This window comes from Thamnophis elegans, chromosome Z (genome assembly GCF_009769535.1).
Source record: "Thamnophis elegans isolate rThaEle1 chromosome Z, rThaEle1.pri, whole genome shotgun sequence".
Lineage (NCBI taxonomy): Eukaryota > Metazoa > Chordata > Lepidosauria > Squamata > Colubridae > Thamnophis > Thamnophis elegans.
Genome location: NC_045558.1, coordinates 49,287,267 through 49,575,624, shown reverse-complemented (window position 1 = coordinate 49,575,624; position 288,358 = coordinate 49,287,267). Strand labels below are relative to the sequence as shown.

At 39.4% G+C, this 288,358-nt stretch overlaps 2 protein-coding genes across 11 annotated transcripts in view; both read left to right on the top strand.

Moving 5' to 3' along the window:
• Positions 1–60,193: 60,193 nt before the first annotated feature.
• On the top strand, positions 60,194–213,393 carry SLC4A7 (solute carrier family 4 member 7). Of its 2 annotated transcripts, XM_032237216.1 has the most exons (26): positions 60,194–60,393; positions 121,633–121,714; positions 129,185–129,328; positions 140,336–140,474; positions 140,962–141,122; positions 142,042–142,230; positions 143,562–143,900; positions 157,457–157,572; positions 161,259–161,416; positions 167,121–167,208; positions 172,884–173,030; positions 176,667–176,770; positions 177,898–178,072; positions 180,926–181,059; positions 182,272–182,517; positions 182,985–183,090; positions 186,812–186,973; positions 188,145–188,258; positions 194,379–194,540; positions 204,021–204,272; positions 204,774–204,842; positions 205,508–205,681; positions 205,851–205,982; positions 207,163–207,263; positions 209,103–209,210; positions 211,040–213,393. In XM_032237216.1, exons 1-26 carry the CDS (start codon positions 60,346–60,348, stop codon positions 211,119–211,121), a joined length of 3,732 nt encoding a protein of 1,243 aa, XP_032093107.1. In that variant the 5' UTR covers positions 60,194–60,345; the 3' UTR covers positions 211,122–213,393. The 2 variants fall into 2 exon arrangements, with proteins under 2 accessions (XP_032093107.1, XP_032093106.1); XM_032237215.1 differs by lacking the exon at positions 143,562–143,900 and having other exon boundaries at positions 60,196–60,393.
• Positions 213,394–218,548: 5,155 nt separating this feature from the next.
• Positions 218,549–288,358, top strand: part of NEK10 (NIMA related kinase 10) — a 194,449-nt gene continuing 124,639 nt past the window's right edge. For 5 of the 9 annotated variants that reach the window (XR_004256903.1, XM_032235690.1, XM_032235692.1 and 2 more), the window contains exons 1-23: positions 218,549–218,668; positions 219,990–220,126; positions 220,590–220,680; positions 220,965–221,025; positions 222,564–222,697; positions 225,329–225,427; positions 228,604–228,688; positions 232,657–232,698; positions 238,940–239,018; positions 239,667–239,734; positions 244,315–244,394; positions 248,975–249,061; positions 257,236–257,460; positions 258,363–258,502; positions 261,017–261,078; positions 262,702–262,779; positions 263,165–263,229; positions 270,809–270,911; positions 271,283–271,411; positions 271,927–272,064; positions 272,863–272,908; positions 274,317–274,438; positions 275,753–275,855. Coding sequence is in view for 8 of the 9 variants with exons in the window: in XM_032235690.1 (XP_032091581.1) it covers positions 220,619–220,680; positions 220,965–221,025; positions 222,564–222,697; positions 225,329–225,427; positions 228,604–228,688; positions 232,657–232,698; positions 238,940–239,018; positions 239,667–239,734; positions 244,315–244,394; positions 248,975–249,061; positions 257,236–257,460; positions 258,363–258,502; positions 261,017–261,078; positions 262,702–262,779; positions 263,165–263,229; positions 270,809–270,911; positions 271,283–271,411; positions 271,927–272,064; positions 272,863–272,908; positions 274,317–274,438; positions 275,753–275,855 (2,008 nt within the window). In the remaining variant the exon portion in view is untranslated. Of the gene's footprint in view, positions 218,669–218,769; positions 218,895–219,989; positions 220,127–220,589; positions 220,681–220,964; positions 221,026–222,563; positions 222,698–225,328; positions 225,428–228,603; positions 228,689–232,656; positions 232,699–238,939; positions 239,019–239,666; positions 239,735–244,314; positions 244,395–248,974; positions 249,062–257,235; positions 257,461–258,362; positions 258,503–261,016; positions 261,079–262,701; positions 262,780–263,164; positions 263,230–270,808; positions 270,912–271,282; positions 271,412–271,926; positions 272,065–272,862; positions 272,909–274,316; positions 274,439–275,752; positions 275,856–288,358 lie in introns of those variants that run through there. The other 4 variants (XM_032235688.1, XM_032235689.1, XM_032235691.1 and 1 more) reach the window with 4 other exon arrangements.

Below are 288,358 nucleotides of genomic sequence, written 5' to 3'. Positions count from 1 at the left end.
CGGGAGAGACCGGATTGGTGCGGATTATACTAAGAGTGACACCAGATCGCTTGTCCCCGAGGTTTTTCCCCCCAATTTCCTACCACCAGGGAACCAAATCATATGCAGTATATCCCACCGACTGTGCAGATTGTTTCCTGCTTGCAATTTAAACAGCTACACTGTTAGGTTATCTGTCTTCTAAATAACCTTTTTGGAAATAATGTGGAGAAAGTGGGTGTAATTTATCATTTCTATCCTTTATATCTCAAAGTTTCTCCAAAATATTAAAATTATATTATTGGAGTGGATGACCTTTAACCTTCCAAACGTTGATCCTCCCTAGTGGCTTTGCTGATTGGGAGTTATAAATGAGAAGTTAGCAGAGGGCTGCACATTCCCAACAGCTGCCTGTAAGATTGATATTTTAACTATCTATAGGAATGAATCAATATGATTTCATTTCAAAGGAAATTTATAAATAGGTTGAAATCAAATAAGGCTGCAAAAATCCAAAGGACGGTTTTGATTGCAACTAAGAAATACTGCCATCTGGTGACTATCTTGGTTGATACTTTGGTATACTATAGATCAGTGATGACTAACCTTTTTGCCATTGTGTGCTAAAAGCGGGAGGAGCGCGGGGGGGGGGGTTCCTGCACATGCGTCCCCACACCCATAATTCTATGTACCCTCCCTCCATGCATGTGATCCCCCGCTCCCCCCGCTCCCCCCCCCCCGCTTCCCCTGCTTTTGGCACATGATGGCACAGTGGACCCGTTTTTCACCTTCTCCAGACTCCAGATCCTTTCTAGGAGCCTGGGGAGGGCGAAAACGGCTCTTTTTTGGACTTCTAATTTTTGTGTTGGGCTGTTTTTGAATAACAGAGTTGAAAGGGAGCTTGGAGAATTTCTAGTGTAACCCTTTGCCTAGTTTCTTTTTCAGACTAAATACATTCAATTCCTGCTATCATTCTTTGTATGTTTTAGCCTTCATATGTTTTACCCTAATCATTTTTGTTGCTCTTCTCCAGACTCTTTCCAGAGTCTCAACCTTTTTTATATTGTGGTGACCAAAACTGGATGCAATAGTCCAATAGCAGTACTAACATTTGATTTTATCACTCTACTAATGCAACCTAGGATTGCATTGGCTTTTTTGCTGGCTGCAGCACACTGTTGGCTCATATTTAAATAATTGTCTACTACAGGGGTGTCAAACCCACATCATCAGGGTGGGTGTCACATGATGTATTGGGACTTTTTTTCCCTTTGTTAACTGGCATGATGCATCCAGCCCAGGGGCCAAGAGTTTGACAGCCCTGGTCTGTTAGGACTCCAAGATCCCTCATGCAATTACTGTTATTGAGTCAGAATCCACCTATTCTATACCTCTATATTTGGTTTTTCTTGTGTAATTGTTAATCCTACTTTTCTCACCATTGAATTCTCTTTGTTAGATAGGGCCCAGTGTTCAAGTCTGACAAGAAACTTCTGGATCTTTAGCCTATCTTCTGGGGTGTTGGCTATTCCTGCAAGCTTGTTATTGTCTGCAAATTTGATAAGTCATCTAAATAGTTTATGAAAATATTGAAGAGTATTGGGCCTAAGACAGAGCCTTGGGGTACCCCACTGCTCCTTTCTTCCATGTAGATGTAGTTCCATTAAGGACTACACGTTGAGTGCAGTTATGAATTCATCTGATGGTGATGCTGTCTATACCATATTTTTCTAACTTACTACATAGTAGTAAGGTTAGGTCTAATATTCTTGGCTCTTAGATGGATCTGTTCTAAGCATGCTCAGTGACATTACTCATGAGGAAAAGTTTCTATGGATTAAATGGTGTTTTTGTAACATAATCCTACACTTTGTACCATTTTACTCTGAAGTTAACTTGCAATAACTTTTAATACATGATTTGCAGCTGATTTATATTTAGTTGAAAGGCAATCTACTGAATTCAGAGGGTTTTACTTTTAATTGGGTTCCAGATATTCTTAGCAAATAGTAATCTATTTGAATTCAGTAGATTTCATTTCAAATAAATATGCGCAATCAACTGTAAATACTGTATTTAAGATTACTATCTGAAATCTACCAAGTGGAGAAAGCAATTTAAATTAATGAGACTAATTTTTTAATAGATATGCATGCATGCTAAGTTGGAAATGAGCTCAAATGAAACTTCGGGTGATGAGAGAGAAAGGTTTCATGAAAAGTAAATATGAGATGAACTGAGTGAAGTTAATTTTTTGGCAAAGAATTGCTTTTATTTTTCAAAGTGCGCACAATATTCACATATCAAATTATACAGAATCAGTTATTTGATCTTTGATCAATGAAAACACTAGGAGAATTCAAGAAGATAAACACAATTCTTGAATATGACAATCTTAAATTGCACTGGACTATAATTATCAGAATTTTTCCCATTATTCCCAAGCAAGAATGGCAACTCAGAATTTCTAGTTATTATTGTATTACAGGCAGCCCTTGACTCATAACCACAACTGCAACCAGAACGTCTGTCACTAAACAAAGCAGTTAAGTGAGTAACACCCAATTTTCAATCTTATTTTGTTTAGTCAATAAATCACAGTTGTTAAGTGAATCACACAGTTGTTACATGAATCCCCATTGACTTTGCTTGTTGGAAGCCAGATGGAAAAATTGCACATGACTTTACATCTGTGATAAATACATGCTAGTTGCTAAATGCCCAAATTTGATCAGGTGACTATGGGGATGCTGTGGCAGTTGTAATTGCAAGGCCTAGTTGTAAGTCCCTGTACAGGACTACTGTACAACTGCCAGTATTACTTGTTAGCATGGTTAGTGATGAAATGTGTTCTGGCAGTTGTAGTTCAGTAACATCTAAAATGTCATTTATTTCCCAGAAAATGTATTTACTGTATTTATTTATTTATACTGCTTGTCTACTGCAGGATCAATAGGTCTTGGGGTAGTTTTCAGGAACCCAGTAAAACATATTAATTGAAATGCTGACAGCATCATTTAATAACCAAACTTTTCAGAAGATAAAGATGATCCTGCAGGTTCCTGGGCAACAAGCCATACAGGATTTTTAAGATTAATACAAGCATGTTGAATTTACCCTGGAATACTATATATTTATTTCCTATTCTGATCTGGAATAAGATTTATCAGGTAGAACTTGTAAATTCTACCTGATAAATTAATAGTTGATTTGAGAAATAAACGTATGGCCATATCTTGCATATTAACAAATATCATTATGGATATTTTTAAGGTCTCTCTATCTTGAGGAATTACAGGAATTTAATACAAATACATTCAACAGGGTATTTCAAAATCATGGTATAAGTAATCCTCCACTTACAACAGTTCATTTAGTCACTGTTCAAATTACAATGGCACTGAAAAAAGTAATTTGTGACTTTTTCATATTTATGATCATTGTGGTATCCCCGTAGTCACATTATCAAATCCAGATGCTTGGAAACTGACTCATATTTATGATGGTTGCAGTGTCCTAGAGTCATGTGATCACCTTTTGTGACTTTCTGATAGTTGTGTATATTGGTCAAATTCACACATCATTTAAAGATAGCAATAGTAATAGTACTTAAATTTATATACCACCACATATTGTTTTACAGCACTCTCTGAGAGGTTTACTATGTGAGCGTTATTTATATATTGCCTCCAACAATCTGGGTCCTCATTTTACTAACTTGGAAAGGATGGAAGTCTCAGTCAACCTTGAGTCCCATCAGCCACATTTGCCTGCAATATTGCACTTTAAAGGCACATCGTCAGGCCACACTAGGCAGTTTGATTTAACACAGTTTATTAATTAAAACATGGTTGAGTTAACGCAACACAACAAGCTATTATTTGTTTTCAAATCACAGAGGTAGGAATTACAAAGCACATTAAATGAAAACTAAGTAAGCCACAATTTGGTTTAACAAACAAAAAAAACAACCCAAACCCTGGCAAAAGTTTAATAGGTTCTTCTATTACTTGTTAGAACTTTATTTCTTTTCTTAGTTTAATCATTAAAAAAATAGAATTGTTGTACTAAACCCAACAGTCTGTAAATGGTTAACTTCTAACTTGCTTTCTCCATGGATATTTAGGTTTAACTTTGTGATATATGTTACACCAGGGGTCTCCAACCTTTGGGCCATGTAAGCTATTTGCAACTAGCTGTGGAAATGGCAGGCAAAAGTGTGTACACGTGAATCCTCACTTGCGCAAGCAGCATATGAGCGTATGCACACAAGCTCCATTTACGTGAGTGACGGGCATGTGTGCCTGCCACTCGTGCACATGCACATGCTGTTTGCCGACCCCTCATTGCAACTACCCCCTCTGCCCCCCCCCCCCAAGCTGGTCCACAAAGCTTGAAAGGTTGGAGAACTCTGTGTTACACAGTTTAAACATTTATTTTTCAAATAAATGAATAATATATACATAATATATGGCAGGGATGTGCAGTCAGGGGAGGCAGGGCCTCACACTCTCAACAAATTCAAATTCAAATTTAATGAATTTATATGCCACCCAATCCTGAAGGACTCTGGGCGGCTTACAGAAATACATCACTAAAAAGATAAAAATTAAAAAAATAGAGAAGAAAAGCAAATTAAAAAACACTTCATGCACTCAATCTAGGCGGGGCTGGACCTCATTCATGAGGTCAACAGCCCCAGGCCTGCCGGAATAACCAGGTTTTAGTAGCCTTTCGGAAGGCCGAGAGAGTGGGAAGGGTCCACATCTCTGGGGGTAGATCGTTCCATAGGGTCGGAGCAGCTACAGAGAAGGCACTCCCCCGAGGAGTCCCAGATGACATTGTCTGGTCGACGGCACCTGGAGAAGGCCCATCCTGTGTGATCTTATCGGCCATTGGAAGGTATGTGGCAGAACACGGTCTCGCAGATATCCGGGTCCTAGGCCATGTAAAGGCCTCATCATGAAAAGGAAAAAAAATTAAAAGGAAAAAGGCTGAGGTAGTTGCTGCCAGAGTCAGAGTGGATGACTCTGCTTAATGCTTAACTGTTTAAAAAAGCCTATTAAAAAAGTGCCCTCTACAGGAGGAGGTGGGAGAACCACGTGCCTCATTTAGTCTATCTTTATGATCACTCGAGCAGAGTTAAGCAACGGTTAAACGCCGAAAAATTCCTTATGTAGAAAAGGCACATGGTTCTCTCGCTTCCTCCTGTAGAGGGCACTTTTTTAAGAGGCTTTTTTAAACAGTTAAGCAGAGTCATCCATTGGAGACTCTGGCAGCAGCTAGCCCAGCCTGACCTCAGCAGCTCTTGCCTTTTTCCTTTTACATTTTTACATTTTCATCATGGCAGACAAGAGGAGAGTTGAAATCCTCTGTGAAACAGCTGGAAAAGGTATGTGGGTCGGAGGAAGGGGGAGGAATTCAAAATTAATGTAATTTGTAAGTAATTGTATTATTGTAAGTAATTTTTTTTGTGTGTGTGTATGTGTGTGTGTGTATGTGTGTGTATGTGTGTTTTACCCGCCTCTGCTGGCGGGCTGGCACTTTTTTTAATGTTTCGGAACCATTCCCATAAATAAACGCATTTATTGGGCAGTAGAAAATCCCTCAGCTGGGAAGTGTCTGAGTTGAATTTGGCAACCCAAAACTGTTAAAGCGAGGAGGCTGACCATTCAGTAGGCAAGTTTATAATCATTTTCCATTTCCTGTCTAAGGGAAACCACTTTAAGTGTGGGGTGTCTTCATTAATATAATCTGCCCCTTTCTCCTTCTGATGCTGTTTTGTAGGAGAGGGGGAAAAGATGGGTTCTCCCTTGGTGTGGTAGAGCCCTTCCGAAAGCCCCGCCGCTGTGTCTGACATAGAGGCGTCTCGCGGGACACCTCTATGTCAGACACAGGGCCGGGGCTTTTGCGGGGCTTTCGGAAATTTGGGCTTTTGGTGGGGCTTTTGGAAAGCGGGGCTTTTGGAAAGTGGGGCTATTGGAAAGCAGGGCTTTTGAAAAGCGGGGCTTTTGGTGGGGCTTTTGGATGCCCCGCCGCTGTGTCTGCCATAGAGGTGTCCCGCATCTATGTTGGACACAATAGCAGGGCGTCCAAAAGCCCCTGTGCTGTGTCCACCATAGATGCGGGACACCTCTATTTCGGACACAGTGGTGGGGCGTCCGAAAGCCTCAGCGCTGTGTCTGCCATAGATGCGGGACGCCTCTATGTCGGACACAGCAGTGGGGCATCTGAACGCCCTGCCGCTGTGTCCAACATAGGGCGGCTTTTGCCCGCTTGCCTCACCAGCCATAAACTTCACCGCACGTCATTGATATATGGTGATGGTTATAGGGCAATTCTAAGCATGTCTATTAAGAAAAGTATCCACTTTGAGTTTTTTGTACATAAAAATAATTTGGATATGTTTAAAAACATTATTGTTATAATTAACATAATTTTATTCAACTCCCCATTATCCTTTATGCCCATAATGGAAGGAAAAACAACAAATGCTTGCCAATGGTCGAGTATTTGCTCCCTTTTTAGTTGAAGGGGATGGTGACTATTCATGGTGAAAAGTAAATTAACTGCATTATTATTTGCATCAAATGCTAACAGAGCATAATGTTAGATTTAAAGCTAATTGCAAAAAGAGGGTAAAGAAACAAAGGCCACATAACTCAATAGGATTACAGTTCACATCCCCACAGTGAACAGTTGCTTTAATGATTGGAGATTGTGGAGAAGCTAAAGTACTTCATCACTTCATCTTTCTCCTTTACTTTTTCCTTTAAATCATTTTTGTTCTGGAGTTCAGGAAGATAATTGGTGATAAAGGATAAAAGTAGGTTGCAAAAAGTTTAGGATTTTTTTCTTTTAATCTTTCTTCTTTCATTTCTTTTCTTTTTCCACAATATTATGATGAACAATTTTGAATATTATTAGTATAGCAACATTCAAGCCTCATTTTTTACCTTTTCCTGGCAGAATATTCCCATATGCTAATAATACACTGTTGTTGGATATGAATATTTACCTAAACCTTTATGGGAAGGATTTTAGTGCTTGTTGGATTTCATGAAGTATAATTCAAGGGAGGACATTATACTGCCACTGAGGAATGCAAACTATGATTTGAATAACATGATAGGAAAGATATTGAATGGCTCCTTGAGGGAGTATTATGCTCTGAGCTGTCACAACAGATTGTGTGAATAAACTAGATTGGAGATGTGATTCTAATCATATTGATGAAACATTCATCTGAAAGAGTGAGTGCAACCAGAAGGGACTCACTAGGAATACAATTAAATCCTAATCCGGACAAGACAGACCCTGGCAGGAAGACAATGAATATAGGAGAAAACTCTGGGTAGAACAATGTTTCCCTGGAATCAGACCAACATCCTGAATGATTTATCTAAACAAAGATGAATATCAAGACAAATTCAATGTACTTAGATGCTTAGAAATCACTTCAAGTTTCTAAATGTTTTAGAATACGTCAATTCCTCTTCTACAGAAGTTAGAAAGCTATGTTAGCTCTAAGAAAAAAATATTCTGGATGTACTATAGCAAGGTGAACTCAAGGTTAATTTAAAAATCAAGTTGCTAAATGCAGCAGGCACTATTTTATCAGTCAACAACAAAGAAAATTATTCTTCTTGTAAAATAAAAAAGCTTTAATTTTAATTTTAAAATATAATGCTGTTATTTGAAATCCATCTTTAAATAAAATATGCAGGTTCCTCAATAAGTGAAAATTGAACTAGTTAGTTGTTTGTTGTGTGAGGTAAATACTTGCTAAATGGGGAACTTTGATTTTACCATTATTTTCATTTCCAAAATCTTCAGGAGCAATTTAAAAGCCTTTAGTCATTGTTTCTAATTCTGCTGACATGAAATTCAGGTGCTGAGAACCAGGAAGAAAATTTCCTGTCCCGGCCCTGAGATGCTACAGGACTTGTCACAACAAAAATCATTTCACCCCATTTCATGCGAAAGGTAAAGAAAGAGGGGGAGGTGTTTAAAAAAGCAGTAACTTGGTGCCTAAAATAATTAATGCTTATTTATTTTTCTACTGCTGATTTAATCTGAATTACTGTTGCACTAGCCTAGCTATTAATTGGGAAGAAAATAAGAATAAGAATTCTACATTATGAGGAAATGGAATAAAGCATCTAAATAAACAATTATCAAACCTATTATTTATAATTAAGAGCTAAATCATTAAAAGAATGCCTATATTTTTTATAAAAAACTGCATTGTTACAGATTAAAGAACATTTCTCTACCAAAACCAGTGTCATTTTGAGGCTAATCTCAAATTAAAGTAAAATTTTCCAGATTGAATATTAAAATGTACAATCCAGTTATGATTTTTAAAAATCTTAATTATTACATCACTCCAAAAAGTCAGTTATGCTTGGACACTATTTTTTGCAGCATTTTTATAATCAATAAACATGTGTTGTAGAAGTTTATACCATGGACTTCTCTTCAGAAAAACATATTTAGATGTGTAACATGAAATACATAACTTGTATTACAAAGGAAATCCATTATGCTCAAATATAGTTATAAAATAATTTTTTAAATAATTAAAATAATTATAAATAGATTTGTGGAAGTAAACATTGCAGTCCTTTGTTGCCTATATTCATTATTGAATCAATAGCTAAATCCCAGTAAAATAAAGTTGTAATTTTTCTCCTCATCCAAGTTAATGGACCTCTTGGTCCATGGAGTCCAAAGAGGACTCCAAAGTCCATATTAAAGACCTAATCTAATATTTATCAGTGAACTTTCATAATAAAGTCATAGTCTCAAACATCTAATGCTCAACAGTTGAGGAAGATTGATCCAACTATCACAGCACACTTTCATTCTGATATACCAGAACATGGATACCAAGTAAACTGAGATATACAAACCCCCAAATTTCACATATTCTAAACTGAATAAAATATGGGAAATTTGGGAGTGGTTTAAACTGAGGTTTGTATGAATGGGGCTTACTGCCTATGCCTGCTAAAATAAACATCTGAATCTAAGTAAGTCTTTGAATGGGAAGATATGAGACTTGACTTTGTCTTACCATAGCTTCATATATTAATTAGGTTTTTTTAAACTCCAGTCTTTAAACAAACCATTGTTTAGATTCATACAACATTTTACACTCTGAGCCATAATTTATAATTAGGTTGATGTTTCACTATGAACCAATACTAATAAAGTACTTATGCACACTGCATTTTGTAATGATAGTCATGTTGTTGTGTTTTTCGGGGGTGGTGGAGTTTTCAAGGCAGTGTTGACTCCTGGGCAACTGCTTTCTGGATAAGATTACTGAAGTTGTTTGCATTACTTGCTTCCTAAGGTAGAGAATGATTGGCCCAAGATCAGCAAGCTAGCTTTATGTTTCAGACTGGATTAGAATTCACAATCTCCTGGTTTGTAGCCTGACAAATTTTCTCTATATATTGTTTTATACCAAACTGACTCTCCAAATTGTTCTAGTCTGCAATCAATATGATTATTAAACTTTCTTTATAGCTATTATTTCTTAAGAAAATATATGTTCTTTGATTTACATTATATTTGATTTGACACTTATCAGGAGTCATGAATATTAGAGCAATTGAAAGCAGTGGTGAAATTCAATTTTTTTTTACTACCAGTTCTGTGGGCGTGGCTTGGTGGGGGTGGGAAGGGAGGGATACTGCAAAATATCCGTTCCCACCCCACTCTGGGGTCAGCCAGAGGTGGTATTTGCCAGTTCTCTGAACTGCTCAAAATTTCCACTACTGGTTCTCCAGAACCTGTCAGAACCTGCTGAATTTTATTCCTGCTTGAAAGCAATTAGAAGAAGATCTTTGCAAAACAAAGATCTTTATTTGGCACAAATAAAGCAAACTTGTAGACATGTTCAAATAGCCATGATTTCTGGAAGACTAATAAGAATACTTTGAAGACTTTTCTTCCCTCTCCTTCCCCCTCTCCCTCCCCCCCTCTCTCTCGCCCCTCCCCTCCCCTGATGTGTGTGTGAGAGAGAGACAGAGAGACAGACAGAGAAAGTTAGTCTTTCTCCTTTGTTTTGCAAAGTGTCTTTTTAAATGCATTGTAATTTAGAATAGATCATTAGCCACTTCAGTTTAAGGGCTAAGGCATCTCCTTAGAAACCTACTAATCTAGCCTTAAGCATGAAGCCTGCTGGGTAACTTTGGCCACTCACACTCTCTCAGTTTTAGGAAGAAGACAATCACTTCTGAAATCTTCCCATGAAAACTGCAGAGACTTGCCAGGCAGTCACCAAGAGTCAGTCCTGACTCAAGGGCACACATAAAAAATATCATTTATATAGAACACTAGCTGATGACCCCTCATTGCCTGGGTATTTATTTATCCAAATCCTGTATTAGACAGAAAAAGCCATCTCTCATTGTGGTGAGAAGTAGAGACCTAATTCCCTGGCCAATAGCCTGGAAAATTCTATAGGAACAGTCTTTGAGATGCACGGGATAAAATACCATCAATACGCGGACGATACACAGTTGTATCTGTCCGCCCCGTGCCAACTCAATGAAGCGGTGGACGTGATGAACCGGGGTCTGTTAAAGACTGGATGAGAGCTAACAAACTGGTACTCAACCCGGACAAGACCGAGTGGCTGTTGTGTTTTCCTCCCAACAATTTGGCTGACGTTCCATCACTCAGGCTGGGGGGTCAAAATTTATACCCCTCAGACAGGGTCCGCAACTTGGGAGTCCTCCTGGACCCACAGCTGAGTTTCGACCATCATTTATCAGCTGTGACCAGGGGGGCATTTGCCCAGGTTCGCCTGGTGCGCCAGTTGCGGCCCTACCTGAACCGGGAGGCCCTCACAACAGTCACTCGAGCCCTTGTGATCTCTAGGCTGGAATACTGCAATGTGCTCTACATGGGGCTGCCCTTGAAGAGCATCCGGCGACTTCAGCTAGTCCAAAATGCAGCCGCGTGAGTGATTGTGGGCGCACCACGGTTCGCCCACATAACACCGATCCTCTGTGAGCTGCTTTGGCTACCTGTTGGTCTCCGGGTGCACTTCAAGGTCCTACTTACCATTCATAAAGCGCTCCATGGTAGTGGATCTGGCTATTTGAGAGACCGCCTTCTGCCGATTACCTCCCTCCGTCCCATCAGATCGCATAGAGTAGGCCTCCTCCGAATTCCATCCGCCAGTCAGTGCCGACTGGCGACTACGCGGAGGAGAGCCTTCTCAGTTGCAGCTCCGACGCTATGGAACAATCTCCCCATGGAGATCCGCACCCTCACCACCGTCCAGGCCTTCCGCACAGCCCTCAAGATCTGGCTATCCCGTCAGGCCTGGGGATAAGACTTTACTCTCGCCCCTCCCGAATGCTGAATGAATGTTGGGTTTTTACTGCTAATTATTTTTATTCACATTTTCTTTTTGTGTTTTGTCCTGCACTCCCCCCCCTATTATTGTAAGCCGCCCTGAGTCCCCTCAGGGAAAAGGGCGGCCTATAAATGCTTAATAAAATGAAAAATGAAAAAATGAAAAAAATGATTATCTGCATTAACAGGCACCTCCCCCCACAACTTACCCTCTCTGCTTGAAGCTGAGTACCCAGGGTTTTGTTTGTTTGTTTGTTTGTTTTTTTAAGAACCAATCCCCCTTATCAGAGGGAGCCCCCTTGTGGAGTACTGTGAAGCCATTCTCATGGCAACTCCATTGTGTTGTACAGTAGAAGTCATTTTAAGGCACAACAGGCTGTATCTTAACAGAACTTGAATCCAAAATGCACACTATCACTGTGAAAAGTACTGTGATTCAACACTATAGATATAATTCATTCCTTTTCATTTCAGTGGCCCAGGTGTTCCAAAGTTATGATGGAACACACACACACACCAAGGGATGTTAGGGGTGTCTTACCCTCACAGTATCTTTTTACAGATTGTAAGTCATCTGTGTAGCAAGTTTGACTAAAATTGCTCAAGGCATTCCAGAGTTATGCTGGAACACACACACACACACACACACACACACACACACACAAACCAAAGGTGTTTTACTCCTACAGTATTTGTTTCCAGAGGGTGAGTCATCTGTGTACCAAGTTTGGTTGAAATTACGTGAGGGATTCCAGAATTATGCTGGAACACACAGACACAGACACACATACCAGAGTGTCTTAACCCCAGTGTTTGTCTCTGGAGTGTAAGTCATCTGTGTACTAAGTTTGGTCAAAATTTCTCAATGCATTGAACATACATACATACATACATACATACATACATACATACATACATACATCATTTTTATATATGTAGGTAGAAGATAGATAGATTGTATAATAGTAATTATATTTGTGAAGTGCAGTAGCAGATGGATGATATATGTTCTTTGTTTCCAATCAATTTTTTAAATAGTTGCGTTATTTAGTGGGTTACTTGGCATATTAGAGATGTATCTTTGGGAGAAACCAGAAGCATCACGATGAGACTGATTGGAAATTAGCAAACTCCAAGGGGGCATCGCAAAATCCAACCTGACAAACCACTGTCGGGGGATCTGCAGACCGAAACCATCTGTAGGGATGGGGAAGAAGGAGAAGTGCCTCAGATGACCAAGAAGAACTGGCAAGTTCCTCGGTCGGTCAGAGACAAACTCTTTGAATCGATAGCGGGTATGGCAGCAATATCTAATGACTGCTTTCAAGCTGGGGCTACTGGACTAAGATTTTTGAACTGGAGTGGTGTTTGAGCAAAGTATTGGAACTGGGTAAGTGATTGTCTAACTCATAGATAAAATAATTTTTAAATTTGGACCTTAAAAGGATCCTGGTGTGGAATTAGTGGCTATTTAGCACTTGGAAAATTTCATGGAAGACAAAGTTGAAGTGAAGACTAAAATTCTTAAAGCCTGAAATGATCTATTTGGATTGAAAAACACTAAAATTTGACAAAAGGAAAGAATTTGGGGGTAAAGTTTCTTTTTTTTTCCTTTTTTTTCTGGAATAAAAGTGGTTTTGAACAGTTTTGGCAATTAATGGATTGGAGTGCACAGAGGAGTGAAGCCATCTGTTGGTGAAAAGAGATCATTACAATACTTAGAGACTGGTGAGAGAAAGGAGAGCTGGAGAATTTGACCTTGGCTACAGAGAAAGATATGTTATAGCAGTGAGAATTTTTAAGGAATTTTTAAGGTTTTGTCTGCTTGGGGTTGTGGAAGAAAATAAATCCTCAATTCAAACTGGACTGGACTAACATTAAAACTAGATTTTAGAATTTGGGACATTAAAGGGAATAAAAAAAGGGATTGCACGGATTTTAAATTTTAATTGAATATGATACAATTTTTTCAAAAATCAAATTGTTAAATTAGTTAAACTGACTATGGAACTCTTGATGTATGAGGAATTATTTGAGATATTAAAAATGTGAGTGAAACTGTAAACAAATCAGAAATGCAGACAGAGTTCTCAGATCAGGACCCTAGACAGGGGGTAAAAGAGGGTTCAAATGAAGACCAAGAAGATAAGGTGGAAGAAGGGAGTTTAAATGAAGAGAGAGAAGATGACGTTGGAATTGAAAATAAAAAACAGATTTTACTGGGATTTACAGTGATACCAAAAAAATAAACAAAAGGGATGTCCTCCACCCCCAAAGATAAAGTGACCAGATTTTCAGATTAGTAAAGAGGGACACTTTTGACCCGGGGGGGGGGGGGTTGATTAAAAATTTTATATGGAGCAACAAAATTTTTCATACAACGCAAAAATAGTATTGTAATATTTTTTTATTTCAACATAACTACAATTTACAAATATAAATTGTAACTGTTGCCAAACATCAAAATTTTGATCACGTGACCATGAGGATGCTGCAATGGTCGCTAAGTGTGAAAAATGGTCATCAGTCACTTTTTTCAATGCCATTGTAACTTTGGTCACTATGCCAACTTTCTGGCCACAGTTCTTATGTGAATAACTGCAGCTGATAAGTTAGTAACATAAGTGAATCTGGTTTCCCCATTTGACTTTGTCAAAAGGTGATTATATGACCCCAGGACACTGAAACCATCATAAATACGAATCTGTTGCCAAACATCAAAATTTTGATCGCGTGACCATGAAGATGCTGCAATGGTTGTTAAGTGTGAAAATGGTCGCTAAGTGTGAAAAATGGTCATCAGTCACTTTTTTCAATGCCATTGTAACTTTGGTCACTAAGCCCATTATACCACCTTTCTTGCCACAGTTCTTAAGTGAATAAGTGCAGCTGGTATTTTGTATTTTGGATAGAATCTTTTTTTAAATAGCCTAAGACAATTTAAAAAAAGAATCCACACAGAATAAATTGAAGTAAAACATTTCAAACTATTCTTTCTATGCACAATATATTTCAAAGTATTGTGCATAGAATTTTTAAATGTAGTTTCACTTCAATTTATTTTGGATAGAATCTTTTTTTAAATAGTCTAAGACAATTTAAAAAAAGAATCCACACAGAATAAAACTATTTTAAAAAATCCTATGCACAATAAATAAAATATTATTTTAAAATACATTAAAAAAATAAAAGAAAAAAACCCCAGCTCACTTACCAGCAGGCTTGCACTCCAAGTCAACCCAGAATAATGTAGATGTTAATACAAAGAACTGAGCAAATTGAAACGGTGAAATTAGTCAGGGAAATATTTTTCAAAGAAACTTTGCCAACATTTTGGAGCAGACCTCCAACCTCCGTGCCCCTCCCCTCCAGAAAATCCAGGAAGTAACACTCGTGACCTCTCTAGCCACGTGTTTCCTGCAGCTCTATGGTACTTGGTCATTTTTTTCTTCTAAAATGAGGTAAAAGGGGCACGGGAGGTTCTGTTTTGTTGCTTTAACATTTTAATATCTTCAGTGAAAGTACTGAGACAGAGAGAGGGATTAGACAGGGTGTCTTTTGTCTTGCCCTGGTTAGGATTTCTTAAGCAAATCCACTGGGCTTTCAACATGAAGCCAGAAAATCGGGACTTTTTAAAAACGGCCTGGGACATGGGACAAATTGTTACAAAGCGTGATTGTCCTGCTGAAATCGGGACGACTGGTCACCTTACCCAAAGAAGCAATTGACTAGCAAAGAAGAGAAAAGTGGGAATAGACAAGGGGAAACCCTGGGGAAAATTACTTGGAAGAAAAGGAATAAGAATTACAAAATTAAGAAGAAGAAGAAGCTAGGAGAATGGGAGCAAAGAAGAAAATTGGAAAGGAATAGAATCTGTGAGAGATCCAGAGAAAATGGCTAGAAGAGGAGGGGGGAAAGGGATATATTAATAGATTTAAGGGAAATGTATCAATATTGCTAATGATATGTAGGTAACTAAGATAAGAGGGAATTATAATAACATTAGTAATTATTAAGTAAAACGTTCTTTGTGTAAAAATTGAAATTGAGGATGTATGTTGCTTATAAAAATAGACTAACAGATAAAAGAAAAAAGATAATTTGGTTCAATTTTGAAAGGGAAGCTGGGGATATTGTTTAGATTAAGAATAAACTAAGTTTAAGAGGGAAATAAGGGGAAAGAATAATGGAATTGTTAAGATAAATGTTTATATGAAAACTGAAATTGAGAATGTATGTGGTTTATATAGCAAAATAGGTTAACAGATGAAAGAGGAAAGGATAATTTGGTTTAAGCTTAAAGAGAATTTGATGATATTGTTTAGATACTAAGAAAAAAAATAAGTTTAAGATGAAAAAATGGAAAGATAATAAATTGGGTGGGAAATGGAAACAGAATTATGAGGGAAAATGTTAATTTGTCAAATTGGTATTAAGGATATATAATGAACTATTTGAGATGTTTAAAAAATGTGTGTGAAACTTTGGAGGGCAACAATAAGCTAGAAATTTAGATGGAGCACACAGACCAGGAAATAGAAGAGAAGAGAGTAAAGGGCTTAATTGAAGAACAAGAATAGAAGAAAAAGGAACTAAAAATAAAAAATAACTAGATGGTTTCCTTAGGGTAAAATAGATGAAAACAGGAATCATGAAATGATAATTTGGTATAACTTTAAAGGGGCAATTAATGATATTGTTTATATAAAAAGAAGAAAATAAGTTTAAGATGGAAAATATGAGAAGAGAATAATAGAGTTGAAATTGGAAAAAGAATTATGATGTAAAATGGATTATGTACAAAAGAGGATGTAAAAGGGGAAAACCTGGACAACGCTTTGTTCATAAATATGTTATTTGCATTAAAAAAACAATAAAAACGTTATTAAAAAAGATGTATTTTTATTTTTCCTGACAGTTTTCATTTATATATTATACAATGAAAGAATTCCAAAAAATTAGCCATGCATCAGTGGTGGATTATAGACAGTATGCCTGCCTGGAGCACTGGGTACCGTTCCAGTATGGTGCTCTGGAGGGCCCATTCGCCCGCCCTCCTTATCTGTCTTTAAAGTCTTCTGCACTTCTGTGCACATGCACTGCACGTGTGCAATGCTCCGCCAAGCAACTGGAGCGTCACGGAAGCTCGTGGAGGCATCGCTGGATGATAAGACGCATGTGCGCACTGTAACCCACCACTGCCATGCATGTAAGCATATTTTAAACACCGTCACAACCCCCTTTTTTCCTTAGGTAAATATGGAACTATTATAATACAAAGTATTGACCTTCACTTAGTGACTGGAGTTGCCAGTCCCATTTATGGTCACAAAATGAGGGCTACCAATATGTTAACTTAGATCAGTGGTTCCCAAAGTGGGCGGTACCACCCCCTGGGGAACGGTGGGATGACTTAGGAGGGCACTAAGAGGCAAGGGGCGACGGCAGGCAGCAGAGAAGGAGCCGCGCTGAGCCTACAGCTTCAGCTGGCCAGCCTGCCATAAATGCCCCTTCTTCATTGATCTACTCGATACTACCATTTCTGCTTCTCATTGCTGCTGCTGTCTGCCACGGCGACTTAAGCAACAGCAGAATCAATCCTAACTACCAGTGGCCTCAACCACCATCCAGCAAAAGAGAGAGAGAGGAGGGGGAGAGGGAGAGGGAGAGGGAGAGGGAGAGAGAGAGAGAGAGAGAGAGAGAGAGAGAGAGAGAGAGAGAGAGAGCACAAACCAAACAGAGAGGGGGGAGTCGAAACAACTAAATTGGAAGACACTTAGCTGCTCCCACGTGGCAACTAGGCACACACCACTCAGGGCTTTCCCACCCCTCTGGACCGAGCGCCACGGCTCAGAACGCACGTGCTCCCTGAGCCAGCCACAGACATGGGCCACTCCCATCTTCCCCCCTCCCCATCCCGTTGAATGGTTGTTTCTGGCCTCTTGCATACCACACATTCCTCGAGGTAGCCAGTCAGTCGGCGCGCACTCTGTCAATCCGCGCACTGTGCGCCAAGGGCAGCAGTACCGCGTTCCACAGGTAGGGAGCCCTCTTTTCTGCGTGCACGCAAAGGGTGATCATGGGATTTGGGGATCCCCATATGTGTGTGTGGCAACTAAAATCCTCTGGCAACACAAAAAAGGGAGTGGTGGGTGGTGTTCCTTGAGTGGGAAGGGGGCAGCGAGGCAATGGCCAAAGGGAATTTCGACGTGGGCGATGGCGAAACAAGTTTTGCATGAACTCCAGGGGCAAACTGGTAGGAAACAGGCCGTTCTTTTTAAGTTTGTTTTAAGACAAGCCATCATCCAAAACTACTGGAAACTAGAGCCAGGAGTTAATGCCACCAAAAAGGCTCCTCTGATACCATAATAGGAGAGGAGAGGAAAACAGTTCTGATGCTTTTAGAGCAGTGTCTCTCAACCTTGGCAACTTGAAGATGTCTGGACTTCAACTCCCAGATTTCCCCAGCCAGTATCCCCTGGCTGTTGAATTCTGGGAGTTGAAGTCCAGACATCTTCAAGTTGCCAAGGTTGAAAAACATTGCACTCTGTTAAGTGACTTAAAACCAGACATTAGGAAACTGGTATCGCTTTATCAAGCCCATCCATCACATTAAGAATTTACTGAACAGTGAAGTAGTTACTAAATTTTAGTGAGTTTACTAAGTTACTAGTTACTAAGGTTCTTGACAAATGACTATCAGACTTTGAAAACTTGGTATCACTGGATCATGTTCAACAATTTTATTGAATTAACATTAACTAAAAAGGTTTTTAAATTAGATTTTGAATAAATGTGCAATTAATTGTTACAGTTTTGAATTTTACTATCTTCCTTCCATTGTGCAAACCAATCGCCCAGTCACTTGACCCCCCCCAGCCATGCCCACCAAGCCACACCCACAGAACCGGTAGTAAAAAAAATGAATTCCACCACTGAGTGGCGGGCACTGGGGATCAGTTTGTAGCACCAAGGGGATGGTGGACTAAAAATGTTTGGGAACCACTGACTTAGATTATTTTGATTTATATGATTTGATATAAATAAATTAAGAATTCATTTTGCATCCTACCTTTAGTTTTAAGGAAGACAAATGAAGAAGGGGGTGGGGCTGATGTTGCGATTGCCATCAATATCTCCGCCGCTGGATGGTCTTTTTGGATGGTCTTTTTTCCGTAGAGACGGTGACAGTGAAGGGCACATCCTGCTGATCCCAGGGACATCACAAAGTCCCTGGTTGATCCAGGAGGAGCCGTTTCTTGCTGGCAGCAGTGAGGCAGCCATTAAATCTGCTGAAATTGGGACAGCTCCAGAACGGAAGAGAATGCAGGAGAGAAGTGTGTCATTTTGGTGAGAATTTTTTCTGCATTATTATCTGAGAGAACACCCTAAAAGACTAGAAGTAAAGCTAAAATTGAAGATGGAAAATGGATAAGCAGTGAGATTGAGCCAGAGTCAAACAGAGTGCTTTTACTTTTTTAAACTTTTTAATGTGAGAATTTTTGCTGCATTTTTACATGCCAAAAAGATAACGACCGCTGGCTCTTCAATACCAACTTCCTCTTCCGCACCATCTGGAGGCCAAAGTTCAATTCAGACAATGTTGCAGCAGGAAAAAGACAGAGGTGACTTTACAAATTATTTTTCAAGGAATTCAAAACATAGACTTAAGAACTGAAAATATTGAAAAGCGAACAGAAAAAACAGATGAGAAGGTTGAGAACATCCAACAAATGATGATGAAATTTGAAGACACACTCCAAAAAATTGAAGAAAAAATGAACAGAGACAAGAAAATTGAAGATATTGATAATTCACTAAGTGTGGTTGAAAAAGAGAAAAGTGGAATATTAGGATGGGAGATTGACAAATTAGAATTTTACCTTAGTTTTCAAAATATAGAAGAAGAAAAGGAAAAGAACTTGGCAGAGATAATGATAAAAATTCTCGCAGGCACCTTGGAGATAACGAAAGAGAAGATGATGGATGGCATAGACATGGTGTTTCGAGTCTTTACAAGATATGCAATGAAAAACAAGCTCCCAAGAGAAGTCCACATAAGATTTACCAAAAAAAAACCCAATGGGGACACAAATATTACAGATGGCAAGAGATAAAACATTGAAATATAAAGACAAAGCGATTGTGATCCTGAAACAGGTACCAAGAAGACTGAGAGAGATAAGAAGAGAATATCAATTTTTGACTAAAACTTTACAGAAAAAACGAGTCAATTATAGATGGCTGATTCCAGAAGGCCTGATGTTCATATGGCAAGGACAAAGACATAGAATAGATTCAATTGATAAAGCAGAACTATTCTATGCAGGATACCTTACAGGGAAAGAGGGGGAGACAGGAAAAGAAGAGTCATTAATTGAACTACAAGATAATGGTCAGGCTGAGATTGAAAAAGAAGAAGGCGCTGTAGGTGGCACTGTGAATACTAAAGAACTAATCTCAATTCATATAAATGGACTTCTTAGCTACTAAAAGAAGGAAAATGTTTGATAAATTAGAAAAATTAAAAGTGGACATAATCTGCCTACAAGAAGTACACATTAAAAAACAACAGGAACATTTATTGATTCAACCAAAATTAGGGAAAATATTTACTACATTGTCACATTGTAAGAGAAGTGGTTCTGTATATAATTAAGATATAATTTCAGCAGAGCAAATCCACACAGTTGATGATGGAAGAATTTTAATGGTGGAAATTATGGACAATAATAAGAAAATACTTTTAATAGCAATCTATGCTCCTAACGACAGCCAAGATGAATTTTACAAAAAATTACATATGAAAATAATTGAACTGGACTATGCTAATATTTGCATGATGGGAGACTTTAATGGAACAGTAGACTAGAATTTGGACTATAAACCACAAAAGAACAACAAAACAAAATAGAAAGAATCTTTAAAAAATCCTTTTTTAAAATGATAGATGAAATAGACCTAAAAGATGCATGGAGAGAAAGAAATATTAAAAATAGACAATATTTTTATTCAAACAGACACTTATCTTGGTCCAGAATATATATTATGGATTTCAATGGAATTGATTTGTGATATACAGGAAATTGACATTGAAACAAGTACTTGGGCAGAATCCAATGACAATTAAGTAGAAAGGACAAAGGAGAAGATCTAGATGGACTTTAAATAATACTATATTAAAAGAAAAGAACTGGTGTTTTTCTTCAAAGAAAACAAAAAAGAGGACACATCAATGCAGAATTTCTGGGACACAATGAAGGTAATATAATGATGATGGAATTAGTTGAAGTTCTTAAAAAACTAAACTATGGCAAAGCTCCAGGTCCAGATGGACTTCAAGTGGAATTTTATAAGACTTTACAGGAATCGTTGTATTTCCCATTGTTAGAAGTTATGAATGAAGCCATGTCTAAGATGAAGGTACCTAAATCTTTGTCAGAAGTATATATAACACTTGTTCCAAAGGAAGATGCAGACCCACATCAAATTAAGAATTATATACCAATTTCCCTGCTAAATTCAGATTATAAAATATTTGTTTCAATACTGGCAGAAAGACTTAAAAGATATTTAAATAACTTTATTCATCCTTATCAAAATGGCAAATTGAGACAATATGAGAATAATTCTGGACACTTTGGAATATTATGAGACACAGCCTGAAAAACAAATGGCGTTGATATTCTTAGACACACAGAAGGCCTTTGATAATATGAATTGGCGTTTTAAGTTGCTACAGTTGGAACAGATGGGCTTTGGCAAGAAATTTATTCAAACCATACAAACCATATACCACAAACAAACAGCAAAGATTGACAGATCCCATTTATATAGGGAAAGGGACAAGACAAAGTTGTCCACTATCAACCTTGGTGTTTGTGTTAACATTAGAAGTTTTAAATAGAAATATTAGAGAAGATAAAGACATAAAGGGAATAGAAATTAAAAAAGAAGAATATAAACTGCAAGCATTTGCAGTTTACCTAGTCTTCATCTTAGAGGATCCAATGGGAACTGAAACTGAAATATTCAATAACATACAAAAAGGAACAAACAGATATGGTGAAATATTAAATGCTAAGAGTGAACTTAAATCTATGGAAGAATTAGAAGAACAAGTTTTAAGAATGAATTGGTTTTCATACACGCAAATACTTTCTAGATATGATAAAGATCTTAAAATAGAAGATTTTTATGATAAAATGACTTTAAAGTCCTGGCGGCGTCCGCCATAGAGCCGGTCCCGGTCACTGTTCCCTCACGAAAAACAAATTATAATTACTTACATTACAAATAATTTTGAATTCCTCCCCCCGTCCCCTCCCTCTGACCCACATACCTTCCAGCTGTGTCAAAAATGCAAGATTTGGTCTAGCCAGGGCCAGGCAGCCTAGGATAGTTGCTGCTAGAGTCACCACATGGATGACTCTGCTTAAATGTTTTTTAAAAGCCTCTAAACAAAGTGCCCTCTGCAGGAGGAGGCGAGAGAATCACGTGCCTCATTTGCATAAGGAATTTTTCGCTTTTTAACCCTTGCTTAACTCTTAAAAGGCAAAAAATTCCTTATGCAAAGGAGGCCCATAGTTCTCTCACCTCCCCCTACAGTTAGCACTAAGCAGACTCAGAGTCACTGCGACTTGGAGTCTGGCAGCAACTACCTTGGCCTTTTTAATTATTTTAAAAATTCTTTCCTCATGAGACTGGTGAGGCCCCGCCTCCCCTGCCTCCAGTGACTGCACGTTTTATATATATATATATATGTGTGTGTGTGTGTGTGTGTGTGTGTGTGTGTGTGTGTGTGCGCGCGCGCGCGCGCGCGCGCGCACGTGTGTACGTGTGTGTATGTATGTATGTATGTATTTATATGTATATGATGGATAATTTGTGATTTTATATATAATTGAAAGTGGAGATTATGGAAAGGATGCACAAAAGCCCTGTAACCAAACCACATGCTGTATGTAATTTAAGAAGGTTATGTGTTTTATGTTTTGTTTGCTTTTGTCTGTCTAAAGAAATAAAAAAAATTACACAAAAAAAGAAAGACAAATGAAGAAGAAAAATTTTAGCCAAGAGTTCTGGTCAACAGGTAGATGCCTCATCATTTTAGCTTGCCTTCTGTTTTGGTTCCTCTCAGTTGTGCCTGGCTGCATAAACCATCATCCAGCAAAAGACCTGTATCTGATTGCAAAATGCAGAGCTACCCCTGAAGAATTCCATTGGGCACAAAGTACTTTTTAATAATTCTTCTCTTCCTCCATGCTACTTCTTTTTTCTCAAATTTTCTTAGAGTCCTCCAAATTATTTCACTAAAAGTTTATTAAATTGTCAGCATTTTTTAGAAAATGGTGGATTTCTTTATCCATAGAGAGATGTTCTGCATTGTAAAATGTAAGACTGAGAAACTTTGGTCCTGAACAATGTTTATATTTTACCTGGAGATTTATTGTTTTTTTTTAAATATTTATATAGCCAAAACAACTCTGGATGACATAATGAATAAAACAGTATTAAAGTGTAAAAACCAACAATAATAAAAATAAAAACATAAAAAATCTGGTGCTACAGCCAATCCACAAATTTGGGTTAACAAGTCTGCACTTTGCTTAAGCTAGTTTGTGAGTAAACATCTTATATTTAAGTAGGTAACACGTGGCTACAAAAAAAGGCTGTTTTACTTTTATGCCATCTTTATATTTTTATAAATAACTTTAAATAGTGAATATATATAATATTCCTTCTTCCTCCTATTTTGCCTGCAACAACCCTGTAAGGTAAGTTGAGTTGAGAAAGAATCACCCAGCCAGATGTTTTGCCTAAGAGAGAACTAGAACTCACCTACTTGTTTCTGGGCCAGCAAATTAACCACTTGACTGAACTCACTGAATATTGAAATAATTCTAGAAGTTATCTTTTCCTCAAGCATAATGGAAAGATTGTTTCTGTATGTGTAACTTTAAATAGCTTTGGAAGCACATGCTTATATCGGTTTTCTAGTGAACTAAGAGAGAAGAACAGATCTTTTATTTTTTATTTTTTCCCTAGTAACATTTGCTGCCCCAAATCTGGGGAGCTTTTGAACTACAGAACCCTGAATTTATGCCTATCATAACAGCATTACAAGGTACACACCTGGATCATACATTGCAAGCAGTCCATAGGTCTTCAAATGCAATTAAACACTTCTTTTACACAGGCAGAGGGCAATTAGTACCTGCTGCATTAAAACTTTTTGAGGCCAAAACATTGGCACAAATTCTATATGGGGCACAAACAGGAATCCTTGCAAAGAAAGACTTGCTAGCAACCATACAAACCAAATTCCTATGAGCCATCTTAGCTGCACCCAAAGGAACTCCAAATGCCCAGTTAAGAATTGAGACAGGCATGCCTCAAATTCAGGTAAGAGCCTGGAAGATGATGATCATTCATTGGCTTAACATGCATTTCTTTCCAGAGGAACTGTCCCCACTAGTGTTGACTGACAACTTCCCCTCCCCCTTGGAAACAGGCAATTGATTACAAGCTGGGCTCTTATGGGCTCTCACCAGTGTTCTTAATGTCTCTACGCTTTGACCAAGCAAAGCAAGTAGTAATCAATAAAATGAAGGACATGGAGTTCCAAGAAGAACTAAATAAGTTGCCTCTCCACAGCAGGGATAGAATCACAGGGTCTGTGGGAATCCGCAAGATATCTAAATGACCTGATCTTCCCAACCCAAATAATAGCTTTCTTCAGAGCCAGATTTAACATTCTCCCTTCAGCACTCCTCCAGGGCAGGTATACGAAAACTCCAATAGCAGAATGGGTATGTATATGTGGTAAAGGAAAAGTTGAAGATATTTCACACATTTTATTGTACTGTGAGCTATACAGAGTTCATAGGTTTGCATATATTCTCCACTTATTAGAGAGATTGCCAGAGAGGGCAGACAATTTTTATTTAGGCTTTCTCCTCCAGGACTCAAACCCAGCTACCACACATACAGTGGCAAAATTCTGTGTTGCTGCAATGTCCACAAGAAAAAAATTGGTTACAGAAGTATAGTTGTCATCTTGTACCAATTATTTGGACATATCTCTAACCATTTCTGGATCATTATATTTACTCCCATACTTATCGGCTTTTCACCCACATAAAACAGGGAGTGATCTGAACAGTTTGAGAGCATGTATGTTATTATTCACTTTTAATGTCAGTACTTTTTATATTGTAAAAAGTAATGTCTATCGCTGGTCTTTGACCGTAATAAATAAATGTATAAATATCTATATCTATCTATCTATCTATCTATCTATCTATCTATCTATCTATCTATCTATCTATCTATCTATCTATCTATCTATCTATCTGCCTATCCTAACAGCATTACAAGGTACTGTTTTCAATTTCATCAAAAATGGATTTTAGTGTTTATGTCTAACTAAATATAGTATATCACTGGCTCTGTTTATTAAATCTTCCTAATCTGATTTCTTGATTTCACTACTTTTGATTAGATCAATTAAACTCAATGTTTCTAGGCTTTTCCAGAAAGCTCTTTCCTTTGATTCCAGCCCAGTGTGTTAGGCTTGAAGAATTTGGAAATTCAAGTTTGATGAATATTTCCAGAAATCTTTGGAAACAGTTCGTCATTTGCTGAACACTCTAGAAACAGTAGTGCAGAGCTGCCATCTAGCGTACAGCAAAGCTACTTGCCTTTGTGTGGATGTTTCTAACAGCAGAAACATTTCCTCCATAAATGCTCAATTCAACATAAGGTCCTTGAGATGAATGGGATAGAGTTATAAAAATGGTGGCAATTAAAAATTAGAACCAATATATTTTTTGTATATTAGGGCAATTCTTTTTAATTCTTTCTGTTTCCATAAAAGTGGTTGTGTTTCAAAGTTCTTGAGTTGATTTCTTTCTGGCTTATTGATGTTATATTGGGAACCAAGGGAAAATAGTTAGTATTTATATGCTGTATCAAAATGAAATTGTGGTGTTTATTTTTTAATTTAAGGGAAGTCTTTTCTCATCCCAACTGCTGGGTTCCAGGCCTTCAGTCACCTAAGCAGTTACCCTACCTAAAATCAGAAGACAAGTAGCAGCAGATGCCGTGAGAACCAAAGCAAGAGAATGATCCTCAGCATCCTCTAAACAGACATATGCCCCAAGCCCACAGACAGATATAGACACAGCTTTATGGCAAGAACAAACATTCTTGATGGTATACAAAAACAACATTGAATTAAAAGATGGAGGAAGGAGATCATCGAGCAAGGAATAACATTAAAGGAAGGTATAGTTGAAGGATTCTCCTACTTGGAGAATCCTGAATAGGAGTGAGAGTTGGAGTGCCTAAATGTAAAGCCAATATGCTCAAGTGGAGGCTCTTGGCAGATAACAACATGCTATGTGGAGATAGTCTGGTCTATTTGCTGATATGTCAGCTACTTCCAAAAGCATGTACAAATGATGACTTGTTTTAGCCAATGACAAAGCCAAGAAAGTGGCTTCATTATGACAGTTTAAAGTTTGATTTAGACGTGGAAGAAGAACCTAAGCAGGTCTTATAAGGAAAAAAGAAATGCCTCCTAAGAACCATTCAGATTTGGGAGTTTCTTTTCATTGTTGCTTTGGAAATAATTCTAAATAAGGACAGGAGGAGAGGAAGGAATATAAGCAGCCTCCCCACTCCCAATTTCACGACAGTTTTATTACTTTAGGGTTTGCAGAAATTTGGACTGAGGTCAATGATAACCTTTGTCCTCTTCTTTCAACATTTTGAAATCAGCAGAAATGAAGACAGTTGCTAAAATGGTACCCACTAGAATGTATGTCAAAAATTGCTAGATGGTGAGGTCAGTGGTGGGATTCAAATAATTTAACAACTGGTTCTCTGCCTAATGACTGACTAGGTAGGTGTGGCTGAGGGGACATGGCAACTGGATGACACTCACATCGAGGGGTGCTTCACCTCACCAAACCTCTTGAGACAGTGGAGATGCTGCAATGGTTGTAGGTGTGAAAGGTGGTCATAAGTCATTTTTATCAGTGTCAGTGTAACTTTGAATGGTCACTAAATGAACTGTTATAAGTCAAGGATTAACTGTACAAAAATACAAAAAGTTGCTTTGCTTGAAAAAAGCTGCCCTAAATATCTATCAGAAGATTAAAAGAGGAGAATACACACTGAAGGTCAATGACATCATGGAAACCTAAACAATTCTGTCTGAATATCTTCCTTTTCCTCAGCAATACCTGCAACCCAGAGTTACAAATCAGGCAGGTTGCCAGAGCACCTTGAGGAATTAAAATAGTTAAAATGCAATGATAACTATCAGCAGCCAACTCTTGCTCATAAAGTGAAAGCCTTTAGCAGAGAGGTCATTTAAGCTCTCCAGAAAGTGGGTAGGCATACTTGGGCTACAAAATGCCAAGCTAAAGAGACAAATTAATAAATTATATAGGGGACCCAAGTTCAAGTCTCTTCCCTCCCAAGCTTGTCAGGATCACAATTAGTACATGCCACAGATATCTAAATAAACTTCAAGCCTGTGTTGGAAGAAATATCCATTTGGTTCAGTTCAAACTGGGAGAAAGACACTGAAAATATGGAGGCTGATTGGAAAGATAGTTTAATGATGAAGCAGCTAACCACATGGAGTTCAGAGTGAAGGATTTTTATACCTTCTCTTGGGCTTTGAACTTGAGCTTCCTGTTCCTGTGCACTAATATATATTCTATTGATTGTTGTCAGACTCCCATGGAGCCATGGAGCTAGCTCTGTAGGTTGTCTGAAAAGTTTGGTTGAAGTTTGGACTCTCTGAGATAATATAATGAAAAGGCTTGTGTCCTGAAAGGGTGTTGGGCAATTCCTATTGCATCCTAATGTCTTTCCTCCTGTTTCGGATCTTGAGTGGGGGGGCTAATAGCCCATTCTGCCTTTGTCCAGACCTTGCTGCAGAGAATTTTTGCCTATGAATAGACTATCTTTCTCTTTACCTCTTAAGTGGTGACATCTACTGTGGGCTATTAAGGTAGGTGGGGACTGTTTTCTTCCTCTAAGAAAATGTATTTCTCAATTTCTTATCCAGGAAAATATATTCTTCCTTTTTAATATTTCTCAAAATATTTCATTTTTCTAGAAGAATAGGTGGATGCTAACTTTCTACAATTGGTGCCATGTTATTAAACCTTATTATCATGAGAGAAATCTAAAATGAATTGGGAGGAGGATCCACTTATTATCAATGATCAATCATGTGTTTTGTCCACTCCAAAGCAATGCAAGAGACTCCTGTCCAAAGGTGCTTTTTCAAGAGGCAAATGGACTTTCTGGAAACCAAGATAGTCCGGTTGCCTCTTGAAAAAAGCACCTTTGGGACAACCATGACCTGGATGACTGAAGAATCCCCATAGACAAGACACTCCTGTGTTAAGTGAACTGACAAAGCAGTTTCCTACCCAGGAGAAGCAATCCTTAGATCCACTGGTACCACTTAAAGATACCAGCTGGTCTCATTCACTTCACAAGATATCCTAAGGAAATCACTGTCTTGTTCTACAGAGAGAGAAGAAAAAATACCTGATGCATGGAAAAATGTTTTTTTATATATATAATATTTTTTACATAGACAACATATACACACAACAATGGAGAAACAAAAACAAAAGAGAGAGAAAATAACACAAAAAAGAAAAAAAAACCATCATCACATACAGCATGTCGTTTGGTTACAGGTGTTTTAACATTTATCATTCTTATACATTTATTATTTCATTTAATAAGTTATAATTTAGTATCAATTCTTATTCCCCTACCTGTGGCAATCCATCCCAACTACATTTCCCCACACACACACACACCGTATCTCTCTGTTATATATTTAATACATACAACAATAAAAAAGAAAGAAGAAAAAAAAACCACATACAGACACACAAAAAAAGAAAAGAAAAAAAACACAAAAAGGAAAAAAAACCATCATTACATATAGCATGTCGTTTGGTTACAGGTGTTTTAACATCCACATCCTCAAATAATATTTACCATATCAGACTTTTCATCTAGTATAACTGAATACTCACTTTCATTCTACGATATATATTCAGTTACCATTAGTATTATTTTTTCCCAGAAAATATACTTATGTTCATTATTATCCTTGTACTTCATACTTTCAAACAGAGATCTTATTCCTTCATTTTTCAACAAAACGTCACTGCATATATATACCAGTTTTCAATTATTCCCTTATTAAAATTATTTATCAACAGCAGAATATCATTATAATACGTTCTTAACATTATACATTATATCACCAGACCTCTATTGAATATACATAAAATCATTATTATCTTTATCCTTTTTAAAGCAAAAAATTCTAAAATATTCAATTCATTGATATATTAATTTTTCATTGTATCATTATTAGTTTATTTTACAGCATAGTTGTATCATCATTTAACTTCTTCAATTAAAGCATAAGTATATCATTTTTCATTTCCAAGTTTTTTTCCCCCCTAGCCACCGATAAAACAAATCCCATATCTTATAAAATTGCTCTTCCTCTTGTTCTCTAATTTCAAGTGTCAATTTACTCATTTCAGCACAGTCCATTATTTTTCGGATAACTTCTTCCTGTTTTGGTATTGTTTCATTTTTCCAGTTTTTTGCAAATACAATTCTGGCTGCTGTTAACACATTTACAATCAAATATTTTAAGTCTTTGTTGTAGATTTCTGGTATGATCCCCAATAAAAAGACCTCTGGTTTAAAGTCTATTTGTTTGTGTGTCATTTTCTCCAACCACATGTGGATTTTAGTCCAGTATCTTTTAGCTTCAGTGCAAGTCCACCACATGTGGTAGTATGAACCCGGTATCTGGTGACATTTCCAACACTTTTCTGATTTATTCTTGAACATTCTTGCAATTCTAGTTGGGGGTAGATGCCACCTGTAAAACATCTTATACAAGTTTTCTCTATATGCAGTAGACATTGTCATTTTATAATTTTGAGACCATAATTTTTGCCAATTCTCTAAGTCAATCGCATACCTAAATTTTTTTCCCCAAGCTATCATAGTTTCTTTAACTTGTTCTTCTTGCAATTTAACCTCCAATAAATCTCCATATAGTTTTTTAATTACTTTTTCATCAGTACCTGTCATAATTTTGTCTAACTCAGTCATTTTATTGTAGAAACCTTTGGTTTTTCTATCTTCATTATATCTAGATTGTATCTGTACATATGAATACCAGTTCATTTCCATCCCTTCTTGTTTCAGCTCTTGAATAGATTTGAGTTCACCCTCTGCATTCAATAATTCAATATATCTAACTGTTTGTTCCTTTTTATATATTATTGGATATGAAAATGCTTCAATTGTTGATATCCAGACTGGAATTTTTAAGTAGTGTAGTCTTTCTACCTTTTCCCAGTTTAATAGTAACGCCTCCCTTATATAATGTCTTCTAAAATAACCATGTGCTTTAGTTCCCTTATACTATAAGAAAGCATGCCATCCCAACAATAAATCATCACCTTCTACATTCAATAATGTAGCATTTTTTAATGATATCCACTCCTTAATCCACATCAAGTTTGTTGCTTGATAGTATAGCTCCCAATCAGGTAGGCCAAATCCTCCTCTAGATCTAGCATCTTGTAGCAATGTAAGTTTTATTCTAGCTTTTTTCCCTTGCCAAATAAATTTCAGAACTATTTTATTTAAATCTTGAAAAAAATCCTTACCCAATCTGATTGGGATTGCCTGAAACAGGTATAGAATTCTAGATAAAATGTTCATTTTAATTGTAGAAATTGTTCCCATCATTGATAAATGCAGATTTTCCCATTTCTTCAAATCAATCGCTATTTGTTGTTTTAGTCTGGTATAGTTGTCCTCCTTAAGAGTGCTACATCTAGGTGATAAGTATATCCCCAAATATTTAACCTTACTTGTAGTTTGAATCTGCAAAGTTTCTGACAACTCTTCCTTTTGTGTTGCTGGGATATTCTTTGTCATAATCTTTGTTTTATCTTTGTTTATTTTCAAGCCTGCTACTTTTCCATATTCCTCTATTCTTTCTAGCAGTTTGGGTGCTGTTTCTAGTGGATCTTCAAGGATAAAAACTAGGTCATCTGCAAACGCTTGTAGCTTATACCCTTCTCTTTTAATTTTCATTCCTCTTATTTCTTCTTCTGATCTTTCTGTTGAAGTGATTCTCATACACAAGACAGGTAAAAAATAAAAATCAATGAAGCCTATTTAAATCACTTAAGATTTGCAGATGATGTTGTTCTCTTCTCACAAGACCCAAAAGAGCTACATACAAGAGATGCATGAAGCGGGAGAACCATTTGACTTAAAAATAAATGTGAAAAAGAGCCAAATTATGTTTAATAAATTCATCAAAGAAAGAATTTCTTTTATATCTAGAGAAGAACTAGACATGGTAGACTACTACATATACCTTGGTTAATGGATCTCAATGGAAGTAGTTGCAATAAAGGAAATGGAATAATGTGTTAAACATGGTTGACAGGCATTTGACAAAGTGGCATAATTTTCAAGACCAACCTCCCAAAAACTTTTGATCAATGTGTGCTACCTACTGTAAGATGCCAGTGAAATATGGACACTGACCATACAATTGATACAAAAACAATGAGTGGTGCATTGAATCCCACTTGAATCCACAAAAGAGACCTAAAACAAGATAGATCAATGACATCAACAAGTATTGTGGTCCCAATTGGCAAAAGTTGCAAATATGTGGAAGTGGTCTTCTTCCTGCAGTGGAAAGGCAGTAACTAAAATTATACATATACATATACATGCTTACAAGCATGTACAAAGACAAAAACATGTTTTGACCATTCTTTATGTAAATATACTCCTTATCAAAGTCACAATGTATTCCTTGTGTTGCTTTGGTATCAATGTAAGACAGTAAACAAACATGCATATATGGGCTGCATAGTTTATATTTTGCTAGTTTATAGTTTTGCATAGTTTACAGTTTTGATATAGCTTTCTTGGTTGTTTTCTCTAGCACTAGTATATTGTGGAAATCCAGGCACTGTGATTTATAAAATGTTGTTGATAGTTTATTGTAGTGTGCAAATATGTATAATTAGATATATTTAATAAACCATGATAAAAAAAACAATTCCCATAATGTACATGCAGGTCATTGAATCACACCACTCTTTTAATTACGACCAAATGTTTGGATAGGATTTTATTTTATTATTATTTAAGCTGTACATCAAATTTGTGATTTTAAAAAACCCATTTACACTATCTTCTGATTGTTAATTTCCATGATATCTCCAGTAGGGGGCAGGTTGGCTTCATTTGCATTTTGAACATTTAGTTAAAGCTGAAACTTGGTAGAAATGTTACTGTGTATATAATATCAGATTGCTGGAGAGTAACTACTTTAGAAAAAGTTTTAGATTGTCTCTGATGGAAAGGAACATCCATTCAACATATAATGAAGGTATTTTAATAGAATCTAAGAGTGTATTACTGTGAATCTTAAAGCCCAAGGAACTGCTTGGAATATTTTTTCCCTTCCGTTCTAATAAATACCAACATTTGTGATTTAATCTATAATAAATGAGGCTATGGCCTAGTTAATTTGTTCCATTTTTTAATGGAACCTGATTACAGTGAATATAGATTTCAAGTCAACTGAGGACCTCCAAAATTTGTAAAAGGCAAGTCCTGTGGGCAGTGAAAAATATATTTTGGCAGTACAAAATATGTTTGGAAGAACATTCCAAACATACAAATGCTGCAGTTGCTTGTTGTAGCTCTTCTGATAAACCTATATCAGTAGAACAGGTAATATGGATTTGCAGAAGTTGTAAACTAGATAGGAGAAGGATATTTATTATATCATCATGTATCATCATGTACTGTTTTAGATTTTGATAGCAAAAAGTAAAGTTAAGATCAATTCTGAAGAAGCTTCTTGGATTAGTAGTGAAATATTTTCAAGAAAGTTCAGTTTCCTTTTGGAAAAGCACCTTTGGGAATTACAATTAATTAATTAATTAATATTCAGTCTTTATTATTTTTACAAATAACTCAAAGTGGCAAACATATCCAGCACACCTTCTTCCTCCTATTGATCCTACAACTACCCTGCATTGGGTTGAGAGAGTGTGACCAAATTCACCTATCTGGCTTTCATGGCTAATTAGAACTAGAACTCATGATCTGCTAGTTTCTAGCCTGATGCCTTAACCTTAGACCAAACTGGCTCTCAATATATGAAACATATATAATAATATATGAAAAATGTATATGTTGATAGTACTAAATGAATTAATATCTACCCGTATATACTCGAGTATAGGCCGACCCGAATATAAGCCGAGGCACCTAATTTTACCACAAAAAACTGGAAAAGTTATTGACTCGAGTATAAGCCTAGGGTGGGAAATGCAGCAGCTACCAGTAAATTTCAAAAATAAAAATAGATACCAATAATGTTTTTGAATATTTATTTCAAAGAAAAACAGTAAACTAGCGGTGTATTCAATGAAATACTTCACTCACCTCATGATGCTGATGTCCCGCTGTGATGATGATGTCCCGTGCAGCCGCGGGGAGCGATGTCCCGCCTCCTATGACACACGGCACAGTGATTCCTATCATTGGATCACTGTACCAGAGGAGGTGGGACATCGCTATGTGGCTGCTTGCCATAACAAGGAGGAGGTGGGACATCGTTGCAGAGCGGCAGGAGGGGGAGGAAGGGGAATCGTAAGACAGCCCTGCATTACATTAGAACGTGAGGAGGGGGGATGGTGCGGTGCGCGCTGCGCGGCAAACTGACACAGAGGGAGGGGAAACTCACAGGGGCACTGGGCCATTCACGAGTGTCACCCAGCGGCATGGCCCCGCCCCTTTTTCTCCTCCATTTCGGGCAAATTTTTCACTGACTCGAGTATAAGCCGAGGCGGCTTTTTTCAGCCCAAAAAGTGGGCTGAAAAACTAGGCTTATACTCGAGTATATACAGTATATTTTTGAAGGTAATACAAAGGGTTTATTTTTTTATTCATTCAGATGGTTTTCAATTTATATGACTGCCCATTTCAATAAAGGGACTCTGCCTGCCAAAGAAATTACATAACTGGCGCCTGAAATAAAACAATAATCAGTTATACAACCACTTCATGGTTGACACTTTGACCTCCATGCCTGGGAGTTGACAAGTATTTGACAAGATATAATCAATGATTTATAGGCAATGAGTGTGTTAGTGGGCAATCCAGCATGCTTGTCAGACATACACAGTAGCTCAGCAAAGAAAGCATTCTCTTTTCTGCAGGTAACAAAGGATGAATAGGGATATAGACAAATCTTCAATTATTTATACATTCAGTGTTTTGTCTCTGAGAATAATGGAAACTTTAAGCCTTTTGCCCCAGTTTATTAATTTGGGGCCATAAAACTAGGTTGAGTAGAGTTGTAGCCCATGTTGACTGATATCTATCATCCTGTCTACAGATAAATTAGACAAAGAGACGATTATTTAAAAGTAAATATTTACAAACACTTAAAAAACCTCCATAAGAAGCAATAGAAAAAAAATTGCCATACAATTTTTGCACAAAAAGCTATATAACTGTGCTCAAGGGGCAGGAAAATAAGCTATATAACTGTGTTTCGGGGGCAGAAAAATAAGCTATCCATTTATTTCAGAAACAGATTGTTCAGTTGAAATGTTTTTCCATTCTTGATAAGGAATTAAGAAGATACTGGCATAGCCATTCGTGTTGTTGTTTCAGATAACCATATGGACACATCTATGAAGTTTCCAGAGAGCTAATGCCTGGAAATTTTTAAGCTGTGATTTCTATAAAATGGGAAAGGTTAGAGCTGATTATTTCTATAAAACAGGAAATGTTAGAGCTGATTATTTTTATTATATTTAGGCTGGTGTTACCTAAACTTTCTCAAAAACAAGAAATTACTCACACAGTTTTGACTCTTTTACTCCAAAACTAGTTACATTAAAAAAAAAAAAACCTTGCATGTTTATATTGCAGACTCTCAATTGCTTGTTTGTATCCATCATTTTGGATATTCTACTCCTTAGGAAATAGTTGCTTTCATGGGTGCCCATAACGTCATAGCATTAGCAGCAGTTTGGAAAGCTCAACATTAATTAGTTGTGTTCTACTTCAGAGAATGTGCTTTAATTACTATTTAAAATTGAGAATAAGGCTTACATATTCCAAACAAATAATACATGGAAAAAGATCAAACAATACAATTGTTGGAAGCCATATGAAAGTATAACACAGAAACCCCTCAAATAAAACACTATCACTATATTTATTTACTAGAGCAGAGTAATGACCTTTTCTGACCTTTACTATATTCCTTATTTCAGTATGACCTTGTTTCACAAATACTGCCAAAATTTAAAATATTCCATGCTGTGGCTGAATCTTTAAACAGAGTGAAACATAAATATTCCATTAAGTGTGTTGATATTTGCACTACAAGAAACAGTTCAAAAAACACTACATTTTACACTGTATTGGTTACAGTGTCATTATTGGTTTCTTGCCTGATAATTACTGAGTGACATTTGTGACTGTGAAGGGAGTCCATCTGGCCAACCAGAGCTTATAAAATCACCCCCTTACCCAGGCCTTGTTGGTATTCTATCGGTGGGTCAATTTCGTGATAACTTGCTTTAATAGTATTCTGAAATACTGTTTAGGAAAATACATTGATCAACTGGAGAGCAAGTTGTAAAAAGCCTGGGAGGGGAAAAAATCTTACGAGGAATTGTTGGGTTTATTTAGCCTTGAGTAATGAGAGACACATCAGCAGTCTAGAAGTAGCTAAGGATTATTGTGTAAAACAATCAGATTGCTCAGAGTTGTTCCATATGGTAAGAGATAATGAATCCAATTATAGGAAAGAAAACATTGGACATCAGGAAACATGTTGCATTGACTCTTGCAATGATTCTTCAACAACAGAAATAGACTGCTAGAAAGAAAGGAGTTGCTGCAAGTGTTTAACCATTATATTCTCTGATTTTCTGCAATGTACCTTTATTCCAAATTTCAGCAGCCCTATTTTTAAACATAGCAGTGTCCAGAATATAATGAATAATGTTGAATAGGCTTTTATTTCTTACTACTTACTCTGAACATGTTAGTTTCAATCACTCCCTTTACCTTAAGTAATAAAGAAGGTTACCCAATAGATAGTCAGTTTCATTTATCAAATTATTGCTAATTGCAAAATGTTGGCCTAGCTCTGTCTACTTTGGGCCTAGTTCTGCTCTAGTCTCTTCTCAATATGTTCTGTATTTTAGATGACTTTTGAGAAATATCCAAATAAAGCACGAGAGGAAGATGGAAGAAGATAGACTAGACTAGAGAAAATGCACAGAATCTTGACGTGGCGCCCATCCAATTCTTGCAGCATCTTTATACATGATTTTTTTTTTGGCTAATGTGTTGCAAATCTAAAGGATAAAACCAATAACCTTGTGTACAATTACTAACATGCTCATAAATTTAATATTACCATTTGACAATGACTCAAATCTGTACAAGATAGTGGCAACCTGTTTCATGATGTTTTTTGAATCAAGGATAGATGGGTAGAAACTTGTCACAACACTGAGTCCATGTTAATATTGCAGAATTTCCCAACTTCTAGGGTGCAGTGGGAAAATGATATTTTGTGAGATGTGTCCCATGAAAGAAAATGGCTTATTCTTACATGAAATGGTTTCCACAGTGGGTGTGGCTAATTACATTAATCACTAATATACCAGTACACAGGACCCATAATGAGGCCAAAGTATGTACACACTGCTTTCACAAATGCAACTTCTACAGCCAGGTTCTGAATGGGCTGCAACCCAGGGGTTGGGGAGCCCTGATCTAGTGGAACAGAGATAGCATGTCGGGGTGTGTGTGTGTGTGTTTGTGTGTGTGTGTGTGTGTGTGTGTAAGTCTTAATGCAATTTATGAACCAGGAAACTTACTTTCATTCAATAAGCATTAAGTCAATACAGAAAGAAATAAAGAAAAAAGAAAAGAAAGTGGGAGAGAGAGATGAAAAAAAGAAAGAAAGAGAAAGAAAGAGAACTTATGACCACAATTGAGCCCAAAATTTTGGTTGCTAAGCAAGAGCGTTGTTAAGTGAGTTTCACCACATTTTCCAAGTTGGCCATGTCCACCTCATCACATGACCGCTGAGCCACTCCCACAAAACAGGCCACACCTACAGAACAGATTCTAAAAAAATTTGAAACCCACCACTGCCAGGATGTGAGGTGACTGTAAATTATTTTCTCAGCTCTTTTTCTGGTTTGTGCAGTATATAGATCCTCAATGAAAGGAAGGCTGGTTGCAATTATTTTTTAAACAGTCCTAACTATCTGTTGAAGTTCGTATCCCTCCCGTTTGGTTGCTGTGCCAAATCAGTCAGTTATTAAGGTATGTATAGCAGACTCAGTAATTTCTTTGTAAAAGTATATGAGCAGTTCCTTGGGCAATCTTAGCTTTCTGACTTGATGCAAGAAGAACATTGTGGTTGTGGCTTTTTAATGATGATTCTAATATTAGGTGTAGCCATTTCAAGCCCTGGGAGATAATAGAACACAGAAGCTTGAAGATCTTTGCTATTGATACTATGTTGTCTAATACTGTAAGATGTGGTAGAATAGTAGTAGTTCTTCTAAAATCTACTATAATCGCTAAAGTTTTAAGAGTGTTCAGTTCCAGATTGTTCTGGCTGCACTACAGGGACAGTCAATCTACCTCTTGTCTATTTGCAGATTCATCATTGTCACAAATATTGTCATCTGCAAATTTCAGTATTTTAACAGAGGAATCCTTCAAGAGGCAGTAATTAAGAGAGCACACAGCCCTAGGGGGCTCCTGTGCTAATTGAACAGGTATTCAATGTGATTTTTTCCTAGCTTTATCTGCTTCCTACTCATTAGAAAGCTTATAATCCATCTACAAGTGTGATCAGGCTATCTGAGTCAGTTTAGAGAGAAGGAATTCTGGAATGATGGTATTGAACGCAGAAGTGAAGTTTTCAAAAATCCTTACTTTGGGGGTTCTAGATGTTATAGGATGTAGGGCATTGCCATAGTGACAGCATCATCTGCCTATACATTTGCATGGTTTGAAAATTGCAAGGGATCTAGATGCAGATGGCTTTCAGGTGAGCCAACACCAGAGGTGGGTTGCTCCCAGTTTGGCCCAGATCGGCCAAACCAGTAGTAGCCGGAGCGGGAGGCTCCACCCACCCACCTGGATGCTTCTGCGCATATGCAGAAATGTCATGTGCAAGTGCGCACAGGAGCACACCCGAACCGGTAGTAAAAAAATTGGCAACTCACCACTGGCCAGCACTAACCTTTTCACTTTTCATAACTTCGGATGTCAAAGCAACTGGTGTGTAGTCATCCATCTCCTTGATGGAGTGTTTCTTGAGCACAAGGATGATAATAGAGCATTTGAAGCAAGAAGGGACATAACACATATCCAGTGATTTATTAAAAATGTGAATGAAGATAGAGGCCAATTGATCAACACACACTTTCAAGCAAGCAGGGGTTGCTCTGTCTGTGCCTGGTGCTTTCCCTGCCTTTTGTCTATGAAGTAGATCTCACACATTTTTTCTGTGATCAATAGAGGTGGGGGACCCAGAGGGATGGAATCGTATGTAGGAGACTTAGCTGTTGTTTGTGTATCTAAAATGCAGAGGGTAATGATAGTCAACAGTGGACTCCTTTCAAACCTACAGTAGAACAAATTCAGGTCATCTTCCAGTTGCTGATTCTCTTTAGTAGAGGAGGAGGTCTAGTTTAACCATTGATATTTTTCAGGCTTTTCCATACATTTGCTGGTTCATTTGTGGAGAGCTGATTCCACAGCTTTTTAGAGTAACTTCTCTTTGCTGCCCTGATCTCCCTTGTTAATACATTCCTGGCTTGATTGTACAGCATTCTATCTCCTTTCCTGTAGACTTCCTCTTTGGCACGGTGTAGATAGTTGAGCTTAGCTGTGACCAAGATTTATTATTATCATAGATGTGAAGCGTTTTGGTTGGCACACATAACTCCTCACAAAAACTAATGTATGACATCACAGTGTCAGTGAGACATCCAGGTCTGCTGAGGCAGCTTCAAAAACATTCCAGCCTGTGCAGTTGAGACGAGCCTGCAGCTTTAACTTTGTCTTCTTAGTCCAATTTTGGGGTGGTTTATATATTTGAAAATGAATAGGCAAAGAATGCAAGTGGTATGTCACATTGAGCAGAATCTAAATTGCACGTCTCTCTGAGGCATCTGTCTGTAGTATTTTTTTTCATATGCACTTCCTACTCTTTTATTCTACAAAGAATACTACAGTGCAATATTCTTTGTTAGCATTGCCAAGAGCAAGAGAAGACAACCTGGCAATCTCCTAGAAATTTTGAGCTTCAAATATGTTGCCTTTGGCTCCAGCTAACAGGAACTATCAGTGTGAAACATTTGACTGCTTTTTATTTGTCTAATCCTGGACTAACTGTGCCTTTTATTTATTTATATTTATTTCTATAACTTCAGTGCTGCCACTCTTGCCAAGCCAATTCTAGGCAACTTACAGTCATTGAACAAAATACCACATAAAACATTAAAACAATAAATAAAGACCATACAGTTATAATTCGATTAACCAAGATGGAAAGGAAGGAAGTGAAGTGTGCATGTGGAGGAGGAGGGGTCTTTCTAATCTATTAAAAGTAAAGGTAAAGGTTCCCCTCGCACATATGTGCTAGTTGTTCCAACTCACCCCTAACATGCTTCCCCACATCGGGACTCCCCATCACCTGGGAGAGCAGGTCTTCAAGTCCTTTCAGAATGCCATAAGGGTGGGTGTGGATCTCACCTCAGGGAAGCTGTTGGGGGGGGGGCATAGGAAAAAGGACTTTCTCTGCAGTTCAATTTCTTCCTGGACCCCCCCCCCCCGCCAAAATTCCTTGATCAAAGGGTTATGTCAGTGGTCTGCAATTTTTGCAGTTTGGTGGCCTGGCTAGTGGGGGGAAGAGGGGGGAAATGGGTCACATAAACAGTTCTGAACAAGCCACAATGCGATCTGTGACACAAGCCATGTCCCTTTCCTTTGCATGTTGCAACCTTCTAATACATTGTTTCTCACCTTCCACCATTTTACCTTCCACCATTTTAAGATTTGTGGGCTTCAACTTTCAGAATTCTGGGAGTTTAAATCCACACATCTTAAATAGTTGATGTCAAGAAATACTGATATAATGGTCTAATACTCCATTAGGTTTCTGAGTTGGTTCTAAAATGCTGACCCAGTCATGTTTGGAAATGTCAATATAGATAAGCCAATAAATGTCAGTGGACAAATGAAAATCAAAGATAATTGCACATAAAAACATAATATTCATTCTGTGACACTTCTCTGCATCCTATATTGGATTTCAACATGAAGAGAAATGTTCTGGAGACAGCCTATGTGTAATCTAGAATACTGCTACTAATAAATGGTATAAGTAAATTATTACATTGATTTAAATGCATATGAGACAGTTCAGATGTTATTTTTTAAATGTAAATTGCTTTCTCAATTTTTATATTAGAACAATTATTCAGTATATAGCAGGATATCACAGAGATTAAAACATTTGATCTTATTAAAACTACTTCTAAAGAAAATACAGAAAGATTAATATCTCATTAAAAACAAGAATTCTAGAACACTTTGAGTAATGCTTCTGTTTTAAGTGCAATAATTTAGCAAAAAGTAAATAACATTAAGCCTATTGGTTATCCTATGTATTAATACATTGCCTTTGTCTCCAACAGCTAAACCTGCATGGGCTAAACTAGTCTTTGGTTGCACTTATGGCATACTGTCCAAAATATGACAATATTGTAACAATTAGCAGGGAATGCTGGTTTAGGTGGCATGGGAATAACAAATGTGGACTAAATGCAAACATGTGTGATTGGTATGAAAGATACATATTAAAGTGGTTTGGTCATATGATCACTGTAAAATCAAAGGGTGAACAAATGGGTCAAAAGAAAAGTGACCATCATGATTGAATGGAGTTCATAATATTGTCAAAAAGAGAGAGGTGAAAAGCAATAAGATACTATATGAATAGAAGAAAATATTATCTGCAAAGGCAGAAAGTATGGAAAAGTCTAGCCAGCAGTGTGGTTGTAAAATAGATTTAGCTATATTACATTTTCTCTTACCTGATGGCTTTAATTTACTTTGTTTACTAATTTTTCCTCTTTTGCTGCACTTTGCATACATTTGTTTACTCCAAAGGGTGATAACATGATAGGCATGAATGTATCAAATTACAGGATATACTTATGGGTAAAGATGGCAACACCGTATTCCTTTTTTTCTTATTTTCTTTCCCTCTGAAATCAATCTTCAGCAATCATTTCTGCTGACTCCCAATTGTAGAAAATGCCGTGAACCAATCCATATCCTATGCCCAAATGACCGAGAGGCAAATGGAAAAATAAAAAGAAAAAAATGTTCAAGTTGTGCCTAGCTCTTTTACTACTATAGTCCTGGAATAATAGAAATCCTGCAGATCAACATAATATGGAAAGAAATTAACGTGTTACCATGTTTCTCATTTTCTCTTGGTATGTTTAAGAGTCCATTTAAACTCACAGTGAAATAAATACTTTTATTACTTTTGGAGTCTTTGAATCAGTTTTTGACTCCTGGTGACTTCTTGGAGTAATCCCTGCAGTTTTCTTGGTAAGATTTTCACAAGTGGTTTGCCACTATCTCCCTCCTAGGGTTGAGAGAGACCCCAGTTGGCTAAGTTTGTGGCTAAGGCAGAACTAGAGCTCACAATCACTGTTTCTAGACTGTGCTTACACTAAACTTGTTCTTTTTATCATATGAAAAGATAAGTTAAAAATATACAAGCAAAAATATTCCGTACATAGTAAAAGGTAATATGATACAGATAACTGGCAGAAAATAGTGTTATGGTGGTTGATAAGGTTCTATGCATAGCTTTGTGGAATCCTCCATCCATTATTTTCACATTCTATCACTTTAAAAAAAATACCTTTGTGGGTCTGAGACACATTAACCCCGCTAGGTAAGCCAGACCAGGAAATAAACTCCATAGAAAGGCAAAAGCCACTTTTAGAGCTATAATAGAATAGCAGTAGCAATATAGCATTTAGACTTATATACCACTTCACAGTGCTTTACAGCCCTCTCTAGACAGTTTACAGAGTCAGCATATTGCTCCCAACAATGTGGGTCCTCATTTTAACAATCTCAGAAAGATGGAAGGCTGAGTCAACCTTGAGCCTGGTGAGATTCAAACTGCCAAATTGCAGGCAGATGATACTCGCAGAAGTAGTTTGCAGTACTGCATTCTAATCACTGCTCCAGGATTGCCTGTAATTTCCTTTCTTTCCATGTTACATTTCGGAGAGTTGTGGGGCAGGGGGAATGAGGGCTAGTCTGAATCTTTTCATAACACACTTCTGCTTTTCTGAATTTACACATGCTTTTTCTGTACCTGGTGCTTCCCTAATGATCTCTGAATTCCTTCTTCAGGTCATCTCTCTGGCTGTCTACAAGTATGAAGGTTTTGATATTTAGATATGAAAAAACAAATATCTGAAAACTCACAAAAGTGAAAATGTTATTTTTTTCCTTTGTTGTTTGGACATCCAGGTTCAAAGCACTCTTCTTGCCAAAGTTTATCTGGATCTATAAAGCATATTGCTGGAGGGGATACTAAGACAAATTATAGTCCATTTGCTTTGTCAGAGGAGACACAATTATCCCAAGATTTAAGCTAGATGAAGGATTCATCCAAGAAGTTTTTGTTAGTCAGAATTTGTATCAGGTGAGTCTCAGGAAAGACGCAAGTATGTTCATGGTTGATTGAAAGACATAGTTTATGGCTTTTAGAAAGATGGACTGAATGGCTTCCAAGATAGAAGAATCCTTGTGTATACACAATTGTGCGCCACTGAGCAGCTAACATAAGGAGAAGGTTATTAAAAGTTCTGTATAATTTGATTGCTTCAAGCACACAGTTATTGCATTTGTGGCGTGTAAATCTGATAATCTTGTTGGAGGCTTTTGTGCTCTTAACAAGAGTTCACTTATTTGGTAACTGCAGGAGGTACATGGTTGGAAACGAAATCCTAAATATTTAAAGTTCTTGACTTGCTGAATTTATTTTCCAATTATAATAAGTTGTTTATAAGAAGTTCCCCAATCTCTAGGAATAGCAATATCCCACAAATCCACAGCCACATTCCACCAGGAATTATCCAAATCCAAAGACAAGACACAGAAGGATGAAAGAAACATTTTAATCTACAAAAGAACTATAATAATTACAATCAATTCTACATGGAACATCATGTCAATTAAAAACCAGAATCCACGGACATCGGCTGGCAGTCAAATGCCACAATTCCAAACCTAAATCTTGACCATATTGACACCAAACAGTACCAGTTCAATTGGAACAACACAAAAATAATCAGCCATGCTACCACCTGCCACACTTTTGAGTTCACTAAAGCCTGCACTCCACAAGCAATTTCATCAAAAGACATATTGACCTACAACCAGCCTATGAACCCTTCAGAATTCACCCACAAGCTCTGAAAATGAAACTTCACCCTCAAAGGTATAAATGCTTGCATATTCTAAAGATTAGAAGTATGATGGAATAACTTCATTAGAGAGCAATAAGATATTGTTGGTAGTAAAAATAGGATAACAGATACAGAAGCCTACCAATTTGGATTTATTTTCAACAACTCCTGGGGAAATCAATTTAAGGATTTCTGAATTTGAAATGGGACTATTCGGATAAGAAGTGAAACACTGTGAAGTTTAAGATTTCCTTCCTGACTGATGTGCAAAGTGGCTTGTGGTAATAGATGATGGTCTCAGGTGGGTTTGAATTGTTAGAGTTTGAACTTCATCTACCGTCTGCATAGGATACAAGATGTCAAAACATGCTGTGATTTTTGTTGGGGAGTGCTGGTTGGAGCTTTTCCCAGTTCATAAACAAGTACACAACTCCTTCCTTCTTGAGAGAACTTACATTTATTTAACAATTAATATATTTCTTGGGAATGTCATAGTGTTTCACAGTTCTGCATGTGGAAACAACTCCAGCCCTTCATGAGATTCACTCTTTGTCAAACCAAGGTTTGGAGGTTTTGATTATTCTACATATGATTAGAAATGGACTTTAAACATGCCTGTGAAAAGATGATAGTTTATTGGAAAATACAGACAGCTCGACTTATGTTTGTTTAACAATTGTTCAAATTACAACTGTGCTGGAAAAAGTAACTTATAACCAGTCTTTGCAATTACTATTCTTGTAGTATTCCTGCAGTCATATAATCAGCATTTGGTACTTTGCAACCAGCATGTATTTACAATACTTGGGGTTTCCCGAGGGTCACATAATCACGATCTGAAATCTTCCCAGGAGATTTCTGACAAGTAAGGGGAAAGCCAGGTTTGCTTAACAACCACATGAAAAAGGTCATACAATCGGGCACAATTCATTTAATGACTGCATTGCTTAGCAACAGATGTTCCAGACCCAATTGTAGTCATAAGTCAAGAACTACCTGTAGTTAGGATTTCCTACGTATCTTTTATTGACTGTTTTAAGTGAGAGCTCCAAAAGCTACCACCAATTTGCAATGTATTCAGCTAGATACTGTATCTACTTCAAGTTTCTCTTTTTCCAAGTCTTGCTTCTAATTCATTATAAACACTCTTCCAACAACAAAACAGAAGTTGCTAGTAAAACCTCAAGCTTCCAATACTGAAAGAATGTTATCAGGTTTATGGTACTTTGAGTTGTCCTTCCAATTAAAAGTCCTTTAAATCATTTAATCAGTTTCATGGGGCCCCCTTTCCACTCTATCAGCAGAGAACTATGCTTGAAAGACACAGTGAATTTCTGAGCTTTTGGCCTCTATTTGTTTTATACGTGAAACTGTACCTTGGCTATTTGTGGCTTGTTAACATCAAAGGGATTCTTGGCTGCCTGTGCTAATTGTTTCCTTGACAACATTTTCTATAGTAATTTCTCTCACTTTCTGTAGGACTGATCATTTCAATTCTTCTTGTCTTGTGAATTCAGAGGTGCAGAACCTGTCTGAAACATTTTGCTACCAAAAGCAGATGACAAGATAGTGTTCCCAGTCACATTTCATTTTCAAAAACTGACCAGATCATTCTGCCTAAAAGCAGGGAAGGAAAAGTATGGTTCTTCAAGATGTGATTAAACAATAGCTCCAGGGGTGGGTTTCAGCCAGTAAGGACCAGTACAGGCATACCGTTTGGTGAAATTTAGCGTGCCTTCCCGTACCTGTTCTTCCGGAGGCCCGGTACTGGAATCCTTGCCTCCTGTTCCTTCTTCATCTGTTGGACAAGCCCACGTGGTGTGTGCTTCCCTCTTCTCTTTGATAGCCACCTTGTTTCCAATGAAGTTGGTGGGGAATCCATGCAGAGGGAGGAAATCGCATGGATTCCCTACCAACTTCATTGGAAATGAGGCAGCTGTCAGAGAAGAGAGCAGCGCATGCCCGTGGGCTTGTCCAATGAATCCTCACCTCCTGTACCTTCTTCAGATATTGGACAAGCCCACGTGGCGTGCGCTGCCCTCTTCTCTTTGATAGCCACCTCTTTCTCTCTCTCTGTCACACACACACACACACACACACACACACACACGTGTAATAGGGACTGGATCAGCTGGGAGGCTGGCAACAAAGAAGCCTCTCTTTCTGCCGGCCAGCCACCATGAGCCAGCAGGCCTCAGGGGCAAGTAGTAAATGAAGAGAGCGCCAGCCATCATTCTTGCCTCCTTTTTTTGCGAGTCGCGGCAGCAGAGAAACAGAGGCTCCTTTTTTGCCAATCCAGTCCTCCTTACACATGCACCTTGCATTGCGGCAAGCACGGTGTGTGTGTGTGCGTGATATGCATGCCTTACATAGTCTGCTCAACACCTTTGGACACCCACCAGTCACCTGCTGAGTGGCAGAGAAATCGGGCTTCAGCAAAAGGAAAAAAAGTCCTTTGAAATTAGCCCACTCTGCCCCTCTGCTAAAATGGCAGGAACTAAGGCCAAGATATAACAGGATGACTAACCATATTCTGTTAACCCTCAGAGTGGTAAGAGGCTGAATTGGGAGCTCTGTGAATTGACTTATAGGACACAGAGTAGGATTTATTGGGCAACTCCTTTAGTTCATTATATCTATGAATATAATTGGAAGGGATGTGTGTGTGTGAGAGAGGGGGAAAGAGAGAGAGAGAAAGAGTGGAAGAAAGAAAGGATGGAAGGAATGGAGGGAGGGAGAGGGAGAGAAAAAAAGAGAGACAAAGATAGAAAGAGAAAGAGAGAGAAATAAAGAGAAAGAAGAAAAGAGAAAGAAAAAAGAAAGAAAGAAAAAAGAAAGAAAAAAGAAAGAAAAAAGAAAGAAAAAAAGGAAAAGAAAGTGGGAGAGAGAGATTAGGGAAAGGAAGAAAGAAAGAAAGAGGACAGAGAGACAAAAGGAAGGAAAGAAAGAAAGAAAGAAAGAAAGAAAGAAAGAAAGAAAGAAAGAAAGAAAGAAAGAAAAGAAAAGAAAAGAAAAGAAAGAGAACTTATGACCACAATTGAGCCCAAAATTTTGGTTTGGCTAAGCAAGAGGGTTGTTAAGTGAGTTTCACCACATTTTCCAAGTTGGCCATGCCCACCCGGTCACATGACCGCTGAGCCACTCCCACAAAAGAGGCCACACCTACAGAATAGGTTCTAAAAAATTTAGAAACCCACCAATGAATAGCTCCCATACTTTTTCATTGCTATGGAAGTTGTATGGTGCTTCTCCGAGGTGGAAGTCAACTTCAAAATAAAAGGCCATAGCTCTAGAGGTAGCATATTTGTAACAACAACATTTATATCTATTCTTGTCTCTGAGAAAGCAAAGAAACTTGTATGATGATCACCACCATTTTATTCCTACAATTATGTGACAGATAGGACTGAGAAACAGTGACTGACTTAAAGTCACCTAGGGAGTTCCATAATCAACTATTGCTTGAAAATGGGTCTCCTGAATCTTAGATTGTTACCTCATATATTCTGCTCCATTAAAATAGTTTCTCTGAAACTGTGATATACATGTAAAACATCCCTTGAAAGACATAAATGGTTTTAACAATTTCAGGTTCCAACAAGAAAAGTACATAAATAAGTAGTCATATTTATGGTAGAAATGGTAGTCTGTCCCTATTATACATTCAGTTGGACAATGTGCATTAAAATGTGCATTTAGTTAAGCTGCCATCTAGCCCTTAAAATTAATGTATTATTTTCCCCCATGAGTCATGTAAACTTTACAATTACCACACCTTTCCACTTTTACAAATACAATTACTTTTTCGTATGTGATTAAAACTCATACGGCTATTCATTCAATATCTTTCTGTTTTCTATTTCCTTCCAGAAGTATTATTTCCTGCCTTTCCGCTTTCTTTTCTACTGTACATAAAACTGGGATTTGAAACAATTTCCTCCAATTCAAGAGAAATATTTTCAGATGATTTCATAAAATTAAGCATGGTGTATAAGTTGCTAGAGAGTGTGGGTGAAAGCTGCAAAAACACTCAATCTTAAACAATATATACATACATACTACACACACACATAAACACACTCAAATATTAATGCCTACATTGACTGAGATGACAGAAAATATGATATGAAGTAGGGCATACTTGGCAGTACTAACTAGAACTCTACAAATACAGTAATTTCCCTTGAAAAAGTTCTTGATGCTTTTTTGGATAGCTTAAAGTTGAGTAATGTCTTGAGTCACTGATGCTTATTTGAGTATACTGCATTTGTTGTTTTTGCACTATTAAGATAATTATAATACTCAGTTATTTGCTAGAATTAGTGATAATTGACATGGACTAACTATAATTCTCCATTTAATAACAATGTTTAAACCAGTTGTCACACTAGAATGATCTATTTTATTTCTTGTTCAGACAATAGAAATTTTGCTTCTGATTCTTTTTTCCCATATGCTCTTCATTACATGGGATTGCAACTCTCAGAGTTCTGGATGATTTGCTATTTTTTCTGGTAACAAAAAGAAATGGGTGTAGTTGACCATGCTAATGTTTTATATCCCAGGTTGCTGAGAGTTTGAATGCAGCAGCTGCCAGGGAAGTTATGGTGGTTATGAAGGTGACTCGTAAAACTTTGTCTTTGAAACATGAAAAGTATAGTCTTATTTTTACCCCCTTGAAAGATTCACTAAATATACTCATACTTTATTTTAGATACATATGCACAAGACCAAGTAATGCTCTAATTGGCTTGGGCATGGACTCAGAGATTCTATCCTTTATCTAAGGTGGATCCTGAATTCAAACCTTGAATTTCCTGATTTGTTCTACTAAAACCTGAGATGCTCTACCAAAGTATGGTTTCTAATTCTATTTCTGACTACCTTATTCTATATTAATTAAGGAAGATATCTGGGTTTAGGTTTGGGGCTTATTATTTACTTTATTTGCATATTTTATCATCCAATGATATTATGAAGCTTTCACTTCATAAAATATACACTAAAACCATAAAATAGAAAAATGATCAATACACAAAGCAACTTACATAAATTAATACGCATCTAATGATTATCTCCACTCATCTTGCATTTCTCTTTCAAAAGCTGTGTAGAATAGCAATGTCTTAATGGATTTCCTGAATGATAATATATTAAACATATAATTATATAATAATCTAGTCCATTCTCTGTGATTCTAATTTGATATATTGATATATTTGTGCTGAATTCAAAACATATATTGATAAAGTTCCAAGAATTCAAATTCACAGAAAGTAAAAATGTACTACAGTATTGTATTGTTAATATTGATGTATATTATTAAAATATGCTATGAAAAATATATGAATAAAATCCATAGGTTTTTTTGCTTAGCCATAATTGGCTGACTTCAAATGTAATATTAAACCAAACATGCTATATAAATCACAACAAATTAATTCTCACAACAGATTAATCAAAACCATTAGAGTAGTAAGCGAATTTGGGTTTAAGAGTATGGATAGGATCCAGTTAACTGTACTTGATTGTCTTTGAAATTACTAAATGACTTTGAAATTAGAAAATTTTTCAGACTAGCTTAAGCTAACTCAATTTCCTTCTTCATCTTTACCTTTAGTGAGACACTGACATTTCCATTGTAACTGGAAGTTAAGCAACCATTACTTCTTTTCTCTTGTCTGAAATATTTTGTTGAGCAATACTGAAATATTTGTAACTATTACCAAGAGGGGTATTTTTTGCACTCTGACAAAAACAGTGTTGCCGTTGCAACATGTAAAGACTTGTGATGTATCATCTTGGCTGCACTCCAAATAAAAATTTCATGCTACATGTTTCTATGAAGTGTGGTTCAATGATACACTATGGGTGTGCTAGATTTGTATCAGAGAAGTTTTGCATGAAGATCCCTTTCAAGCTGCTTTATAAATGATTGCTGATGGGAAGGTGTTTTGGTGCCAGACTTCTTGGTCTAAAAGTCCAAAAATACCAGGGAATTTTAGAAGCCTGGCATTCTGACAAATTAGCCATAGACAGACATATAGACATAAACAATATCTATATACTAAGCAAAAGAGACAACCAACAAACCAAAAAATAACAAAAGGGCCACAATACCTCCCCAACAGCAATTAGCATCCAGATGAGAATAGATTAACTCCAAGATTAACATCAGACCAACAATCAAGTAAACAATACTCCAATCAGGGAATTATCAAACAAGCCAACAGTAAGCATCCCAACCAAAGAATCCTTAAGAGCACCCACAGGACAAGCCACTAGAATAGAAATTGAGAACAAACCCCACTCTTTACTATCATTGATGATATTAGTTTGGTAATGAAACATCTGCAAGAAAACAACCAAACACGGAGAGCACCAAGGACCCCCTCACTTCAATCCTTAGCTACAAATATTATTCTTTATTGAAACAACTTAAAAATCAATTAGGGTAGACCTCCCCTTATTCTGTCTTCAGTTAGAATGTTGAAAGATCTTGAAGAAAAAAAGAGACAACAATAATCAGTATAGAGCTAGATGAAGCAGAATTTCACACTCAGACTACAGCAGATTTTTAAATAGCAATAGCAGTAGACTTATATACCGCTTCATAGGGCTTTCAGCCCTCTCTAAGCGGTTTACAGAGAGTCAGCATATTGCCCCCAACAATCTGGGTCCTCATTTTACCCACCTCGGAAGGATGGAAGGCTGAGTCAACCCTGAGCCGGTGAGATTTGAACCGCTGAACTGCTGATCTAGCAGTAGCCTGCAGTGCTGCATTTAACCACTGCGCCACCTTGGCGCAGTGGTTAAATTTTTAATTTACTTTAATTTTAATTTAATTTAATTTTGCTCAATGAACTCAGATTTGATTAACATTCTTATTTTGGGGAGTTTCAAATAAATAATGAAGCAAATTTTAAAACTGAATACTTTTTTTCAGAGTAAATCTTTCCTGAATATTACTGCACTGTAGTGTGCTATGATCAATTTTGAGCCAGCGAAATAAAAGCATTGTAAAGAAATTAACAAACCTAGGTTTACCATTTCTGATACTGTCGATATTTATATATATATTAATTCAGGAAACACACGAAAACATCCATATTTGGCATCCTAAGACTCTTGGACCTATCAGTACCTGATCACTTTTTGCTTTGTCTACATTCCTTTTCTTTTTATTTGTAAACCACTGAAAGCTACACTTTTTAAAATTTGTGTATAATGTTTCTAAATAATGTTGTAACAGGACTGTGGGAAATTAAAAATGGAGGGAGGCTAAACCACTGCGCATTAGCTCCTGCTATTACCCATCCCTGCTTGTAAGTTCATAATCAGAACATCTTGTTAGTCACTCCCATTTTAAATCTAAAGAGATCCATATAATAAAATAGCATTCCATGTCATATAGGTTATGATTTTTAATGTTAGCTGGACAAAAATAAATCTAGTTAATTTTGTGCCCTAAACAAGCATTTTTGACCTATCAACCCTTCTAGATTTTTCATCAACCAGCTCTTCTAATTCCAGTATAAAATACACCCAGGTTTAAACCCATGCTACATTGGCTGTGGATTTATTGCTTATTTTTCCTTCCTTGCAACACTTCCATGTTTTATTGTAACTCATGAAACAGACCCAGAGTGAAATTGCCATGAGCTAATCAGAGACCTCCTTCTACAAGTGTGTTTTAACCTGGATTTTTTTTTGGGGGGGGATGGGGTGTGGAGTAGTCTTGTGAGTTATAATTAAATTGTTGGAAGAAAAATCAAGTCCAGTTCCAAGCCAGGAGAAAAACACTGGAAATAAAATGGAGACTGACTACAAGGAAAAATGGTCTCTGTTCATTTGGTTTCCAGAAATTTCAGTGATAGCAGCATGTTTCCTAATTTGGCATTTTGCTCTTCAGCCCCTGGGGAATTTGTCAGCACTTTGTAGTACAGGGTAGGTTGCTGGACTGCTTTGCTTGTTATCAGTAGACTGATATTTATATTAGAGACTTGTTTCATACAAATTTAGTGAAATTTCCTCTGGGATGTTACTTATCATTTATAAAGGGGTTAAATATACACACATACATACATACATACATACATACATACACACACACACAGACACACACAGACACACAAACACAGACACAGACACACACATATATATATAAAAGCCCAATCTCAAATGTTTACAATCTATAAATGATTTTTTTAAAAGGAACATGAAGACAAAAAGCAAACTGATATACCAACTTTTGGTCATTGTATCTGAGTATAAAGGGCAAGTATGCCTATTATAAATTAAATGCATGTGTATATCATCCACAGGTTTTCCGTCTGAATGACTGTGGCAGATATACTTCCTGTTCTGCAGCCTCAAGGCTATTAGGGTTTTTGGAATGATTTAGATTTATATTGATAAAGATATCTTCCATCCTCCTCCTTGCACTCTAGTCCCGGAGATCATTTCAGACTTCCTCTGAGAACACAGAACTATGTTTTAAAACTAGAAGGCATAATATGTTACAAGAATGGCAGGAAAAAGAGATGTTACGTTGGACATACAAGGAAACTGACTCATCTTGATATTAAAAAGTTTCAGATAAACTAAGAGAGTGAATTGGATAATTTTCCAATATTGGCTTTACAAAAAAAGTTTGTTAAAGCTTGAAGAATTTTGTGAGAAGGGAAAAAAATCAAGTTCTAGGACATTACTTGAAGTGACTAAAGATCAAGATTGTTAGAAGAAAGAAATTTTGTCTATAAGATACAGATTAAAATAGATATTTCATTATTTCTAAGAACTTAAAATGGACTTTTACTAACACCAGAACTGAAATGATAAGGTTTTATGAATTTCTTTATAGATAAGAGATGGGATATGGGATGATGAGATCATTTATTGTATTTAAGAGAAGATAATAAGTACCAATGTTTATACATATTTGTGATGCAGGGGGAAATCATTTCTTTTCTTTTATTTTTCTTTATTTTATTCTTATTTTACTTTTTGGCACATTCTATTTTTAAATTTTAAGCTTGCATTATTTATTGTTGCAATTGTTATTTTTTAAATAAAAAGTTACTATAAAAATTAGAAATGCACACTGTTGGTTTAATATAAATTTAGAATATCATGAAATAAAATTTGAGAGAAAAGGGATATAGCATGAGGCCTCATCTGTTATGTTAGTTTACAAACAGGTTTTTCATTCTGCTTTGTTTTGTTATTACGAGTATTTTAAATCTCCTCCTTAGCAACTGGCCTCAAGCTAAGGAGTAGTCTTCTTAATTTACCAGCATACTTTTGGACAACTTTTCTTATGAGTTTCTAGACCAGGTTTCTCTTGGCAGATTTATCCATAAATGGAATATTGAAATTATGCAGTTGTATATTGTATAGTAAATTAAAAAGACCTGGTTTATAATTTAAATATGATTTTAATTAACATTTTATTTAACTCAATTACATGATATTGACCTCTATGGAACTTACATATGCAGATCCTTTATTTAGGAGAGAATTTAGAAGCAATTACGCTTCACTAAGCAAATAAATACACTACCATAAGGATAATGTTTCATGATCCAGAAGTTGGAGGTTTTTTTTTTTAAAGAAACACTTGGAATACTTATTTAGGAAATATCTAAAGTACAGTTTTATAATAGCTGAATACACACCATGCCTAGAGAAGGGATTAAGTAATCATTTTAAGATTTTGCCTTAATATGTTTTCTTTATCCAGCCATTATTTTTATTATTAGATTTTAATTCCCACCCTCTTTATATTTGATAAATTCAAGGCAGCAAACATATTGGAAGACAAGGGAGTGCAACCCGCACTGCATGTACAGACAGCAAAAGAAGGAACAGGAGAGGAGTTCCAAGCGGGGCTTTTCAAACAGCCGAACTCCTCTCCTGTCCCTTTCTTTAGCTCTTTGAACAAGCCCTGCAGGTTGCGCTCCCTTGTCTTTCATAGCCAGCTTGTTTCCAATTGGGGTGGGGGATCCATGGAGAGGGACAGAAAAAATCAATTTCTCCCCCCTCCCGCAATTGGAAAGAAATCAATTTTTTCCATCCCTCTCCATGGATCCCCCACCCCAATTGGAAACAAGGTGGCTATGAAAGACAAGGGAGTGCGACCCACACTGCATGTACAGACAGCAAAAGAAGGAAAAGGAGAGGAGTTCCAAGCAGGGCTTTTCAAACAGCCTCCTCTCCTGTCCCTTCTTTTGCTATTTGAACAAGCCGTGCGGATTGCACTCCCTTGTCCCAACTGCCCCGCTGCCCGCACGCGCCTATGTTTTCCAGGCATGGAGCGATTCCGGAGCCCATTCATCGCCCCCATGGAAAACATAAGCACGCATGCACAGCCTGCACAATTACAGCCTGGAGAGAGGAGACTCTTGGAAGGAAGCCAGAGGCAGCGGGGCAGCTGGGTCCCTCGCCCTTAAAGAGAGGAAGGGCCAGTTGGGAGAGGGGCTTTGGTCCTGCTGGATGGACAAAGCTTTACTGGCCCACAGACAAAGCTTTACTGGCCCACGGCGAAGATTCCACCCCTCATCCCGGAGCCATTGGTCTTGGGATGTTCTGCGGAGCTCCCCAGGGAAGAACACCACCGCCAGGTACTTTTAACTATATATTTTGGTCCTATGACTGCAGAATGCTGCAAAAAACCATGAATACAGGCCAGTTGTTGAGTGTTTCAAATGTGATTGGAACACTCAACAAGGTGACCACAGTATGTGTGTGTGTGTCTGTTTCTGTGTGTGTGTGTGTGTGGGTGTGTGATAGAGACAGACAGACAGACAGACAGAGGCACAGAGAGATAGAGGGAATGAGAAAGACACAGACACAGAGGGAGGGAGAAGAGAGATACACAAACACACACACACACACACACAGATAGACAGACACAGAGAGAGAATCCATAGAGCGACACAGAGGGAGGGAGGGAGAGAAAGAGAGAGAGACAAAGACACACACACACACACACACACACACAGACTCACAGAGAGAGAAAAAGAAAGAGAAAGTAAGGAAGGAAGGAAGGAAGGAATAAAAAAGAAAGAAAAAGTGAGAGAGAGATGAAAGAAAAAAGAAAAAAGGAACAGAGAGACAAAAGAATGGAGAGAGAGAGAGAGAGAGAGAGAGAGAGAGAGAGAGAGAGAGAGAGAGAGAACACATTGCCAGCAAGCCACTCCCACCAGGTCACATGGCTGGCAAGCCACTCCCACAAGGGAGGCCACACCCACAGAGTAGGTTCGAAAAAAATTTGAAACCCACCACTGAGCCCAAGATATTGCAGCCATCATAAATATAATTTTTCAAGAGTCTGAATTTGGTCATGTGACTATGAGGATGATGCAATGGTTGTGTAAAAAACAGACATGTCACTTTTTTTTAGTGCTGTCATAATTTTGAATGATCATTAAATGAATGGTTATAAGTTGAAGATTTATGTGCAAGATGGAAGATGGCTGCCCGAGCCGAACGTTCGGGCTGGTGAGGAGCGGAAAACTTCCAGATTCTCAGGATTGAACCTCCGGTTCTCGAAAAGGAGGAGCCCTTACGAAAGACCAGCCACCAGGCAAGCCAGGCATACAATTATCGAGAGGGGGCCGCTCTCGGGCAGCCCCTGGACAGTGTCTCCATATCTCTACGGACTGATGGTGGCAGCGGTGACGCCATTTTACACACGGTGGCAGCGTTTGGGCGGCGAATGCCAGGGAGGGTCGCGTTCAGGCGGCCCCTGGACGGCATTCTCGTTTATTTTACACCCCCTTGCTGGCGGTGGCAACGGCGTTCCATAGGCGACGGCGGCAGCGCTGCTTAGACGGAGGGCACCCTTTAGCTGTGCTGCTGGAGAGAGGTCTTCCTTTTGACTTATACTGGGACTGCTGGACTTGTTGGATTTGTTGGACCTGGGCTGGACATTGTGGAGTGGTAGTCTGCGCCCTGCCCCGCCCCGAGGAAGGGGTGGTGAGACACTGTAGCTATGTGGGCCGGGATTGGAAGGCTGGGCCTTGCTATCGCCACAGTTCTTCCAGGCCTCCCCCCCTTTTTTTCTCTCTTGCTGTGGCCTCCTTTTCTGGGTTATTACCGCTGCGGGGTTTATACGCAGCTCTGTTTCGACTACGCCCTCTCCGGACTGCACCCCTTCTGGACTAACAACGAGAAGCGGGGGGGACGAGGCTACGAACTTGCCTCCTGTCTTCAACTGGCGGCTATGCCCCCCCCATCCATCTGCAGCTATTCCAGCCATTATCGACTCTGGACCCTTGGCCCTCTTTGGCTTTTTTCTGGACTTATAGGAAGGGAGAGGAGCGGAGGAGCTCTCCCTCCTTCACTATCATTGATCCTCACCTCCATATGTACACAAATCCACTTGACTGGACTTTAAGACCTGCACAATTTTATGGATGGAGTGTGTATGGTATGGCTGTTGACGCATGAACCCACTTAATTTTTAACTAATTTATATTACTTATTGTATCTTTGTACTCTTTTTAAACTGACTATAGTGGGGATTGCATGAGAGAGTGACTGTGTGTGATTGAGAGGACTGAGAGTGCAGCCTGGTGCCTCCTCCACTGAGTGCATAAGCAGAAGTGGTAGGGGGCCCAGGCCTACCTCTCGTCCCAGAATGAATGATATAAATGGCCTGCCGGGGAGAACGGAGGCTACGGGAGGGGAAGTGGGGTCTACAGGTGTGGGGATGGGCCGGTGCATCCCGGTCATAGCTGGGAGAGGCAGGTTTGATGGGAGTTATAGGACTAGCCATTACCGGGGAAGGAGGGTTCGCTACGTCACAGCGATCCCTCCTTCCGGCCCTGTTAGCTCCACTCCAGGACCAGATGGCAAGAGTTGTCAGGGCCCTGGTCTCAGGCTGCTGTTGCTAAATGCCAGGTCTGTGGTTCACAAAGCTCCCCTTGTCCGGGACCTAATATTAGATGAGGGGGCAGACCTGGCATGTATTACTGAGACCTGGCTGGGCCAAGAGGAAGGAGTCTCCCTCACTGAAATGTGCCCAGAAGGGTTTCAGGTGCTGCATCAGCTGCGACATCAGAGAAGGGGTGGGGGAATGGCAGTCATCATCCGAGAGTCCCTAGCTCCTCGTAGGATCCCTGCTCCGGAGATTGTCGGGTGTGAGTCCCTTCTGGTGAAGTTGGACCTTGGGGGTCAAATGGGTTTGTTTCTAACATACCTATCTCCCAACAGCGTTACAACAGCCCTGCCTGTGCTCCTCGAGTCAGTAGCCGAGCTGGCGGTTGAGTTCCCCAGGCTTATAGTGCTGGGGGATTTCAACCTGCCGTTGCTCGGTGAACGCTCTGATGGAGCACAGGAGTTCATGGCTTCCATGACAGCCATGGACTTGACCCAGGTAATTCAGGGTCCAACTCATACAGCGGGGCACATGCTCGACCTCGTGTTTCTCTCGGAACAGTGGAGATGTGATCTAGATTTGAAGGGCATTAAGATCTTGCCTTGTCATGGTCAGATCATTTCCTACTGAGGCTCGACTTTCGGAAACCAATCCCCCACTGTAGGGAGGGGGAACCGATTAGGTGGTTCCGCCCCAGGCGCCTGATGGGCCCTATGGGATTTCAGACGGCATTTGGTGAGATACCTGACTCTCTGACCCACAGTCCAGCAGAGTCCTTGGTCGCTGCTTGGAATATAGCAATGGCCGAGGCTCTAAACCAGATTGCGCCTTTGCAGCCTCTCCGCGGCACTGGGGTCAGGAGGGCTCCTTGGTTCACCGAGGAACTCCGGGAGATGAAGCGCCAAAAGAGAAGCCTAGAGTGATGCTGGAGGGCTAGTAACTCCGAATCCGACCGAACACAATTAAGAGCCTTTATTAGGACTTATCTAGTGGCGATACGGGCGGCAAAAGGTGCACATTTTTCTGCTCTTATTGCATCCGCAGAATCTCGCCCAGCCGCCCTGTTTAGGATAGCCCGCTCCCTCTTGAAAGGGAGGGATGAGGACGAACCCTTACAGGGTAGAGCTGAGGAATTTGTTCAGTTTCTGTCGGATAAAATCGCTCGGATCCGGACGGACCTGGACTCCACTTGGACGGTACCAGCCGAGGCGCCGGGGGAAGGTCCTGATCAAATTTTATGGAGTGAGTTTCAACTTGTCGCTCCTGAGGAAGTGGACAAGGCCATGGGTGCGGTGAGTGCCTCCACCTGTTTACTGAACCCGTGACCCTCCTGGCTGGTCTCGACCAACAGGGAGGTGACACGTGGCTGGCTCCAGAGGATTGTTAACACCTCTCTTCTGGAGGGATCCTTCCCGCACCCTCTAAAGGATGCGGTGGTGAGACCCCTCCTTAAGAAACCATCCCTGGATCCATCCATTTTAAACAACTATTGCCCAGTCTCCAACTCCCGTTCGTAGGTTGAGAAGGTGGTGGCCTTTCAACTCTGGTGGACCTTGGATGAAGCAGATTATCTGGATCCCTTTCAGTCGGGTTTCAGGCCTGGTTATGGCACAGAAACTGCTTTGGTCGCGCTGATCAATGATCTCTGGCGGGCCAGGGATAGAGGACATTCCTCTATCCTAGTGCTCCTTGACCTCTCAGCAGCCTTCGATACCATCGACCATGGTATCCTTCTGTGATGGTTACGGGAGGTGGGAGTGGGAGGCACCATCTTAAGGTGGTTCTCCTCCTACCTCTCGGACAGGTCGCAGTCAGTGTTGGTTGGAGGACAGAGGTCGACCCCTAGGCCCCTCAAATTGGGGTGCCACAGGGTTCGGTCCTGTCCCCCCTCCTATTTAATATCTACATGAAGCCGCTGGGTGAGATCATATGCCGGCACGGGATCAAATATCATCAATATGCGGACGATACTCAATTGTATCTGTCCGCCCTGTGCCAACTCAGCGAAGCAGTGGAAGTGATGTGCCAGTGCCTGGAGGCTGTCAGGGTCTGGATGGGAGCGAACAAGCTTGCACTCAATCCAGACAAGACCGAGTGGCTATTGATGTGGCCTCCCAAGGATAGTCCAGACATTCCATCTCTTAACCTAGGGGTGAAATTATACACCCCTCAGAGAGGGCCCACAATTTGGGTGTCCTCCTGGACCCACAGCTGACGTTAGAATACCATCTGTCATCTGTGACCAGGGGGGCTTTTGCCCAGGTTCGCCTGATGCACCAGTTGCGGCCCTACCTGGACCGGGAGGCACTTCGAATGGTCACTCATGCCCTCGTCACCTCAAGACTTGACTACTGTAACGCGCTCTACATGGGGCTGCCCCTGAAAAGTGTTCGGAGACTACAACTGGTCCAGAATGCGGTGAGTGCCTCCACCTGTTTACTGGTTGCATTTTGCAACCACATTTTTTCACAATATTTATGAAATAACACAATGTTGTATAATTTATTTCCTATGTAGAAAATAATACATACATGATACATATTTCCTATATATTGTGTACCACATCTAAAAAAAGCATTTTGGGCAGTTACACTTTAATTTCTGTCCCCAGAAGAAAGGCTGAAATTGATACAAATTAATACTTGAAAAAGGAAAAGAATGAATATGGGATAGAGTATATCTTATTGAAGAATATGTATTGTATACAGGGTCATATTTTTATTTTTATTTGTAAGATGCAATAAAAAGGTCTGAAGAAGATTCTGGTCATATCTGAAGTGATATTTTTAGACAGAGTAATTGCTCTTATGAATTTGGTTCATTATAAAGGAACAGACTTTAAATTGCTTACTGAAATATTGTTTACTTTTTTTCTTTTGTTCAAAGGTGTTCAAGGGGTTTCTAGTCTGATGCCTTAATCACTACAGCAAATTGGCTCGTATTGTTTACTTAAAAGTATCCAAATATGTCTCACTAAACCATAAAGTTGCATGCTCCCATTGAGTGTGTCTATGAGGAGATACAGCTAATGAAACAAAGGTAAGGTTTTATTTGCAAGGGAAGAAACCATGTTAAACTAGTTTACATCTTATTTGTTAACCAAACTAATTTATGAGTGGAACTAATAGATATTCAAAGATATATTTGCTCCTGGCTATATTATGTTCACCGAAGGCTTCATTTTAATGGAAAGCTACAAATTCTTTGCATGTTTCTTTGGATATAAATGTCAACCAGCAGTGGAATATACTAAATATCTTGCTAAATATCAGTGTAGTGACTAAAGTGTCATACATCTGCTGATTCCTCCAGTTCAAAGTTAGCATATTACATAATGTTCAATTTTATAAGAGCTCTGTTTTAAGAGAACAGTCAGAGACACCTTATCTACAATTATATTCAGCAAACAATTTTTATAGCCCAAAAGTATTATCAGTGAATCCGATTAAGCCCAACATTTACTATCGTCCCCCCCCCAAAAAGCTGAGAATCTCAAAATACCTTTTTGTAACCGTTTCCATCATTTTCCAACCACAGTTGATAGGGGAAAAAGTTTCCCTCTGTTTTGATCCAGGAAGTGAAATCTGTAGCATCTCTCTTTCCACCCCAACCCTCCCCAAACGACCTCACTTGGTGACTTTGGAGCAGTCTCTCTGGCTCCACATTCTGTGCCGGATTCCACACTAAAACTAAGAGATCCTATCATTACTAATCTGAACTGGACCGAAAATGCATCCAGATTGCAATGATCTCAGCTAACGATGCAAAAGTTTTTGTTATTTTCAATGAGTAAATTATGGTCAGTTTAGTCATGTTTTATTCAATGGTCTGGCTCTCTTGGAAACTTGGAGGGACCAACCTACCCCATAGTTAGTGCAAAATGGGGGTCCGAGAACTTTTAGGGCAGAATGTCATGGAAGCAGCAGTCCCACAAATAGGGACCTATCTCCAAAAGAAAGCGACTGCACCCTGAAAGCTCTCTTTTAGTTTAACTCCGAGACAAAAAAAAAAATCCCTGTCAGTGGAGCTTCTATTTCTAAGCAGGAGAGAAAGCCCGGTCACCTGAAGCAGCTCCCCTTGAGCGCGGAGAAAGGTCGCGTTTTAATCCCCTTTACCCTCCGAAAGTCCCTTCTTTACCCTCCCGCCTCTTCTCTCAGCGCCTCTTCTCCGCGTAGAGGAGGAGCCGCATTCTCGCGGCGATTGGTTGGGCCTGCTGCCAATCGGGCGGCTGAGGGGCGTGGCTAGGCGCGAGCCGGCTAGGCTGTAGTAAGAGCAGAAGTAGCCGTCCAAGTCAAAGCCTCGCTGTTGCCGGAGCCGCGACGTTTCCTTTTTTTACCCCCCTCTCTCTCGCCCTACGCAGTCAGGCAGCGAGCGCAGACCTCGACTCCCTGCGCTGTCCGTCTAGGGCACGCCATGGAGGAGGAGCGGGCCGGGGAGCAGATGAGGCCACTACTCACAACGGTAACAGAGCGAGGAGGCAGAGGCTGGGGGGGGGGGGGAGTGTGGGAGACAGGAGATGAGTCCCCCTTCCCAGTCAGCCGGGGGTTCCCTGCGGTTGCTGCTGTTCCCCTTTGTGGGGGCGGAGCCCGGCAGCCCGGTGGCTAAGGAAGCGCCGCCGCCGCCGCCGGGCACTTTAATCCACAGCTCGGTTTCTTGCTGTCGGCTTCTCCCTCTGTCACAGGTGTCAGTGCAGGAGCCGCGTGGGGAGGGCTACGGAAGACTTCTCCCTCCTCCTTCCTCTGCTCTCTTTTCCTCGGTTGATCTCCAGGCAACAGTGCGTGCAACCAGCCAGAGCCCCAAATAACAGTACTGCTGTCGCCTCGTGAATTCAGGGGATGGTTAGGATAATCTGGACAGCCATCCGTTTAATTCTGGTGTTAATTCTTCCCTTTCCTCTAGGCGAAATGTTTCTCGTCAGCATCTTCTCATGCCTCAGTTGCTCGTTTCCTGTTTCTGTGTATGCGTGACACAAACAGAGAGAGACTTTTCTTTTTACAGCCTCCTGTTCGTTGCTTTCGTTGCTTTTGTTTAGGCCGATCTCTAGATATGGTAAGGGCAGGCCAGAGAGAGAGAGAGCTTGGTCTCTTTGTTCCCCACCCAGCACTCTCTGTCTCTCTCTGTCTGTTCCATCCACACACTCATTTCAGAATTTCTGACCACAGTACACATAGAAGAGTGTCAAGTAAGGTAAAAGAGGACAAGGAAAAGACTGTAAAATCAAACCTGGTGTATGTTCTGGGCTGGAGTAAAAACTGTGTAGATGAATCTCTGGGGCAGTTGTAATGACTCCTTGTGAAGCTCTGCTAACCCTGTTCTTTACCATTTCACTCTCTCTGGGAGTGCAGACACATGGCTTGCCAGGACCACTTCTTTTGTCCTCAGAGCTTGCTGTCATATGGAGCTCAAGGAAATGATGTGCTGTTTCTAGGGCCTTTTCATTGCCAGTGTTTATGGAGGTGGTCATCAAGGGATAATATAACAGCTATATAAATTCACTTTACTTCCGTTTGAGACTGGAGTTGAAATGAAGCAGTCACATGCCTGTTCAGTAAAACTATTGGGTTTTTTCTCACTTTGATTTTGGGGAAGTGTGATTTTTGTTTGGTGATGGGAAGCTCAGTTTACATGAAAGTTTTACTTTTGTTTTGAGTTTCTGCCATTTATCTTGATGCTAACCATGAGTTCATTGCCAAGGTTTCTTGAGGCTATGGTTTGGCAATTAATCTAATTTAATTGGGTAGTAAAAATGGGCACTAGGTAATGGAAAGCTTTCCTGACAAGCAAATGATAAGCAAACAAATACTCTGCTGTAGAAGCTTTTTTTTTTAACTGTTACTTTTCCTGCTCTGTAACTCTATTAATAAAGAAGCTAAACAGTAGCTTTGACCAAAATACACATTATTCATAATGTAAGATAGTGGGTAAACATTTTGAATAACATCTCTCTGTCCCAGAAAAGCAGTTTAAATAATATCCAGTCAGATCTTTCAGATCTCTCTGATATTTGCTTTGATGCTTTTGCATAGAATTCCTATATAAATGTATGAAATGTTTATAATTCAGATTGTTTTGAACTTACAGCATATTATTTTGAGTGGGAAACTATTGTTTCAGGTATAAAATTTAAAACAGGGTATTTTAATTTGAACATATTTTGAATTTGCTTTGAATTCAAAATACACATTTTGAATTCAAAACAAATGACATTTAAAATGTATATCCTGGTTTATTAATTGTTCCCAGGCAGGGCTCATTTAAACCCCTCATTATAGCTATAAAGAGGTCTTCAAAGGTAGAGATGGCTTCTAAAGTCCATATATGGCTGAAAGTTTTAAACGTACAACTTCAAAGTTGATTGAAATGCCTATTAGCAAGACTTTATTGTGGAACAAGCCTCATATTCTTGTGATACCGGCCATAGTAAAACAGGGAAGGGACTTTTGGTCTGCCTTTGAGCTAGCTTCTCTCTCATTTCCCTCCTTAAAATGGTATAATGTGTGAAGAGAAGGATTTAACAAAGTTTTGAGAAAATTATGTGTGATTTTTCTGGTACTTAACCATAGTTGTGGAAGAAATCCATTAGTACTCACTTTGTAGAGTTTAAGTATTATGTCTTTGGATTGCTTTTATGTATATCTAATACTTAAAGGGCCTCTTTGACTCTTCTAAATATTACAAGGCTAAGTGTCTCAGGAGATTGATTGTTTCTGAGGTTGTATATTGAGAAAAGGGGAATAGAAGTTTCATCATATTATTTGTTTTCTTATGATTTGGGCTATATGGAATTGGTTTATCCTTTTCCCACTATTTCAGCTATTGTCTCATTGGGCTAAATACAATTTTTCATTGACACAATGTATATGATTTTTAAAATTAAAAGATAGTTGAAGTATAATAGTGCAGCTTTTGAATTCTTAAAGATCTATGAGGTTGATAGATCTCAAATGGACTCCGGCCATTTTCTTGTCTATAGCAAAGAGAGCACTAATTTATGCAAATTAAAATGCATACATAATGAAATAGAAATATGTTTCTGACTTGTGCAGAATTTGTTTATTTATTCAATTATATAACTGCTGACAGCTATTTAACTGTCCAGTTATCTGTAGTTTATTTAAAAGCAGAGTATTCATTTATTCTTTTCTGGTTCCTAATCAGTTCTTTCTGGTCATTCAGATACAATCATACTTATCTTAGTTCTCTCCCTCCCCCATATACACATCTGCCCTTTTGTGGAACCTGAATGTACAATTGATTCTTACCTCCCTCTCATTCAAGAAGGCACTTAAAATCAAGTTGTTTTAATAGATCTTTAGATTTTATGTTTTTCTATATCTGTTTTCAATATTATGTAATTACTGATTAGTGTGGTTTTTAATTGCTTTGTAATATTTTGTTTGTTGGTTTTCTTGTATATCTCCAAGAATCAATCTGATTGGGGTATTATATAATTGTTGTAAATAAATACCATGGTGTTTTCCTCCTAGCCTACAAATACATTTGAAAGTTTGTAGATAATTGATAGTATTCTTTTTAAAGGTTTTCACATTAAATAAGCAAACCAACTGTTACTTGTTTTCTTACTATCCCAATGTATTTTTAGTTTCATGTTTTTATTAAATTTTTATCTTTAATAATTCCTACTTGGAAGACAATTTAAATATAACTATAAGCTAAACCCTATAGATATCTCTCTTGTAATATATCTTGTCCAATGAATGTATATGCAAACATTAGTTCTGTCTTGTTAATTATCCCAACAGCAAGGTGAGCATTTCAAAGATGGAGAGTGGGTGGAAGTCAAACAGAAGCTGAAGGTGTGAAATTGATTGTTTTCGTCAGTTTTCAGCCAGATATCCCAGTACCACTGGGGCAAACATTCTAAAGAGTGGGTGAATGGGAAAATTATGGTCATTTATGGTCATGTGATCTTCCTCTTAGCAACAGTCTCACTTAGCAACTGAGTTGCCAATCCCAATTGTGATTGCAAAACAAGGACTACCTGTATTATGTTTCTAAATAGTGAAAATAAATGTTTCTAGTTGATTGCTCTTGCAAGGCATGCTTGCAAGAAGGCTTGCCATTGGTGTTGACCACAATTAAATTATGCTGTTCCTTAATTGTGTTTTATGCAGTCTTACTGATTATTTATATACAATTACCCATAAATAGATATTACAACACTATGAAAACAGTTTGAAGTTGTAATGTGGGATTCATAAGGAGATAAATAATATTGTATGCAATAATTGTTCCTTAAAATTTGTGACCGAGTCTAGATCTGATGATTTCAAGGAGTCCACCCTAAAAATAAATAGGGGAAGTTTTATGTGGCTAGTGTATTCTTTAATTGTTTCTACTGCCTAACTTATATTGCAGCCTATAATTACTCTAGCCTACTCCCTTAGTATTACCAGTATTTTTTTTTCAAAATCCATCTTTCAAGACTGCATAACTGGAACACAAAAGCAAGAGCAAATTAAAATCAACCTTTTCTAGTAACCAATGTTAAGAGATGTCTTGGAAATATTTTTGGAGATCTTACCTGCCTATAAGTTATAAAGTATTCTTTATATAAATAATAGTGCATTACCATTCACCATTAATTTCAAATAATTTGTGAATTAATTAGAATTTAGAATTAGAATTATTAATTAGAATCTATTTCCTCATTTGGGAAAGCCATACTTTTCATCTTTTTACTGTGAGAAATTGATTTGCCGTATCTTTCTACATGTGCTACGTTCCACCAATATATTATCTATCTATGTTTTGAAATTCACAATGCATACTCCTATTCATTTTCTTAATTAATTTTTCTCTAAAACTAGCTTTTCACAAGCTGTTTTTAAGACAGATACATATAGCAAGTAATTTTTTGCCATCTGGTAAATACAATATATGTCAAAGTTGGAACAGTAATCTTACTTTTAAGATTTTGCTGTATGATATTTGCTACTTACATAAAATGAAAATCAAATGCAGGCATTGTGAAATTGATTAGAAAGAATTCAGCTTTGATTTGCTGATTAAATTTATTTATGAAATCCTTTAGATAATAGATATGGTATGGAAAAAAATAAAAACCAAGTTGTTGCCAGCAAGAAATTGATAGCTAGGAAAAATTTACAGAAACAGTGAAGAGTGTCTTGTGGAGTCCCTGGTGCTGTCTAAGTTTGGCTGTTTGCAGGCATTTAAGTATTGGACTAGGTAACATCATCAATTCACGCCCCACCAAAACTGGAATGGCAAGCTAACAGGGAGACAAACCGATAGTTATTGGCACTGATGATGTTACCTACTTGTCTATATGAAACATCTGCAAACAACCAGCCAAACTCATGAACGACTCTCCATCTAACCTTGAGCTACATATATTCTCTTTTCCTGAAACTGTGTCTTAAGTGTAAACATTATTTGGAACTATTTATGTTTCCTGGTATACGCAACTGTGTTACCTTTAACTAGGACTTCCTTAAAGGAGTATATCTTTTTTGAGACTACAGTAGTAGCCATACAGATTTTTGGAAAATACATATCTGTGATTAAAGAAGTAGTCACATATCAGTGATATATGGCTGCAACCTGTTGTTACCTTTATACTATGTCAAATATGTATTTTCCTGGGGTAGAGATAATCAGGTAATCCTCGACTTATGACAGTTGAGCCCAATTTTACCACTTTTGTTGCCACAATTGTTTAAATGAATCACTGCAATTAGTGACATGGTTGTTAAGCGAATCTGGCTTCGCCATTGGCTTTGCTTGTCAGAAGATTGCAGAAGGTGATCACATGATCCCATGACACTGCAACTGCCATAAATATGAATCAGTGGCCAAGCATCTGAATTTTGATCACCTGACCATGGAGATGCAGCAATGGTCATAAGTATGAAAAATGGTCAAAAGTCATTTTTTTCACTGCATTGTAATTTCAAATAGTCATTAAATGAATCATTGTAGGCTGAGGACTACCAATAGCTGTGTGGTGTCAGCCTTTTGAGGCAGTCCAGATAAGAAGTACATGAGTAGTAACTGTATCTTTATTATAAGTGAAAACCATGAGTAGTAACTGTATCTTTATTGTAACATAGCTTTGCAACTCTGAAAACACTTCGCCCTTCCTTTAATTTTGCTTTTCAGAAAACTAGGACAGATCCTTTCTGAAATGCTTTCCAAACCTTTTTCTTTTTCTTTTCTGGACTGACAGTACCTTTTGTATCATGATTGTCTAGGCTGCAACTCTTCCTCCTATCTCCCAAGATCATTCCTACATATCATTACTTATGATAATCATTGGATAATTGCTGCTTTTTGATCTGAGATCTTAATTAGATTTTATTGGGGACAACACTCTGATGCCACATAAAGCAGGCAAAAAATTGCTGCCATTACTTGATAGTTCAAACATTTATTCTATCTCCTTTTTTAAAATGCAAAAGCCAATCAGTTAAGATGTTTCAATTTACTATGCCTGAATATAAACTTCATAGTTATTTTTTCTATCAGACATCATCAATGTGAATTTGTGTTTAATGTATTAAAAAATCATTGATGTATTTTTTGCAGTGTCACTAGAGGGCACTGTCCCCATGTTTGATTAGAATGTAGAATAATATAGTAGAAGACAAATAGCAAATTGACTGATACTACAATTATAACATACTCTTAGGTTTATAGACTACTATCTAGAAATTCCTATTAGGTTTGAAAACTATTTTATTTCATTTTCATTTTCCTTTTTATACAATCACTTATATACTGTGCAATTAAAAAAGCAATAAACACAACTCATCTTCTATTCCACCATGGAAACCAAACATAACACTTCAATCCTCCATACACCCTTTCTTCTCCCCCTCACACTTTCATTTTCCCCTCCAGCATTCCCCTCTTCCTACTTCCCATCCCCCTCAACATTCCTTTCTCTCCCCTTCCCTCCATCTCACCTCCTTACAATTCCCCTCTCACTCCCGCTCTACTCCTCCCTCTTCTTTCCCTCTGCTCCTCACTTCCGGTGTATTTCTACTATTCAGTTAATCTATTCAATTTGTATTTTACACTAAAATTATAAGAAAAGAGAAAAAAAAGGGAAAAGAAAGGAAAAGAAAAAAAAGAAAACGAGCAACAGTAGTACAAGTGCATTCTTATTGTTTGAAAATTGAAACTATATCTCCCACCCTCCCCCCCCCTCCCCCCCCGTGAACCCCCCTCCTAGCCCCCTTCCGACTTCCCAGATCCCATTCCCGGCATAAACTCTTTATCAAGCACAGTCTGGAAGTATATTAAAACCAAATAGATTAAGAATTAAAAAATAAAAAAGGAAGGAAAAAAGAAAGGAATAATAAAAAAAGGAAAAAAAGAAAAAAAGGGAAAAATCAATAAACTCTCTACATTAAGCTCAGCTTCCCATCATTAGTAAAACTTAAGCAATGTGCATCATTCCTAATCTCAGTTAATTTATTACTGGCAGGATTCCAAACTATGTGAAACAAGTGAGTTAATCAAATAAAATTCTACTGTAGCTAGGGGCCTTATCTCTTTATCTAAATATGTGTCCATTTCCAAACCTTTAATTTGTCCCTTTTACCTCCTTCTCTATAAAGCAATTTAAACACCTCAAATATTTCTCACGGTTTCCATTCCACCTCCTCTCATCCTGCCTCTACCGTGTCCATATATATATATTATTATCATCCGTACTCCTCTCATATTTGCTCCGCCTTCCTTCGAACTCTCTGAATATATCCTTCCAAACATTATATTCAAATAACAATGACAATTTCTATAAAAATCAACTTACTTTCTGGCTCAAAATAAGCTCTAATTGAACCTTCACTACCCTCCCGTCTGCACCACACTTCCCAACTCCATTCAACCTAAGCCACAATCCAGAAACATCACAATCTCCCGCCCCTCACCCTAGGGAATAAATCATAAAGAATTTATATAAAAGTTCAAAGTTATCCATCAAGTCTTTTTTAAGTCCCATACAGTATATTTTCCGAGAAAATCAGCATCATTTCTTTCAGCCTTAATGTCTCTTCATCGGTATACCACTATACCATTTTATATAAGACAGAAGTCACAAAATATTATTCAACTTAAAATTAAGCAAATGTTTTGGAAGCATAACTAAATCCTTGTTCTCTGCTCTTCTGCCCTTCCGGAGGGGAAAAACGATACCTCCCGCCTTGTAGTTGTGTGTTTGGTTGTTTCTCTTCTACTTCTCCTTGTCTTTCTCTGAGTCCGGGTGATTCAGGAAGTCCCGCCTTCAGGATCTTGTAGTAAAGATCTCGGGCTTCCCAAACAGAGTTGAGGTGATGTTTCTGGTCATCAAATGTAACTGTAATACCAAATGGCACCTCCCATCTGTACTGTATTTGATTATTTCTAAGTTCTTTAGTTAGAAAAGCATAGTCTCTCCTGGATCTTAACATTTGGGGTGGTATTTCTTTGAAGACGATCAAGTCCTGTCCATCAATTCGCAGCCTGTTATTGTAAAACTCTTGTAGTATCACGTTTCTGGATTCTTTTGTAGCAGAATATATAATTATATATCTCGGAAGCTGTCTCTGTTTTGCTGTCCACGAATTATGGCGGTAAATTTTTTGAATCTGCCAATCAAAGTTGAGTCCCGGACTTCCCACCAAACGACTGAAAGCCTCAAAAAAGGTCTGTTTCAAATTCTCCTGTTCATTTTCACGCAATCCCCTAACTCTTATTGCAAACGCAGTCTTTTTATAATTTGTCATACAAGTTGTCTTTCTGCATTTTCAACTTTCAACTGTTGCAACATTTCAATTTTAGATGTCAGATTAGAATTAGCTTCTTCCAAAGTTCCAGTTTATCTTCCATTCCTGCAATTAATCTGTCATTACAGTTATAACCTCGATCATATTCTCCTTTGTTTGAGCAATCTTGGCATCAAGCTTATCACATAATTCCGAAACAGTTGCTTCATTTCCTCTCTAAATTCTTTAAGAGTTTCAAAAAGAAATTCTTTCGTTAACAAATCTCCAGTAGAGGGCGTAGAAGGCAAAAGCTGCGGCTTTATAGCAATTGCTTGGGATGTATTGTTGAAAAGACGTTTAGATTGCTTTGACTTGGGAGGCCATTATAAAAGAAAAAAAGAAAACAAACAAAGTCTCTGCTCACCTTGATTTAAGATAAAATACTTTCAATAAACTTTGGCAATTAGTAAAGAGAAGTCTTCAGGAAAACGGGGCTAGTTAAATATATCATATATCAAATGTGGAAGCTATAAAATCGCCATTTTGAAAAGCAGTTAGACAAAAGGAGTTTTTTATAAAATTGAAACTGGTATTTTGAATAATAATTAAAAAAAAGGTTCTCAGGAATGGTCGCTGCTCGGATTGATTTTAAATAGCTTAGATTTGTCCTGAGGGGGGGGGACAACCTGCCTTGAGCTGAAAAAAAAAACAGCTGAGAAGATCTGGCTGGAGTAAAAAAAAAACTCAGCTTTTGTTGAACCTCTTCTCCATTCACAGCGAAAAACAAAAGTCTGTGAACTACAAAGAGATTCTAACGACTGAGTTCGTCCCTGCCCCTTTCTTGCCTGAAAGGAGAGATATCTATAGATCTTTTAGATATACAGACCAGAACTCTGAGGGCAGCTCTTTGAGCCACCGGAGATGGCAGACTCCTCCCCCGGAAGTCTAGAAATTCTATTGAATGCAGTGGGACTGGCTTCTGAGTAGTCAACAACAATTTAATATTACAGTCTTAGGCTAGCGACCAGAACAAATAAAAGCACTCAGTAGATATACACTTAAAGCTTCTTGTATAAAATAATAAATAACAAGTTTGCAAGTTTAATAACATTTATATGCTGCCCAATCCCGTAGGACTCCGGGCGGCTTACAGTACAGAAATAAATCAAAAAAATAAAATATAGAGGAAAAAAAATAGATTTAAAAACAGCACACCATGCACTCCGTTCTAAATGGGGCTGGACCGTATTTTGGAGTCAACAGCCCCAGGCCTGCCGGAACAGCCAGGTTTTAATGGCTTTCCGGAACGCCGAGAGAGTGGGAAGTTCCGATCTCTGCGGGTAGATCATTCAAACAAATCTATAATAAAATCCAGTGTCAATTTTACATGGTCTGACTATAAGATAGTTGCAATCCCTAAACTGTGTAGCCCATTGTAGGTTCAATGCTAAAGAGAAGTGGACTAAGCAGTACGTAGGCTTATAGACTACTATCTAGAAATTCTATTGAATTCAGTGGGGACTGGCTTCTGAATAGTCACATATTGACAATTTATTGTAATATGTGGCAAATAATTGTAAAAGGATTAATTTTCTTTTTTACATCACACAAAGAATATTGAGTATATTTTCTTGAAGTGATTGTAGAAAGTGATGAATATGAATCACTTTTAAATGTAAAAAATTAAGTTTTTTCATTGTACTTGTCTAATAAGTCAGAGCAGCATTGCCTAATTATGACTTTAATTATTTGTAACTAATTTATGTGATCGGTAATATATCATGGCATATCAATCTACTTTTAGATAAGGATTCCCAATTGATTGATTGTATAATTGGATAGAGGATTGCTTTTAAGTTTTAAAACTAGGCCTTCTGAATGATATTCTAGATTCTCTGATAATTTTGCTGTAGTACTTTTACTGATTTACATGATTAAAATTATCTATTTGCTATCTGAGGATAGCTACTTGCCTCACTAGGTTGATAGAAAAAGCACATTCCGATCCTTTCCCTGAAATGTTTCCATCCAATAAGAGCCAAAAAGCATGTCTGTTCCATGGTGGCCTTAACGTTTGGAATATTCTCTCACAGCAATCCAGCAGGCCCTTATTTTTTTAGACTTCTAGGTTTCAGATGTTTGATGTTATGGTTTTTATGCTTTTGTGATTATATTGTTTTAAGTTAGCCAGATTGTGCTTCAAGTTACATGGTACTTGTTACATACTGACAAGCCAGTATGGTGGTTTCCACCAAGGTCCTCTGATCCGGCGGGAACAATACTCAGATGTGATTGGTTGAGAGGTCTGACAGTTCCCGATAAAAGGGCTGCTGCCAGACAGAGTCTTTGCTGGATTATACATAGTTGTCTCTTAATAAAGAATTGGTGTCGCTGAAGCCTGAGTCATGCCTCTCCATTCACCTGATCTAACAATAGTGATGAAGTGGATTGGAAGGCAACTAGGCACCAAAAAAGAGAAAACACAATCCAGAAAGTCAATCCAGCCCAGAGCTAAGTGCGGCATCGAGCAGCCATCTTTAAGCGGCAAATTCAAATCTGCCTTGATGAACAAGATGACTACACACGCCCCACCAGCTCCATATGACCTAGCACTGGGACTCGTATATGAATGAGGTCGAATACTTCCTCAAGGCCAATGACCTCCTTGCCTGTCCGAAGGCTGAAAGAAAGCCATATCCCTGAGCTACTGTAGGCCAGAGGTATTGACACCACCAAGGACCTATCTGAGCCAACGCTGGTCCAGTCAGTCGCTTGGTTGGTGCTACAACAGACGTTAAGGACACACTACATCCCAACTCTCTAAATATGTGCGAAGGCACGAATTCAGGCCTCTGTAACCAGGGTGAAACAATCAACCAGTATGTGCTGAACTGTGAAAGGCTGCGGCCTACTGTGAATTTAGGGACTTAGATGAACTGTTGCTGGACAGAATCATTTGTGGTGTCTGGGACATTACTTTACAGAGGAGGTTGCTTCCCAAGACAAACCTCACTCTACAAATGCACGGACAAAGTCAGGGCTACTGAGTCTTTCGACCAAGTCGATAGAGATGCTGCAGAGGCAGAATAGCCCAAAAGTGTGTGCAAGACCGCTGAAGTCCATCACTAGACTGCCGAGCAAAAACTCTCTGACAATGAGGATGAGGTCTACCGTATGTGCACAGAGAAGAGAATCAGTGCGGAAATTCGAAACCCGTTTCCTGCCTTGCAATCTGCCTGCCATTTCCGAGATGCCATTTGCCAGTGCTGCGACTGAAAGGCACATCGCAAGAGTCTGCAAAGTGAATTCCCTGCAGCACCAAAGCAGCTTGGCCACACAGGCTGCATGCCCAAGACGCCAAGGCAAGAGTCACGGAAGCCATGCCAGAAGTAAACATGGCCGGACAACAACACTATGTTCCAGACAACCATTGCAGCAAGCACACCGCGGAACAAGAAGCTGAGGATATCCATCCTCCTTGATCTCCCTTCTCTATGGAGATCGACACTGGCTCATCACTGACCATCATTTCCCAGGCCTGAAGAAGGCTGTCTCCAACTTGAGGAGGCAAAGCTAAGGGTTCCAGACCAGCACCTGAGCGACTACCAGGAGAACCAAATCCCAGTTCTGGGCCAAGGCACTTTCTGAGTGCAATTCAAGTCTTTCAATGGGCTGCTTCCTGTGACTGTGGTTGGCGGAGCCCTGCAGAGCCTCCTAGGCTTAGACTGTGCGAGAGTGAGCTTGCATTGAGGATACAAGCATTCTCACATCCGATGGACCACTTCACGAATCTCTAATTCCTAGGCTGCTTTGGCAATGAGACACGCACACACTGCAGGACTGGGTGAAAATGGTGATTTCTGGCTAAACCAGAACACTTTTTATTAGGAAGTTTAAAGAAAGCTAGTCAGCAGTTTAATACAAACAAAGGATCTCACAGTATGTTACAATCACTTCTTGATTACACATTCTGGCAGAAAGGGCAGGGAGGAGGGACAAAAGGTACTCTTTGATAAGGGAGGTAGGAATTGTAAATCATACAGAGAGCTACATTAGGCATATGGAATGACTGATTTGTTACACGAGGCGGCAAAAGGATGCAAGGCTAATTCTGTGTGTTTATATCTCAGATAATAGAGGCCTCTCATCTCTGTGTGTATCTGTGTATTGCTATTCACATAGACACTCGAAATGAATTCGGCTTCCTTATCTAAAGCTTTCCCAGGACTGTTTTCTCCATATGGCTTTTGGCAAATGTTCACTGGGATCAATTGATCCAGATAGAATTGATCCAGATAGATATTCTATCCTATCCTATTGATCCAGCCTAATTTCACCCAGCCAATTATGGGGTAGTTTCCCACATCTCCTCCTTTTTTATTTTTAAATGGAAGCAATTGCCATGGGTTGTTTCTTTCTCACAAATCCCCCTTCATTGGATATCCAGGGATTATTAATTCTGATGTATTGACACTTATTATAATGCGTGATGCTTCTGGATAGCAGCGTCCGCAATACTTTGCATAGTGGATCTCAATAATGGTATTATGCATGGCAACATAGTTAATCCCAAGAATATCATCCCAATAAAAAATAAACCTTGCTTCCAATTGTTTAAAAATACCTCCAAGCAACCATCAGTGTCCAATATGCCTTTCCAAGTTTGTACAGGAACATGTGCAGTTTGTATCATAGTTCGAGTTATTTTTCTATCACAATTCCAGAATCATCAAGTTGTATACAACAATTACTAAGATTAAATTTACCACACACTCCGCCTTCGGCAGCGAGCAATAGTCTAAGGCTAAACGATTTTGCATAATATAAGTTCTTGACATACACTTTCTTTTGCAAGCTTAGTTAATGCCAATGCAGTTTCATTTGTAATTATTTCTAATACAGCTTGTAATCTAATAATGCGATTTATCATATATATCGGCGTTCTATATCCCACGAACCGTCTTGTGCCCACGTCGCAGGATCATAGTATGCAATAATTCTCTCAGGGGGCCACTCATCAGTCCTTCCAGTTACCTATTTTTATCCCTTTAGCAAGATCTATTGTACGTTTACGTCTTTCAAGAGTATCATATACAGGACTCCCAATTTTTGTTTTTTCTCTATAGGCATTAGGAAGAATGAAGGTTGAATCGCCCCCAAGATGCATGACCCATACACCCCGCGGGTAACATATATAGGCAAAATTACCACATATCCAATATAACCCATCAGGTGAATTCCACACAATAGTATCATTTTCAGGGTCTGAAAGTCTCGTAACTTAGTTTACTTCCAGCACTGAGTTTTCAGGTTTGGTCATATTAGTTTGTGAAACCCAAGTGTTTATTTTCCCACTCATTAGAACATTTTAAAAATCCCATAGGTTTATTTCTTTTAGTCTGATTATTTTTTATTTCTGGTATAACATATGTGACCTATTATATGAGAGGTAACTTGCCAGGTTTCATTGAAGTTGTTATTAAAGGTGAAATTCCCTTTCCATTGAGCTATTTCAGTATAGTTTGCTCTTTGTACATGCCATGGCCAGCGATCTCCCATAGTGGTTCCTCCACATACAAAACAATTTTTTAACATAAGTTCTGTAGCAACTTCTTGAGCCAAATTAATAACATATTTTTTGCTTTTGGAGGTGTAGGTAGATCGTTAAGTTTAGCAATCTCCTGCTCATAACTCCAAAAAAACTTACAGGTTGATTTGTCAATTTTGTTGCTTCCAGTCTTTACAATAATGTATCCATAAGGATCCTTTCCTGCTTTATCTATACCAATACCATAATGATAGTATCGGGTGCCTAAAGTACCTGCTACCTGTGCAGAAGGCAGAGTGGTGTGCAGTGATGGGATTGACAATCAGTAGTGACTGGAGTAATAGAAAGATCGAAATTGTTAGGTCATAGCCACTTGTATACCATATACACTCGGTTTGGGTATAGCCTCCATGTGCTGAAAGTGTTGAGCGATGAATAAATATCTATGGTTTTGGATGTATGATGTTCCACACGACTGTCCTCCACAGGTTACCCCGCGGATCCTGTTCCTTGCCCTATAGCAATTGCTAAACATGTATCAAAACAAACAGTAATGGGTGCCATTCCCTTTGAAACATTATGGGCTATGTACCCTGATAATCTTTGTGCTGTAAGAAATTGATGTTTTAAACTAGATCCTCCTTATAGCCATAAACATAGATGCTACTTGTTATAGGTCCTACCGCTTTTGGTTCATAACATTGTATCCCATGTGGTGTATAGCACTGATTGTATTGTGTATTGTTATGTGTGCATGGTGGTATTAAAGTTCCATTGCATTCAGGTTTCATAGTATAATATATTAAGGTCATGGAAATTGTTTTGCCTTGTTTGGTTTTTGTAAACAGGCTGTGCAAATGTCCTCTTTTATCTCTCTTTTTGTTAGGTGGCGAAAGCTGTCTCCCTCCTATCTCTTGTTGATAACTCAATAGTGTTAAGAACCACTCACTAACTGGGGAAATTTTATACTTGCTCTTGAGGTTACTTCTGTTTTTATTATTTTATTAGGGTAACCCTTTTTGGTATTGTGTGCATTGATACCAACCTATAGAATTTTCTGTGATTCTTATTCTAATATGTGAAGAGCAGCCATTCTCTTTCGGGTGTGAAATACCTCTCACATTTTGGAATGCCTTTTTGAATTTTGCAGGCAAAAATTGCCATGTAATTAAACACGCTGCTTCCGGATCTTTCAAATAACAAGTTAAGGTAACTTGTGTATTGGCTTCTCCGTATGTATTGTGAGGGTAGATGCATATCCCTTGAGAATTGCAGTTTTCCCATTGGAGTATGGAATGATCGCTCTTTTTGAGTGGTTGTGTGTGAAAGGAATTTCTTGAATATCCTCCACTATTCCCTTCTTATTTTTTTGCGTTCATATTCACATGCCCCCCATACAATTAAAAGCATAATTCCCATCCCCACATCATCAGCAAAAGGTGCAACAGAAAATGCTTACAAGACATCGGAGGAGCCCAAAAATCCCAAAATCCCATTTCCTGTCCAGGCGAAGGTCCTCTGAAAAATGGGCATCGGGGCTGACGTACTCTGGGAACATATGACCGGCCAACGACCTGTTCCGGACGGATTTTCATCTTGAATACTAGATATCAAAAGAGGGGTCAAGAGATCTTTGGTGATAATGGTTATAAAACGGATTGTCAATAGTTTGTTGTACTGTTGTGTGATACGAAGTTCAGTGGTGAGAAGGATGGTATAGGAAAAATATTCCTCAAGATACTGTTCAATTATCACAATGTCACACGGGATCCTGCAGTCACGCACAGCTCACAGGAATAACAGTGGGAGCAGCAGCAATTCTAGTCGTCTGTTGTTTGAAACAAAAGGGATAGGCTTGCTTCGGGATCCTTTTATCATCTGTCTTCACTGGTCTCTCTATGAAACGGTCGTATGCATCTTCCAGGAACCCACAACACTCTGTCCGGGAGTTGCACAGCAGCGTATCCACGTCCCCCAAGTAACGAGCTCCACTGGCCCTTCCACTGAGGGTCTGGTAATTGTCTGTAATAAACAAGAGGGCGGGGAGAAACTACGCTATGCTGAAAATGTCTTTCCCCAGCTGTGGAAGCTATGGGTGAGCCTGTAAGATTCAAAAAATTCTGTGTGTATAAGGCTTTACTTAAACGGTTTTGATTTCAGGCAGCCCTATCTTAAAGGGGCCTTGCTGCTTATCAAGCATCATTTTTAGTGTTAAATTTGCTCTTTCTACATTCCTTGTCCTTGGGAATTGTATGGGATTCCAAATTTATTGACAATTTTCCATTGATCACAAAAGGTAGCGATGCAGCGCTACTGTATGCGGGTCCATTATCTGTTTTAATCTCCAGGGGGCTTCCTAAAACTGAAAAAGAGCGCATACATGGTTGATCACTTGTTTGGTTGTCTCCCCCCGCTGTGGGCTTGCAAAAATAAAACCTGAAAAGGTATCCACTGTGACATGAATATATTCCAGGGTGCGAAAGAAGGGTATTGTGTGATATCCATTTGCCATATCTCACAACGCTTAATTCCTCGGGGGTTACTCCCATAGGAATTGCGTTACCTTGCCTGCTACAGGTTGAGCACTGCTGATGATCGCTACAGCCTCAGTTTTGAAATTCCAAACATCTTCACTAAGGCTTTTGCATTTTGATGAAAATACTCATGGCTTTCCCATGGAGTTGCAAATCCATAAAAACTTTCCCTAGCGGCTTTGTCTGCATAATCATTTCCCTCTGTTAGCATTCCAGGAAGTGACTGGTGACTCCTAATATGAGCCACAAAATATTGACATTTTCTATCCATAATTAATTGCTGTACTGTAAAAACATATCTAACAATTGCTTATCTAGGGTTGGTGAAAGATAGGCATCAAACAAGTTATTAATCACTTGGTAAACATACAATGATCCACAATTAAATTAAATGTTTGGTCTTTAATTTCTCAAATGCTAATATGGAGGCAGCCAACTCAGAACGCTGTGCTGAACTCTGAGGGTGCGTGTGGTAAGTTATCCCTGTCCTGAGATTTGATACACACCATGCACCCCTGTTCTTAGTTCCGTCAGCGAAAACTGTGACTGCATTTTTAATTGGCAGTTTACTTTGTAAGGAAGTCAGTTGTAAATGTTGTAGATTCAGTAACAAAAACCTATAATCTGTGGGATAGTGGTATTTAATTGTCCCTAAATAGTCACTTAAGGCCAATTGAAGTGCGTCTGATATTTGAAATATTTTCCCACCAAGGTAGTGGATATGGAACGTAAATAGTTTCTGGATCCGTTCCCAGTACAGCTCGAGCTCTCTCTCGTAACTTTATAATTATCTGGGATAACAATAGAGGTTTTGTTGAAAACTGTTCTCCCCGGGCTGTTGCTAAGTGTATCCATTCAATCACTAACACTTTGTTCTGTTGTGTTTGCAGCAAACACCCTGTGGGCAAGTTTTTGGTATTGAAAATAGCAGCTGAGATAGGAACGTGTGAAACCATCTCCTTGTCACCCAAGTCTTGTTAGGGCTGCCTCAATCACTCCGAATACACCTCTTTTTCTTTGTCCCCTATGGTTTAGTTTAGCAGCAGGCTCCTTTCCTCCTGCCAGCCAATGCAAATAAGGGTTGTAATTGACTCGTAGTTAATCCCATGTAGGGACGTGCCCAGTTAATTGCAACCCAAATATTGTTGTAACTGCACCAAACTACATTTATCCATTTCAGGTAGTTTTGGAATTACTGGTGAGGCATGAGATGTCATGATTCTATGTCCCAAATATAAATATGGTGGCATAGTTTGAATTTTTTCTGAAGCAATTTAAATCCTTTATCATTAAATCTTGTATGATCTCCTTTAAAACCTGTGAATGTGCACTCTGTGCATTCTTTTCTATTGCTAGCAAGATATCATCCATGTAGAGTGGTAGAATAGGATACCTTTATACTTGGCTCTAAAATGTTTTAAAATATTATTAATGTAATATTGACAAAGGCTTGGGCGATTTAGCATTCCCTGGGGTAAAACTTTCCAGCTGATACCTTACTGTTGGCTCAGCTATAATTTAGTACAGGAATTGTAAATGCAAATAATACTCTGTCCTTTTATGTAAAGGTATTGAGAAGAAGGCATCTTTTAAATCATAACTGTTAAAGCATAATTTTGAGGAATGATATTAGGATTTGGTAAACCGCATTGCAGGGGCCCCATGGGACAAATCACTTCATTATCTTTCTTAAATCTTGAAGCATTCTCCACTTCCCTGGATTTTTTCTTAATTAAAAATAACAGGAGTATTATAAGGGCTATTTGACAATTCTATTTTTTTATCTAATAACAACTGTTGCACAATTTCTTTTAAGGCTTCTAATTTAACAATAGGGAGGGGCCACTTTTCAATCCAAATTGGGTCATTGTTTTTTAATGTAAGCTTCATTAAAGGGTCCATTTCATTTATTCTTAATACAAAACATTCATTACCATCATTCAAAAAGCTATACGTAAGCCAATGAGCTCTATTTTCTTACTGTCTCTCTCCCTCTAGGTCTGAAAGCAGTTACACACACACTTCTTTCTCTCCCCCCTTCTCCTGTTTCCTTCCAAGGAAAGGCTCAGGGGGAAAAGGGGGGGTGGAACTCACGCACGCAATCACTTTAAGTTAGCTCAAGGCTGAACAATTCTACAAACGGCTATCCTGCTCTTTAAAACATGCTTTCTCTCAACAAATTTGGAAATGATAACACAAAGCATACACACATACCATTAAACAACTTTGCAACTTACTGTTTCTTTATATGAAAGAAATCAAAGTACGTGCATACCAACTTTTACCATTTAATATATATTAACACTGCAATCAAACTGCTTGTGTAAATTAACTTCACATGCAAAATCCTTTGTCATGCATTCTTCAAACAGCGAGGAATTTCAGAGAGCAGTTTAAATCCTAACTACTCTTCTCACCCTCACAGCTTCAAGCCAAAGCCTATTTACAAACTTCAAAACATCAATTTAATTCAATTCTCCTCTTTCTCTTTACCTCTATTCACTTTCTTTTCTTTCTCTCTACCTCTCACTCTTTTTTCACTCTTTCTCTACCTTACTCCAAAGTTAGGGTTGCCCCAAACTGAGACAACAAATCTCTCCCCCACAAATTAACATGCAATTTTAAAACACCGGTCGGATACGTGCCTTAATCAGAACCTGGGATGGACACCTAAGATTTTTTTAACAGACATTACATCAAAGTAATCAAGTCCAATTACCTAGGTCTTCCCATTCAGTCAGGCTTTACCTCATTACTTACTAAATTTCTTACTTTTCTTTTAAAAGACAACTATTACAGCTGCAACAATTTTCATCTGATGGTGGCCAGAAAGTCAGCAAATTTGTTATAAAATGAACACTTTAAAATCCCTGTCTTTTGGATTGAAAACATCTTATCTACAATTACCTTGAGGGTGCACAAAAACTTAGGCACACATTCATGCACTCACAAAAACATTTTTTTCCATTCCAATTCAGATCTGACACGGGCTTTTGTAATTAGAGCTGCAAAAGTACAGGTTTCTGAGAAATGAAACATCTGTGAAAAAGTTTCAGGTGCTCAGGCAGAAAAATGTGCTTAAAGCAACAAAGAAAATTAGATGAGTCAGTAAGCAAGAACTCCTTGAGACATGAAATCGATGAGGAAAGACTAGGAGAGACATCGTAAGAGGGACATCGTGGGGGGTAATGGAAGAAAGGTAGCCGGGATCACCGGAAGAAAAGGAAAAGCCTGGCAGATTCACTTGCCAAAGATTGAAATGAGAAGGAAAATAAAAGGCAGCCTTTTGTGTCGGGCTAGCCGAATGCCCCAAAATTAATCTCCCGACTGTGAAACAGACAGAAGCGTAACGTTGAGAAGCTTCAAAGGCATACATACAAGGGAAAAGAAAGCCTTGGATTCAGAGTGAGAGTGTGAATTTAGCAAAAGGTTTCAATATAGCAGGGGGGTGTCTGGTCCCCCCATCACGGCTTGTTCATGAGTTTTTAAACATTCCGTGACGATCTGCCAAGTGGAAAGTATTTTAGCTGCTGAATACCATTCATTTGGCAATAAAACATAATTTTCAGACAAACTCTGCAATAAACCTTGCACATATGGAGACAATAATCCAAGTTGTTATGGCTGATTTTAAATCTTTTAAACATTATGTGACAAGGGGGTGAACACAGGATTTTGTCCTGCAAAATCAACAGGAAAGGTGGCTAACATTTTCAAGTCGTCCAACTTCACATCGTCCCCACTTCTCTTTTTTTGCATTCCTGCAGTGAGGGGACCGAGTGAGCACTCAGTACTTTTCAAAACTGGATAAATATTAGATTTTTCTTCCTGAGGAGCCTGTTGTTTGATCTCTTCTTTTATCTTTTCTACAATCTCTGTTGTTACTTCTTCATATTTAGGAGGGATATCAGATTTTTCTGGGGTGTTGGATTTTCTTCTTGAGGAGTTTGCTTTAAAATCTCCTCTTTGCTTTCCCTTTTCTCTCCCCCTATAGCCTTTGTTGTTATTTCCTCATACTTGGGAGGGGCAGTGGGTTTTAGAGATGTTAATTCATCTGCCTGCTTTTTGGAAAGCGTGAATGTGTCTCCGTTATCCTTTAATATAATTTTATGAGCTCCAATTATCTGTCCAATTTCCTTAAGGTGAGCTTCTGCTCTCTGGACAGGGGTCCTGTTTCCTTAAGGTGGGCCTCCCGCCCCTTAGACAAATCTGTTCCCATACTTACGAAAAGTGCGCTGGGTAAGAGATGGGAATATTGGGCACGCTGAAAGTCCGTTCGACCTGTCCGGGCCTCCCTGCGTCGCACCTCGACTGACTCCTGGCGTTGTAAGATGGATCACGTCGGAGGTCACCACTTGCGAGAGTGAGCTTGCATTGAGGATACAAGCATTCTCACAATCCGATGGACCACTTCACGAATCTCTAATTCCTAGGCTGCTTTGGCAATGAGACACACACACTGCAGACTGGGTGAAAATGGTGGTTTCTGGCTAAACCAGAACACTTTTTATTAGGAAAGTTTAAAGAAAGCTAGTCAGCAGTTTAATACAAACAAAGGATCTCACAGTATGTTACAAATCACTTCTTGATTACACATTCTGGCAGAAAGGGCAGGGAGGAGGGACAAAAGGTACTCTTTGATAAGGGAGGTAGGAATTGTAAATCATACAGAGAGCTACATTAGGCATATGGGAATGACTGATTTGTTACACGAGGCGGCAAAAGGATGCAAGGCTAATTCTGTGTGTTTATATCTCAGATAATAGAGGCCTCTCATCTCTGTGTGTATCTGTGTATTGCTATTCACATAGACACTCGAAATGAATTCGGCTTCCTTATCTAAAAGCTTTCCCAGGACTGTTTTCTCCATATGGCTTTTGGCAAATGTTCACTGGGATCAATTGATCCAGATAGAATTGATCCAGATAGATATTCTATCCTATCCTATTGATCCCAGCTAATTTCACCCAGCCAATTATGGGGTAGTTTCCCACAAGACTGGTTTGAATTCCTGGGCCTGGGGGTGACCGGTATCAATGCCATTCATGATGACAGCAGCGAAGAACTACTTAAGGACTTCGAGGACATCTTTGGCACTGGTCTAGGCACGTATGTGGGGACCCCAATCTCTTTTAATTTGGACCCCAACGTAGCCCCATTAGGCTTAATCCCGGCTAGTCCCCTTCACTCTCCGACCCAAATTGACCTTGAATTGACAAACTAATTGGCCAGGGGGATTCTGGAGCCGGTCAATCATGCACACCTGGGAGACCCCTATAGTGACCCGGATCAAGCCTGATGGTCTGTCCGCATCTGCGCGGACAATAAGTGCACAATAAATAAAGCCCTACAACAGAGCACTTATTCTGCTGCCCATTGGCAGCATTTACTCCATTTCCTTGGCCTGGGAAAAGTATTTGGTTAAATTAGATATGGTACAGGCATTCCAACAGTTGTCTGTAGATGGCATCACGGTGGAGCTTAAACCATCGTGACACATAGAGGTGCATTTAAATGCACCTGGCTACAATTGAGCGTTAGTATTGCCCCTAGACTGTTCCAAAGCATCATGGAACAGCTTTTGTAGGGATACCAAGAGTTGCCCCCTATTTGATGACATCTTGGTATTGGTTGCAAATGAGCAATTTTTCAAAAGCCTAAGAACTGTTTTGACCAGAGTTAGTGAAAAAGGCCTCTGTCTTAAAAAAGAAAAATGCCAAATTAATATACCAAGGGTTGAATTTCTGGAGTACCTGATTGAAGGCTCTGGAATTCACACAACAAATAAAAAAATCAAAGCAATACAGGACACCCCCACACCTAGCAATCAGACTGAGCTGCAGGGGTTCCTCAGACTTCTTAACTTCTACAGCGTCTTTCTTAAACAGAAAGCTACTGTCACTGAGCCATTGCATTGGCTCCAGCAAGAAGATGAAGTGTACCTGGGGCAGAGCTGAAGCTGCCGCATTTGCCACGGTAAAACGACTGCTGTCAGCGGACATGTTCCTGGTCTAATACAACCGGACTCTGAACTTGTGCTGACTTATGACGCCTCTCCTTTTGGCATCGGGGTGTTCCTCAGCCACTGCATGCCCATTTGAGGGAGGCCTACTATTTGAGGACCCTGTCAGCTGCTGAGCAGAATTACAGCCAACTGGACCGTGAGGACTCTGGCTGCAGTAGCTGGCATGAAGAGTTTCCATGAGTACTTGTATGACTGTGACTTTGAAATCATCATGGACCATAAACCGCTTTTGGGGCTCTTGGCTCAGGACTGGCCTACTCCGGCATTGCTGTCAACCGTGAATGACTTGTTGGACTATTTTCCTTGCAGCCTACAGCTACTGCCTTGTTCATTGGCCGGGCACCACTTTGGGGCATGCTGAAGCTGTCAGCCAGTGCCCTCTACCTGAAATGCTTGACGTTCAACTCCTGAGACTCTGGTCCTGCTTATTGACTGTCTTGAGGCTGGCCTGGTTTCTTCCAGCGAGGTCACCCACCACTCAGCGAAAGACCGAACTCTTGTACAGGTTTTGAACTAAGTGTGGAGGAGGTGGCCCAAGTGGCTGGTTGGGCCTGAATTTAAAATGTTTGTAACCAAAAGGGAAGAACTGTCTGTTGTAAATGATTGTTTACTGTGGTGGGACCGGGGTCTTTGTTCCAACCAAATTCCGAGTTGCAGTATTAGAGGCCTTGCACATAGGGCATCCAGGAATTGTCTGGGTGAAATCTTTAGCAAGGAGTTATGTGTGGTGGCCTAACATGGATAGGGAGATTGAAGAATGTGTGGCTAACCTGCACACCATGCAGGAGTCCAGACCAGCTTCCCAGAGGTGCCCACTAAGAAATGGGAACAGCCGCAGTCACCTGGTTGAGGGTGCACATTGACTTTGCTGGCCCTGTTCACAGCCAAGTCTTCATGGTAGTTGTGGACATCTACTCAAAATGGTTAGAGGTAATCCTCATGTCCGCTACCACAGCACAAGCGGTCATCAGGGCACTACGGAGACTTTTCTCCTCATGGCCTGCCCAATGTCCTAGTCTCTGACAACGGGCCCCAATTTAGAGCCATGGAATTCGAGATTTACTTAACTTCTCAGGGAAGTTGCTCCATTCTATCTGGCCAGTAATGGACAGGGCAGGGAGAATGGTGCGATCCGCAAAAGAAACCTTATCTAGGATGGAACCGGGAGATGTAGCAAACATGGTAGACCAATACCTCCTTTACCAACACATCACACCAAGTACAACCATTGGCAGAAGCTCTGCTGAGCTCCTGATAGGTCGCAGGCTAAGATAACCCTTAGACCACCTACATCCAAACTACTCTGCCGCGACAGCCCCTGATTTGATCACTGGACCTTGCTCTTACTAGTTAGGTAAGAGGACGGTAGGATTTGGAGGCAGCACATTGACCAACTCCAAGGCCGTCTCTCCCAATCCAACCTTAGGCAACCAGAGGTAATTCCTGCATGAATTAGCCCTACCCAAAGGAGCATGAATTCACTCCTTCCACAGACCACTCAAGCCCAAAAGTACCAGGGTACTTATCTGCTGAAGTTGCAGGGCCTGCAGCAAGTTCTGAGTGAACCAGCTCCAGAAACTCCAGCCGCGCCCTGTGAAAAAGTTCCAGGAGCTTCCACCAGGTGAAGCCAGAGAGACAACAAGTCCATCCGACCTGACCAAAGTTTCAGCGCTGACTAAACTGCACAGGTCAGGGAAAGTCACTAGAAAACCCACCTACCTGCATGAGTACATTACAAGCCGGATCAGGCCACTAAGAGGAGAGGGGTGTTACATACTGGCAGCCAGTATGGTAAGTTTCCACCAAGGTCCTCTGATCCAGTGGAAACCATACTCAAATGTGATTGGTCGAGAGGTCTGACAGCTCCCTATAAAAGGGCTGCTGCCAGACAGTCTTTGTGGATTGTACATAGTTGTCACTTAATAAGAACTGTTGTTGCTGAAGCCCGAGTCTGTCTCACCCATTCACCCAATCTAACACTACTACTACTATTACTACTACTACCACCACCACCACCATCCAGTGGTGGGATTCAGTCAGATCGCACCAGTTCAAGAGAACTGAACTGTTCAGGTTAACTCTTTGTGGAGTTCTGTGAACTGGCTGAATAATAATCAAGGTTGCCTGCCTGCCTGCCTAATGTTTCCAGTAGCTCACACATACTTCAGACATTCCTGCTCATTTGTAATTAACCAAGGAAGGGAAAGAAAAAGAAATAACCACATAGCCATTTCAGGCAGAAAAATTCTAGCCCCCTTTAAAACTGGAGGGTGAGGAAATAAAGTGAAAGAGAGGTGTTTTTTCTTCTCTCTTCAATGAATAGCTCTGGGCAGACAGCCATTTAACAGGCAAATACTTAGTTGCGATAACAAAACCTTAGGAATGCAGTCAGCACAAAACAATAGAAATTTACATTCCTACAGATTAACAGAATTGGAATGGTCATCCAACTTACGGTCATCTAGGCCAACCCATCCACCACCACCCAAGCAGGAGATCCTACATCATTTGTGACAAATGGGCAGTCCAATCTCTTCCTGAAAGCCTCCAGTGACAAAGCTTCCACAACTTCCAAGGACAAGCTGTTCCATTGGTTTATTGTTCTTACTGTCAAAAAATTTCTTCTTATTTGCAGGCTGAATCTCTCCTTGTTCTTGACAGGATTAGGCCAGGGAAGAAGACTTTAAAATATGAATACTTATTGAATAAGTATGATTCACTAAATTATCTGGCCTTTATGGGAATTTATATATTATCTGAAAAAATATAAGTAGACCTAATGTCAATGGTGAAATTCAAAAATTTTCCCAACTGGTTCTGGTCATGGCTGGTGGTCATATGACTGGATGGGCATGGCTTGGTAGTCATGTGACCAGGTGGGTATGGCTGCCACAGCTGACTCACAACACAATGTAAAAGCATCTGGTCTTCACACAAAATGTCCCTTGCAGCAATCAGGAACCTCATAGAGTCACAGAGAGTTAAAAAACCAACTATCACACTTTACACAAAAATAACACAAAAGCTGCACAACTGACTCACAACACAATGTAAAAGCATCTGGACTTCACACAAAATGTCCCTTGCAGCAATCAGGAACCTCATAGAGTCACAGAGAGTTTAAAAAACCAACTCACACTTTACACAAAATAACACAAAAGCTGCACAACTGACTCACACACAATGTAAAAGCAGCTGGACTTAACACAAAATGGCCCCTGAACAAGCAGGAACCTCACAGACAATCAGGCACAATGATTGTCACACAGCTGATCAATAGTCAAAGAAATACTACAAAATTCCTACCATTGCATGGCGCAACTGATTGTCACACAGCTGATCGTCGGGACTTTTTAAAACTTTTTAAAGGATTTTTACTACCGGTTGGGCAAACGGTAGCATTTTTTTACTACGGTTTGGGCGAACTGGCCCGAACTGGTAGCATTTCACTCCTGCCCAATATCCTATAGAATATACAGTGTAATAATATGTGAGAATGATTTGATTCTTTGTTAATGCATGATGGAATTTTGGAAATCTTTGCTTTGCAGCATTGTGTGAATGGTACATACTATCCCTGGGTTTGAAAAATGCTATTGTCAGTCTTGGGAAAGTTACATTATGTATTTTATTAATTCCCAAATGCCCTTATTTAAACCATTTTCTACAAGTTCGGGCACCTATTAATATCTTGAACTCCATATCCTTTATTGTTTGTTTCCTAAAGAAATTAGGAATGGTCTGAAAAACTGTCAATGCCAACTCCATGCCATGTTCCAGGGAGAAAGAAAATTGCCCTTTAAAATTAATGGATTAAGATGGCTGGAAAGAATTGGATTTTCAGCTAGTAATTTATCCTCCTCTTCTAGACTGTTACTGGGATTATGGGTATTCCTGACCAATCTTAATGAGATGTTTTCTGTTCCATTGGATGCATTAAAGATTGGTCATAATAATTTTGTTTACACTGATGCTATTGCATTCTTCTTTGCATAATTCTCACTTGAGCATTGTAATGGATTTAGGACATGATTTGACCTGAAAAAGTTTAATGGAGTAGGAATCCATGGCCTCCACTTGTCCAAAAGAAGAGCTTTATAAAACTTGGAAGATCTAATCACTCTATATGATTCTGGGCATTTAGATGCCTTTAAAGTAAAAAATCCCATTGTATTTAAATGGTCTATTTTCTACTATTTTTACTGTGCAGGATTATTGAATAGCAATTTTAGCAAAATGAAAATTTTAGATTTTTCAAAATTAAAAACCAGTTGATTTTGTCTTCAGTACCAAAATATTATTGACATTGCCCCTTTTCAACCCTATTGGGTTTTGTGAAAATTATGGTGATGTCATCAGCATAGAGGAGTATAGGGATGTTTCATTCTGCTAGTCTAGGACACAAATGTTCCAGTTATAAAGAAAGGTGCATCCTTGAATAGACATATAAGTAAAAAAGAAAGGGGCAAGAATACACCCTTGTTGCACTCTTTTTTGAATGCTTCCTGTGCCAGAAGGTCCCTTGTGAAATATACACCTCCAACAGTCTTGCTTTTTTTGTGGTGGAAGAAAGAGGTTTTCTTCCTGACTTTGTTTAAAAATATCCATTTATGATTGGCTCCGACTTCAGGTTAAGTTAGAAGAGATCAAAAATAATTGTGTGTTATCAAATATGGTATTAGTTTCATGCATAGATTTTATTCATGAAAAAACCATAACGTGTATTCAAATTTATTCATAAATTTCTGTGTACATACTTTGTGTCCTAGAGTTGGAATGTAATTTCAGGGAGAGTTCAAAATATATTATCAGTAGTGCTTTAGAAGAGCTTGACCTAATTTCTGTTCATTAGTACATATTATGCTGAACGGATTATGTACCTAATTTCAGAGGTAATAGTTTGGTGCACTGATGAAAGGAAAGCCATACTTAAAATTTTGGTGACCTAGATTTATAAAAAAATTTAAATATATTGTTTCACTTTCTAACAGATTTCATATATTCACTGATTCTGTATTATCTCTTTATTATTCATTTAAATTAACCATCTGTAATAGAAGCTTCTTAAGCTGTATTTGAAAACATAGTGCTTAGTGAAAAATAAACAATCAGATTAAAAGATATACCTTGTTATTAACTAATATGTAAATGACATAGCTAAGACAAAGGCATAATAGTTTTAAAGGATAATGATCATGTTTTTGGAGTATAAGACCCCCCCAAATGTGGGTGGAATGTCTGTGCACCTTATACAGTGAATATTATGGCAGGGAGGGAGGGGTCGTGGTACGGTGCTGATCAGCTGTTCTAGAATTGGCTGAAGTGGTGGTGAATGGGCAGAGGTGGCAGGGGAATGGGCCACCATGGCAGGAAATGGGCTGCAGCAGCCACAAACAGGCTGCCACAAATGGATGGCAGGGAATGGGCCACAGCGAATGGGCCACGGTGGCAGCAAACAAACTGTAGCAAATGGGCCACAGCAAATGGGCCAGATAAATACTGGATGGATGCTGGGAGGCAGAGGCAGTTTCACCTCCCTTGTTTTCCTCTCCAAAAGGTAGGTGCATCTTATAGTCTGGATCATCTTATAGTCCAAAAAATATGGTATGTTCCCTTCCCAATTCTCTGTAATAGATATTAAACTATTGCAACTTATATAAGCTTTGTCCCCAGAAGAAGATAAAATTGCACCTATTTTTACGATGGGTCTAGGAAGCAAACTTATATATATTTTAGGTGATTGTCAGTCAATAATCAGTTCAGATCTCATTATCATAGTTACATTAATTGGATCACATCCAATTTGGAGTTACTTGGTCACACCACATTTTTTCCAGGGAGTGTTTTTTTACCTGGTAGTTATTTGGAAAGCTTTATTATGTCACTAGCTGCTTTCCCATTAAAAGGCAGCAAATCTTTGGTTTGACTCATCTACTTAGTCTGTGTTTTAATAGAATAATAGAAAAGTAGAATTATAGGATTGGAAGGGACCTTGGAGGTCTTTGGATAGAATATTTTGTGCTATCTTAAGTTGGCAGGGAATTCTGCAATGAAATGGCTTGCTTTTTCAGTCATTCTTCTGATGCAAGACTGGTGTCTCTCTGAAAAGAAATACAATGGCACTGGAAAAAGTGATTATGATCATTTTTCACAACTTATGACTGTTGCATGCATCCCCACACACATGTGATCAAAATTCAGACACCTGGCAACTTATTTATGACAGTTGCAGTGTCCCGAGATCAAGTGATCCCTTTTGTTACCTTCTGACTAGAAAATCAATGGGGAAGTCAGATTCTCTTAACAACCATGTTACCAACTTAACAGCTGCACTGATTCACTTAATAACTGGCAAAAAAAGATCATAGAATGTGGCATGTCATTTAACAAGTGTCTCACTTAGCAACATAACTTTTGGGCTCAGTTGTAGTAGTAAGTTGAGGACTACCTATAACTCTGAAGCCAGAACTGCAATTAGTTGTTTCATCTAAGCTTCTCTGGACAAAGAGAACCAAAGAAATTGTCCACATCTGCTCCAGAATTCAGCTCCTCTTGTGGAAGTCTGCAGAATCCAGAAAGACTGTGTATGCATTTTGTGAGTAGGAGCACTGGAAGTGAAAGAAGATCAAGCTTTAATATTGTGAGTCACCTAGAGTTGCTTAAGATGGGCAACCATATTAACCTTTTAAATAAACAAACAAGGAATTTTGACCCCTCAAAGTTAATTAAATAGAACAATTGATCCAGGGGTGGGTTCCTGCCAGTTCTAACCTCTTCTATTGAAGAGGTCCCACAAATCTACAGTGCCGTTTAGAACTGGTTCCAGCTCCCTCTCCCCGCCCGTCCGCACATCATCAAGATGAAGAGCGAGAGGAGGAATTCTAGGAGTTGAAGTCCACAAGTCTTAAAGCTATCAAATTTGAACACCCCTCGGGTTTTTTTCTAAAGGGTATGGGGTGCAAGGGTCTTGTAACTTGACAGCTTTAAGACTTGCACACTTTAATGCCAGAGTTCCTGAGCCAATATGACTAGGGGAGGAATTCTGGGAGTTGAAGTCCACAAGTCTTAAAGCTGTCAAGTTTGAACACCCCTGGGTTTTTTTTCTAATGGGTTAGGGGTGCAAAGGTCTTGTAACTTGACAGCTTTAAGACCTGCGTGCTTCAAAATGCCAGAGTTTCTGAGCCAACATTTTGGTTGCTAAGCAAGAGCATTGTTAAGTGAGTTCACCACCACATTTTACAAATTGACCACGCCCACCCAGTCACATGCCCGCAAGCCACTCCCACCTGGTCACATGCCCGGCAAGCCACTCCACAAAGCAGGCCACACCTACAGAAGAGGTTCTAAAAATTTTTGAAACCCACCACTGAATTGATCCGTTTTTGATGTTCCCCCAACACAGTACTAAAGTCCTCCCACTGTCTCAGTTAAGCAAATTACATGAAGAAGGCACACATATGACAAACATTATAGAACTGTGTGTCAAACTCAAGGCCTGTGGCCTAAATCCTGCCCGCAAGGTGGCTAGATCTGGCACTTGGGGCTGCCTTGAGACAGTGAAGGACTAGCCTGTGGCACCTCATCCCGGGTCCAGGATGGCCAGGCACTAATTATAACTTGATGGCTATCATCTGGGCTGGAACATGATCAATCTTTGACCTACAGGGTCACCTAGGAACTGGCGAGGAATTGCCTTGCTCCACCCTGCTCTCTGGGTGCTTGCTGCCAGTTTCTGCACAGGCCCAGGTAGTGGGGCTGAGTTGGTTCCAGGGCTGCCCCAAAGATTTAAGGCTTACCATGTTCCAGACTGGATAGTTGTCATCCAGTTATAGATCAGTGCTGCACTCACCATTGGCATCTCCATGGCCTGCTTGCTGCATGCAGCTTCCCTTTCATTAGGACCGCCCCTGTCCTGCCTCAGGTGGGAAAGCCATAGATGCAATAAGCACGACCATTGGCAGCACTGCCAATCTCCATTCATCTCTTCCTCAATACGGAGGAAGGAACGAGATGGGAATGGGAAGGAGCAGAGAAGGAAGGAGGGATGGAGGGATGGAGTGAGGGAGGAAGGAAGCAAGGAAGCAAGAAAGCAAGGAGTGGAGGAAGCAGTGTTTCAGGCTAGTCAGGGCCCCTTGTCTGATTTTGGATTGTCTCTTTCTCTCTCCTCCCTCCCTCTCCCTCCCTCTCTGTGAGTGTGTGTGTGTAGCTTTATTTCTCCCTCTTCTCCCTTCCTCTGCTTTCTTTTGTTCTTGGAAAAAAGGAGCTGCAGGAAGGAGAGATGGGGTTGTCTCAAGAAGTGAGACCCTAAAATAAAAAGAACTTTTCAAATTTTTGAAAAGTTATGAATGCCAACTCTGGGCCAATGATTTCTCTTTTTATTTTGGGAAGTTAAGAAATTATTATTATTATTAATTATAAGCTGTTAAAAGTATGGCTCTCAAAAGCAAAAATAGAAAATAAATAAATTTTTATTTGGAGCTTTTAACAGCTTATACTGGTAGTTTAAATGGGGCATACCATGTTTCCCTGAAAATAAAACAGGGTCTTATTTTCTTTTGATCTTAAAATAAGCACTTGGCCTTATTTTCGGGGAGGTCTTATTATTTTTGAGGTGCAGGAGGCAGCAAGCATGGTCACCTCATGGCCCCTGCTGTGTTGCAATATTTTTGAGGAGGGCTTATTTTAGAGCATGCACTGAAAAGCCCGATTGGGCTTATTATTCGAGGAGGTCTTATTTTCCGAGAAACAGGGTAGATAAAATCAAGAAATTAATTATGTTAATAAATATCTGAATTAATTCTCTATTCAGCATGATAAAAAATTTTCCTGACTCAGTGGAGACAGCATCCTTGTGTGGGTTATTCTTGTATCATCCAATAGAACTTTACCTTGAGGTCCCTAAGCTTCCCCTCTGTTGATTCGGATTCGAGGTCTCACCAGGACTTTAATGTTGAAAACGGCCCTTCAATTCTCAGTGTATGCCTCCATTAATGCGGCCAGGTTTTCATCTAAATCAGTTAGGTCCACTATAGCAGCCAGGCACCTTTTGTGGCTGCGGCCTTGGCAGGCCAAAGTCAAGAATAAGTGGTGCCTCACCTCCGGACCTTTTGCAAGGAACAAACGGGGGTTCCCCTTGAACCCAGACTTATCGAGTCTAAGGATAAGAGGAAAATTGTCCCCTCTGTTTTCCGCAGGAACAAGAACTGGACCTTATTGTCGCAGGTTGTCCTTTCAGAACCCGGCTGGGGGATACGGGTTCTCCTGTCCGGCCAGACACTACTCAGGACGTCAGGGTCCCCAAAGGTAGCAGGACAGGATGGGTAGAGGTTACCAACGATTCCCCCCTTCTAGGAAATCTTATTGAAGTACAGGAAATTCCTGTCCCTTCTGCAGACAAAAGTGACTGTGGCTGGAACCTTCCCATCAGTAGTTGATTGGCCTTCTTTGCCGATCAATGGGAGGAGATAACGACGGACACCTGGTCAGGAGGATGGTAAAAACAGGTCTCTCCCTAGAATTTCTCTCTTACCCCCCGAAGCATTTCCTCCTCTGTCCCATATCCCAGGACCGAGAAAAAAAATGCCTGGTAGACCAAGCAATTCAGCATCTCTTGGACATCTAGGCCATTCGGCCGGTGCCAGAGGAACAGCAAGGGTTTTACAGCCTTCTGTTCATCATCCCAAAAGCTTCAGGGGGATGGAGGGCAATCCTCGACCTCAGGCCTTGAACCATCATATTGTCTATCAGTGGTTCAAGATGCACTCATTAATGGCCATCTTGGAAGGCATCCCCAGACTTCCTGACCTCGATAGATCTGACGGAGGCCTATCTCCACGTCCTGATCTGTCTAGAGCAATGGTTCTCAACCTATGGGTTGGGACCCCTTTGGGGGTCGAACGACCCTTCACAGGGATCGTCTAAGACCATCGGAAAACACATATTTTTTAAAAAATAAAGAAAACATAAAATAATTTTATGGTTGGGGGTCACCGCAACATGAGGAACTGTATTAAAGGGTCGTGGCATTAGGAAGGTTGAGACCCACTGGTCTAGAGCACCAGTGGTTTCTCCACTTCTGCTACCGGGGGCGCAACTACCAATATCAGGCTCTCCCATTCGGGCTCTCGTCCGTGCCCAGGATATTCACCAAGCTACTAGCAGCCTTGATGGCCAACCTACAGGGCCGTCCCATACAGATAATGTGCTACCTGGACAACATTCTCTTGTTGTCCAGGTCCCCAGACCAGCCCCACAGGGATCTGTGGGAGGTCGTAGAGCTTCTGGAAACCCACGGCTTTTCAATCAACCACTCCAAGAGTCACCTAGTTCCAACCAAGTGCATAATTCACCTAGGCGCTCTCATAGACACATGTCTAGGTCAGGTATTCCTGTCAGAGGAATGGCAGCGAAGTTTCTGGGAGTTAGCTTTGGCAGTTCGTTCCACTTCTCTAACTGTCCCAACTGCTAGGCAAGATGGTCTTGTGCTATGCAATAGTGCCCTGGTCCAGACTTCACAGCAGCCCCCTCCAATGGCTGCTTCTCACGTTCCAGAAGTACAACAGCAGCTGCTCATCAGTTTGGATCACCTTGCCCCCAAGGTCCACAATTCCCTGGCCTGGTGATCATCTCAGGCCATAACAAAGGGCTGCTTGATCCGAGAATCATGTCAGATGACCATCACAACTGATGCCAGCCTACTGGGTCATTCTGACATGGAGGTAGCACAGGTCAGTGGACCCACTCGGAAAAGTAACAGATGATCAATTTCCTGGAACTGGGAGCAATTCACCTGGGGCTTCTGCGCTTCCAGCTGTCAGTGGAGGGGCAGCACATGTTGATCCTGATGGATAACATAATGGCGGAAGCCCACATCAACCGGCAGGGTGGAACACGATCCAAGCAGCTGATGAAGGACGCCCAACAACTGCTGTCTTGGGCAGAGACACATCTCTTCTCCATTTGGGCCGAGCACATCACGGGTCCCGACAACATCATGGCGGATTGGCTGAGCCGATCACAGATAGATCACACCAAGTGGGAACTCCATGCAACCCACTTCAGAGAACTGACCAGAAGGTTCAGGATCCCCACCATAACAAGAAGGACCCTCAGTTTTTCATGAGGTATGCAACTCCAGGTATGCTCTGCGATGTCACTGGCCGCAGGGCCTTCTTTATGCCTTCCCTCAGTTTCCCCTGATCCAGCGGGTCATCAGGAAGCTGTTGGAGGAGAGGGCAGAGTTAATCCTCCTAGCGCCACACTGGCCGCGTCACCCATGGTTCTTGGATCTTCTGTCTCTGTCGGTTGCTCCTCCATGGAGGATTCCCCTCTCCAACATGTCTCTCTTCCAGGAGGCCATGTCACATCCCTTGACAGGGGGTCAAGTTGACCGCATGGAGATTGAGCGGCGCTTAACGACTGCTGAGGGCTTGTCACCAGATGTCATTCAGATGATCCAGGCAGCCAGGAGACCGACCACCCTTCATATCTATGACTCCACTTGGAAGACCTTCTGTTCTTGGTGCTGACCCAAGATGGTGGCTCCCCTCCGGGCTAGGATGTACCACATTCTCCAATTTTTGCAGGATGAGTTGGCTGCCAGGTTGGCACCCCAAACTCTCCATAGCCAGGTCCTCCGTCCTATGTTCTGGCCTTGACAGATAACTGACCTCAGAACTGCTCATTCATCAGTTCCTGAAAGGCGCTGCTAACTTGCTTTCATCACCGTGCATCTCTATCCTTCTTAGGACCTGCCTCTCATCCTTCAGGCCCCGTTTGAGCCCCTGCGAGACACTTCCTTACTCTTCATGTCACAGAAGGTCTTGTTCCTGGTGGCAATCACTTCTCGCTAGATCTCGGAGCTGGCGGCTCTTTCCATGCAACAGGATCTGTGTACCTTCCATATGGACATAGTGGTTCGCAGGGTGGACCCAGCATTCATCCCTAAGGTGAATCCCATCTTTCATCGCACTCAGGCATTGGTGCTTCCCAACTTCTGTCCTGAGCCGGTCCATCGCCTAGAACACAACTGGCATACCCTGGACGTTTGTAGAGCTCTGAAGATCTATTTACGCATGACCTTACGTATTTATGTTGACCTTCCGTCGCACTGAAGCATTGTTCATATATTTTCAGCCAGACTCTATGGGCCTTAAGCTTTCCTCTTCTTCATTAGGAAGGTGGATCAGGGCATGCATTGCAAAGGCATATTCCTCTCAGGATCAGCCAATTCCAGATCACATTACTTCCAGATCACATTACTTCCAGATCACATTACTCAACTGCGCTACATCAACATGTAGCGCAGTTGCCACAGCCGCCTGGGGCATACGGTCACCTTTGCATGAGGTGTGCAAGGCGGCCATGTGCGCACCTCCGTCCATCTTTATTAGACACTACAGAATTGACAGGTACGCATCAGCTGATGCGGCATTTGGGAGGCGAGTTTTTCATCAGGTGAGGGTTAATCAGAGGGATTTGTTTTGGATGGTTTCCCACAAGCTTTGGTATGTCCCACACAAGGATGCTGTCTCCACTGAGTCAGGAAAATGTAGCATTGTCTTACCTGATATGCTCATTTTCTGAAGAAGTGGAGACAGCATCCTGCCCCACCCTTAGGGTCTGGGCCACTATTTAGGGAGATATCATTTCTTTTATGCAAGTCTGTCTGCATATTAGTTTTGTCATAAAAGCTGGGGATCTCAGCAGGAAGAGGCGGGACTTAAACTTTGCAGACTCAGTTCTATTGGATGGTACAAAAATAACTCACTGCTGTCTCTACTTCTTCAGAAAATGAGCATATCAGGTAAGCCAATGCTACATTCCAATTTTAAAATTTCCAATTTTCAGAAATAGGTCTGATTAGAGTGCATTAGAATCATCTGGACAGAATAATGGTACATTATTAAAATGTTGGATAGTTTTTACTACTTAAATAAAAAGAATAGGAAATTTACCTAAAAGAGATTTTGAAACATGGATTTATTTGAACTAACAGTTATTTAAAATTATATATACAACATTATTGAGAAAAAGTGGGTTTATTTAATAAAGTGCTATGAAAATTCTGAATATTTTAAGTGTATGATTTATTATTATTATTATAAAGTTGATATGGTAATTCAGTTGAGATTTTTTAAAGCAAAATTGTCCTGATAGCTAGTTTTAAACAAAGAGGGACACAAATGGCTAATATATGGAAGTATGTTTGGGTGTGAAAAGCTAAAGATTAAAAAGAAAAACATGCAGAGATTATATTTCAAATAAATAGCTTTTAAGAACTATAAAAATAAGTGTTGAGTTGTGCTTTTTCAATGGGGACAATCTCAATCTCTTAAGTTTTCTGAAACCCCTAAGATGATTTTTTTTTAAAATGATGGTACATTAGGAAATGTTTTTCAGATATAAACATACTGTCTTAAGTATTTGTAATGCTTAAACTTTTATTTTTACATTTTGGAATTTGAATCAAATATCTGTAGTTAGTAATAATGAAATTTTAGCCTTCAAAGAATAATATTTCAGTTGGGATGCTGTTTTAGTTACTGCTGTAGCTAAATGCTAAGTCACAAACCACATAGTTTCAGCTCCTTTTTTGGTGTTCCCTCTGTGGGAATTGAAGCCATGCCATGTTCCTCAATTCTGTTATTCTGTGACCCTGTGCTGGTTGTAGTTACTGGCTTGAAAGATTAAGTATTTCTGGGAGATAATTGGCTGCAGCAGGGAGTTTTGTAGCAGTATACATCTATGTTGGATATAATGTTATAAAAAGGTTATGTTTATGTACAGTCTGAAATCTTGGAGCACATTACACTGCAGTCTTTTACAAGGACGTTTTCTTTTTCTGCATCAGCATGGAAGCAATGCATCTAGACAGAGAGCTGCTACCTGTATGTAAATATCTTTTTTCCTTTTTATCTTTTCACATTACTAGCATAGAGGTTATTCTTCTAAGGTTACCGTCCCAATGTGCATAATTATTTATCAACTGAAAAATGGTGCAAAATGTTAATAGTAAATTTCAAACTGATGAAATTAACAAATACAAATTCATCATCATAACCTTAATGACTTATTGCAAGTTGTTTTTAGATGTAGAAAGTTAAGTGCATTAAAAAATCTTTGAATGAAATGCTTTTTGTACTGCATATTAGCTAACATCTTTTCAGTGAAGGATGGGGGAGGGATATCTATTATAGTGGCTTTTTGAATAGCAATTAATAGAGGAATATTTATCTAAAATATGTTTCTATTAAGATTTCTTTATTATCCTTCCTTTGCATTGCTTTCTTAAAAATTGGCACATCTCATTTTTATATGTTTCAAAAACATTATTGATTTTGTGTGTTTTGCTGTAAATGATTTTAGTACGATAACACTCTAGCTTGAATTCTTATTGAAAATGCTATATGAGCATTTATAAGAAATTGATTCAGATGTCATAAAGGAATAGTCACCATTATCTCAATAGGTAGTAAAGAGGGACATGTTTAATCAGAATGAATGTATTGCAGCAGTTGTTTATAAATATGTAATTTAACAGGATTATGCCACATATGAAGGCTTTTTAAAATTTACTTCCCTGCTATTTTCTTGTGAAAAGCTTGAGCTGTATTCTGGTCAAGCAGCAATGCTTGCTACCATTATTTTTTCTGTAACATAAATAAAAATAAGGTACTTCAAGGTGCTCTATGTAGTCAGGAAGGAACAGAAGGTTCAATGACAAACACTGTAAACAAAACCGAAAGCTTCTTCTCTTTAGTGTCAGAGTGTAAGTTAATATATCCAAGGTACTATTGGAAAAAAATAATTTATCAAATTTTGCCCTTAGGATAGATTCTGATCCATTTTGAATATGGGTTATGTTATACTTGCTTATAGTCTGTGATACTCATTTTGGAGGGTAGGATACAAAAACAATATTTAACAACTGCTCAGATAAATGCCATCAATCAATCAAACAGTACTTAAAACCTAATGAAATAACAAGGTTTACATGGGTTTCTGGCATGTAAGCAAAGACACTAATTGAGCCTTTGGGGAAGTATGTTTCATAATGAAGGAGACACCACAATTAAGACATGGAATTTCATCCAGGTTCTATGAATTTCCCAGGGAGGAGGGGCTTTCATTAGATGATTGGATGAGCAGAGTCAACTATAGCAATATAGTATCTTGACACAATGCAATCAATAGAATAGAATAACAGAGTTGGAAGGGACCTTGGTGGTCTTCTAGTCCAACCCCCTGCTTAGGCAGGAAACCATACACCACTTCAGACAAATGTTTATCCAATCTCTTTTTAAAACTTCCAGTGTTGGAGAATTCACAACTTCTGGAGGCAAATTGTTCCACTGATTAACTGTTCTAACTGTCAGGAAATTTCTCCTTAGTTCTAGGTTGCTTCTCCTTGATGCTGTAATGACCTATTATTAGAGATAGTTATCACTCTAATGTTGATTAGAAGCTAATGCAAAGTGAGTGCAGCCAATTCAAAATTAGTGTTATTGCAGTGGTGGGATTGTTCCAGCAGCAGTCTGCCTGCTATCTTCTGCACTAATTGGAACTTCTATGACATCTCCAAAGAATAAGGTGCCTGAGCCTTCACAAAATGTTGATTTTTTTGTGTAGGCATATACATAGTTTTGTATATCATATACACTATTGTACATATAGTTGTTCAGCCCAGAAGAACGTGATGCATAAACCTAAAAACTATTTCATATTTTGCACACAAATAGAAGGATAGGGCTCCTATCTTTTCACCTCAATTTTTCTCTCACTACAGAAATGGTAACTTAACTTGGAGATTATTCTCTAGAAATGTGATTGCCTGAATAGCTGATTATACCATTTTATTTTGTTTGAATTACTTCTTAATTACTTATTTTGACTTGTGGATATCCATAAGTAATAGTAGATCCTTAAACATAGGAAGGATTAAAGAGAGCACTCCTAAGTTAACAGAGGCCCAGTTATGTTGAAAAATTTTCTCCATCCTATTATTGGTTGCAATATTCTGTAAGGGAGATTTCTGAGTTTGTTTGAACTGTTGTTTTAATTTTGTGACTTCTGATTCTCCCAGATCTTTACCTTGCTAAATGAGCCAAGATGTTTTAAAATATCTATGGCTTTAAATCTTGGAAAAGCAGGTTTCTAACATGTGTATGAACCTTTAGAAAAACATTGGAAAGAACACTTGACAAGAAAGAAGAAAACTTCTCTTCCTAGCTTTAAGAAAAATAATAGAAATGATAGTACTTTTGACAGTTTAAAACTGCACAAAGTATTTAAAAGCAGATTTAGATATAGCCTTGATTATTATTATTCCCTTATGTTCTGTATAACTTTTGCAAATCAATGAAAATGCAAGGGAAAAGAAAAAGTAACTGGTATAAAATTCAATTAAAAAGCTCTGTAATCTGTAGGAAATTTCAAAAATGGAGAAGTTAGTCCACAAATCAGCTTTATTCATTTTATGAATGATGAAATTGGTTAGAAATTGGTTATTTCATGGATTGTTATTTCTATAAAGTACATGTTATATATTTTACATCTGCAAATTCTGAAGTGACTTAACAGATCTAATGCAGCTGAACACTGAAAATATGTAAGACATAGTATATTTAGTTCAATTATTTTTTATATGTGAAAAAATTCAACATGTGTTAACTTTGTTTCTAGCTTGTTAGACGAGATGTTTACAGCAAACTATTATAAAATCCTAGAAATGCTTTATAAGTGTTAAGCAATAAATAACAAATCTGTTTTTGTTAAATACATGTTTTATAAAACATCAATAGTGCAGAAATAGATGGAAATTATTATCAGACAGTTAAGTGTTGCAACTAAGTACAGCAGATGCATCATTCTTATAATTACCTATTTCAAACATTACATCTGTTGGGTAGATAGATGATTTGACAATGTTCTATAATTCTGGATTTGCAAAGATGATAAAGTCAAGGCCTCCAGTTTAGAAAAAACTAATTAAAAATATGCTATTGGCTTATGTTACATTCAAATGAAAACCTACGTTCTACCACTGTTTCAAATTTTCTGTTGTTGGTGAGATTGGAAACTCTCAGTTGTGTTGTATTATTTCAGATATTTATATTAAAAAGTAATATGGGGGAATTACGTGTCTGCTGTTAGTTAAGTGTCTTATAGCACATATTTATGCTAAGATGTTGAAAAAACGTAGTTGTAAATAATATGCATATTTGGGGGAAATTGATTAATCCCTTTTGCTAGTTAACTTTTCTCACTATTACTTTTTAAAGTATTTGAATAGTGCAGTAGTTTCCCTAATTCTCAAAATTAAAAGTACCTTATGATAATTATCCTTCATGAGACTGGAAACTGGTGTATAATGTTGGCTAATATATATTCAATGTGAACTTCCAACAATAAAAAAATTACAGAAATAGTTCATTGAAGTACGAAGCGTCTAATATACAGTTTTAAGACTATACAGATGTTCTTTTTAATTCATATTTTCTTTTTTAATCCAGCTCTTAAGTAATATATAATTGTCGTTTGTAATTAAAAATATATTTACAGACACTCAAAAAGCTTAGATTGGACAATTACCTTTAAAGCAACTGCATAAAATTAAGCTAAGCAGTCATGATTGGCTATGACTAAGATGATGTTGTGAATTTCAAGGCTGAATACTGATCTGAACAGAATCACCATAATCTAGTCTGAAACTTCTGTCATTATGCCGCAATGTTTTTATTTATTTATCTGCTATCAAATTGTTGTCAGCTCTTAGCAACTATATAGATAGCTTTTCTCTATAACATCTGTCCTTACATGGTCTTTACTGGATTAGAAACACTGAGGTTTTTTCCTTATGATGCATAATAATGGAATTTACTTCTACAGGGTAGACATATGACCAATAATTTGAATGGCTTTAAAATATAATATATAAATTCATAAGAGATGATATGTATCAGTGATTATTAGTCACATTTGATAAAATGGATCTCCTAAGAAGCAATATATTTTGGAATGTTGTTAATAAAAAATTGAGTAAATGCTTACTTAATTACTGTTTTTATATAACTATTGAATTTAAAAAATCAATAAAATAGTAGATAATAGAAAAGCAAGCAAACAAGAATTATATCACTAATATAGAACTAGAATGGTTTTGAAAAACGTCACATTATAAGCCAGATTATTGGAGTTACATATTCTTTTTAGTTATCTTTTTGCCATAGAGTGATGGTTATATCCATTAATGTCATTGTATTTACAGTTTAATATTTTGCATGCCTTTTTAAATCTGATTAAAAATTGGAACAACTTCCCTATGATACAAAACTCAAATTCCCAGGATGAGGTGATGACAAATCTCAGTAAGCTAAGGCTCACATTGATAATGTTGGATGTGGTTTGCTATTACAGTAATAACATAAAAAACAGGGGAGGATGCTATGAATGCTTCCCAAGTTTAAGGATAAGAAATAAGATGTAATCTAGCTAATAATGATACTATATATGTTTAGGTACCTGATATCAGGAATAAAATCAAATTATATATATATTATATTATATTATATATATATATATATATATATATATATATATATATATATATATATATATATATATATATATATATATATATATATATATATATAAAATTATATATTCCCAGTAAGGGTATGGCTAGCTGATGAGAGCTAAATAGCTTGAAATAGATCTATACTAGTCTCCCTTTATTTATTTATCAGCACAAATATAACAAATGTAACAAAAAGGCAACAGTAAAAAATATTGGGTTTCTGTCTGGATGGTCTCTTGTGACGAGCCGAAGGACAGAGAATGGAAGTAGTGATCTTCCTCCCATATTTGGGCATACCAGGGGTTGTGACTATCTATCTATCTATCTATCTATCTATCTATCTATCTATCTATCTATCTATCTATCTATCTATCTATCTATCTAAAACACGTATAAACACTTGCATAGGAATTTTTGAAGTAGATTAAAAAAAAAGCAATATAGAAGATTCATCTAACTTCCAACATTTTATTAGAAAAGATTCATAAATTCATATAATTTAGACAGCTTTGTTCCATAGTTTTAGGCTGTCATAATGAAATAAAGCATTGGTTCTGATAGTTTTAATAGACCACTAGGAGTTGGTTTGTGTCTTGTGGTTTATCCTAGACTACTTCTTAAACAATAGATAGAAACGGTAGCCAGGAAAGTCTTTACTCAGTTGTGACAAATTTATAGTGCATTGATTGTATCTCTGCTTAGACCCAGATATCCTATATGGTAATCTATGCCCTGATCATGGTAATCTATGCCCTGGTCACTTGATTGGATTACTGTCACATGCTCTATACATGAGTTGCTGTTCAAAATTATCTGTAAACTATAGCTGGTACAAAATGTAGTAGTTAGAATTATGATGGAACAGACTAACCAGCTAAAATAATACCTATTTTGAAATCACATTGGTTGCCAGTTAACTTCTAAACTCAAATCTAGAGTGCTATCATTACCTTTAAAACATTGAGATATATTAAGCACTGTTTCATCACCATCGTATTGGCCTATGTTCTAGTTGTCAAGTGAAGGTCTATTGTAACTCCCCCTTTTTTGCAATATGGCACACCCACTTTATGAAATTCCCTCCCCTTAAAGGTACAGATGCCCCTCCCCAGCTTTGCTGGCCTTTTATTAAAAAACAAAATCAGTCTTATTCTAGTTCTTAATCTAGTTTAAATTTTATGGTGCTCATGCTATACAAAGCTAACTATATTAATAACATTTTGAATTACTGTAGTTCCCCTAAATAGGTTAAATCACTCAATCAATCAGAACAGAGCTGGAAGGGACCTTGGAGCTCTTCTGTTCAACCCCCTGTTCAAGCAGAAGATCCTATGCCTTTTCAGACAAGTGACTGTGCAGGCTCTTAAAAATCTCCAGTGGTGAAGCACCAACAACTTCTGAAGGAAAGCTTTTCCACTGGTTAATTAGAACAGAACAGAACAAAACAAAACAGAATAGAATAGTATAGAATTCTTTATTGGCCAAGTGTGATTGGACACACATTTTTGGTGCATATGCTGTCAGTGTACATAAAGAAAAATAAAATACATTCATCAAGAATCATAAGATACAACATTTAGTGATAGTAATAGATTACTAATAATCAAATCATATTAGGAAACAAAACAATATAAATTGTAAAGATACAAGCAACATGGATGTTTTTGATGTTAAGTCTTCATTTTAAGTCTTGAGATATAATAGAACCTAAAAACTTAAATCTAAAACTTAAATCTGTCTACTGTTGATATTGTGTTGTCTAGTATTGTATGAGGTTGTAGTTCAGGAGGGTTTGTCCTAAAATCTACCACAAATTCTACTGTTTGGCTGATGTTGCTGTGTCCGAGATAGAGATTGTGGAGATAGGTGGCAGTAATTTTCTCTCAAACCTACAGAAAAACACATTCAGGTCATCTGCCAGTTGTTGATTTCCTTCAGCATGGGGAGGAGGTTTGCTATAACCAGTGATATTTTTAAGGGTTTTCCACATGTTTGCTGATTCATTTGTTGAGAACTGATTCCTTAGCTTTTCATAGTAGCTTCTTTTTGCTGCTCTGATCACTCTTGTTACTACATTTCTGGCCTGATACAGCATTCTATCACCTTTTCTGTAAGCTTCCTCTTTGATATGACGTAGCTGCTTAAGTTTAACTGTGAACCAAGGTTTATTGTTACTGTATATTTGCAGGTTTCTGATCAGCACACAGTGGACAGTGGATTACCCCCACCATCTCAGCACATCACCTGGGCATGCGCACTGGGGGCAGCAAGCACCCAGAGGGCAGGGTTGAGATGGGTAAAATCCAGCAGGCTCTGACAGATTTTGGAGAACTGGTAGTGGACATTCTGAGTAGTTCGGAGAACCAGTAGCAGAAATTTTGAGTAGTTTGGACAACCGGCAAATGCCACCCTTGGCTGGCCCCAGAATGGAGAGGGAATGGAGATTTTGCAGTGTGCTTCCTGTGGAATGGAGATTTTGCAGTATCTTTCCCCTGCCATACCCACAAAGCCACAGCCACAGAACTGGTAGTAAAAAAAAATGAATTTCACCACTGGGTTGAGGTGATGGGGCAGTTTCTCACTGGCTTCTCGGTGGCCCTGTGGATGAAGACTGTGTTCCAGCCAGATGGCAGTCATCAAGTTATAGATTAGCGCCTAGCTGCCCTGGACCAAGATAAGGCATCACGGGTCAGGCCTTCACTGTATCAGGGCAGTCCTGTGGGCTAGATCTAGCCACATCACAGTTTGAATTTGGCCCACAAGCCTTGAGTTTGACAGCCCTGCCCTTTAGCTATTAATGCAATATTAACTTTCTTCAAGGTCCCTGGTAATCCTCATACCTGTAAGACAGAATTCATTTTATTTTGTAGAGGTTGTAAAAGTTCATTTTCAAAACATCATTACAAACTCAATAATTCACCTACTCCAGACACCTTTCTTCTTTAATCTTTTTATAGCTTTAGAAACTTTCCTTATTGTTATAAGTTTATTCATAATTTGACTTTGCTCTTTTCCAGGGCGCTGCTCAGGAGAATCCAAGCTAGGGTTAAATATAGCCAAACTGCCCAGAACTGAATTGAAACTTTAAGCCATGCCTCAGGTGCTGATTAGCTTCAGTTTTTTTCAATTTCTCTTCAATTCTATCTCTTGCTTGGACTCTCTTTGTCTGTAAGTAGTTTATATTTGATTATATTGGAGCAGGCTTGGAGAGCAAAAGAAAAAAGGTTTTCCTTAGTTGTTTGAATTTGGCCATTCTCTCCCTTTCGGTCCTCCCAGTGTCCTGGATACCTTAGGCACTGCGGGGGACACAGGCAGTTGTTGGGGGGGCGTGGGTCGGAGTGCTGACGCCAGCGCTGCTGCAGCAACCCTGCTGCAGCCGGATCCCCTGTGGAGAGCCCTGTGGGCCGCTGTCCATGCTTGCTGAAGCAGCCATTCGGTGCTGTTTTTCTCCGAGCGTTATTATGATTCTGCCGGCTTGTTAATGTGCAGGCATGGCACGCATAGAGCCGCCCGCCATTTTCCCCCTGTTCTGCCGGTTTCGCTTTCGACTCTTAGCACATGCTGCAGCTGCCTGAAGCCTGACTCATAGCAGGAGTTGCTTGGAGCTATTGTTGTCCGGCCTGGCTGGCAATTTATCTCCAAAGCATCTCATTAGCAGCGGCTGAGCTTTGAGGCCCCCTGGGTTACAATTGTTATTCCTGCGGGCGTTTGGAGCTGTGATTGCTCATGATTAACTCTCAAATTGCCTTTGATCCTTCGCCTTTCTGTGTCTCTCCAGTGAGCACTCTGGTCGACAGTGGGCTGTTGTGAGGTGGTGAGTGGGGGTGCCCCTTATCTATTGGATTGAATCCAGGGTCATGGCAGATCAGGTTCCAGAGGAACCTGGCCAGTCAGGGGTCTCCTCCAAGGCGTTTTCTAGCCAGGCAGGCATGGCTGCCAGGAAGGGGCTCCAAGCCCTATTCCAGGCCTGGCCCTAAGCAGGGTTCAGGGCCTGATAAGGATGCCTTGCGCCACCCGAAGGCCCTTGAAAAACACTTTTCCAAGGCCCAACAGCAGTTCCAAGCCTCTCAAACTGATGTCTCCTGAGGAGCCCTCTTTGGGAGTTCCCCCTGCTCAATCCCATCCTATTTCCGACAGTGATGAGGAAAGCCAGGAATTTTCCCCCACGGCTTTCTTGGCCATGGGAGTTTCCCTGGGTGTGTCCTTGGTGGACCAGGCCAACCTGTTTGCATGTCCTTCGGACCTGGAGGAGGGGTAAGTTTTGGGGCCCCTGGCTCTGCAGGATCCACCCTCCAGACCCAATCTCTCAGTGGAAATGCAGGATGTCATTAACAGGGCCATTTCTCAAAGTATTGAGGCAGGCATGCAGCAGAGGGGTAAACGCTCTTGTAAGACCCAACACTTACAGCCACGGAGTATACTGCCGATGCCAGCCTGAGCGCAGCCAAGTTCGCTTCGTGAGCTCTGGCATCCAATGTTGTTACCAGGCGACTCTTGTGGCTTTGGCACTGGAACGTGGACATGCGCTCCAAATGGAAGCTGCTCGCTGCTGCTTTTAAAAGGGATAAGCTCTTCGGGGAGGTCCTTGATCCGGTCCTAGTAGGGAACAAGGACAAGAAAAAGGTGATGCCATCTGTCTGACAGGAAGGGCTCATATTCCTACAGGAGGCAGCCTTTTCAGAACGCAGAGCCGTCTAATAGCTCCGCTTTGATCCATCATACGTACTCCCAGCAGGTGGACTGGTCCCAGGACTGCCAGTCCTTTCATGACAGGGGCCACCAGCAGTACTACTCCAAATGTTCCTTTCAGGGGGGGTCTGGTTCCTGCCCTTCAGGAGATACAAATGACTATCTCAGCTCAGCTCCCATAGGGAGTGCCTCTAGTTGTACAGCGCCCAGTGGGAGCAGACCACGTCAGATCAGTGGGTCCTGCAAACAATCAGACTAGGACTCACCCTGGAATTTCTCTCCCTTCTCCCCACTCCACTTCATCAGGTGCCCGGTTCTGCCATGCCCAGTAAAAAGGCCTCTTATGGAACAGGAGATCAGGCATCTCGGGGCCTGATCAGGGCCATAGAACCAGTTCCATCAGCCAGGAAGGGACAGGGTTTTACTCAATCCTGTTCCTGGTTTTCAAGAGTTCAGGGGGGTGGAGGGGACTCTTGGATCTAAAAAGGCTAAATTATCACATCACTTACCGTAGGTTCAAGATACAGTCCCTGCAGTCCATTCTGGGAGGCATCAGGCCGGGAGACATCTTGACCTCCATAGATCTCAAAGAGGCCTACCTCCATGTTCCTATTCGCAAAGCCCACCATCATTACTTCAGGTTTGCTTATGCCGGCCGCCATTACCAGTATCGGGCCCTGCCGTTCAGCCTCTCCTGGGCGCCAAGGACATTTACAAAGATACTCATGGCTGTGGCGGCCTTTTTCAGATCCCGTCCAGTTCGACTGCACTGCTACCTAGACGATGTCGTCATTGAATCATCATCGGCCCAACAGGTGCTTCTGGACCTGGAACACACCATCCAGGTGCTTCAAGCTTACGGCTTCTCCATAAACATGGAGAAGAGTCATCTGCAGCCAACAACCAGGCTACAACATCTGGGTGCAGTCATCGACACCGCCGCTTGTCAGGTCTTCCTGTTGCCGGAGCATATGGCGAGCCTCAGAGAGAAGGTCACACAGATGCAGAAGCTTCCGCAGGCCAAGGTCATACAGCTTTCACAGCTCCCTCAGCAAGATGATTTCGTGCCTGTCCATCGTCCCTTGGGCCAGGCTCCATTCCCGATTGCTTCAATGGCTCCTGCTCCCTTACCAGAGGGCCAACAGGAGCAGCTCGATGAGGCTTGTCCCAGTCTCTGCAGAGGTACGTCAGTCGCTCAAGTGGTGGATGTTTCTGGCTCTGTCAAAGGGCTCCCCATTCAAGGAGGCGACACGTCTCTCCATCATGACAGATGCCAGCCTGTTCGGTTGGGGGGCCCATTTCCAGAACCAGCTGGCTCAGGGCAGGTGGCCCTCAACAGAGGCTGCTCACAGCATCAATTGGCTGGAGCTGATGGCGGTCAGACTGGCCCTGCTTCACTTCCAGATCAACATCCGGGGTCATCACTAAGAGTATTGATGGAAATGTTGCGATGAAGGCGCATATCAACCACCAGGGAGGCATGCGCTCCAGATCGTTGATGTTGGAGGCCGACTTACTGGGTTGGTGGGTGTAGAGGCACCTCCTCTCCATCCAAGCAGAGCACATTTCCGGTACGACCAACACCCAGGCGGACTGTTTATAATCACATGGATATTTATATTCTGGGATATAAAAAAGGCAGTTTTAAAGCAGTTGCATATATATTAAATAGTAAGATAATTCACAAGATTTTGCAAACTGCCATTCAACAGTATAGGGAACAAGAATTATAGAGAGAGTGTTGAATTTTAATCCTTTAAAATTTTTATATATACTGTTTTTAATGCTTTAATATTTTATTTGTACACCTCCCTCTGTGGGAGTAGTGGGCAGTTTCAAAATTGGATAGATGGACGGACAGGACAGTGTCTTATTCAAGAAAAAATTAGACTCAAAATAATCAAGTCTGTTAAAAAGTAGCAGAATCAAGTAATCTAGTCATCACTTACATAATGGCAGTCGAACGTTGGTAGTTAACTGAATGTCGATCCTGATGATGGGGATGGGAGGTGCTACCTGATTGGTCCATAGACTGAGAGAAAAGTATTGCAGCCACACCTCTACTCTTCTTGCCCAGTTTTCTCGAAGTCGCATGGAGTACAATGATGATCTGTAATAGAGTTCACAACAAGGTACCCCCTCCCAGGACATGCCGCTACTACTAACTAGGGTGGGAGGTAGCACCTCCCATCCCCATCATCAGAATCAACGTTCAGGTAAGTACCAACATTTGTTTTCTATGATGGGAAGCGGGAGGTGCTACCATTGGGATGTACCCAAACTACCGTCCATAGGGTGGGGAAGAAATTATGAACCCGTAGCGGCTGTGGGAGCCATTACCTGCTGTAACATTCTATGTTCAAAGGATGCTGTCAGCATTCCAAATATCATCCAAAATTAAATCAGAGTTCAAGTCAGAGCTTTCCTCAAAGTTCCAATTTATTAAGAGAGACATGTTGGTACATCTGTGGAAACCTGAATCTGACAGCTTCCAGGGTTTCCCACCCAGTTGAAAGTTCATGATCTTTCCCCCCACACCCCCAAGTCCAACACATGGTCCAATCTTCCACTGCCACTGCTATTCCACCCATCCACTTCTGGTCAGGTGCAGAGGTGCAGAGACACAGAATGACCTTGGGCTTCTAGAAAGTAATGTTTTATTTTGACAACAACATTCTACTCCTTCCTATTCCCCCTCCAAATTCCCCACTAATGAAACAGCATAGTAAAATAAGAGAGAGTGTGGCAGGCCAAAGATCTTAAAAGCAATATGACTGCAGGCCTGACAGGCAGCCTCTCCTCAGAAGAAAAACGTTTCCTGAAAAGAGAATAACATAAAAGTTAACATAACTCTCTCCCCCAACCAGGAGGACCCTTGGGCTTATCAGGAAACTTCTCATGGAATTGTTTTACTAATTTATCAGTTTTTAGGTCCCGGTTTTTCACCCAGGGTGAAAAGGCTTTGGACAAAGGGTAGTCCCTCCAATGCACTAAATACTGTAAGTGACCCCTATACAGCCTGATTTTTTTCACTTCATAATGTGGTTCCCTTTCTACCACTACAGGAAGAGGGGCATCTTGGGTAGAGGGTCTTATGCTGGACCCAATTACCGGTTTCAACAAGCTACAATGAAATACTGGGTAAATTTTCCCTAGAATTCTGGGTAGACTGAGTTGAACTGTAACTGGGTTAATTATTTTCACTATTGGGAATGGACCTAGAAATTTTGGGCCCAATTTCTTGCTAGACATTCTTAATTTTATGTATTTGGTAGATACAAAAACTTTGTTCCCCACATGAAAGGGGGGTGGAGCAAGCGGTTTATCAGCTTGCTTCTTATAGGCTTCTGCTAGAGCTTTCTTCATATTTTCCCATCCTTTCTTTAGTGTGTCCATCCATTCATTCAGAGACTTGGAGGAGGGAGGTTCTCTAGGCAGTTCAGGCATGGGAACAAATTCCATGCCACTGGTAACCTGGAAAAAAGTTAATCCAGTGTTGTTGTGGACCGCATTGTTGTACACCACATTGGCGAAGGGTAGCAAGTCCGACCAGTTGTCTTGCTGATAGTCCACATAACACCAGATGTATTGTCCCACCATCATATTGGGCCTCTCCGCTGCATCATTCATGCTGGGATAAAACGCTGATCTGAGTCCTGTGTAGACCCAATGGGTCTCAGGAACTCTCTCCCAAACTTGGTGGTGAATTGAACTCCTCAGTCTGAAATGATCCTTTTGGGCACCCAGTGCAGGGGATAAATGTGTTTCACAAACATTTTTGCTAATATCTTTGTGGACGGCAACCCTGAACAAGTGATGAAATGCACCTGCTTGGAAAACAAATTAATAATTGTCCAGATTACTCCATTCCTGCTGCTGTCTGAGAGCTTGATAATGAAGTCCATTGCGATTTCTTCCCATGGTTGGCTAGGGCTGGCCACTCGTTGTAGTAGTCCAGGGGGATTCCCCGGCCATATTTTCATCATTGCGCAAGTAGCACAGCTTTTTACATAATCTTCCACCTCCAATTTCATCTTTGGCCACCAAAATTGATGCCTGGTGAGGTGGAGCATTTTTAGGAATTCAAAGTGGCCTCCTAGTTTCGCATGTAGGACTTCCAGCCTCAACCCTGCAGGGACATACAGTTTGGACTCCTTTCAGGCTAATCGTTAGGATGTCCTTGTTTTTGTTGAACCACGGGTCCACCAGGAGTGCTGCTTTGAGCTCTGTCATCAGTTTATCCTGGCTTTGGGTAGTGACCTAGGCAGTGGTGGGTTTCAATTTTTTTTAGAACCTCTTCCGTAGGTGTGGCCTGTTTTGTGGGAGTGGCTTGCCAGCCATGTGACTGGGTGGGAGTGGCTTGCCAGCCATGTGACCAAGTGGGAGTGGCTTGGCAATCATATGACTGGCGTGGCCAACTTGTAAAATGTGCTGAAACTCACTTAACAATGCTCTTGCTTAGCAACCAAAATGTTGGCTCAGAAACTCTGGCATTTGAAGCACACAGTTTTTAAAGCTGTCAAGTTACAAGATCCTTGCACCCCTAACCCTTTAAGAAAAAAACCCCAGAGGTGTTCAAACTTGACAGCTTTAAGATTTGTGGACTTCAACTCCCAGAATTCCTCCTCCAGTCATGTTGACTCAGGAGCTCTGGCATTTGAAGCATGCAAGTCTTAAAGCTGTCAAGTTACAAGACCCTTGCACCCCTAAACCTTTAGATAAAACCCCCAGGGATTTACAAACTTGACAGCTTTAAGACTTTAAGGTTTAGATAGGACTCTTAGAGGTGGGCGGGCCGATTGGTGAGCCAGCCAATAAGTGAGCAGCAGGCAAGGCAAGCGTGGTGCGGATGGGTGGGGGGCGGGAGCTGGAACTGGTTCTAAACAGCACAGTAGATTTGTGGAACCTCTTCTATAGAAGAGGTTAGAACTGGCAGGAACCCACTCCTGGACCTGAGCCATCTTTTGGTGAGAGGAAGAAATGATGAGGTGAATAATGTCTTCCTTCTTACTGTTGTACTGCGGTTTTCTCAATAAAGCATCCACCAACAAGTTATTCCCTGCAGGGATGTGTTTAGTTTTGAATTTGAACCTTTGGAAGTATTGTGCCCAGTGAACTTGTTTGGAGGATAACTTTCGATGGGTTTGGAGAGGTTTGAGGTTTTTATGATTAGTCCAGATCTCGAATGGCATATCCCCCCCTTCCAGGAGATGTCTCCACATGAGCATGCTCCATCTGATTGCAAACACTTCTTTCTCTCAAATTGCCCATTTCCTTTCAATTGTGGTGAGTTTCTTGGAGATGTAAGTGCACGGCAAGAGGTGGCCCTCTTTATTATTTTGCAGTAGCACTGCAGCTATTGCTACATCACTGGCATCCATCTGGATTATGAATGGTCCTGCTTGGTCGGCGTTTTGCAGTTTGGGCTCTTGGGCAAAGAGCCTTTTTAATTTCCCAAAGGCTTTTTGACAGTCCATTGTCCACTTCAGGGATTGGTTTGCTTTTGACTTCATTGGGGAAGGCCCCATTTTTAATAGCTCAGTCAATGGGAGGGCAATTTCCACAAAAGTTGGAATGAATTGCCTTTAGAAATTTGCAAATCCAAGGAAGCTTTGTAGTTGTCTGTGAGTGCTTGGAGGTTTCCAGTCTAACACAACTTTCACTTTTTCTGGATCAATTTCTATCCCCTTGTTGGAAATGCGACAATCCAAGTAATCTAATGAGGTCTTGTAGAATTCACACTTCAAGAACTTTGCGTATAGCAAAGTGGTGGCCAGAAGTTTTTTCAGGATTTGCTGTACCAGCTTTACGTGTTCTTCTAGAGTTTCAGAGAAGATCAAGATGTCATCTAGATAAACGAGCACTCCATAGTACAGGTGCTGATGTAGCACCTTATTTATGTACTGCATGAAGACTGTGGGTCCTCCTTGTAGCCCAAATGGCATCACTTTGTATTGAAAACTGCCAAGGGGGGTGTTAAAAGCAGTCTTCCACTCATCTCCCTCTCCATATGTGGTACCCCTCTCTCAAGTCCAGCTTGATGAAGATTTTTCCTTTAGCCAAGTGGTTCAACATATCTTTCATGAGGGGAAGAGGATAGATGTTCTTTTCACATACCGCATTCAAGGCTCGCAGATCAACATAGAGATGAACCCCGCCATCTTTCTTTTATCTGAAGAGTACTGGGGCCACTACTTTTGACTTCGCTGGTTTAATAAAGCCCCGTTTCAAATTGATGTTGATGTAGTTCCTCAATTCAATCATCTCTTTTGGAGTCATGGAATTACATTTTTGGCTTTGGTAATGTAGCCCCAGGTTTGAAGCTTATTGCACAATTTGTGGGGCGATTAGGGGGAAGATAGTAACAATCTTCCTCACTGAATACCTCCGCCGAGTCCCAGTAGTCTTTTGGTACTTGTTGGATCCCTGGGGGTTTGATGTCTGCTGCAGGTACTGCAGGTTCCGGACAGTCTGGGCTGTTGAGGTCAATTGTTCCTGGGTGGCCTTTTGGCTCCACCGGTAGTAACAGCCCAAAACTGATAATCAATTTCCTAACGCTGTCATCCCACTTTATTGTAGGCACCCACTTGTCCAGCCATACAAGCCCCAAGATAATTGATTCCTGCATTCTTGGAGCTACAATGAATCTGAGGAATTCATGGTGGCGGCCTATCATCAACTTTACCAACTCGGTAATTTTCGTGGCTGGGGCCCCTTCAATTAGTGTTCCATCCACTTGCTCAAACCAAATGGGATGCCTTAGAGGTCTTACACATATGCCTAGCTGCTCCACAGTCAACATGCTGATTAAGCATCGGATGCAGCCAGTGTCCACAATTGCCCCAACTTCCCCCTCCATTCCTGTTTCTGACACTTGGAGGTTGCATTTTATAGTAAAGGGGCAGATAGGTGCACTCACCATTGGGTTGTCTTCAGCATTACTCTCCTCCGATGTCTCCCCAATGGTTGGACTTTTCATCACCTTAGGTTGGGGAGCCACCTCCTGAGATTGTTGGCCCAGATGACTCTTTTGTGGTGGCTTCTGGGGCCTTCTCTTTACTGTGCTGGCAATTGGTGTGCACGTTTGTGATATTGAGGATGGAGCCAAGCACTCTGATGCTGTGTGGCCGAATTGACATCAATGGCAACATTTTATTGCCCCCCCCAAGGGATGGGGGTGGGGTGGAAGCTTCTCTGCATCTGTGTTCAGCAGGCCAAAGGTTTCCTAGCAGGGATTCTGGCAGCAGGCTTCCGATGAGGGTTAATCTCGTGGTCAAGTATGATTGCAGTGATATACCAATCTTGGATATGTTCTGGGACCCACCTTATTCCGCAAGCTTCCCTCAGTTTGGGATCTAAGGCATTTTTGAATATGTAGACCAAGAGCCTTTCTGACCAGTATCGTAGTCTTCCAGCTATTCTCTGGAACTCCCAAACTAACCCCTTCACAGGATGACCAGACTGTTGCAATTCTTCTGCGTCCACGTGTTGGGCCACATTGCTAAATCGGGCACACATTAGTTGGATGGACCTAGTTGCATCATCTAGCTCAGGAGCTGCTTCCTCTTGGAGCTCCACTATCCAATGCGCAACCTCCCCTTCGTTCATCCCTTCGGCTATTTCTTGAATCAACACTCTATCAGAAGGGTATTGTGCCCCAACTTGATCAATGTATGCCCAGACTCAATTCAGGAAGTAAGCCAGCTTCTCTGGGGTCACATCAAATGTTGCCTAGAACCGTGGGGGCATGGGAGCCAGTGGACATTGGACAAAAGCCTGTTGAGGCATGGCTGGGGGGAGCTGGACCTGGTGGCATCCCCAGTCCCTGGCTCTGGCCAGGGACAGTTATCTGAAATAGCATCATTTGCTGAGGTGGGGCTGGAGTCCACTGACATCTCTCCCATCCATAACTTGGGAAGAAAGCCCAATTTGGTGGTGCTTGATTCACAGGCTGCAACCCAAATATTGGTGGCTGACTAGTGAGAGATGCTGGCCAAATCCCTTTCTGTTATCTCAGCTCATTTATCACTGTATGGAAGGAGCAATTATCTCCACTCAAGTATATTGCTGTGATTTTGTTGGGGAAGGAGGGGGAACTTTAACTCATGTTTGGCTGCACAAGTTGGTCTGGGAGGCTCCAATCATCTTTTCTTCTCCAGCCGTGTGTAGAATTAGCCTTTCCAGCCCGCTCCGTTCCATTCCCCTCCGGCTGTGACTGCATCTTCCCAGATGCTATAAATCTTGAAAATTCCTCCTCCACAAATTCCTTTGCACTTCGGAAGAATTTCAGAGAAGCAATTCTTGATTCTTAATTCTTCACTGATATTTTATGCTGACTGGGTCAGGTCAGAGGTGCAGATACAAAGAATGATCTTGGGCTTCTAGAAAGGAATGTTTTATTTTGGCAACATTCTACTCCTTCCTATTCCCCCTTCCAATTCCCCACTAATGAAACAGCATAGTAAAATAAGAGAGAGTGTGGCAGGCCAAAGATCCTAAAAAGAATATGACTGCAGGCCTGACAGATGCTTCAGCTGATTTATAAGCGTCTAGTCTGTAGTGTCAAATAAAAGAAGTAGGGGATGCCCAAGATGCTGCCATACAGATATCTTCAAATGGCGTTGTAGTCGCCCATGCCACTGTAGTGGCTGCACAGTGGGTAGAATGCACAGTAATACCCTGAGGTTGAACCCTGTCATTGGCTTCATAGGCTTTCCTCAACCATCTACCTATTGTGTTCGGGGTTACCCTAGCCACTTGCATGGCCGGTTGGCAAGACACCAGCAATGCCTCTGACCTGCAAAAGGAGGCCATTCATCTGAGATAAATCCGCAGAGCCCTGCAGACATCCAGCCTATGCTAGAGACGCTCCCTTGTGTGGGAAGGAGCCGGACAGAAATTGGGTAATACTACCTCCTGCGCTCTATGAAAGGGAGTATTAATTTTAGGAAGGTCGTGCCTAGTCTTAATGTTACCCTGTCCTGATGGGAAATGCACAAGTTTTCTCAAAATGAAAGAGCTCTGAAATACGTTTCACCGATGTAATAACTATTAAGAATGTGGCTTTCAGAGTCAATAGTTCAAGAGAGACTGCGTGAATGGGTTCAAATGATAGTCCTGTCAGTGCCTGAAGGACCAGCAGTAGATCCCACATAGGGAATCGGTGTATGACTGGAGGAGCAGATTTGTTGCATACTTTAAAAACTGCTTGATGAGGGGCAAGTGAGATAAGGGAACCTGATCCTCCCTGGGAAGTACAGTAGAGAGCGCTGCTATCTGGCAGTGCAAGGTATTGTGGGCAAGATTCTTGTCTAATCCATCCTGCAAAAATTCCAGTGGTATCGAGGCTTCAGATGGAGAAATGGACCTTGACTCGCACCATCTTATGAACGCCGACCACTTGACATTGTATATCCTTGTGGTCAATGGTCACCTGGATGCCTCCAATGTGGAGATGACCCTGGCAGAAATGTTTGCTCTGTTTAGAATGTCCCATTCAAGTGCCAGGCAGTTAGTTTGAGCCACTGGGGCTCCAGGTGTATCAAGAACCCCTGGCACAGACAAATATCCTCCCTGGGGATTCTCCAAGGTGGGGATGTAGATAGTTGTATCAAATCCACATACCACAGTCTCCTGGGCCAGTCTGGCGCTAGTAGAATTATCTCTGCCCCCTCTAACACTATCTTCCTGATGGTCCCTGGAAGAAGGGGAGCTGGGGGGAAAGTGTATAGGAGACCTTATGGCCACCTGCATCTCAGACCATCCTTGTCCTCAGCTCCTTGCATCTGGCATCTGCTCACAAAGCTTGGAAATTGTGCATTCTCCGGGATTGCAAAAAGGTCTATCACCGGCATCCCGAATCGGCAGCAGATGCTGTGAAAAAGATCCGGATGGAGTTGCCATTCCCTGTGGTCCACTGTGGCCAGACTGTGCCAATCTGCCTGATGATTGGCAGTCCTGGAGATGTGGTCCACTATGATCGAAGCCACATGTGTCTCTGCCCACAAAATGAGTCTGTGTGTCTCTGTCCACAGAGCTTTGGAGTGAGTCCCACCTTGCCTGTTCACATGTGCTTTTGTGGCGATGTTGTCAGTGAGAAGTAACACGTGCTTGTGTTGCAAGTCCAGCTGGAAGTGATGTAAGGCTAGACGGGCCACCTTGAGCTCTAGGTAGTTTATGTTGTGACATAGATCTGTGGCAGACCAGCATCCCTGTGCCATCTTCAAGCCCATTAGCACACCCCAGCTGTAAAGACTTGCATCTGTAGTCACGGTTACTCTAGTCAGTTCTCTGAATTGTGATCCTAGGTTGAGTGGTTCAGAGAGCGACAGGTGGACCTGCGGAGACACTGGAATGGCCAAAAGTGAATTGCTCACCATTGCCCTCTGATATGGGATTAGGGCTCACTGTAATATTCTGGCATGAAAACACGCCCAGGGAACAATCCCTATTGGTGATATTGTACCTAAGAGACTAGAAAGGTCTACTATTGAGACCGCCCGCCTGGAACATATTTTACATACTAACTTTTGGAGATTGGACCGATGGTCCTGTAACAGAAAAACCAACCCTGCCCCAGAGTCTATCATTGCTCCTAGATGCAGTATTCTCATGGTGGGAGTGAGGTGACTCTTGGCAAAATTGACAGAGAACCCCACCTGCTGAAGGGTGTTAATGGTGAGGTGGAGATCCTCCACTGCTTGATCAAAGGAACAGGCCTCTACTAGGACATCATCAAGGTAGCATTGGAGTCTCACTGGGATGGAATGAAGGTAAGCTGCCAATGCTGCCAGGACCTTGGTGAATGACCTTGGAGCTGAGGCCAGCCCAAATGGCAAGGCTTGGTACTGATAATGAGACCCATCCTGAGCGAACCTGAAGTACCTACAGTGAGAAGGCAATATCAGAATATGTAGATATGCTTCAGTGAGGTCTATAGAGGCCATGAAATCACCTTGCCTTATTCCTTGTAAAATTGACCTCAATGAGGCCATTTTAAAGCATCTGTACACAATATATCTGTTCAGATGTTTCAGATCTAGGATCGCTCTCCACCCCCTCGAACTCTTAGGGACTATAAAAAGGTTGGAATAAAAAACCCCTCCTTCCAATGGAACTGGTTCTATTGCTCGAATTTCTAGTAAGTGTTGGATTGCGAGTCTTATAAGATTACGTTTTACAGGGTTCTGAGAAGAGGGGAAGGACCAAAAGAGGTTCGGAGAGAAAGAGAGGAACTCCAGTCTGAGCCCTTGTTGTACAATTGCGAGGACCCAAGCATCCATCGTTATGTGTTACTATTGTGACACAAAGTGAAACAGGTGGCCGCATATGGGAAGAGTGGGATTAGACTCACTTCCGTCAGTGGAAGGGGTGACTGCCTTCCCCCAAAAGAGCTGTCTAGACTGCCCCTGGTTCCTATTCCTCTCAGGGAAATAATTCCAGTTCTGGAATCTATCCCCTCATGAACCATAGTACCTGTTCTGCTGGAATTCAGGTTCATTGTGACAGAAGAAGGGTCGTCTGCAGTAAGGAACAGGACGGTTCTCCTGGTGTTTGGTAGTAGATGGAAACACCTTCTTTTTCTCCTTGTTCTGCATTAAAATGGGATCCAAAAACTCACCAAAAAGGGACCCGCCTGCATATGGTGCAGATGCTAGATGGAATTTAGATTTATTATCTACCTGCCAGTTCTTAAGCCAGAGAAGATGTCTGGATGCTACAGGGGCAGACCAGGCTCGGAAGGCAAACTTTACGGAGTCAAGGGTGGCATCCACTGAATATTGTGTTGCTGCAATGATTTTGCTGATGTCTTTTATCATGCGACATCCTCTGGGGAAGTGCGCTCTTGCAATTGTTGTAACCACAATAATGTTGTTCTATTAAAGAAGGAGGCAGCGGCTGCTGATTTTATGGTCCAAGCTGAAGCCTGGAACCCCTTAATGTAAGATGAGTCCCACCTTTTTGTCTTCAGGCTTCAGCTTGTCCACTACATCTCCTGACACTACTGTGGCCAAAGATGATAGGGCCGTGATTGGCATGTCAACAGAAGGCACCTGGAGGGCCTGGGAGAAAATCTGGTCAACATTGTAAAGACGTCTATGAGTTGCCCCTGGATGTGGAAATGACCCTGGTGTGCCCACTGATTTTTAACCACCTCTAAAAAGAGTGGTGGGGCTGGAACCTCCTCCTTGTCTATGGCAGTTTTAGCAAGCATTGTTTGCTTCAAATCCTTGTGAGGGTCTGTGTCAGGAACAGAAGAACTGCCGCCATGTTTAGTTGTAGATTTGGCCTTGCCTAAGAGCTGCTTAAAAAGAGAAGGTTGAAAGAGACCAGCAAAAGCCAGAGTATCCGGCTTCCCTGAATCCTTATCATTGGACAACACCAACCCACAGAGAGGTTCTTCACCTGTCACTGAGCCCTCGCTGGCTAAGGAAGGAGAACCAGGCCTATCATCACCCTCAGTACAACTGTCTACATTCGGAAGTAAGACTGGTTGACTTTGGGATTTTTTAGGGGCCTGGCCCTGCTTTTCTTGTTGCTTCAAGCCTGAAGCTATACCATATGAGATAGCAGAGGAAATCAACGTTTGTATATTGGGAGGAAGACGTTGCAGGGCCTCGTAATCCTAATCTGGTTCCTCGACTACAGGGAGATCCAATTGTGATGCTAAGGTAGGGTGAGAAATCAGGAAATCCTGTGTGGAGCCCTCAATAACACCCCTTATAGCCCTGAGTGAGACAAAGGGGGAAGGGGAAATGTCCATTCTGAATCCCCTACCCATAACTGGAGATGGGATGAGGGAAGAACCAGGACTGGAGGCCCTGGAGGGGGACCAGAGTCATGTTGTTGTTGCTCCCGTAGCAGGCGCTCAGCCCAGGCCACACGCTTCTCCAGGGCATGCTGTCTGCACTGCTCATTGCGGTTGATGGCTGAGGCATTTGTGGCCTTGGCCCTGGTGTTAGGTCTGGCATTGTCATCTGGGCCCTGTGCTGAAGAGGGAACTTCAGGCCTGGGCGTCATTTTGTACTCTGTTCTTGTCAATCACACTCCACTATTCACTCCTGTGGAGCTAAGCCACTCAATAGGAGCTCTCCTTCCCACCTAGTTGAGCCCCTATAGTCAGCTACAAATTTTGTCTCCTAATTGTCCCTTCAGGTGACAAGGAGCAAGCCTCAAATGTCAAATGCTTCGTGGCTTACTCAAAATGGCCACCGCTCTTTATAGTAACCAAAATGACCACCTAGTTCAATTAATAGCCGCCCGCTTCATTCAAAATGGCGGGAGACCGTGCGTTCATGGGGCTAAGGCGGTTCCTGGGGCTAATCTTGCAGGAAGCCCCCAAACTAACCAGGCCAAGGCAATACAAGCACCAGCAACTAGGTAGTTGCAATGAGGTGGTGTGGTGATCTGCCGGCTCACTGCAAGGGAAGGAGAAAGCTCATCAGAAAAAGGCTTCAGTTTAAACTGCGGCTTTTCCCGATATTTGGGGCTACAGCCATACAAGCCATCTCAACTTACTAAAATAACAACCCAGCAGCTCTCTTACCTCAATAATTTCCATGTGGAGCTTCTGGCTGCCAGATTAAACCAAACATGATCCGGCGCCTCTGCAAAGCGGCAGTGTTGCCCGATACCCGCTCTGTCGCAGCAACAATCAATTTGTGATTTTTAAAGTAAATTGGGAAAAATCAACCAAATTGATTGAATTTATTTTGTCAATTAATTGAATATTTGCATTGCTACCCAACTAAGAATCTGTCAGACCGTAGACTGAGAGGAAACTGGGCAAGAGGAGTAGAGGCATTGCTGCAACACTTTTCTCTCAGTCTATGGACCAATCAGGATTGATAACAGTCCAATGGTAGCATCTCTCGCTCCCCATCATAGAGAACATATGAGTTTAAGGGAGCTCCTATATAAAAAGAATGTATTTGCTATTATATCAAATTCTGATATTCATGACACAAATGTACAGAAGTCAATTATATGTGGAACAAAGGAATGTATGCAAATCTCTGAAAACTTGCCTTAATCAATCTATAAACAGACAGATAATGTGCAAATTGAGAAAATGCAATTGAGTTCAGTTGCTGAGTTCCTAGGATAAGCTATTCTTCCTCCCTCATTAATCACCACAAAAGCAAGGTTTATGTTACCCGGGACATTACAAAGAACCCTTCAGCAGAGTAGGGTTGGCAAAGAATCTGCATTCTTGCATTATCTGTTGTTCATCAGACCGCTAAAAGGAAAACACAGTACAAGAATGATGTGTATGAGAAGATAACAAGAGGGAAACCATATTGCCACTTATCTCAAGTTTGCTAAGTATTACCTGAGTGATTTAATTGCTTTCAGATAATGCACTATGGACAGATGTGATGGAAATGGAACTTTGGGGCACGTATGAAAAATGTTATGCTTGGAGAAAGCAAACCACAGCATTTCAATAGAAGTTCATCCCAACTGTGAAAGATGGTAGAGGTTTTATGGTTTGGAGAGAGGTATCGTAATGATTGAAAAAAATGTACCCTGGATTGTAACAAAAATTCTAGGGACAGTGTCAGGTAATCGCTTTATGAACTAAAGATTAACTAAACATGAATCATGCAGCACAATTATCTTTAACATAAAACCACAATAGTGCGTCTATATCAAGATTTTATGCTTTGGTATATCTGAATGGGATCTTAATTTTATTGAAGTATTGTGGCCTGATATAAAGTGATTAAGTTATGCAAATTGTTCTATAATATCAGTGAATTGAAACAATTTTGCAAAACCAGCTTAAATATCTTTTTCCATGTAGGACTCCAATCTGCTTACCTTGCAGAAGTAAGCCTAAATTTACTAATCTATGAAATTAAGAGTACTGTATGATAGTTTGCACCCACTATTAAGTCTCATTTTTGGTATTGGACTGTACACTGACCTCTTCTAATCTGTTAGCCAGTGTTTTGCATATTTGCTGCTGCAGCTTAGTTAGGACCTTTATTGATACTTCTGTTGCTTGCCATACTTCTGTGGGCATTCTATCAATCCTTCCAGCCCTCTAACTTGCTAATGACCAGAATGGTGATTTAACACCATCTTCTAATAGTAGAGGTTCTTATAACTAGGGAATACATGAAATGTTAAAGTCAGTTTTGTAGAAATCTATATTTTATATATTATGAATGATCAGCACATTTTTTTGTGTGAGGCTGTTAGTGTGAGAGAAAAGAAATGGATGTAGAGTCCTGACATTAAAAATCTTTAGCTTTGATAAAGTATGAGTATTTAAGAATTGTAAACATAAATTATCAAACATTTGATATGTAACATTTCAAGAATCCATAGTACTGTAGATATAATTATTTGCTACTTTTTAACATTACCTTGATATAAACCATGAAATACTATGTTTGCCTAGGTTTAGGAGGAAAAATACCTAATTAACTGTTTTATTAAAAATATGTGTACTATCGTAGTAGCTTAGTGTTTATCTGAGAAATGCATCAGAAATAAAAATGGCATCAAGGATGCCAAATGGTTTATATAGAATGAAAAGAAAGAAAAATAAAATGAAAAAAATATTTTTTTTTATTTTGTCCTAGGGTCATGATGAGGAAGCTGTTGTGGATACAGGCAAAATCAGTTCTACTATCAACACAAACTTTGAGAAAGAAGAATTAGAAAGTAAATATTAAATTACTTTTTCAAACCTAAATACAAATAAATGAGGAATCCCAGTACCTTATTTGTAAAAAAAAATGTATTTTATAATTTATAGTACTATTTGGAATTTCTGGCTGTGTAGTGATCTTATTACATAATATTAATAAGATATTTATATTTAAACCAAAATTTTGGTTTTGTCATACCCTCCTAATAATATATAATTACTTGAGAAAGTAGGAGTGAACTTTTATGTAGCTGGCAGCAACAGTAACATCACAGCTGAAGAGTTCTCTTAAGTAGTTCTCCATTTCAGAGTGATATGTCTGGAAATGAAGGACAGAGTTGAAAGTTCTTGGCTGGTAATCAGTTTCCAAATGAGAATGTTACACAGAGGGCAAACACACTTGAACAAGAAACCTGAGTGAGCTTTTCAACTTTCTTATCCAGAGGAATTAAAAGGATTATGAAAAATTGCTTGTCTGTTTCTTCTCTCCCATTGGTAGGCTATTTCAGTTTACACAAAAATACTGGTGCTCCCAGTGGCCATTGCTATATTACATAGTATGTTTCAGTGCAATGCAATACTGACACTATTGAGCTCCACACAATAAGCCTAGATTTCAATATATTTTATTAATGGAGTTGTAGTAAAATGTTTAAGGAAGATACCCCAAAGAGCCATATGAATGCTCTGCACTTTCTTCATACAACCAATTAAAATTAAAGTACTAATTTATAGACATACTATCTCCATGCTTTTCACTGTCTTTTTCACCTTTCTTTTTTTAGCTTGTTGTCTGTGGAGAAAATGAAGCAACTTGATTAGATAACTATTTAGAAAAGATTATATCATAGTTGAATGAGTCAGTGTAATTGAAATCTTTTATTGTGTAAAATGTGATAGAAGGAAGCTCACTACAAATTTTAGTCAAACATTTAAAACTAGGATTGTGGTATTTAAAATAATTTGCACTAAGGATTCAAGGCTTCAGCTGAAATTTTTTGAAGTGAATGAGCATTTACTTATATTAAAATGGGGCTCCTGGAAGAACCTTGATAAAATGACTTGTGCCAGCATATAGAGTACAATTTCAGAGCACATATAATGAGAAAGAGGCAGTTAGCTTACATTTTACTTCATTTTTTTTATTCAAATATAATTGTTTGGATTTAATAGTACTGATAATTTAAAACAATTATTTTGAAGTAACTCTTGTACCTTTTCACATACTTTTGTCAAAAAATATACATAAACTCAAATACATATAGCAACAATAAAACTGAAACAAAAATCATTTGCATGAGAGAATTCATTGTTAGCATAAGAATGTCTTTTAAAAATATCAATTTTATACATTTGCATTTGTTGTATTGGAAATTAGCAACTATGCTATTTTAGGTTCTATAAGTATTTATAAAATACTTATAGTTGACTTGAAATGGTCTTGTGTGTATAATGTGCAATTTATATAAGTGTGGTTAATATTAATTTTTTTCAAAAAAATCTCAGTGTTTATGACCTTAGTAACCAAATACACTTTATACATTTTCTCAAATGACCTTGGATAAAGACATATCTGATCAAGCCAAACTACCTCTGGAGCTATCTGTTCTATATTTAGTATCTTACATTATGTTAAAGCTGTTATAAATAGTGATTTAAGCTAATACTGTAACAGGCTTTGTATGGGATCTGTATGTTACAGCTGTTGTGCAGGTGAGCTTTCTGAAATTTAGGTAATAATTAACTTATATGCTTTATACTAGGGATAGTTACCTTGCTATCTTCCAGATGGTTTGGATGATAGTTTTCTAAAGCCCAGACAGCATGGCTAATTGGTAAAGTGTTCTGAGAATTTTAGTGTGTATTAGGCTGACTAATGAAAAGGAAAGAATTCCAGCTCCCTTCTTGAGATAATGATTGATTCATCAACAGAAAGAGTGATTCTAGAACCCAAACAATCAGGAAGAAGCCACAGGACAGCTGGATACATTTGTAATCAAATTGGAATGCATTCAGATTTTAATGTTCCTGCTAAAATAAGCTATATGATTCATTGTGCTAGAAAAGAATATTAGACATTGTTCAAACTAGATTTAGCAGTATAACAGTGGTAATAATGAATTTCTTACCAAAGAAATTCCTATCCATTTCTACTCCTTTAATAGTTTCTTTTTAGTATCAAATCAATTGATAAGAAACTTAATTATAAGACGTATTTGGCAAAACAACTTGTACAATAGTGCAATTTGTAAAACCAAACAAAGAGTTGATGTCCTTAATACATTAAAACATGGCTGTTTAGCTTTTCATCACAAATAAGCTACATTCCACAAAGAAACTTAGTTTTTTTATAATATATTTTTAATTAATTTATAATATGACATACAAAGAGAATAAAAAAGTAAATATTAGAGAAATTAGGGAAGACAAAGGAAAAAGGGAAGTAGGGGAATGTAAGGAGAAAAAGAAAAAAAGGCATTGACTTCTGACTCTTTTGGTGCAGTAAAATAAGGCATTAACATCTACCCTCAACCTTTTACTTTTTCATAATAATATAAACTAGCCATTTCTATAACAACAAATCAATATAATCAGTAAAATCCAAAATCAAAGTTTCATTTTTTTCCACCTCAAGCATAAAGTTCAGAAGTAGTTTCAAAGTAGAAATAAAGGGGTTTTTTCCTTTAATCAAAACAGTCAATTTAGCCATCTTTGCGAACTCCATTGTTTTTGGCAGCCATTCATCCGTTGTGGGGAAAAGAAACTTAGTTTTGAAGAAACAGTTTTATTCTGATTGTACTGAAAACATCTTTCTCTGAAGGCTTTTAAAATTTAGTACAGCTTTCAAAACAATGTCAGTTCTTGTTTCTTCCCAGCAACATTAGTTTAATTAAGTTATCGGAAATTTAACTTGACACTAGGTTGTTTCTTAAGCTAATATAAAAATAAGCTGTCAGTTAGTGTAGTGTTAGATGATAGGAAGAGGATAAATGCCCTTACCTTGATAAAGGAGAAAACGAATAATGTATCTGGAAAAAGTCTAAATAAATAAAGAAATCTTCAAAAACATTGTGGCAGTTACTGCGGTAGATAGAAACTTGACTTTGTCACTAATAAGTTAAATTTTACCTTCCTTTTTTGTTTATTTATTTACTTTATTAATTTCCTTAATTAGGTTCAGTGATGGCTTCCTACTGGTTCAGACCAGTTTGGCCAAACCAGTAATGGTTTGGCGGCCTGGGTTGCTGGAACCATCAGTGACCCAGGCCTGCCATGCCACTGAATGGTTCCCTGGGTGGCACCATTGGTGCTACCATCTCGTTTTTCAGTTCTGCTCATGCTCAGAACAATTTTAATTGCACTATGTATGCGCATGAAGTACACGCATCAGCGAACCGGCAGTAGTGTCTGCCAGAACCCACCCCTGATTAGATTGTAGTAATAGTACAGTGACATTTCTTCATAGATATCTGAATGGCTTTTGTACTTTTGAAAACTTTGCTTCTCACCCATAATAGGCATGGTTCTACCACAAAACCGCGGACGACAAAATCGCGGTCGACGAAAGCGCGTATGTGACGTCATCACAGCGCGACAAAAAAGATCGAAAAATGTAAAAATAAAGCTAAAACCTTCCCCTAACCCCCCCAAACCTAACCCTAACCCTAACCCTAAACCTAACCCTTAACCTAACCCTAAACCTAACCCTAAACCTAACCCTTAACGTAACGAAAAACCTAACGCTAACCCTTAACCTAACGCTAAACGTAACGCTAACGCTCTAACCCTAACCCTAACCCTAACCCTTAACCTAACCCTAACCCTAACCCTAACCCTTAACCTAACCCTTACTTTTATGTGAATCGGCTTGCTGTAATTTAATTTTTATTTCAATTTTTCGATCTTTTTCGTCGCGTTGTGATGATGTCACATACGCGATTTCGTCGACCGCGCTTTTGTGGAACGCGCTTTTGACGGGTCACGAATAGGCATTCCCTGTGTCTCTGACATTAGAATGATAAGAGTATCATCATGGCACCTCAAACCTTTTTCTGGAAGTGATCTCTTAAGGTTGTGACCCAATTAATTCATATCCTTTTAACTTTAGATCCTTGTTTACTTGTTATAGGAACCTCAGAGTTTACTTTCTGGTATGCCATATAACAGTATGCCATTTGTGCAATTGCCAAAATTCGCACTACTGTAAACCAAAAAGAGATTAACCACTTTGTATTGCCTTATAATATTTGTATAACCATACATTTTATTGAGGAGCCCTGGTGGCTCAGTGGTTAGAATACAATTTTGCAGGCTAATTTTGCCCATAGTCTGAATTTGATCCTGATGAGGTTTGAGGTTGATTCATCCTTATGAAGTTGGTAAATGGTAAAATGAGGACCCAGATTATTGGGAGCAATATGCTGACATTATAAACTGTTGACAGAGTCCTGTAAAGCACTATGGAGTGGTATATAAGTATAAGTGCTATTCCTGTTGCTGTTCTAATCATATAAATTTGGTCAGAGGAGGGAAGTCATCAGATCTCAGGGAAATAGCATCATTCATTCATTCATTCATTCATCCATTCATCATTAATTAATTAATTAATTAATTCATTCATTCATTCGACATGGCCACCCATCTCAAATGTATACATGATTCTGAGTGGCCAACAATGATTTAAAAAGGTGAAATTTATTATAAAACCGATCATGGGGTTATAACAGTAACTAGAACGACTATTTTTGGTGTCACTAGGTGATACAATCATGTGACTTTAAGCTTTATGACTGAATCACCTTAGTGATGACAATTTCAGTCGCTTTTGCCATTGAAACCCAAAGATTACTTGTAACAGGACAAGTAGATACAACTGAGGTGAGATGGCCTGCAAGCAATCTGACCCTATGAAGAGGTTTATAAATAATTACAAGATCTTGAATTGAATCTGGAAGCATGATAGCAACCAATGCAGCTGAAAAGTGCCCATAGTTCTCTCTATATATGGAGATAGAGAAGTTTCATAATGAATGTTGAAGACAATAAATTTACTTGGATTCCCATTATATTTATCAAGAGATAGATATGTGCTTTTAGTGGCCTATGTCTGTTGCAGTTTCTTTAGGATTTGGGTCTGGGAATGAATGCTGTATCTGTGGTCTATCTGGCTTTTACTAGTTGGTACTAATGTTAGAGGAAGACATTGGTAACTTGATTAATATGGGAACTGTCAGAACCAGTGTGTTGTTGATCCCTTTGGTGGTGACAGTATGCTTAGGCAGTCAAGCTTCCCACTTAGGCTCATCAATAAATCATAGTCCCCAGGCTCTTAATCCAGTTGTCAATTAAATTTGACAAAAGATTCCTAAATATTAGTTGACTAGTTTAGAATCTTCATTGGAGAAAAGTAAAATCTGAAACAAAACAAATGATAAAGTACCAGAGACTTACATTTCTATGTCCAATGGTTAAATTTTAAATTCAAAGGATATTCATCATGCCTTTTTAAATTAACAAATACATGATGGATCACATGGAAGGTGGTATATGAGTGGGTCCAAGTGATGATGAATTCATCCTAGTTGGAGGGGTATGCCCCCTACTTAAGAAGCCATTTCTGGACTCTAACATTCTGGAGAATTTTTGTCCTATCTCTCATCTTTCTTTTTTGGGAAAGATGATTGAGAAGGTAGTGGCATTGCAATTCTAGAGGACTCTGAAGGAAATGGATTATTTGGACACTTTCCAGTCAGGGTTTAGGCCTGGACATGGAACCAAAACTGCATTGATTTATTCCTGGATGATCTCTGGCAGGGGTGAGATGGAAGTGGTTCATCTCTCCTTGCCCTCCTTGATTTCTTGGCTTTGGTGGTTTTTTGGGCTAATTTAGAGAATTAGAGTAGTTGGCATAGTTTTGTGCTAGTTCATCACTTTTCTCTGAGCTTGGTTCCAATAGAAGTTAATAGTAAGCAAGAGGTCCAGTTCATAGCTCCTACTTTGGAGAGTGCCACAGATCTCGATGCTTTCTCTACTCCTACATCTACATGAAACAATTAGAAAAGATACCCAATCACTACAGGATAAAGGTATCACCACTATGCTAATGATATCCAATTATATATCTTCCTCCTGGGTGAAGTGAGTGATGCAGTGGATGTTCTTTCGTAGTGTCTGGAGATTTTAGGGGGCTAAAGTGGGAACAACAGACTTCATCTGAACCCTGATAAGATGGAGTGACTATGAATGAGCCTCTCCGTATCCAGGAGTTTATCATCTTGTTTTGAATTGATTTACACTACCCCAGACACATCTGATGCATAACTTAGTGGTCCTCTTGGAGTCACAGCTCCTGCTCGAAGAGCAAGTGTAATTGTGGTTAGGAGGGCGTAACTTCATGCTGTGTGCCAGTTATACCCTTTCCTGGAGAGGGAAGCTTTCCACTTACTCACTCGTGCCTTAGCCATCTCCCTTTTGAGACTACTACAATGCACTCTACATGGAACTACTCTTGGAAAGCATCTGAAAACTTCCTAGCTGCTGCAAAGTGCCATTGCATGAGCTATATTGGGTATCCAAAGAAAGGCACATATAATACCTTTGCTCCACAAATTACATTGGGTGCCAGTTTGCTTCTGGGTCCAATTCAAGGTGTTGGTTATGACCTATAAAGCCCTACATGGCATGGGGCCAGGCTACCTATAGAACCTGCTTCATCCCATAACATTAACCCATCCCAACCTGTCAAGCAGGCAGATATGTTGCAGACTTAGTTAAAGAATTATGGGGGGTCTAAGGAGAGAGCCTTCTCTGCCATTGCTCTTGCCCAATGGAATACTCTTCACCCAAATGTGAGACAGGCCCCACATTCCTGGCCTTCTGAAAAGGGTGTTAAAACATGGCCCTGCAGTTCTGAATGGGGAATCCAAAAGAGCATGCAGTGGGGTTGGCTGGTGCCTTGAGAATCCATCCTTTGTCTTTGTCAACTAATTTTTAACAGGTTCTTACCTCCTTAATATTTTTAAATAATTTTTAAATTTAAATTTTTTACATCTTAATTTTTACATTCTGTTTCACATTTTGATGCTTTATTATATACCTCCAAGAGTCCCTTTTTGAGGGACATGGACAATTCAGAAATATTATATATAAAAATAAACTTTGAAGGGGAAGAGACACTGGATTTTCATTAAAAAATAAACCATGTTTTATTTCTAATAATACGAACAATGAATTACAATATGACACTTTTGGGTAACATTTTCATTTCTGCCTTAAAAACCTTAAGGTAAAAAAGTTAAATAATCATAAACTAGCAGATCTGGTAAATCATTTTTGTTGCTGTTGTTTGATCTCCTTTACAACAGTGGATATCCTGCAAATCAAATTTGTTTTATAAGCCTGTAGTATGCTCTGTGTTTTTCTCTTTTTTGGGACAATTTAATTATTTTTACATTTCTAATATATTGAATAATGTTTTGGTTAAGGTCATAGAGCTGTATATATTGGTGTTCATGTGCCCTTTGGAAAACAAGGTCGACGCCGTCATAGACATCATGGTCATAAACGTCATAGACGAAGAAAAGAAAAGGAGACTGATAGAGAAGATGGGCGGGAATCTCCTTCTTATGGTAAGAACTTCGTTAACACTTTACATTTATAATCAATCTAGAGTTCATGTTTGTCTGTTGTGACAGGATGGGCAGCAAAATTTAATAAATAAAAGTAAAAAATGTAATTCAGTTAAAGAACAGCTTTTCCAGTTTCCTAAATGTATGATGTACAACATGATATGACTTCCTGGAACAGATTGTTAGAGTCTTCATCTCATTATTGCTTTTTCAGGGAAAAAGCCGCTCTGCTCTTGGGACTAGCTCTATCTCAAAAAAAGTCTAATCAGGAAAAGTTGGTCCTCTTTACAAGACAGGCTTTTGATTTCTATTTCTTGGGGTTCCCCCATTTTTCTTTCTACCTTTTTCCCATCCAAAGTTTTCTTGACTTCACTTCATTGTGCTCTCCAGACAGTGGTTTCCAGAAAGTTAGGCATTGATAAGAGCAGACTGTTTCCCTACCATATGTTTATACGGGTAAAGATTGTACTCCTAAATCAGTACTCACTTCCATAGAGAGGTGATGATTGTGATTTTTAAGGGTGACTTGTTAATGAAGCTTCCTCTCATGCTTCTACAAAACACTACATGTTTAACACATTTTCTTCAGCAACTTCAGCCTTTGAAAAATACAGCAAAAATTAGTAGTATGTCTGGAAATCACTAATGTGATTCATAATCTTAAGATTTCTGACATCATCATACTGGTCATGGGTGGTGGAACAAAACTTCCAGAGTATTTACTTCCCTTATGTGCCACTAATAAATTGTTCCATTGCCATCATTTACTCATAATATCTTTCATTTTGTTCAGCAAATGTACTTGCAATTATAACTTACCTGTTTGTTATGTTATGAATAAGGTGACCAGATTTTCAGATTGATAAAGAGGGACACCATTGACCGGGGGGAGGGAAGGGAGCTAGGCCACGGCGGTTACTGCCAGCCCGCGGCCTCGCTAGGGACGTCTGGTCACCTTTATACATATCCTCTCTCTCTCTATCCATCCATCCGTCTGTCTGTCTATCTGCCTAGAGCCAAGGTGGCGCAGTGGTTAAATGCAGCACTGCAGGCTACTGCTAGATCAGCAGGTCAGCGGTTCAAATCTCACCGGCTCAGGGTTGACTCAGCCTTCCATCCTTCCGAGGTGGGTAAAATGAGGACCCAGATTGTTGGGGGCAATATGCTGACTCTCTGTAAACCGCTTAGAGAGGCCTGAAAGGCCTATGAAGCGGTATATAAGTCTACTGCTATTGCTATTGCCTGCCTATTTGTCTACCTAGTTATGGTATCCCTCTCCCTCTTTCCCCCTCCCTCTCTCCATCTGTCTATCTGCCTGCCTACCTATCTCTCTCTCTTTCTCTCTATCCATCCGTCTATCTGCCTGCCTATCTGTCTATCTATCTGGTAACGTGACTACTGGTAACGTAGTCATGCAGGTAGATGGGCTTTTTGGTAGCTCTGCCAGAACTGCACAGTTCAGTTGGAGGATGTTCTTCGGACAGATCGGACGGACATTTTTGCTTCGCAGTTTCGCTTGGTGGAAGCTCCTGGAACCTTTCACAGGACGCAGCTGGAGCTTCTAGAGCCGGTTCCTTCGAACTCGCTGCGGGCCTGCAATACAAGAAACTAAGAATCCCAGTGACTTTGGGTTTGAGTTGGCTGTGGAAGGAGTGACTCCATGCTCCTTTTGAGTAGGGCTTTGGCTAACTCCTGCAGGAGTTACTTCTGGTTGCCTAAGAGTGGAATTGGAGAGGCGGCCACAGAGTTGGTCAACATGCCTTCTCCAATTCCAACCGTCCTCGATCTCTATGAGATAAGAGAGAGGCCCGGTGATGCCTATCACTGTGACAGGAATCCACAGAGTTCCCCTGGCGTAGTTGTGGGCGTAAACTGAATCCCCTATGCTAAAATTCCAAAATTTGCTTGTGGAGTCAGGGGTCGATGGGGCAGAATAGTTTGGGTGTAGCCGATCTAAGTGGGACCTTAGCCAGTGACCCATGAGAAGCTCTGAGGGGCTTCTCCCTATAGTGGCACTTGGCGTGATGTGTTGAATTAGCAGATAATGGTCAATCTCCTGGGCCTATCCTAGATAGGGCCTCTTTTGCAGATCTCATCATTCTCTCCGCCTAACCATTGGAGGCCAGATGGAATGGCGCGACCAGGGCATGTCTTATTCCCTGTGCTGCTAAGAAGGTCTCAAATTGCATGGACATGAATTGGGGCCCATTGTCAGAGACCAGGACATTGGGCAATCTGTGTGTGGGGAAAAGTCTCTGTAGTATCTTGATGACCACTTCTGTCATAGTGGAGGTCATCAGGACTACCTCTAGCCATTTTGAGTAGGCATCCACAACTACAAGGAACTGGGTCAGGAAAATCAATGTGCACCTTAGACCACGGTGCTTGAGGTCGCTCCCACTCCTTAGCTGGCGCCTCTGGGGGAGCTGGTCTGGACTCCTGGCACGGTGTGCAGGTAGCTATCCATTCTTGGATCTCCCTGTCCATGTTAGGCCACCACATGTAACTCCTGGCCAAAGACTTCATCCTGACAATTCCAGGATGCCCTACGTGTAAAGCCTCTAATACTGCAATGCACAGTTTGATTTGATTTTGATTTGATTTTATTAATATTTGTAGGCCGCCCTTTTCCCTGAGGGGACTCAGGGCGGCTCACATAAAATCAGGGAGGGGGAATAACAAAACAATGACAAAGACACATATAATAAAAGTAATAAGCAACATACATTCATCATTCGGGAGGGGCGGCTATCCTTGTCCCCAGGCCTGACGGGCTAGCCAGTTCTTAAGGGCTGTGCGGAAGGCCTGGACGGTGGCGAGGGTACGAATCTCCACGGGGAGCTCGTTCCAAAGGGTCGGGGCAACTACTGAGAAGGCCCTCCTCCTTGTGGTTGCCAGCCGGCACTGGCTGGCCGATGGAATACGGAGGAGGCCCAACCTGTGAGATCTAATTGGTCGCAGGGAGGTAATTGGCAGAAGGCGGTCTCTCAAGTATCCGGATCCACTACCATGTAGGGCTTTATGGGTGACTAATAGCACCTTGAAGCGCATCCGGAGATCCACAGGTAGCCAACGCAGCTCGCGGAGGATAGGTGTTATGTGGGTGAACCGAGGTGCACCCACAATCACTCGCGCGGCCGCGTTCTGTACTAGCTGAAGTCGCCGGATGCTCCTCAAGGGCAGCCCCATGTAGAGCACATTGCAGTATTCCAGCCTAGAGGTCACAAGGGCCCGAGTGACTGTTGTGAGTGCCTCCCGATTCAGGTAGGGTCGCAACTGGCGCACCAGGCGAACCTGGGCGAATGCCCCCCTGGTCACAGCCGTCAGGTGGTGGTCAAACGATAGCTGTGGATCCAGGAGGACACCCAAGTTGCGAACCCTCTCTGAGGGGTGTAAAATTTGACCCCCCAGCCTGAGTGATGGAATGTTTGTCGAATCTTTGGGAGGAAAACACAACAGCCACTCGGTCTTTTCTGGGTTGAGCACAAGCTTGTTAACCCTCATCCAGTCCATAACGGCTTCAAGGCCTCGGTTCATCACGTCTGCCGCTTCATTGAGTTGGCACGGGGCGGACAGATACAACTGGGTATCGTCCGCATATTGATGGTATCTGATCCCGTGCCTACGGATGATCTCTCCCAGCGGTTTCATGTAGATGTTGAATAGTAGGGGGGATAAGACCGAGCCCTGAGGCACCCCATATGTTAGGGGCCTAGGGGATGATCTCTGCCCCCCCACCAACACCGACTGCGACCTGTCCGAGAGGTAGGAGGAGAACCACCGCAACACGGTGCCTCCCACTCCCACCTCCCGCAGTCGTCGCAGAAGGATACCATGGTCGATGGTATCGAAAGCCGCTGAGAGGTCAAGGAGGACCAGGATGGAGGAATGTCCTCCATCTCTGGCTCTCCAGAGATCATCGGTCAATGCGACCAAAGCGGTTTCTGTGCTGTAACCGGGTCTGAAGCCTGACTGGAAGGGGTCGAGATAGTTTGCTTCCTCCAAGGACCGTTGGAGCTGGAAGGCCACCACCTTCTCAACAACCTTCCCAAGGAAGGGAAGGTTGGAGACTGGGCGATAGTTATTAAGAACAGCTGGATCCAGAGATGGCTTCTTTAGGAGGGGTCTCACCACCGCCGCTTTCAGTGCGGCGGGGAAGTTCCCCTCCCGAAGAGAGGCGGTAACAACCGCCTGGATCCAGCCTCGTGTCACCTCACTGCTGTTAGCAACCAGCCATGAGGGACACGGGTCCAGTACGCAGGTGGAGGCACTTACAGCCCTCATGGCCTTGTCCACATCCCCGGGGGTAACATCCTGAAACTCAACCCAGAGATGTTCTACTTGATCCTCTTGTGCCTCGGCTGGAACTGCGGGGGTGGAGTCCAAGTCCGACCGAAACCGAGCAATTTTGTCCGCTAGGAATTGGGCATAATCCTCAGCTCTGCCCTGCAAGGGTTCCCCCGCTTCCCTTTTATTTAATAGGGAGCGGGTTATCCTAAACAGGGCGGCTGGGCGGGACTCAGCGGACGCAACCAAGGTGGCTATGTGAGATCTTTTCGCTGCCCTAAGAGCCCTGGTGTATTCCTTGGTGCAGGTGGTTACCATTGCTCGGTTCGATTCGGACTTATCGGACCTCCATCGGTGCTCTAGGCATCTCCTCCGGCGCTTCATCTCCCGGAGTTCCTCGGTGAACCAAGGAGGTCTCCGGGATCCGCCGCCTCGGAGGGGCCGTAGTGGCGCAATCCGGTCGAGGGCCTCCGATGCTGCCGAGTGCCAAGCAGCAACCAGAGTCTCTACCGGACTGTGGGCGAAAGTATCAGGAATAACCCCAAGCTCCGTCTGGAACCTTGATGGTTCCATAAGTCGCCTGGGGCGGAACCACCTGGTCGGTTCCTCCTCCCTACAGTGGGGGTTTGGCCTCCGGAAGTCGAGCCTCAGTAGGCAGTGGTCTGACCACGACAGGGGTATGATATCGTTACCCCTCAGACCAAGGTCACAGATCCACTGCTCCGAGAGGAATACGAGGTCGAGCATGTGACCCGCCGAATGGGTTGGGCCCCGAATTACTTGGGTCAAGCCCATGGCTGTCATGGAAGCCATGAACTCCTGCGCCCCATCAGAGTTTTCACCGAGCGACGGCAAATTAAAGTCCCCCAGGATCATCAACCTAGGGAACTCAATTGCCAGCTCGGCTACCGACTCGAGGAGCGAGGGGAGGGCTGCTGCAACGCTGTTGGGAGGCAGGTACGTTAACAGCAAACCCACTTGACCCTTGAGGTCCAACTTTATCAGCAGAGACTCACACCCGACAAGCTCCGGAGCAGGGACCCTACGAGGAACTAACGACTCCCGGATAACGACGGCCACACCCCCACCCCTTCCCTGGGCTCTCGGCTGGTGCAGCACCTGAAATCCTTCTGGGCACAGCTCTACAAGGGGGACTCCTCCCTCTGGGCCCAGCCAGGTTTCAGTAATACATGCCAGGTCTGCCCTCTCGTCTAAAATTAAGTCCCGGACGAGAGGAGCTTTATGTACCACAGACCTGGCATTTAGCGACAACAGCCTGAGTCCAGGGTCCTGATCACTTGCGCCATCTGGTCTCGGAGTGGGACTCATAGGGCCGGAAGGAGGGATCTCTGTAATGTAGCGAACCCTCCTTCCCCGATAATGGCCTGCCCTAAAGTCCCCGCCGTATCTGCCCCTCCCTGTTACGACCGTAATACCCCGACCCTCTCCCGTGTCTCTAGTCCCCTCAACCACCCCCATGGCCCCCGCATCTCCCGGCAGGTCCTCCGAATCACACATACTCATACACTCCCCCAAACAGTCCCCACGTAAGAGTTAAAAAACACAAAAATTTACAACAATATAATAATAAAAAGTGGGACATTCATTCATTCATCTCATACGTATCTCATACATATCCCATACAAAGAGAGAAGAGAAAGGTGAAAGAAAAGAAAGAAAGTAAAATAGTTGCGTTTGGGTGGAACAATGACCCGATCCCCCCCCCCCCCAGCAAACAGCCATTGACAACAAACAATTCATCTCTCTTACAATAGTACATTTTGAAATCAGGCCCAACAGGCCCCTTGGACAACTCCCTCCACACCCAGTTCAAAATTTGTTTGATGGTGGAGTCCTTTGCAGAGTGGCGAGCAACGTCATTAGAAGAGACAGGACCAGTCTCTAAGCAGTCAATCAGGATAACTGGTGTCTCAGGGGTAGGGTCTGTAAGAAGTTCTGGCAGCGGGCAGCAACTCAAGGCGTCAGCATGCCCCAAAGTGGAGGCAGGTCGGTGGATGAGACGATAGGCATGGGCTGCTAGGAAAATGATCCATCTGATCATCTGTGGCGATAATGACACAGGGGTAGGTCGGTCCCCAGCCAGCAAGCCCAAAAGCGGTTTGTGGTCCGTAATTAGTTCAAAATTATGGCCGTAGAGGTACTCATGGAACCTTTTTACACCGGGCACTGCAGCCAAAGCCTCACAGTCCAGCTGGCTGTAGTTCTGCTCAGCAGTGGACAAGGTCCTTGAGTAATAGGCTATGGGAGCTATTGGGCATGTGGTGGCTGAGGACGGCTCTGATGTCAAACTGTGAAGTGTTACAAGTCAAGACCAGTGGCAGGATCTGCCTGTACTGCACCAGGAACGTGTCTGCTGACAGAAGTCTTTTTATCACGACAAATGCGGCTGCCTTGACTCTGCCGCAGGACCATTTTGCATTCTTTGCCAGGAGATGATGTAAGGTCTCAGCAACAGTGGCTTTCTGTTTAAGAAAGAGATTGTAGAATATAAGGAGCCCGAGAAACCCCTGCAGCTTGGTTTGATTGAGATGGAGGCCTTTGTCTCAAATTCTGGTCAAAACAGTTCACAAATGTTTGAAAAGTTGCGTCTCATTTGCAGCCAATACCAAGATGTCGTCAAAATAGGGGATGACTCCTGGAATCCCCTGCAAAAGCCGTTCCATGATGTTTTGGAACAGTCCAGGGGCGATACTAACTCCAAATTGCAGGCGGTGACATTTGAATGTACCCCTGTGCATGGCAATGGTTTGGGCCTCCTCCATAGCGTCATCAACAGGCAATTGTTGATATGCCTACACCATGTTCAATTTAGTGAATACTTTGCCGGGGCCTAAAGAATGTAATCAATGCTGTACAATGGGTACAGGGTAAGCGCTTTGTTGTAACGCTCTATTGATTGTGCATTTGTAGTCCTCGCAGATGTGGACAGACCCATCAGATTTGACAAGTGTCACTATAGGGGTCTCCCAGCGTGCATGATCAACCAGCTCCAGGATTCCCTAGCCTACGAACTTGTCAATTTCCAGATCGATTTTAGGCGGAGAACGAAAAGTACTCTCCTGGGTTTTAGCCTTATGGGGACTATGTTGGGGTCCAAATTAAAATAAATTGGGAGTCCCCACATACTTACCCAGACCGGTGCCAAAGACATCCCAGAACTCCTTAAAAATTGCTTTGGCATTTTCGTCTTTCAAGGCGTTGATACCGGTCACTTCTAGGCCCAGGGCTTCTAACCAATCAAGCCCCAGGAGGCTCTGCAGGTTGCCACTGACCATTGTCAATGGCAGCTGTAGCTCTTGAATTGCACCCGGAAGGTGCAACCCTGCACCCTGACCCACAATGGAGACTTGGTTCCCCTGGTAATCGTAAAAGTGGATGGCAGGGATGTGTAGGTGCTGCTTCTTCAGGCTAGGGAGAGCCCGCTTGAGTGTAGACGATGGCATGATGGTCAGTGATGAACCCGTGTCTATCTCCATCTCGCGTGGAGAGGCCTCAATGAGGACTGTGACCTTCAGCTTTTTTGGCCGCCTAGTGTGGACTTGGCCAATTGAAGTGTGGTAGGTGACTCTGGTGTCACCCACTGAGCGCTGTGGTGGCTTCTGCCGTGCCCCTTGGTTGGGCCTCTGCTGGCAGTTGGGTCAGCTTCTTGGCTGCCAGGTCATCGTGGGGTGCTTGCTTCTGCAAACCTTGGCGATGTGCCCCTTCTGCTTGCAGCATTGGCAGATAGCGTCACAGAAATGGCAAGATGATCTGGCATGGTCTCCTCCGCAGCTTGCGCAAGGCGGGAAACGCTGTTCGAATTTGCCCGCTGGCTTGGTGCGACTACTGTGCATGCGACAGCTGTCATCTTCTTCATCTACTGAGCTCTCGGCTTCTGCAGCCTCGCGATGTACATGTGTGTTCTTTCGCGTGGAGTGCTCCACTCTTGTGGAGTGTTTTGGTGCTGCAGGGTTTCTGTTGACGTGACGGCTGATTTTGATGCCCTGGCTTCGTCCAAGGCAATTTGTAGACTGAGGTTAGATTCGGCAAGTAACCTCCTCTGTAAATTAATGTCCTGCACACCACATATGATGCGGTGAAGAATAAGTTAGTCTAGGTCTCAGAACTCGCAGTACATTGTGGCCTTTCGTAGCGCCACAACATATTCGATCGATTCTCCTTCCTTCTGGTTGAGAATATTCTCCCAATATATTTGTATTATTTTTACATTAAAAACAATGCAGTACTGCGACATTGAAGTGACCATACATTCACATTATATACAGCTAGTCTCAACTATTAACAATTAGCCTACTTAATACATTGTCTATCCTTCTGTCCAATCACAATATATACAGTTTGTTCTAGTCTTGTCACCTTGTCTTATACCAGTCATAAAATTTGTTCCAGACTTCAAAATATTCTGATTCCCCTTTATTTTTAAGTTCAAGAGTGAGCCTATTTGCTTCCGCACAGGCCAACACTTTTCTGATTATATCTAGCTCTGATGGTGTATTTTCTTTTTTCCAATATTGTGCATAACTTATGCATGCCACAATTAGTACATGTATAATTAAATAAAGTGTATCTTTCTTAAACCCCTCTGGTATTATACCTAGGAGAAAAAATTCTGGTTTAAACAAGATTTGGTCTCCCATCATTTGTTCTAACCATGTTTGAATCATTTTCCAATATTTTTTTGCCACATTGCACGTCCACCACATATGATCAAAAGTGCCTGGTGTTTTTTTACACTTCCAAGAATTTGGGGCCAGATTTTTAAACATTTTGGAGAGCTGTGCTGGGGGGAGGTGCCATCTGTAGAAAATCTTATAAATATTTTCTTTATACACCATAGCCATTATTAGTTTCTGATTAAGTATCCAAAGTTTTTCCCACTTAGCCAATTCCACATTGTACTGGTTGCGAATATTAAATTCGTGCTGACGGACGTGCTTAGACGGCTTGGGAGCATAGTGAGTCCTCAGTGTCTGTTGGAGCACAGACCAAGCGACCGATTGTAGCGGTATTGGCTCTGATAGGTCTTTGGCAGTTTCGAACACTTCCTGTCCACAGGAACATGTTCTTCTTGCGGCCTTCAGAAAGGTCCATGAGATCATTGGCTTTGAGGAAGCAGTCGAACCTCAGCATATACGAGTCTCAGTGCTTGGTGACTGGGTCATATGGAGTCGGTGTGGCATCCATGGCCATTTTGTGTTCTGAGGCGTTTTGAGTTTGCTGCTGAAAAATGGCTGCTCGAAGCCATGCTGAGCTCCGGGGTGGATTTTCTTGCTGGATTGCTACACTCTTTTTGGTTCACCTACTTGCCTTCCAATCCCACCTTCGTCGCCAGTGTTAGATCAGGTAATGGAAAGGCAAACTCAGGCTAAAGGCAACAACAGCTCTTTATTGTAACAGAACAAGTATGTACAATCCAGTGAAAGTTGAGTCTGACAGCAGCCCTTTTAGAGGGAGCTGTCAGACCCTTCGACCAATGAGATTAAACCTCTGTTCCCGCTGAAACAGAGGACCTTAGTGGAAACCATTATAACTGTAGCTAGTATCTAACACTTTATTTTCATGCTATTGATTTATTAATATATTAAAATACCAGTGCTTTTAGCTACAATTCAGTACTTTGAAATCCTTTTCCTTATGTATAAAAACACGGGAAATGATTATCATTTACAAATGTTCATTCTATTTTTAAATGATTTAAATATAGTTTCTTAAATATGATTCTTATTCATTTTTTAAACATAATAATACGTTTTAATTTTTATCCTTGTACTGTTAGTAGTGGTTTATGTCTAGTTCACACAGTACTAGTTAAGACTAGTAGACTTTACTGTTATTTTGTACTTTGTCAAACTTTTAATGTTGGATGAATATAACATTGCAGTGTTGTCTATTTTTGCCTTTAACATTTGCAAATAAACTTGTAAAATGTACTGATTCAATTCATTCTTTTAGCTATGCCAACCAAGTGTGGTTTATGATAAAAGAAAGTAATAACAGTATAGACGAAAAAGGAAATTTTACAGTCATATGTCTCATTTGCCATCAAATTATTATTTGGTTTAGTGTGATAAAATCTGGGAAGTGTTTGTGCCTAAAACATAATTTCCACACAGTTCATAAATATGAAGTTTTTAATAGCAGTAGCAATAGCAGTAGACTTATATACCGCTTCATAGGGCTTTCAGCCCTCTCTAAGCGGTTTACAGAGAGTCAGCATATTGCCCCGAACAATCTGGGTCCTCATTTTACCCACCTCGGAAGGATGGAAGGCTGAGTCAACCCTGAGCCGGTGAGATTTGAACCGCTGAACTGCTGATCTAGCAGTAGCCTGCAGTGCTGCATTTAACCACTGCACCACCTCAGCTCTTTAAGTATAAGTATGTCTATTTGCATTAGCAATTTCTATTCTTAAGGTCACCTAATTGGGGAAACAAATCCATGAACTGAACCTGTCTTGAATTTAATTTTTAATTAGTTTTTTATAATATATAGTCATTATTACTTACAATTATATTGAGATTTGAGGAGTTAAACATCTAATAATACTATTAATGATAGTTTTATAGGGACAATATAGTTTTTTATTTGCTTTTTTCTATCCTGTTCTTTCACAAATACATTTATGATTGGTAATGTGTTGATATGGATAAGAATGTAGATATTTACTGAATAAGTGTCTCAAATTCAATTTTCATCAAGACACACCATCCCAGAGAGTGCAATTTATCCTTGGTACAGAGGATGATGATGAAGAACACATTCCACATGATCTTTTTACTGAAATGGATGAACTTTATTTTAAAGAAGGGGAAGAATATGAATGGAAAGAAACTGCCAGGTAACTTGGAAGATAATTCCTTTTGCTTCATAATAATAAATTAAGAGAAATGGCATACTTTGAATATTTGAAGGCCATTAAGTAACTGAAGTTTCAAAACCCTTAAGTATATTTCTTCTAGCCGTTGATATTACTGCTTTGTCTGTTGAATTTTTTTCTCATTTTTGTAAAAATCATTGTCTTTTTGCAACATTGAAAAAGTAAGCTAAAATAAAAGTAGAATCCTACACATGGTCCCATTGAAGTCTAGACTTTCATTTTGCATAGACAGATACTAATCTCCAAGTCTCTTTAAAAACAAGTTACTAAATTGTATAGGATATCTGGGAAAGTAAGGATCAAATAGAGATTTAAGAAACAGAGACAATTGAAAGAACTTTAATTTAAGATAAACTGAACACAATGTTTGTATTTAAAAAACTAAGACTTTTTTTACTATACATGTTCGTTATACATATATATATATATACACACATATATATTGCAGATGGCTAAAATTTGAAGAAGATGTTGAAGATGGTGGTGAGCGGTGGAGCAAACCTTATGTGGCTACTCTGTCTCTTCATAGTCTGTTTGAATTGAGAAGTTGCATTTTAAATGGAACGGTCATGTTAGATATGAGAGCCAATTCACTGGATGAAATAGCAGGTCACATAAATTTTGCTTAAGATTTTATTTTAATGTGTTTTATATGTTTTGTAAAGTAATTAAAATACATTTGTGTCTTATGTTTGCAAAAAAAATTACAGGGATTTTATGCTCTAATTTTTATTGACAATATTGCAATCATATTTCAAAATCCTGTTGATGCAGCCCAACAAGGTATAAATTAAGTGAGCTTTTTGTATTTTACCACCTTTTTCATGGCTTTAGAGATAGCTTTTTTCATTGGAAGCAGTGACAAGGATATTATTTAATTCTGCTTGATTTAGAATAGAAACTTTTGTTTTTTCAAATCATAATTTTTTAGCCTAGCACTCTCATTCCTTTAGTGATGTTCAAGCTCCATTATAATTGCAACAGACCATCAGCAAACTAATATTTTTAGGTTTACACCAAATATTATGGTCCAAAGTAGCTGGTTTTGGAAATGTTCCAGATGGGTGGATTAAATCTTGAAGTGGTTTAACTGTTGCTGAAAATTCTGGGAATTAAATGCTAAACATCTAGAGGGTACTGAGGCTAGAAAAAGCTTTTCTAGAATAGGAATGGAGTTGATTATTATTATTTTTTTGTGAATAGCTGCTAAATGAGGAAAATAACTTTTGGCAAGCAGCCACCAGTGGTAGTTGTTGCATTGTTGAATTATGTAGGATTTTTTTCCTTTATTCTTTCCCCCCATGAAAATACCAAAACACAACAAATATCCTAAATAAAATCAGTGTCTACTAAAATCTCAGTTGGATAATACAGAGAATCATAAGCATACTCCATTTTTGGTATGATTTAGTCCCAAACATTTTAACACTATTCTTTTAAACATTTCCTACATATCCAAGGCTTGAAGATGTTTCTCGGATATATCAATCTTTCATATTTATTTTAAATTTCATTTTTTCCTTTGTAGATATGGTATTGGATAACATGATAGCTTCTGGCCACCTTGATGAATCAATGAGAGAAAATGTCAGAGAAGCCCTTCTGAAAAGACATCATCATCAGAATGAAAAAAAGTTTAGTAATCGGATTCCCCTCGTCCGATCCTTTGCAGATATAGGCAAGAAACATTCTGACCCTCTCTTGCTTGAAAAAAATGGTGAGATAAGTTGTGGCATCCAGTTGTTTTATGGTTTAATAATATAATGCAGAGATGTGAGAAAAGTCAGCACATGCAAAAATAAGATTAGAATTCATTCCCAGCAAAAAATAATTGTAAGAACAATTGTGCAGAAAATAAAATTATATTTATATCTTTTGAACTTGGAACATTTAGGGCAATTATTGCATCATTGAACTCATAATTTTGTCTTTCTAGTACCCTAAAGCATGATATATGTAAAAGAAAAGTGGTGGATATTTTGTTACATATGTGTTGTCTATCTTTCCTTAGTTTCTGCATCTTCCTGTCATCATTTTCAGTAAAATCATGTTTTTTTTGTTAATGACAGATGTTAGCTTTCCTTTAGTAATAATTAAAGAGTTTTTTTTTTGTGGGGGGGGGGTGTTTTTTGCCTTAAAAGATATCCTGATTTTGCAATTGTGAATATTATATATCTCAGATATATGATTTATTATAGAAATATAATATTATAAGATACACAGGTTTTGTGCTCTTTATTCCCTGATTGCTCCTTCCTGTCACAATTGGACTAATTTTTTATATTCTGGAAGTCTGACATCTTTTCAGGTAATTTTCATTTTAATCGTGTTATCTGAATTTTTTATTCTGATTGCTGCAACTTAGTTGGCTTTTGAACAATTTAATTTTTTTAGATTACTTAATTTGGTGTGAGCTGTCTAAAGATCTAAATTGCTAACCAGAAATTGAACAGCTTTCCAGTGAATGTTTCATTATAGTTAGAAACTAATAATAAATGCAGGTTTTTAAAAGATGCTCATTTAAGTATTTATCCTTGATTCTATTGTGAGGTTACATCTATCTGGAACTGTCAAATGTATTTTTATAGTTGTGGTAAAGATTCATATAGACATGCATGTTTTTGTTCACTGTATATTTTCTGAAACTTGCATTAAGAAAGAATCTTAATATTTTATTGCATATTCAAAATATTTCTATTATAAGCATAGCATTCTGTTTAGGGCTGTAAAAACTATTAATATTCAGTGATTTGGGGGACAATTAATATCATTCATAAATCTATCAACCCTGTGAATGGTTTATAGTGTTGATATTTTCTTCAAAGCTGTGAACTGAATTAATCACAATTTACATACATATCTATATATGACTTTTAAATGTTCATTGTGCTGTATGCTGACTTTTTTAACATCTAAAATTCTGCTTAGCACTCAATATTTTGCTTATCTCACCTATGAAATTATGCCTTTAAAATCTTTTATAGTATCAGATGATATGATGTTATGTTTCTGCTGAATGTTTTCCTCACTTTATTTGTTTTATCTCAGGGGAAGGCCTTTCAGCCTCCCGCCATTCTTTACGAGCAGGTCTCTCTGCCTCAAATATTTCCCTGAGAGGAGAGAATCGTTTGTCCCTTCTTCTCAATTACCTACTTCCTGGATCTCCAACAACCTCAAGGAGTACAACCCCTTTGCCTACCCCACAAAGCACTCCACCTTCCACTCCTAGGTGTGATTCTAAGAGAGCCACAAATTTCCAGCCAACCGAGCATCAGGTGTCTCCTTCTAATGATGATATTCCTAAAGTAGTAATTCATCCACCCGAGGAAGATTTAGAAGCTCAGGAAGGCAAGAAGAGGACAGAGGAAAATAGTGACATAACACCAGGCAACTATTTGAACTCAAATTATCCATGTGTGGTGCTTTCTGCAGCTGAATCACTCCCACTGCGAAAATTTTAATCACACAGCTTTAGCACCCATAAATTGTACATCAGTCTGCTATTTGTTTGCATGCCTTATTATTTTTGTGTGATACTTTCTTGGAGAACTTTATTTGGTATTTTGAAATAGATAAAATATGTTATCCTTAATATTAACATAAATATTAATACATTGAAAGCAATTACATGTGTGAACATTTCTCCATACTTTTTTGTTTCTTAACAAAATGAATTCATTCAGCAAGTGCTTCTGCTTTAAAAGATAAAAAAGGTGTTTGAGTGTGTATGTAGGGGGGATAAGTTATATATTTGTAAACTAAAAATGGTGGCCTTTTCCTCATTTTCAAAACTCCTAATTCCCATAGGGAAGGTACACTAAGAATCCAAATATCATGATCTCTGTTGTGAAATTTCTACCTAATTTCAAGATTACAGTAGAACACTAGTAATTATTAATGCTACTTTGCCCATTACATGAGACTGAATGGGAATACAGAATATTTTATACTATGTGATACAACAATTAAAGAGATATTTAAATAGAAAGAGAATCCAGCAAGTCTACTTAGGCTCTAAAAATAAATTGTATTATGAGACAACTCTTGTAGTATGAATATGGTATGGACAATTCTTGCATGATACTTCTTTCTTGGATATCCTGTTCTTTTCATACATAGATATTTGTTAGTCCCAGAGAATAATACTCTGGCTAAAATGTGACTATCTAACCATAATCATTGATTCAGTTTCAAGTTACCCTTTTCTTCATTTGCTTAGTTATATAAAACATTTTATTCTTTAGCTAAAGAAGCCTTCAGAGTAGCTTTGAAAGATGAACACTGTCCTTGTTATCATGATTATAATTAGACTATAAAAATCATGTAGGAATAATGAAGTATTATAAGTTGCTTAAAATTGCTAAAAACAGGAAACAGTTTGTATATTTTTTGAGCAGAAGCTTTTTAGGATATGCGCTTTCATAATAATTATATTGCAATTATATTTCAACCAAAAATAGATTTTTACATATCTACAATCAGTGTTGTCTTTAATTGATACTGAATTATTTTTCCAGTCTTTAACATACTTATACATGCATGCATACATATTGACCTATGACCAGTTGCTTGGCAGCTGCTTGAAATTATAATGAACCTTCCTAGGGTTATTAGAAAAGATAATCTGGAAACGATTAAAAAAAAGCAGATCTGTGAACATCTAGAAATGAGTAAAGTAATAACTAGAAGTCAGCACAGGTTTGTTAAAAATAGATCATGCCAAGCTAATCTTACTTCATTCTTTGACATAATGACTAAATTAGTAGACCAGTGAAATACTATGAACATAGTATACTTAGACTTCAGCAGGGCGTTCAACAAGGTAGACCAGAGCCTACTTCTTTGTAAGCTAGAAAAAATTGGATAGCATCAGCATCAGATGGATTTGTAACTGGCTGACAAACCGTACTCAATGAGTAGTCCTTAACGATACTATGTCTGCATGGAGGGAGGTAAGCCGTGGGGTATCACAAGGTTCTGTCTTAGTTCCAGTACTCTTCAATATCTTCCTAAATTACTGAAATGAGGAAATAGAAGGGGAACTTATCAACTTTGAAGATGATAGTAAGCTGGCAGGAATAGCCGGCATCCTAGATGATAGACCCAAGAGCCAGATGGATCTTGACAGACTTAAACACTGGGCCCTAACTAATAAAATGAAATTCAGTGTTGAGAAAAGTAAAGAATTAGGAAAGAAAAACCAAAAGTACGCATATAGATTGGGAGAAATTAGCCTTAATAGCAGTAACTATGAGAGGGAAGTTGGAGTCTTAGTGGACAACCAATTAAATATGAGCTAACAGTGTGTAGTGGCAGCCAAAAAAGCCAATGCAATCCTAAATTGCATTAAGAGAGATTCAATCATGGTAAGAAAGAGTGCACAGAAGAGCAACAAATATGATTGGGGACTGGAGGCTAAAACATGAAAAATGGTTACATGAACTGGGCATAGCTAGTGTAGTGAATACAAATATCAGAAGAGACATGATAGAAGCGTTCCAATATTTGAGAGGCTGTCGCAGAATGGAAGGGGTCAACCTATTTTCCAAAGTACCTGAAGGTCAGACAAGGAATAATAGATGAAAACTGATCATATTTCTACTGAATATTTTCCTCACTTTATTTAAAATTCTGTAGAGATTCTCACTCATCCAGGTCATGGTTATCCCAAAAGTGCTTTTTCAGGAGGCAACTGAACTTTCCTTTTTTTTTTCTTTTGAAGAAAAGAAAAGCAAAACATCTTCAAAAGAAAAAAAACAGGAAAGTTCAGTTGTCTCCTGAAAAAGCACCTTTGGGGCCTTACTTTATTTGTTTTATCTCAGTGAAAGATCTTTAAGCCTCCAACCATTCTTTATAAGCAGGTCTCTCTGCTCCTGCCAACTTAGCAGTTTAAAAGCATGCAGATCGGGTAGCTAAATAGGTATAATTTTGGTGGGAAGGTAACAGTATTGTATGCACCTTGGCATATAGTCATGATGGTCACATGAGCATAGAAGTGTCTTTGAACAGTGCTGGCTTCCTCATATGAAATGGAAATGAGTACCAGCCCCTAAAGTCAGATACAACTGGACAGAGGAAACTTTTACCTTTATGATGATGTTTACAGAGACACTTTAGCATTTGTGTATGTTTGCACTAGGATACTTGGTTGCTGCATGACAAGTACTAATTACATCATGGTTAAAACCTGCCAATCCCATGCATCAGGAATTTGATAGGGAGACTTGATTACAAATTGTATGGCTTTAAGTGCATCTCTCTCACATTTCCTATATGCTTTATACAGTGTGATTTAAGGTTTGTATATGTACTTGAAGTTTGATTTTGGACTTGCTATTTATTTGTTAATAGACTTTCAAGCATATTAAGATGACAAGGGAACAATTTATTTTCTTTTTTTCTTTTTCGTTTTTATCTTGAATGAGTTCTATAATTTGAGATATTTAATGTTTCACATTCATTTGGGCTTAGAGGTTTCTATTAATGTATGGAAAAGTATGTCCCTTACAGATTTATTAATTATTATTAATTTATTATTATATACTTTATTCATTAAACATGAAACTCAGCCATTAAACATGAAACTCAGTCAACTGAACGCTTTAAATTGAATCACAAATATCATTGACTGGGTCTAATGGTTGATACCAGCATCCTAGGTATCCACCAAGTGTTGTGGCCCAGCAGGATCCGGTTGAGCTGCTGATGGACTCAGATAGCGAGGAACCATATGAGTCTGTCAGGGAAGATGTGGAGGACCCTGGGCAGGGTTCAGATTCAGCGCAGGGACCAGAGAGGCTGGTTGGCCACCAGGAGGCGCCTGAGGCATGGAGCAGTGGAGAGGATTCTAGGCAGTTTGTTCCTGATGCAAGACAAAGAAGTGCGGAGAAACAGAAGCAGCAGCTGCAGAGGCAGACTCAGAGATGATAATTAAGCCCAGGTGGTTGTGGCTTGGCCCCTCCCAAGAGAGTATATAAGTGAAGAAGTTGGGAGGGATCATTTGCAGGACACAACCATTTGAAATAGTATTGGAATACTCTGTCTGTCTTGTAACTGTGCCTATTGGATTTTGGATTGCTGCCAACAAATTTTTGCATGTGAGTCTTGTCTGGGCCTTCAGCCAAAGAAGTTGATAAATCCGTGATTAAAGAGTGGCTAACAGCCAAGCCTGTGTTTGGGTGATTTGCAGGTCGGAGGGGGGGGTGTCAGAACAGTTTGCGTCCTGCCCCATACCAAACGAAAGTTACATTGAGCCATCATGGATCAGCTCCGTGCTGAAAACGCTCAATTAGCACAGCAGCTGGCTTTGCTGGCTGGCCAGATAGCTCAACTTCAAAGGCCTGTTATTCTCCCCCCCCCCCCAGCCTCAGAGGAAATGTCCGGTTGCCATGCCTGACAAGTTTGATGGCACCCAAGCCATGTTTCCAGCTTTCTTGGGACAATGCGAGCTTTTTATCAGTCTGAGAGTGGAGGACTTTCCCACTGACTGGGCTAAGGTAGGATTCATTATCAGCTTGCTCTCAGACTCTGCAGCTTGTTGGGCTACTCCTTTGTTGTCCCAGGCTAGCCCTTTGCTGGACAATTTCAGAGGGTTTTGTGAGTACCTCAGACTCATGTATGAGGACCCCATTAAGGAGGAAACAGCCACCAGACTGCTCAAGACACAGCAGCAGGCCTGGGGCTCCTTGCAGGATTATGTCAGCGAATTTTGGCTCCTTAGCCAAGATTTGGCCTGGAATGAGGCAGCCCTCATGGACACTTTTCAAGATGGGCTGTCGGACGACCTGCAGGATGAGCTGGTGCGGGTGGACAGGCCACCGATGTTCAATGTGCTGATCCTGTGCCTCTGGATAGATGCCCGGTTGCAGAGATGGGGGCCTTGCCGTGCATCCCAGGAGACCAGGGGAGTGCCAATCCTGCAGGAGACCCTAGCTCCATGGGAGGAGCCCATGAATTTGGGTGCCACCAAACCCTGCTTGTCATGCTCTGAGGTGGACAGACGGCATGCAGGGGGGTTGTGCTTCTATTGCAGGGATCCTGGACACATGGCCATGGTTTGCCCCAAGAAGAGTAGGGGGGCTGCGAGGTCTGGGACCTCCCCTCAGCTACAGAACAACTTGTCAGGAAACAGGAGGAGCCCGATCTGAGGGAGACCTTAGGTCGGGCGCACACAGAGACAGAGATCGGCGGCCTCCCCAACACTTGATCTTGGCAGCACGCATTCTCTTGTCTGATAGTCTGCTGGGGATTCCGGCCTATGCCCTGGTCAATTCCAGGGCTACCACAAATTTTATGGACATGGCATTTGTGACCAAGTATGCTGTCCCTCTGTGTCCAGTGGATCCACCGATGCTGGTTGAGACCATTGACGGCCAGGTGCTTCTGTCTGGGCCTATGAAGGCCACCACACAGCCCTTGTGCCTGGTCCTCGGGGAACACGAGGAGGCCATCCAGTTTTACATTGCTTCGGGCCTGCATTTCCCCATGGTCCTGGGCTTGGCTTGGCTGTGGGTGCATGACCCTCAGATTATTGGGCCCAGAACCTGGTGATGTTCCCGTCCCTAAAATGTGTCGACCACACCCATCACGTCTATGCAACGACTCCAGGAGCATTGTTTGTTCGCAAAGCAGAAGAAGTGTCAGTTCTGGCAGGCTACCATCGAGTTCCTGGGGCACCGTATCTCCCCTGAAGGAATTGCGATGGAGCCGGGCAAGGTAGAGACATTGCGCAGTTGGAAACTTCCTCGATGAGTGAAGGATGTCCAGCGACTCCTCAGATTGGGCGCGGTGTTACTGCAGACTCACGCCCCTGGTGGTACCTGTTTCCCTTGCGCTTTCTTCTCATGGAAACGCAATCCTTCCAAGCGCAATTACACCATCTGGGAGAAGGAGTTACTGGCCATTAAGGTGGCATTTGAGGCCTGGAGGCATCACCTGGAGGGGGCCAGCCATCAAGTCGAGGACCGGATGGACCACAGGAATCTAGAGTTCCTGACAATGGCGTGCAAGTTGAACCAGCGCCAGATCTGGTGGTCTCTGTTCTTTGCCTGGTTCAACTTCAGAGTGACCTACATCCCGAGTGCACAAAACCAAAGGGTGGATGCCCTGTCCCTGAAACTGGAGTACTCTGACACTGCAGATTCGCTTCCACCCCGGACAGTTTTGCCTGTCAAATCCTTCACTGCAGTTCATGAGCCCATGGACTTATGGTCTCGGATATGGGATGTGCAGTGGTGCAATTAATGGGTGGAGCAATGGAGAGCAGAGGTAGGGCTGGCCTCCCCATGGACCTTCAACAATGAACTCTTGAGATACTGGAACTGGCTCTATGTGCCCACGGCGCCCCTCTGGTGACTTATTCTCTCCCAGTGTCATGACAATCTGGTGGCGGGACATTTTGGCCTTTTCAAGACTTTGAACCTGGTCTCCCGTACTTTCTGGTGGCCCCGCTTGCGACACAATATACAGATGTACGTCACCTCTTGTGTACAGTGTCGGCAGGCCAAGTCAGTGACAGGAGGTCCTCCAGGCCTGCTTCAGCCATTGCTGATCCCGGACAGACCCTGGGGAGCCATGTCCATGGACTTTCTGACAGAACTGCCTCCGTTTTCGGGGTTTACCACGGTCCTTGTGGTGGTGGACATACTCACAAAGATGGTACATTTCATCCCATGTCAGAGATTGCCGATAGCCCGTGCCAGCATCCGCATAGTCATCCAGCACGTTTTCTGGCTACACGGCCTACCCAATCGGGTCGTGTTGGACTGTGGGATGCAATTCATGGCCCAATTCTGGAAAGGGCTGATGGAGGCTCTGGACATCCAGGTTTGTTTGTCCTTGGTGCACCATCCTGAAACCGATGGGGGGATGGAGAAGGTTATTGGGATCTTGGCACAGTACCTGTGCTGTTTCGTGAATCAGCAGCAGAACAACTGGGCGGAGTACCTGGCTGTGGTGGAGTTTGCGTTTAAGAACATGTAGCATACCTCCACTCGGACGACGCCCTTCATGGCTAACATTGGGTATCACCCTTGCTTTTTCCCTCTTACCCCAGTCGAGTCCCTGGTCCCTGCAACACATGACTTCCTCTCAGAGCTCCAGGCAGTACACCAAGTGGTGCGCCACTATCTGAAGCGAGCTAAGGAAGACTACAAGAGGGTGGCAGATAAGTCTCAGCATGAGGTGCTGGAGTTGGCTGTGGGGGATCACGTGTGGCTGTCCATGTGGCATCTTCCATCCTATCAGCCAGCTAATAAGTTGGACTACCGGTATCTTGAGCTGTTCCTGGTGAAGACCGTCATCAACCCGGTGGCCTATCGCCTGACCCTGCCATGCTTGAAGCAAGTGCACCCGGTGTTCCATCATTTGCTCCTGATACCTGAGTGGTCGGCTTATCCTCTCCTCCAACCGTCTCCACCCCAGCCATCAGTGCATGAGGTGGAGAAGCAGCTAACACCCAAAGTGGCCTGGATTCGGGACTCGGGTTGGCTAAAGGGACGATTCCAGTACTTAGTGGAATGGAAGGACGATGGGTCGGACGGGGGGACTTGGGCCGATGCAATGGACATGCATACCCCTGCTTTCTTGCAGGCCTACCAGGCCCGTTATACCTCGAGGCTGCACCCTGAGCGTCAGACCCAGGGGAAGAGCCTTGCAGTGAGCGATATTGTTGTAGCCCAGCAGGACGGTTGAGCTGCTGATGGATTCAGATAGCGAGAAACCATATGAGTCTGCTGGGAAAGATGTGGAGGAGCATGGGCAGGGTTCAGACTCAGAGCAGGGACCAGAGAGGTTGGTTGGCCACCAAGAGGCACCTGAGGCATGGAGCAGTGGGGGGGATTCAAGGCAGTTTGTTCCTAACACAAGACAAAGAAGGGCGGAGAAACGGAAGCAGCAGTTGCGGAGGCAGACTCAAAGTCGATAATTAAGCCCAGGTGGTTGTGGCTTGGCCCCTCCCAAGAGAGTATTTAAGTGAAGAAGTTGGGAGGGGTCATTTGCAGGACACAACCATTTGAAACAGTATTGGAATACTCTGTCTTGTATCTGTGCCTGTTGGATTTTGGGTTGCTGCCAACTAATTTTTGCATGTGAGTCTTGTCTCGGCCTTCAGCCAAAGGAGTTGATAAATCCGTGATTAAAGAGTGGCAAGCAGCCAAGCCTGTGTCTGGGTGATTTGCAGGTCGGAGGGGGGTCAGAACTACCAAGTATCTTCTTAAAATGTATGTTGTTCCAAGTAGCGCAGTTTTTTTGCAGTTCTGCTGGTATTATTGCAGGAAGCTGCAATTTCTTGATGTACTTCGTAAAATTCTTGGACATGGTACCAAGTGCTCCAATGACAATGGGTATCACTGTTATATGTTTCATCCATAGCCATGTAGTTTCGATGGCCAGGTTGCGATATTCCATGATTTTTTTCCAGTTCTTTTTCTTTGACTCTGGCATCTCCTGGTACAGCGATATCAATAAACTACACGCTTTGGCCCTTAACAGCCATGATATCTGGCATGTTGTGTTCCAAATGACAATCCGTCTGTATTCGAAAGTCCCACAAGATCTTCACTGTCTCATTTTCAGTAACTTTTTCCACTTTATGATCCCATGGTTTTTTGGATACAGGTAGGATTTTTTTTCCATAGTGACCAGTGGATTAATTTAGCAACTCGATCATTGTAATCCGTTTGCGCAATTTTGCTGCACTCACATATTAAATGTGAAACAGTTTCAACTTCATCATTGAAAAGTCAGCAGTTTAGATTGTCAGTGGATTTTTATTTCTTTGCTTTCATGGCATTAATTTGTAAAGCTTGTTCTTGAGCAGCAAGTATTAAACCTTCTGTTTCTTTCTTGATGGTTCCTCTCTTAAGCCATTCCCATGTCAAGTTGTTATCACATTTCTCTTCAATGTTTTTCAAGTGCTGTCCATGCAAAGCTTTGGTTTTCCGTCAATTTAATCTGTCATCTAGCTATTTTTCCTTATATTCTCCCTTTGTTTCTGTTGTTTTTATAATGTTCTCCGTTTTCACAGCATGCAGCAATCTTTCTGTACTTTGGTTCACATAATCATTCAAACTTCATTTATCTTCTTCAACAATTTGATAGATTTGCAATAGCCCTCTGTCCCCTATTCTTCTTGGCAGGTACAAGGTGTTGGTGTCACTTCATAGATGTTATTATAGGATTATTATCATTTAGTATTGTTTTTTGACCTTTTAGCATGTATTTCCCCTGAATTGCTTTTTATTTTTATTTTTCCCTCTTCTTGTTTTGTTTGTTTATTTAGTTCTATCTTTTCCTTTGGTCTCTCAATTTTCTCCTCTATTTCCTGGGCTTTTTAAATCATTATTCATTATCCCCTGTGGAGCACTTTCTAACTTCCCATTTATGTTATTAAGTGCATTATCTCCCTGTGATTCCTTGTCATAATATCATAAATGCTTTGAAACATTGCTATTAATTCTTTTTGCAACCCTCTTATTTTCCTCTACTGAAACATCTTTTTTTTTTAATAAGTTAAAATATCAGTCAGTAGTTTGTCAATGTTTTATCACTTCCCCAGGATCTCAATTATTTTTTTCCCTCAGAAAGTTGAACTGGAAACCATTTACTCAATCCTGATGTTGCTCCTCTGGAAATAGAGTAATATGGTTATTTATATCCCACAGTTAGCCAATTTCGCTCTTTTTAGGTAATCCAGGAAAATTTCCAAACGTCTCCTTAAGTCCCTGCTATAAGTTAAATCATAGCTCCAGATATTTAAAAGTCACTTTACTTAGTTTTATTTTCAATATTAGAGCTACAGTAGTCATGGAATAGATAAGTATAAAACAATAGATAGCATAGCAGTCCTCCAGGTGTTATTTCCTCTTTCTCCTCTGTGTTGTTAGTACTTTTCTCAGGTTTGTACAAATATAATGTATTCCATTCACCAGTATATGACGCCTTCTGTTTAATTTCAATGTTGCATAGATTGTAACAAGTTCTGTTGTATTTATTCAAACAAATAATCAAAATTCTGACAAACCATTCCAGCATTTTAAAATGCCTTATTGCCAATAAAAATTAGAGATCCAATCTTTCTGTGTTTTTAAAGGTTTCGTGCTCTCTTCTTAATATTCTTTTGTTTTCTTTTGGGTCTATGATTTTTCTCTCTGTAATTGCCCCTTAAATAAACTCTCAAAGAGTCCCTTTTCCAGAATTTATTTTCTTTAGGATAGGTTTCAGGTAAAAAAAGTCACCTCATCAAGTTCCAATTAATCCACACCACTTCAGCACCGTTTGTTTCTTTGGCTGCTCCAGCTTCACGACAGCCATAATGGCTGCCTCTCCTCTTCATCGTCGGCTGAGAGGGAATTAGCCCTCCCTCTGAAACCTGTAGGGCACCCCTCCACTCTTTATCACCCCTACAGGGTGACTTTAGTCCCTTATGGGGCCCTCCAATGAAGGGAGTTCACAGAGCCCCGCTTTTCTTGTCCGATAGTGCCATGACATCAACCGGAAGTCAAAAGCATCCTTTATTTATGAGGCTGTCATTCTGCTTCTGGAATTTACAATTTGCATTTTTTTTAAAAAATTACCTGTATTTATTTTGTAATTTAAAATTATGACTTTGATTCTCCTGAGCAGATTTTGCTCAAAATATTCTATAAATCTTTGGCTATTTCTTTCTTTCTTTCTTTTTCTCCCCTCTCTCTTTCCTCATTTCCTTTTCTCTCTACCTCTCTTTCTGTCTCTGATGTGGCTCTTGTATTGGTTGAGAACTCTAATAAACACCTGCATCAATGCTTGGCTGATCTTACTAACCTTAGAGTTGCTTTCTTTGTCTAAAGATTCATCAGTCAAGATGATGTTTCCTAAGTATTTGAAGTATTCGCATTTGTTAGCTGGGTGTCATTAACAGTGATTTTTGGTTCTATTGGTTTGGTTTGGTATTAGGCATGGGCTGGTGAAGTATTTTAATATTTCTGTTCAGGCTTATAGTCAGACCAAAGAGCAACTTCAGAGAATTTGTTCGTCATCAACTGTGGATTGTGGTCTCTGTGTGCCAAATATCAAAATAATAATTTCAGTGTATTCTTTTTAAGTGATTTGAAATGACCAATTAAAACCAGTATGAAAAATAAGAAAACTAAAAATTGTAACTATCTATTAGAAATTGAACTACAAAGGAAAATTTACATGTGTCTAGGAAGAATCTATTACAGGTAGTTCTCGATTACAACAGTCATTTAGTGACTGTTCGAAGTAACAGCAGTGACTTATGACCACTACAATTTTATCACAGTTACAACCTTTGCAGCATTCCCATGATCATGTGATCAAAATTCAGATGCTTGGAAACTGGTTCCTATTTATGACTGTTGCTGTGTCTCAAGGTCATGTGACACTATTTTGTGACCTGACAAGCAAAATCAATGGGAAAGACAGATTCACTTTAATAACTGATACACTAACTAACTGCAGTGATTCACTTAACAACTGAAGCAAAAAAGGTCTAAAATGGGACAGATACACTTTAATAACTGATACACTAACTAACTGCAGTGATTCACTTAACAACTGAAGCAAAAAAGGTCTAAAATGGGACAAAACTCACTTAACAAATGTGTCACCTAACAACATAAATTTTGGGCTCAATTGTGGTTGTAAGTCGAGGACTACCTGTACTGAAAAACTACTCTCTTGCTTTTCTTAAGAGCATTAATTGTAGTAGCAAGAAATATATCTTTTAATATCCTACCTTTGATAGATATACATATTTGTTGTGTTAACAAACAGCTATTATCTAGAAATGGGTTTGAAAATAGGACAGAAAGTAGTGTCATTCATAAAGTAATAATGTACCAACTATTAAATTATTGGTCTTAGTCAAACTTCTAGTACTGAACAAGGTGAAGTTTATTTTAGTAATCAGAGTGTGATGGAATTAAAATGTTTATGAGCCTTGATAAATTCTTTTCCACATCAGTTGCTATTTATTTACTTGTTAGTTAATATCTCATATTTCCTTTAAAGAGGTCAAAGCAGCATTACAAAGGTATTACAGAATTTCAGAAGATTCTGTTCTATCTGTGCTGTAATTCATTTATCAAGAATGGCCAAGTTTATTAGCTCTAAAATCAAGACACTGAAGTAGATAGCTGAGAATGTTTATATTTATTTAATACTTTTAAGAGGTTATATACTATAGTGGTACTTGCTCTTTCTCTGTCTGGATACGTGCACATTCTCTGAGCTATTGACACTGTCCAGGCATCCAACATTGGAGGTCTCCTGAATCTATTCAGGCAGAACAAATACACTTGACAATAGGAGCTAGACTAAAGTGCAGTCTAACAGCTTAATTCATGGGGGTGGGGGGATCACATACATTCATTTACTTTTTTAGGAGATCATCATATCACAAAGTTTTAGAATCCCTAATATGTACAGTTCATCCCCTCAAAATTACATATGTTCATATTACATATTAGCTTCTGCTAGGTTTGAGTCTCCTTGGCATGCTTTGTTTTTTATCATGAGCCTTTAGATATTGAACTATATTTCTTATATCTACCATTGGCCACGCTGCCCACAGCTGTTGGGCACCGTAGCTGAGTAATATATGGAAAACTACAGGTTTCCTACTCCTATTTTAAATGATAAAAAGTTTGTCATGTTTCTCATTCTGATGTGTAAAACAATTACATCATGGATCTGTTACACAAAATTGATATATTGAATATAAGGAATAATTTTCCTCTTGAAGATTAACCTACAGTTTCCATTCATGTTGAAAAACTAATATTTGGCTAGAATGGTACAGTCCAGTGGAGAAACAGAACATTTTGTGGTCCTCTACAACATTCTGCTTCCAGAATAATGTACATATCGATTATTTTCCTATTTTGCCCATGAAGGCCAGCTGGATGACCTTGTGCAGTCACTCTCTCTAGGCCCAACTCACCTTACAAAGTTGCTGTTGTGGGAAATAGGAGGAAGATGTCTTGGATACATTGAATTATTTATAAAAATAATAAAGGCAGGATGCAAATAAGTAAAATTAAAGTAAAAAGTAAGCAAACATTTAAAATGGAATTTTATGTATTACTTATCTTCATAAGAATACATATATAGCAATAGCAATAGCAGTAGACTTATATACCGCTTCATAGGCCTTTCAGGCCTCTCTAAGCGGTTTACAGAGAGTCAGCATATTGCCCCCAACAATCTGGGTCCTCATTTTACCCACCTCGGAAGGATGGAAGGCTGAGTCAACCCTGAGCCGGTGAGATTTGAACCGCTGACCTGCTGATCTAGCAGTAGCCTGCAGTGCTGCATTTAACCACTGCGCCACCTTGGCTCATATATGAAATATACATGGCCATCCACTCACTTTCCATGACTCTAGGTGGCTTACAAAATATAAAACTCTTAATATACAGAGTAAAATAATAACCCCTACCCCTAATTCAAACTTTACTTAGAAATAAATACATTATTTGGATCATGGCTCAGAACCTACTTTTAAAAGTTTTCTTGCTATAGGGCAGCAGTAATGGATGATTGCTAATTTTCTAATGGTTCACTGTGATATAGGATTTATTTAAGTATTCTAAAGTACATTTTGCTTTATTTCATGATTGTTCCAGGGAATTCCAGTAAAATTACAAAATTCTTGTAATTGCATGGTCCACATTGGTGGTTAGATGCACATTTTAAAGTTTAAAAATAATACCTTTTTGGTGAATTTTGCAAAAGGCCATCATTTAGGTAATAGCTAATTTTAACACTTAATAAGCTTTCATTGTTTTCCAGAAAAATAACTTGTTTGGCAATTTTGGTACTAATGCACTTTTTATTTATTAACTTTCACATTTGCTTTTAGAAAGCTGTCACAATTGTTATGTAATCATGCCTATTTCTAGGTAAAGTATTTTAAATATGCTTTTTTATTCTAATTTTAGGGCTCTTAGCATCACCACAATCTGCACCTGGTAATTTGGATATTGGAAAAAATGGAGAATTTAAAATTAGTGGAACAGGAGGGAGTAGAGAAAACAGTACGGTTGACTTCAGCAAGGTAAAGTTTTAAGTTTTTAGAGAACACATAGTTTTGTGCATTTCTCTTCAAAATATACTTGTTTGCACTTGTATAATCTAAACTCTAAAATAAAGTTCTAGAATAAATTAGTAGAAACTATAGGTATATTTTAGTAATTACCTAAAAATAGAGTATCAGTTATAGACACTTTGGTATAATGCTTAAAAACAAAAGACATCAGGGGATTAAGTTCTAGTTTCACTTGAAGAATGAAGCCAACTGGGTGACTTTGGGATAATCACTTCAAAACATTTCTGAAAATATTGCTAAGAAAACTTCAAGAGTTCAAGAAAATCACCAATGTTCAAGGTTGACATTTATTTCTACATACATACATACATACATACATACATACATACATATATACATACATAGGCTGTGCCACTTTTGTTGTTATGTTATGTTATGTTGTTATGTTGTTATGTTGTTATGTTGTTATGTTGTTATGTTGTTATGTTGTTATGTTGTTATGTTATGTTGCTATTTATCACTTATTTTATAAATTCTACATTATTGCTTAAACATGTTATTTTATTTTACACATTGTAAGCTGAGAGTCTACTGGGTATAGTAGGATATGTGAAAGAGGAAAGCGGATGGAGAGGAAGGTGGAGTCAGGGTTAAGTTGGTGAGTGGAAGATTCCAGACTGATGTGGTTACTTACTAAAATGGGACAGTAGCAATATAGATAAGAATTTAACTCTATAATAATTAGATATGAGGCAGTCTCTAGCGCTCCTCTTCAAAGAGAATAATGGTGTGAAAAAATTGTTAAAGATCTGAAATCTGACTAGGTTAGAAATTCTGAATTAGCAGTCAGTGTACCCTAAGCAGTCTACCATCAACCATGGAAGCTCAGTGGTTGATTTTTGATCAGTTATATTATTTCAACCCAACCTCTCTCTCAAAGTTGTTTGCGAGAAAATAATGGAAGGAGTGCTTGTATATTGTCTTGAGGTCTTAAACCAGAGCCTGGATATATCACAAATAAATTGATAAAATGTGGAACTTCATAAAAGCTCTAGTACAAAATTGTAGAAGGTTGTAAATGTCTTTCAAGCTAATTTGCTATTTTAATAGTATTTCATTTATTGTTGTTGTTATTTTTCAGTAGCCATAATAGTTAAAGGCAACAGCAAAAGCACAACCCACCTTGCAGAATTAAGGTTCACTATCTTTTCTTTTATGTTGCAGCTTACTTTTATTCTTGATTATCATGTGAGGGCCATAATTAGGGTGGCAACAAAGGCAAATTGAAATATATTGTAGAAATATATGCATGTGCTATTGTTGTTTTTATTGATTAAATATGTATGCCACCAAATCATCCAAATTCTTGGGGAGTTACCACAACATTAAATATAATAACATATTTATGATAACAATCCCACCTAATTTTTAACAATTAACATTATTAATTGAAACTATTCCTATCAGATTTCTTAAGATTTCCTGGTTAAAACACTTTTCAAATGCTTTTTTCAAATATTAGGTACTGCTGTTAATTATTAGTCTTAGTAATGTTATTTTCTATTTTAAAGATTCACTATATATGTATTTTAGTTACTAGAGCAGGGCTGTCAAACTCACAGCCTGTAGGCCAGATATCTCATGCGCTGACTATACCCATACCCGATTTAGTAAAGGGGAAAAAAGTCACAATACATCATGTGATGATGCAAATTTGACACTCCTGTACTAGAACAATACATTTATGACTTGTCCAGTCATATTCTGATGCATAATAAAATTGTTATTTTATAGATAATCCTCAAATTATGATGATAATAGAATCTGCCTATTACAGTTATAAAATGTTGCAGTCATTAAGCAAGGCACCAATGTGATCGCCTTCCTCAATAGTCACTGTCCTGACCATCTCAAATGTGGCTCCTAAGCAATTGCATAGGTAGGTTGAGCAGAGTGAGAGAGCTGCTTGTGGAAAAAGGGTAGGCAGCTGCTCTACTCAGTAGCATGAGCTACAGAATTAGGTCTTTTTCTCCTGCCTGGAACAGGACAGTGCATTGTGCAAAGCAAAGCTGTCCCAGCTTCACTTCTCCCAGCAGTCTGTTGTCTCTGGGCTAGAGAAAAAGAGAGAGAGAGCAGCTTGTGACCTAACCCTGTCAGCTTCTCTGTTGACCTGTAAATGGTGATCACATGATTGTGGAGGGCTTGGTAACCCTTTGTAAGTATGAATGGGTTGCCAAGGGCCCAGATCACAATTACATGGCCCATAACTTAGCACTGGTTGAATGTCCATTCAGTGCCATTGTTATGTCAAACAGTTGCTGGATCTATATTTGTAAGTCATGGACTATCTGCATAAGCTTTTTATTACTAGGCTTAGTAATACTAAGATCATTGACTTTTCCTTCTGTGTAGTGGGCTATAAGATTTATAGAAGTGTCCGTATCATGTCATTGAAACTTTGCTGTAGCATAGACATAGCCCATTTTAGATGTATATACAGAATCCTGACGAGTACCTCAGCTAACATTGTCACTTCCAGGTATAATATGAATAGAGTGCATTTAGAACTATAAGTGGGGTAGAACCTTTGTTTAAATGGATAGACTATTGTAGGTTGAAGGACCAAGTACAGAGTTAAAACCTGTATGTTTCCCTTTTTATTGAATAATCTACACAGAATTGCTTCCTTTAGTACAGGGGTCACTAACCCCTGGGCCACAGTCCAGTACTGGTCTGTGGCATGTTAGGAACTGGCCTGCACAGCTGGAGGTGAGTAGCAGGCAAGTAAGCAAAACTGAAAACATCTCACCTTGTCCATGAAAAAATTGTCTTCAAGAAACTAGTCCCTGGTACAAAAAAAGTCGGGGACTGCTGCTTTAGTGTAAATAATGTTAACTTGTAATGAAGTTATTATTTGTATAATATAGTATTTCTCCTTTCAATATTTTGGTTCCAATATATAATTCAGGAAACTGATGTAATTTTGCTTAAAAGTTCTCTTAACAAAACAAATTTATATGATAGTTTAACCATGGCAAATGCCACTATTCTAGCTCCTCTGTCACAGCTTTTATATTTTTACTTGGCCTGTTCTTCTCTGCACCTGCCTTGTCTGCTGTTGGGCAGGATTCTGCCTCCTGGCACTGTAGTTGTGGCACACTTGGTGTGGGACTCAAGAGGCCAGCTGTAAGTGTTTATTTTCTAGATAGCTGTGTAACTTGTGTGTTAGTTTCAGTGATTTTTGTGTTTCTGTCTTTATGTGAACCAATAGTTTGTATAATGCTATATATTATGTTGGTGAATTTTTATAATTATATACACAGTTCCCATGGGTAATTTGAAGAACACTACTGTATAAAGAATGAATTCTCCATAAATATTCTTTTTTAAATTGAATTTAAAAAATGAAGCAATTGTGTATATAATTACATTGATTTAGTGAAATTTGTAGCTATTTAATATAAAATCATGTTATTCCCAAGATATAATTTTAGTAAGTTTTTGTGATTGTATATTTTAACATAGTTATGAAACACAGTATTTGTACATATGGTTATATTAAAATGTTATTAAGCTTCATAACATACATGACACCTCAATAATACAGTATATTTTGCTTGTCACTTATTTATAAATGTCAGTTTAAAAATGCTTTAGAATATTTTAATATACTATTAATCATTCTTTGAAAATAGGTGGATATGAACTTTATGAGGAAGATTCCAATAGGTGCAGAGGCATCAAATGTGCTTGTGGGAGAAGTGCATTTTTTGGAGAGACCAATTATTGCTTTTGTGAGGCTGTCTCCAGCTGTTCTTCTCACTGGTCTCACAGAGGTTCCTGTTCCCACACGGTAAAATAAAAATATAATGTAGTAAAACTTTAATTCTCTGTATTATTTTTAATCTATATTATTTAATTTAACATTTTTTTTCTTAGAAAGAAAAAGAGACTGCTGTCTCTGTTGTGAGTTTATCATGCTGGTTTAAAAGCTTGTATGCAGATTCTATCTTATGTTGATTTAAAACCTCTTTAATTTCATAGTTCATACTTATTTTTATTATTTTTTATTTTTAAACATAAAAGACAACAGATAAAACTCTCATCCATTACATACAGCATGTCATTTGGTTACAAGCGTTTGTGCATCCATATTTTCAATTATATATACAATCACAAAATTTCCAATATAACTAAGTACCTCACTGTCATTGTACATCATATATTCAATTACGGTTAATATTTCTTTCTTTTCAGCAAACCTATTTATCAACAAAATATTTTTATAATATACATCACTACTAAGAGTTATGCATAATATCACCAATCATCTATCAAATGTACATAGATTCATTATTATCCTTATCCTTCAATTTAAAACAAAATATTCTAAATTGTTCAATTCATATATATGTCAGTCTTTCATTGTATCGTTATTAATCTATTTAACAACATGATTGTATTATCACTTATCTCCTTCAATTGAAACATAAAACATTTTTCATTTCCAGGTTTTTTTTAATCAAGCCACTGATAAAACAAATCCCATATATTATACAATTACTCATCTTCTTGTTCTCTAATTTCAAATGTCAATTTACTCATTTCAGCACACTTCATTATCTTTCGAATAACTTCCTCTTGTTTTGGTATTGTTTCATTTTTCCAATTTTTTGCAAATACGATTCTAGCTGCTGTAAACGTTTTGTTTACAATCAGATATTTCAAGTCTTTATTGTAAGTTTCTGGTATGATTCCCAATAAAAAAAATCTCTGGTTTAAGGTCTATGTGTTTGTGTATCATTTTCTCCAACCATATGTGAATTTTAGTCCAGTATCTTTTGGCTTCAGTGCAAGTCCACCACATGTGGTAATATGAGCCCGGTGTCTGATGACATTTCTAACGCTTTTCCGATTTATTCTTGGACATTCTTGCAATTCTTGTTGGGGGTAGATGCCACCTGTAAAACATCTTATAGAAATTTTCTTTATATGCAGTTGACATTGTCATTTTATAATTTTGAGTCCACAATTTCTGCCATTTCTCTAACTCAATCCCATGTCCAAAATTTCCCCCCAAGCTTTCATAGTTTTGTTAACTTGTTCCTCTTGTAGTTTAACCTCTAATAAATATCCATATAGTTTTTTAATTACTTTTTCAGCAGTACCTGTTAAAATTTTGTCTAGCTCAGTCATTTTGTTGTAAAGACCTTTTGATTTTCTATCTTCATTATATCAAGAGTGTATCTGCACATATGAATACCAATTCATTTCTATTCCTTCTTGTTTCAACTCTTGCATAGATTTCAGTTCACCCTCTGCGTTCAACATTTCAACATATTTAACTGTTTGTTCCTTTTTATATGTTATTGGATATGAAAATGCTTCAATGGTTGATATCCAGACTGGAGTTTTTAAGTAATGTAATTTTTTAACTTTTCCCAATTTAATAGCAAAGCTTCCCTTATATAATATCTTCTAAAATAACCATGTGCTTTAGTTCCCTTATACCATAAAAAAGCATGCCATCCCAACAGTAAATCATGATCCTCTACATTCAATAAGCTAGAGGTTTTTTTTTAGTGTTAGCCACTCCTTAATCCACATTAGATTTGTTGCTTGATATTTTAACTCCCAGTCAGGTAAGGCCAATCCTCCTCTTGTTCTAGCATCTTGTAGCAATTTGAGTTTTATTCTTGCTTTTTCCCCTTGCCAGATAAATTTCAAAACTATTTTGATTAGATCTTCAAAAAAGTTCTTGCTTAATCTGATTGGGATTGTCTGGAACAGGTATAAGATTCTGGATAAAATGTTCATTTTAATTGTAGAGATTCTTCCTATCATTGATAGTTGTAGGTTTTCCCATTTCATCAAATTAGTCGCAATTTGCTGCTTCAGTCTAATATAATTGTCCTCCTTAAGAGTGCTGCATCTAGCTGATAGGTATTTCCCCAAGTATTTAACCTTGTTTGTGACTTGAATCTGCAAAACTTCTGCCAACTCTTCCTTTTGCCTTAATGGTATGTTCTTTGTCAAAATCTTTGTTTCATCTTTGTTTATTTTCAAGCCTGCTACTTTTCCGTATTCCTCTATTCTTTCTAACAATTTGAATGCTGTCTCTAATGGGTCTTCAAGAATAAAAATGAAATCATTTGCAAATGCTTGTAGCTTGTATTCTTTTTTAATTTTCATTCCCTTTATTTCTTCTTCTTCTCTGATCTTTCTTTTTAAAACTTCTAATGTTAAGATAAAAAGTAACGGTGATAGTGAGCAGCCTTGTCCTGTACCTCTCTTTATTTCAATGGAGTCTGTCAGTTCTCCATTTACCATTATCTTTGCTGTTTATGATATACCATTTGTATGGTTTGAATAAATTTCTTATCAAAATTCATCTGTTCCAATTGTAAGAACATAAATTGCCAATTCATGTTATCGAAAGCCTTCTGTGCATTAAGAAACATCAAAGCCATTTGTTTTTTGGGATGGGCCTCATAATACTCCAAAGTATTCAAAATCATTCTCATATTGTCTTTAATTTGTCTCTTTGGTAAAAACCATTTTGATCAGAGTGGATAAAACTATTTAGGTATTTTTTAAGTCTCTCTGCCAATATAGATGCAAACAACTTATAATCTGAATTTAATAAAGAAATTGAGCTATAGTTCTTGGTTTGTGTTAAATCAGTCTCCTCTTTGGGTAGCAATGCAATGTGTGCTTCTGACCATGATTTAGGTATTCTACTATCAGACATCACTTCATTCATAACTTCTAAGAGTGGGAGACACAAGGATTCTCCAAATGTTTCGTAGAATTCCACTGGCAATCCATCCAGTCCCGAGGCCTTTCCATTATTTTGTTTTGTGCTTCCGTTAGCTTAAGGTGACCAGACGTCCCGCTTTTGGTGGGACAGTCCCGCTTTTGAACAATTTGTCGCACGCCTGCAGTGTTTTTAAAACATCCCGATTTTTCAGTCGGCCGCGCACGTGGCAAGAAAACACTGCGACACAGTGATTTCTACTGTCACAGGCTCTGGAAGCTGGGGAGGTCCTTTGCAGGTGGCTAGAACTGGGAATTAGTGGTGTGGGGTCAGGTCTGTGGAGCGGAGGGCTGATCTGGGCGAAGCGAGGTTTATTTTTTGAGGGGGGAAGTCCTGGCTCAGCTGCGGCTCCCGAGCGCCTTTGGCTGCGGCTCCGTTCCCCGAAGTCCGAAGGGATTCCCCAAAGCCCCCAATGCTCAGTCCCGGGCCAAGCAGCTCAGCTGTCGGAAGTTTTTTTTTGCCCACTTCTCTTGGGCGCCGCTCTCCTTGCAGCCATGCCGGTCTTCTACACCCGCACCATTGAGAGCACCCTGGAGCCGGTGGCCCAGCAGATCTCCCACCTGGTCATCATGCACGAGGAGGGCGAGATAGACGGCAAGGCCATTCTGGACCTCACCACCCTGGTGGCCGCCGTGCAAGCCGCCGTCAGCAACCTGGTCCGGGTGAGCCGAGGGGAGACAGGCGGGGATCCGGTTGGGAGAGGCCGGTGATGGGGGTGGCTTTTGAAAGGGTTGGGGGGCATTGGGGGAAGGCAATTGGGGGAAGGCTGCTTTGCAACCGCCAGCGAAGTGCCATCTAAACTTCTTGGTTCGCCCTCCCCGGCCCGGAGCAGACCATTCTCGGGAAAGCCGGGTTCTTCCTCCCTCCCTCCCTTCTCTTCCCTTCCTCCCTTTTCCCTTTCTCCCTTTCGCCTCCCTCCCCTCTTTCCTTCCTTCCCTTCCTTCTTTCCTTCCTTCCTTCCTTCTTCTCCCTCCTCCCCTTCCTGCTTCCATCCTTCTTTCCTTTCCTATCTACCTTCGCATCCTTCCTTTCTTTCTTCTCCCTTCCTTCATCCTTCCCTCCTTTCCTTCCCTATCTACCTTTCGTTCCTTCTTTCCTTCCTTTCTTCCTTCTTTCTTCTCCCTTTCTCCTCCCTCCCTCCTTCTCTCCTTTTTTCCTTCCCTACCTTATCTTCCTTCTTTCTTTCCTTCCTTCCTTCCTTCTCCTGCTTCCCCTTTCCCTCCCTTCCTTCTTTCCTGCTTTCTTTCCTTCTCTACCTTACTTTCTTTTCCATTCCTTTCCTTGCCCTCCCTCCCTTCTTTCCTTCTTTCTTTTCTTCACTACCTCCCTACCCTTCCTTCCTTCTCCTCCCCTCCCTCCAGCCCAGAGGAGAAGCAGCTGCTTCTGGAACTTCCTGAGAAGTTTCCTTGCCTGCTTTTCTCCTTCTCAAATGCCTTCCAATGACTGGCCAAGCTCTGCTCCCCAGAGTCTCTTTTTTCTGCCTGGGAATGGAACGGGGGGGGGCGTCAGCGGGAGCTTTGGCGGCTTCACCTCAGCCGCAGCGCCGGGCTGTAAAAGTTTTAATCAAGAACTCCCTCCCGTCAATGGTGTCCCGCTTTACCAATTTTAAAATCTGGTCACTTTACGTTAGCTCCATCCTCGTTATTTTATCTTCCAACATTGTTCTAGTTTCGTTGGTATCTGGGGAAGATTAGCATCCTGTAAATATTTTTAACTCCTCCCTCTTCTATTTTCTCTTGTTCATACAGCTTAGCATAATAGTCTTGTATAATTTTCTTCTTCTCCTCAGCATTTTCATACTGAATTTGTCCTTGCTCATCTCTTAGCTGCAATATTTTCTTTGCTTCTCTCTCTTTTTTCAGTTTGAATACCAAACATCTGCCTGGTTTATTTTCCTTTTCAAAGTAGTTTAATGCCTCTATTTTTTGTGCCACTTCTTCCTTTTCCAGTAGATCCATTTTGTGTTTAATTGTATCCATTTTTTATTTTAACATCATTTTTTGTGGAGATCTCTGTAACTCTTTTTCAAGTATTTTATAGTCGTTCTCTAAAGCTTTATGTGTTTGTCTTCTCTTTAAATTTCTCTTCCTTGTATAGTTTATTATCATTCTAGTAACAGCCTTCATTGTATCCCAAAGATTCTGCATTGATGTATCTTCTTTTCTATTTTCTTTAAAGAAAAAGGCCAGTTCTTTTTCCATTTTCTGTACAAAGTCTTTTTCTTTGAATATATTATTATTTAGTGTCCATCTAGATCTTGTCCTTTGGCCTTTCCATTTGATTGTGATTGCTTGTATGCAGATTCTATCATGTTGGTTTAAAACCTCTTTAACTTCATAGTTCATACTTAGAATACTTGAGTTCTCTTTAGTGGCAAGTATGGTAATAGTGGTAGTTGTATTTTGTATAGCATATATGAACAGCATAATGCGTATAGCATATACGTACAGTATAATGCGTAAACATTTACCAATACGACATATAAAAAGTGTATCAAAATATAAAACTTTAGAGGAGTGAACTATTTAAAAAGACAAGTGATGACTAAATTATGAATAAAATTAAATTATATATGAGCAATTACTGGGGTGGCTAATCCTATGGCTGGAATGCAACTCAGAGAATTTCTAGTTGTTGTTGTTATATGTGCTATATTCAATAGTAAAATTTCTATTTGTCATTGACAGATATTACTGAATACTAATATTTGACTTTGCAACTCTTTTTCATAATTCCACAGTTTCCTTTTTCTGTTGTTGGGACCAGAAGGTAAAGCACCTCAGTATCATGAAATTGGTCGATCAATAGCAACACTCATGACTGATGATGTGAGTACTGCCGTTTATTACATATCCCCCAAATTATTTAAAATAGTCGAGTCAATATGCATTTTTACAATCGACTTAAATTTATAATGGTAAAGTACAATATATCTCCTTATGCACAAATATTTATAGTACATACTCATAAGTGCATATTATTATCCTTTTTCTAGCAAGTGAAGAGATGAGGTGCTATCTTCAGGACTGTGTTTCTCCATTTCAGTTAGCTCAACGTCTTTGTTGGTATTGGGAGAAGCAGCTGGATATTTCTCATTTTTGGGATGTTAGACAAGTCAAAGTCTAGAAGGGAACAATCCTCTGGGATGGCTTCCTGCATGAAGTTGGATTACCTCTGATGTTATTCATCCCCTAGAAACAACTGAAGATGAACTTGTTTCAAATGGCATTTGGATGTTGATATTTGGTTTTGTGTTGGATTGTATGTGTCTTATGGTGATGTTATTTTCTTTTCATTAGCTAGACAGAATCCATGAAATTGCAGTGGGATATGAATTTGATTAAAAAAAATTCCTTTGAATGAAACTATGTTTCATTCCTAAAGTGCAGTAGGAAGTAATAATTAATAAGTCAAATTAATTAAAAGAATATAATAAGAAAAGAAATTGAATTATACAGATTGTCCTCAACTTACAATAATTGAGCCCAAAATTTCTGTTGCTAAGTAAGACAGTTGTTGAATGAACTTTGCCCCATTTTATGACCTTTCTTGTCACATTTGTTAGTGAATCAATGCAGTTGTTAAGTTAGTAACACAGTTGTTAAGTGAATCTGGCTTCCCCATTGACTTTGCTTGTTTGAAGGTGATAGAAGCTTATCATATTATCCTTGTACACTGCAAACATTATAAATATGAGTTTATTACTGAGGATCATAAGTGTGATAAATGGTCATAAGTCACTTTTTTCAGTGCCATTATAACTTCAAACAGTCACTAAATGGACTGTTGTAAGTTGAGGACTACCTGTATGTATTTTATACCAATGCTGTTCTTCATATCTCTCCACATCTTTGTTCTTATTAACTAACCTTATTTCTATAATATCTGTGAACTTCTCTGTACATTGTCTTTCTTTTTAGTCTTCCCATTTATTTAACCAATTCATTTTAATTTTTTTGCTTTGCAGTGTATATAATTTGACTATATGCCCAAATCACTGTGAAGTATTTACTTCTAGTAATTTTCATTTCATATTCAGTGCATTGTTCAATATTCATTAATTCTTACCTTATCCCGCTTTGTTCATCACACATAGGTTTTAAATGCCTTGTATATTAATGAGCAGAAGAATGCTACAATAAAGAGTTATTTTCCATTTTTTGACAAGTATTTATTCTTGCAAGATAACAAATTACTATCCATTACTTTTCTACTAGCTGATCTGAACAATTTTCCATCAGTTATCCCATTTTTAGTGAACTTTCTGCTAAGGTACCCAAATCTATCTACTTACTCCAGTTTTACCTTTATAACTTGCATTTGTTTCTCCATTTTCCCAGTAAAACACAATTACTTTGGTCTTTGGATTTGGAAATTAATCTATCATACTCCTCATTGTATCATTATTATTTATTATTTATTAAAATTCACTTATTAAAAAAATTCCCAATACCTGAAGGTCTCTGGGTAATATAAAGTAAAACACACATACACAAAATAAGCTGAATGTATATATTATTAAAAATCTTGTTCCTGTAATCTTTAATTTGGTGAAACAGTTCATCACAGGATAACAATTTTTGAGCCAAGGTACCTCAACTAGGCTAACTTACTTAATGTATCCAAAATCTATCAGACCTATTAAAATTGAAATTCGGCTAATTTTCTAAAACATTTTATGAAGTAAATGTTATTATAAACAGTTTATGAAATAATACAAAATGTCATAAAATATTTCCTGTGCTTACATTTGACTGCACTATATAGTTCAACATGGATGATTTTTAAGGCAGATACATCTCTGAATGTATTCCATCATTTACAGTGAAGGCAATACACTAGAGGTTGTCATTGTTGAAGACATTGAACTATGGTATGGTAAGGAAATATCTCTAAAAGTAGAGGTCTAACAGTCACAGGTTATCTTCAAACGAAGTATAAAAATAAAAATATTATATAAACCAGGAATAGCACTAGTCTAATGAAACTAATGAAAAGTTACAATTATGTTAATTTTAAAGTTAACTATAATGTGTTTTTATTTGTATCTAACCATTTTTCTATTAAGTTTACATGAATTTTTTAAAATTATTTTTATGTGAGGTTAACCATTAAATACTATTTATACAATATTTAAATAGTCACCTCTTTCATGGAATGAGATGAGTGTATCAGGAACTATAATCTGGCAGCAACAACATTTTTTATTATTTAGCATTTAATCCAGTTTTGAGGCCTATTCCTTGATAGATTTGGGTAGTTTCCAAACAAATTAACATGTAATTGTGATCTCTCATTTGGATTACTAAATGTCTCTACAGGGTGCTGCCGGTGAAGAAAGATTCATCTGGTTCAAAATGTGGCAGTCTTGATAGTTAATGGTGCCAGTTATTCAGCATGTGTGACACTACTGCTGTATTGACTGCCAGTTTGTTTCTAGTGTAATTCAAGATGATAGTAGTTTTATGTTCAGGGTTTGGGGCCAGTTCACCTATGGGATCATCTCTTTCCAGTTGTTTCTGTCTTTTTTAACCAATCAGAAGAAAGGTACATTGTTCCTCCCTCACTTCCTTGTACACCCTCTCCAAACCTTCCTGCACTTACTGGTATCTCACACATCCCTTTCATCTTCTCCCACCTGTCAGCATCTACTTACTGTGCTGCCCCACTCTTCCACATGTCAGTGTTGGTTTAGAGAGAGTTTTATTTTCCCCAGCAGTTATGTTTCCAGTTTCAGCTCATTCACAGTTGCTAGATTAGAACAGCAATTTGACTCCAGACCAAGTAGATAACAAAGAAATGAACATATGTCAAACTCAAAACAGTCTCGGAAATATAGGTTTTGCCTTGGTAGTTTCAAAAGAGAAACCAAAATTCAGTCTGAGATTTGGAGCTTCCCATTGGGTTTGTAAGCTACTCCAGTGGTCAGAGTTTCAGGGTTTACAAGTAGAAGTCACAGGAACAGGACAGGAATTCAGAGGATTGTTTCCAAAGGAAGTCAGCCATGAACAAGCCCCAGACTAAACTTTTAGGCAATGGCCAATTAGTCCATCAAATAGATAAGCAGCTGTTCAAACAGGGTCCAAAAAACGAACACAGATTCTCCCGGCAACTAAAACTAAATCCACTGCAGTGTCTCACAAACAAACATCTGGCCACGACCCACACCTGTTGCTTCTAGCAATGCCTCGCTCTGCCTGCCATGCTAAATAACTCCCAGTGCAGCCCATGAAGAGGGATGGGGCCTTTTCCCTAGCAATCTGGTAAACCTTCCTCCCTGCCAGTAGTGGGTTCGTACCAGTTTGGACCGGTTCGGCCAAACCAGTAATAACTTGATGGCCTGGGTCACTGGAACCAGCAGCGACCCAGGCCTGCCATGCCCCTGAATCGGTTGTCCTGGTGGCATCATAGCAACCCTCTTGCTTTTGCTTCTGCGCATGCACAGAGCAATTTTAGTTGTACTGAGCATGCACGCACAGCACACATCAAGCAAACAGGCAGTAGAATCTGCCAGAACCCATCGCTGCTCCCTAACCTGGTATTCTGGCATTCAGTGTTGTAGGAAGCTCCTCATCCTCTTTCTCACTGGTCTGCAAGTTCTCCCCAGCCAACTGTTCAGCTGGCAGTTCAGGCTCAATAATTTCTGACATGCCAAGAACAATCTCATTTTCTCTCAGGGCTTCTGGGAAAGAGGTAAAGGAGGCGTCATCTACAGGAGATATCACACACCTGCCTGCCAGCCTGCTTACAAGCTTTCTGGAATTTGCAAGTGAGATTGCTGTCACTAAATGATTGGTTGTCCTTTATGACCATATCATTGGTGGGTTTCAATTTTTTTTAGAACCTCTTCTGTAGGTGTGGCTTGCTTTGTGGGAGTGGCTTGCCATCCATGTGACCTAATGGGAGTGGCTTGCCAGCCATGTGACTGGGTGGGCATGGCCAACTTGTAAACTGTGGTGAAACTCACTTAACAATGCTCTTGCTTAGCCACCAAAATATTGGCTCAGAAACTCTGGCATTTGAAGCATGCAAGTCTTAAAGCTGTCAAGTTACAAGACCCTTGCACCCCATACCCTTTAGAAAAAAAAAACACCAGGGGTGTTCAAACCTGGCAGCTTTAAGACTTTTGGAGTTCAACTCCCAGAATTCCTCCTCTCGCTCTTCATCTTGATGATGTGCGGATGGGCGGGGGGAGGGAGCTGGAACCGGTTCTAAACGGCACTGTAGATTTGTGGGACCTCTTCTATAAAAGAGGTTAGAACCGGCAGGAACCCATCCTTGGACCATATTACCCAGCAGTGGAAATTCTCATCTCAATTGCTATGAAATCAAGGACTACTTGTATACCTTTGGAGCTAGTGTGTAATGAAACCTGTGAAGATGTTGATTGCAAACATAAATGTTTAAGTTACAAAATAGTACAAGCAATTTAGCAAAATGTTTACACACACATAGTCACAGTTGTTCACAAATACAAATTAATTAGTTTAGAAAGGGATATTCAAATTTTGCTTTCAATTTTATAGTAAGGCAGATTTTGGAAATAAAATAATAACAAGTAGTATGTTGTAAGTTGAAGTAGCTCTTATCATCATTTGATTACTAATAATACAATAAAAGTAATACTAAGTATATACAATTTGATTGCCCATTTCTTTATAATTTGGCTATATACCTTTTTGTGTTCAGTCATCTTATTTAAGATGATTAAAGCTTCTAAATAGTAACAATGCCCAGCAAAGTTCATTCTTTTTCTAAAAAAAGATTCTCCATTATGCTAATTCTCCATTATACCTTTATAGTGCTATAGCAAACTGTTCATGGAGTTTATACTATTACTGACAATTATAAGAGATTATGAAAGTTGTTCAGAATCTGTGGAATATGCCAATAAATTGTCACAGTGTTAGATTATTTATTGCCTGTATATTTTATATTATTTGCAAGTATGCACTACCTGCAATATTTAAACTGTGTTTTAGAAACAATATTAACAAAATTTTGTTTTAAAAATTAATTCCAGGTTGCTTTCTCTTTGAGATCTGCATAGACTATAGATTCTTCCTTTAGGCTTTTAAATCTATAGCAGTTGATCAATTGTTGAAGACAATATGAAACTCATTTCATATAATCTAGTTTCTGAAAATAGCTATTACTCAATAATAACTATTGTTATAACTACATTATCAAATTGGTATCTAGTTGGCCATTTAAACCCTGTTTGGTCCATCTAGTTGCCCTCCAGAAAAGTAGATTTCACTTACCAAAATCTCCTTAATAACATGTCTCTTGCTGATAATTCTGCAAGTTGATATCCACATTTCTGGTGGGTATTCATTCAGAAAACCTAATGTATGCATAACTTAATATTTAAATGGAGATGTCTTAAACTAATTCTTTATTTTGGTCTTTCAACTATATTAGCCATGTTTTGTACTTCTTAGTAAAAAGTTATGTTATGTCAAGAAATCAATTACATACTTCTATGCCTTTTTTTGTAAAGGTTTTCCATGATGTTGCTTATAAAGCCAAAGACAGAAATGATCTATTATCTGGAATTGATGAATTTTTAGATCAAGTGACTGTTCTTCCTCCAGGCGAATGGGATCCTTCAATAAGAATTGAACCACCCAAGAATGTTCCTTCTCAGGTAGGTTCCTCTGCAAATGTAGAGTCTTTTAAAATGCATTATGGTGTGATAAGTGTGATCAAGATTGCATCACAAATGGCTTCGGGGGGAGGAGCCTGCCGCCGTCGGGAGCTCAATGAAGCTCCTGTCAGGATTCTGGTTCGTATATCTTATAAGATCTATAGATATCTCCCCTTTCTGGCAGAAAGGGGCAGGGAGAAGGTCAGTCGTTAGGATCTCTTTGTAATTCATAGCCTTTTTTTGCTGTGAATGGAGAAGAGGTTCAACATTAGCTGAGCCTTTACTCCGGCCAGTTTTCCGCGCTGCCTTTTTTTGCAGCCCTAGGCAGATTGCCCCCCCCCCCAGGACAAAGCTAAGCTATTTAAAAGTCAATCCGGGCGGGGACCATTCCTGAGGAATTTCTTCTATTACTATCTAAAATACCAGCTTCAATTTCGCAAAAGGCTCCCTTTCTTTTTTAGCTGCGTCACAAGATGGCGATCTCGTAGCTTTTGTGTTTGATGTGACGTACTTAGTCAGCCCTACCCTCCTGAAGGCTTCTCCGTACTAATTGCTAAAAGATTAACTGAGGGGAGCAGAGACTTTGATTTTTGGCTCGCTTGATTGCTTGTCTTTTATTTTTACTCTGGAATGGCTCCCAAATCTAAACAGAAGCGCTTCCTTAATAACATATCTCCAAAAACTGCTATGAAGCCGCTACCCTTGCCTCCTACACCCTCCACGGGAGATTTGTTAACACAAGAATTTCTTCTCAAAACGCTTAATGATTTCAGACAGGAAATTAATCAACTGATATCGGATTTATATGATCAATTTGATGCTAAAATTGCTCAGGCAAAGAAGGATATGATCGGAGTAATGACAGTCATGACAGATTATATTGCTGAAACGGAGGACAAATTGGAACTTTTGGAAGAAACTAATCTTAATTTGATATCCAAAATTCAAACGTTACAACAGGAAATTGAAAATGCTCAAAAACAACTTGTCATGATAAATTATAATAAGACTGCCTTTGCCATAAGAGTTAGAGGATTGCGTGAAAACCAACAGGAGAATTTGAAACAGATCTTCTTTGAGGCTTTCAGCCGCTTGGTGGGAAGTCCGGGATTTAACTTTGATTGGCAGATTCAAAGAATTTACCGCCAGAATTCGTGGGTAGCAAAACAGCGACAGCTTCCGAGGGACATAATTATATACTTTACCACAAGGGAATCCAGAAATGAGATAATACAGAGGCTTTACAGCAAGAGGTTGAGAATTGATGGACAGGACTTGATTGTTTTTAAAGAGTTACCATCTCAAATATTAAGATCAAGGAGAGAGTACGCTTTCTTAACCGAAGAACTCAGAAATTCTCAGATTCCATACAAATGGGAAGTCCCAGCTGGTATTACAGTTACATTTGGCAACCAAAAACACCGCATTAATTCTCTCTGTGAAGCCCGAGAATTTTACTACGAGACCCTGAAGGCGGGACTTCCTGATTCATCCGGACCTGGGGAGAGACAAGGAGAAGGAGAAGACAAACAGCGAGACACGTGGCTACAAGGCGGAGGGTGTTGCTTTCCTCTTCCGGAAGGGCAGAAGACTAAAGAATAAAGACTTAGCGATGTTCTTAAAGCTTTATGATTTCCGTCTGGGATAAAATGGAAAAGTTGTATATCGATGATGAGACATGGAGACTGAAAGAAGCGTTGCTGATTGTGGACACATATTGTATATAAGATTTGTCTGAACTCTAACTCAAATTGCGCATGAATTATTTTCCTAGGCGAGGAGAGCGGAGATTGCGATCTTTTTGAGTTGTGGTCTGGGACGAACGGAGTTGGGAGGCGCGTGGGAGAGGGAAGGGTAGCGAAAGCTTAATTAGACTACCTGGGGCTAGAATGCAAGCTGATGTTTGTTTGAGTTGCTATTTCAATATAAGGTCAAGAAAGATTGGTCGGAGAGTCTTCAGGAAAGTGGAGTAAATATGGGAGGAGCAATGGATGCGGATAAAATATATATGTGGATATGGATAAAGGCAGGGTGGAAGGTAAAAAAATTTACATGTGGAGGTGGGTAAGGATAGAAAGGGAGGTGTTGGAAATGAAAAATGAAAGAAGTACTTGAGTTAATGGTTTTATAGAAAGGTTTGGATATTCGGATAAAAAAGAGATAAATTAAAGGTCTGAATAGATAGACAAAGCAATGAGACTTTTAGTTGGGGAATCCTAATTGATCAACTTACCTGGCTCTAATACAGTTTGAAACCCTGCAAGTAGTAAAATAACCGAAATTTGGAATGAGCTACATTGTTTAAGATTTACAGATAATGGGAAGCTGTGTTAACGTAGTGGGTTTATTGACCCTTCTTGTTTCTCCTTTCTTTTTGTGTGTGTGTGTGTGTGTTTTTTATTTTGTATTTTTTACTATTCTCTTTTTTTTTCCTTTGGCTTTACTTTTATTTTATTTTTTTAATTTTAAAGTTAGCTGGCCTTATTATACTCAAATGCTTGTTAAAGAATTATGCCGGGTATGGGACCTGCGAAGCCGTAAGGGGGTTAGGGAGGGGGGATTATAGGGGGGAGAGGGGAGGGTGGAATTACAGTTTCAATTCTTAGAACAATAAGAATTCACTTGTATACTGCGGCTTTTTTCTTTTTTTCTTTTTCTCTTTTAAAACAAACTGAAATGTATGGATACACCAAAGCGAGGAGAAGAGGGAAAGAGGAGGGAGAAGTAAAGAGGGAGTGAGAGGGAATGTAAGGAGGGTGAGATGGAGGGAGGGGGAGATGTCTGAGGGGGAAGGGAAGTAGAAGAGGGGAATGCTGGAGGGGTGAAATGAAAGTTGGAGGGGGAGAAGAGAGGGTGTATGGGGAAATGAAGTGTCATGTTGGGTTTTTTTTTTCTCTTTTTTTTTTTACGCACAGTATATAAGTGATTGTATAAAATGAAAATGAAAATGAAATAAATAAAATGTATTCAAAAAAAAAAAAAAGATTGCATCACAAACCTGAAAAATAAATTTGCAATGAATTGTTTTATTTTATAAAATGATTCAAAAGCAAAAAAAGGAAAAGGAAATAAATTATTTTACAGCTTTTAGATAATTTATTGAACAGGAATGGCTATCATATACAATATGTGACATATCTACCGTATGATATAAACTTCACTGTACCTAACATAGATAAATAGTTTACTTACAATTGATTTAAACAAGTTATTATTAATACAGTATTGTGTTAATTATTGGAAATTATTTCCGAGTTGATTAGCTTTTATATAGTTAGCCTGGAATATTAATGTAGATGTGAAGAAGTTGGCTTGAAATTATGCTTGTTATTGAAGTATGACTTTATGAGTTGAGTATAGTGCAGTAGCTAAAATGTTAGACTAGAAATGGAGATACCCAGGTTCTAGTTTTTCTTGGGTCATTCACTGTGGGCTAGTTATTTCTTCTGATCATTAATTATTGTTAGATGCTGGACAAAACCTCTCTTCATAGCACACATTGATAGCTTTGCTATATGAACGAGGTAAAAAATAATGTAAAACAAGCAGACCATGCTACAAGGGACAAATACTAAGAATAATAACTTTATCATGACGTAAAGGCAAAAATCATTTAACAGATTAATATTAATATAGGAGAAGAGGAAGATTCCTAAATTTCCAAATGGAGCTGCTTCTCCTGGAGAACCCCTTAAGGAAGAAGCTCATCATGCTGGACCTGAACTACAAAGAACTGGAAGGTGTGTACAATTTACTTCTGTTATAATAACATCAGTGTGAAAATCTAAATTATTGCTGCTTTAAAAATTTATAAAATGTCATGGATTAAAATTTCTACATAAATATGTTTGATTCATGGCTAATGGTCTATTTTAGTCTCTTAATATGGTAGAAATATTCTTTAGCAGATTCTAGGGACTATATAAAGTTTTAATACAACATCTAAAACTACATTATGAAGATAAAAATAGTTTGAAGACAAAAATTGCCTGTGTGAAACTAGATATTCAGATTATAGAGATTTCTCACATGTGAAAATTATACAGATATTCTATATGTCCCAATCTTAGCAATTACAACAGAAAAAATTGTTTAAGAAGGATAATATCTTTGTTAAGTTGAATTCTGCAGAAATGTCTTCATATGGAAAATCCTTGTGAAGATATGGTTGCCTAAAATTTAAAGATGAGCTACATTTTATTTAAATAATATTATTAAAGGAAAAATAACCCTGACAAATGGAAGATTTTAAATTTCAATTTCTTTCAAATGTTGTTCATCTCCCTTAGTATGAATACCTGTTTTGCTTTGTTTTCCTCCTCAATTGTAAGCAAAAAATAATCAGCATTGTAACTCAGCTATTTTTAAAAATATTTCTTTCAAAATAATACTTTTTAATCACATTATTTTTCCAATATCTTATAAACAATGAAATAATGCTTTCAAAGACTTGCAGCTAGCTTCCTATTTCTTTAAAATATGTAGATAATATTAAATATTACAATTGTATGTAAGTCTATTTTAAAATTACTCAAGGCATATATTACTATTCACCACAACAACGTACATGCACAAAACTTGATACTGAATGCAGAAGCTCATGCCCTGAAAATGTTTTCATTTAAGAAAACCCCAGAGACTAACAATGGATACTTTACCATTAAAATGAGTAAATCAGAAGATCAGTTCACTCAGCTGAAAATGTATAGATGAAATTGGAATGTTTGCAACTGTATTGTCAATAAGTTTGGAAAATAAGGCTAATTTATGCTAAAAATCTGCACTGTCAGTCTTGTGTGTCCCATAGTTTTAAACATTCTGGAGTCCTATAGAGTACAGTTTGATGAGTTTCATCTCACCTATTTAGGCTTTTTGGTGGTTTGATACTTGACATCAAAAGGAAAACATCTTTTTTCTTGAGTGACTTCAAGGATGCATTAAGTCTGCAGTGTCTGGCCTCGATTCTTTTCCTATACTGTGCCTGTATGTCTCCTGTAATCACTTTTGGAGGGCTCCTTGGAGAAGCTACAGAAGGCAGAATAGTGAGTACAAAGAATGGTAGTAGCCAGGATTTTAGCTTTTCAGAGGCAAGTGACTGTGTTCATTTGTCTCCTTTATTTCTACTTTTATTTGAAGACCTTTATCAACCTCCTTTTGACTAGCCCTGCCCAATAATACATGTTTCTCAAATATGTGGAAAAAATGGAGAACAGGAGGAGATGTACAGTTAAGGTAAAAATTATCCTGCCTTGATGAATCTGTTTCATGGTCCGAGAAACAACTTCCATTGTGTTTTTAAAAGGCCTTAACCTAGTAATGGAAAAATATTTGTTACATCTTCATAATATATTCAAGATTGCTAATTCAGAGATCTTGTTTGTTTTGAAAAAATATGTTTTTAAAATGTTTTGTAAATAAAATTCAGCATTCTGCACTAAACTAAATGTCATGCACACATGCATGTAACAAAATTCAAAGTAATTTTTTTGTTAGAGAAAAGCTGTTTCAAAAAGTGATATGCCAACAAAATAATTTTTTATCTTTATATTAATTTCTCTATCATATTTCATTTGGTGTGAAAACCATTTATTACTACCTTTCCTTCCCCATCTACCCAAGTCCAGGCTTGAATGTTCCTGGGGATATAGCAGTAGAGAAAGGAAGGCAGAAAAATGGTAAAATGTATTTTCTTACTGGTCCTCCAAACAGAAAAATTCTCTTAAATCTGCTTTTCTCTACAACAATATTTGGATTTGAATGCATGTTATGCAACACCTAGTTTGGTTTTAAAATATTTGTTTTCTATTGCCAGAGGAAAAATATATTTCTAAGGATAACTTGAATGTGAACTCTTAAGAAGTTTGGTCAACTATATTTTCATGATAAGATTAAGTGCATCAGCCATAACAACAGTTGGTTTATCCTACCTTTCAAATTCATGACTTACTTAATTAATCAAATATATACATTAATAGAATTACTGAATATAAGTTACTTGTGCTCATCATTTTAGTTTGTAACTGGCACTTATAAAACTACTTTTTGAAGGTGTTATGGCATATAATATCCTAGTGCAAATGTATTCTTCCATGCACAGGGTGGAAAACCTATGACTTGTGAATCATATACTCTCCTGAATCAAATTTTTGTCATCTCTAGAACATTCTCACTTTGTTTGATGAAATTTGGCAGCCATACAACGCAGTTTTTGCCTATAGAACTTTTCACATTTGGAGACCAAAATTAATTACCTTCCATATCAACCTCCATATGGTTCAATCAACACATTTGCTTAATGGATACACCCCAAATTAGCAAAGAGGGTATAACATTTGTCTCACTTCATTACATTATTTCCACCACCATCCCAGTTTTTGAAATGGATAACTTTTATAAATAAAAAGCATACTCCCCTTCTACAAAATGGATACCTGTCCCATTTTGGACTACGTGCTTGTAGTCCTTAAACCTATTTACATATATATTGAAAAGTTAACTTTACTGACTAGGACAATATCAGTACTTTGAATTTTACTAAATTTGTTCTCTATCTGGACATCTTGAAAAACACACACACACACACACAAAAAAAATCTTTCCTTAGAGCTAGTTTTCTATACTACAATATGACTTGATAATATGATGTCCAATGTCTATGATGACCATACAGCTTACTACCCATAGCTAAAAAGATGCTATTTAGCACTATTTTTGTGCTAAAATAGTAGTTTTAACTGTATGTCATGAAACTGCTGATTTTTAAAATGTCCATTTTTAATGTCCATTGAAAAATACCTGATAATTTATTTTCTAGTTGTCTGGAGTTGTTTGCTACCTTCACGGGCTTGATGTGCATGAGTACATTAGTTCTTACATGTTTGTGTTTAAACAAATAACTTAATCTTAATAATAACCATAATAACCTAAGATTAATAATAATCTTAATAACCTAGGACACAGGTTTTGAGTACTGGTACATGTGATTTTTTTTCATACCTCCAGAATTGTCATTTCCACAGTATATTTGCTGTGAATAGCTTAGGTTAATGCATTGATCAGCTCAGACTTAATTGTGTGTATCTTTGAAGTATGATTGTATATGCTAAGGGCTGGTTGTGCCCCAGTTTAACTCTAAACCCACTGACCTTTATGTTTCTGTGATGATTGATTATTTTAGTGTACACAGTATCAACTTATATTTGCCCAGAAAATGTTTTTTGTTGATCTTAAATACTATGCAGTGAATTCAAAGTAATTAAATTTGAGGTTGTTTGGATATTTTAAATTTACTTTTGGTATTTTAAAGTACATAAAATATAATTTTAAGTACTCCCATTCCCTTTTATAGAAAATAAAAGGGGACATAGTTGCTGGGCATTTATGGACACTGTAACTGAGCAAATGCATTACTGAACAGGATGATAACTACTTGATCTATTTATAATTTCTATTGTCTGTTTATTTCTTTTCAATAATAGTATCCTCATTGCTCCGTTGCATTCAGTAAATTTTTGAGTTCTATGAATTGTTTGCTTTAATACAAGCTTCATGCACAGCTTGGCTAAAGGTTTGTTTCAAACATGCTTTCTTTATACAGGAAAAGTTATCCTTGTTTTCCTACTTTAATTAGATTTGGTATGTTACAAGTATTCTTGTGATTAATATGCCAAAACAATTAATCTTTCTTTAGGTTTTTGTATAAATTTATACTTTAATTGGACTATTTCATACTGAATACTTAATTACTTATCTACAATGTAAAATAAAATGTATTAGCTAATAATATTTGTAACATTCTAACAGTTGATGCTGTTAACTAATATATGAAAATACACATTATTAAATGCTTAGTTTTATCTTCAGTGAATCACAGGATTCTTTTTCCCTCCCTCCAGAGTGCAATAGAGTCTTTATTTGGAGCATCATTAACTGGAGTTGCCTATTCACTTTTTTCTGGGCAACCTTTGACAATATTGGGCAGCACTGGACCAGTACTAATATTTGAAAAAATATTGTTTAAATTTTGCAAGTAAGTACATTTTTCATTCTCAAAAATTCAATGTTCTATTAGCTATTAGTTTTTTTGAGGCACACTGACGTATAGTAGTTTCAAACAGATCTAATATATTTGCATGATTTAATTTAGCAAGAAATAAAAAAATCAGGATTGCATTTAGAGTTCTCACAAAGGTCAAATAAGACTTAATTCTAGAACAAAGCTAGTTCATCATTTCAAATATTAATTTTTGATTCACCAGGAATTAAGTTACAAATTGTCTTCTTCATTTCAACTTATTAGCAAATTTTCAAGGTATTTATCCTGACACAATTTAAATAAATAAATAAATATGAAAAACAAATTACACAAAAGATCAATATTAAAAAAGTGCATCAAACGGCAAATGGAATATTGTTTTAAGACCAGGGACATATGTGGTAGGAGGAAATGCATCAGAAAAATTAGCATGGTATCCAAGACTGAAAAAAAAACACCTAAATTTTTATATATAATATGCAATACATGTTAAAAAGGAAATGATTTTTACCACACAGTTGCAGGGTTTTTGTTTGTTTGTTTTGCTTTCCCTATGTTTGCACTTAGAATCATAGAATCATAGCACCATAGGGCTGGAAGGAACCTTGGAGATTTTCTAGTCCAACCCTGTGCTCAAGGCAGGAGACCTTGCTATCCATGGTCAGGAAGGAGAGAAGGAAAAACATGAAACTGACATGCCAGACTGTCTCAGGACCCAGTTGATACCAAAGAATTTATAAAGAAGCTCTTAAAAGATGCCAGAAATTAAAGATGATATGCATTGAAAAAGTTCTAATTGCCATGCATCTTCAGAAGGCAATAATGCCTCAGACTAACTTCTGCAACAGATATGCTATTCCTGATTTTAAAGCTTTACAATTTAAAATTTTCAATCATTTTTTTTTCAGTTGTCGAAATGTCATTCAAAATTAAAAGATTAAAAACAAACAAACAAAATCAAAACAACTAGTTGGCCACTTTATTGAAACAAAATAAAAAACTGTATTTTGAAGTTTATTATTGATCTATAGCTGTATTTATTTGCTTGGGACGATTCAGTTCTCCTCAAAATCTGTTATATAGTATTGTGTGCATATATATATATCTTTATCACCTTAAGGGTTTAACAGAATGCATTGCAATAGTGAAAATCATTCTTATAAATCATATTCCTAATATATGATTCTATGTTGCCTTTTTCAACAGAGATTATGGACTTTCTTATCTTTCTTTACGAACCAGTATTGGTCTGTGGACATCATTTTTATGCATCCTGTTAGTAGCAACTGATGCAAGCAGCCTTGTGTGTTACATTACTCGATTTACTGAAGAGGCTTTTGCTGCTCTGATTTGCATAATATTTATATACGAAGCACTGGAAAAGCTCTTTCATTTGGGAGAAGTATATCCTTTCAATATGCACAATGACCTTGATAAGCTGACATTGTATTCGTACGTGTGATTTTTAAATAAAATTATGTTCTTTTACTGTTTTATTTGAACTTACCTAGAAATTTTGAGAACCAGATTAAGCCAATAGTTCATCTAAGAAAGTAATCAAATAGTTTAGATGCAGCAGAATTATTCTCTTGTTATATGATTTCTTTGATTACTTAATGTATCTCTTAATGTATGTTCTAATTGTTTGGATATTTCTCATTCCACTCCTTTTCTTTGCTTTTTGTCTTTACCTCTAATATTGAAAGAAGGACCATGAGTGTTTATTTTTAGAGTGAGTCATCAACTCTTTATTAAACCAATTTGTTTTGAAAATGCATTGCATTTTCTGTTTTAGGTTATTTCATTATTTCATAGCAAATGTTCTTCATTTCCATTATTCTATTTTCAAAATATGAGTTTAATATTAAAATATATAAATACAAAACACTGATTCAAATGATGAATTTTAAATTTGCTAGATGTGTATGTGCTGAACCTCCAAATCCCAGTAATGAAACTTTAGAGCTATGGATGAAAGCCAATACATCTCTGGATACCATACCATGGACCAACCTCACAGTTAAGGTGAATGGCTTGAAAAGTGATGTAAAATTTCATATTACAGTGCTAATCAAAAAGAAAATAACAAATTGCATTTGATATATGGCTTGGGGAACGTGTGCTACATGCAGCCTGTGCTAGACCTCCCAAGGCTTCCCCCCACCCACCATCAGCACTTACCTGGATTCCCTCTGCTAATCCATGATCAGAGAATGGATAGCAATGAGGGGACTGCAATCATAAAGTGATGAAGCCACATGACATCTTACAATTGCATCAGATATGACCAAAATTCCAGTCGCAATTGTGATGGTAAGGTGAGAGCCAACTGTATGAGCTATCAAGACAATGTCCACTGTTAAAAATCACATAGTCCCCCCCCCCCCATGACAATCTGTCTCCTTAGATCTTGATATTTATATGATTCCTACATGTGAATTCATGTACCTTGCTGTTGGTTGTCTTCTTCTCTTCTATGTTTCCCAGTTTTACAGCATTCTCTACAGAACCAGAACTTTGTATAATGTGTTTGAAGTAGGATAAGTTGAACTTATTTGTTCCTTGAGTGAAAATTCTGGGTTGATTTATTCAATAATAAATTGTTTTTGTTGCTGTCACAATATTTCCAAGATATTTTTCAACACCAATTTTTTTTTTAAAGTATTCTTTCTGTCCTACTTCATCAAAGTGCATCTTTTGCTTCCATAGACTGCCGTAGGGAATGCCACTGCTTGGACTGTTTTAGTCTTTGTAGGTACAGATATGTCACAACATTTAGTTATTCCTTCCAAGCCTTCATAGCTACTTTGCCAATTGCTAATCTATGATATATTTCTCAGCTGCTTCTTTCCTTATTGTCAGTTGTTGATCCTAAAAGACAGAAACTGTCTAACTCTTTGAAAATCATCAGTTCTAAGATTGGTTGTTTTACTTGTTGTTTACTTTAGTTTCTTGTTGTTTACTTTAATTTCTTTTTTCATATTTCATTTTAGCTTCATTTTTTTCAATTTGTCCCTTGACTATTATTACTAGAGTTTGCATATCTTTGTAAGTACGCTCCATGCAAAGATGGCAGCTTCAGAATAAATTTCCCAAAATCTTTCCTTGCTTTACCCCTTCCCTCCCCACAAACGTGCAAACAGATAAAAAAGTGGTAGTCTTCTTGATCTATCTATTCTCCCCATCCCATTTGGGTAGTGAAACTAAACTCTGCACGTCTATCCTTCTATCTTGATCACCTTTAACTATTTAATTTACTAAGTGTATTACATTAGGTGCTTCTGGAAATAGAGGTGACAACGTATGTAAGTTACTTACCTTGATAAGTGACTGGAAGCTGAAGACTAGAGGAAAAGAGCTTAAATAAGTGAGGAGGGAGTAAAGCAAGGGAAATATTTTAGGAAACTCGTCCAGAAGTTGCTGCCTTTCCATGCATGACACTGACTTCCTCAAAGCTAGTAAGAGCTAGGAGAGCTGTCTGTCTCCCGACTGCTAGCTGATCGGGATCAAAGCCTAGTCCACAAGCATGGTGTCCTTTGTAAAATGCCACTGGCATTTAAGTCTTCTCACTTAAGGACACTTATTACTTCTGGCCATAATGGGAGGTTCATTATAATCATAAATTGAGGGTTATCTGTATATGGTAGTTTTTTCATAGGGTGTTGAGATGTTTTGGAATTCCCATTATTCTAAACACAATTTGATATGATTAACACGGTGAAAGGTCTTTTTATGATCAATGTAGCAAATGACTACTTTTGGTATTGATTAACTTAGTTATCTGGTATGCATCAGCAATACTGTCTCATGTTCTTTGCCCTTTTTAAAACTCAGTGTGAACATCTGGCATCTCCCTTTTCATGTAGGCATCTAATCTGTCTTGAAACATCCTAAGCATTATTTTGCTAACATGGGAAATTAAGATGATTATATAATTTACAAACTTCATGTAAATTCTTCAATAAGCGTTCTCCAGATTTGTTGGTATAAGTTGGTTAAAATCTTTATTTATTCTTTATCAATTTCTGTAGTTTTTCCATCAGTTCCTATAGCTTTGCAACTTGTAATAACCAAAGTGCTGATCTAATTTAATCTTCTAGTACTAAAGGTAAGTAGGGAATATCTTATAAGTAAGGAATATTTTATAAGCTATCTTGAATGTTGATATTTGTAACAGAATTACAGTTAAGATAATTGGCTATTAACTATTGTTTAGAACGTCAATTCAATGTTGGAATTTCCACCTGAGCTAAGAAATATTTCCTACTATGTTTCCAATTTCAGTACCTTTGCAGATGTTGATTCTTGTTTCTTTCAACAGCTCTTTGTAACAATTTTTCAGGTTTTTACCTGAAAGTTTTGTCTTTCTTGGCTTTGGCTTCTTTTATCTTTTTAGTAGTTTTCATTGTTTGTTCTCACATCCAGTTTCTTCTTTTTCTTAATCTTTGGCAATCTCTTTTCACATTCAAAACTTCTTTAAGTTCATTTCAAATTTCTCTGGTGTTCCATCAATGAGGGTTAGGACTTCAAAGTGATCCCTGATGCTCTCCTTGAAATGGTGGGTATATGTTTAATATTATATCATGAAAACTGGTTGGTTTCTTCTTTAGGCTTACCTTGAAGTTTGCTCATGAACAGTTTATGATCTCTTCCACAGTCTGCATTGCCATATCTTTGATGCCATAATAGAGCTTTGTATAGGAGAAATATATCTCATCAAATTTCAGTGGTCTTCATATGGTGCTGGTCCATGTATAAAGGCAGCATTTTGGTTGTTGAAGTCCTGTTACCTATGAAGAAATTATTGGTGTGACAGAAATTGAAAAGTCAGTCTTTCACTTCATTTCAATTCCCTAAACTATACAACTCTTTAATATTTCTAACTTCTAGCCTTCAGTCTTGCTTGGTATATTTTGACATATTTATTAACTTGATCATGAAATCTCCTCTTCAGCATCAGTTTTTGGAACATAAAGTAGTATAGCTATCATTTAAGTGGTTGTCCACAAAGTCTAATTAATAATATTTGGTCACTGATTGCGTTGTAACCAAGTACTGTTCTTATTAAACCCTTCTTAGTATAGAAGAAATAGTATAATTTCTTCTTTGTTTTTAATATTCTGAGCAATAAACAATATGATTTCCTAACCGAAAGTGTCCAATCCCAGTTCATTTCATTTTGTTAATCCATAAAATGTCTATTTTCATACAAAGGGCAAATTATGCTAAACATGGGAAGAAATTTGTTTATTTATGGAGCTTTTAGGCTTTTCTAGTTAGAACTATAGTTCCCCCCCCCCCTAAATAAGACAGGATCTTATATTAATTTTTGCTCCAAAAGATGCATTAGGCTTATTTTCTGGCTAGGGTTTATTTTTGGGAAATATGCTCTTAAAATGTGTCTATCTGGCTGACATTATTAACTGGGGATTATTTTTGGAATAGGGCTTAAATTATGAACATCTGGAAAAATTATGCCAGAGCTTATTTTCTGGTTGGGTCTTATTTTCAGGGAAACACGGTAATTCTGAGTAGTTGGAGCTAATTATTAAATTTATTTGTATTTTTGCATATTAAAACATTAAACTGTTTTTTTAATTAACAAGTGAATGTTGGTTGGTCTATATTTAAGCAACTGTAAGATTTTTATTTCATGGGTGATGAAATTATAATACACACAAATTTAATTTCAGATGTGAATATTCTTAATGCAGCATTTGATTTATGTTTGTGTTTGTATTTACAGGAATGCAATAATCTTCATGGCATATTTGTTGGATCAGCTTGTGAACATCATGGTCCATATTTCCCAGATGTTCTTTTTTGGTCTGTTATATTATTCTTTACAACATTTTTCCTCTCCTCCTTTCTCAAGCAGTTTAAGACCAAACGTTATTTTCCCACTAAGGTAATTGTGATAGCTTTTATATCTTTACATACTTTTTACAGCAAGTATTTTGCCGAAGATAATTTGACTTGTAATGTTAAAGGCAAAGAATATATTATTTTAATATTTTCCAATATTCCTCCTGCATCCTTAGTCTTATTGATACACAAAGGATCTTGAAGCTGATTTGCATATCCAGACTATTGCAGCATGGCTACAGAACAAGTAGACATTTCTTTGCTGCTCTTTCATTCTTATTCCTGTGGCCACAGTATTCTACATTAAAGTTGTAATACAAGTGTTAATGAATATAACTAATAAAATATCAATAATATAATATTAATGATTAATATAATATGAATTATTACTATGTAATACAATACAAAAATTAACAAAATTTCCTAAGCACTATAGAAAAAATTGAATTCTGCTTTCGAAAGTCAGAGTTGGGAAAACAAGCTTTAGCATTGAATATCTCTCCTAATATCCCTCCAAACAGTTTAAAATGTATGTTTTAGACTGCTACCTGATTCAGTATCATTTTCTGCAATATTTATTGTGATATGAATGATATGGTACGATACATACAATTTGAAATAGCACAGCTTTTAGCTTAAACAAGTGCACAGTTAGCAACTCATGTTATATTATGAGATGATAAATTATTAGAGCTGAACTTGAACAATTGTAACAAAAGTTTTTTAAAGGCTAATACATATGAAATACATTGCTAGTATTTTTTAATTAACATTAAAGTGAAGCATTAAATTGATCATTGTTAACCTAATTAAAGTTTGAGAAATGATGAATTGGAACAATGCTAAATTACATTTAATTAGGCAGAAAAATTGCTGATGACAATGAGCATAGCTTGCTATCTAGTTTTTAAATTCTGTGTATTGAGTATTTTCATTATGCATTGTAAAATAAGGAGAAATACTTTAATTGTTGACATAGGTTTTTAAATTGTTAAATAAATTATTTTACAAGATTTTGCTTTAACTTTTAGATTTATTCATGAAGATTTTTTTTCATTAGCAGGTGACTCCTATTTTAAAATATTCTAAAATTAAGATGTTAGAGCATATTACAGAGTCTGAATAATTATAAATGTTATTGTACTTCAGAACTATTTCATTGCACATAAGTATTTGAAATGTCAAAGTGCTTTTATGCTTCTTTCTTTTTTTAGGTACGATCTACAATAAGTGATTTTGCTATATTTTTGACAATAGTGATTATGGTTTGCATCGATTATCTTGTTGGAGTTCCTTCTCCTAAACTAAATGTGCCTGAAAAATTTGAAGTAAGCAAATGCTTTTTAATTTTCACTTAATAAACTCTAAAATACTATCCATTAAATCCTCAGGAAAAATTATTTAATAAAAAAAGTAGCTGTTGATGTGATAGACTGCAGCAGCTGGATTATTCATTAGCTTTGTAGATGCTTGATAGAATAACATCCAATGACATATTATACCAGTGGAATTCATATATTTGATTGCATATTTCATGGTTTTAACTCAAGCAGCTTTCTGCAGCTCTATGAAAATCACATTATGGCAATAAAATGGAGCAGTTTGTTCCTGGGCTGGATGGTGGCCTAGCAGAAGCATCTGTCAGTTTGGCATGCTCATGTGGAGATTGTACTAAGCAAAATGGGACAACATGTCTCTATGCCACATGCTGGTTTCCTGGAAGTGGTCACTATTTTGCTCTATGCACATGGGCATGTAAAAATAGCAACCATTTCCATGAGGCTGCCATATAATTCAGGGACACGTGGCCTGTCCTTTTTTCCAACATGCAGTCTAGAAATCTTTTAAAAATAAATGACGAAGAACGTATGGGACATAGTGGGGTGGGAATCAGGCCTTCGGGACTCAGTACAAGGGTAGGGTGACGAGACGTCCCGCATCTGGCGGGACAGGCACGATTTTTCATCATTTTTCCCGCATCCCGCCTGCTTCTCAAAAACTCTGGCTTTATTTTGGCGCTCGCTGGCTCCCCCGCCCATCATCAGCTTCTGCTAGCTCGCTCGTTCCGTTCCCCCATCTATTCTATCTACACTAAAAATCTAAGCCAGCCCAGCCTGCCGCTCACTGATTGGCCTGGACTCCAGCCAATCAGTGAACTGGCTGGGATGGAAAACGCGGCGTGCTTAAAGTTTTCCATCCCAGCCAGCTCACTGATTGGCTGGAGTCCGCTTAGCACGCCACATGAGTCCCCCGCCCATCCGTTGCCGCTCGCATGGGTGGGGTAGCGTAGCGAGTGAGCGGGGAGCGAGCTCGCCTTTCCAGCTCCACTTTCGGACAAGCCGTGGGAAAGCCTCTGCGAAAAGTGCCACCTGGGGCTGCCGCTTCTTCTCCGAACTCAGAGTAAGTGACGGGCGGGGCGAGTGAGTGGGGGGATGGTGGTGGGATCGCTGCCCGCTGCACTGCAGCTGACTCACCCCGGGCCGGGCGGGCTGGGAGGCTCTGGGCGTCCGGGTGGGAAGAGCACAGAGGAAGGCAGAGTGGCGCTCGATGCGACTCTGCTATTTCTGCTGGAGGAGCCCCTAGATAGGGAAGGCGGGTGGCGAGGCAGAGCAAGGGAGCGCAAACGGCGGATCCCGGGCTCATATGCAGAGGGAGCTCTCCAGGCACAGGAGTGCTGGAAAAGTGCTCTCCTCATGCACCCACCAAGACGGAGCACGCTCGCTCGCTCGCTCCAGCCCTGCCTGCCAGCATGACTTTGAAGTGTTGGCTTGCCACTTGCCTTCCACGTCGGCCCGCACGGAAGGCAATCCAGCCCTTTAAAAGTCATGCCGGCAGTTTAGAACTCGCCCGCCATTCAGCGAAACATCTATCGCTGAATGGCGGCCGAGGGGCACGCTAAAGTGCCGGCATGAGTTTGAAGGGCTGGCTTGCCGCTTGCCTTCCACGTCGGCCCGATGAGCCATGTAGATCCCTTCTTCTTTTCCTTCCCCCCTCCCTCCTTCCTTCTTCTCCTTCCCATTCCTTGCAACTGGCGGTGGCGAAATCGTAGTGATCCGAAGGGTTTGATGGCTGGCACAATGAAGGTCTTCTTCATCTCCTTTACCTCCGCAGCATCCCCCATTTTCCTCCCCTCCCCCACTCGCGGAGCCTCTTCCCCTCCCCTCCCCCTACAAGGGATCTACAACCCATGCGGGAAGTTTGGGGGCGGGGGGTTGCATCTTTTCCCTGGCTTCTCCAAGCTTCGTTCCTCCCGCTTCCGCTCCTTCAGCTGGAGACAATTACACCCCCCCCCCAAAGAATCCTAGGCACACAAACAAGCAGCTTCCCCACCGTGGGCTTTGTTCTTAACCGACAAAGGGAATAGAGAGAGGCAGCGGTGAGGCTACCTTTTGCGGGGAGAGCAGGAGTTTGGCTAACCGTGGAAAGGTGCCCTGGGGCTGGGATCCAAGGCGCGCTTAACTAGGCAAGGAACTTGTGCGGATCCGCCGGGGCGTGGGAACTGAGGAAAAGAATAGACAGGGGACATGTGTGGAGAAGGAGAAGTGTGCCGAGTCCTAAGACACTGGCGATCTGGGGCTGCTGTAAGCAGGCGCTGGGCTTCGGGGGAGGGGGGATGTGCAACCCCCCCCTCCTGTAATGCTTCTGGCTCTTCTAAAGGAGGGGGTCGGCGGGGGGCTTGTTCAGACCCTCCCCCCTATTGCCGCATCTCCTTGCAGGAACCCCCAATCGCCAGGGGCATTGGACTCCAAATCCCATCGCAGCAGCCCCCAATGGCCAGTGTCTTAGGACTCCAAATCCCATCGCAGGAATCCCCACTCGCCAAGATCGTAGGACTCCAAGTCCCATCCCATCTGCTTCTAGATCTCCCTCGCAAGCTTCAGCAGCCCTGATGACAGCTCGGCACGCTGCTTGTTTGTGTGCCTGGGATTCTTTGGAGTGTGTGTGTGTAATTGTCTCCAGCTGAAGGAGTGGAAGCGGGAGGAACAAAACTCAGAGAAGCCAGGGAAAAGATGCAACCCCCCCCCAAACTTCCCGCATGGGTTAAAGTAGAGCCTCGGGATGCCTTCATATGGAATCTCCCCCCTTCCTCTCAGGTTTGACCTAGGGAGATCCCAGGCGCTCCCGCCACCCAGCTGGAAAGGAGGAAAAAGGTGTGGTTGGGGAGAATCAGTGAGCCGGAGAAGGCTGTGGGTGTCTCTGCCATACACTCAGGCGCCAGCCCTGCTGCTGCTGCTACTGGGCAGAAGCCTGGCAACTGACAATGGCAATCCGTCTTGCTTTCTCACTCCGCTCCTCTTTCCCAATGCAAAGAGAGATAAGGCAGAAGAAGGGAGGGTAGCCGATGCCAACTGACAAGAGGCACGTCCTCTGCACCCTTAAAATCCCCATTTCCTCCCCACTCCAGGGGTAGGATACTGCAAAATCCCCATTCCCTCCCCGCCACCAGGGGAAGGATACTATAAAATCCCCATTCCCTCCCCACTCCAGGGGTAGGATACTGCAAAATCCCAATTCCTCCCCACTCCAGGGGAAGGATACTATGAAATCCCCAATTCCTCCCCACTCCAGGGGAAGGATACTATGAAATCCACATTTCCTCCCCACTCCAGGGGTAGGATACTGCAAAATCCCCAATTCCTCCCCCCTTCCAGGGGAAGGATACTATGAAATCCCCAATTCCTCCCCACTCCAGGGGAAGGATACTATGAAATCCACATTTCCTCCCCACTCCAAGGGTAGGATACTATGAAATCCCCAATTCCTCCCCACTCCAGGGAAAGGATATTATGAAATCCCCATTTCCTCCCCACTCCAGGGGTAGGATACTGCAAAATCCCCAATTCCTCCCCCCCCAGGGAAGGATACTATAAAATCCCCATTCCCTCCCCACTCCAGGGGAAGGATACTATAAAATCCCCATTTCCTCAATGTGACCACTGTCTGTGATCCGGTTCGTGATGGAAGGAGGCAGGAAAGCGCGGGGCACCGGAGAGATCACCCAGCTGTATTTCTTTCATTAATTTATCCATTTCAGCACAGTCCATAATTTTTCCGTATAAAATTTTTAATCAAGCCTCCCCCCCCCCCCCCGGTCAAAGGTGTCCCTCTTTACCAATCTGAAAATCTGGTCACCTTATACAAGGGTGAAAAGTTCTGTGGGGATCCAAGGAGCAGGAAGCAGAGCACAGGATATATTGGGTATTGGAGGCTTTTGGAGGCTTGGGATAGATGGGCCTTAGCCTGTGCTAGGCCTTTAATGGCCTTATCCACCCCTGAAGCATCCCATGCTCTGCTTAACAACTGCATGTTTATTTAACAATCACATAAAGGAAAATAGGATGTGTGCAGGTTGCTAAGTGAGGCCAATTTGCTTAACAACTGTCACCACCAACTCTATTACTCTCATGTCTCAAAGGTTACCTGTACATTTATATAACTATATTTTTATTTATTTAAAAGTATCTGTTTTTAATTGCTTCTTGGTATATATCAGTTGTGGTGAACCTATGGCACACATGCCATAGGTGGCACTCAGAGCCCTCTCTGCCATGCCAGCCCAGCTTCATAATGTTTCTCCATCACGTTTCTCGCCATTGTTTGCAGGAAAACAGAAGTTCATGGAATTAAAAAAAACTATGATGGCGAGAAATGTGACAGAGAAATATGAAGAAGCTGGAAATCAGATAGGCAAAAAAGTGATTGGGGGAAGTGAGGGCATCTGGGCAGTGGTGGTGGGTGGGGCAAGCTCTATGGAGCAGTGCTGCAATGGCAAAGTGGGCAACAGAGCACCCGGTACAAGGTAAGAAGGAGGCCACTTTCCGTCTCTTCTCCCTGCTCCCCCTCCTTCCCTCATGCTGGCCATTTCATTTCCTGTTTCTACATTGCAGCACAGTGCCCAGAATCCACTTTGATAGTGGGGGAGGGAGATAATTTGCTTGGCCAACTCTGCAGTCTCCCCTACATTGGGATCAGCTTTGATTGGGTTGGTCAGTCAATGGCTCCGTCGGTGGTGAACAAAAGAGCCCTGTTGTGCCATCTTTCTTTCTCTCCCGGATTGCAGTGGACAAAAAACCAACAAAGCTGCACACTATAGCCAAGGCCATCCCCGCTAAACAAGCCACAGTGGTGGTGGCGACAGAGCATAGGTGGAGAAGCGAAGAGTATAAATCAGTAACTACTCATGTTGTATTTTTCAGCCCTGGACAATCATAGTATTTGCAGATTCCTTGGGACAAAGATTTGGGGGGAGGACATATTTCTTTATTGGAACCACTCATCAGACAAAGAAGCAGAAGAAAAAAAGCTATTTGATCTCCATACCGTGGATTCAAAGCATCCCTAACTTTGTCTTTTTCTGCAAGATACAGGCCATGTACCCATAGCTTTGCCCTTTTTGGCTTATAACCAAAAGTATCTAGGCTAAGACTATCCCCTCTTCTGTCCTGGACAGGACATTTTATGGTGATGTAGTTTTCTTCCAGATAAATAATTGATGGGTATTTAGTTATGAGGAAGGCAATGTCTCTTTCAATAATAGAAATTAAAACTATTTTATTTTAACAAGAAAAGAAATAAAAATATACAGAGAAAGTTGGGATAAGAAAATGAAGAGAAAAATCAAGAAATTATATTACAAAAGTATTCTTTCTTTTTTATTGTTGCTGAATGTAATATTTCAAAAACAGGAAAAAATGAAGAGGCATGAAAGTGCATTTATTACATTTTTCTTAGAACAATTAGCTGCCCTCTGCCTTATTATTTTAGGTAGTAAAACCTCAGTATTCAGTTTAAATTGCAATGTTGGCACTTTGTGATAAATAAGTGGGTTTTGGGTTGCAGTTCGGGCAATTGGTCTCTAAAAGGTTCATCATCACTGGTACATATGTTTGATTCCTGACAGCCATAGGCTATAATTAAAATTTGTTAAATAGCTTGCTTATTTGGTGGTTCAGCAAAGCTTTAATAGTGGTATAACACAGTGTTTTTCAACCTTTTTTGTGCAAAGGCACACTTTTTTTCATGAAAAAAATCACGAGGCACACCACCATTAGAAAATGTTAAAAAAATTTAACTCTGTGCCTATATTGACTATATATAAAGTGTTTTTCCCACGGCACACCTTACACTATGTCACGGCACACTAGTGTGCCGCGGCACAGTGGTTGAAAAACACTGGTATAACAGATGCTAAAAAAGTAAAGTTTGGGAACCACTTAAGTATGATAATGCTTTGTGATCACGCCAAATTAAGCAATTTTGTTTAAACTAATGTTGTATTTTTGTATTAATTGGATTTTATATGAAAAGCATATTTTTTCAAAATTTAATCTTTTAAATTTAAAATTGCTTTTATTATAATCTGTACCCAGGTATTTATAGTGTTTCTCTTATAAATAATGAAAAATATCTGTTCCTTTGGGTAGCTGTATGTTTATGTTTTATTTTAGCCTACACGGAGTGATCGTGGATGGCTTATCAATCCTCTAGGGAGTAATCCTTGGTGGACCCTAGTAGTTGCTTCAGTTCCTGCTTTGCTTTGTACCATCCTTATTTTTATGGATCAACAAATTACAGCAGTTATCATAAACAGAAAAGAGCATAAACTCAAGGTGAATATTTGTTTTGTTTATTCATTTACCAATGAAACAGTTAACTTACTTTAGAAATAATTACAGTATTGCAGTGATTTTCTATATAAAGGAAACATACAAGTCAAAATTTTGTAGTCAGCTAAATACTTTGTAATAGACAGATTATTTATAATATAATTTATTTATAATATAGATCATTTATTCTTGGAAAGTTTCATGAGAAAAAGATTTGACTCTGGTGATTGCATGGGCATGTATCTTTTCTTGGTATCTGTTTGTTATTGCTTTTTTCCAATATTGTCTTTTTTTCTATTGCCTTTTTTTAACTTCCCAAGCTAGTACTGTATACAGCTAAGTAATTTTCTCTTGGCCTCACACTGATAACGACATCCAACCCTTCTTAGCTTGTTGAGATCAACCAAAGAGTGCTAAGGCTACCATTCAAAAGGACTATTTTTTGTAAAAACTGTTTAAAAACTGGTAAAGGAATTTAGCTGGAAAGTATTGTAAATGAAATATTGATGTTGTAGGGAGGGGCAACAGAATTATATTTTAGGCAGAAACTTGGAAATGACCAGTCCCAGCATAAATATTGTCTATGCATATACGCATGCGTGTATTGTTGTGTACCTCCTTCATTATAGCTGCAAAAGTCTTTCAAAGAAGTGTTATTTTAACATTTTGAGGAACAAAGTGATAAATGTTTTATTTATGCTCACATGTTTTGCTTATGCTTCTTACAAATCATTTGCACAGCCTCGTGTTGAGCTGAATTGTGATGTAAATGTAAAATTGTTGGCTGATTCAGCAAGCTGTGCCTGTCCATATTTATAGGTGGATTTCTGCTTTTTTTCCCAATTTTATTTTATTTTTTATTACATAGACAACATAATCACATAATAGAAAAAGAAAGGCAAAGGGAAAAGAAAAAAAACCCACACACACAAAAAAAAGGAAAAAAACCCCATCATCCCATACAATATGTCATTTGATTACAGGTGCATCCCTACTACGTTTCCCCCCATAGACACACCCCGTATCTCTCTGTTGTATATTTAATGGACACCACAATAACCTAGGGTTTAAAAAAACAAGGGAAAAAAGAAAAAAAAGAAAAAAAAATCATCACATGGAGCATGTTGTTTGGTTACAAGTGTTTTAACATCTGCATCTTCAAATAATATTTACCATCTCAAATATTTCATCTAATATAACTAAAGGCCTCATTTTCATTCTACAATATATATTCAGTTAACATTAGCATTATTTTTCCCCAGAAAGTATACTTATATTTATTGTTGACCTTGCATTTCATACCTTCAAACAGAGATCTTATTCCTTCATTTTTCAACAAAGCATCGCTGCCTATATATACCAGTTTTCATTTGTTCCCCTATTAGAATTGCTTATCAGCAGCGAAATATCATTATAATAAGTTCTTAACCTTATACATTATATCACCAGACCTTATATTAATTCTTCATTGTGTCATTGTTAGATTATTTCACAGCATAATTATATCATCATTTACTTTCTTCAATTAAGGCATAAGTATATCATTTTTCATTTCCAAAGTTTTTTTCCCCCTAGCCACCGATAAAACAAATCCCATATCTTATAAAATTGTTCATCCTCTTGCTCTCTAATTTCAAATGTCAATTTACTCATTTCAGCACAGTCCATTATTTTTTGGATAACTTCTTCCTGTTTTGGTATTGTTTCGTTTTTCAAGTTTTTTGCAAATACAATTCTGGCTGCAGTTAACACATTTACAATCAGATATTTTAAGTCTTTGTTGTAGGTTTCTGGTATGATCCCCAATAAAAAGATCTCTGGTTTAAAGTCTATTTGTTTGTGTGTCATTTTCTCCAACCACATGTGGATTTTAGTCCAGTATCTTTTAGCTTCAGTGCAAGTCCACCACATGTGGTAGTATGAGCCAGGTATCTGGTGACATTTCCAACACTTTTCTGATTTATTCTTGTACATTCTTGCGATTCTGGTCGGGGGTAGATGCCACCTGTAAAACATCTTATACAAGTTTTCTCTATATGCAGTAGACATTGTCATTTTGTAATTTTGAGACCACAATTTCTGCCAATTCTCTAAGTCAATCCCATACCTAAAGTTTTTTCCCCAGGCTATCATAGTTTCTTTAACTTGTTCTTCATGCAATTTAAACTCCAATAAATATCCATGTAGTTTTTAAATTACTTTTTCATCAGTGCCTGTTAAAATTTTGTCTAAATCAGTCATTTTATTATAAAGACCTTTAGTTTTTCTATCTTCATTATATCTAGATTGTATCTGTACATATGAATACCAGTTCATTTCCATCCCTTCTTGTTTCAACTCTTGAATAGATTTGAGCTCACCCTCTGTATTCAATTTCTATATATCTAACTGTTTGTTCCTTTTTATATATTATTGGATATGAAAATGCTTCAATTGTTGACATCCAGACTGGAATTTTCAAATAGTGTAGTCTTTTAACCTTTTCCCAGTTTAACAACAACGCCTCCCTTATATAATGTCTTCTAAAGTAACCATGTGATTTAGTACCCTTATACCATAAGAAAGCATGCCATCCCAACAGTAAGTCGTGACCTTCTACATTCAATAATCTAGAGTTTTTTAATAATATCCATTCCTTAATTCACATCAAGTTTGTTGCCTGATAGTATAGCTCCCAATCAGGTAGCCCAAATCCTCCTCTAGATCTAGCATCTTGTAGTAATTTAAGTTTTATTCTAGCTTTTTTCCCTTGCCAAATAAATTTCAAAACTATTTTATTTAGATCTTGAAAAAAGTCCTTACCCAATCTGATTGGGATTGTCTGAAACAGGTATAGAATTCTAGGTAGAATGTTCATTTTGATTGTAGAGATTCTTCCTATCATTGATAAGTGCAAATTTTCCCATTTCTCCAAGTAAATTGCTATTTGTCATTTTAGTCTGGTATAGTTATTCTCTTTAAGAGTGCTACATCTAGGTGATAAGTATATCCCCAAATATTTAACCTTACTTATATTTTGAATCTGCAACATTTCTGACAACTCTTTCTTTTGTGTTGCTGGGATATTCTTCGTCATGATCTTTGTTTTATCTTTGTTTATTTTCAAGCCTGCTACTTCTCCATATTCCTCTATTCTTTCTAGCAATTTGGGTGCTGTTTCTAATGGATCTTCAAGAATAAAAACTAAGTCGTCTGCAAACGCTTGTAATTTATACTCTTCTCTCTTAATTTTCATTCCTCTTATTTCTTCTTCTTCTCTGATCTTTCTGTTTAAGACCTCTAGTGTTAGGACAAAGAGTAGTGGTGATAGTGGGCAGCCTTGTCTCGTACCTCTCTTTATTTCAATCTGATCTGTTAGTTCTCCATTTACCATTATCTTTGCTGCTTGTTTCTGGTATATCATTCGTATAGTTTGAGTGAATTTCTTGTCAAAATTCATCTGCTCCAGTTGCAAAAACATAAATTGCCAATTCACATTGTCAAAGGCCTTCTGCGCATCGAGGAACATCAGTGCCATTTGCTTTTCAGGATGGGCCTCATAGTATTCCAAGGTATTCAAAATCATTCTCATATTGTCTTTAATTTGTCTTTTAGGTAAAAAGCATAAAAAGAGTCATTGGTTCCATTCAAAATGATATTGAATCTGTATATAGACGGGGGTTGAACACATGGCACTGAGGTGCAGTTAGAACAATCTGGAGCTGAACATGCTTAAAACTATAGAGATAAGAGTGGATTTTAGAAGGAATTCTCCTGTTCTGCCATTTATTACTATTTTCAACAGCATGGTATCAGCAGTAGAATCCTTCAAATTTTGGGGTTCTATAATCTCCTAGGATTTGAAATGGACACTTAACCATCGTTAAAAAGGCACAAAATGTTCTTCCTGCATCAGCTCCGGAAGTTCGGTTACCCCCAGGAACTACTGATAATTCCTTCTACAGAGGAATTATTTGAGTCTGTCATTCATATTTCTGTTACTGTCTGATTTGATACAGCAACTAAACAAAAAGGTATATATTAGCTACAGTTATAATGGTTTCCAACAAGGTCCTCTGTTCCAGTGGGAACAGAGGTTTAATCTCATTGGTCGAAGGGTCTGACAGCTCCCTATAAAAGGGCTGCTGTCAGACTCAACCTTCGCTGGATTGTACATACTTCTTTGTTACAATAAACAGCTGTTGTTGTCTTTAGCCTGAGTGTGCTTTTCCATTACCCGATCTAACAGTGGCGACGAAGGTGGGATTGGAAGGCAACTAGGCAAACCAAAAAGAGTGTAGCAATCCAGCAAGTAAATCCAGCCCGGAGCTCAGCACGGCTTTGAGCAGCCATTTTTGAGCGGCAAATTCAAAATGCCCTCAGAACACAAAATGGCCATGTATGCCCCACCGACTCCTTATAACCCAGTCACTGAACACTGGTATATGCTGAGGTTTGATTGCTTCCTTGAAGCCAATGACCTCATGGACCTTTCTGAAGGCTGAAAGAAGAACATGTTCCTCGATTACTGTGGATGGGAAGTGTTCGAAACAGCCCAAGACCTATCTGAGCCAACACTGCTACAATCGGTCGCTTGGTTAGTGCTCCAACAGACACTGAGGACACACTATGCTCCCAAGCCATCTAAGCACATCCGCCAGCACAAATTTAATATTCGTAATCAGAAAGAAGGCAAATCGATCAATGAGTATGTTGCAGCGCTACGGAAGGCCACAGCATATTGCGAGTTCTGAGACCTAGACGAACGTATACTAGACCGCATCATATGCAGTGTGCGGGACATTAATTTACAGAGGAGGTTACTTGCAAAATCTAACCTCACTCTACAAATTGCTTTGGATGAAGCCAGGGCATCCTAATCGGCCGTTAAGTCTACAGAAACTCTGCAGCGCCAAAGCACTCTACAAGGCACGCACACATACATCATGAGGCTGCAGAGGCCAAGAGCTCAAGAGCTCAGAAGACAAAGATGACAGCTGCCGCATGCGCAGTAGCCATGCCAAGCCGGTGCACAAATTTGAACCGCATTTTCTGCCTTGCGCAAGCTGCAGAGGAGACCGTGCCAGATCATCTTGCTGTTTCTTCGATGCTATCTGCCAGCGCTGCGAGCAGAAGGGGCACATCGCCAAGATTTGCAGAAGTGAGCACCCCACGATGACCTGGCAGCCCAAAAGTTGATATAACCGCCAGCAGAGGCCCAACCAAGGGGCATGGCAGCAGCCACCATGGCGCTCAGAGGGTGACACCAGAGTCACCTACCACATCTCAATCGGCCAAGTCCACACTAGGCGGCCATAAAAGCTGAAGGTCACAGTCCTCATCAAGGGCTCTCCATGCGAAATTGAGATCAACATGGGGTCATCATACCATAGTCTACACTCAAGCGGGCTATCCCTAGCCTGAAGAAGCAGCATCTACGCATCCCTGCCATCCGCCTTCACAATTACCAGGGGAACCGAGTCCCCATCGTGGGCCAAGGTACCTTCTTGGTGCAATTCAAGAACTACAGCAGCCAGCTCCCAGTGACGGTGGTCACCAGCGACCTGCAGAGCCTTCTGGGGCTTGACTGGTTCGAAGTCCTGGGCCTAGAAGTGACCGGTATCAATGCCTTGAAAGACGAGAGTGCTGAAGCAATTTTTAGGGAGTTCGAGGATGTCTTTGGCACCGGTCTGGGTAAGTATGTGGGGACTCCAATCTCTTTTAATCTGGACCCCAACATAGCCCCTATAGGGCTAAAACCCAGGAGAGTATCTTTCGCTCTCCGCTCCAAAATCGATCTGAAAATTGACAAGTTTGTAAGCTACGGAATCCTAGAGCTGGTTGATCACGCACGCTGGGAGACCCCTATAGTGACACCTGTCAAATCTAATGGGTCTGTCCGCATCTGCGTGGACTACAAATGCACAATCAATAAAGCGTTACAACAAAGTGCTTACCCTGTACCCATTGTACAACATTTATTACATTCTTTAGGCCCTGGCAAAGTATTCACTGAATTGGACATGGCGGAGACATACCAACAATTGCCTGTAGATGGCACTATGGCAGAGGCCCAAACCATTGTGACGCACAGGAGTGCATTCAAATGTAACTGCTTGCAATTTGAAGTTAGTATTGCCCCTGGACTGTTCCAAAGCATCATGGAACAGCTTTTGCAGGGGATTCCAGGAGTCTTGGTATTGGCTGCAAATGAGGCGCAAATTTTCAAATGCTTGTGAACTGTTTTGACCAGAATTCGAGACAAAGGCCTCCGTCTCAAAAAAGAAAAATGCCAAATTAACGTGCCAAGGGTTGAATTATTTGGGTACCTAATCGACGGCTTGGGGATTCGCCCAACCACTAAAAAAATTAAAGCAATCCACGACGCCCCTACACCTCACAATCAAACCAAGCTGCAGGGATTCCTCAGGCTCCTTAATTTCTACAGCGTGTTTCTTAAACAGAAAGCCACTGTTGCTGAGCCCTTACATAGTCTCCAGGCAAAGAACGCAAAGTGGTCCTGGGGCAGAGCCAAGGCAGCCGCATTTTCCGTGGTAAAAAGACTTCTGTCAGCAGACACATTCCTGGTGCAGTACAGCCAGACCCTGCCACTGGTGTTGACTTGTGACGCTTCCCCGTTTGGCATTGGAGCCGTCCTCAGCCACTGCATGCCCAATGGAACCAAGGCTTCCATACCCTATTACTCAAGGATCTTATCCACTGCCGAGTGGAACTACAACCAGCTGGACCATGAGGCTTTGGCTGCTGTGCCCGGTGTAAAAAGGTTCCATGAATACCTCTACGGCCATGATTTTGAACTAATTACAGACTAGGAATCCCTGCTGGGCTTGCTGGCTGGGGGACCGACCTACTCCTGTGTCATTATCGCCATGGATGACCAGATGGACTATTTTCCTATTGCCTACACCTATCTACCAACCTGGCTCCACTTTGGGGCATGCCGATGCTTTGAGTCATTGCCTGCTGCTAGAACTTCTTGCCCAAGATGCTAGTTCTTCTTATTGACTGCTTAGAGACTGGTCCTGTCTCGTCTAGTGATGTTACCCGCCACTCTGCAAAAGACTCCACCATCAAACAAATTTTGAACTGGGTGTGGAGGGTGTGGCCCAAGGGGCCTGTTGGGTCTGATTTCAAAATGTATTGTAAGAGAGATGAATTGTCTGTTATTAATGGCTGTTTGCTGTGGGGGGACCGGGTCGTTGTTCCACCCAAACTGTGCATTGCAGTATTAGAGGCTTTACACATACGGCATCCTGGAATTGTCAGGATGAAGTCTTTGGCCAGGAGTTACATGTGGTGGCCTAACATGGACAGGGAGATCGAAGAATGGGTGGCTACCTGCATACCATGCCAGGAGTCCAGACCAGCTCCCCCAGAGGCGCCCCGCTAAGGAGTGTGGGCTACCTCAAGCACCGTGGTCTAGGGTGCACATTGATTTTGCTGGCTCAGTTCATGGCCAGACATTCCTTGTAGTTGTGGATGCTTACTCGAAATGGCTAGAGGTAGTCCAGATGACTTCCACTACAGAAGCGGTCATCAAGGTACTATGGAGACTATTCCCCACACACAGCCTGCCTGACGTCCCGGTCTCTGACAACGGGCCCCAATTCACGGCCCTGCAATTTGAGACCTTCTTAGCAGCACAAGGAATAAGACATGCCCTGGTCATGCCATTCCATCCGGCCTCCAATGGTCAGGCGGAGAGAATGGTGAGATCTGCAAAAGAGGCCCTAGGGAGATTGGCAAACACGGGCTGACCATTATCTGCTAATTCAACACATCATGCCAAGTGCCACTACAGGGAGAAGCCCCTCTGAGCTTCTCATGGGTCGCCGGCTAAGGTCCCACTTAGACTGGCTACACCCAAACTATTCTGCTGCATCGCCCCCTGACTCCACAAGGAAAATTTGGAATTTTAGTGTAGTGGATTCAGTTTACGCCCACAACTACACCAGAGGAACTCTGTGGATTCCTGCCACAGTGATAGGCATCACCGGGCCTCGCTCTTATCTCGTAGAGCTCGAGGATGGTTGGAATTGGAGAAGGCACATTGACCAACTCCATGGCGCCTCTGCAACTCCACTCTTAGACAGCCAGAGGTAACTCCTGCACAAGTTAGCCAAAGCCCTACCAAAAGGAGCATGAAGTCACTCCTTCCACAGCCAACTCAAACCCAATGTCACTGGGATACTTAGCTTCTTGTGTTGCAGGCCCGCAGCAAGCTCCGAGCGAACTGGCTCTAGAAGCTCCAGCCATGGCCTATGAAAGGTTCCAGGAGCTTCCACCAAGCGGAGCTGTGGAGCAAACAGGTCCATCTGACCTGTCCGAAGAACACCCTCCGACTGAACTGTGCAGGTCTGGCAGAGCTACCAAAAAACCCGCCTACCTGCATGACTGTGTTACCAGTAGGATGATTCCATCTAAGAAGGGAGGGGTGTTAGATACTAGCTACAGTTATAATGGTTTCCATCAAGGTCCTCTGTTGCGGCGGGAACAGAGGTTTAATCTCATTGGTCGAAGGGTCTGACAGCTCCCTATAAAAGGGCTGCTGTCAGACTCAACCTTCACTGGATTGTACATACTTGTTTTTTACAATAAAGAGCTGTTGTTGCCTTTAGCCTGAGTGTGCCTTTCCATTACCCAATGTAACAGTGTTATAGTTAAAACTATCCATTGGAGATAGAAAAAACAACAGCCTGCCTTTCATTAAAAAATCTGTATATTGTATGAGTCAGAAGGAAGATTGAGAAATTATGTACAGGTCCCTCACATATTGAATTAAACTGTTTCAACCCTTCAGAACATCGCTATAGTGCATTACATGTCAAACAACTAGACACAGTTTTTCTCTCATGTCATCACTCTGCTAAACACCTAATCTTCCCAATACTGTCTTATGACTAGGTATATTTACCTATGTTGTATGGCTGTAATATTATTATCCTTCTCATTTTCTCTACTATGCCCTTATTGATATCATTATTATGATTATTATTACTCTGTTGGTTTACATGTACACTTCTGCACCTGAGACAAATTTCTTCTGTGCCCAATCACACTACTTTTTTTTAAAGTGCTGTGCTGTGCTGTGCTCTATTCTATTCTATTCTATTCTATTTTCATTCCATTTTTTGTGCCAATTCAATGAATAATTTAATTTTTCCCAAATACTGAAGCTTTAAAATCTTATTTTTATCCTAAAAATTCTTATCCACTACAATGTGTTCTAGAAATCCCAACCTTGTAATTTTGTAGAGTAGTATTTATTGTATCTCTCAAATGTAATTTAAAACCTTGCACTTCTTTTTCATTTTAGTGCATTGTATTCTATTGGGTATATTCAATGACTCATGAAGTGTGAAACAATTTTAAATTTGGTCCATTTTTATAATAAACCTTTATATAAACATTCTAAATATTGTGAACATAATCTGTTTACTATGATACCATTTTAGCACGAAGCATTTTTGTTTGATTCCACAGAAAGGTTGTGGTTATCATCTTGATCTGCTCATGGTTGGCATTATGTTAGGTATATGCTCTATCATGGGCTTGCCTTGGTTTGTGGCTGCAACTGTCCTTTCAATAAGTCATGTGAACAGTTTAAAAGTGGAATCTGAGTGCTCAGCTCCAGGAGAACAACCAAAGTTCCTTGGAATCCGTGAACAAAGAGTGACGGGATTAATGATTTTTGTTCTGATGGGGCTATCAGTGTTTATGACCTCTGTTTTAAAGGTAAGAAGCAGATTTTTTAAAAATTCTATTGCAAGTTTAGTATATTAAAACAGTTTTTCCCCTTTCCCTTCCTTTCCCTTCTCTCCCTTCCCTTCCCCTCCCCTTTCCCTTATATTTATTTTCCCAAGATCCATTAATACTACTAAAAATGGTAGTCCCATATCCATATTATTAATCTCTCATTACTATCAAGTCCTTCACTATATTTTTCATTTTCATAATCTACAGTCAAATTAGACATTATTATATATCATCTCTGCCTAGATGAATAGTAATGTCCTATATCTGAACCATTTCCCCTAACCATATACTTACCAATCACTTATGTTCTATTGGGCTCTTTTTTCAAAAATACACTGAAATATTTATTTTGTTAAATCTGTACATTTTTTTGATGAAATAGTCAAATCTTTGCAAAAAGTACTTAATGTTTTTATATTCATTGATCTGTTAATTTTCAAAGTTTGACTTGCTGGAGTTTTTGTTGTTCTTTTTTTACAGTTTATTCCAATGCCAGTTTTATATGGTGTTTTTCTTTATATGGGAGCATCCTCTCTAAAAGGCATTCAGGCAAGTTTTCATTTTACTCATCTTGCATCGGTAGAAAAAAGTAACATAGATGCTCATAGATGCAGTATTTGGTTTTCCTGTCTCACTCTGCTCCCATACATGATGACTTTTGAGTGCCTTTGGCACTTTCTTGAAAGTATAAAGGACAGGAGGTCACATACTGAGCTCTAAAGAACATAAGATGGGCTTATACAAGATAGGTTTCTGAATTTATCATTGCTGTAATAGCTCGTTTGAGGTATTGATGAAGGTACTGGCCTAAAACCAGAAAATTAAGTTGTAAGCCTCACTTAGGCACAAAAGCCAGTTGAGACATAGTCTCTTAGTCCAATCCAAGTCACAGGGTTGCTATTTTGAGGAAAATAGAAAACAGGAGTATGGGGTATCTTCGCCACTTTAAGAGAGGGAGGGAGGGAGAGGGACAAGGCGAAGACAAAAGGCAGGAAAAATGTAATAATAGCTATATAGTCAGAGTGCGTACATACAAGTACAGGTTGCATATGTGCATACACATACTTATTTCTAAAAGTTTTTAGTAGCTAGTGTACAATTATTATTTTCACTAAAGAAGTGTCATGCCTAATTTGTAATCCACTTATTTTTATAATTTTGTTTTCTAAAATTGTTTTTAGACATATGTTTAATAATTTTTCTTTCCATTACAGTTTTTTGATCGTATTAAACTGTTTGGTATGCCTGCCAAACATCAACCTGATTTGATTTATCTCCGTTACGTGCCATTATGGAAAGTACATGTATTTACAGTGGTTCAGCTTACATGTCTTATTCTTTTGTGGGCAATTAAAGCATCAGCTGCTGCTGTTGTTTTTCCTATGATGGTAAGCTAATGTTTCACTACAACGTTATTCACAATTTATAAATATCTAAATATGAAATTCAATGATAATATTAAATCTATGCAATTAATGCTGTGTACTGTAATTTATATTAATTCTATATATTAGTATTTTGATTTGCTAGTAATTTATATTTAAAACTGTTTTAAAGGTTTTAGCTTTAGTTTTTATTCGCAAACTTATGGATTTGTGTTTCACCAAACGGGAGCTCAGTTGGCTTGATGACCTTATGCCAGAAAGTAAGAAGAAAAAGGAAGATGACAAAAAGAAAAAAGCAAAGGAAGTAAGTGAAATAGTGTTCATATCGAAGCAGTGTTTGGTGGGGAAATGGAAAACATTTCCGATATTTGATTCAAGTTCCTCTAAATATAGTGGCTCATTAAAGCTCTATAAAAAGATGCAAAATGAGATGTGATTAATAGGAATATGACAGCACAAACATAAACAGAATATACACTAAACATAGATATTGTATAAGTGTCACATGTAAATGATCTTTTTCAAATATTAAGAAGTCTTTTCAAAGATTTTAAAAAAGTATTTGTAGATGGTTAATTGTTTTCAGGATAATCTTACAATAAACAAGCCATAGTAAATTATTTCAGAAAATATATGTTGTAGTCAGGATATAAACAAATGTGAACTAATAGCTAATATAAGTATATTTGGAATGAAATGTACTAAAATTTCTCTATGACTAATATTGTAAATTAGAAATTTTTAAATGATACATAGTACAACTTTTTGTCGGTAAAGTCACTGTTAGGCTGGCATAAATTTTAATGTGTTTGTATAAATAACACAAGGGTCAAAGAAAAGTTCAATAGATTTGAAATGATGTACATAGACAATGTGTACTATATTATCTTCCATTACAAGGGGTTTACAGTTAGAAATACCTCATCATATAACACAGTAATCTAGCAATAGACTATTTTGTTGTGAAGTAATTGTATTAGAACTGTTTTTAAATGGCCTGACCTCAAAATGGGCCAATTCCGTGTGACTAGGACATTTTAGAATAGGGCCATTTCAAGGTTAGACCTTTTCCTAATTAGTTAAGTAATTTAATCTGTACTCAGAATGACCCATTTCTGAGTTAAAATGGTCCATAATGAAAAATTCTTCACATCTTTGGTTGTTGGCAAAAATTCAAATGGTAAAAAAATATATTCTTTTTTTGGTGGCTATTGTAGACCTGAATTTGAGTGCCATAATTCAAATTCTTGTTAGTTTGCACAGGAAGGAGTTTTCATAAGAGGAGACTAGAGTATAATTTTCTGGCCTGAATTCTTCACAACCCTTTATTCTTTATTCCCCAAATGTTGGGTGAAATCTGTTACTATGCAGTTTCCAAAATGCCTGCTTTTAGGTCAATGTTGACAAAATACAAAATTCATTTTTCCATTTCTCTTATTATTCAAAATTTGTTAAACCTGTATTGGATTATATATAACTTTCAGGAAGCGGAACGAATGTTTCAGGCAGTGGACAGTGAAACTGTACACCTTCCATATGAAAGAAGTGAAGTATTACAAATTCCTGTGAAAGCTCTAAAATACAGGTGTTGTATTTACCTATTATTTTAAATTTTATTTTATATAATAGCTTATTCAATTTAATTCTGAAGGATTTTTGTATAATCTAGAATTAATTATGGTGTGAAAGAGGACCAAAGACTATAAAGTAGCTGCATGTATCATCATATTGCACTACATGGTATTTATTTAATGAATATTTTGAACAGATCAGATGACTCCATACCAGTCAATTGTATCTATATGAAGAACTTTCTTTAGTTCTGTCTTATCTGTTATTGTGCATAGTTAATGTGGAAGACACTGAAGATATTAAACTGAGACTTTTATCATTTAGAGAAAGCCTGGACATTATTTTTACATGTGTAAATAACATTGGTTGTGTGCTATAACAGGGGTCCCCAAACCCCAGACCATGGCCCACTACCTGAACTTGAATTGTTTGGAACTGGGCCTCAGAAGTGATGGGTGAGCGTGCACTTGCATCCCCATTTGCATAAGCAGTGAGCAAATGTGTGTTGCACTCCATTTGCATGAGCAGTGGGCGAGTGCATGCGCCTACACTCTATTTGCATGAGAGCGGGCAGTTGTTTCCGCCACTTGTGGTAATGGAGCTGTACATGTACTCTTGCCCACCACTCACACAGAACCATCCCTTCCCACATTTGCTGGTCTGTACAGACGAAATGGTTGGAGAATGCTGTACTATCAAATTAGAAATGTTATTATTCCCCAAATAAATATCTGTTTACCATTTTTTAAATTACTATTCCTTATATGATCTGCTACCACTTGGATTCAATATTGTTTTAGCATTTTTAGACTGAAATTTTTTTTTTTAAGTATGACTATTTCTTCATGAAAAATTAATACCAAGTGAGTAGTCTGGAAGCTATAATGCTTATTCTTGCTTTGACTTTCTGCTGAAAACAGTTATAACTATGGATATTTTCCTTCAAGTTAATAAAAATATGTATTGTGAACTGCTTATTGCCAGTTTTCTATCCTTTCTTAACAGAAGCTGTTAAAATGGTATTGTGCATTAACTGCACATGATTTCACTTGATTTTTTCTGGAATACTAAAGCTCATAAAGTTCCTTAATCAATTCAGGAACAACATCTGTCCAGTTATACTATCAGTTGAAAATAAGATGGGATGAAATAACACACTTAAGAAACTTACTTTATGAAGTATCTCTGCTAATATCATTAATCATATAGTTAAGTTAGTTTTATAACAATGTTTTTCTTAATTTTCCTAAAGCAATAACACCAATTCCATTCGATGAAGTATTATATTGTGAATATATCTACAAAATGGATACCTTGGAGTTGTGCCTATTCTCTGAAAGGCTGCCATCATTAGCATGGCAGGTTACAAAATACTGATTTATCAGAGGGCAGAGTAGTAAAAATACTTCCCTTTCTTAATGTCCAGTTTACCTTTCTATTCTTTGCTTTGAAGCAGAGTAAAAATATACTCATTTAATTTATTATTACATGGAGCCTGATGCCCACAGAGGAAAATGATTGCTGGTATATAGTCTATGATAATTCCAGGAAAAGATACATGGTAGAGAAAATAGGTAAAAGTGATTCTTTCAAAAAACTTTTCCTATCTTCTATTATAATGTGGTTCAGACCATTAGAAATTACCTATTTTCATAGACTAATTTAGAACTAATATTGAACTGGGATGTGAATTATTTTTAGCATTGAGATTCTTAGTGTTAAAATGAAATATTGCAATATTTTCTAGTACCCATGCAAAAAACATAATCAAGGCTTAAAATGGTAGAGTATGACACCTCATTAATGGTTTAGCAAGGCATGTAGAACTAATCAGTGTGTGTTTATTACCCAGCATTGACCCCTCTGTGGTAAACATATCAGATGAAATGGCCAAAACTGCACAGTGGAAGGCTCTTTCCATGAACACAGAGAATGCCAAAGTAACAAGATCTAACTTGAGGTAGATTAATCATGCTTTATGATTTTGTTTTTGCTTTACATGTTTAGAATGGAAACGGAGCTGGTTGTTAATTTATATACCAAACTAATGTTGGTGAACCTTTTGGGCTTGGTGTGTCAAATATTCAGAAAATGCTTAACTTGACTTTTCTGGCATGTCACACACATCTCCACCCCAAAAGAGAAACAATTACGTATCTTCCCTCCTCCATATAGGCCAACCTAAGCAGTGGTGCCAAGGATGGGCCTGAAGTAGAGTCCCAAATCTCAATTTCAGCCCTAATGCCCTGCTGCCACTTAAAAAAGCATCCTGTTCCCCAAGCACACCTCATTCTTGCTCACCCACCCTAGTGTAAGAATGAGGCATGCTTTTAAGAATAGTTGTTGTCAGGTGAATGCTGGTATGTCATCCAAAACATTGTAGTGTTTCACCTTTCACATGCATGACATGACTTTGCAATCACTGCCCTAAACATATACCAAACAACTTATGTTAAGCAGCTGTTTAGAATGATGGTTATAACAAAAAGAGGATACATTTTACCACAAATAAGCAAAACTGAAAATCAAATATCCTTATTAACAAAATGGATACATTTTTACTATAGTGCTTTGAATGGGACAGGTAATGTGCTCTAGAATATTCTCAAATGATAACACATTATGTTGCATGATAAATATATTGGAAAATGAATAATATATTGCTGAAAGAAAATAACCATTTGGACTAATATAAACTCTTTGCTTGAGAATAACATAGTTGCTTTGACTATACATTAAGAACTCTGCTCCAAATTACATAAAATAATGGTGGACAATGCTGTTTGTGCGCAGTGACAATTTTTTTTTAGCCTTAAAAAAATAGAGCTTGAGAGATTGATGTGGCAATGTCACTGACTGAAGAATGCCCTGCCTTAAAGCACATGTTTTGCAAATTGTGCTGCCATATTTCTGGGGTAGGCTGGCAAATTTTGGTTATATTATTTGTAGCCATTGTTTGAGTTGCAAAAAAGATTCTAGTATATTGCTTTTTCTTGATACAAAATATTTCAGTTTTCTTTCATAGAATTTAAATTTGTTTCATTATTCTAATTTTAGTATTGCACATTTGAGTGGGTGAATTTGAGACTCACTGTAAATATATAGTATTTCTGGGTTGACATATTACATGAACACTTCCTTTATCTTAACAATTGTTTGATTCACTCATTATTCAACTTCATCATTTCATTTCCCCTCTGTAATACAGTATATAGTGACTTTAGCTGATTTTTTCAAATGACCTGCAAATTTGGCTATAATAGCCAACACAATTACAAAGTCTTGAGTTCAGACATTACAACAATCCATGCTTCTGAATTACTCATAAATTTATCACTTGCTACTGGGTATTTGCAGTGCAGCCCTATATATCTGTCTGTCTGTCTTATCTGTCTGTTATCTACAATCTGTCCATCCATCCATTCAAATTTCACTGAATTCTGATAATTCAAAGAGCTTTATATTCTAATGGTTATACTGGATTATAACACAAAAATAATTTATTTTACATTTCTAAATATGTATCTGATACACAAAGTAGGAATCATTGTGATTTCTTAATTATTAAACCATATTCATTTATCTAAAAGAATGTTCTACTGAACTTGCTAACCTTTAAAGAAGATACTTATAAGGTTGTATTATTAGAATGTATAACTTTTTTTAATTAAAAAGGTTTTCATAGGTTAAATCTTGCTTTATGCTCCTAGCAATATGCTAATTTATATCAATATGTATTATTAATACCCTTGTCTTGGTGTTTTTAACTATGTGAATTTTTCTTAACAGCCCTGAAAATGAGTCATGTGTGAAAATAGACATTGAAAAAACATCTGAACTAAAGTATGTAGATGCTGAAACCTCATTATAGAGGTAAAACACTGATATTATTTTATAGGATATATTGAAAGAGGGTGACTTTACAGCTTCTTTTAAGTACTAGGTACTTCTGTGAACAACAGTGAGATTTTCCAGCAAGAAATGTCTATCACTGTGGAAATATTTATTTTAATGGAATGTTTGTTTCAATTTTTAAATAGGAAAAGTAATTTCTTTTTTAGTTATCAGTAAGTCAAAGATCATTTTTAACTATAAATTATTGGTTTGCATTGTATGTGATATTTTTATATAATTTTAAATACAAATGTCCTGTTATCAGGCATTTACTAGTTGGGTTTTTGCAAATATTATGCCAGTTTATAAGAACAAATCATACATATGCAATTTAGTGAATTGCAGTATTTCAGCCTTTATTTCATATTATTTTATGGATTGCATTTGTATATGAATTATTTTCTGTTGTACTGTTAAACACCATTGTATTGCATTTTTTTAAAAAAATAAGTCTTATATGTCAACTTGTCAGATTTATTTTTTAATTCACAAACCACAAGAGCAGATTATATTGAAAGAATAAAGCAGTTTTTTTAAATATAGAAGTCTAGATTGGCATTTATTTAGACTGCCTTTCAAAAACATGATTATGGTTTTCTTTTTGTAAATTAAGTTTTAATTTTCTCTAGGGCATCCTAGAAATATATTCCAGAGAGCTGGGAGAGTTTGATGATTGGTAACTGTAGGAGAGGGAAGAAATTTATATCAAATAAATGTAAATTTTCTAGTAGTAATGTATCAGAACATCTGGATTTACATTAAGAATTGATTTCTTTTACATAAACTTTATTGCTACTTGACATTGAAAATAAATTTATGTAAGTTCTTGAATCCATCATTTTAACATTCAGTTCAAGGAAATAAAACCAGAATTGCTTTAAAATTATGGTAAATTTTAAAAAATGTTTTCCAAAGCATATTTGTCTTAGATCAATAAAACCATTTATATAAAATGCTGGGTGCAGCTGAGTTTTATCTGTTTAATGTTTAAGCCCTGTGTTTTTGTTCTCTCATTATAGATTTCAGCACACCATATATGAAATGTGTAAGGTTTGATTGTGCTTAAATAGTTTACCAATTTTATAATAAGACATATAATAAGATTCTCTAAAATGTTAAGTTTTTTAGATCAGTACTGAAGAGAAACATTTTAATGTAAACATCTATTTTAATATGGCTATGTGAAAACTGTAACAGAAAATACACATAACTTAATTTCAAACTCAAAAGATTCTCTGGTTTACAGTGCACCAAATATTTTTTAAAAAAAATCTTACAATGTAGAAAAGGCATTGCAATGTGTAAGCATCCCAATATTGTTGAACTTAAATTTTTTGGAAGCAAGTAAAGGATGCAAGATTTGTAGTTTCATTTGGCAATGTCTAGAATTCTGGTAAAAGCAAATTCTTGAATATAGTTAAATCAATTTGTGGATTTTATTAAATTTCAAATAAAATTAATAGTTGTCAAAAATGGCCCAATCATTCTCGAAAATGCTCAAATGTAAAGTGGAGCAAAGAAAGAAAAAAATGAAATTTGTACCCAAGTATGTTAAAATGAAAATCTGATGCCTAAAAATGATCAAATTAATATTAATATATTTGGTTTTGATATGACATATTGGAAACAGGATAATATTTTCATTCCTGAGTGCTTGCACAATTTGTGCCTTAGGTTTTTTAAAAAATACGCACTTTTCTTTATTTAAAAATCATATTTGTTTGTATCTCATAAATATTTCTGTATCTTTGAAATTACATTTCAAATTTGTTATTTAGTGTAGGCAAGTGAATCATGTTCATTAGAATTGACAGCTTCCAAATTAATTATGCTTGTCTTTTGTTATTATAAATATTTGTGTTCAGAGCCATGTGTAGAAATTTACAAAGACTTAACTAGATTGTTTGACTTTTAACCCTTTATTTTCAAATGCCTGACATTCAATAATGCTGTTCAATGCCAAAGGGTTAATAAGTTAATTTACATAAATATCTGAAAATTATTGAAACTCATTATTTATTTGCTAATTATGTAAAATAATTTCTAATGACAGAGATAACATGACTTGCAGTGTAGTTTACATTATTTGCTTAAATACTGCTTATTAATTCATTATTACACATTTTATTTTTTTATAGCAGATGTCTAAATATGATGTTTAAAACTCCAGGGCTAATTTATAATGTTCTGTTTATTGTATGTTGTAAAAATACTATTTCTTTTTCCATAAATAAAATTATAGTAGTAAAGCCAAACCATAAAAGACATACCTTATTGTATGTAGATATAAATATTGCCCTAAAAGCTATAAATGAGTAACATTACAGATTAATAATTCACCCGAGAGTGAAATCTAATTATAGCCAGTATATTCCCACTATGAGAATACTAGTTCCATTAAGTGACTGTTTTCTAGATACAGATTTAGTGGCAATAACTGCAAAGCAATTTGAGAAAATGTACTTTTTCTGTTCTTTAAAGCAACACATTTTCAGTCCAGAATATCTGAATTTTAATTAATTAAAACATTTTGTTTAAAGTTGTTTAATGTCATAAACAGAACACAGATACTTTTTTCATGAGTCTGTGGGAACTCATGAACCCATATACACTTATATACATATATACATGCATAATTTCCATATTTCACATTAACTATACTAAAAACAAATTATTCAGTTTTTCAAGGCAATCAATAAACTATGTAAGATGGTGTTCAAAGCATGTACATTACTTAGCATTCAATATGATATTTTTCCTCTTTTACTTTAATTAAATTTATTTCTGTGTATGGTAGTCTTATAAACAATGTTGTTTGGTAAAAATTCCAACTATAATTGTAATGTTAAATAACTGTGGTGCATCACAAATATTCATGGGTCTTCATTGCTTAAAAGAGTTTGTTAATGAATTGTGTTATGTCCCCAACATAGTGCATGTTGGCTATTAGTAAAATGTATTGAATGTTATTTTCTTTTGATATATTTTTGTGAGTAATGTAATGGTTGTTAGAATGATTAATATAGATCCCATGTATTACTTAGCACAATTATTATGAAGAACCATTTAATTTCATGAATGAATAGGTGTGTAATATCCATAGATACTTGTATTAATACAAAATGTTGTCCTGTGATTTTACTATTTTGAATTTTTAAATTACTTTTTAGAAAATTTATCAAGAACAGGAAAATGGTTATCATTGGTGTGAATTTTTTAAAAAAAATCATATTTAGCATATATTGTCACTGTTTTGCAATCTTAGAATAACTTATTTAAAGGATAGGTTTTTATAAATGCAGTTTATTGGCTAGCAGATGCATCCTTTCAAAACTTCCCTTTTGTCACTGATACTTTGTTTTGCAAGTGTCTTCCAAATGTTCAGAGTTGCTTCCTGAACAAAACCATCTACTTTGATTTGAGGTGTAATTCCACAGTATATTCCAATTTATATAATGGTTTTCTAATCATACATCATTTTCTTACAGAATTATATCCAAAGTTACACTGTGTGAATTTAGAGATAATATTTTATTCTTTTATATAATGCCAACAAAATTCTACAGTATATGTAATGGGAAAAAAATCCAATGTTTTATCATTTGTTTAATGACTATTTTTTGTAATATTTGAAAAGGTTGAAAAAAAGCAATAAAATGTCATGCTTTTAAAGACTCGAGTTACTTTTTTAATATACACTTTACCTATACCAAAGATTCTTTTTAAAGAGGCATCTGGACTTTCTGGTTTTTCTATGAAGATGTTTCACCTTTCATCCAAGAAGCTTCTTCAGCTCTGACTGAGAATCTCCATAGACATTGTACATGTAGGATTAATATTTCTAATGAGGGGAGGACCCTTCAATATTACACCTTTTCTCTCCGGGCCTATTATTCTGAGAGTGAACAACAACTAGCAATTGGGTTTCCTTGCCACTCATCACTATAAACTAGTTTCTTCTTTCCACACCAGCCCTCTGGGAAACCAGAAAAGAATTGAAAAAGAATTCTCTTATTCTAGGCTTGACCAAGCACTGAAGAGAAACAAATGTTTAGGAATCAGTAGCTAGGTCAATATTTTAGCCAACCTGAGGAGGAAGCCGACCAGCCAGGACTGAAACAAATAAAAAACCTTATCAATAGAAAATAAGTTTCTGAGGAAAGATCTGACCATTAATATGAGTTTGCTAATGTAATGATCTCCCAAAGCAAGCTCAGAAATAGCAGGTCTTGTTTCACAACTTAAGTTGTTGTTATTCAGTTGTTGGACCCTATCTTGACTTTAGTTTTATTTATAGATCGTAAAGTATTAATCACAAAGGACTAGGTTTAGTTTTGATAGTTCAAATCAATAAAGAAGATATCTGGGTTCTGCTTGCTAATTTTTGGCCCATGGTCAAACATATATTCCTGCTACAAGAATTTTGGATTACATCTGGGATATTAATTTTTGCTTGGAGTCATATAGCCATTTATCTTTTTATGGAGAATACAATCTAAATACTTAAGGGGTTTATTTCAAATCCCACAATGTGTTCCCAACATTGTCTTACACCATAAGGCTGGCAAGACAAACACTGAAATTCATATCCCTCTTCAATTGGCTAAAGTTATTTTTTTCAGCTACAATGTTGCTGAATAAATGATTATCGTCAGTCTTTGGAATTCTGGCCACCACAGCATCCCGTATTCATATGATGATGATCTTGTTACTTGGCAACTGTCTTGTACTTACAAAGTTGCAGTATCCCACAGTCATGTAATTGCAATTTGCTACCTTCCCTGCCAGCTTCCCAAAAGCAAAGTCATTTGGCAGAATGGCAGACCAGAAGATGGATGGTGCAACAGGACAAGACTGGGAGATGGGCAATGTGTGGCATAAGTGAAAGAAAGTCAGGAAAACTTACCAGATTGACTTGCAATGTTCCCTGCTGGCTTCCTTATTGACTTTGCTTATGGGAAGCTGGCAGGGAAGGTTGCAAATGGCAATTGTGTGACCATTGAAGTAACCTTCATAAATGTGAGCCAGCTGTCAAGCTTCCAAAATGCAATCATATGCCATGTCAGTGCTAGAATGGTTGGAACTTCAAGGACTGGTTATAATTACCATTTGTTCAGTGCCATCACAACTTTGAACAGTTGCTGAACAAGTGGTTGACAAATACAGACTACATTTAAAGTGCCTAATTGCAATTAAAAATTGATAAGCAAAGTGAAATTATATAGGCTATTGTTCCTAGTAATGTTTCATTAGTAACACTAATCTGGAATGAATGTGTTCCATTACATTAACAGAGTCACAAAAATAATAAGTGGGACTGGTAGTAGAAAAAACGATTTGAATGATTGGCAGCTATTAGCTTGCAAATGCATACTATACAGAAAGTGTGAATTATCTTGTGCTTTGTTGAGAAGTTTGCCCAGTCCTCTAGCTTGAAGGGAGAAACTTAATTTCTGAAAACCCTGGTAAATGAGATTGATGGATATTTTTTTGTGGAAAAAAAATAGCAAAAGACCATCATTTCTACAATCATATTCCTGGAATAGAGACTCATCCTACAAAGGAATAGATTCCTAGAAAGAACTAATGCTCTCCTTCAAATATGTTGATAGGGATTCCTAGAGGTGAAGTTTATGTTTACTTGTACTGGTAATAGAAAAAAGAACATGACACCTATAAAACATATGGTGATTTACTTGTGTAATATAATAAATGTTCACACATGCATTACCTGCTATTTAGTACTGAAGAGAAATAAATGATGGTACTTCTCAGCATAAATAACAGGAAGAAATGAACTGTTTGACAAGAGATTAACAATTCTATCTAAAATGCTATTTGATTAAAGAGCTGGTCTGGCGATACATAAACAAAACTCAAAATTGTCAATATGTGGATGAGAGAGTGGAATACCGATAAAGACTTCATATTTTTAGGCATTTAGGAAAAATTTATGATAAGCTCTAAGCCTATAGTCTGTCCAATTTTAATTTAAAAAACTCCATATGGTGCCTTTCAAAGCAAAAGTTTTCAGAGTAGCTTTTTGTGTGTATGCCTTCAAGTCAGTTTTGATTCCTAGTAACTGCTTGAAGGACCACCTATAGTTTTCTTGGCAGGATTTTTGAAGCCGTTTATCATTGCTTATTTCCTGAGGCTGAAGAGAGTGACTGGCCCAAGTTCATCCAGCTTGCTTAATTCCTAAGGCGGAACTAGAACTCAAGGTCTCCATGAATAATTTTAATTACTTCATGTTATTTAATTTTAATTATTTGACCTCCACTAGGGGGTAAATTAAAAAACCAGTAATTAAAAATCTCCACTTTGGGAGTGCATGTGTGTTCTTCCTCAGAGCAACAGTGACAATATCATTGAGATTGTAAAAACCTTCCATCATACAAGACTATGGGAGCAAACAGAGAAGGATTTCAAATATCATCTAAAGGTTCAAAAAGAAACATACTAGAAGTCCCCTATAATGTTATGGCATTAAATTTAACATTAGAAGAGTCTAATAGTTTTTACACTGAATCTTCAGCGAAGGCAACAGTGCTTGGGAAATAATTCAGCAGAAACATTCTTAGCAGATGTGGATTTTTTTTTAACCAAACAGGAACTGAGTACTGTAGATAAGCCAGAAATATGTCCTAAAACAGGATATGCAGACAAAGTCAAAGAAACATTGCAAATATATGCCAGGAACAGTGGAAAAGGAGAATTCTCAGAGAAGCATCCATGACTGGAAAATATTGTTTAAGTTTGTAAAGGAATATACTTATGATCAAACAAACAAAAATTATGGTAATTATGTAGTTACCTACCAAGTACATCTACATTATATTAAAGTAACTAAAGTATCTTTATAATCCGTAAGGCATGACACAGATTTTGAGCACCCCTAATATTTGGAAATAGAAATTGTAAAATTTGACACACCATACGTTTATAAAGTAGGTGCTGGAGAGTGTACCTACTTCCTGGGCTTGCCCAATTACACGAAATATATAGACTAGTGTTTTTCAACCTTGGCAATCTTAAGATGTGTGGAGTGGACTTAACTCTCAGAATTCTCTAGCTTAAAGTTGCCAAGGTTGAAAACACTGATATAGATTTATTACCCAATTTTACTGCTTAGGAAGAGTATGATCACCTTCCCTTTCACAGTTTCCCTTCACTCGCGGTTTGTTTGACGTCACCGTTCTTACGCACACCAAAGGGCCGCTGTGCTAAAATCGTTCTTTTGGATTCTAACCGCGCGGCTTCTCTGTTGCTATGACAACAACGGTAGTGTTAGTCGTTGTCCCGGAACCTTCTCGGCTCTTTTATACGGAGCTTAATCATTGGTTCTAAAAAGCGACCTTTAAGGAAAAGGCGTATTTTCATTGGTTCCTGAGTTTGCGGATTTGATCGCTCGTCGGACTGGACCATTTTACTGTGTTTAAAATCAAACATTAGTCTAATTATTACTACAAAAATAAATAGTAAACAAGAGGTCTGCCACGGTGTGAGCATTGACACTCCAAGCAGGTGAGTGATAGAATGGCGGCCCCAAAATTGGGAGGAGAGACGTGAGGAGATATCGTGCTCGATCTCTCTGCCCCCCCCCCCCCCTTGAGATCAGCCTCTTATTTTGCGATTAGAAGGAAAGGCACGGAGATTGTGGAAAGCAACGCTGGCCGTTCTTCAAAATCCTTTTACGGCCTGAGGTTTAGCATCGGCGCGTGTGAGACCAATGTGGATATGCATGGACAGAGTATGTGGCTTTTCTTTTACTGAAAACCAGGAAAGCGTTGAGGCATCTTTAAAGAAGAGCTGACTTAACTGAGCTATAATAAAGTTCCGTGGAACCCATTCGGCCAAGTAAACAAGGCACATTGCCTCCTCCGTGGTTATAATGCAGATGGGCTCAGGTTAAGAAAGATAAACTTATACTGTGTATATAAATGAGGGCTTCAATTTAATACGTAAGAAGTACAATCTACATTTCTTCTTATCAAGATTTGTATTAAAAAATGGGGGGGGGGCGAGCTCCATTCTTTAAAGATTTCTCACCTATTTCTTTATAGGATACCTATAGTGTAGATTTGAGAAAACTCAAGATAACCAGTTAACCATATGTAGTATACATACATTTATAGTACTTTTATAAGTACTATAAAATAAATTTATTTGTGTTCTGCCTGTATTGTTTTTACAAATAAGATGGGGATGCAATGTGTTGCTAGAAAGCTGGATCTAGTTATTTCAGAAGTCAGCAAGGCAAAGGCAATTCAGTATTTGTTCGTTTGCTGGATGTCACCTACCTTACAGTGCAGTCTACAATACCTCATCTATTTCTATAAGTATATACACCATATCAGTAATCGACTTGGACTAATTTTAGGAGCTAAACAGGATCAACTAAACAAATGCCAAACAGGTGGTGAATGCCTTGAGAAAACCAAGACTGTTATAAAGGAAGTCAAATATAATGGAAGACAATAATATTTCTCTTCCATAACACTGCTAAGAAAACTAGATGGATACAACCATCAGAAGTCAAGCTTGACATTGAGAGTTCTCTGTCCCTGGGGAATGTCTGATTTAAATGCATGAATGGTTATGGATGAAAAAATGCAATTAGAGTAATAAAGTATTACTTTAGAACTCTATATGTGTGAATATATACTATCATTTTTCTGTTTATCATTCAAAAATACATTTTTATATTAAGGTGTATAAACGTTTTGGGACTTGCACATTTAAATTATCACTTCCTTATTTACAGAGTGAGGGGGAACTTTGTAGAATGTTGCCTACGGCCAATAGTTATGTATATCTCCTGCAGACTGTTGACTTTTTTCTGCAGAAATCAATAAAAGAAGATTTAACATTCAAACTACAAGATCTGCTCAACTAATTCTGTGCTCTCCACATCTGAATTCCTTGTGGGCTTGTTGCAACCCCTGCCATTCTACATTAGAAACCACTGCTCAAAATGGAGAGGTATCTTAAAATGAACTCGTAAAATGAAAGCATATACTGTATGTTGTAATATGTTGTAACTGTTGGATTGGGATCAAACAAACACAGGTTTTAGTCTGTATTTATATAGGGAAATATGCTCGGAGCATTTTAGCAGATGTTTTTCAACCCAGCATATCTCACAGAATTTCTGTTAATGGCAATTAATTTTAAAAAGTCTCCATGTGTGTTTTTTTCTACCTTTAAAGGAAAAGTATAATCTAAATCTTACAATAAATAAACAACCTGATGTACTACTTAAAATCCAAAGGTAAAATAAATTCCACTTAGATATGATTTCATGAGCTGATATTTTAGCATAGGTTTTATTATATATTACTTTTTCAACCAGCTGTTTCTTTTCCTCCAGTTGCTGAAATTATATTCCCATTGTTCTTCAAATGTCCACGAACCAATATTATTTTTTACATTTGTTTCCTCTAAGAATTAATTCTGATGCCTTGAGGGTATAAAATGCCTGATCAACTCAAGAAGGTGAAGACCAGAGAAAAGGCAGCAGATACTAAATCTCAAAGGTATAGTACTTTTCACTAAATGTCAGCAATATTTCCTGCATTTGTACCAGTAGTTAAATAAAGTAGTCTGAACATTGTGTTACATGGTTACTGTTTCTCTGGTCACCAAGTTTGACAGAAATAGCTGTGGTTGACAAGCCTATATAAATGTGGACAGAGATAGGAGATTATAGAAAGATGCATTAGAAAGTTCTTTTTCTACAGAACAGCATGGATAAAATTACATTTCATAATGATATGGTAATTATATATTGTTAACAAGTATATAATTTATTTCCTCCTAGGGATTATTCTGATCTTAAAAGGCTTCTGGCCTTTCTAAATGTCCAGTCTAGCAAGCAAAAGGTACTTCTCCAAATTGCTATAATTTGAATCAATGTTTTTAAAAAAGAAAATCTTGTACAGTGAGTTCCATGGTTTCAATATGCTTGTAAGTTCCTCTAATAAATGGAATGAATTGCATAGAATGAAGTCAGTGAGGTTTTCTAAATGCTTATGTTTTATAATGAATTATTTTGTGTTTTTTTGTGTTCTGTTTGCTTTTGTGCTGCTTTAGTATTTTGTTTGATCATAAGTAAAAGATTTTGAGAGTTTTAGATAATATCATTTCATGTCTGTCTTGGGTTTCAATGCTTCATATTTCTAGCCAGAGCAGTTTTCATTAAGAGTTTTGAAAATATGAGGTAGTATAAATTCCAAAAACACTGATTGAACTAGAATCGAATCCTAAGAGACAGTATTGCTTAGATTAGATTTAAATGGATTTGTGAAATAGATCCATTAGTGAAACAGAACCCTGTTGTAGATATTTGACATACCCACAAGGGATTACATAAAAGTACTGTCCTCAGTATTTCTACATATTTTCAGCTTTCTGTTCAGGAAGATCAACATGGGAAGCTCCGTCTCTTCTGTTTTATCACACTAAGGCTGGACTGATTGATAGGTAGATTGCTTTTTGGTTCAGTTCAAGGTGCTGGTAATGATCTATGGATTTCAACCCTATAGCGTAAGATTAAGTTATTTGAGGGAACACTTTTCTCGACTTACATCTATTCCATCCCATGAAATCTGACAGGAAGAGCAAGTTGTGGAATCTGATCACAAAGGATACTATTTGATGGGACCCAGGAGAAGAGCCTTTTCTGCCATACCATCTGCCTTTTAAAACATCATTTCCCCTGCGGTCAGATTGGCCCTGATCTTTGTAATCCTCTGGAAGGTCCTGAAAACATGGCTTTGCCATCTGGCCTAAGGTGGTCATGGAGCCTGCACAGTGGCTGTATTCCTGGTGAAATTGGATGCATGTCCCACAATTACATTTTTATTTTTTTTAATGGTTTTTGTTATGCTTTTGATTATTTTGTTGTGCGAGATGCACATAAATGTATGCTACATAAATGTATGAAATACTATACATAGATAAAGTCTAAAGGAAAGGCTGCAGCTTAGCTTCCACATTTTCAGGCTATTAGGCTCAGACTACCTAGCAAGAATTATCTAGAGTTCTACAGTGAGCAGGTTGTATGTTACTGTATAGTCTTTTGTCCTCCAGAGCTAATTGGCAGACTTCAAAGTAAAATTCTACATTGAAGTTTATTGAAGCTGCTCTCTTTGATCTTTGCTAAATGCTCTTAATTTATTGGCATTTTCCTCCAACAATCCAAATTGTGTGTTGTGTATTTCTGGTGTCTGTGTATAAAAATAATCTAAACAAATATCAGTGACTTAAATACAGGGGAATGATAATAATTGTATCAGTTATATATATTTAAGATATCATTATTACCATAATTGTTATGGAATTCCAGTGACAATCATTGATATTATTTTGGTTGTATTAAGTAATTTACTTAACAGTCAACCCTGTTTTGCATTTGCAGTTGCCAGCCCTTAACTTTGAAAATATTAATAATAATATGACCAAGTCTGAACAATATTCTAGCAACTCTTGCAAAGAGAAATATAGAGGTCAATGGGAAGAATCTGCTGAAGCTGTTGAACTGGAAAACTTCAGGTATAATGTATTGAAATTAATTGTTATTGTATTTGTATCCATTTACTTTCAATATTTTTTAACTTTATTCTCAAGCATTTATACAAACTTGAGAATGAGATTTCCAAAAGGTTTGGTTATAATTAAAGTACAGCATTGAATACATTAAAGAACTTTACAAAGTTTTCAGCAGCTTCCAGAAGTTATTGCTAACTTGGAATTGTTTTTATGACACAAGGGAAAAGTATTAAATACTAATAGTCATATGTATATGACTACTGTATAATTTTTATTTAATGAAGTCCAATTTAGCTTTTTTTTTTTTTGCCCTCTCACTATTTTTGGCACATTATTAGAAAGGCCAAGGGAGATTTTGGCCTGAAAAAGTTGTCCATTCCTATTCTAGAGCTTCTTAGAACAGTGATGTACTAAGTATTCTTATTCCTGATACTTGAATTTAAGGCATAACTGTTGTATTAATCTATTGATGCCTCACATATGGAAGGCAATGTAGAATTTCTATAGTTTTAAGTAATGTGAATATATATATATATATATATATATATATATATATATATATATATATATGAGAAAAATGATCTTGATTGAATGATATTTATTCTATTCTACAAATGGCACATTATGAATAAAAAGTGTCCCTGCCGCACTGCACAACAAGAAAAAAGAGATTTAATGCAGGTAGACATTGACTTACTACTAATCACTCAACCACCATTCAGATTTATAGCAGCCTCCCCCAAAGCTATTTATGACCTGTTTCCAGTTACAAATGGCCTCATGGTTATTTTCCGTTATCACAAACCACAGGAATGCTGCGTTGCCTCCCACTTAACTCCCCACATCATTCACAGTTGTCTTGAGAGGTCTTGAACCTGCTCTGCTTCCCTGATGTGGTCAGTGCAATGATACGGGCTTTTGGAGTGCTGTGCAGACCTAGTTAGGAAAGCAGAATGGATCACAATCTTGCTGGCCCATGTAGTGCAATCCCTGAAGTGACCACTATTTTCTGAATGACCACAATTCAATGCAGTCAGGCTGGAAAGGCAGCCATTTCGGGAACATTTCTATGTGGCCCAGGGACACAGAGATTTGTTCTGGTTTCCTAATGTAGTTTGTGCACCACAACAGAAAGCTATCAGATTCCAAATAACACTCCCAACAGAAATAAAACTCCAAGGCAGGCATTTTCCTTGCAGTTCCATTTTATTAGAGATGTCATATTGGCACATTTGGGAAAAGCCGAAACTGAAAGGCCCCGAGTTTTCCCTACTCAAAGTGAAGTCAAAGTCTCTTCCCCTGCACCCACATGTCCATCACATGGACCAATAAGGTCATCATCCCAACTGGAGTTGTTTCCCAGTTACGCCTCTCCAGGTACAGGTGAACGTCCTTGACTCCCAGGGAAAAGAATGTTGTTATGGCTATACATCTTACCCTGTCTCCATCCAACTCCCCTCCCATTTCCCACAGCATGCCCATCCACTGAAGATCAAGATCGCCTCCAGGGCTGACAAAAGTTTCAGAGCTTTCCGCAGCATTGCACAGATTGGCTTATGGAAACAGAATGAATTTGTTTGTTGTTGAACCGAAAGTGGCTACCTTTTTGACACAGCTGCATTGAATTGTGATGAGGGGATGAGGAGGACACCTAGGCCCTGCAGTGACTCAGTGGAGAGGAAGGCATGTGGGGACCTGGTGGGAAAACATCCACCAGGAACCAGAGGTGAAGCAGGTCAAAAGGCTGTGGTTGTGGTAGGAAGCAAAACATGAGGTGTCATGGGCTGGAGGAGACTTTGGGATGCCTTGTACAGGTCTGGGCCTGTGGCAGGCATCCAGGAGCCTTTCCCACCCATGACACACACCCTCCTCCACTTAACCACCCACAATTGTTTAACGACTGCATCTTGGAGAGCAGGAGTTGGTGGGGTAAGTAAAGACTCCATTATGACCATAAGTCGAGAATTACCTGTATTGCCTTTATTTGATAGTCAAGGGACTGGAGTTATTAGCAGACATAAGATTGACAGGAAAGCTGTGCATATTTCTGTAGCTGGCTAAATGGTATCTTGGGACAAATGGATGGTTTTATTACCAACCCTTAAATTGGTGAGGCCAGAGTCAGTCATATTTCAGGTGGTGAGGTGGCGCAGTGGTTAAATGCAGCACTGCAGGCTACTTCAGCTGACTGCAGTTCTGCTGTTCAAATCTCACCGGCTCAGGGTTGACTCAGCCTTCCATCCTTCCGAGGTGGGTAAAATGAGGACCCGGATTGTTGGGGGCAATATACTGACTCTGTAAACCGCTTAGAGAGGGCTGAAAGCCCTATGAAGCGGTATATAAGTCTAACTGCTATTGCTATTGCTATTTTCCAATAGGCATATATGACAGTTCCTACAGTACACAGCATTAAAGATAGTTGCAATATTGAAGGAAGAGGGAGTGACACTGCTGTTGTTTCCCCTGAGACTAAGCAATGAGTCCATACCTGACCTGCAATATGATTGTAAGGTGTTTTACTTCAGGTATTGGTTGGAGTGGACTATATATTTTCTGTAATTGATATTTTTATAATGCTTTTCGTACTCTGATTTGAACCTTTTGCGATATCAGGTTTGCCTTTTGTGTCTTTAGTATGAATTACAAGAATGAAAGAAATTTTAGTCAACATCCACAGCACAAGTTATTTCAAGATATCTTTGTAGCTTTGGTTAAAAACCGGCTTATTTGCAGGTAAGAAATATAGACTATATGTATACTTGTTAAAGACAAGTATTTGTCTGAAAAATTGAAGAGGTTTTGGGTTTTTAAAATATATAAATTTATATAATTAGATACACCATTGATTCTGTGGTATTTGTCTACCGTATAGGCATGTCTATATATGGGTACTCATATGTTAGTAATTAATTGGAACAGGTTGATAGAGGACTGTAGCATAAATAGTTAGAAATAATAATTTATAGATATTTGATAGTAAAACTTCATTTTAATATTTATTCATTCTTGAATTGCATTATGTTTTGATTTTCAGTAATGAAAGGAAGTCATGTTACTAAGTTTTATGAGAGGTTTTGCTCTTCTTTATTTGACCAGTTTCTAGATAGCTCCAAGAAGGTTGCAGTGTATTTATTTATTTATTAAATTCTGTGTTGCTCATTTTATTTACATCTGAAAAGAAAGATAAATATAGAAACAATTAGAATTCAACATGTTGCATATGAGCTAAGACCAAAGAGAAAGACAAAATGAAGGTGAGGTTTTCGTTTTATTCTGACAACCATCTCCAGCAAGAAAAGCCCCCGATCAGAGTCCCAAAGTAACCAGCAAAACTAATTTTTTTTAGGCCCTTTCGGAACCCCAGAGGAGTGGGAGTAGATCTTACCTCAGATGGTGTTCCGCAGTGCAGAAGCCACAACGGACAAGGCTCTTCTAGTTGACCTCACCAGATGAAATTCTTTAATAGATGTGGTTCACAATAAGCCCCTTCCCATGTGGGGCAAGATAATTCTATTGGGCAAGATAGCTGTTCAGATAACCTAGACCCATGCAATAAGGGTCTTTAAAGATGATGATCAATACTTTGAATTTGATCTAAAACCAGACAGATAATCAATGCAGAGGGAACAACAATGGTGTTATATGTCACCTTAGGGAACTCCAGAACTGACCACACCATTGCATTTTGCACCAGCTGTAGCTTCTGAATACTGTGAATACTCTTCAAGGGTAGAGGGCATTGCAGCAATCCAACTGAGAGATGATTAGATAAGAATGACTGTGTTCAGGCTTCATGATCAGATAGCACAATTGGCACACATTGCAAAATTGCATAAAAGCCCTCCTAAATCAGAATTATCCTCTGCTCTTCAAGCAAGAGTTAGATAATCCTCAAATTTCTAGCCAGGTCTTTCCTGGGGTAGTGCAACCCCATTCAGAACTAAAGATGATCAACAACTAGATGTTGAGATTTCCCGCCATCATAGCAACTCCATCTTAACTAAGATTCAAATGAAAGTTCTTGTTCCCCATCCAGACTCTCACAGCCTAGTACTGCAAAGGAGCAGGCACAATATCACTTTGATGACCAGAGATGTAGATGTAGAGCTGAGTTTCATCTAAATACTGATGGTACCTCTTCCCATGGTATTGGATGATCTCACCCAATAGTTTCAAGTAGATGTTTGAAAAAGCCATATTCCATGATAAACTTTTTTTGCAGAACTGTTTGGCAAAATTCAATGATTTGGGAAATAAAAACCAAGAATGCTAACACTCATTTTGATCCTACACTTGCTGCTATTCGCAGTACCACGTTTGTTTTTTACTAGATTATTTTTAGAAATTGACTTGATGGCCAGCATAACGTTGAACTGTCATTTTAATCACAGCTATTTCTGAGATGGAATGAGTGAGAGGAAAATAAATTGAAATGTGTCTTACAGTCATATAGTTAGCTATTTGCATTTTAAAGGTGTTAAATTAAAACGTAAAAATAATTACTTGCAAAAAAATAAAAATGAGGAATTTTTTTCACATAAGGTAAGTTCAAACATAGTCCACTTTTGCTTTTTTCTTGAGTGTTGAAGCTATTGAAATCTTGATTTAATGGTGGATGGAGAAGTGGCAGGTATAAAATATCTGTTACTCTCAAATGTCTTGTCACATTCAAAGTGTGTTTTCTGCAGTGATTTATTTATTTGCATAATGACGTTATTATGATGCAGTTTGCATGCTATCAAGAGATTAAAATTGTACTATCCCTTAGTCTTCATCTTGCTATTATTGATCTATATACCTACTTCCCATTTTTTTTTCTGTCAATCTTTTAGTGGCTATCTATTCATCCCACTTATTCCTTCCCAGAAATATATAAAACGTTGAGTTAATGGACTTTGTCCATTATTTGGTATAGTATATTTGGATTCAATTTTGCACTTGCTATCAAGCTTTGGCAGATGCCTAAATTAATAATGATTCGTTTCCAAGGACAATTCTCAAAAAGTTCTATTTAGTAAGTTTTATTGAGATGAATTTATTGAACAGTGAATTAATGCTCAATTTAGAATCAACATATTTCGTATTGATTTGGATGAAGGTTTCCTGCATCACTCTGATTCAAAAACTTAGGATCCACTGCAGAGAAAATGTCTCTTTTCATCAGAAGTGTTTTTATATAAAGGTTGCTTGAGCTCATTAAACTGAGGTCTATAAGCTTGACATTTTATTGTTATTTAAAGACTCAGTCTGTGTTGCTGTTAATAGAGCTGATTTGTAATGTAAAAGCAATAAAATTGTTGGTTTGTTTTAATTTTGTTCTAAATTTATACTATAGTAAACAGCATATAGTTTAATTAAAAATAAGTGTAATAATTGGGAATAAGTTATTTGTATGGATCCAATCCCACAGATTAGGCCTCCTCCGAATTCCATCTACTGGCCAATGCCGACTGGCGACCACCCGGAGGAGGGCCTTCTCTGTGGCTGCTCCAGCCCTTTGGAACGAGCTCCCCGTGGAGATTCGGACCCTTACCACCCTCCAGGCCTTCCGCAAAGCCCTTAAAACCTGGCTGTTCCGACAGGCCTGGGGCTAATGAGTTTTTTTGTCCCCCCTCGAATGGTATGGTTGTTGAGTGTTTTAAATTGTGGTATTGTTTTGTTCGTGTTCTTTTTTCTTATTTGTAAACCCCCCCCCCCCCCTGATTTGGTTGTGAGCTGCCCTGAGTCCCCTTCGGGGAATAGGGCAGCATAGAAATATAATCAACTCAACTCAACTCAACTCAGTTTATGAGATGCTATTTTCTTGTTTGTAATTGTCTGACTATTAGTTATAAAAATATGAAGTTGTATAATCAGAATATATTGGCCTAGAGTTACTAATATGTGGTATTATTTTTTATTTATTGCAGGGAATGGGCTAACCGAGCTTCATCTGTCCATTTTCTAAGAATTTTAATTTGTATAAGATTATTAATGAGAGATCCATGCTATCAGGTTAGCTTGCCTTTAGTTTACCTCTTAAAACAATCAGCATTAAATTCTGTAACACAAGTGTAACTACTGGTTAATTATTAATGCAAGTCAGTGGCTTTTCTAGTAGTTCCTTATGTCATTTGTCCAATCTAGTAAATTATATTATGATTATTATCATGGTAATTTGGAATGATTTGGTGAGTGCATTTTCAGTTTGTCAGCATTGTTCTAAATCTATAAATAATTTAAAGCAACTTATTATTTTCACTGTTGCAGTAAGGTACATGTCCATAAAAAAGAGCTCTTTTTTGTTACATTGAATTAATTGAATAAAGCATTAAAAACATTTTAGCGCTTTATTCAATAAATAAATAACAATTAATTCAGCAAAGCAGTTAATATAGCAAAGCAGTAAAAGAGCAGCAGTATGATTTTTAATTCTGCTAAATTGATCTAAACGCGTGTCAAGCTTGATTTCATTGAGGGCGCATCAGGGTTATGTTTGACCTCGGGGAGGTGGGGGGAATGGGTGTAGCCAGCTCAACATCATTTGTGTTGGGGGTGTGGTACGCTCTACCATAGAAAATGGGCATCACGAGTTCCATTTTCGGCTGTGAAGGCTTCCTGCATTTCTCTGCCAGTGAAAATGGAGCTTGGGAGAGCTATGTGCAGCCCTCCCAAACTCTGTTTTCACTGACAGAGGCACCATGGGCTGGTCCTTAACTGTTTCAAGAGTCTAGATCTAAGCACCACACAGGCTGAATTTGGCCCGCAGGTTTAGACACCCCTGGTCTAAACCAATTTTTTGTTTGCCAACATACATTCAAATGCAGAGCCCTAAAACCAATAATCAAGGCTTATTGTAGTAATTATTTAAAATGTGAACTATAGGAATTCCTTCCAGAAAATAATGAGAGGGAATGTGTGTGTGTGTGTGTGTGTGTGTGTGTGTGTGTGTGTGTGTGTGTGTGCGCGTGCATGCATGCATGCATGCATGCTGGTCTTGTTGTATTCGGGTCTTTTCCTGTGTAAGATTGAGCTTGTCTTGGCAACGTTTCAGTGAGGTCTCACTCGCCATCTTCAGGCTGGGTTTTGGGCTTAAAGTGTAATAAGAGCTGCTGTCTTTCTATAAAACATGGTGGGTGGGTGTGGAGTGCTGGCTTTGTTTCAGTAAGTGGAATGATTGGTTGTGTGGTTGTATCATGATTGGTAGATTGGTGCTGATTGGTGCTGGCTGTGAGTCTATTGTTTTGTATTGTAACAGCCTGGGTGGTGGGTGGGGCTCGTTTGTTGACTACGGCTGGTTTCCAGATGTCTGGTAGGTGGGCGGTATCGTCACGTTTATTCATGTTGTGGAGATGTTTCTCTATTTCGATAGCTTCCATAATTATTCTCTTGTTGAAGTGTTCTGTTTTGGAGATTAACCTGGTGCCTTCAAATTTTTAAAGGAACCAGGTTAATCTCCAAAACAGAACACTATATTCCTAATTGGCAAACTTCAAGTTACTTCCCCTCTCTTCTCCTGTTACCATATCCAAGAAAGAATTGTTTGATGTATATCAGTTATGTTATCATAGAAATTCATAAAGCTGAGTACCAAGCACTTCAAGGTTGCTTCAATCAGCACATGTTTCTGCCTTGCTAATATGCTCCTCCAAGAATGCATTTCCTCATACAAGCAATTCTTAGAAAATTTATTTACTTATCTCTAAAAACATGGGAGTGTTATTAGGTAGCATACAACCTAATAACATTAGTATACTGATGACACCCAGTTATATGTGTGTGTGTGTGTGTGTGTGTGTGTGTGTATGTATATAAATAACTGGGTGTCATCAGTATACTAATGATATTTTGTCCAATGGTAACGCATGATCACATCTGTTTGATGTAAATATTAAAAAGGTGCAGACAAGCATCAAGCCCTGCAGCACCCCACAAAGCAGGGGATATCAGTTAGATCTCTTGCTTCATATCAATAACAATTAAGATCACCCACAGAGGAAGGAGATGAACTTAGTACAGACACCCCAATTCCCTAAGTCATTCAAAAGATACTGTGGACAATGCTCGCCCCCAGATGAGTTTACAGATTACTAAAGGTAAAAGAAATAACAATAATCAAAGTATGCAAATTAAAACAGTGTCTGACAGACACTTGCCTGAATGATTTATTGTTAAGAGGAGCATATAACAGGATTTCATACATGGATTTCAGTAAGACATTTTACAAAGTGGACCACAATCTATTTCTTGATAAGCTAGAAAAATATGGGATAGATAGCATCACCACCAGAAGGATTTGTAACTAACTGACGAACCACGTTCAATAAGCAATGCTTAATGGAATTACTGTATTTTTCAGACTATAAGACTCAGTGGACTGTAAGATGGACCTAAATTTACAGGAGGAAAGCAAGAAAGAAATAGTTTTTAGCCTCTCTGTGTTACATTTTCTCCCATTTCACTAAAAATGGGCCTGTTTTCACCAAAAACTCACTCATTTTGTGGCCTTCTGGGACCCTGGGAGGGTGAAACAGAGGACTTGGGAGCCCAAAAATGATCCCTTTTTGGAAAAAAATGGGCCATGTGGACTACTGCAGAGTGCTTCTGGGGGCCTGGATGGGTGAAAATGCGACGCTCAGAGGGTTCAGGAGGCCAATAATGCCTGTATTCATTATATAAGATGCACCTGAATTTTCACCCACTTTTAGGGAGGAATAAAGGTGCGTCTTATACTCCAAAAATACAGCACATCTAAATAGAGGGAAATAAGCAGGGGGGTATTCCAAGGTTCTGATTTAGACCCAATACTTCAATATCTTCATAAATGATTTATATGAGGGAATAGAAGGAGAGCTCATCGAATTTGCAGATGACGCCAAATTGGCAGGAATAGCCAAACTCCAGAAGATAGGCCCAAGATCCAGATTGATCTTGACAGACTTGAACACAGATCCTATCTAACAAAATCCAATGTTGAGTAAAGGAAGATTTTGCACTTATGGAAAAAAAACCAAATTCACGGTTTCCAAAGCATCAGAAGGCAAGACAAGAAACAATGGATGGAAACTAAAAGTAGAGAACCAAACTATCATTGTCATCCTGACAATGAGAACTATCAACCAGTGGCTTGCCTACAGAAGTTATGGAGGTTCCATCACCAGAGGCTTTTAAGAAGAGAATGGACATCCATTTGTCCAAAATGGTGTAGGGTCTCTGCAGAGCAGGAGTTTGGACTAGAAGAGCTAAAGAACCCCTTCCAACTATGATGATGGTGGTGATGATGTAGAAGAAGAATTATGTGAAATAGTTCAAGATTCTAAAAACCAGATCAATCCAAAGGTCATAATTTCAAGGCAGAATCCATACAAATGCCATAAAGAGCCATAGATGAGTTGGATGTTTTCCTGCAGGATTCCCTCTTAAATTAGGCTACAACCAACTGTTACTGTCAAGATATGTACTGTTTTCTTGGCAAGACACCTGATGGAATGTCTCTGCTTTTCTCTTCCCTGCACTCACTGGGTGCACTCACTGGCTTGAACCTATATCATTGTTATTTCACTGATCTTTGGCTTTGCATCTTGTGATGCTCACACTCTACAGGTTATGCTGGAGTGACTTCTTCAAAGTCAAACTCAGTGTCTGAGTCATGACCCATGACAAAACCCAAGAATACAGAACAGTCACTTGACATTACAGAGCCATCTAGCTTATTCATCATGGGATCTCCAAAGCTGATGAAAAATGTTTTAGTTTTAGGAACTTTTCAGAGGTCAAGCAGGAATGAGATCAATCTCATCTCAGAGGAAATGATATTCCAGAGGGCAGGGGCCATAGCAGTACAGGCATGCTGTCTGGGTCCTGCCAGATGGAACTCCTTAGTAGGCAGGACATACATACCCTTCCTGTTAAATTTAATGAAATAGTAAATAGTATAATTGGAAATACATTTGACATACTTACCTTTGTTTTTTCTTCTTTAGGAAGTTCTTCACAGTCTGGGTGGAATTGACAGTTTAGCACAGGTACCATTCTAAAATAAATAATTGTATTTTATATGTAGTCTTCAAAAGAGATGCCCCATGGTAAGATAGATGGCAAATTAATTTAAACAAACAAACAAAATAGTCTGTTTTCAGGGGCTCACTAAACAAAGGCTGTTCATCTTTTGAGATAATAAAAAAGATTGAGATGAGCAAAGGTAAGAATATTTATGAAATCTAAATCTAGCCTTGGGAATGGAAAAGAGATAAATGAATTGTTAAAGGAGAATTTAGTTTGGTATAAAATGTACAATTGCAAGAAAAAGTATGTGTACCCCTTGGGATTACGTGGAGTTTTGCATGAATTGGTCATAAAATGTGCTCTGAACTTCATCTAAGACACAACAATAGAAAAACACAGTCTGCTGAAAATACCGTATATACTCGAGTATAGGCCGACCCGAATATAAGCCGAGGCACCTAATTTTACCACAAAAAACTGGAAAAGTTATTGACTCGAGTATAAGCCTAGGGTGGGAAATGCAGCAGCTACCGGTAAATTTCAAAAATAAAAATAGATACCAATAATGTTTTTGAATATTTATTTCAAAGAAAAACAGTAAACTAGCGGTGTATTCAATGAAATACTTCACTCACCTCATGATGCTGATGTCCCGCTGTGATGCTGATGTCCCGTGCAGCCGCGGGAGCGATGTCCCGCCTCCTATGACACACGGCACAGTGATTCCTATCATTGGATCACTGTACCAGAGGAGGTGGGACATCGCTATGTGGCTGCTTGCCATAACAAGGAGGAGGTGGGACATCGTTGCAGAGCGGCAGGAGGGGGAGGAAGGGGAATTGTAAGACAGCCCTGCATTACATTAGAACGTGAGGAGGGGGGATGGTGCGGTGCGCGCTGCGCGGCAAACTGACACAGAGGGAGGGGAAACTCACAGGGGCACTGGGCCATTCACGAGTGTCACCCAGCGGCATGGCCCCTCCCCTTTTTCTCCTCCATTTCGGGCAAATTTTTCACTGACTCGAGTATAAGCCGAGGCGGCTTTTTTCAGCCCAAAAAGTGGGCTGAAAAACTAGGCTTATACTCGAGTATATACAGTAATACTACACAAACATTAGATGTTTCCATGGTTTAATTGCACATAACATGTAAACATTCACAGTGCAGGGAGGAAAAAGTATGTGAGTCCCTAGCCTAATGACTTCTCCAAAAGCTAATTGGAGCCAGGAGTGAGCCAACCTTGACTCCCAATCAGTGTGATGATATTGGATGTGTTGCTGACAGCTGTTCTGCCCTTTAAAAACACACACCTATTTTGGGTTTACTGGTTTCAAGAAGCACTGTCTGATGTGAATCACGCCTCGCAGAAAAGAGCTCTCAGACGACCTACGATCAAGAATTGTTGACTTGCATGAAGCTGGAAAGAGTTACAAAAGTATCTCCAAAAGCCGTGATGTTCATGTGTCCATGGTAAGACAGACTGTCTACAAATGGAGAAAGTTTAGTACTCTTGCTACTCTCCCTAGGTGTGGTTGTCCTGTAAAAATGACTGCAAGAGCACAGCGCAGAATGCTTCATGAGGTAAAGAAGAATCCTAGAGTGTCAGCTAAAGACCTCTGGCACATGCTAACATTTTTGTTGACACATCTACAATAAGGACAACATTAAACAAGAATGGAGTACATGGAAGGACACCACGGAGGAAGCCATTGCTGTCCAAAAAAAAACATGCTGCAATACGTTTGAAGTTTGTAAAAGAGCACCTGGATGTTCCACAGTACTACTGGCAAAATATACTGTGGACAGATGAAATCAAAATTGAGTTGTTTGAGAAAAACACACAACACTATGCGTGGATTAAAAAAGGCACAGCACACCAACATCAAAACCTCATCCTCACTGTAAAACATAGCCGAGGGAGCATCATGGTTTGGGGCTGCTTTTCTGCCTCAGGGCTTGGACGGATTGTTGTCATTGATGGGAAAATGAATTCCAGAGTTTATCAAGACATTTTGCAGGAAAACGTACGACAATCTGTCTGCCAACTGAAGCTCCGCAGAGGATGGGTGATGCAAAATGGCTTCAACAGCACAGAATACGCCCTCTGGAGTGGCCCAGTCAAAGTCCTGACCTCAACCCGATTGAAATACTGTGGCATGACCTTAAGAGAGCGATTCACACCAGACATCCCAAGAATATTGCTACACTGAAACAGTTTTGTGAAGAGGAGTGGTCCAAAATTACTCCAGATCCTTGTGCAGGTCTGATCTACAACTACAGGAAACATTGGTTGAGGTTATTGCTGCCAAAGGAGGGTCAACCAGTTATTAAGTCCAACAGTTCACATACTTTTTCCTCCCTGCACTGTGAATGTTTACATGTTATGTGCAATTAAACCATGCAACATCTAATGTTTGTGTAGTATTATTTTCAGCAGACTGTGTTTTTCTATTGTTGTGACTTAGATGAAGTTCAGAGCACATTTTATGACCAATTCATGCAAAACTCCACGTAATCCCAAGGGGTTCACATACTTTTTCTTGCAACTGTAGTAGAGAAAAATTCTGAAAGGCTTTCAAGATTCTGTTACGATACCCAGCAATTATAAATAAACTTTTCTGAAATCCTGCTGTTCCTCTTTTTTTGGACCTCATCTACCTTAAAGGACTACCATCAAACTGGAAAACCTCTGAGTTATTTTTTATGAAACTCCTTTAATTATTTGTTCATCTCTCTTCTTTTCCCAGGGCTATATCCCATTAAAGAATCAACGAGAAATTTAAAAAATGCCAAATCATCCAAAGGGTCAAAATGCTTAATTTCTGTTACATACTTTGCTATTATTTGGTATGATATAAGTTAGTTGTCATCAATGTTCCTTCTAAGCTGCGCGCCTGCGTGGCCGCACACATAACAAGAAAACACCGTGCATAAGTTTCAAACTGCAGCGCAGTGTTTCTTTAAATGTGACTGAAAATATCCCCCCTCCCTCCCTTCTCTCTCTGCACTGAACTCTCTTCTCCATATGGTGATTGGTGAAATCAAGGAAGACTCTGCCCAGAGACCGATGGTGCTGCAGAAGGGAGAATTCCCATTGGCCCTATGGGGCTTTGTCGGTTCCTGGGAAAACGTGATTCGCTGGTTGTAACCTGCATTTCTCTGCACATCCAGGGGTTTCTCAGGCATTGCATCGTCTGAAGCTCCGTTCTGGACTGGGCAGTCTTTCTGCATTCCCTTTGCTTCAGGGAGAGAGGGAACCAGCGTGGAATTGGACTGCCTGAGCCAAAGGGGTCCACAGGATCTTGAGACTTGATTTTTGAGCAGTACCAATCCTTTCCACTCTTTCCTTTTCCTTTCTGTCTTCTATCTTCCTTTTCTATTTTCTTTCCTTTCTCTTTTCCTTTCCTTTCTCTTTTCCTTTCCTTTCTCTTTTCCTTTCCTTTCTCTTTTCCTTTCCTTTCTCTTTTCCTTTCCTTTCTCTTTTCCTTTCTCTTTTCCTTTCCTTTTCCATTTCCTTTCTCTTTTCCTTTCCTTTCTCTTTTCCTTTCCTTTTTTCTTTCCCATTTCCTTTCCTTTTTCCTTTCTCTTTTCTTTTCCTTTCTCTTTTCCTTTCCTTCTTTTCCATTTCCTTTCCTTTCTCCTTTCCTTTCCTTTCTCTTTTCCTTTCCTTTCTCTTTTCTTTTTCTTATTTCCTTTTCCCTTTTTTCCTTTCCCTTCCCTTCCCCTCTCTTCTTCATCCTTTCCTTTCTTCTTTCCAATTTCCTTTCCTTTTTCCTTTCCTTCTTTTCCATTTCCTTTCCTTTTCCTTTTCCTTTCTTCTTTCCCATTTCCTTTCCTTTTTCCTTTCTTTCTTTTCCATTTCCTTTCCTTTTTCCTTTCCTTTTCTTCTTTCCCATTTCCTTTCCTTTCCCTCCCCCTCCCCTTCCTTCCTTCCTGGAGGTCTGAGGGAGAGGGAGGGGACCCTTTTCCTCCTTGCCCCACTCCCCAACATCTGCTCTGATGGCAATTATGGCTAAAAAAAAAATCAAGTGCTCAGGCATGAAAATGCGCTGCTCAAACACTATACTTTTCCCCACACACTGAAAAAAAATTGAAGGGAACATTGGTTGTCATAGTTCCAAACCAAGCCAGCAAAACAAGGTGCGCTGTCTCTGATGTTGACATTAGTATTAATTTGTAGTTAGTAAATGAGTTTAAACATGCTTGAGATAAACAAAATCATCATCCAGAAAAAAAAAAATCTTCAGATTTATTTTGGAAGCTTCGAGGTATTTTTTTGGGGGGGGGGAGGTTTAAAGGATTAACCAATGATATCACTGTTGCCCAGGGGACACCCAGATGGGGGCTCATTCATGTCCCCATTAATGAGGCCTCAGAATTGGTACTTATTTATTTATTCAGCATTTGCACACTTTTGAAATGCTAGGTTTGCAGGAGCTGGAACAAATGATGGGAGCTCATCCCACTACACAGCAGCATTTGGGTTTTGAATGCAGGCTTGCAGATTGTCAACTAGCGTTCTAACTGCATAAGCCATTTCTTTAATAACTAAATAAATTAAAAAGAAAAAAAAACAAAGGGCAGACTTGATGGGTCACTAGGTCTTTTTTTGTCATCAGTTTTCTATATATATATCTATATCTATCTATCTATATCTATCTATCTATCTATCTATCTATCTATCTATCTATCTATCTATCTATCTATCTATCTAGGCAACAAAAGGCAACAGTAAAAATATTGGGTTTCTGTCTGGATGGTCTCTTGTGACGAGCTGATGGACAGAGAATGGAAGTAGTGAACTTCCATATTTGGGCATACCAGGGGTTGTGACTTTAAATATATACCTTTCTCCCTGGCTCAGCTGATGAGAAGAAACTTGTGGCTTAATGGCTAACACATCTGCCTAAGATGCAATACAGCACAGGTTCTAATCCCAGTAAGAGTATGGCTAGCTGATGAGAGCTAAATAGCTTGAAATAGATCTATAATAGTCTCCCTTTATTTATAAATACAACATGCATGCATGCATGCATGCATGCATGCATGTATGTATGTTATTGTTGGACTGTGTTTAAGTCAGACAAGCTCAGTATTGAGCTAATGCAAAGATCACTAAATATTTTAATGCATAGTGAGCATTCAGAATTTGAAGAACATTATGGCAACTCGCAAACAGGCAAATAGGAAAATTCCACAGCTTGGGCTGACAGTAATTCCCAATCATTTTATTATTTCAAACTAACAGAAAGTTGGACATATTGTAAAAATATTTTATGTAAAAAAGAAAAAGCTCCTTTGGGAAAAATGTGGTCATTTTCATGTTAGGAACCCATAGGATTTGTCTGTCAAGTTTAAAATGATAGCGTTTTACAGCCTGTAGACCACCTCTCGCCTCAGAGCAGTCCCATTCTGGCCTGCAGCTTTGGTGGCTGGGTGCAGGGCATCAGGGTGAGGCAGAAGCAAAGGAGTGGGTAGTATGGTGCTGGTGGGTGGCAAAATATCACTGCAGCATCAGTGGCATCGGTGGGGTAGTTGCAGGAGCAGAATGGCATGGGACTGTTACAGCATCCCAGTTTCTAATTTCCACTTTGAAAATTAATTGACCATCCCTGATCTAAAGTTTATAATGTTGATGTTATCCATTCAATTAAGTTTGAGTCTTGATTCTATGGGCCAGGTCTCTCCACTTCTGATCTTGCACGGGTCTTTCAGTTTTTCTCTGCTATGGGTGATGACAGCTTTGGTGATGGCCAACCATTGTGTTCTTTGACAGCCTGTTTTCCTTTTAAGAAATTATTGTTAGAAAGCTGGAAGGGAAAGATAATAACATAAAATATGCACTATTAATATCCCCATATATATTTCAAAGATTTTGAATTCCTTGTATTCAGTAAAATTTCTAAGCTTTGGAGTTATGCCTAAAAGTTTATATTAAGATAAGCTAAGAACTGAGTAAGTGGCTATATCAGGAAAGAAGTAAAAGAGCAAAAATAGGTAAATTTAAATGCTGCCTGGCTCCCAGCAATTCTGGGTGGTACTACCAAGCCATTTATAAAACCTGACAAATGTTTTGTATTAGTACTTTTTTTTTCCTGGCAATCTCAGTGTCATAATAATGAAACTTTTGTTTTATTTTTGTAATATTATGTGGTATGTTGTGAAAAAGTATGCCATTTACAAGTTGGGAGCATATGTGTTATAAAATGTTAACATAACCTTTTCTTGATAATAATATTTTTATTGTTTTGTCATTAACAGTATATGGAAACAGTAACAAATGATTATCTTGCCTATGGAGAGGAGCAACATAACATAGATAAATTAGTCAACATGATATGTAAGTTTTAAGTAATTAGCTCCCAACAAAATGAAGTAGCAAAGTTATAAAATAGGAAGATTGAAGATTGATTGAAATATTTAGTATTTCTAAGATTTCTAATATTGAAATTGCTCTAACACAGCAAATAACACTAAATAAACAAATGAGACTTGTAAGCCTTCAAGAAATGCCAAAGTTAAACCCTGTTAAATTTGACCCAATAAAACCATAGATTTTTACTTAGTCAGGAATAATGAGGTTACACTAATTTAAATGGCTTTTTCGGAACATGGCTGAACATATTTCACGTTTTGATTTAATATATTTTTTTGAAGGATAGCCACATGGGACAGGCAAAAAAGGCCCGCAGCTACGTGATTAAATTTCTATCCATTTTTAAAAAATGCACTAATCTGTTTTAAAATTGGCAAGTCCTTGATGATCAACTTGATTTTTTAAATATCCCCAGCCCTGTATACATCTCATTTTGAATCTTAAGTCTGACATTGAATCTTCAAAATCATGTCTCAGAATCTATTAAGTTCTGAAACAGATTGCTATTTTGTAAATATACCATGGATTTTTCTCCTCAAAATTATTAAGAATAAGAATTTTATATGAGATACTTTATTCAGTTTCATTTTATTCAGTTTCTTTAATTCACAGATATTATTCAAAAACTTTCAGCGGTTAAAGATCAAAGAGAATGGGTTACAGCCAGTGGAGTGCATAAGGTAAATGAATTAATGAAACGAAGTTTCTTGGAAACTTATTCTTTTCTTTTTAAGTTTCAATTAATAATAAGATCTTTCAAATGAAAATTACTGCAAGATCCAATCTGGGTCAGTCACCAGAGGTTTACTTTTCTGAGCTTTCAGGCTCATACTGGAGCCCATCGTCTATTTTGTCACCATTGTTCTCATGTGGCACACTGTATGGCAGAGTGAGAATCCACTGCAGTATCCATAAGCTAAACAACTGGACGGAAGTTACCTATGTGAACAAATCAGGCAGAATGGATAACCACAAACATTTATTACAAGAAACCCATCCTCACACAAAGGAGAGAAAGGAAGAAAGATGGTGCAATATTAACTATACACATATCAAAAACATTTCAGAAGCAGTAGAACACAGCTTCCGAGATCTGCAAGTGGGCATTGAACAGTGCCCAGCGATTATGATATGACGAAAAATGCATGGCAAAGATTGCTTGGAGATGGGAGATACTTCTAATGTAATCTGCTGGAACATCATGTGCACTAATTATCCCTGTGAATATGTAGGACAGATCGGGAGGAAGCTAACTACCAGATTGTAAGAATGCAAGTGAGCAGTCAGATGAGAAGAGCAGAATTTGTTAGTAGCTTTACATTGCAATGCAAGGACAAACATTCAGTTTTGAAGCTACTAAGATTATTTGTCCTGCAGATACAAAGATAGCCAGGAAAATGATTGAAACCTGGGAAATTAGCCCCTTATAAGTCAATAGGAATGCTGATTTATCACCAGCTTATCAGGTGCTTAGGAGTCGAGGACCTGGCAGCACATGGAAACAATAGCCAATTGCTGGCCTTCAACACATTAATCAACCATTAAGAAGGATTTACATAAATATAATTCATAGAATAGCTCAAAGAACATATTCTAGTAGAGAGAAGTTCCCTGAGTATGGACTTCACCAGTAACGTGCAGGCAGGGGAGGCAGGGCCTCACCACTGTCATCATGAAAAGAAAAAAAAATGTAAAAGGAATAAGGCTGAGGTAGTTGTTGCCAGAGTCACAGTGGATGACTTTTTAGTGCTTAACTGATTAAAAAAGCCTCTAAAAAAGTGCCCTCTACAGGAGGAGGCGGGAGAACCACATGCTTAATTTAGTCTATCTTTATGATCACTTGAGCAGAGTTAAGCAAGTGTTAAAAGCCAAAAAATTCCTTATGTAGGTGAGGCACTTGGTTCTCTTGCCTCCTCCCATAGAGGGTATTTTTTTTAGAGGCTTTTTTAAACAGTTAAGCAGAGTCATCCATTGGGAAGTCTGGCAGCAGCTAACCCAGCCTGACCTCAGTAGCTCTTGCCTTTTTCCTTTTACATTTTTACATTTTCATCATGGCGGACAAGAGCAAAGTTGAAATCCTCTGTGAAACTGCTGGAAAAGGTATGTGGGTCAGAGGGAGGGAGGAATTCAAAATTAATGTAATTTGTAAGTAATTGTATTATTGTAAGTAATTTGTGTGTGTGTGTGTGTGTGTGTGTTTTACCCGCCTCTGCTGGTGTGTGGGCTGGCAGTTTTTTTATATCAGATATAGCGGCAGGGCTTTTGGACATAGTGGCAGGGCTTTTGGAGATAGCGGCAGGGCTTTTGGACATAGCGGGACGCCTCTATGTTGGACATAGCAGCAGGACATCTTTTGCCTTAAGTGCCAGGGCGGCAGGGCGACTTTTGCCCGATTTCAAGAAAGCTTTCTTGAAAGCGGGCAAAAGCCTCCCTGGTGCTAGAGGCAAAAGCCGCCCTGCCGCTATGTCAGACATAGAGGCATTCTGCCTCTATGGCGGATACAGCGCCGGGGCGTCCGAAAGCCCTGCCACTGTGTCCGACATAGAGGCGTCCCGCCTCTGGTATCCGAAGGCCCTGTCGCTGTGTCCAACATAGGGCGGCTTTTGCCCGCTTGCTTCACCAGCCATAAACCTCACAGCACGTCACTGGACTTCACCATGAGCCCGAAAGCTCAGAAGAGTAAATCTCTGTTCCTGGTGACCGATTGGATCTTGCAACATTATCTGGGATACATATATTTACTTACCTTCATTTGTGAATAGTACTGTACTATTAAGATTAGGAAAAATTACTGATGTTATTGATCTATTTATAATGAAAATTAACAATAAATCATTGAAGCATATTAAAAATTATCAAAAATCAGATCTGAAAGAAGCACACCTGAAACTCATATGATTTTGATAATACTGCTGCAAGGAAACTTGTTTCAAAAATTAGCCATTCCAGAGAATGGGCCTAATTGTAATAATGTAAAGGAGTACAGTGGTGTATTTGAAAAAGGAATTCAGTGACATGTAAACATCAGCCTAGCCCAGATACCTAGAATGAACTAAAGAAAAAGAAATGTTTCATCTCGATTGTCTTTAATATAAGAGGAGAAGGAAGAGTATCTCTGTCAGGCTTTGATATAGAGCAGTGTTGGTGAACCTTTTCGGCACTGAGTGGTGAAACGGGATCGTGTGCTCATGCCAGAAACTGGAAGAGCAGTCTCCCAGTGTGTATGTACACTCCAGGAAGATAATCTTCCAGTTTCCAGCGCATGCATGCACACCAGCCCTTCTGGTTTCTGGTGCATATGTGCATGTGAAGACCAGCTGGCCGGTGTGCATGCCAGAAATCAGAAGAGCAGCTGCCCAGTGCACATGCGCACGCCAGGAAGATGATCTTCTGGTTTCTGGCACGCCCATGCGAACCGGCCACTTGGTCTTCTGGTTTCTGGCATGCATGAGTGTGCGGAGACCAGCTGGCCAGCACATTGGAACCTGGAAGAGCAAAGGGCAACGTCTCGTGGACCCAGAAAGATGGCTCTGCATCCATTTCCTGCACGCATGCCGTAAGTTCGCCATAACTGACACAGGATATAATAACAACACCTTCTATTGTTTACCTAAAGATGAAGCAATGTTTAAATGTTCATTTAAACATTTTAAATGAAATTTACTGTCTTTTCACTTTCAGTCTATTTAAAGTTCTTTAGACAGCTATGGAGCACTGACCTATTCCCATTATGTGCTAAGGTATCTCTAGGGGAAGCATTTATGTTGTATCTGTTTCTTTGGGTATCAACATTTTATTTTATTTTATCATAATATAAAATACAAAAGAAAATAAAAATAATGGGAAGTTAGGGGAGGGGGAAAAAAGAGAAAGGGAAAAAGAAAAAAAAGTGTTGATTTCCACCTCTTTTAGTACATTACAACTTCAACTTTTTACTTTTACATAGTAATAGATACTAGCCATTTCTATAACAAAAATCTATCTAATACTCAAAACCAAAAACAAAGTTTCATTTTTCCATCAAAAGCAGAAAATCCAGATCGTATCTGGTTTCTGATTTGGTCCATCTTGGACTACTGGCATCACTGATATGGAATTACTACAAGCCAGATTTATATTATGTTCAGTCAGAGCCCTTAAACAACATCACAAAACTGCTTTTTCCCTGCCATTCCAAATTTTGCTGTGGGAATTGCTTGGAAGTTAGTATACATATTTTAATTTCTTCGATGTTTCATTATTACAAGTTGCCACAAATCTTAGGATAATTGGATAAACAAACAAACAAACAAACATATGAGTTACAGAAGAACAAGAGCTGAGTATTTTGAAATTACACTTCCAATTACATGCATTATATCAGGCATAGACTTTTCACTTTTGGCTTTACACCTTCTAATCAATGATTTAAAAAAGGAAATTGTGCCTGTGGAAGCCAGATTTCCAACTTTCCTTGCAACTTAAAAAGACTGTAGGAAGAGATTAGGGAACAGTCTGAAGGAATTGCTTCCACAGGAAATCTATAATACCAGTTAGAGCCACAAGATTTCCAGTGTGATTTCCATGTTATTCTCCAGTGCACTGCTCGGAGAGTCCAATGCTGGGTTAACACAGCCTATCTACCCTTGGACTGAGTGATGTTTTTTAGTTGACCACGCCTCCCTTTGCCTCTGCATGCTCAGTTCGAAAACTCAGTCCGCCCGTTAGGACTGTTTTGGGAGAGCTCCAGTCTCAGGGCACATCAAGGTGCCTTATGTGGCCTGCATGCAGTGTCTTCGGATGGGATATTTGGGGAAATACCCCTTTCAGAGCACAGCATTTGAAACAATCTTTGGGCTATTTCAGCTTTACTGAGATAACAAGCAGAGGTATATGGATATATGTTTGGGAAACAGTAGCCATCCTCCCATCAAAGCCATGTACTTCTTAGTTTTTTAAAATCCCAGCATGTAATAGGAAGCAGATCTGATACAGTTTTATTTAAGAATGAACCAAGCCTGATGATGGCATATAGTTCTTGGTTTTATACACCATTTGATTTTTATTTACATGTGTGGGAAATGTATTCTTTCTTCCTTTTAATATGACTCAAAACAGTACAGAGGTATGGGTTTACTTCTTGAAGATTGTTTTAGAACTTTTTCAGTTTCTAATGCTACTGTATAAGAAATATGTAAAACTTACTTTTTAAACACAATGTTCATTATAGCATCTAGATCTAGAAGAATATTTTCATTTTTTTTCCTTCTTGCTTTTACAGACTTTGATTAATTTACTAGGATCTAGAGAAAATAGTGTACTAGTAGGTTCACTGCTTGCTCTCACAAGCTTGGCAGAAAGGTAAGCTTCAGTTTCTTGGCTATTTTATTCCTTTTATTTATCATGACATCTTCCTCTTAATAATTATGACAAATAAATTTAAAACCAAACAATTTTTTGGTTTTTATTTCTGATATTCTAATGGAGACATGTTTTTCCTCTAGGGACTGTGTCAGGTGCCATGTTGTACTTCCAGACACTAACTTGCCTGAATATGTAAATATTTGCAGACAAATGCACACAATACACCAGTTTGCATGTATATGTATACATATACTAGATGGCCAGATTTTTTGTAGAAATGACTGTGAGTGCATTTCACATATGTAGTTAAGTGAATTAATACTTAAATAAATAAATTATGTTGATAGTTGATTGCAACATCAAATGAAAATTTTCAGATATGAAACTGTAGTATATGAACACTTTCATATGTCAAATATTCTTTCTAATGAACAACATTTTCTGAATCTGCTTTTGGTTCAGATTTATATTTATTATTTTTGTCAATTAAATATTGTAGTAAAATAACGGAGAGGGTAAAGAATGAAATTGAGATGAATAAATATAGTCTTATTTAAAAATTGAATGTCTAGTGTGAATAAAGTATGTTGAGATAGTTTGGTTGTATACAGGTAACCCAAGTTTTACAAACAGCCACTTAGCGACTAGCCAAAGTTATGACACACCCAGAGATGGTATTCAGCAAGTTCTGATCAGTTCTGGAGAATTGGTAGTGCAAATTTTGAGTAGACAGATCCCTCAAAAGCTATTTTCAGGGTTCTGTCAGCTGCATTTATCCCCCCCCAAAGTCACATGACTGCATTTTGGGTGCCTGGCAACTGATTTCCTTTTCTGTGATTGTGATTTTTGCTGATTTTTGGCCTTTCTGGATAGTTTTAGCAAAAAAAAATGGCCATAGGAATACATGGATTTGCTTAACTGTTGCAGCCTTCATTTAACAATGCGTTCACTTAATAACTATGTTATTTGCTTAATCACCTCTGTAAATAAAGTAATGAAATTGGGTCAGTTACGTGGGTGTCTTGACTTATGATCATGACTAATGATTAAGGTGACCAGATTTTCAGATTGGTAAAGAGGGACACCTTTGACTGGGGAGGGTACGGGGCGGTTGATTAAAAATTTTATATGGAGCAACAAAAATTTTCATACAACGCAAAAATAGTATTGTAATGTTTTTTTTTTATTTCAACATAACTACAATTTACAAATATAAATTGTAACTGTTGCCAAACATCCAAATTTTGATCACGTGACCATGAGGATGCTGCAATGGTCGCTAAGTATGAAAATGGTCATCAGTCACTTTTTTCAATGCCATTGTAACTTTGGTCACTATATCACCTTTCTTGCCACAGTTCTTAAGTGAATAACTGCAGCTGATAAGTTAGTAGCATAAGTGAATCTGGTTTCCCCATTTGACTTTGTCAAAAGGTGATTATATGACCCCAGGACACTGAAACCATCATAAATACGAATCTGTTGCCAAACATCAAAATTTTGATCGCGTGACCATGAGAATGCTGCAACGGTCGCTAAGTGTGAAAATGGTCGCTAAGTGTGAAAAATGGTCATCAGTCACTTTTTTAATGCCATTGTAACTTTGGTCACTATACCACCTTTCTTGCCACAGTTCTTAAGTGAATCTTAAGTGAAGATGTTATATCTTAAGTGAATCTTAAGTCTTAAGTGAAGATGTTATATAGTAGAATCTCTGGTCACGAACGCTTCTGACCAAAATATTCACATTCCCCCCGCTGCTGATTTCCCCTTCTGCACCATTTTTTTTGTAAGCGCCAAATTTCCAAAATTAGGTTTGATTCATGACCAAATCAATTTGCGAGCAATGTTATGGAACGAATTATGGTTGTGACCAGAGGTTCTACTGTATTCATGCCTTTACATACTCTATATCACCTCAAAATGTTGCACAGCCTTCATAAGTTTGTAATACAGATAAAATTAAATACAACATCAAAACCATAAAAAAGTAAAATTAACCTGGCTGGAAAATCCTATGCCTGTCTTGCTATTATTACTGACACACTTGCTGCAGTATTTGATGGCTAAAAGGAAAAAAAAGTGTGTATTATGTTCACTCCCATGTCTTGTCTGCTGCGTTGATTTTGAATTCATTAAAAGAGCTTATTTTACATCAAATCCCTCTCATATTATTCTCCTATGTTCAATAAACCCTAAGAGACAGCATACTATACATGAAATTCCTGTAACTGTATATTTAGTAAATTGTGGAGCTGAGTTTATCCAATTAACTCAGTTTTTGGACTTGAGTAATCACATACAATAAAGGAAATAAAACTATTTAGAATGAAGTGTAGTTGGCTATTTGTGATTAAGAGTATCATGCAGAAACAATTATAGTTTTGATCAGGAAAATACCCTAAAAAAAACCTTTTGTTCTTTCAGGGTTTTTTTAAAATGATTTTTCCATGGCACATCATAGTGTTACACATATTGTTTTGAATAAAAAAAACAGCAGCTGCACATTTTTAAAAACCTACATTATTTTAAAATGCATTAAAAAATAAAAGAAAAAAACCCAGCACACTTACCAGAACTGAGCAAATTGAAACTTTCCCACCATTTTGGAGAGTCCTCCAACCTCCGTGCCCCTCCCCTCTGGAAAATCCAGGAAGTAACACTGGCGACCTCTCTAGCCATTTCCTGCAGCTCTCTGGTACTAGATCATTTTTTTCTTATAAAATGAGGTGAACGCGACCGGCGCGGGGGGGGGGGGGGGAGGGGGTCCGTTTTGTTGCTTTAACGTTTTAATATCTTCAGTGAAAGTATTGAGACAGAGAGAGAGAGGGAATTTAGACAGGGTGTGTTTTGTCTTGCCCCGGTTAGGATTTCTTAAGCAAATCCACTGGGCTTTCAACATGAAGTCAGAAAATCGGGACTTTTTTAAAAGGCGGAGGGACGCGGGAAAAATGGTTAAAAATCGTGCTTGTCACGCTGAAATCGGTACATCTGGTCACCCTACTAATGATAGAAATTCTGGTGTCCATTAAAGTCTTAAGTCAAGGATTACCTGTAGGGACAATGAAATGAGGACTGATTGCAAAATGAATAAATGATAGAAAAAGGAATAGGTCAAAAGAAACAGGAAAAAGTTGTAGTAAAAGTTAGTTTCTTCCTGAGAGAAGAAAGAGATGAGAATTTTAAAGAATGAAAGATAATATATGAAGTAGTGGGAAAATGTGGTAGAATCACAGATGACTTGAAGAGTAGAAAGTGTGGAAAGATATAGAGATGGTTTGCTGTATATGCTATAAAATATTACTAGTGTAGCTATGTTCACTTCGCCTTTTAATCTCTTTGGATTTCTATTTCCGATTTTTGAATCCGATATTTGAAACAAATTATTAAGGTGCATGATTGAACACAGGGGAATTTGTTTGTTTGTTTGTTTACTTATTTACTTAATTACATATTTGTATTGGTCTAACTACAATGTTTAAGTAAGATACAGATATCCTCAACTTACGACTCTATTTGGGACTGGAATTTCAATTGTAAGTTGTGACAGTTATAAGTCAAGGCACAATTTAATTGGACACAAATTAATGACTCTTTTTTTATGGCAGCCGTTAAGTAAATCATGAAGCAGTCTGAATTCTGTGGTTGCTAAGCAAATTACATTATTGTAAGCCTCATCCACTCTCCCAAATGCAATTTTTTTTTCAGAAGAGCAGCAAAAACACTGAAAACTGATTAAAGCTACTACAAACCAGCATAAAAACATTGCAAATCATGGTCATTTGACCGCAACCAGTCGTATATGTGAACTAGTTACCAAGCATTCAAAATACAATCGTGACTACAGGCACATTATCATTATGACTTAGAGTTGGTAAAAATTGAAAAGTTAAAAAATAAAGTATTTTATTTAATAAAAGAAAAAAAATGAAAGACAGAGACAGACTATAACTATTTCATAGCTTCTCAGACTAGCCTCCAGATGAACTAGAATAATGTTCTATCACTAGTGTTAAAGTAAAATTGAAGTGCCAGTCAAGCCAATTTATGGATTAGCTATCTTGTCTTTCAGCTAGGTTGTCATAATGTTACAGCCAGTGATCCATACTTAAAGGCAACAGATGTGTGCATGTGTTTGTATGTATTGTAATATATTTGCTTTTAAAAGGGAGAGCCTATCATTACCAAGCATGCTTTACCAACTCTCTTGTATTTTTTGATTATTGTAGTAGTGTCAGAGACATAATGCAATCTGCTTTCTGAAACATTCAAATTATGGGCTCTACCCATTACCAGGAGTCCCAATTTTAATCATACTAGAGATTCAGTGTGGAGAAGTTGCTCCAGAATTAGATGGCATATCGTTTTCCAAATTTCATTTATGCCAACCCATGAAATAGTGTGAAAATTGCTGAAGTTCGGGTTCAGGGGCTCCAAGATTTCATTTCTCTAAAGGAAAGCAAATAATATATTATTGACTCTGAAATTTCAGAAATCATACACTCAGTAATTTACTTAGGATAATATTCAAATTCAGTTCAGTTTCAAAAATAATCTCCCTAATGTTTTTATTGTAGCCCTGAATGTCGTGAGAAAATAAGTGAGCTGAATGTTGTCGAAAATTTATTGATGATATTACACGAATACGATTTGCTCTCTAAAAGGTAGGATATGTCATTTTCACATGTCAATTTACTTTTGTGTTAATGATTTTCAGATATTTAGCTAATATACATTCAAATTACTCTATCTCTGAAGTTGTTCACTTAAAACTTTTGAAGTATAATATGAGGGAATCCCCAAATCTGACAGTGAGATATAGTATACCTTACTTAGTGGAAGTATTTAGTGGAAGTATTAACCATGAAAGTAATTGAGTTAAACTGATAATGCAAAGATCTGGTTTCAAATATGCCACTAGCCCTAGCAACTTGCTAAGTGATTTGAACTAGTTCCTCTTTTTAACCACCAAAATTTCACAGGATAGTTATGAGAAAAAAATTGAAGGAAGGAATATTAAATGCAGTGGTGTAAGCTGCTAACTGAATGTTAGAATCTCAATGTAGTAAATAAAATATTTTTATTTCTATGGTCCATTCCAGCCCCCTAGATGGCAGATCTTGAATGGCCCTGCATTGTTGGTGCTGCCGAACACCAAGTTGGTTAACAGTAAGGCCACCCTCATTCACAACTTGATTGTTGATGAAAAACCAACTTGGTATTCATTGAGACCTGGCTAGGATAAGACAGGCAGATTCCAGTTTCTGAGTATCTAGCTGTATTCCAGGTGTGATACTAGCCAAAACCTCAGGGTAGAAGCAATGGAGTGACAGTGGTCATCCCAGATACTTGGGATGCATTCAGGAGAACTTCCTTTCAGATTGTTGTGTGAGAAACCCTTTTTGTTAAGTTGGATGCTAATGGCATCAGTTGGGACTGCCGTTGTTGTACTAGCCTCCATATTGTGTAGCAACTCCCTGCCTGAGATTCTGGACTGGCTGGTTGGCCGTGCAGTTCCTCAGGTTTATGGTCTTGTATCGACTTCATTTGACTTCTCTGGGCATGGGGTCTGAGATAGCTGAGAAGTTTATAGCTACCATAATAACCACAGGACTATTCCAAGCCACCCAGGACCCAATATTATAGTGGTCATTCACTTTGTGTTGTTTTTATGTCAGAGCAGCAGCAGGATGCTCTGGATTTGTGGAAAATGTTGTTTTCTCTCCTGTTATTTCCTATCATTCTCTGGAGCAACCCTCCTCTACAGAGAGACTGGGCCTATTAGATTGGTCCACCCCAGAGGATAAATCAACTTGATTATCAGACAGAGCTTGGGGTTAATCTAGAACGTCTGCTATATAATCCGGTTAATGTCTTCATAGCTGCTTGGAATGGGAAAGTAGTTTTGGCTTTGAACTAAATTGTATTTAAGCAATTTCTCTGTACTATATTAATTTATTTGATTCTTTTTGTTAGTTTTTATTGTTTTAAATGTGGTTTTTATTCTGTAAGCCGCCTTGAGTCACTATGGGTGAATAGGTGGAAATATTAATCAATCAATCAAACAAACAAACAAAAAACATTTTTTTAAAATTATTTCCCCATTTGTTATAGAATCTGCATATAACTACCCAGAAGTCTTATTTCAGGTGACCCTGTCCCTCCTTTGAAGGCATAATACTGGAATCCACCTATAGGGTTGCTGTGAGGAATGTCCTGCATATCTCATAGTCTTTCTACTTTGGATTCCAGCCTTTGGGCAGAATCAGTGGAAGTTATAGAAGCTGAATTGTGCAGTTATTTGGGGGAACTTTGATTCTGTTGAAGATTCAAAAGGATTGTTTGGCCTCTTCTGTATTAATTCTGCACCCCTTGTGGTTGGTCAAGGCTACCGGGGAGAGGATGCATGATTGGGTCTGTGTGGTGGTTAATTATTTTTTGAGGGAGGAGGTGATGAGATGCCCCCTTCTCAAGATGCCATCACTAAACCCAACTAATTTGAATAGTTTCATTTAGTCTCCAACTTCTCCTTTTTTTATTGAAACTTTTAAAAAGCTTTTACAAATATTTACCTCCCTCCCCCACCCGAGCCCATCTCCCCCCCAACCTCCCCCCCACCTGACTTCCCAGAGCAAATAAAGGACATAAATCTTTAACAATCATATTCTAAAATAAACTAAAAGAAACTTGGCTTCATCTATCATTTGTGCTTTAACTCCTCTTTTGTTAAGCTAACTATAAACAAATTAAATCATTCCTTGCTTTTTCATTCATAAGCTATCTGGAATTTTTTAGTCCCATATTTATTTTGAATATAGTCAATCCATCTTCTCCATTCCAGTTTATATTTCTCATCTGATATCTCTATCAGATATGCTGATATTTTAGCCATCTCTGCTAAGTTTGTTACTTTTAATTGAATAGTAGGCAAATCTTCCTTCTTCCAGTATTGCGCCACTAACAGTCTTGCTGCCATTGTTAGGTTCAAAATCAGATTAGTCTCTGTAACAGTACAATCAGTAGTTATACCTAACAAGAATAACTGAGGGGTAAACTTCATCCTCTTTTTAAAAATATTTTGCATAATCCACCATATTTTTATCTAAAATGCTTTAACCTTTTTGCAAGTCCACCATATATGGTAATATGTAGCATCAATACAATCACATCTCCAGCATTTAGGTTGTAAATTCGGATACATGCAAGCCAATTTTTTAGGATCTAAGTGCCATTTATAAAACATCTTATAAAAGTTCTCTCTCAGGTTTTGGGCTTGTGTGAATTTTACATTTCTTACCCATATCTTTTCCCAAGTGTCCAACATTATTGGTTCTTCAAAATTTTGTGCTCACTTTATCATAGTCTTTAACTAATTCTGTTTCAGAATCCATTTCTATTAGAACATTATATAACCTTTTTATGTGCATTTGACTTTGATCCCTGATTTTTTTTTAGTAGATTGTCCTCATTTTGCATGATACCAATTTTCTGATCTTTTTTTCCATCTGGCCTGCAATTGTCCATACTGAAACCATGTTTGGATTACCTTCTCCTCTTTTAATACATTCAAGGGTTGTAACTGAAATACACCTCTTTCTATAGTAAGAAGCTGTCTATATGTAGTTACATGTTTTTGTGCTATACTTACTTTCTCCAGTGCGCCGCTTGGAGTCCAAGCGTGGGTTAACACAGTCTATCTGCCCTTGGACTGAGTAATGATTTTCTTGACCATACCTCCCTTTGCCTCTCCATTTTCAGTTTAAAAACTCAGTCCGCCCATAGGGACTGTTTTGGGAGAGCTCCAGTCCAAGAGCAGATACACTGGGGTTTCCCAACCTTAAAACTGACCATCCATCTTCAACTCCATCATAATACTGCTTCAAGGTTAAAGAGCTACAGCTGAAAGTTTATTTCGCTAAGGGGGGGCGGGCCTTTACAGCTGGCAGGCGGGGAATTGTAAATGGGCCGCTTCCTTGAAGGGTATGCCTGTTTGCTGGAGAGCTAGCCTCAAGGGTGCTCCTCACGTTCCTGTTCTGTGGGGACGGGCTCTATGGCTTCTATCTGGAGAAGATGGAGGATCTCCTTCCGCATGAGCTCCCGTTTTAGCGGATTCTTGGGGGTGGGGCAGCGGATGAACTTCCTTTGAGGGAAGGATAGAAAGTCCAGAACTAGATCCTTCCTGATGGTGGATAGGACCCAGCTGTCTGAGGTGATCTCTTCCCACCTGTCGACGTATAGTTGTAGCTGACTCCCTATGGGAGGAATCCCTTGGCAATCATTTCCCCCTGCGGAACTGGCGGGGGACCAGGATCTACGATGCAACCTGGGCCACCTTCTCCTCTTGGTGTAAAGATAGAGGCATTGTTGATTTCTCTGCCTCAGTCCCTCAGACTTTGGACTTCTTACAGAAGGGACTGGACAAAGGTCTAGCACCTAGCATGCTTAGGCGTCAGGTTGCCGCCTTATCCACCATTCTGGCCAGGCGAAGCCTCCTTTGGAAGGATTTTGCAAACAGTCGTTGAGACTCTGGAGGCCCCGGTCCTTTCCCACCCTGGGACTCAATAGCTTGGGCATGTCCCATGCTTGGACTCTCCAAGTGGCATACTGGAGAAAGATCGTTGGCTTACCTGAACGGTCGTTCTCAAGGTGCTGCGAGGAAAGTCCAAACCCACCCAGGGGGTCTTTTTTCGAATGTGACTGTATTATTGACTGTGAACTCTTACCTTACTTTTGTCCTTTCGTTTTTAAACTGAACATGGAGAGGCAAAGGGAGGCGTGGTCAAGAAAATCATTACTCAGTCCAAGGGCAGATAGACTGTGTTAACCCACGCTTGGACTCTCCTCGCGGCGCCCTGAGAACAACCGTTCAGGTAAGCCAACGGTCTTTCTCTATTGCATGTCTGGGAATTGCCCAGATAGGTATCTTATCATTTAATTTATATTAATATTTTTTCCAGACACGCAATAAAGCATTCCTCAATATATGACTTTTGAATGTCTTATCCACCTTCTTGTCATATATCAAATAGGTATGCCAGCCGTATATCAAGTCATGGCCCTCGATATTCAATAACCTATCCTCTGTTGAATTAATCCAGTCACTAATTATTGATAAAACTACTGCTTCATAGTATAGTTTTAAATTTGGCATTTTCAGGCCTCCTCTCTCACGTACGTCTTGCATTATTTTAAGTTTTATTCTCATTTTTTTCCCTGCTCAAACAAATTTGTTAATATCCTTCTGCCATTCAAGCAAATTTGCGTCTTTTTTAAGTATTGGTATCATTTGAAAAAGAAATAAAAACTTAGGCAAGACATTCATTTTTACTGCTGCTATTCTTTCCAACAAAGATAATTGTAATTTCCCCCAATTTTTCATCTCTACCTGTATTCTATACCATAATGGCTCATAATTATACTTACATAGTTTCCCGTTTGAAGTTGAAATATAAACTCCTAGATATTTAACTTTTTTAACTATTTCACATCCTGTTATTTTTTATAAGGCTTCCCTTTGATTAGTGTTCATATTTTTAACTAACATTGTTTAACTAACATTGTTTTCCCTAGATTTATTTTAAACCCAGATACTTGGCCATATTGATTAATCATTTCATTTCATTTCATTTTAATTTATTTGTATGCCGCCCTTTTCATATTCATTAAAACCTTGGTAGATTTCCCTTGGTTTGGTTAAAGTTATAACCAAGTCGTCCGCAAATGCACATAATCTATATTCTTGGTGCCTAATCTTGATTCCCTGTAAATCATCTGACCCCCGTATTTTATTCAGCAATAATTCCATGGTTATAATAAACAATAATGGCGATAGGGGGCAACCCTGTCTTGTACCTTTCTCAATTTTAAAAGATTTTGTTAAACTTCCATTGACTATAATTTGTGCTGTTTGTTCCTGATATATTGCGTTGATTGATTGTAGAAAATACTCTCCAATTTGCCTCTTTTGCATTGTTTTCATTAAAAATTGCCAATTCACTCGATCAAGTGCTTTCTCGGTGTCTCCTTTTTTATGGGTGGTTATGGAGAGACTTGTAACATGGTATTTTCAAAGGACCCTGGATGAAACAGATTATTTGGATTCTTTCAGTCATGCTTCAGGATATTTATGGGATTGAGACACTATTTGTTGTGCTCCTGGATGATCTTTGATGGGAACAGGATGGGGATAATGCATCTGTCCTTTATTTTCATGACCTCTCAGTGCCTCAATATCATCAATCATGATACTTTGTGGACCAGCTTTGGGAGTTGAGGTGGGCAGTATTATGTTGTATGGTTCTTCTTCTTCCTCCAGAATTTCTATCAGATAAAGGGGCAGAGATCCAACCCATATCCCCTACTTCCTGTGGTGCCAAGAACTTATTCATCTCTTCTGTCTTATTTAATATCTATATGAGGCCACTGGATGAGGTGATCCAACAATTTGGAGTGGATCATCAATATGCAGATGATACCCAGCATTAGCTCTCCAAACTAAGCTGCTTAAGTGATGTACATGTCTCAAAAGGCAACTGGACTTTCTTGGGGCTTTTTTTCTTGAAAAAACACCTTTAGGATAATTGAGAATCTATCCTATCCTAGACATATGCTGTGTCCTATCAGGGACATTTGCTGTAGATATCCTGTCCCAGTGCCTACAGCTGTAGGGGCCTGAATGGGGCACAAGGACCTTTGACTCAATCTAAGCAGGTCTGAATGGCTATTTGGGACTTTTGGTGACAATGTTTTTCCAATTTTAGTTCTGAGTTAGGTGGACCCAGGGCTAAAATTGGATTCTGTTTCAATGTGGAATTATCTTGGACTCATGGTTTTTGCTAGAAGAGCAGGCGGCAACCATGGCAAGAAAGGCCTATGTTCACTTTTGGATTTGCATTAGTTGCTTTCATTCTTAGACTGGGAGGCTCTTATAGCTCTCAAGCCCCTCTGACTTCCTGTCTGGAATACTGCTATATCCTTTATATTGGACTGCCCTTGAAATGCTATCAAAGGCTTCTGGTGTTTATTTTTATGTTTCCCCAGCACACATTTGAATGCCTTTACTGTAAATAATTGAATGTTATAAATACATTTGAATATCTTTATCGTAAATAAGAACCCTAAAACCATAAGAAGACTAGTCAATCTTAGAAATAATGGGAAATAATTATAATTAGATGAACCCAAAGATTAATCTACCATCAGCTTTAAGGGGATCCTTAGCTATGCCCAGGCCATCCCTTGCTAGGTGCTGCTTTCAGGCTTTCCTTTTTAATGTTAGAGATTCATGACATCAGAAAGATTAATCTCTCTTAGAAATAGAAAGGCAGCTACTCCTGTCACTCTGATACAGTGTCTTCTGGATTATGTGTTCCGTGATAATTACAAGCATGTGCAGGAAATAGGAAGGAAATTACAAAAAACATGTTCTGTGTTTCTGCCTTTTTTGTACATGCATTGTGATACTGCACAGAGGTACAAAACAGGTATCATTTCATAATGACTTCCTGAGATTGCTATTATCAAATTAACAAGAGCTTCCATTCCTGTGACTGCTTCTGATTAAAAACAGCTTAGAGTTTTTTCAGTTGAGCATTATAACAAGCAGTTATTGAGTTGGTTGTTTGAAGCATAGGTTAATTTAAAGTATTTTTTAGATTGATTTCTTTATAGGTAGTCCTCGATTTACATTTAGCGACCATTCTGAATTATAATGGCACTGAAAAAAGTGATTTATAACTTGTATTCACACTTGATCGCACTCAATCATTGCAGTATCCCCATGATCACAAGAACAAAATTCAGGCGCTTGGTAATTGGCATGTATTTACAACGGTTGTTGCACGTGGGATAATGTGATCGCAACTTTCACAGCCAGCTTCTGAAAAGCAAACTCATGGGTAAAGCTGGATTTGCTTAACAACCATGTGATTCATTTAACACCTGTGGCAAAACAGTTGTAAAATCAGGCACAACTTGCTTAACAACCACTTTGTTTAACAACAGAAATTCTGGTCCCATTATAGAAAAAGACAGATGGAATTTCTTTCTCTCTCCTTCTCCTTCTCTCCCTCTCTCTCTCTCTCTGTCTGTCTCTCTGTCTCTCTCTCTCTCTCTCTCCTCTCTCTGTCTCTGTCTCTCTCTCTCTCACACACACACGTATACCTATCTATATCCATCCATCCATTCGATTATGAGCTATCTGATTCCTTAGCAACTCTGTGTGGTTTACAAATTTTTTTAAAAAGTGTATATGTAAAAAAATGTAGGCAAACTGGAAAAACAAGATACATAGTTGTAAAACGAAATGTAGATAAAGGGGAGTTCATAATGACCCTTCACAAGGCCTCTGAAAAAGTTTTACTAATTGCTAGTGGTTTCTGGATGCAATTCAAGGTGCTGATTATTATTGTTAAATTCTTCATGATACAGAAGAGGATTGTCAAACTCCTGGCCCATGGGCCAGATACGTCACATGACGCTTCTGTGTTGATGTGAATTTGACACCCTTAATATAGAGCCTGGCTATTTGAGAGACCACTTATCTCTAGCTTTTTCTTCCCATCTGATACAAACAAGTACGATAGGGATTCTATTAGTTTCATCTATTAAATAGTATCATCTAATGGAACACAGAAACTAGTTTACCATGTTGCAATAACTACTCTCTTCAACAATATCCTCCCAAGATATGTGTGACTTCCACTCTTAGGATGCTAAATAAAAATGCACCACTTTCTATGTTACATTGAAAAAGAAGGCCAAATTTGGGTATTTATATAATTTAGTAAGCATGCTAAATATAACTATTGAATTAAAGATGTTTACTCTTTTTTTGCAGATTGACAGCAGAATTACTCCGTCTCCTTTGTGTGGAATCACAAGTCAAGGAACAAATCAAGTTGTATGAGGGTGTGCCTATTCTGCTTAGTCTTCTCCATTCTGATCATCTAAAACTACTCTGGAGTGTAGTTTGGATTCTTGTACAGATTTGCGAAGATCCTGATACCAGTGTTGAAATTCGAATTTGGGGTGGAATCAAACAGCTCCTTCATATTTTACAAGGGTAGAGTTCTGAATTTATCTATAATAACAGCAGATAGAATGTGTATACTCACATACAAACTTCCAAACTACGTTTTTCTCTGCATTGAGCTTGATTTCATGTGAAAATCAATTCCTATAAACAATTTTTTGTCTTTGAATGATATTGTTTTATAGAAAGATTTTCTGAGACTTGTGTTTAAAAATGCAGGTATAACTTTCATGAAATATCGATATAACAATTCCTTTAGGAAGAAGAGATTAATGTATCAGAACTCCTTAAATAAATCTGTACAGAATGTTCATTACTTATACAAACCAACAGGAGGCAGTATCTGACCAATTTAATTCTATATTGGGACTTGCCATACATATGTAACTAAATCTTATTCTATAGGCTTCAACTCCTCTATTCTTAAGAATTGTTGTTTTTAACTCAGGATGTCTGTTTCGAGAGGCTTACAGTCCCATGGATTCCATGGTTAGTCTTGCTTTGGAGAGGGATTTTTAGGATAATTTCCATGGTAGATTAAGCTACTTGCCTCATGTGCTGCTCCTGCCCGTTTCTGAAATTAACTTTAAAAATTCCAGTCCAGATTGTGGTGGGTTGGCAAGACATCCACATTGGTGCTCAGCCCATACGACAGCCACTCCAGGCTCTAATTGGTCATTCTTCTTTTTTTTGCCTTTCCAATTCATGCAGGGATGACAAACTTTGTTAGCTGCCCTCTCTGGCCTTAACACATCTTATAAGCTTTCATAGCTGACTAGGGACTTGAACCATGGGCTTGCCAGTATTAATTCAATACCTTAACCCATCACACTGACTCATAATATGCAAGAATGCATAGAACATATGCATTCTTGATTCTAATTGCTGATCATCTTAGAGATATATGCAAACTGTTTCTTGTACTTTTCTAGGGAACGAAGTCTGTTTTTGGATCGTTCTTCCATTGGGAGTTTATCTAGTGCAAACATAGCTGGAAGAATCCATCAGCTTCATTTATCAGAAGAGTTAAGCTCTCATGAAATACAAGAAAATACATTTTCTCTTCAAGCAGGTACAGTAATACTATGATGATTTATATCAATGAAGTTATTTGTGCCTGAACAATGCATTAAATGGTAATAAAAAACTGATGGATCAATTAAATAGTAAGTTCAGTAGGTTCTTTTATAAATATACATATGCTGACTGTCCTATAGAGCAAGCCACAGACATTTTATTTTCTTTCTTTTTTCAATCAAATTTTCATTTTTTAATATTCTTTATACATATCAATGCGTGGATGGTGTGGTAACTGGATAACATACATTTCAGTACACATAAACAGTGTTATTATTCCTAAATATTACATTTAATTTTCATTGTTCCATATTATTTATACATGTCTTTTATTATCACCCTTTTTTTCTGAACCATCTTTCTGTCCTTTTGTATACCTTAACATCTTAATATATAATTATTATTTCCCTCCACTATTTCTATCCCTATTTTAACTATTTTTCCCCTTTCATATCACTATAATATTCAAAGATGTGTTTTCCATCTGTTTTGTTTTTCATATTTCCATAGTTAAATCAAAGTTCCATCCTTCATTCTTCCATTTTTCAATATCCCCTTATACAATTTTAGTATCAATCACGATCATTTATACGTTTAGGGTATTTCTATTCATGTTCTTTCCAGTTCTTCAATCCATATAATTCTACTATTAATAGAAAAGGTTTAGATTAATATATATTTTTATATATTTCCCTAATCACCCATTAAGTTCTAACCTTCCACTGTTATTCATATTTTATACATATTTAGTAATACAGTTATTGAAAGTCTATTTTCCCATTCTTCATATTTATTTATAGTACAATATTATCCTGATATCTATCACTACTAAAATAGTAATCCAACCTGTATAATTCTAGTATTACTACATGTTATTGAAATATATTCATAAAAATATTCTTTTACTCTATTTTTCCTTATCCTTCATCTCTTACCCACTTCAGAACCTTATTTTCTTTTTAATTTTCCTCCCATATTTGTCCTTTGGGTCTCTTATTCCCTCTATTTGCCTATGCAATCTAATTTTTCCTCCCAACTCTACCCTTTCCCTTTGTCTAATTCCAGAACTATCCGTTCCACCTCCTATCTTTTCCCCCCAGTTCTCTTCCTGTTTTTCTCACTTCCTTTTTTAATTTTTTACATTATTTCCCTCCTTTTTTAGTTCCTTAATCACTCTTCCTTTTGGCAATATCTCGTTATTTTCTTCTTGCTAATTTCTCTTCACTTCCCCTCTATTTCTTCTGATAGATCTATTCTTTCTTCCTTGTCCTAATCATTGTCCGTTATTCTTTGCATTAAATTTCCTAATTTTTGGTCTATATGATCAAATACTTTCTCAATGCTTTGAAAAAGCTCCGTTCTGTTTAAGTTCTCCTTACTTCCATCTTATGTTGCGTCTGTGTTTAATCAATCTCTTTTTCAGTCCACTGTCCAGAGTTCATTAATTCAAAAAGCCAAAATTCCAAGTCACAATTTTAAATGTCTCATTAATATTCAGTCCAAATAGTTTGAATTCACCAGGAGTTATCCATGCCTCTTCAAATTACCTTATATGTTCAATAATAATCAATGATGTTCAGGGGCTCTTGAAGTCCTTAGTTAATAATCAGATCTCTAGTGGTCTTAGAATAGGTCTGTATTTAACAGATATTTCCAGGGTTTTTTTTGAATAGTGATTTCCAAGTTTGCATATTTTCCTTTTCGTCAGCAGATGGTGCTCTCGCTTATGTCTGCTCCAACCTCTCTGCAATAGTGTTAAGAGTTCCGATTTCAATTATTTTTTCAATTATTCAAATTATTCTTAAATTATAAATCCAATAATTGAGCAGTGTTTGTAAAGAGAAACTTGGGACTTTAATTCCAGTATTTTAAAATGTTCTCAATATCACATCTTTTAGCTTTGAGGAACCAAGTTTCTATTTATTATTTAAAAAGCAGATTTTTTTCCTTCTTCAATTCTCTGATATTTTTCCTGTGTGCTCATTCGCAACTTCAACAAATAGTTTTAAAGATGCTTTCCCCTTGGATTTTTGGGGTCAACTTCTAATAAAAAGTATTTTCTCACTCAGCTCACACTCCATTCATTTTTTCCTCTCCAGCACAGTCCTGGGTATTCAGGCTGGCTTAATGGCAGCCATTTTGGCTGCTGCTGCTCCTTGCCGTCAGATGAGGGGGATAATTTCCCAGTCAGGGAGGAGTGATGCTTCTCTCCTCGACCTGCCAGATGGTCCCATTTTACTTCATCGCCCCTTTAGTGGGGCTCCCCAACAGGAAGAGGTCGAAGTTGACTGCAGAACTTGCAGATCAGGCTTTCGAGGAGGCCAGAAGTACAACTGAAAGTCCACAGACATTTTCTTTTCCTCAATCTGTAGTTTCTCCAGATTACATAAAGTGTTAAATGTGAACGGATTAATGTATTAATTTAAAATGTTATTTTAAAACTCAAAAAACATAATTGACAAATACCTTAATATATAGGAGCAGTATAATTTTTGGTGATTTATTTTAGCCTGTTGTGCTGCAATTACTGAATTGGTCCTTAATGACACCAATGCCCATCAAGTAGTACAGGTGAGAAGTCTTTAAATACTTTTTGAGATTAAACTTTTTGTTTATATTTATACAATGCATGTTTCTTGGAATAGAAATAGTATTGGTTAAAAATATGCTGCTGTCCACTCATGTAAGGACTGGAGGGCCTATATTTACCACTTTATCATTTTATAATTAAGTACTGTGTGTAATTTGAATTACTGAAGGCATGCTCTTGATATCTGCCTGAGCATGGCTGCCTCATGGCTAACTGTTATATAGAGCAGTGGTCCCCAACCCCCGGTCCGCGGACCGGTGCCGGGCCGTGGAGTACCTGGCACCGGGCCGCGCAGCGGCGGGGGCCATGATCGCTCTTTTAAATCCGCTCCTCTTAAATGCATTTCTCTCCCCCCCCTTTGGTCCCACCCTCGGCTCTCTCTCCCTCCCTCCCTCCCTCGCCGTCTCCTCCCTTCTCTCTCCCCCCTCCCGCACCGATCCATCGCCAGGGAAAGAGAGAGTGAGAGAGTGAGAGAGGAGAGAGAGAGGGAGGGAGTCAAGAAAACTGTTCCGGCCGCCGCTGAAATGACTCAGTAACTTTTGCGCTTGGATCTGCTTTTTCAAACCTCCCCCAATCATCATCGCCTTCCTACCCGCCCTGCCGCGCTTGGTCTGGCTCTTTTCTTTTTTTGCTCTCTCCTCGGCTTTTCCTGCTTTCTCCCTGCAATTTTGTCACCCAGATGCATGCTGTGGTTCGCGAGTGCGGCTCGGTTTTATGTGTCCGCTTCTCTCCCTTTCTCTCCACACACCCCCCACCTCCATTTAATTATTTTTTTTTAAAAGAAAGAAAACCGTAGTTCTGCCAATTGCAAAAAAAAAAAAGTGTGTGTGCGTGCATATCTGCCGGCGGGTGTGTGTTTGTGTGGTGTGTGTGTGTATGCGCGCGCGGAGAGAGACTGGTTGGAAAGGAAGGACAGGACTGGCGGTGTGTGTTTCTGCAGCCCCTCCGGTGGAGGCTACACTAGCCGTCAGATCTGGTGTTTTTTTTTTTCCCCTCTCCTTTTTCCGGCAGGTCGTTTTAATCCTTGCTAATTACTTTCTGTTCTTCGCTTGCCAGCTTCCTTCCCACCCTCCTTCCTCCTCCTCCCCCTCCCCCCCCGGCCGGGTGCGCCCCCCCCGCTTTTACTCCCAAACAGTTATATATTTATATATATATTTATTTTCTCTCTCTCCACGGCATTCGCGCGCTCCGCGCTCTTGTATTTTATTTTGTAAGGCATGTTTAAATACAATAAAATAAAAGTTGTTTAATCAAAACAATCTGATATATAAACAATCAATGTGTCGTCGCGAACAATGCCCCCCCCCTGCGCGCGCTCAGCGGGCCACGGTAAAATTATCAAAGGCTGACTGGTCCGCGGCGATAAAAAGGTTGGGGACCACTGATATAGAGAACAAGAATATATTTTAAAGAGTAAGTGGGTCAGCTAAAGCCTGTTTAACTTGCAGGTCATGCTGCAAAATGAAAAGTATCTGTCTTTGCTGATAATTTTGCAATAGACAATAAATTCCTCTTGTGAATCTGACAGATTATTAAGAATTCTTCTTTATTACTAAATGTTTGATTGTTCTCTGAAATATTATTCCTCCATATATACTTTTTAGGAAAATGGGATATATACAATAGCAAAGCTGCTTTTACCTAATAAGCAAAGGAATATAGCAAAGGCTAATTTATTACAGGTAATCCTTTTTATTTATGAATTTTCATTGCAAATAGTTACAGTTTTGAAACACAAATAATATGGTTTATTATGATTTTAATTGCCTTTATTGCCTCCTTCCTTCCCTCCCTCTCTCCCTATGCTTCTAAGGCAGTTTGATAAATTTAATGTAATTAATTTAAAGTTAATAAGAATATATAAGACAGAAAAGCCAACAAATTGCTAATAGTTTCATAAACCATTCCGAACTACTAAATACTAAAACTGATATTCTTTTAGTATTACAATGTTTTATTCTATTAATGTAAACATTGCTCAGGCTTTTAGCTTGTTACTGGCATTGAATCTTTAGACAAGAGAAATCAAATGTGGCTTTCAATTTCGATACATTTTTCTCATTCTAGTGTTATGCATTCAGAGCTCTGAGATTTCTTTTCAGTATGGAAAGGAATCGACATCTTTTTAAAAGGTATGCTGAAGACAAGCTATATTCCCAGATTATTTTCCTTTGAATAAATGTGTGTATATAAGGTACTATGCCTTACATTTATTGTATGTGGGAATGTGTGCATGTCAAACTTTACCTGTCAAACTTTGCTTAAAACACTGATTTCCAATAAAAAACATGTTCCCAAAGTCTTTATAGTCTATAAAGGGAATAAAATTGCGCAATATATTCACATTTTAATAACAGAATACTTTTGAAGGCACTGGAACTCCATGACATCTCTGTGCTATAATAAGTGGGCCAGATGTAATTTCTGAACTATTCCTGATCAAACTACATATCTGTGATTATACTGTTATTGACTGGGGATGACATGTCACAACAAATGACTGTGCTTACACTGTTTTTGTGGGAATTGTTCAAAAACAGTAAGTATATGCATTTGAAATGTTTCTCCAATCTTAATTCAGAAAAAGAAATCTGTGCTCCATAATATGGCTTTAGGAAACACTAATAATCCAAAACTATATTTATTTTACTTGTAATGTGGATGCATGATAGACTTTCTTCACAAGATCAGGGCTATACATAGGCTGGTAGTTTTCAAATATTTTATGTCCATTTGTTTTTAATTTCATTAGATATTCATTCTGGGATGCAAGCATCTGAACAACTGCTAGATGGCAGCAGAGGTTTAGTTTTATGTATCTTTTTGCTGTTATCCACATTTTTACTGCTTAGTTATTGTTGCCCTGAACAATTTATTTCAGACTCACCAAAAACCTTTTAGGGAATAAATGTGAAACATACAGAACAATTTTTTAAAAGAGATCTCAAAGAAGAGATAGTGGCAACTTTTTTTCCTTATCCAATATCATAGGAAATTTCCCAGCTTAAACATATGGAGGGATCAAGTGAAGGAATCGAGCTAACATACTTTAATCTTGCTTTATTTTGGATAGAACAAATCTACTGCAGAATTTCTTAAGGATTAAACAGGACTTACACGAGAGTAAAAGTTATTACATTTGATGAGATCTACTATAAAATATGAATGGATAAAATTGATTTTGTTGAGTTCAGCAAAATCATTGCTGTGTTTCCTTCCTTTTGCGCTGTCTGCTTCCTTGCTTTTGCCTCCATCAGGTTTTCTTCTACTCTTTCAAAATGCAGTTCATATCTTCTATCACATACAGTATCCCATAATTCCCCACTGTTTCTGAAGTGAGGCGTGGGAGGAGTCATACGTGGGTATTACCACAGCACTTTTGCCCTGGAGACTGAGGTAAATCTTGATGCTACACCTCCGTTCCTCCCTCTGACCTCCCAGATTAACCTCAGTCTCCAGCCCAGAAGGAGTGTTTTTACTGACTCTCCCACACTTAGAAGACTAAGGATTTTTTTATACAGGAATTTTTTTCTAGCCGTTTACCTAAAGAGTTTCCCTTTGGATTGCTGCTTCCCTCCTCGTTTGTGCTCCACGCTGCTAGCATTTAAGCCTCACCGCTTGCTAGCATGTGCCCCAGGCGGCCAGGCAGCCGCGTAAGAGGGGCAGCAGCCGCTCAACTGCACGGCTTACCGGAACAGCTGAAGGATCAACTTCGCAGCCTCGTGGATTAAAGATTCCAGCAGGATCGTCGACCAGTGTCCACAAGCCTCGGAGGAGCTCGGACTGCAGAGCGGTGACCGCCATCTTCATTTCTGCCATCTTGGAGCACGTGAGTGAGCGCATGGCCAGCTTACCTCCTACGGTCGCCGAGAGCGCTCAAAATACAACTGACAAAGCCAGAAGAGGCTTGAAAAGCGGCCTATCTCCGCCGACAATCTGGGGGGAGGCATAGACTCAGTGCTTGCCGGCATTCAGGCCGTGGATCGACAGCAGAAGGAGCGCGGAGCTTGGAGAGCATTGCGCACAGTGAATCGAGCAGGCAGAAGAGTGAGGAGGGGCAAGCATCGGTATTGTGAGTAACATGGCGGAGGTGGCAAGGAGCAGGGGTGCTGGGTCTAGATTCCCAGGGGACTCAGACCCGGGCGAGGGGACCTCTAAGGAGGCTCCCCCGGTCACCAGAGGGAGGTCCCCTGCCAAGAGAAGCACCCCCCGGGCCCTTAGGAAGGAGATCCCCTCTAAAGGGGGTCGAGTGACCAGGGCTTCAGCTAGGAGGTTTAGAGCCACCATTAGCCCATCGCTTTCTAGATCACGCTCCCCCCGCAGGCTCCCTGCACTGGTGGAAGCCCAGGTGGCACCCCCTGGCTCTGCAGAGAGCTCAGGCAGAGTATGCAGTTTCTCTATCGCCCCCCCCCCCCTTTTTGCCTGCCCATCATCGGAGGCTAGGGGTGATCCCTTTGGGCATAGGGCTCCCAGCCCTGCAAGACACAGGCTGGCACCGCAATCCCCAGAGCCAAGGGAATTCTTGCAACCCTCTGCAACCTTTCCTCCCAGGACTGCCTGATAGCTTCCAGGAGGTCTTAGCCAGGGTCATAGCCCAGGGAATTGCTTCTGGGATGAAACCTCAATCCCAGGGCTCTAGACATAGATAATCCTGGGACCAGTCCAGGAGTCACCATGTTCACTCCAGGGCCCCTGCCCCCAGAGAGCCCAGGTCTCTGTCTCTCTCCCCTGCCAGTGAAGCTTCGGGCTTAAAGGAAGGGGAAATAAAGGAGGTGGGGTTCTCTGAAGATGAAGATGCTCAAGTTTCTGAGGCCCCCAGCATCACTGGCCTATTTCCCCTCTCCTTGTTCAGCTCCTTACTTCGTAAGGCCAGGGCCACAGCTGACCTGGATACACCCCCAGATCCCAGTTCTGTGACTGCCACGCCAGGCACTAGTGGGGGTAACAAGAAGGGACCCTTCCATAGACCACCGGTGAAGAAGGAGGAAATCCCCACTCCAGAGATGTTCCTGGAAGTGCTTAAATCCCAGTGGGTTAAGCCAGGATCCTTTCCCAACCTGAGGGGCAATGAGCGGAGGTTTTATAATCTCAATTCTACCTTTGCCCAAGCTCTTCAGGTCCCCGAGGTGGACAACCCGGTCGCCACCCTTGCTTCAGCTTCAGCCGTGGTGACTGGAGACATCGCCAACTGCCTTAAGGCAGAAGACAAGACGGCAGAAATCATCTTACGTAAGTCATTCCAAGCAATAACCTGGGCCATTAGGGCAGCCGCTTCTGCATCCTTTTTCAATAGGTCAACGGTGCTGTGGCTGGAACAGCTGAAAGACAGGACCCCGGCCACAGAGGTACGACTGCTACAGGACATCTCTAAGGTGCTGGCAGCCATGCAGTTCTCAGCAGACGCCACCCTGGATGCAGTTAAGTGTGCTTCTCGAGCCTTGTCATCCTTTGTAGCTTCCAGGCGTCTGCTGTGGTTGTGCCACTGACAGGCGGAGTCCTGAGCCAAGTGGCACCTGGCAGGAGCGGACTACGCCGGGGACAAGCTTTTCGGTGCCTCGCTGGATCCTATCCTGGTGGAGGACAAAAATAAGTGCAAGGTCTACCCGGCTACCACCAGATGGTCAGATCACTGAAATGCACCTTACCCCAGGAGAACATCTTACCACCCACCTGAATCGGACGTCCAGAATCAGAGGTACCAAATCTCCAGGTTTCATAGACAAGGGGATAGATAGTTTCCTAGAGACAGATTCAGGGTCCAGCAACAGAGCAAGCGGCCCTTTCGAGGAAGGGGCGGTCATCCATTCTGCAGATTCAAGTGATCCATTTGCAGATCACCCCATCGGCGGTCGCTTCTCCCTTTTTGCGGATGCCTGGGAGTGCGTCACTTCGGACGAGTGGGTCCTCCAGACTGTTAAGCTTGGGTTACAGCTGGAGTTCTGCTCGCATCCCCCAAATAGGTTCCGTACCTTCGCCTCCTCTGCAGATCCGGCCAAATGGGCCCTTAAGGCTAAGGCCATCAAACATCTGTTAGATATCAAGGCCATAGAGAGGGTCCCATAGGGGGAGAGGGGTTCTGGATTCTATTCGAACCTGTTTCTGGTCCCCAAGAGTTCAGGGGAGTGGAGAGCCATCCTGGATCTTAAGCTGCTCAATTCCAGGGTGGTCTACCATAGGTTCAAGATGGCCTTACTGAAGTCCATCTTAGAAGGCATCCGTCAGGGCGACTTCTTGGCCTCTATCGATCTCACGGAGGTCTACCTTCATATTAGAATTGCCCTGAAACATCGTACGTTCCTTAGATTTTCCCATGAGGGCAGTCATTTTCAATATAGGGCCCTCCCCTTTGGGCTGGCTTCAGTCCCCAGGACCTTTACCAAGGTGCTGACCGTGGCCGCGGGTCACCTGCGTTCCTTCCCAGTTCGGCTTTTTTGCTACCTGGATGACATCCTCGTCCTAGCCAGGTCCCCAGACACTGCCAGGCAGGACCTGGGGCTCATCATTGACACCCTCAGTTCCCTGGGGTTCTCTATCAACCTAGAGAAGCGCCACCTGGACCCATCTCCAACACCTAGGGTCCATTATAGATTCGGTGTCCAGAAAGTTTTTCCTTTCCCAGGATCGAAGGGACAGCATTGTACAACTGGCTCAGGAGATACGCAAATTACGCTCTGTTCCTGTAGTTCTTCTTTCCAGGCTTCTTGGGAAATTCATTTCTTGTATAGGGATCGTGCCTTGGGCTCGCCTACGTGCCAGGGAGCTTCAGTGGTTCCTGCTTCCATACCAGAGAGCCGGGACGAGCGACGCCAGTTTCAAAGTTCAAGTGTCACCCCAGGTGCTGCTCTCGCTCTGTTGGTGGCTGACCTCTTCAGGGAACCAGCGACATCTCCGGTTGGGGAACTGGGCAGAGAGGCATCTCCAGTCCATCAGAGCGGAGCACATGTCCGGGACAGAGAACCAGCAAGCGGATTGGCTCAGCAGGGAGACGGTCGACAATGGAGAGTGGCAGCTCCATCCCATCATCTTCCTGCAGATCTGCGAGAGGTTCGGGCACTCGACGGTGGATCTCTTCGCAACCCCAGCAAATGCCCAGCTGCTGAGATTTGTATCGAGGTTCCCATCCAGGGGAGCCATGGACACGGACGCCCTTCGCTGCAGTTGGCCACTAGGTCTTCTCAACGCTTTTCCTCCTCTTCCCCTCATCCCCGGGGTTCTGAGGAAGTTAGTGTCAGAGGGAGCAGATGATTCTAGTGGCTCCTTTCTGGCCCCGCCGCCCCTTGCTAGCAGACCTGGTGGAGCTGTCCTCAGGTCCTCACTGGAGGATTCCCCCGGGGGAGGTGTCCATGCATCAGGGGTCTCTGGAGCATCCGGATCCGGAGTAGCTCCATCTGACCGCCTGGTGATTGAGCAGGAACAACTGAGAGGGGCACAATTTTCTGCGAAGGTCATTAAGACCATCGAGGCATCCAGGAGGCAGTCCACCACTCGCATCTACAACACCTCCTGGGTTGCTTTCGCAGACTGGCGTCAAGCAAGGGACATCGTCCCAGCTTCGGCGTCTGTACCCCAGATTCTGGACTTCCTATAGGAAGGTCTGGAGAAAGGTCTGGCCCCCAGTACCCTTAGGAGACAAGTCTCTGCCCTATCCATGGTCCTGGGGTGTGTGTGGATGGTCCGCCTTTGTCTCAACATCCGGTCCTAAGGCGCTTCCTTAAGGGAGCGGCAAATCTGAAACCCCCAGTGGTCCATCGTTTCCCTACCTGGGACCTACCCACGGTCCTCCAAGCATTGACGGAAGCACCATTCGAACCCTTGAGGGAGGTTTCTCTACAATTCTTGACCCTTAAAGTCATCTTCCTGGTTGCCATCATCTCAGTCAGGAGAGTATCTGAGCTCAACGCTCTTTCCACTAGAACGGATCTCTGCACCTTTCTGGAGAACCAAATCATCCTCAGACTGGACCGCGCGTTCATGCCCAAGGTCAATTCTCCCTTTCACAGGGCTTTAGAGATAGTTCTGCCAGACTTCTGTCCGCAGCCTTCCAGGGATAGGAAAAGATCATATCACAGGTTGGATGTCAGAAGAGCCTTGCGCATCTATCTGAAGCGCACAGCGCTCTTTAGGCGTTCAAAGGCCCTCTTCGTGTCCTTTCAGACATCTACCTGGGGAGCCAAGGTTTCCCCGGCCACCATCAGCAGGTGGATCAGAGCGGCCATCTCAAAGGCCTACGAGGCACGGGGACTCCAGATCCCAGAGGGCATCACAGTGCACTCCACCAGAAGTGCGGCCACTTCGGCGGCCTGGGCCACCCAGGCTCCCATAGAGGAAATTTGCAGGGCTGCCGCCTGGTCCTCTCCCTTGCCTTTCATCAGGCATTACCATTTAGATGCTTACGCCTTCGCGGAGGCGGCTTTTGAGAGGAGGGTTCTTCAGGGAGTTCTAGACACTCGAGAGGCTCAGGCCCAATGATCCCTCACAGGGACCCTAGCTTTGGTATGTCCCATGTACGACTCCTGTCACGCCTCACTTCGGAAACTGTCAGTTGGTCTTACCTGAACTGCATGTTTCGAAGGGGCCTGAGTTGTTCAGTGGTCAGTCAGGGCCAGGTAGGAAGGATGTGTGCATGTGCTGTCTCTGTCACTTCCTTCCAGGTGCTCTGCTACCAACAATCAGTTAATCTGGGAGGTCAGAGGGAGGCACGGAGGTGTGGCCTCAAGATTTACCTCAGTCTCCAGGGCAAAAGGGCTGTGATAATACCCACGTATGACTCCTCCCACGCCTTCTTCGAAACATGCAGTTCAGGTAAGACCAACTGACATTTTTTGACAGCCATGTATATGTAATTTCAGAAAAAATCATAAAGTATATATGCAGTTGCAGATAAATTAATTTTACAAAAAGGGGACTTATTTTACTGGTAATTTTAATCAATAGTAATTCAGATTATACTGCACTCTTTTTTTTGTCCTCATTTTTAAGTTTGCTATTTTTCTATCTCTACACACACACACACACACACACACACACACACACTAAACATTTTGGTAGGCTGGCAGGTTTTCCTGCATTGTGTCAAACTCAATTGCAGAAAATATGACTTCAGCAACAGAGTAGTCAATGCCTGGAATGCAGTACCCAACTCTGTTGTTACATCTTCAAACCCCCATAACTTTAACCTTAAACTCCCTAGCGTGGACCTTGCCCTTTTCCTAAGAGGTTTGTAAGGGGATATGCATAAGTGCACCAGTGTGCCTACCATCCCTATCCTATTGTCCGCATTTATTCGTATCCATTTCCTGTGTTCATGCCCATGTTTATGCCTGTTATCTTGTTCATGTTGAACAAACAAACAAACAAATAAATGGTGTTAGTAACCTAGATTGACAAGATGAGGAAGCTGGGCATTATAATGATTTTCTAATTTTAATTCTCCCTTTTGTTTGTTTCCAAGGGGCAGATTTATCTTAAATTAATAAAAATCTTTTTTTCCAATAAATATGGAATTTTCTGAAGGAAAGGGATTGAATCACCTTTCCTTTAGCAAGAAAGTTCTGATGTGTTACTCACATGCGTAAAGGTAGAACTATTTTGTCCTTAGTACATTTGTCAGAAACAAATTCTAAAAGAAATTAATTTTTAAAATGTGAGAAATGAAAGTGGGTATAAAGCTGATTCAGTATTCCATAAGTATTTACATTTATATTTTTGTAGGCTCTTTCCTACAGACTTGTTTGAAAGCTTCATAGATGTTGGGCATTATATTCGTGAGATCAGTGCCTATGAAGAGCTAGTATTGAAATTAAATGCGCTACTGGTGGGTAGTATATATTTTTCTTTATTCAAATGAACTCAGTCCTTGCCAAAATGTTTCAGCTTACTCTGGTTTTTAAATGTCATCTTTGAATAAAATATTGCAAAGTTTTTGAAACAGAACTTTGAAAACTGCTTTTGTACAAGTGATAGCTGTATAATGCTTTGCAGTATGTTTTGTGGCAATCTTAAGACACCATACTTCTTTTCATGTGCTCTAGCTACATGAATTTCTTTTAAGAATGGAATAGTCAAAGAAGTGTTCTTGATTGAGATTAAAAAAAAATGGGTGAAAGTGGTTTTTAAGGGAAAAGTAGGACTTTTATAAATTATAATTGTCTAAAATTACATCAATAAAGTAACTTTTGTAACCAGGAAGAGGAAGTTAAGCAAATCTCTGAAAATATTGAAACTATAAATCAGAATAAAGCACCAATGAAATACATAGGCAATTACGCAGTTTTGGATCATCTTGGCAGTGGAGCATTTGGAAGCGTTTATAAGGTAAAAGCGCCTTTGATTTGTTTTGAATATTGCTTTTCATACTGCTCCTCACACTTGATTGCAGATATATGTTATTTATTTTTATTGGCAAAGGAAACCAATATGTTGATTTGACTTAGCATTATTTGTAAATAGAACATTTCCAGTAAATTCATTGAAACAAAATCTTTCAGGCTTGGACTCCATTAACATTAAAAGTTTTTAACATTTTGAGTACTCGCCTATATCTTCAGATTTGTAGCAAATGCTATTTTATTAATGTAAACATTTCTAAGATAATATATCTCAAGTATTTTAAATAATTTTTACTTAGCTATATAAATAATAATTAGTAATGCTCACAATGTGACCTGCCCAGTTTCCAGAGATTCTGACTTTCTACTCAAATCTGTTAGGACATTGAAATACTTATATATCTTCCAAAAATATTCTCATTGCAAAATGGGAAATTGGAAACTACATTGTAATTTCTATCGTATACTATCTGTTCATATCATTTTTTCTTCTTGCTGTAGGTTAGAAAACATAGTGGCCAAAACTTTCTAGCAATGAAAGAGATTAATTTACATAATCCAGCATTTGGAAAAGATAAAAAAGATCGAGAGAGCAGTGTAAAGAACATTGTCTCTGAATTAACCATAATTAAAGAACAGGTAAGACTAAACAAAAATAAGTTTCAGAGAAATTATTGGGGGAAGTCTTTCAATTACAGTTTAGATGCCAGTTAAAGTGAAGTTATTTTAATTACTATGCTACCCTGAGTATGTGTTGGCTACCTACTTTTATTCTCCTGCTTAGGTTTTTCATTGCCTGCTACTTGTACCTATTCATCCCTAGTAAGTTTGTAGGCGACTAGGAAACTGCTATAGTGCACGTTCCTTCCTAACTTGTTGCAAGCCTTGATTGAGCTGTATGATCATTCATACATTTGCAGTTGAAGACTAATCAAGAAAAAAAAAGAAATTAGCAATAAGCTCTAAAAGCATAATAGAGATATTGTAATATTGATGGTATTCTTTTATCTGTTGCTAGTGCAGTCCCTTCAAATAAGCATTAATGCTACCCAAATGTCAAAAGACATTCTAATATTCAAAATCTAACTTGCCATAATTCCCATTCAGAGGAATATCACCGTTAATGTTGTACTGCTTCTAGAATGAGTAGGGTCCATTTTATCTTGGAGGAAGAAGGGTAGAGGGTAGCAATGGGTGTGTTTCACTTACTAAAAGTCTCTTACTTCCAAGCCATTCAGACTGAAATCGTACCAATTTGCCACAAAATTTCAATGGTAGAATTGATAAACAGATTAAAGGTAGGCATGAAGGTACTTTGTGCTTCCTTTCAGCCTCTTATTTTTTGAAAAAAAGAAAAGAATATTGGAGTACTGACTCATATCCAGTATATCACAGACTGCCCACATCTAATCTAACATTTGTACATTTTTATTTTAGCTTTATCATCCCAATGTTGTACGATACCACAGAACCTTTTTAGAAAGTAAGTATAAGTCTACAAAGTGACAATCCACAATGTATTACTTTCATATATTATTATTTTTTTAAAGTGAAGTAAGGACTATATCAGAAATGTTTACTTTTGACATCTTCAAGAAGATTATTTTATGTTTTTTGAAAAGTATTAAATTGTTAGTTAAAAGACAAGGGAAGAAAGGGAATGTATTGGAAGCAGAAATTAGAAGTTTGAACAAATAGCATTATGTTAGCTTTAAAAAGACTTTGCTTTTTCGAGAGCTGAGGTTTTTAGATATCGGAGTATCTGTGAGTAGACTTTGCCTTTTGAAGAGCTGAGGTGAATGTATGGGGCAATATATATAGTCCTTGACTAATAACCATTTGTTAAATGACTTTTCAAAGTTATAACAGCACTGAAAAAAGTGACTCATGATCAGTTCTCACACTTAGGACCATCGCAGCATCCCTATACATACTGATAGTTCCAGCAGCCATGCTCCTTGGATTATTTGCAACTTTTATTATGACAAGCCAAGTCAATAGAAGAAGCCAGATTTGCTTAACAATTGCATGATTCACTTAACAACTGTAGTGATTCTCTTAATACCCATGGCAAGAAAGGTTGTAAAATAGGGCACAACTCATTTAACTGCCTTGTTTAGCAGTGGAAATTTTGGGCTCAATTATAGTCATGTCAAGTTGGATGTTTCAAGAACATAGTGAGTGGGCAGTGATTATATGTGAGTAGAAGTATGATTCTCTATTTTTTCCTTGATGGTTATAATGAGTTTTGGAGATGTTGCTGAAAATTCGCAAAGGTGCTTTTTCAGGAGACTTTCTTATATTTTTCTTTGAAGATGTTTTGTTTCTCATCCAAGAAACTTATTCAGATCTGACTGGATGGTGGAGAAAGGAGAGATTTATATTCCCTGCAGACAGCTGGTCATTTGCATCATTTTTGAGAGTTGTTAAAGCACGTGGAGGTTTACCTGTGTCCTCAGGATCACCTGAGTAGTGCTAACTGTTCCTGTAGTCTGCAGTTTTTCTGGAAATGCCATACCATTCGAAGGGTGTTCATCACAAATTGCATAGCTAAAAGTCTACAGATATTCTCAGTCATCCAGGTCATGGTTATCCCAAAGGAGTTTTTTCAGGAAGCAACTGGACTTTCTTGTTTTTGTCTTCAAAGAAAAAACAACAAAGTTGAGTTGTCTCCTGAAAAAGCATCTTTGGGACAACCATGACCTGGATGACTGAGAATCTCTACAGACCTGTTGCTGAAAATTGTGTATTTTCAACTATAAACCAAGTTGAAGAGAATTTTTTTTTGTTTACCTCTATGAATCTGTTCCAACGAACATCATAAAGGATATGCATAACTATTGTCTACAGAAATAAATTATTATTGTTACTATTTATTTCATCATGAATAGATGATAGATTGTATATAGTCATGGAGCTCATAGAAGGAGCACCCCTTGGAGAACATTTTCATTCTTTGAAGGAAAAACAACAGCAATTTACAGAAGAGAGAATATGGAATATATTCATTCAAGTAAGAACCTGAAGTTGCCTTCATTGCTTTCCCCTACATGTTTTCTGGTCATGCAATTAATCAGGAGTCTGAAAAGTTTGAAAACCATGTTAGCGTCATAAAATTATTTTCAAGTTACTCAAAGGAAAGTTTTCCAATAGTCCTTTTATTCTTGTGTTATTTGGACAAAAGGCAAGGCAAGCATGCAATTAAGTTTAATTAATTCCTTTATATATGTACATATACTTGTCTAATTTCAAAGCTATCTTACTATTACAAGTTATGCCCAACAAGGCTAGTCAGGTTACTGTGCCCAACAAGGCTACTCAGGTTCTGTAAGTATTGCTGCCCAACTAGGCTACTCATTCACACAATATTCACATATATTCTCAACACAGGTGATCAGGCTGTATTTGAGTGGGCTGGGAAGCAGACTCAGGGCATCCCATGCTCCAACCAGAGTCGTCTCGAACTTCAGAGTCTGGGTTCATTCCAATTTTCTCTTTATACCCAACTTGTTTACTCAAAATCCATGTGTATGGTACATCTTGCCCCGTCAGGAACTTTACATCCTTACTGTTTGTTCCAAGACTTCACTACATTCCGTACACCCACTAATGCTCTACCTGGTATCACTAACAATAAATCATTCATACACATACTCAGAATCTTTCCTTATCAGTAGTACACACATTCCAGCAATGTCTGTTCCCAGTGAGTTTATGAAAAGGCTAACTATGGTTGTATTACAGGCCTTCCATATTTGTGATATATCCATAACATATAACATAAAATATGTAAGATTATGTAAGAGGGCAAAAAAATAATCTGGCAGCACTTTTTCCGACTAACATATTTTTAAAAGATCTAAACTTTTTTGTTAGTTGGAAAAGGTACTGCCTTACTCCTATTTTTTATATACCATAACCTAACATGGTTTTCCATCTGTAGGGATCATATAGTAGATAATATATTGACGTTTATCAAATGGATCTATCATTTTGTCTCCTTGTCCAAATAATTGATGAAGATGTTGAAGATTACTGGGCCTAAAATAGAGCTTTGGGATACTCCACTACAGAGGAAAGTTTCATCCTCTGCAGCTGCTCTGGATACTGTGCTGTCACCCCACTCCGCAAAGCAAAAAATGGGAGTAGTACACTTTGATCTTCTAATGAACTGTGGTATTATTTTGTTTATTATAGGACACTCACAAATTACCCTTTCAGATGGTTATGCTTCAGAACTTTATTTCCATAATAATAAATTGTTTAATTAGTGCTGGTGTTTCTCTCTTTCTATTGTATTAAGTTTTTTATTATTATTATTATAAAGCTATGTTTAGCTCTTCGGTATTTGCACAAAGAGAAGAGGATTGTCCATAGAGACCTCACGCCAAACAATATCATGCTGGGAGATAAGGATAAAGTAACAATCAGTAAGTTCTATTTTTATGTTCTTATTGACATTTGATAGAAAATAATCAGGATGCTAATAACAATAATAAGCTAGTAATAATACCTATATGTTACATTTACTCTGAAAAATATCTCAGTACAATAAGTGCCACCATTTAGTTGAGGAACATTTCCTCTTTTTAAATATAGTAACGTGTCATTTATGATCTACGAATAATAATATGGCAATATACTGTAGGTATTAACAGCATGGATTTTTCTTATTTCCTTTTTTTTTGTTTAGGTTTCTTGAAAAAATGCAGAGTAGTGAGCTATTTCTGTATACATTAAAATATTTTGCTATTTTTAGTGGAGATTCCAGAAAATACAGTATCTATTGAATAAGTAGGTATTTTTTCTATGTGAAATTGTATTTTTCCAGAATTAATGCTGTTATTTACATTTTATGCTGTTTATTCAAAATTGTTTTTGTCTGTTCTTTCTGTTTTTAAATCAGTTGTTTTATATTTTTCCTTCAGAAGGAAACATTTTGCATAATTCTGCTTGCCTACCTACTTATCTATCTATCTACAATATATCTCTCTTTATCTCTGTCTCCATCATCTTTATTTAATCTATATCTGTAATCTAAATTACGTTCACACATTGATAAATGAGATAGGAAAGGCATACCTAACTGATTGTATTAGTTATTTGTATATAAGTATAATATGAATAATCCCTGCAGCTATTCCATACAGTTATTCTCTCCTAAGGATAGTTAACCTTGACTTTTATATTTTTGCACATGGTCGATGTCTTAGTCTGACTTCAACACAATCACGTGTCTTTTATTAATTTTATCAGACTATATGGTATTACAATATAAAATACAAATGAAAATAAAATCAGAAAAAGTGTGAAAGAGGATGTTGGATAAAAAGAAATGGAAAAGAAAAAAGTAGTGACTTCTGGATCCTTTCAGTACAATAAAATACTGAATGCAATTATAATGCCAACTTTTGCTTTGCATTTCAAATAACTAAAGGCTATTTTCTATAGTTACAAAATCAATCTAGTCCTCAAAATGTAAAATCAAAGCCCCCCCCCCTTCTATATGGAGCATAAAATCCAGAAGCAAATTTGACATGGAAATGAAATTGTTATCTTGGTTTACTATAGTTGGTTTTGCCATCTCTACTAAGTCCACTGTTTTTTCCATCTATTCTTCCATTGTGAGAAATGATAGAGCTTTTCATTTGCCCATATTGAATTTTCCACGTATATAAATAGAAATAACTACATCTCTACAGAAATAGAGCACAACAATGATGAAAACTTTCTTGAATGCATTTGGGTCAATATTAAAGAAGGGGGGGGTGTGTGACATTACCATAGGTCTATACTACAGGCCACCCAACCAAGCAGAGGAAGTAGATGAACTATTTCCTAATCAGCTAACTAAGGTATGTAGGAAGCACACCACAATAGTAATAGGGGATTTTAACTACCCTGACATCAACTGGGAAACAAACTCTGCACCAAGTGGAAGATCCAACAGGTTCCTAACAAACCTAGCAGACAACTTTGTTTCCCAAAAAGTAGAGAAGGGAACAAGGGGATCGGCCATACTGGACTTAATTCTCACTAACAGAGAAGAAATGATAGAAGGTGTTGAAGCCACAGGAACCCTGGGGGCAAGTGACCATGCAATATTGGAATTCAACATCATACAAACATAAGTACTAGAACAAAGTCAAACTAGAGTCTTGGACTTTAAGAGAGCTAATTTCAATAAACTTAAAGAGATCTTGGGAAGAATTCCATGTATGAGAATCCTCAAGGGGAAAACAACTCAAGAAGCTTGGGAAATTTTGAAAAGTGAGATTATAAAAGCCCAGTCTAGCACAATACCAGTGAAGAAGAAAAATAACAGCTCCTAAAAGAAACCAGCATGGCTGCATAAAGAACTCTCTGACAAATTGAAAGACAAAAAATATAAGTATAAAAAGTGGAAAGAGGGGGACATAACTAAGGCAGAATATCAGCAAATAGCCCGAGCCTGTAAAGATGAAGTGAGGAAAGCTAAGGCTCACAATGAAGAAAGGCTTGCCACAAAAGTAAAAAATAACAAAAAAAAGCTTCTTCCAACATGTTAAAAACAAGAAAAAAGTTAAGGAAACAATTGGTCCATTGCTAGGAGAAAGTGGCAAGAAACAGGGGGAAAGCAGAACTATTTAATTCATTTTTTGCATCTGTCTTTACACAAAGGGATAAAACCGTCCAACCTATCAAAAACAGCACCACAAAAATCAGATTAGGAACACAAGTTGAAATAGGGAAGAAAATGGTAAGTGAGCACTTTTCTACTCTAGACGAGTTCAAATCACCAGGACCGGATGGATTACACCCAGTGTTCTGAAGGAAGTGGCATACGAGATCTCAGAACTGCTGAACTATATCTTTCAGAGATCCTGGAGCACCGGGGAACTGCCAGAGGACTGGAAAAGAGCTGATATGGTTCCCATCTTCAAAAAGGGAACAAAAAAATAGATCCAGAAAATTTAATTTAATTTAATTTATTAGATTTATAGGCCGCGCAATCCCGGAGGACTCCGGGCAGCTTACACAGAAGAAAAGAAAACAAACAAAATATAAATAAAAATAAAAAATTTAAAAATTCCCCAACACGCATACGTTTTCCAGAGTGGGAGGAGGGAATGGTCACACGTGGGTTTTATCACAGCCTGATTGGTCCAAGACTGAGAGGAAATCTATAAATACCGGTGCCTGTCCATTGCTAGCCCAGATTCTCTCAGTCTGGTCCAAGTTCTGTAGAGTAGTTTGTTAGGATTCTACTTGTTTTCTCCTTTTGGGTGAGTTCTATGCAATCTGATTCCTATTTGGCTAATTGGGCACTTTAAATCCTTTTAAATTCTAAATTGATCTGCTGTGGCCCCAAGGGACAGATCTCTGCCTCGGGCGGCTGGGGGAGGGCCCAGTGGGGCACTAGTCTCCCCCCCCCCCCGCAGGCCAGGAGCCTTCGCCTGTCCCCGGGTACGGGGGTGCGGCTCCTTTAAGCTGCTTAGAAGCAGCCGTTTTTGCAGCAGAAAAGTTACAAGTGGCTTCGGAGCCTCGAGGAGCGAGCGGCCCGCCTTACAGCTGATTGCTCCGTAGGGGGCCTCGCTGCAGGCTCCTTTGTTTGTGTTGCCTGGGGACAAAGAGCAGGGGTGAGGAGAGCGTGTGTGTGTGCCGTGTGACTCTCCCTGCTAATTTTAAAGTAAAAGCCTGGCTGGGCTGCTGGTGATTATTTCCAGCCCTTTTCTCCCGCGCACGGAGTTCCGGCGGTCATTTTGGAGGCTGCCACGTGCGTGAGGCCTTGCCTTTATCGACGGGCCTAGTGCGGCCTAGTGAGAGGCCTTGAGCCTAGGTCTCCCCACAGGCTTCAGGCCCTGGTCTCAGGTGGGACTTTGGAGGCCGATTCCTGCTCCTTTTCGTCAGGCACGTGAGTGGGGCATGGACGAGGGAGTGGAGATTCCCCAGGGCCAGGGGGCAGGCCCTACTGGGAGTGAGGAGGCCTTGGATCAGGAGGTGGGGAGGGGGGCTCCCCCTCAGAGATCCCTTTCTTCAAGGCGCCCCTCCAGTTCTGTCTCTAGGGATGAGGCAGCTCGCCATAGGGCCCTGGAAAGGACCTTTGCCAGGGCAGAAAGGCAGGCCCAGTCCTCCAAGCCTTTATCTAGGGACAGATCCAGGTCCCCTCTTAGGCCCATTTCAGAGAGGTCACCTCTTAGGGGTTTTAGCCCGGCTTCTTCAGGCAGCTCCCCTGGTAGGTCGCGGGCCTTCTCCAGGAGGGGGCATTCTCCATCCCCCATAGATGATCCTCTGGAGGGCACGTCCAGAGGCCCCTGTTCCCCCCAAAGGTTGGCCCCCCAGGGCCCGGCTTCCACTTATGGGGATGTGGAGGATCTGGATAATCTCCCTGAAGGGATTAAAAGGCTTATTTCTGCAGCCATCACTCGGGGCATTGCCCAGCGGGACAAAGGCTCCCTTTACTCTAGGCATGGGGGGCTGAACAGGGCTCAGTGTCGGGCTTCCTCCCCTTCCATGATCAGTGAGACTTCCTTCCTGGGTGGGGGGGGAGTTACCCCAGGAGATGGGATTCTCAGATGATGAGAATACCACTGTTTCGGAGGAGCCTTCTTCCAAGGTCCTATTTATGCCCGCATTGTTTAAAGTTCTCTTGGATAAGGCGAGACACACCACCAAGGTCGGAACTGGGGATCCCTCTGCGCCCCCCCCCAAGGGATCCCGACATGGTCATGTTCTCTGCCACGGCCACCAACAAGGAAGAGATCCCTGCCCCTCCCTTGTTCCTTGAGGTTCTGACCGACCAGTGGGCTAAACCTTCCAATTTCTCTTCTCCAGGTAGTACCGACCGTCGGCATTATAACGTGGAGCAAACCTTTGCTCAGGCCATTCAGCTCCCGACGGTTGACACCCCTGTGGCCGCATTGGTGTCCTCCTCCCCGGTGGTGTCGGGCGATGCGGCAGATAAGATGAAGCCGGAGGATAAGCGCGCAGAGCTTACTTTGCGGAAGAACTTCAACGCCACAGCGTGGGCCATTAAGGCGGCAGCCTCAGCTTCATACTTTAATCGTGCCACGGTCATGTGGCTCAAGAAGCTGCAGGAACGCATTCCCATACAGGAGGACCGGATCCATCAGGATCTGGTCAAGATTCTGGCAGCGTGTCAGTTCTCAGCTGACGCGACCTTGGATACGGTCAAGTTTGCTTCTAGCGCCCTGGCCACCTCGGTCACCTCCCGTAGGCTCCTGTGGTTACGCCATTGGCAAATGGACAACAAAGCGAAATGGGATTTGGCGGCTGCCCCCTTCAAGGGGCCCAATCTCTTCGGGGAGGCCCTTACTCGCATCCTAGTGGAGGATAAGGACAAAAAGAAGGTCCTCCCCTCCACAGCTAAGAAGGCCGAGAACAAGTCACGTCCTTTCCGTAGGCAACGGTATAGGGCCCCTAGCTTCGGCTATAACCAGTGCTTCTCTTCTTTCTCTTCTGACAGGCAGTTCTTGGGGCAGCCCTTCCAGGACAGGAGCCGATTCCAGGGCCAGGCTCGGCGGCCCTTTCGTGGAGGAGGCGGCCGTCCCGCAGGGGGAAGTGACTCGAACCCGAGTCATCCCATCGGCGGCCGCCTCGCTCTTTATGCGGACCGGTGGGACGACATCACGTCGGATGCCTGGGTCCGAGCCACGGTTCGTTACGGGCTCAGGTTAGAATTTCTCTCCACTCCTCCAAATCTCTTTCGGTCGTTCCCTCCATCCCAGAGTCGAGAGCGCCGCCGCCTGATGAGTCAGGCGATCGCCCACCTCCTCGAAATCCAAGCGGTGGAGGCGGTTCCCGCAGGGGAACGGGGCCTGGGCCACTACTCAAATCTCTTCGTGGTCCCGAAGAGCACGGGGGGTTGGAGAGCAATTCTAGACCTCAAGCGCCTGAACAGGTTTCTGGTCTACAGGCGTTTCAAAATGTCATCGCTCAAGTCCATCCTTCAGGGCATCAGAAAAGGCGATTTCCTGGCCTCCGTGGATCTCACGGAGGCCTATCTTCACATTCCCATCCTGCCCGCTCATCGCCGGTTCTTGAGGTTCTCCCACGGGTCCCACCATTACCAGTACAGGGCTCTTCCCTTCGGCCTGGCCTCGGCCCCGCGGACCTTCACAAAGGTCCTGGCTGCTCTGGCGGCCCATCTGAGATCAGTCTCGGTCCGCCTCCAATGTTATTTAGACGATGTCTTGCTTCAGGCGGGCTCCCTGTCTCAGGCCGTTTCAGATCTTCGGCTTACCATTCGGAGCCTCCAGGCCCTGGGGTTCTCGGTAAACTTCGAAAAGAGCCATCTCACTCCTTCCACTCGCATTCTGCATCTGGGGACAGTCATAGATTCCAAGTTGGGGGAGGTGCGTCTGTCTCAGGAGAGGCAGGTAAGCCTTCGTCAGCTGGCGGAGAGCATTCGCACAAAGAGCTCCGTTTCCATCCTCTCTCTGTCGCAGTTATTGGGCAAGATGGTCTCTTGCATAGGGATTGTCCCGTGGGCCAGGCTCCATCTTCGGCCCCTTCAATGGGAGCTTATCCCCTATCAGAGGGGACGAATGAGCAATTCCCTTCAGACTCTCCGCATCTCGGCGGGAGTCCGTGCATCCCTGGCGTGGTGGCTCTCCCCGGCCATCCGGCGGGGGTGTTTATTCTGGGAGCCGAGCAGGGTGACCGTCACCACGGACGCGAGTCTGTTCGGGTGGGGGGCCCTGGTGGGCTCTCGGATGGCTCAGGGCAGATGGACGGCCTCGGACCTCCGTCACAACATCAATTGGCTGGAACTGAAGGCCGCGTGTCTGGCACTGAGTCACTTTCGCTCCTCGGTGGAAGGGAGTCATGTTCTCCTCCTGACGGACAATGTGGCCACCAAGGCGCACATCAGTCGTCAGGGCGGGACCCAGTCGAGAGCCCTCTGGCTGGAGGCTCTGCGATTGGGGTCATGGGCGGAGAAACACCTGCAGTCTCTGGTGGCGGAGCACATCTCGGGACTCTCCAACGTCCAGGCGGACTGGCTCAGTCGGGCAACTCTGGACAACGGCGAGTGGCAACTCCACCCGTCGCTGTTCCGGGAGATCTGTCGTCGGTTCGGGTCCCCCCGGGTGGACCTGTTTGCGTCTCCCGAGAACACACAACTCCCACATTTCTTCTCCCGTTTCCAATCCAGCTCGGCGGAGGGCACGGATGCCCTCAGGAGCCGGTGGCCCCCGGGCCTTCTCTATGCCTTTCCCCCCATTCCGCTCATCCCGGGGACCGTCAGGAAGGTGGTGACGGAAAGGGCCTTGGTCATTCTGGTGGCCCCGTTTTGGCCCAGGAGACCCTGGTTTGCGGACCTGGTTCAGCTGTCGGTGACTTCCCCGTGGAGGATCCCGCAAGGGGAGGTGGTCTTACGGCAGGGGGCCCTGATTCACCCAGAGCCTCAGTGGCTTCAGCTGACCATTTGGCTCTTGAACGGCGGCTTCTAAGGGGGGCTCATCTGTCTTCCGGGGTCATTCGCACCATCGAGGCGGCCCGTCGTCCCTCGACGACCCGCATTTATAACTCCACCTGGGCAACGTTCGTCCGCTGGTGCTCCCCCAAGGGCATCTCTCCCGACAGAGCCACCATTCCCAACGTCTTGGATTTCCTTCAGAAGGGCCTGGAGGACAGGCTCTCGCAAAACACCTTGCGACGCCAAGTGGCGGCTCTGTCCTCGGTCTTGGGGGGGGGGGGCAGGGTCTTCTTCTATTTCCCAGTCTCCTCTGGTCAAGCTGTTCCTCAAGGGGGCGGCAAATCTCAGGCCTCCCCCCGTTCATAGATTCCCCACGTGGGATCTTCCGCTTGTCCTCAAGGCCTTAATGGGAGCTCCGTTTGAACCTCTCCGCTTGGTGCACTTGCGCTTCTTATCACTGAAGGTGGTCTTTCTGGTGGCCATCACTTCCGCCCGGCGTATATCCGAGCTGGGCGCCCTGTCTTGTAAGGACGACCTCTGTCATTTTCACCAGGACAGAGTGGTCCTTCGCCTTGACCCGGCATTCGTCCCCAAAGTAAATACCCCCTTTCACAGGGCTCAGGAGATCGTCCTGCCCGACTTCTGCCCGAGTCCGTCCACTGACAGGGAGCGTCTTTGGCATCGTCTGGATGTCCGCCGTGCCTTGCGGATCTACCTCCGGCGGACCAAGGATTTCCGCAAGTCGGAGGCCTTGTTCGTCTCCTTCCTGCCTGGAGCTCTGGGTTCGAGGGTGTCCTCGGCTACCATCGGCCGTTGGCTGCGTCAGGCCATCTCAGAGGCCTACGTGGCCTCAGGGCGGCCGGTTCCGTCGGGCATCACGGCGCACTCTACCAGGAGCGCGGTGACCTCGGCAGCGTGGGCCACGAGGGCCCCGTTTGAAGACATCTGCCGGGCGGCTACCTGGGCCACTCCAACCTCGTTCATCCGACATTATCGTCTGGATGCTTTTGCGTCTGCGGACGCGTCTTTCGGTCGTAGGGTACTACAGGGGGTGGCAGCAGAGGCTCCCCTTGGGCCCTAGAGTTTCTGTTCTCCCTCCCTGGGACCTTAGCTTGGGTATGTCCCACGTGTGACCATTCCCTCCTCCCACTCTGGAAAATGGACGTTGGTCTTACCTGAACGTCTATTTTCTGATGGGAGGAGGGAATGGTCACAACCCGCCCTGAGTTCTGTCTGTTGGGGCCAAGGGGAGGGCCCGGGGGGTGTTTCCTGGGGTTGTTGTGTTGTTTCTTGTTTTTCAGTTGTAACGTTCATGTTCGAGAATCTGGGCTAGCAATGGACAGGCACCGGTATTTATAGATTTCCTCTCAGTCTTGGACCAATCAGGCTGTGATAAAACCCACGTGTGACCATTCCCTCCTCCCATCTGGACCCTACATAATAAGGTGAACAGCCCCAGGCCTGCCGGAACAGCCAGGTCTTAACAGCTTTTCTGAAGGCCATGAGGGTGGGTGAGGTCCGGACCTCTGGGGGTAGCAGCCACAGGGTCAGAGCAGGGTTGGAGCAGCCACAGAGAAGGTTCTCCTCCGAGGCCCCGCCAGCCGACACTGTCCGGCTGACGGTGTCCTAAGGAGGCCCACCCTGTGGGATCTTATCGGCTGTTGGGAGGTATGTGGCACTAGGCGGTCTCGCAAATACGCTTGTCCTGAGCCATGTAGGGCTTTAAAGGTAATGACCAACACCTTGAATTGCGTTCGGAGACCAGTTGGCAGCCAGTGCAGCTCGCGGAGGATAGGTGTAATATGGGTGTATCTCGGTACACCCAATATTGCTCGCGCGGCTGCATTCTGGACTAGCTGTAGTCTCCGAACGCTTTTCAGGGGTAGCCCCATGTAGAGTGCATTGCAATAATCCAGCCTTGAGGTGACAAGGGCGTGAATGACTGTTTGAAGTGCACCCCGATCCAAGTAGGGCCCAATTGATGCATCAGGCAAACCTGGGCAAAGGCCCCCCTGGTCACAGCCGACAAGTGGTGTTCCAGTGTCAGCTGTGAATCCAGGAGGACCCCTCTCTGAGGGGTGTAAATTTTCACCCCCCAGGATCAAGGATGGACTGTCTGAACTGTCCTTCGGGGGCAGCATCCACAGCCACTCGGTCTTGTTGGGATTGAGCACGAGTTTGTTTACCCCCATCCAGATCCTGACAGCATCTAGGATTCAGCACATCACGTCCGCCGCTACACTGAGCTGGCACGGGGCAGATAGATACAATTGCATATCATCTGCGTATTGATGGTACTTTATCCCGTGCCATAGTATGATCTCACCCAACCGTTTCATGTAGACATTAAATAGGAGGGGGGATAGGACCGAACCCTGCGGCACCCCACAATTGAGGGGCCTAGGGGTCGACCTCTGTCCCCCGACCAACACCAACTGCGACCTACCGGAGAGATAGGAGGAGAACTACCATAAAATTGTGCCTCCCACTCCGACCTCCTCCAGACGTTGCAGAAGGATACCATGGTCGATGGTATCGAAAGCCGCTGAGAGGTCAAGAAGCACCAGGATAGAGGAATGTCCTCTATCCCTTGCCCGCCAGAGATCATCGGTCAGTGCGACCAAAGCAGTTTCTGTGCTGTACCCAGGCCTGAAACCAGTGCCACCACCTTCTCAACAGCCTTCCCCCAAAAAGGGAGGTTGGAGACAGGACGATAGTTTTTCAGGACGGCTGGATCCAGGGAAGACTTCTTGAGGAGGGGCCTCACCTCCACTTCCTTTAATGGTTGCAGGAAAGATTCCTGCAAAGAAGTCTTGGTGATCACCTGGAGCCAGCCGCGTGTCACCTCCCTGCTGGTCGAAACCAGCCAGGAGGGGCACGGGTCAGTAAACAGGTGGAGGCGCTCATCGCTTCCATGGCCTTGTCCACTTCCTCAGGGGTGACAAAATCGAACTCATCCCAGGAAAACCGACTTAGACTTGCCCTCTTCCCTGCAGGGTTTCCCCCACCGCCTCACCTTTCAAGAGGGAGCGGGTCACCCTGAACAGGGCGGCTGGGCGAGATTCTGCGGATGCAATAAGAGTGGAAAAATGAGGGCTTCGGGGGGAGGAGCCTGCCGCCGTCGGGAGCTCAACGAAGCTCCTGTCAGGATTCTGGTTCGTATATCTTATAAGATCTATAGATATCTCCCCTTTCTGGCAGAAAGGGGCAGGGAGAAGGTCAGTCGTTAGGATCTCTTTGTAATTCATAGCTTTTTTTTGCTGTGAATGGAGAAGAGGTTCAACATTAGCTGAGCCTTTACTCCGGCCAGTTTTCCGCGCTGCCTTTTTTGCAGCCCTAGGCAGATTGCCCCCCCCCCCCCCCAGGACAAAGCTAAGCTATTTAAAAGTCAATCCGGGCGGGGACCATTCCTGAGGAATTTCTTCTATTACTATCTAAAATACCAGCTTCAATTTCGCAAAAGGCTCCCTTTCTTTTTTAGCTGCGTCACAAGATGGCGATCTCGTAGCTTTTGTGTTTGATGTGACGTACTTAGTCAGCCCTACCCTCCTGAAGGCTTCTCCGTACTAATTGCTAAAAGATTAACTGAGGGGAGCAGAGACTTTGATTTTTGGCTCGCTTGATTGCTTGTCTTTTATTTTTACTCTGGAATGGCTCCCAAATCTAAACAGAAGCGCTTCCTTAATAACATATCTCCAAAAACTGCTATGAAGCCGCTACCCTTGCCTCCTACACCCTCCACGGGAGATTTGTTAACACAAGAATTTCTTCTCAAAACGCTTAATGATTTCAGACAGGAAATTAATCAACTGATATCGGATTTATATGATCAATTTGATGCTAAAATTGCTCAGGCAAAGAAGGATATGATCGGAGTAATGACAGTCATGACAGATTATATTGCTGAAACGGAGGACAAATTGGAACTTTTGGAAGAAACTAATCTTAATTTGATATCCAAAATTCAAACGTTACAACAGGAAATTGAAAATGCTCAAAAACAACTTGTCATGATAAATTATAATAAGACTGCCTTTGCCATAAGAGTTAGAGGATTGCGTGAAAACCAACAGGAGAATTTGAAACAGATCTTCTTTGAGGCTTTCAGCCGCTTGGTGGGAAGTCCGGGATTTAACTTTGATTGGCAGATTCAAAGAATTTACCGCCAGAATTCGTGGGTAGCAAAACAGCGACAGCTTCCGAGGGACATAATTATATACTTTACCACAAGGGAATCCAGAAATGAGATAATACAGAGGCTTTACAGCAAGAGGTTGAGAATTGATAGACAGGACTTGATTGTTTTTAAAGAGATACCATCTCAAATATTAAGAACAAGGAGAGAGTACGCTTTCTTAACCGAAGAACTCAGAAATTCTCAGATTCCATACAAATGGGAAGTCCCAGCTGGTATTACAGTTACATTTGGCAACCAAAAACACCGCATTAATTCTGTCTGTGAAGCCCGAGAATTTTACTACGAGACCCTGAAGGCGGGACTTCCTGATTCATCCGGACCTGGAGAGAGACAAGGAGAAGGAGAAGACAAACAGCGAGACACGTGGCTACAAGGCGGAGGGTGTTGCTTTCCTCTTCCGGAAGGGCAGAAGACTAAAGAATAAAGACTTAGCGATGTTCTTAAAGCTTTATGATTTCCGTCTGGGATAAAATGGAAAAGTTGTATATCGATGATGAGACATGGAGACTGAAAGAAGCGTTGCTGATTGTGGACACATATTGTATATAAGATTTGTCTGAACTCTAACTCAAATTGCGCATGAATTATTTTCCTAGGCGAGGAGAGCGGAGATTGCGATCTTTTTGAGTTGTGGTCTGGGACGAACGGAGTTGGGAGGCGCGTGGGAGAGGGAAGGGTAGCGAAAGCTTAATTAGACTACCTGGGGCTAGAATGCAAGCTGATGTTTGTTTGAGTTGCTATTTCAATATAAGGTCAAGAAAGATTGGTCGGAGAGTCTTCAGGAAAGTGGAGTAAATATGGGAGGAGCAATGGATGCGGATAAAATATATATGTGGATATGGATAAAGGCAGGGTGGAAGGTAAAAAAATTTACATGTGGAGGTGGGTAAGGATAGAAAGGGAGGTGTTGGAAATGAAAAATGAAAGAAGTACTTGAGTTTAATGGTTTTATAGAAAGGTTTGGATATTCGGATAAAAAAGAGATAAATTAAAGGTCTGAATAGATAGACAAAGCAATGAGACTTTTAGTTGGGGAATCCTAATTGATCAACTTACCTGGCTCTAATACAGTTTGAAACCCTGCAAGTAGTAAAATAACCGAAATTTGGAATGAGCTACATTGTTTAAGATTTACAGATAATGGGAAGCTGTGTTAACGTAGTGGGTTTATTGACCCTTCTTGTTTCTCCTTTCTTTTTCTGTGTGTGTGTGTGTGTTTTTTTATTTTGTATTTTTTACTATTCTCTTTTTTTTTCTTTGGCTTTACTTTTATTTTATTTTTTTAATTTTAAAGTTAGCTGGCCTTATTATACTCA

Coding starts and splice junctions, on each gene's coding strand:
- SLC4A7 (XM_032237216.1), top strand. CDS start 60,346: ATGGAGGAGGAGCGGGCCGGGGAGCAGATGAGGCCACTACTCACAACG. Junction 176,771..177,897: donor GAACTACAAAGAACTGGAAG/GTGTGTACAATT, acceptor TCACCTATTTAG/GCTTTTTGGTGGTTTGATAC. Junction 194,541..204,020: donor GAAAAGAGCATAAACTCAAG/GTGAATATTTGT, acceptor TTGATTCCACAG/AAAGGTTGTGGTTATCATCT.